The 258,295-nt window shown below is 41.9% G+C and overlaps 1 protein-coding gene across 5 annotated transcripts; it reads right to left on the minus strand.

Moving 5' to 3' along the window:
* Nucleotides 1–20,804: 20,804 nt before the first annotated feature.
* Nucleotides 20,805–238,853, minus strand: kiz (kizuna centrosomal protein). 5 transcript variants are annotated; one of them, XR_010976293.1, is made up of 16 exons: nt 238,727–238,853; nt 198,134–198,196; nt 193,800–193,956; nt 169,508–169,597; nt 144,544–145,204; nt 126,990–127,359; nt 115,039–115,173; nt 110,244–110,408; nt 106,326–106,479; nt 102,420–102,582; nt 98,932–98,985; nt 90,615–90,692; nt 88,779–88,875; nt 30,721–30,764; nt 28,627–28,800; nt 20,893–20,971 (listed from the first exon to the last, which is right to left on the minus strand). XR_010976293.1 is itself a non-coding variant. In XM_068045740.1 (15 exons), the coding sequence occupies exons 1-15, from the start codon at nt 238,789–238,791 to the stop codon at nt 20,865–20,867; spliced, it is 2,403 nt and encodes an 800-aa protein (XP_067901841.1). In that variant the 5' UTR covers nt 238,792–238,851; the 3' UTR covers nt 20,805–20,864. The 5 variants fall into 5 exon arrangements, 3 of the variants coding, with proteins under 3 accessions (XP_067901841.1, XP_067901842.1, XP_067901844.1); XR_010976294.1 differs by lacking the exon at nt 20,893–20,971 and adding an exon at nt 28,290–28,341; XM_068045740.1 differs by lacking the exon at nt 28,627–28,800 and having other exon boundaries at nt 20,805–20,971; nt 238,727–238,851.
* Nucleotides 238,854–258,295: the final 19,442 nt, after the last annotated feature.

Below are 258,295 nucleotides of genomic sequence, written 5' to 3' on the forward strand. Positions count from 1 at the left end.
TCTGTTTCGGTTAACTGTGTCTCAAAAGCCAGTTTTTCAGCTAGTTTTAAACGTCAATCGTCAACATTGGCCGGAATTTTACAGTGGCCAGACGGGAACCGGACTCTGATGTAAATGTTGGTGACGAACCCACTTCTACCGAGCCTGGGGATCCGTCCCATATTTTACGGGTCCCCAGGCTTTAATTGTCTCGAGGCGGGACTTCCACCCACTTGAGGGAGGAGATCATGCCTCAGTGAGCTGCCGGCCAATCAGCAGGCCGACAGCTCTTAGTCTCAGCAGGGCCATCGGGAGCAGTGGCCACTGCTTGGACTGCAGCCCAGCCGATGCCATGGACCCGAGAGAGTGGGAAAGTTTGGGTTGCCTCACCAGGGGGATCGGTCATGCCCTGGTGAGGCTAGGGTGGTCGTTTGGGGGGAGCGGGGTGTTTTGGATCCCGGGGGTGGGTTGGGAGGCGGGGGCGACCCTCAATCAGGCACTCCTGACCTCCGTAAACTTGTCCGGAGGCAGAATCGGGGCCGGTAGACCTCCCGGAGTCTGTGCTCAATTTTACGCCGCCCCCACGCCACCATCCGTCCCACTGGGACGGCGTAAAATTCCGGCCATTGTATCTCATGTCCTTGGTCCTGAATGGCTGTTGCCGGGTAACCAGGATACACTCTTTGACTCACAGTCCCTGGAGCTTGCTGCCTTAAAGCAGCACTGATCCTTTTCCAGCCTTAAGGGCACACCGCATACTTCCCAGAAAATAAAAAAAAACTACAGGATCATAACACTGTTTACAATGCTGTCATCTAAGTTGTCAATAAGTATGGTGAATAGTTGAGGCCCTGACATAGTAGCCATGTCCTGTCAGAGTACCTGCCCATTATCCCTACTTTCAGCCTCCTGCCAGTCAGCCAACTCCTAAACAGGTCAATAATTTGCCCTCAATTCCATAAGTTTCAACTTCAGTTAACAGCCTCTTATAAGGGATTTTATCAAATGCCTTCTGGAAGTCCATATAAAAAAAAAAATCCATAGACATTCCACCACCCACTGCTTCAGTCACCTCCTCAAAAAAATTCAAATAAGTTCATTAGGTATGACCTACCCTTTACAAAATGGCTCTCTCTGATCAGCTGAAAGATTTCAAGGTGTTCAGTCACTCCATCCCTAATTATAGACTGTAGTAATTTCCTGACAACAGTTGTTAGGTTAACTGGTCTATAATTCTATGGGTTCCCTCTCTCACCTTTCTTAAATAGTGGAGTGGCATGTGCAATTTGTTAATCTAAAGGAACGGTTCTTGAAGCAGCAACCAGTCTGCTTGGGTTTTAAAAAACAGCAGTCTAGCAGTAGAAGCTTTCTGCAGGTTCCAGGGTTTCCCAAAACACAGGAGGCAACAGGAACCAGTCTGGATGCAGGAATTCTTCAGAGATAGGAGGCAATAGGAATGTGCCACCTTTCAAATACAGGATTTCTTTTCAAGAGATGCAACTCTCCTTTACAGAGAGAGATCTTTTTCTCCAGTCAGGTCAAAGCAAAGATTTCAAATCCTGCTCTTTGTCCAACTCACTGGCTTTTAAAAGTCCAAAGTGAAAAAAACCTTCCTGAACATGGTCACATGTCCAGACACAGTGGGCTGGATTTTACCAGCCCCTCGACGTCGTGAATCCGTGGCGTGGAAGCCTGTAAAATGTTTGTGGGAGTGGCCCGCCATGACCCACAACAGCGAGAAGGCCCCGCCACATATTACCAGCGGCGGCGAGGCCTCGGTACAGCACCTCCCCCCCCTCCCCCCCCCCCACCAACAGCTGGGCCTTCATTTCAATATTAAAATTAGCAGAATAAATATTGAAATGAACTTACCTGGTCTCAGCGGCCGTCCCACAGCGATTTTATGGCCGCCGGCCACAACTCGCATGCCTTCGGAACACCGTATAGAGTTCCGAGGCGAGACACTGGTGGGGAGGGGGGGAAGGACTGAAATAATCAGGGCGGGGGGGGGAGGGGAGGGAGGAGCAGTGAGAACATTTTTTATTGGCTGTAGGGATGGTGGGAAGGGGTTGAAGGGCAAAAGTGACGAGGTTGGGGGGGGAAGGTTCAGGATGGGAATAAAATTAATGTGTCAGATTGGCAGATAAAACAACCATTGGAGGGTTGGGAAAGGGCCTCCAGCTTTTGATATTTATTTAAATAAACAAAGTACTGTCTCTTTAAACATTCAAATTTTTGTTACGGGCTTGAAGCCCTTTAAATATGGTGCAGTGCCTGCGCGGTGGCGCTGGACTCCATTGCTAGGGACAGAGCAGCCGCCCCCTCTACATCATCGGAGGTGGCCAATCCGCCCCCTCCATTAAATGACCCCCCATGCAAAATATTGTGGGGGTTCAGCGGCGGCATTGCCATGTTGGAAGGCCCCTGGTTTCAAAGCACGCCACCATGAAGTGCGGTGCGCTAATAAAATTCAGCCCAGTGTCTCCAGTCTCCCTTGTCATTCAAAAAAGATCAAACCCCTGTGGTTTCCTTGAAATTGCTTGCTTTTCTGTCCTTGTACAAGTTCAACTTCCTTTCAAAGCACCTGTAAAGTTCAGCTTTTGTTATGAACTTTCTTTCAAAACATTGCAAAAATTCCAACTATTTGCAGGTGTTTTACATGTCCACTGAAAATCCTTTTTTTAAATACACTGAATTCTAAGATTTTAATATAAAAACAAAACCTTGTAACACACGTCATCCTCATCCCACAGTCTCTTCTGATTTACAAGCTGCAGATAATGTAAGCATACACCTCTTTCCCATTCTGCTACCCTCAACACAACCTTACCCTTTTGCCTTTTTCCTTTCAGATACCAATGGGATGCAACTTTGCCAGGCAGTGGAGAAACACTGAACAGTGATGAAGAAGTCACAACACCACCACTTAATGTCACACTTGTAGCCACCAGCTCAGATACTGACACTGCACGTATCTTTGCGGATAGATTAGAGGCAGGATCTTCATGTAGTGAGATACTGGGCATGAGTGCACTGCAGCTAGGATAAGGCCCAAGGTTGGCACTGATGCCAGCTATCCAGAGGGCGAGGTCACACACAGGTTCTGCCGCAGAGGGGTCAGATGAGGACTTTGATGCGGCAGCCTACAGAAATAAGATGATGGGTATGCTCAACAAATGCTTAGTGCATTGGGAAGCCTGTCAGCAAGCAAGTGTTCAATGTGAAGGAGCATGGAAGAGTCCAGCAACAACTTGGCACAGGGCTTTGCACAGAGCTTGGAGCTGATCCTTTCCAGTGTGGAAATGGTGGCCAATTCCATTCGTGCACTTGTGGACCCAACCATGATGGTCAATGTTGCAACTTCCATTGCAGCACAAACAGCAGCCACCCAATGTCTGAGTGCTGCAGTGGAAGCTCAGATGGCTGCCATCAGGGTAGTGGATTATAGTGTTCAAAGGGGCTCGCAGGGTGTCACAGCTGTCCAGCCATTTCCACCAACAGATTATTAGGATTGCTGAGGCACTGCTCTGAGGGAGTGGCAGTGACTCCATGGAGCAAGAACCAGCTGTTCTCAAAGAACAAAGAACAAAGAAAATTACAGCACAGGAACAGGCCCTTCGGCCCTCCAAGCCTGCGCCGATCCAGATCCTCTATCTAAACATGACGCCTATTTTCTAAGGGTCTGTATCTCTTTACATCCTGCCCATTCATGTATCTGTCTAGATACATCTTAAAAGACGCTATCGTGCCCGCGTCTACCACCTCCGTTGGCAACGCGTTCCAGGCACCCACCACCCTCTGCGTGAAGAACTTTCCACGCATATCCCCCCTAAACTTTTCCCCTTTCACTTTGAACTCGTGACCCCTAGTAATTGAATCCCCCACTCTGGGAAAAAGCTTCTTGCTATCCAACCTGTCTATACCTCTCATGATTTTGTACACCTCAATCAGGTCCCCCCTCAACCTCCATCTTTCTAATGAAAATAATCCTAATCTACTCAACCTCTCTTCATAGCTAGCGCCCTCCATACCAGGCAACATCCTGGTGAACCTCCTCTGCACCCTCTCCAAAGCATCCACATCCTTTTGGTAATGTGGCGACCAGAACTGCACGCAGTATTCCAAATGTGGCCGAACCAAAGTCCTATACAACTGTAACATGACCTGCCAACTCTTGTACTCAATACCCAGTCCGATGAAGGAAAGCCTTCTTGACCACTCTATTGACCTGCGTTGCCACCTTCAGGGAACAATGGACCTGAACACCAAAATCTCTCTGTACATCAATTTTCCCCAGGACTTTTCCATTTACTGTATAGTTCACTCTTGAATTGGATCTTCCAAAATGCATCACCTCGCATTTGCCCTGATTGAACTCCATCTGCCATTTCTCTACCCAACTCTCCAGTGTATCTATATTCTGCTGTATTCTCTGACAGTCCCCTTCACTATCTGCTACTCCACCAATCTTAGTGTCGTCTGCAAACTTGCTAATCAGACCACCTATACTTTCCTCCAAATCATTTATGTATATCACAAACAACAGTGGTCCCAGCACGGATCCCTGTGGAACACCACTGGTCACACGTCTCCATTTTGAGAAACTCCCTTCCACTGCTACTCTCTGTCTCCTGTTGCCCAGCCAGTTCTTTATCCATCTAGCTAGTACACCTTGGACCCCATGCGCCTTCACTTTCTCCATCAGCCTACCATGGGGAACCTTATCAAACGCCTTACTGAAGTCCATGTATATGACATCTACAGCCCTTCCCTCATCAATCAACTTTGTCACTTCCTCAAAGAATTCTATTAAGTTGGTAAGACATAACCTTCCCTGCACAAAACCATGTTGCCTATCACTGATAAGCCCATTTTCTTCCAAATGGGAATAGATCCTATCCCTCAGTATCTTCTCCAGCAGCTTCCCTACCACTGACGTCAGGCTCACCAGTCTATAATTACCTGGATTATCCCTGCTACCCTTCTCAAACAAGGGGACAACATTAGCAATTCTCCAGTCCTCCGGGACCTCACCCGTGTTTAAGGATGCTGCAAAGATATCTGTTAAGGCCCCAGCTATTTCCTCTCTCGCTTCCCTCAGTAACCTGGGATAGATCCCATCCGGACCTGGGGACTTGTCCACCTTAATGCCTTTTAGAATACCCAACACTTCCTCCCTCCTTATGCCGACTTGACCTAGAGTAATCAAACATCTGTTCCTAACCTCAACATCCTTCACGTCCCTCTCCTCGGTGAAGACCGATGCAAAGTACTCGTTTAGAATCTCACCCATTTTCTCTGACTCCATACATAACTTTCCTCCTTTGTCCTTGAGTGGGCCAATCCTTTCTCTAGTTACCCTCTTGCTCCTTATATATGAATAAAAGGCTTTGGGATTTTCCTTAACCCTGTTTGCTAAAGATATTTCATGACCCCTTTTAGCCCTCTTAATTCCTCGTTTCAGATTGGTCCTACATTCCCGATATTCTTTCAAAGCTTCGTCTTTCTTCAGCCACCGAGACCTTATGTATGCTTCCTTTTTCCTCTGAGCTAGTCTCACAATTTCACCTGTCATCCATGGTTCCCTAATCTTGCCATTTCTATCCCTCATTTTCACAGGAACATGTCTCTCCTGCACGCGAATCAACCTCTCTTTAAAAGCCTCCCACATATCACATGTGGATTTACCTTCAAACAGCTGCTCCCAATCTACATTCCCCAGCTCCTGCCGAATTTTGGTATAGTTGGCCTTCCCCCAATTTAGCACTCTTCCTTTAGGACCACTCTCGTCTTTGTCCATGAGTATTTTAAAGCTTACGGAATTATGATCACTATTCCCAAAGTAGTCCCCTACTGAAACTTCAACCACCTGGCCGGGCTCATTCCCCAACACCAGGTCCAGTATGGCCCCTTCCCGAGTTGGACTATTTACATACTGCTCTAGAAAACCCTCCTGGATGCTCCTGACAAATTCTGCTCCATCTAGACCTCTAACACTAAGTGAATCCCAGTCAATGTTGGGAAAATTAAAATCTCCTATCACCACCACCCTGTTGCTCCTACATCTTTCCATAATCTGTTTACATATTTGTACCTCTATCTCACGCTCACTGTTGGGAGGCCTGTAGTACAGCCCCAACATTGTTACCGCACCCTTCCTATTTCTGAGTTCTGCCCATATTGCCTCACTGCTCGAGTCCTCCATAGTGCCCTCCTTCAGCACAGCTGTGATATCCTCTTTGACCAGTAATGCAACTCCTCCACCCCTTTTACCTCCCTCTCTATCCCGCCTGAAGCATCGATATCCTGGGATATTTAGTTGCCAATCATGCCCTTCCCTCAACCAAGTCTCAGTAATAGCAATAACATCATACTCCCAGGTACTAATCCAAGCCCTAAGTTCATCTGCCTTACCTACTACACTTCTTGCATTAAAACAAATGCACCTCAGACCACCACTCCATTTGTGTTCATCATCTGCTCCCTGCCTACTCTTCCCCTTAGTCACACTGACTTCATTATCTAGTTCCTTACAGGCTTTCGTTACTACCTCCTTACTGTCCACTGACCTCCTCATTTGGTTCCCATCCCCCTGCCACATTAGTTTAAACCCTCCCCAACAGCGTTAGCAAAAGCACTCCCAAGGACGTTGGTTCCAGTCCGGCCCAGGTGTAGACCGTCCCATTTGTAATAGTCCCACCTCCCCCCGAACCGGTCGCAATGTCCCAAAAATCTGAACCCCTCCTTCCTGCACCATCTCTCAAGCTACGCATTCATCCTGACTATTCTTTCATTTCTACTCTGACTATCACGTGGCACTGGTAGCAATCCTGAGATTACTACCTCTGAGGTCCTACTTTTTAACTTGGCTCCTAACTCCCTAAATTCTGCTTGTAGGACCTCATCCCGTTTTTTACCTATATCATTGGTGCCTATGTGCACAATGACAACTGGCTGTTCACCCTCCCCCTTCAGAATGTTCTGCAGCCGATCTGAGACATCCCTGACCCGTGCACCTGGGAGGCAACATACCATTCGGGAGTCTCCTTTTCGACCACAGAACCGCCTATCTACTCCCCTTACAATCGAATCCCCGATGACTATAGCCCTTCCACTCTTTTTCCCGCCCTTCCGAACAGCAGAGCCAGCCACGGTGCCATGAACCTGGCTACTGCTGCCTTCCCCTGGTGAGCCATCTCCCTCAACAGTATCCAAAATGGTATACTTGTTTTGGAGGGAGATGACCGCAGGGGACTCCTGCGCTGCCTTCCTGCTCTTTCTCTGCCTTTTGGTCATCCATTCCCTTTCTCCCTCAGCAATCCTAATCTGCGGTGTGACCAATTCGCTAAACGTGCTATCCACGACCTCCTCAGCATCGCAGATGCTCCAAAGTGAGTCCATCCGCAGCTCCAGAGCTGTCATGCGGTCTAACAAGAGCTGCAGCTGGACACACTTCCTGCACGTGAAGGAGTCAGGGACATCAGCCGTGTCCCTGAGCTCCCACATTGAGCAAGAGGAGCATGACACGGGTCTGAGATCTCCTGCCATTTTTAATCTTAAGCTTAACTTAGTTAAATGAAAAAGGAACAAAAAGTTTTTACCAATCACACGATAAAAAAAAAGAGAAATAGAAAAAGCCTTACCTTATCTACACACCACCGAGTCCTTTTTTTTGGTTAGAGGAGGAGGGCGGGTGGGAGACACTACCCGTGTAATGTCTCGGGTTCAGAAACGGCCCAAATATATAGGGTTTTACTTACCCAGCAGCCCCCTGTTCTCCGCCGAAAACAAAAGGAAATTAAGTTTACTTTGAAACTGACCTTCCCAGCTGATCACTCGCTCGCACTCTCTGCTCCCGAATAAGCTGCTGCAATGAAAGGCAAGTTATTTTAAATGGCCCAAATATATAGGGTTTTACTTACCCAGCAGCCCCCTGGTCTCTGCCGAAAACAAAAGGAAATTAAGTTTACTTTGAAACTGACCTTCCCAGCTGATCACTCGCTTGCACTCTCTGCTTCCGAATAAGCTGCCGCAATGAAAGCAAAATGGTATACTTCTCTCCCAAGAAGACAGCATTTGTCCTCCATCCCTGCCACTCCCCTTTCTGTTGTCTGTCAGGCAGCAGCCTGGACTGCTGCTCCCAATGCTGAGCTGCTTCAGTCCATAGATGGGCCTTCAAAGCCCAGAGCTGCTTGAGGTCATCCTCTAAGGCCATCTGCAATCTTCCTCACTGAAACTCAGCAGTCTTCCATCAACCATCTGCAGCCACTGGGGTAGCACTACATAGGAGCACTAAGGCAGGCACAAGCACACAGAAGGCAGGCACTAAGGGAATGCACAAGGGTACACTTATATGGCATGAGTTTATCTAAAAATTTGGTTTGGAATGTTTATTTTGTTGTGGCATTTATTTTTGCATTGTGGTCAAGTGGATGCTGTGATGGTCACGGACAGAGGGAAGGTCAAATGTTGGGCTGTTAGGGAATCATCTGAGCCTTTTTCATAGACTATTTACTTAACAACAAAGGTATTTCACTGGATACTACATCGGTACTAATAAAATGGTTTTACACGGAGTTACCACTCTTTTTAGTGATTTCAACCTGTTGTCATCCCCAAACCTGAAACAGGCAGAACTGTCATTTTCCCGACCTTACTTCGGTCTTCCTTACTTAAAGAATCCATGTAACACCTTAACCAGTCCATTCCACATACCGTGGACGTACATCCACTATCTAGTACAGCGTAATTAAATGAATCTGCGACTAGGACACTCATTACTGGACTGAAACTTCTCGTGACCGGTACAATTCCTTCTGATTGATCAGTAGCATCATCCGAACCTTCCACATCATATGTGACATCTCAAAAACCCTCTTATTCCTTTTTGGACAATACAACGCATAATGATACTTTGAGTCACATTGGAAACACCTGTTGACTACCCCTTGGTTATTCCTGGGGTTCATCCTTCTGCCGTAATTGCCCAATTCCTGCCATCTGTTATAACGGCCAAAAGGGTCTTTATCCCCATTCGTTTTGTTTGTGATTCTCCTTTCTTACTGATGTTTGGGTCCCATATTTGAATGGCCTCGAAATGCTGCTAGCATTGTATATTCCACCTTCGGTCGCACTGCTGAAGAGCCTATTTGTGCCATGAAAGTGGCCGGAAAGGAATGTTTTCCCCAAAAAATTTTCAGGGCATCAGACATCTAATCAAAAAGTGTATCTCTTTCTTTGAATCTAACTCAGGTTAATACCAAGAGCCTATCCATTTTCGATATCCTAGCACAATCCAACAATTTGAAGGCAAGTACTGATTTAGGAATTTCCAAGTAGAATCGCTGCAACCTTGCATATAGTCAGTTAAACTCCATACTATATTCTTCTATGGAAGAACCATTCACTTTTCTAAATTTATCAAAGTCCGACCATGCCTCATAGACACTCAATAAGTCATCTTTCATATAAATTTTATCCATAAATTTTATGAGATTGTACAAATCCTCCTCATTGTCCAAATGATGAGCCTCTAGCTCCAAGAACACTTTGCTCCTGATCTTGCTTCTGGCGGGAAGTGAAAGTGCAAGGGCCATTCTTTGCTTCCTTTTTGGTAAAGACCGTAACCCGTGTCCATAGATCAACTTAAGTCTTCCATTAATGGTAAGGTTCGGCTTCACCTAATAGTGGTGGAAAATCATATCCTGACAATCATCTTTCTTCAAAAAAGAACTCCAATTACAGCCTTCTAAAAAAAAACTCCAATTCTAATCTCCTGTCTAAAAACAAATCTTAGTCTCCAATCTTCACTTTCAGGCAACCATCCTCTGCTACCATTGTTAGTGAAACGTCCAAACCTGTTTGTGAAGAAGACACTGAGACTAGGATACTTTGTTGGAGACTGTTTATTGCTTGCCATGGAGCTTACTTCTCCACTCCTAACACTCCAGCCAGTAAGATAAAAGCAAAATACTGCAGATGCTGGAAATCAGAAATCAGAAAGTGCTGGAAATACTCAGCAGGTCTGGCAAATCTGTGGAGTGAGAAGCAGAGTTAACGTTTCAGGTCTGTGACCTTTCATCAGAACTGGCAAAGGTTAGAAATGAATTAGGTTTTAAGCAAGTGAAGGGGTGGGGGTTGGTGGGGAAGAGAACAAAAGGGAAGGTGTGTGATAGGGCAGAGGGCAGGAGAGATTAAAAAGCAAAGCTGTCGTGAGACCAAGGAAAAGAGAGTGTTAATGCTTGTGGTGAAAGACCAAGCTTTAGTCCAGAGAGAGTGTTAATGGCAGAATAATGAGCAGCTCTGTCTACATGAAAAACAGGCACATGGATAAAAAATAAAATAAAATAATAAAAAAGAAAATATATAAAGGCCAGTCATGCTGTGAAATTATTAAACTCAATGTTCAGTCCGCAAGGCTGCAGAAAGCCTAATCGAAAGACCACGTGCTGCTCCTCGAGCTTGTGTTGATGTTCACTGGAACACTGCAGCAGGCCAATTCTTACGTAATTCTTAGGTGTTTCCAGGTTTGGTGGGCTGACTGACTGAACTGATCTGTATATCGGGTTCATCCTTTAGGTACAAGTTGTGTGCGTGCAGGTGATTAGCTGTGTGGCAGCCTCCATTGAGAAATGGAGGAGCTGGAGGTCAATCTGCTCTGTTGAAACACCAGTGAATGTGTTGCATACATAAAGCATGAGGTCTAATTACACCTACTTTTTTTGTCCCATCGTGAACAACTCCTCTTCTAAATTTCCAAAGAAATCTCCATCCTGCCCACTTTGGTTGCTGCAAATGGAAGAAATCCCATTGTAACAAATACAGTTGGAAGTAAATTAGTACAATGCAAAAAAAAACACACACAACACCAAAAAAGTTAATGCACCAATAAAAATGTTAATAGCAATACAATAATACAGAACCAACAATATGTAGTACCCACCTTCAAGAATTCGTCTACAGACTAATTTGGGCCTTGAACTTGGATTTGCCTCTTCTTTCTATTTGCCCACCATATTTTTTGACCACATACATTTTGAAAGACTGACAAATATTTGATACCTCCATTTGGTTTTTCTGAAGACTGGAGGAATTTTTGAACCTTCTCCTTGTGAGTTAACTGTAAGAAGTCAGAAGGTGTGGGGTTTAAGTCCCATTCCATGAAATCTAGGTGCTCTAATGCAGTATTTTTTTATTTAGAGATACAGCACTGAAACAGGCCCTTTGGCCCACCGAGTCTGTGCCGACCAACAACCACCCATTTATTCTAACCCTACAGTAATCCCATATTCCCTATCACCTCCCTACACTAGGGGCAATTTACAACGGCCAATTTACCTATCACCTGCAAGTCTTTGGATGTGGGATGAAAACCCACGCAGACACAGGGAGAACTTGCAAACTCCACACAGGCAGTACCCAGAATCGAACCCGGGTCCCTGGAGCTGTGAGGCTGCGGTGCTAACCACTGCGCCACAGGGCTGCACTCTCTTTTGGATGAGATGTTAAACTGTCTGTCCTCTCAGGTGATGTTATGACCTCAGTGAGACTAGTAACATTAAAAAAATGAGATATGAACCCCCAGACCAATTCAAATTACACAAGATAATTTCATGTTTTAAGACTTTTATTATAACTAAACTAAAAGAAATCCCCATTAACGAAATAGTACTTTTTAAGTAGCTGATACCGCAAATTACAAAGAAAGCTATTTTCTTTATTTATTAAAATACTTGAAAAACTCAGACTACACTTACACATTATGCAGTCCTCTTTGATGGCAAAATCTTTGTGGTTAAAAGTCCCAAGCTCACCCCCAGTTGCAATGAGTTGAATCTCCTTTCTTAAAATCAAAGTCCTCTTCACTCACTTCTCCGAGAACTTTCAACCTAGATGTCTGTGAATTAAGGGATCTCTGGTGATCCTGTTGGGCTTTTGCTTGTCTGCAAACCTTAACTTTCAGAACAGGTGCAAGTCTTTGCAACCTTTCGCTGTATCAGTATTCCCTGAGAGCGGGTGTTCCCTCTGTCTCCCTTGAGGTTGCCACCGTTGGTTATCTTCCTTTCTTACAGGCTGCTCTGAGGCTGCCACCACTGGTTCCCTTTCTCACAAACTGTCTGCCTTCAGAAAATCCGTTAAAATTATCTGGAACCAAATGTCAATAGCTTATTATCCTTTTCCAACATGCAAAGTCCAGAAGTTTGGTTTCACAGAGCCACCTGGGCCTTCTATTGTTTCCAGGTGTTAACAGATGCCATGCACATTTGCATCCTCAGAATCACTGACTCCTTGTTTATGATCCGAAAGTCTCGGAGGGTGAGACCCATTGTTCTTCAGGTGTTACCCCTGAAGTTTCTGCCTTCCAAAAAAGTCTTTGATCTGTGTTCTCTGTTGTCCTGGTAATCAAGATTTCTGTCTAATCTTTAAGCAGAGTGGATGTGAGGTCACCTGGCTTCTCAGATTCCATATTAAACTTTAAAAAAATCACAGTTTTTAGAGCATAATCATGTTACAAAGTTCAGCATTCATAATAGGTTGACGTAATGGATGCCAAGGCATTATTTTGAAGAAATGCAGTGGAGTTCTCTCCAGTGTCCAGACCAACCATCCCTCAACCAGTGTCACTAAAATGGATCACAGCAAAATTCTGCAGATGCTGGAAATCTAAAACAAAAACAGGAAGTGCTGGAAATACTCAGCAGGTCTGGCAGCATCTGTGGAGAGAGAAACAGAGTTAATGGCTGGAATTTTACGGCTCCCCAACGAGTGGGCTGATGGCAGGGAAGGGGTTGGTGCAAAATTTAATGGAAGGCAGGGGAATGCTGTTCCCAGCGGCAGCCAGAAACAGCCCGCCCGCCCGAGGCCAATCAAGGCCCTTAAGTGGCCAATTAACTGGCATTTTAGCCCCGGCCAGGGAAGGGGGAGGGGTGGCCGGCAAAGGCCCCAAGAAACCTGGCGGCCTTCTTGTGGACTGGGGGGTCCCTCCTGAGCAGGCACCCTGTGTCCCACGGAGGGCTGCCCCCGAAGCCCCAACCATCCCCCCTTGCCTCGACAGGACCCGGCCAATTGTCCCCAGCGAGGCCCCAAAAACTTACCTGCTTTCCGGAGCCATCCTTCCTCTTCCTGCCGTTGGCTGGATATAGTCCCAGCAGCACCGCTGGAAGCAGTGGCGTTGCTGGGACTAAGAGCTGCTGGCCGGCTGATTGGTTTGCCTCAAGCAGGTGGAAGTCCCGTCCCAGACCAATTAAAGGCCTGGGGAACGAAAAATCCCAGCGTGGCTCTCCAGGCCCAGTGGAGATGGGCTCACCACCAACTTTTCAGCCAGTGGGCGTGGCCTCCCACCTAATGTTAAATTCCGGCCAATGTTTCAGGTCAGTGAGCTCAAATTAAGTGTTGTTTTCTTCGTTCCTTGGTCTTCAGAGAAACAAGACAAGCCATTATCCCAAAATCTCTATACAAGTGAAACATCTCTAATAAAATATTTTTCTATAATTTTATTCTTTTTCTTCATGCAAGGAAATGCTTGGGCTTAATTTAGCAACTGCCCACAGTAGCATGAGTAAATTCAGGAATACAGGGGAGATGGTGGCATGGTGGTACTGTCACTGAACTAGTCATCTAGAGGCTCAGGCTAATTCCCTGGGGACATGAGTTCAAATCCCACCACAGCAGCTGGTGGAATTTAAATTCAATTAGTTTATAAAAATCTAGAATTGAAAGCTAGTGTCAGTAATGGTGCCGTGAAACTATCATTGATTGTCAGAAAAACGCATCTTTTACTCATGTCCTTAAGAGAAGAAATTCTGTCGTCCTTACCTGGTCTGGCCTCCATGTGACTCCAGACTCACAGCAATGTGGTTGACTCTGAACTGCTCTCCAAAATGGCCTAGCAAGCTACTCAGTTGTCAAAGGCAATTAGGGAGGGGCAACAAATGCTGGCCTTGCCAGTGACACACAGGTCCCATGAAAGAATGAAAAAAAATTACTGCTAAGGAACTGTACAGAACAAATCTTATCACTCCATAGCACCTTAAGCTGTAGCATTGCTGAGAATGTCTTTCAAGCAAGATACTGATTAAGGTTATGACCCTGAACAAAAAGGTAGGAACACTGTGATAAACTGCATCTCACTCTTTGTGATTTGCTGCATCTCTTCAACACCCTATCCTCCTTCCTAAATTTTCCTCAGATATATTTTAATCCTTTTATTTGGGTTTATTTCAATTGTTTAAGGTTCAGTTAATTCTACTACATTTTCCAGTTCTAGTTCCTCATAATTTTGAGCTCTTTTAACAAACTTGTGCTAAAAGAAGCTAAAGAGGAATAAGATGAGTCCAGTTTGTAGACAGTTAATAGAGAACTGCAAAATTTGCTTTAAAAATCTTTCTGATGTTGAATAGATTCAGCTTCTTCTCTCGTCTGACAATATGTCCTTGAAAATTGTTCTGTACATAGAAAGTCAAGAGCCCTGTCTTCAGGCATTGTCCTTCAAACAAAACATTGCCTTGACAACATGAATCTCGATCAGTTCTTTTCAAATAATCCATTATCCCTTTTATGCTCAGAATTTACTGAATAGATATTGCAACACAGTTTACTATTTCATAACTAGCGCAGCACTTGAAAAATAAAATAATAACTATTTGTTAATGAACTTGTTAAGGAACTGTCATTGATAGTGAGCAAAAACACAGCATAACTTTCCAGCCAGGGTTAGATACTGAGTGATAACTTTTATCGCACAATTGTCTTTTTGCTGGCAATTTTACATCCTGGTTACTGTTGAGAGTGTTTGTTACTTTGGCATTTATATTACAATCGCATATTTTCCAGTGAATCAAGCACATTGCAAACTCATTACCACACAATAAAATGAGTTAAAGCATCCATTAAAGGTGGAACAGTTAAGATGAATCATTTATATCATATTTGTTACTATTCCTTTCAATTATTTTTTAGCAGCTTAAACAGCACTCACTCCTTTATCTGCATTGAAATCATGTAGACCTCTGGCGGCATTGCTCACTGTGAACTGAAGGTTATGCTGTTGCTTGGGTGTGTGAGTGGGGTAAGGATTTGAAAGGAAGTTTGTACATTATCAGCTCAGCAAAAGGGAACTAAGTGTTTTTAATTGGTTCCTAGAAAATACGTAGTAATTTCCTTATCTGTTGCAGTAGAAAATGCGTTCTCCTCATATATCAGTTACTTAAATAAAAGTTCTCTGCACAGCTCACAGGAAGGAAATAGCTCCTTAGCTAGGATATCAAATTGGCATTCAATCTCATCTGTTCAGTTGTAGATTTTTAATCATAGCAGTCAAGAAATATAAGGATGACATGAAAAGATTAATGCATTTGCGTCTTTCCATCTGTGCCAAATACCTCTGCATTATAATAATTTAAAATTAGAGATTTTATTCAGATACTTCTTCCAAACTTGAATAATGGCTGACCCTACTAAGGTACGAGGCTAACCAATATCTTTTTATAACAGATTTGGCAACCTAGCTCAAATTAGAATCACAACGGATAAACAGCTGGACTCATGCAGCTTGGCAGGTCTTGTGTGTCAAGTCACTATCAGAAAAGTGTCTAATCTTCAGAGTTTTGCTACAGGTTTGTTTAAAGTTAACAGCTAATTAATTAATTCTTATATGGTTCACTGAGGTTTAACTATTAGCATTATAGCAATATTTTACCCTGGTAATAACATAACCAGAAAACACATTGTTGGGTACATCACAACTCAATCCAGGTAACTAAAGGGATTTAGGTCTGGATATTAACAGGGGGTAGGTTGTGGGGGAGGGGGGGGGGGGCGGGTGGGGGGAGGTGCGGTTGGTGGATGGTGGAGTTTCACACAGGAAACCCCAAAATCCACAGCATGAATCTTTTGTCCTGGTCAGGTTCTCGGCCCAGAAGTCAGCCGAATTGACAAGCTTGGCTTCGGCTGGGGAGGACTCCGAAGCAGGCTGCAGGAGCAGGTCCGTCCGATCTACAATCCTGGGGCAGAGGGTGGGGTCCCATCCTGGACCCCCAAGGTCTTTGTACGGGAGTGGGTGGTGGAACTGGGGAAAGCATTCCTTGTCCTCTTGGCCCACAAGCAGTGCTGTAAAGACACTTACCTTCTCCAGGAAGCTGTCCTCGCCTTTCCTTTAGTTTCTGGGTTTCTTGAGACCTGGGAAACCCAGCAGATCGTTATTAAACTTGCAAAGCAGCTTAAATCAGAGACTGCCAGCCTCATTTTAATATTTAAATTGCCAACCTGCCTCCTGCCCCTCTCTTGTTAAACCCAGAAGAGGGCAGGTTTGAGGCAGGTTAGGGTTGGGTTTCAGATTTTTAAAGTTTTAACATCTGACTCGACCTCAAACCATCCATTTTTGAGTGTTAAAATTCACCCCTTAGTCTCAACTTTCAGGTCTTTCCTTAAAGTCCCTAAATTCTTTCAGCCTATTCTGTGCCAGCAGACTGCACTCTCAGTATGTAATTAATTTGGGTTGCCATCATCATTGAAAGTGGAAGAGCATAAAAGACAACCATGGAGCTATGACCAGTTGTAATATTTTCTAGTTTTCTTCAGTGCTTGCCCCTTCCAATATTCCTGTTTATGTCCATGTTGTATAAACAACACAGGTCACCACATGATAGCCGTGTATGTAATTTGATTGTAATTTATACCATGAATACCATGTTTGGCTTTTAGCAAACTTCAAATAAGAGAAAAGTCATGACAGAGGCAAACTTTATAACATTAGTAAGTGTTTCACGAGCTTGGGAATAAACCTGTTGCACTGATTAACTCTGTATCCTACTCCACCACAGAGACCACCCATTTTGACCTCTGTAACATCATCCACCTCTGCCCTTATTTTAGCCCTTTCACTACAGAATCCCTTACCTACACTTTTCTCACCTCAGCCTCAACTATTACAATGATTTCCTGGGTGGGGTCTCATCCTTCACCCTGCATAAACTTTAGCTCATCCAAAACTCTACTGCCCATATCCTATCTGTTTCCAACACTCACCCTGTTCTCACTGATCTACATTGGCTCCCAGTTGCCCAATACCTCAAATTCAAAGTTTTCATAATTATGTTTAAATCCCCACATGGCTTCACCCTTTCCTATCTCTAGAACTTCCTCCCTTCCCTAAACTTTAGATTCCTTTGACTCTGGGCTCTTGGATATTACATTTCTTTTACCTAATCATTGGTGCCAGTGCCTTTCAACTATTTAGACTCCATGCTGTGGAACTCCCTCCCTAAATCCCTCCGCCTCATTACTTCCCTTTCCTCCTTTTAATACCCTGTTTAAAACCCTAGTGTTTGACAAAGCTTTTAGTCACCCCTTCAAATATCTCCTTTTATGGCTTGGCATCCATTTTTTGATCATACCTCTGCAAAGCGACTTGGGATGCATCTCTGCATTAAAGGTACTATATAAATGCAAATTACAGTATCCCAGTATCCATCATTAAATCCAGATATTTAACTCCCTATTTAAGGTCAAACATTGGGATCCTCTAATGTGAACAATAGAGTCAGTGATCGAGCCTGAATTTGCTGTGAGCCTGGCCTGTTGGAATTCTTTCCATCTGCTGCTCCACCTGTAAGTTTTTAATTCAAGTCAATTGAAGTAGCTAATTTAAAGCAATGCCAGTACAAAATTAATGTTTGTATTTGCTAATGTTGGTCAGAAGAACTTTACTACTCTATTTCGAATGGTCTTTGGATGGAGTGATACATAGAGGGAAAAAAAGAGTTAAGATTAGAGATAGAGGAAAATTGAATGTGAGACAAGAGCAAAAAAAACATGCAAGTGTAAACTGGCTAAATAATGCATGGAGTAGGAAAACTAACACATTAGGCTGACTATTTAGCGAATAAATCAGAATTAACCCTTTCAGAATATGATGGACCTTTACCCCTTTGCTCTCACCCACAATTTTGACCACTTTATGGAAATATGGGTTTGAAAGGTATTTGGAGAAAATGGTCCAAAAGAATTATGAATTGCAGCCTTGCCTGAAACAGGGGATTTACCTTAAAGTGCTACAATTGATAATAGGTTTTTCCAGATTAATGAGTTTTTTGTTTATTCCTTTGTCTAATTTACAACCTCTTTCACTAACTTATAATATTGGGCCTTGGCAGACTTTAATTTAATTTCTTAGTTTTCGCAGTCCACAGTTACATTCATTCCTCTAATTAAAGTAGTAAAGAAAATAATGTTGTGAGAGTTGATTGCAGTTACTAAGGCTGTTATATTCAAACACTGCAGGATAGGCCATTAACTCAGAGATCAGAATTTTGTGATGAGGCTGGAGACAGAGTTAAGAGGGGCACAAGCACCATCTTGTGCCTCTACCTATCACCAATACCACTGGGTAGGTTGGGGGGAGTATTGGAGAAAACGTGATTGGATGAATTCTGCTGCAAGTTCCTGTTTGTGTGGTATACCCAAGGGGCTTGGAACCACTCTCAGGATGCAAGATTCAACAGCGAGCATCTACATAAGAATATAAGAAATAGGTGTAGGCCATAAGGCCCCTCGAGCCTGCTCTACCATTCAATAAGATCATGGCTGATCTGATCGTGGCCTCAACTTCACTTTCCTGCTTGTCCCCCATAACCCTTGACTCGGTTCTCGTTCAAGAATCTGTCATCTCAGCCTTGAATATATTCAATGACTCAGCCTCCACAGCTCTCTGGGGTAGAGAATTCCAAAGATTCACAACCCTCAGAGAAGGGATTCCTCCTCATCTCCATCTTCAATAGGCAACTCGTTATTCTGAAACTATGCCCCCTAGGTGTAGATTTCCCCCATGAGGGGAAACATCCTCTCAGCATCTACCTTGTCAATCCATGGTAGGTGAATGAGGAAAAACTGTATAAGGAATGTGGACCAGGACGTCACAGTTTCTACCCAAGGAACACCGGGGTAAAGTAATTGTCAACTGTACCTTGTTAACTGGCACTCAAATGCTGTAATGTATTAAGTCTTAGATCAAATAAAAACCACTATTGTTACCAATACAGTGTTAGGTTTAGACAATTGTGCTACATACCATAACTAAAGCCCAGCATGGCATACAAGCAACAGTTTGCATGTTAACAGACTGAACGGGACACCAAAAACATCCTTTTAATATGTAGCAAGGTACGGTGAATTAGATTTGCAGCGTAATAAATATATTTCTTCAAATACCAGCACAGCAGCTAAAGGGACATTTACTGTTAATTCCAAATAATACTGATAGTTGTGATTTGACCAGAATCTAACTATTGTAACTGTACAAGTCGTCGAAAGAGATTGCGTACTCTGTTTTATTGAACCATGTCCTGATCTATTTATGATTAAAAAGGCAACTACTGTGACAGAAATAACTAATTAATGCATTTCATTCTTGTAAACTTCCTTATACTGGAATCTAAACTCCATTTAGATATTCTTGTAACAAAAAAAATCATTCATTAGAATCAACACTTGACATTCAGAGAATCATCTTGACATTTGAAGATTACAACAAAAAACCTTTGAGCAAAGCAGGGCAAGTGCAAATGCTTTGCCTTTTAATTTGCATCAGCATTAGTAATATATATTACTGGCATGTGGTGCAAAGAACAAAATTGCCTTTTATGTATAATGCATTCTTAAGAACATCCTGTTCAACACACAACTGTGTTCAAATTTCAGTAAATTCCCATTTTTCAACACGTGACAATGACCCTTTTGTTTCTTTTTTAATCAACATATTTTATGCATTGTGCAAACACTTAGCAGGGTCACTTTATTATAACACAGCCCGCAAACCCTTATATTGACTGTGAGAGGAAAATAGAAAAGATATCTTGCTCTGTACAAGGATGACTTTTCCATTCACATGCACACCCTGTTATTGTCAATGAAAGAGTAAAGTAGAAATGATCCTCCTCATGACCAATACTTAGCCCTCAATTAACATAATTAAAATGGGTTATCTGGTCACCATCTTAAAGCTGTTTGTGGGACCTTGCTGTGCGCAAATTGGCTGCTGCAATTCTTACATTCAACAATGACTACCTGAAAACTACTAAATTAGCCATAATGTTCTATGGATATCCAAAGGTCAGTTGGAATGGGGTGGAAAAGAAAATACTGAAGCACTCAATGCCTGCAAAAATGTGCTCACAGTAAAGAGATTCTCCCCTCTCTGAGTACCAGCTTCATACTTATCTAAATATTATCTTGAGTCATTCTTTTGAGAGTACCCATATTTAGGCACACTCAGGAAGGCTACACGTACATTTGAGCAGGTATTGCATGTGGAAGCAAATACATAGCTATGTCCTGTTGCTCTTTAAAAAGTTAGGTTTCTGCATACTTGACAGTCTCCGGACTGAACTCATTAAATTAAAAATAATTTGTGTGCTGTAATTGTACTTTTAAGCCATAAAAGATGCATTTAGTCAAAGCATTTATAACTTGGAGAATGTGACATGCCTAACAGAGGAGAAAGCAATATTTACTCAGTGCTGCAAGGTAATACATGCTTTGAATTAATGCCTTCTTTGTGTATAAGTATAATTATAGCACAAATTATGTTTGTAAGGGATATATATGAACTGAATGCAAATATCCATTACAGTCTGTAGGCTGTTAGAATTTGCCTCATCCCAGCAAATCTCAGCAACTGTAATATTGCAAATGACCGAAAGATTCTCTCTGGTTACCATACTCTTTTTTTCCCCACGACTATCCAATGTAAAAAAACTAATGGACAGGCAATTGTAGTGAATTTATATTACAATAAGAAAATTTATTAATTTTCAACTGAACATCTCTGCATTCAAATCCTGGTTATATTATAGTGCCCCTTCTGGCAATTGGATAGTCAAGTTTTGCTGTTAAAAGAAATCTTCAAAATCATCTCTATCCTCAAGTACTTCTGAAGTCTGCGGACGCAGAATTGCTTCAATATCAGATGCACTTTCATCAGATTCACCCCAAAATGCTGTAAGAATAAGAGACAACATCTTTATTCACTGAAGGGTCAGCTTGTCCTCTCATTTTATCTATGTGGCAAATAATACATGCAATCTTTACCTTTGATCTTAGCTCATTTTGCTTATCAAGGCTACAGAATAATAAATAAAAAGAGCTGCAAATTTTTAATGCAAAACCAGAAGATTTCCTGTGCATGTAAGTATGCTCTTAGAGACTGATGCTTTAACATTGCTATTATTTGTGGCTTTCAAATGTTCCATGGAATTTAAAAACGTTAATGTTAAAGTTTAACATACAGTTTTAGCAGCTAAAATGCACAGAAGTCAACATTAACATGCTAATGACTTCAATGACATCAGCAGTTGCGAATTTGCAATTCATTATCCATTATTCAGAAAATGCTGGTTCTACAATGAAAGAGGACTATAACAATACTTGCATCAGTTTGGATTCTCACCTAATTTAGCATCTTTGGATTATTCTCTGGTTGAAAATTTAATTTCAAAATGTATATTAATGTACTGCATTTCATTAAAAAAATTGTGGCTAATTTTGATCTTTTCAAGCAAAGGTGAAAATTTGAATTTAGACACAGTAAAATTATTTTGCTTTATGTCAGTTCATTTATGTTCTCTTTGCATGGGAGTGAGATGTCAAAGTCTAACATCATATGCAGTATTATTCAGGGACATAGCTATAGTGTTTGTGCATTATAACATTTGTTACTGTTCTGCTAAGATTTGGCTTTTAGCTGGGGTCCCAGGCCACCAAGGGTTTTGTGAGGGAATTTCAGGGGACCCAAAAATCTTCAGATTTCTTTCTATCACTAATTTTCTGTTCTTGATGATCTGTTATAATGTTATTTCTGTTGTTGTGCATCAATAAAAACATTTTCTGCAATAATATTGATTTGGTTAGCTGACGTTGTCTCTCCAAAGTTTGATAAGAGGGAGAGAGTGTGTCAGTATTCGTATCAGGTCACTGGGATGGTGTTAATATTGGCTCAGGGCCCCCAATGTAGAAAAGTTTACATAGGGGACCCTCTGCTAATACTAACACCATTCAATTTATTTATTTAGCATTGCTTCTTTTTTCAGCATGATAATGCTTCAAAACTATGCTATGGCCTCTTGGTGTTTTAATGACCAAGGTGCGGCTTAAGTTTTGCTTAAAATCTTAAAAGTCTAAATGTAGATTCTATTTTCATGCATTGGAATATATGGTCCCACGCCAACTAATTAAAATCCAACTACAAATTTATGGCAGCAAAATACCTCAAACATAGCAGAACCCACACAAAGATTAGAAAGGAAAGAATATATGAGGCATGCAATATTAAAACAAAAACATACATACACAAATTCCAGTAAAAAAGCCTCATTACTGCTACCAAAACAGATCGACAAGTAGCACAAGTGCAATACAGTGATATACCATTTTATAAAACAATAATTACTCGATATGTAGAACAACAGATACTCAGGAGTGAATCATAGGCTGGAGTCTAATCAAAGGATTCAGATGATTTATATATAGAATAGCGGATAACTAGCAGGTGGTCATAAGTTGAAATCTAATCAAGGGCTTTGGGTGGTTGATATATAGAATAACGTGCCCGAGAGTAAGTTACAAGCTGGAATATAATTGATGCATTTGGGCAGTTTAGAAACCTGGGATTAAGTTACAGGCTGGAATATAATCAAAGGATTCAGGTGGCTGATATATAAATTGACAGGTGCCTGAGAGTAAGTTACTCACTTCAGAGTACTGTCTGCAGTTTGGGTTCCACACCATAGGAAAATATTGAGGCTTTAGAGAGGTACAATGCAGATTTACTAGGACGCTGACAGGCAAAGAAGAAGACAGACTCGAAAAATTGGGTCTATTCTTGTTAGAATAGTGCAGATTAAAGGGCAATATAACAGATGGGTTTAAAATCCTGAAAAGATGAAATGGGCTAGATAGAAGCTGACTGTTTCCAGCAGTTGAGCAGTCAAGAATAAGGAGCCAAAGACACAATATTAAATGTTAAAGATATAGAATAAAAGGCATGAGAAACTTCTTCACATAAAGAGTTCTGAGGCTGTGGAATTCACTTTCAGGCTTAGTGACTGAAATAGAAAATATGTCAAAATTCAAGACTGGATTGAATAGGTAGATTAAGGAAAAGAGTTGAAGGGATATGGAAACAGAGCAGGTAAATGTGATTAGAACTATTTGTGAAAGAAATGTCCCGTTTCCATATTGTAACTTTTATGTAGAACTCATCCATGCTTTTGTTGCTCAATATCAGGGAATAATTTATTCTTTAGAAAATGTCAATCTCGATCATGCAGCTTTGATCCTTTACAGAAATGCTGTGAGCAATTATATGCCTTCTCAAATTTTGTGAAAGGTAAAGATGATGCGGACTTTCATTTTCTGATAGTATCTAGTCTCAGCATTTTCCGGTCAGGTGTAATGGTACTCACATGCAGATTAGACTTTCCTCTAGATGGCGCCAACAATGTGCCTAAACGCGAGTTCATAACAGCACCACTTAAGACAAGAGCATTCCCTGGGCCGAGTTTTGTTCTGCTCCTGGCATTGGGCTCTGTGGCGGGTGGCTGGAAGATTGGAGCGGTAGCGGCCCGTCACGGAACCAGACACCGGGATTGCCGGGGAAGCTCCATGGCGGGCCCTCCACCGCTCTGCGATGGGACCCAAGTTTGTATAAGTTATCATGTACCCCATTGCGATTGTACTAGCAATTTACAATCTTCAGCTGGACATGTGGCATTCATGTGCCTTCACTCTCGCGTTCTAGCAAAGCTGGCGCCACCGAGGCGAGAATCTTTGGAGCCTGTGAAGGCCGGTAAGTACTGTCCTGCTCTCCTCCGTATTCTTTGCAAAACCTAGTTAAATCGTCTGATGGGGGTCGGAACTCTGCAGCCATGATGGGGGTGGGTGGCAGGAAGGGTATCAGAACTCTGCATCCATGTTGGGGGCGGTGCGGGAATCCCGCACCCTTGTTACGTAAAGGGGGCCACTCTGCCCCCATTGCTGGATGGGGGGGTGGTGGGAATGGGGCTCATCCTGCATTCGGGCACCTATGTTTGAGGAGGGTGGCGAGGCAACACTGGAAGTGGATGAGCCGTTTATGTCCGGGGGGTGGGGGTGGGGGGAACAAATGTGAAAAGTTATACGCTCCTGTTGCCCAATGGTCCACTGCAGGCAACTGAATGATATTACGGTGGTCCGGCTGCCTCGCTCTTAAAATTAATACGGGCAACGTCATGCCATATCATACGGCTCATGCCGGTGCACAGCTGAAGCTTGAATTTACACAACTCTCTGCCCTGATAGGTGCCATTGACCTTGTGAAGAAACTAAGTTTACTGGGAGCACAGAGATGGTGATGGTCCGCCCTGTCTTTCTGAATCCTCATGCCATGATGAGGCACATCCGCCAGATGCAGAACCAAGAGGCAGGTGCTGCCACATGGAAGCTCCCAGATGTGAGCAGCAGCAGCCACCAAGGAACAGATTAGCTCAGAGACACCGGCGGGTCTATGGGACTCGGATGACATAACTGCAGATGTCGGAGCAACTGTGGATGACCAGAGAGGCGGTCACACATCTATGCACACTGCTGAATACTGATCTGCAGCCACTGGGCTTTGGTGGTCACCCAATGCCTGTGGCCCTCAAAGTGACACTGACCCTAAACTTCTATGCCTCTGCAACATTCCAGGGATCCACCAGCAACTTGTGTGGGGTCTAGCAATCAGCAGTACACTGCTGCATCAGGGAGGTCACCGATGCCTTGTACAGGAGGGCCGGTGACTATATGCACTTTGGGATGGACCCTGACAGTCAGCCCGAGAGGAACGTTGGATTTGGGACCATTGTGGAATTCCCACAGGTGCAAGGAGTCATTGACTGCACGCCTGTGGCTCTCAAAGCTCCCACAGAACAACCAGCTGCATACATAAACAGAAAGGGCTTTCACTCGCTCAACGTGCAACTAGTTTGCGACCACAGAAAGCGCTTCCTGCAAGTTTGTGCCCGCTTCCCAGACAGCTGCCGTGACTCCTTCATCCTGTGCCAGTCCCAGGTGCCGCTGCTGTTCACTCCACCAGCTCAACCTCAGGGGTGGATTCTTGGGGATAAGGGCTACCCCAGCAATGATGCAGAAGAGCGATACAATGCCCGCCACGGCTACACCCAAGCAACCGTTGAGCAGGCCATCGGCATGCTGAAGATGCACTTCCGCTGCCTGGATAAATCGGGTGGAGCTCGACAGTACACACCAGACAGGGTTGGGCGCTTCGGTGTTGTGTGCTGAGTTCTGCACAACACTGCAGTACAGAAGGGGGAGACCTTGCAGGATGATGAGGTATGGAAGCAGGAGACATCCTCGGACGATGAAGACACAGATGGCATCCAGCAAAAACCACGCATGGGAGCATGGACAGCAGTGATGGAGGGCAGACATGACGAGCAGCGAGCAAGGGAGACCAGACAACACCTGATTCTTCAGCGTAAAGCGTGGCTACCCAATCCAAACCCAACCAGACCTAACGACAAGTGTCGGGTTGGGTCTCTCTTCCGGGTCCAGCATTCGGGCTCGGGTCGGGTCTGGCTGGACGTGGACAGTGCTGCCTTGCTCCGGGAAGTAATCTTCAAATGAACATTCAGGACATGAAGGCAGGAAACGTGCAGTCCGGAATCCGCACTCTGCAGTAAAGCCTGGCTACCTGGCCAAACCCGACTACATGTGTCGGGTTCGGGTCGGGCATTTAAAAAAATTAAAGGACTCGGGGCCTGGGTCGGGTTTGGGTTTACTGTTGTCGGGTCGGGTTTTAATTTTATACCCGAGCCAGGCTTTACTTCAGCACTTCCACAATCCCTGAAATGCAGCATATGTTCCTCACACCACATACCATCATGCAGCTCGTCTGAAGTCTTCTGCCTCTGTAACATCGTCTCTTCAGCATGACTGGCAGCAGCTGAATGAGCCATTGCCCATGTGACTGCAACCGTGCAGTGCCACATCATACATATTGACATGGCAATGATGTTATTCCTTATACTGGCAGTATTGTCAGGCTTATGATGTAACGGGAAGGCACATAATTGATGCATGGTGGCAAGCATTATTTGCACAGGAAAGGCTGAAGTCGTCAGAAAAGCACATTTAATTAAACTGCAAATGACACAGACGTCTCACCCGTGCATACCCATATGTGTCAAGGTGTCTTTTTAAAAAGTTTGCGGGTTGTTACAACCAGGTGAGGAAGGGGTCTGAGGCTCCCCTCTTGCCCCTTTTCTGGTTTGGCCATAACAAAAGAGTTTATCTTTTAAAATACAGTGTTTTTAGCTTACCACCTCAGTGAGTCCTTGCTCACTGCTGTTTGATTGTAGTTGCAAATGAATCAATCAGACAGGTTTTCTTAGGTTTAAACAAGAAAGATGTGAGTTTATTAGCCTCATCACTCTAACTCAGTTAAAATTACTAAAATACGTGACGCATTCACACTAGCATATGAGATAAACACAGACACAAATAAATATAGAGGGGGAGAAAAAATTGGGGGGGGCGGCATTGAAGTAGGGTTGGCAATAAATGGAATCCAGTTACTGTCTTTGTTTTTGTTGTAAAGTCCTTGGTTGAAGTTGAAGTCTTGGAGTTCTCGCTGGAGCTTAGTGCACAATTTCCGACTTGCTTCTCTGGTACCAGAAGGCTGAAGAGAAGCTCTATCTTGAGGCCTGCACTGCCACAGTGGGCTTTCCTGGGACTTTGCTGGAGAGAGAGAGAGATGCATTCTCCTTTGAGTTCAGTTGCAGTCTCCCAAAAAAGCTTTCTGTGAAGCACAATTCAAACAGTCCCCAGTCTGGCCAGCAGGTATGTCATGTGACCATCTCTTTCTTTGAGACAGCATCTTCTGGGAGGGTTGTTGATTCTCAAAGCTCTCCAGTCACACTTGGTGGGGTGTGGAGTTCTGGCTCTTACACAGACAAAGAATGTTGATTATCATGATTGCCCAGACCAATCTTGTTAATTGAATCAGTGAGCACTCCCATTGTCTCTCTATTCAACTGTCTCTCAGAATGCAAATATGCAACCATGTTTTCAGCTGTTCAACTCTTTTTTTTAAACAAGTTATGTACAATGTCTAGTAAAAAAAAGTTTCAGTAGTGTCCCATATGACAAAATTAATATGCTTCCATTTGGCAGATGTGGTTTCCGTCACAGGGTGCTCTTTCGTGGTATGACCTCTGTGTTAACAGCTGGACTAGAGGCAGGCTGCTGAGCAGGACGCCCCTTAGCTTGGGATGACTTCGGCAGTGGTCCTCTGCGCGCCCGGGGCCTGGAGGGCCCCGGCTGCCTGAGAGCCTCCTGCGCCAGTGCAGGGCTGTCCTCCGGCGTCATGGCTGCTAGAGCTAGACTCACTAGCGGAGTAGCTGAGGAACTGGTGTCCACACTAGAATCATCCCAGACCCCAGATGTCCAGCGTAACCTCTCCTCCTCCCTCTCAAGGCTTGGTGGAACCTCACTGCTCTCCAGAGAAGGACCAGAAGCAGGAACACTCTCTAGGCTCCTGGTCCCTCTCTCGCCTTGCCATTGCTGCATCGAGCTCATGGCCAAGGTGTGGTGTGCAGGTCTGTGCATATCTGTGGAATCTAGCTCTCCATGAGGGTCGCCAATCTTTCAATGGATGAAGCCATGCACTCACATGCCTGGGACATGGCAACTATCATGGCTTGGATGGACTACCCCATCGTCCGCTCAAGTCTGTGCATGGCCTCTGGCATCTCCGCCAGATGTTGCCTTACCTCTCCCTGCAGCTCCAGCATGCCCTGTGCTGCTGACACCAGAGGTTTGTTATCAGCCTGGGGCTCAGCATGGGCCTGGCCATCCACAGTTCTCCGACTGTCAGAGGCCTCGGTTGTCTCAGCCTCAGCAAGCTGTTCGGGCGCATGTGTGGTGCTCTCACCAGCCTGTGACCCCAAATCTAATGCCGATCAGATACCCACAGAGTTAAGAGTATCTGTGCTGGTGGAAGTTGCAGGAGTGTCATGGGACGGTGCAACCTCAGAATGTGTCTCTTCCTCGAAGTTTCCAGGGCCTCCAAGGCCAACTTGGAGCATCGTGCTGCAAGATACAATGTGAAGAACAAATGTTGCATAGTATCTGCATATGAAATGTAATTAGTAATCATTCTGTGTTTGGCAATAATTCCTTTAAGACCCCAAGCTCCACATCCAGAATGGCACATGCTCCTTGGTTCCCGGCTAACTCCAGTGCCTCCTCTTCAGCTGGGGAGAACAGCCTCAGGTTGGGCACCCCACCTCCAGTCCTGGACACCTCCCTATTGTTGAGAGTCTTCTTCGCCTGGAAGAGCAAGGATGCAGATATTGAACATGGTCAAACATCAACATCACGGTTGCACCAACATGGGAGTTTCATCAACAGCTGGGGGATGCTTTGTCTGGTATACAGACTCACCCTGTCATGGGTGTGACATGCTCTGAGGTACAAACGAGGGTGACTTGATGCACATATGCAGCCAGTCATGTGCCATCAATCCTCCCTGACCTCCCTGTCTCTGAAATGGTAGTGGCACACCGTGTAGGCACAACCAGATCACACTGAGCAACTTTGAAACGTGCCACTTACCTTTGCCATGCGCATGAGGTCATTGACCCTCTTCCGACACTGGATCCAGTCTCGTCAGATGACCCCACGGCAGCTAATCCCCTCTGCAATCTTCGTCCAGGATTTCATGGTCAGGTGGGAGGACCTCTTCATGCCATTGCTGGGAAAAAGGTCCTCCCGCTGTTCCCTTGCAGCCTGGAGGACAGTAAGCAGGGAGACATAACTAAATCGTGGGGTCACCCTTGCTTGGATATCTGACATTGCCACAGGGACTCCCAGGGGTGCTGCTTGCAGGCTGCTGATGTTTGTAACACAGTTCTGGCCTTTCTGCTCCAGCACGATTCCCAACAATGCAGGCAGAGCTTGAATGCAGGACTGGCTGCTTTTTAAAGATGGCGCCAGCACCTGCTCACGAATCAGGTGACGCTGTTCATGGTGTCGCCGAGGCCGCCCCCACCACATGATTTGGGGGGGCTGGCTGCCCTGCATATTCTAATGATCCGCCAGGCTCAAGATTGCAGTGGCATGGCAGCGCACGTACGCCCGCCGCCATCAGCTGCAGCGGGAAAACAAAATCCTGTGTCAACCCCTCTGAGTAAAACTGTCCAATTTGTGCCAAATTATGGTTTTACGTCCAATGGGAACTCATTTGAGACTGACCAAGCTCATTTCATTTCACAATTGTTGGAAGTTTTTTTTATCCTATCTGTGTCGGAACTCAAACCCAAACCAGCATTCTAATCCGCTATGACCACCAATTCCTCTCCCAATCCCTCGTAAAACTAGATTTAAATGAATGTATTTTTCAAATGCTTTTTTCAAAAAAAAAGCAATTCACCCAAAAACAGGGATAACAACTGGAAGAAAATGGGAGCCATATAGGGAAAAATATTGGGATTACGGATATATCTGTAGTTGGCAATACAGTGAAAGAAAACTGGAGCTATTTAAAGATAAACAAGATAAGGAAGTGGAAAAGGTAAAAGAAATTTTAATTAGACAAATGATGGCATATTTCTAACACTTCAATATTAGGGTGACTGGATCAGGGAAAGAAAAGTGATTTCTGCAGAGGGAAGTGTGGCTGAAACATTTCACATTCTACAGGAGTACAGCTATTTTTCAATGTTATTCAGATTTCTTTTAAAAAAGATCAGAAACATAATCCTGGGAACTACTGGCATGTTTGCTTGATATAAACAGCAAGAAGGTATCAATTCAGGAACACTTATCAAAAACAAATTTTACAATTCCAAGCCATTGCTTGTTTAGGGAATGCCTCGCAATAGTATTAGAATTCTTTAGGAATGTAACAGAATTGTTGGATAATGAACATTAGACTTTTAATAAGGTGCCTCAAAATTTTTGTGGCTAAAGGGAAAGCTCTTGGGGATAAAAAGGTTGGCTGTATGTTGAATATTACGCTAGCTAAACAAAAGGGCTAGCAATCTAAGATGTCCTTCTAATTAGACAGCTGTGCACAAGAAACTGTCCCAGGTACTTGTTCCAGGATTTCCACATTTCTTACTGGGCTGGATGAAGCCAATAAAATAACATGTCTGTTATAGCACGGTTTGTGTTCACGCAAAGTAGTTTTGACTTTGCAGCAATACAAAATACGTACAACTGTCCGGATTTTAAATCAGCCGGATAGAATATCCGTTTCCAGTGGGCAAGGCTCTGCCCTGGAAGGGCAAGTTGGTAAAATTATTACTACACAGTCAAGGATGAATTAACGATTTTACAGAAAATTCTGCAGGTATGAGACAGTGGTCAGAATATACCTGTGCAGATAAATAGTTGGAAATTCTTTCTAAAGTGAACTTGCCATAAGTTAACCTCAGCCTGAGGTATAACATCTTTGGTCAAATAGCTGATTTGTGGAATAAACTGCGATCTTATGCAGCAAATATTGATTCGGTTGAAGGATTCAAAAGGGAATTAGATCAATTCCAGATACAGCAGGAACTCTGTGCAGAGGAAAGGAGTAGAAAGAATTGGTCGGACTGGGTTTTGAAACATGAATACATTAAGTTCATTACACTGAGGGAATGAACGGAAAGTGTTGACTGGTCTTTTCTATTTCCAGGTTTCTGCCTTCGTTCTCAAGCTTACCTTTAGATTTTGCAGGATTAATCCTCTCTGTTTTGTTTATGTGCCTGTTAAGATTAAATAAAGCAGTATTTAATAATTTTAAAAGCAAAACCTATATTCACCAACACAGTGGCACTCTGCATACCTGCACACCAATGAGCTATCTTTGCCCAAATATGCAAGTCCAGCTTGCGAATACTTTTCTGGTGCATCCCAGAAAACCAGGATGGGGGGAGCAGAATACAACTTTGGGTGCCAACATGGGTGCTGGCTGTAAATTCAGAGTGAGTGTTTTATTAGCACAGCTGAAAGTGGGTTTATCATGAGTAACCTGACTTAAAATCACTAAATATGACTTTAAAAAATACTGAACAATTTAATATTTCCATCGGTGCATAGTCAGTTTCTTAGCAAATTAAATATATATTTTGATATGAAAAAATTTGAAAATATACCTATTTTTGCCTGTTCGTTTAAGAAAACGAGCGCAATTTGAAGAGCATTCCCAAACTTGTGCAATCTCGCAATTTCTGCCTGAGGGCAGTTTTGTGTAGAGCCTGATTTGGGTGAACTGAATCTTGAACCAGCGTTTCAAAAACACAAACATAGGGGATTTAGGGTGCAACTCATGTTTAAAATTCCACAATCCTATTAGTGAATTCGACTGATCCTGCCCAAGTTGCATTGATATAACAGCAGAAACAAGCGGAAATGCGATCCCAACATTTCTATCTTGAACCCACTTATAGACTAAGGGTGTAAGCATGTATTAATATTGGCACATGGTGTTTTGCATACATTAATGCAGAACTGGCAAACAAATATTCACCTTTCAGCTACTGCTTGATGTACAAAGAGAAAACTCATTCTCAGCACTTTCACACCAAGGCCTAAAATACAAGTTTGTTCTAGGTTTTGTCTATTTGTTTGAAAGGGGACTGAGTTAAAATGTTATCCTTTCAACAACAGCATGTGTGTATATGTATTTTTATATATACATATATGGCATTTAATGTAATAAAACAAAGGTGCTTCACAGGCGCATTAAAAACAAAAAATGACACCAAACCACATAAGGAGATATGAGGTCAGATGGCCAAAAGCTTGATCAAAAGAGGTAGTTTGAAGGACCCTCTTAAAGGAGGAAAGTGTGATAGAGAAGCAGAGAGGTTTGGGGAGGGAATTCCAGAGCTTTGAGCCCAGACAATTAAAATCAGGAATGCTCAAGAGGTCAGAAATAGAGCAGCGCAGATATCTCAGAGGGTTATGGGGCTGGAGGAGATTACAGAGATAGAGAGGGGCAAGGTCATGGAGGGATTTGAAATTAAATGAGAATTTTTAAATCAAGGCGTTACTTAACCGGGAGCCAGTGTAGGTCAGAGAAAACAGGGTGATGGATGAACGGGATTTGGTGCGAGTCAGGAGAGGGGCAGCAAAATTTTGGATGATCTCAAGTTTACAGAGAGCAGAATGTCGGAGATCGGCCAGGAGTTCATTGGAATATTCAAGTCGAGAGGTGGACCGTTTCAGCAGCAGCAGAGGCAGGGCAGTGTTGGATGATGTTACGGAGGTGGAAATGGGCAGTCTTAGTGATGAGGCAGATTTGTGATCATTGTGAGCAGATTTGAGGCAGATTCATGTCGGGGTCAAATGTGACACCAGGATTGCAAAGAGTCTGGTTCAGCCTCAGACAGCTACGAGAGAGAGGGACGGAGTCGGTGGTTAGAGAGCGGAGTTTGTAGCGGGGACCAAAGACAATCGCTTTCGTCTTCCCGATATTTAATTGGAGGAAATTTCTACTCATCCAGTGCTGGATGACGTACAAGCAGTCTGACAATTTAGCAACACTGGAAGAGTCAAGAGAGGTGGTGGGTAGGTCGAACTGGCCGTCGTCAGCATACATGTAGAAACTGACTCTGTGTTTTCGGATAATGGGACTAAGGGGAAGCATGTAGATAAGAAACAGGAGGGAGTCAAGGTAAGATCCTTGGGGGACACCAGAGGGAACTCTGAGGGAGCGGTAAAAGAAGCCATTGCAGGTTACAGTTAGATAAGAATGGAACCATGTGAGTGCAGTCCCACCCAGGTGAACAAAGGTGGAGAGGCATTGGAGGAGGATCATATGATCAACCGTGTCAAAGGCTGCAGACAGGTCGAGAAGGACGGGGAGAGATTGTTTTCCTTTGTTAGTCATTTACAACTTGGATAAGAGCCATTTCGGGACTGTGGCAGGGGTGGAAACCGAATTGGAGGGTGTCATGCCAGGTCCCCACTTGCCAAGAATGACGCACATTAATTTTGTCATGAACATTGATTTTAAACAGTTACTGGAGTGAGGGGAGGACATGTTAAACAGATCAGCTGTGGCTGGAAAAGAGTGTGTTTGGAAGGGCAAAGCAGCCATTCCCTGACATTCAACCCACAATGGACTTTTGATCACCAGATGTTGAAGGTGGGGGAGCTTGCATTCCAGGTTAACTGCTAAGATGGCTGAATACACAAATGGACATCATCAAACCAGCTAGTCACATGACTAACTTGCTGGGCAACCTGAGTCTTTTGAATTTGTACAGTTTGGGCAGAAAGCTGTTTGCTCCTGGACTGAGAAGATCTCTCTCCTGTCTGCTCCCATCTCTTTCTCACAAGCCTCTGAATCCGCTAAAGACACATGAACCTCAAGAGAGAAAAGTCTCCTACAGCTATCAAGGTTTAAGAATAATACTGGGCCCCAACGAAAAGCAAGATTTACCTACAATCAAGGACTCTGCAGTGAGCTCGAAGAACTGTAAAAAACAAAACTCTTCAGATACAGCCTCAAACATTTCCACTTTATTTCTCTTCTGCTCTTTCCTGTCTCTATTTGCATTAACGCATATGCATACTAGCGTGGGGCACAGTTTGTATCCGTAGGCGTCAACCGAATGAAAGTTTAAGTTTAATAAATTTCAATTTTTCTTCTTTAAATCTAAGTAAGCCTGTCTGTGCTGGTTTCTTTGCCTTATAACTGAAAAGCGGTGAACAAGGATTCACGAAGGGGGAGTTAAAAGCACGGTGTGGTTAAAATTAAACCCTGTTACAGTAAGACCAGGTGAAGGCTGAAAGGGAACCCTAGACCTCTTCCTCACCTGGTCATAACAGAAATTTGGGTGCTAATGTCCGGAATTTTACCCACAGACAAATGAGAGAAATTGAAAGTGGAAAGCCAAATTGTTCCCAATCAAAAAGAGCAAGATTTCAATACAGGTTTTCTTGTGGTTGTGTGTGATTGAATACTAACGTGTCTGCAACTGAAGCTAGTAGCTCTCCAAGCCAGGATGAAGTAACTTGGGATAAGTTAAAAGCACTGTCTATCGAGGAGTTGAGAGAAATGGCTGAGCAGTGTGGGATCACTGTACGTGTTGTTCAGCAGGGTGGGACAAAGCGCAGAAGAGCAATAGTTATAGGGGACTCTATAGTCAGGGGCACAGATCGGCGCGTCTGTGGACGTGAAAGAGACTCCAGGATGGTATGTTGCCTCCCTGGTGCCAGGGTCAAGGATGTCTCTGAACGGACAGGGGGCATTCTGAAGGGGGAGAGTGAACAGCCAGGAGAGTGAACAGCCAGAGGTTGTGGTACACATCAGTACCAACGACATAGGCAGGAAGAGTGATGAGGTCCTGCAGGGGGAGTTCAGGGAGTCAGGCAGAAAGTTAAAAAACAGGACCTCTAGGGTTGTAATCTCGGGATTACTCCCTGTGCCACGTGCCAGTGAGGCTAGAAATAGAAAGATAGTGCAGCTAAACACGTGGCTGAACAGCTGGTGTAGAAGGGAGAGTTTCAGATATCTAGACCATTGGGATCTCTTCAGGGACAGATGGGACCTGTACAAGAAGGACGGGTTGCATCTAAACTAGAGGGGCACAAATATCCTGGCTGCGAGGTTTGCTAGTGTCACTCGGGAGGGTTTAAACTAGTGTGGCAGGGGGGTGGGAACCAGAGCAGTAGGACAGCAAGTGTAATAAATGAAGGGGAACCAGTAAATAAGGCCGGTAAGACTAAGAGGAAGAGCAGGCAGGGAGATGTTGCGGAGAACAGCGGGACTGGTGGTCTGAAGTGCATTTGTTTCAATGCGAGAAATATAACAGGTAAGGCAGATGAACTTAGAGCTTGGATTAGTACTTGGAACTATGATGATGTTACTATTACAGAGACTTGGTTGAGGGAAGGACAGGATTGGCAGCTAAATGTTCCAGGATTTAGAAGCTTCAGGCGGGATAGAGGGGGATGTAAAAGGGGTGGGGGAGTTGCATTACTGGTTAAGGAGAATATCACAGCTGTACTGTGGGAGGACACATCGGAGGGGTCATGCAGCGAGGCAATATGGGTGGAGCTCAGGAATAGGAAGGGTGCAGTCACGATGTTGGGGGTTTACTACAGGCCTCCCAACAGCCAGCGGGAGGTAGAGGAGCAGATATGTAGACAGATTTTGGAAAGATGTAAAGTTAACAGGGACAGGGGTGGGTGATTTTAACTTCCCCTATATTGACTGGGACTCACTTAGTGCTAGGGGCTTGGATGGGGCAGAAGTTGTAAGGAGCATCCAGGAGGGCTTCTTGAAACAATAGGTAGATAGTCCAACTAGGGATGGGGCCATAATGGACCTGGTATTGGGGAATGAGCCCGGCCAGGTGGTCGAAGTTTCAGTAGGGGAGCATTTCGGGAACAGTGACCATAATTCCATAAGTTTTAAGGTACTTGTGGATAAGGATAAGAGTAGGCCTCGGGTGAAGGTGCTAAATTGGGGGAAGGCTAATTATAACAATATTAGGCAGTAACTGAAGAATTTAGATTGGGGGTGGCTGTTTGAGGGTAAATCAACATCTGACATGTGGGAGTCTTTCAAATGTCAGTTGATTAGCATCCAGGACCAGCATGTTCCTGTGAGGAAGAAGGATAAGTTAGGCAAATTTCGGGAACCTTGGATAACGCGGGATATTGTGAGCCTAGTCAAAAAGAAAAAGGAAGCATTCGTCAGGGCTGGAAGGCTAGGAACAGACGAATCCCTTGAGGAATATAAAGACATTAGGAAGGAACTTAAGCAAGGAGTCAGGAGGGCTAAAAGGGGTTATGAGAAGTCATTGGCAAACAGGATTAAGGAAAATCCCAAGGCTTTTTATACATATATAAAGAGCAAGAGGGTAACCAGGGAAAGGGTTGGCCCACTCAAGGACAGAGGAGGGACTCTATGTGTGGAGCCAGAGGAAATGGGCGAGGTACTAAATGAGTACTTTGCATCAGTATTCACCAAGGAGAGGACTTGGTGGATGATGAGCCTAGGAAAGGGAGTGTAGATAGTCTCAGTCATCTCATTATCAAAAAGGAGGCGGTGTTGGGTGTCTTGCAAAGCATTAAGGTAGATAAGTCCCCAGGGCCTGATGGGATCTACCCCAGAATACTGAGGGAGGCAAGTGAAGAAATTGCTGAGGCCTTGACAGAAATCTTTGCATCCTCATTGGCTACAGGTGAGGTCCCAGAGGACTGGAGAATAGCCAATGTTGTTCCTTTATTTAAGAAGGGTAGCAAGGATAATCCAGGAAATTATAGGCCGATGAGCCTTACATCAGTGGTAGGGAAATTATTAGAGAGGATTCTTCGGGACAGGATTTACTCCCATTTGGAAATAAATGGACTTATTAGCGAGAGGCAGCATGCTTTTGTGAAGGGGAGGTCGTGCCTCAATAATTTGATTGAGTTTTTTGAGGAAGTGACAAAGATGATTGATGAGGGAAGGGCAGTGGATGTTATCTATATGGACTTCAGTAAAGCCTTTGACAAGGTCCCTCATGGCAGACTGATGCAAAAGGTTAAGTCACATGGGATCAGAGGGGAGCTGGCAAGATGGATACAGAACTGGTTCGGTCATAGAAGACAGAGGGTAGCAGTGGAAGGGTGCTTTTCTGAATGGAGGGATGTGACTAGTGGTGTTCCGCAGGGATCTGTGCTGGGACCTTTGCTCTTTGTAGTATATATAAATGATTTGGAGGAAGATGTCGCTGGTCTGATTAGTAAGTTTTCGGACGACACAAAGGTTGGTGGAGTTGCGGATAGTGATGAGGATTGTCAGAGGATACAGCAGGATATAGATCGGTTGGAGACTTGGGCGAAGAAATGGCAGATGGAGTTTAATTCGGACAAATGTGAGGTAATGCATTTTGGAAGGTCTAATGCAGGTGGGAAGTATACAGTAAATGGCAGAACCCTTAGGAGTATTGACAGGCAGAGAGATCTGGGCGTACAGGTTCACAGGTCACTGAAAGTGGCAACGCAGGTGGATAAGGTAGTCAAGAAGGCATACGGCATGCTTGCCTTCATCGGTCGGGGCACAGAGTATAAAAATAGGCAAGTCATGCTGCAGCTGTACAGAACTTTAGTTAGGCCACACTTAGAATATTGCGTGCAATTCTGGTCGCCACACTACCAGAAGGACGTGGACGCTTTGGAGAGGATACAGAAGAGGTTTATCAGGATGTTGCCTGGTCTGGAGGGCATTAGCTATGAGGAGAGGTTGGATAAACTCGGATTGTTTTCACTGGAACGACGGAGGTGGAGGGGCGACATGATAGAGGTTTACAAAGTTATAAGCGGCATGGACAGAGTGGATAGTCAGAAGCTTTTTCCCAGTGTGGAAGAGTCAGTTACTAGGGGACATAGGTTTAAGGTGAGAGGGGCAAAGTTTAGAGGGGATGTGCGAGGCAAGTTCTTTACACAGAGGGTGGTGAGTGCATGGAACTTGTTGCCGGGGAAGGTGGTGGAAGCAGGTACCATAGAGACGTTTAAGAGGCATCTTGACAAATACATGAATAGGATGGGAATGGAGGGATACGGTCCCCGGAAGTGCAGAAGGTTTTAGTTTAGGCAGGCATCAAGATCGGCGCAGGCTTGGAGGGCCGAATGGCCTGTTCCTGTGCTGTACTATTCTTTGTTCTTTGTGGCAAGGCTAGGAATTCTGAATTCCTAAGGCTAGTGGCCAACCATTTTTCCCTTGAATCTAAAGAAGCAGAAACAGGGTTAGAAGTCGACTCCGACAGGGTATTGTTAGCAACGATACAATTGGAACAGAGGAAATTTGAATTTGAGGAGAGGGAGAGAGAAAGAATATTCCGAAAGGAATGCGAAGTGAGTGTTGAAGCGGGCTTGAGTTAACTAGGGGGCGACAGAGTAACCCCAGTGAAAGCATGGGCTATATGGAGTAACGTAATTCCGGGCTGGGTACAGAATTGTTAAAAGTAGCTCAATTAATTCCAAAATTCAATGAGGAAGATGTAGAATAATTTTTTTTTGTGTCCTTTGAGAAACTGACAAGGCAGCTAAAATGGCCATCTAAGACCTGGCCTCTTTTACTGCAGAACAAGCTAACTGGAAAAGTCCATGAGGTTTATTCCCTGTTGCCAGATGAGAGTTCATCAAATTATGAACTGATCAAAAATACTATCCTCGGGGAAAATGAATTAGTACCCAAAACCTATTGCCAAAAGTTTAGAACCCTCTAGAAGCAAGCTAATCAAACTTACCTGAAGTTTGAAAGAAGAAAGCAGCTGGCTTTTGACCAGTGGCTGAGGGCTCTTAAAGTGCAGCTCAGCTATGAGAATCTCAGAGATGTAATTCTGTTACAGCAATTTAAACACTCTCTCCCACTTTCCATAAAGACCTGTGTAGAGGAGCAACAGGTCCAGAGAGCCCAGCGAGCGGCCGTCCTGGTTGATGAGTTTGCTTTAATTTAAAAGTCAGTTTCCCAGGGGAGAACCTTTCCTCGTCATCCCCACAAATCCGAAAAGGACAATGGGTGGGAAGGTGATAGGAGCCCAAGCAGTCCTGGGACAGAAAGGAAGGCGGGAGACACAGGGGGCCCTCCTCTAGCCAATAAGGAAGGTACTGTGAGCAAGAGTAAGACGCAGAGACCTGTGTGCTTCCATTGTAATAAAGCAGGGCATTTAAGAGCTGACTGCTGCAAACCAAAGAAAAACCTGTAGGGTTAATCAGGGCACACCTGCTCAGTGAAGACAGGACCCTGATGGAAAGCACAGCAGAACAAGCTATGGCTTTAACTGCAGTAAGAGAGAGACCCAGGAAGTCTACCGCTGCAAGTGCATGAAAATGTAACAGGGTTCCTGAGGGTTATCAGGGTTGTGTGTCTGAAGGGAGAGTAACCCCATACCCCTCGAGTGGGGCAAGCAAGCCCATAGTGATTCTCAGGGACACAGGGGTCACTAGATCCCTTTTACTGGGAAAAATCCTGACCTTTCCCCCAGAGAGTGCAGTGAACACCAAAATGGCGGTGAATGGTATTGGAGGGCAGTGTATGCCTGTACCTGTACACTGGGCGCACCCGGAGTGCAACCTAGTTTCGGGACCAGTGACCGTAGGGATTGTCCCTAGTTTGCTGTGGTCGGGGTTGACCTGCTCCTAGGTCATGATCTGGTGGGGGTGAAGGTGGTAGCCCCCCAAGTAGTGAAAGAAAGACCGTAGGAGGTCAGAGACAGGGCAGTGGCAGGAGACGGACCCCTGCAGTTTCCCTGAATGTGTCGTGGATCAGGCCATGATCAAACCAGCTCCCCCAGAGGAGACTGCATTGGCACTGCAGGCAGATGACCATGAGGTCTGCCTGTCCAAGACTTTCTTTGGAAAGTTCGGAGACCCAAGAAATGGATTAAATCGATTTTCCCTAGCTGAGGCTAGGGAAGAGTTAGTACAGGCTGCCCAGTCTGAAAGTGAAGCAGAGAGAGTCCCAGATTGCTACTATTTAAAGAATGAGGTACTGATGAGGAAATGGAGTTCTCCTCACAGATCTGCGAGCAAGGAGAGGACAATAGTTCACCTAGTGGTGCTGCAGAGGTACCGGAGATAAATATTAAGAAGGGCCCACGAGACTACCATGGCTATACATGCCGGTATACGAAAGACAAAAGCCTGCATAAGACAGCAGTTTGACTGGCCAGAACTCCACAAAGATGTGGTGGAGTACTGCAGGAGTTGCCACATGTACCAGGTTGAGGGGAAACCCCAACCTACAGTGAAACCTGCACCCCTAATTCTTGTACCAGTGTTAGGAGGACCCGTCAGCAGAGGCCTGGCGAACTGCAAGGGACTCCCGCCGAGAACAAAAAGGGACAGGCAGGCACAAGGCTGGAAAAAGGTTCGACGGAGAAGAGGAAAAAGTGACCAAGAGGGCAGGTTAAAGGAATTCTGGGAGGAATCTTTGATGAAAACCCCTACTGTCTGGATAACCAACTCTGAAAAATGTGAAAAGTTAGACCCCACATCCTCCTACGTGAATGCAGACTCTAGAAGCACCCCACCAGAGTTGCTAACAGCATTTACAGGAACCAGCAGAGACAAAGAAAGACCTCTAGGGAGGCAGAGAAATCGTGAGGTGAGGGTGATGCCTCACCTAGTTGAAGTGCCACAGGGGTGTGCAATAGAGTCTGCACAAACAGCTGCAGGCAGGAGTGTCCTCTCAAACAAAGGGGAGATTAGCAAAGAATCCGCCCCCACAGTCAGATAAAAAGCGAACCACCCATCCCTTGAAGTCAAAAGACTTTGCATGACTCAGCAAAGCACTGATGCAGAGTTCAGGATCAAACCGCCCACTGTTTTTTAAAATTATCTCAGCAGGAACAAAGACCCTAGGCAGCCATGGAAATGGGCAAAAAGAAGAGAAACTTCCAAAAGAAACACATGTTTATTGGGATGCCAAAAAGGGGGCAATTAAAGCAGCACTGGCACCAAGAGAAGACCGGCTGTAATAAGTTTTAGGATTTATGAAAGAATGGGAATGAATGAGAGGAATGCATGGTTCTCTCTGTATCTTACATTTTTCTCGACCCTTTTAATGAAATGTTTCTTTTCTCAAGTCGTATTTCATTCCGCTGGGTGTGGAGGTATCATGCTCAGCTCCCACCTGCCAAGAATGACGCACATTAATTTTGTCATGAACATTGATTTTAAACAGTTACTGGAGTGAGGGAAGGACTTGTTAAACAGATCAGCTGTGGCTGGAAAAGACATTTGCCTATTAACAGACAATGCTTGGAAGGACAAACCAGCCATTCCCTGACATTCAACCCACAATGGACTTTTGATCACCAGACTTTGAAGGTAGGGGAGCTCGCATTCCAGGCTGACTGCTAAGATGGCTGAATACACAACGGACATGGACAAACCAGCTAGTCACATGACTAACCTGCTAGGCAACCTGAGTTTTTTTGAATTTGTTTCGGCAGAAAGCTGTTTGCTCCTGGACTGAGAAGATCTCTCTCCTGTCTGCTCCCATCTCTTTCTCACAAGCCTCTGAATCCAATGAAGACGCATGAACCCCAAGAAGAGAAAAGTTTCTTACAGTGAACAAGGTTCAAGAAGAATACTGGGCCTCAAAGAAAAGCAAGATCTACCTACAACCAACAACTCTGCAGTGAGCTCGAAGAACCGTAGCAAAAGCTCGTCAGATATTGCCTCAAACTTTTCCACTTTATTTTTCTTCTGCTCTTTTCTGTCTCTATTTGCATGTGTATTGCGTATGCATGCTAGCGTGGTGCACAGCGTGTATCCGTAGGCGTTAAGTGAATCAGAGTTTAAGTTTAATAAATTTCAACTTTTCTTCTTAAACCTAAGAAAGCCTGTTTGTGCTGGTTTCTTTGCCTTATAATTGGAAAGCGGTGAACAAGGATTCACCAAGGGGGAGATAAACACACGGTGTGTTTAAAATTAGGCCTTGTTACAGTAAGACTAGGTGAAGGCTGAAAGGGAACCCTAGACCTCTTTCGCACCTGGTCGTAACAGAGGGATTCAAACATGGAACTCCGGAAAAGATGGTCACAAATTTCAGAGGCATCTGCATGATCAAGGTCTTTGGAGAGGAAAGGGCCATTCGAGAAGGGATGGTAGTTTGCAAGGATGGAAGTGTCAAGGGGTTGGTTTCTTGAGGAGAGGGGTGATGATGGCAGATTTGATGGAGAGGGGGACAGTACCTGAGGAGAGAGGACTGTTAACAATATCAGTTAACATAGGAGCAAAGAAGGGAAGTTGGATGGTCTGTAGTTCAGTGGGAAGAGGGTTGAGAGAGCAGAAGATGAGTCTCATGGATAAGATGAACTCGATAAGGACATGAGAGGAGAAAGGACAGAAACTAGAGAATGATACAAGTCCAGGGCTAGCACGGGGGGGAGTCTTAGTGGAAGTTTGGTCCAGTGGGCTAGGGGAAGGGAGGGAAGTGGCAGAATTAACTGATCGGCTGCATCTCAATCTTAGTGACAAAGAAGTCCATGGGCTCCTCACACTTGTTGTTGGAGGTTAGGATACAGGAGACGGAGACAGGGACAGGGGTTTACAATGACTGTAGGTCTGGGTTTGAACCCAGTGTAAAATGCTGTGTTGGAAGTTTTCCTGGTTCAAATTGGGGCAGGTGCAACCCAGTTCCCAATAGGTGTGAGCAACAGCACAAAATTATCTAATATTTTGCTTCAACTGGCATTAAATTGTCAATCTCAGTCAGAGAAACTTAATGCATAACTGCTAAGGAAAATTATGTCATACTGTCACAGAAGGAGTTATTCTTTTGGGGCTGGCAGAGTTATTGTTGGGACTGACAGTATTATTATTATTATAAGGCATATTATTGGCACAGAGCACTTTTACTCCTTTCACCTAACCCATGTTACAGTTCATCAAGTATTATTCAACTCTGCCACAAGAAGCAAAGTGGAGAAATGTTTCATTCGCAAGCACGAACATCCTTCATAATCTTAAGTATGGAAAATTGGCAGAAAAAAACTCATACCTTACAGCAATTGTGTAGGACATTAGTGTGTCCACACCTGGAATACTCTGTACAGTTTTGGTCTCCTTACCTAAAGAAGTAGGGTAGCAGGATCATCTGAGACTGCAGGAGGTGGTCATCCCTGCCCTTTTGCGAGTCGCCTCTGGCCCAGATGACCAATGACGGAACCAGAAAACTTTCAGTGGTGATGGTTGAAGAGCTAAACCTCGAAGAACAATGGCTGCTTACAAGTGGAGGATCCTCCGGGAAGAGGACTTGTGTTTTCTTTAAATCACACATGATGAAGACAACAGGAAACCACCTCACGTACTTTTTCCCTAGTCATATTGCTCATTTCTCGTGGAATATTAAAAATAGGAAATTCTTACGAGCAACTGAAGAGAAAGCACAGGACCGTAAGGCGTGCAGAAATGAGCAGATCTGCCCTTGGGCAGATCACCACTACTATCTAAGAAAGGATATACAAGTATACTAGCCTTGGAGGGAATGCAACGAAAGTTCACTAAACTGATTGCTGGGAGGAGGGGATTGTCCTGTGAGGGTAGACTTGGGAGACTGAATAGACTGGGACTATATTTCCTAGAATTTAGAAGAGATGAGCTCATGGAGACATATAAAATTCTTCAAAGGCTTGATAGGGTAGCTGCTGAAAGGACGTTTCCCCTGACCGGGGAGTCTAGAACTAGGTGTCACAGTCTCAGAATAAGGGTCGGCCATTTAGGACTGGAGGAGAAATTTCTTCACTCAAAGGGTCGTGAATCTTTGGAATTCTCTGCCCCAGAGGGCTGTGGATGCTCAGCCATTGAACATATTCAAGACAAAGATTGATAGCGTTTTGCATACTAAGGGAATTAAGGGATATGAGCTGGAAGGTGCAATTGAAAATAGATTAGCCATGATTGTATTGAATGGCAGAGCAAAGTTAGAAGGCTGAATGGCCTACTCCTATTTCTTATGTTCTTATTTTAATATCACTCCATACAAATCTAAATTCTTTAAAGGACTATACTTTTTCCCCAAATTTTTCCCCTCTTCTCAAAGCACTAGTTCATACTGAGACATAGTTCGGTCTGCGCGAATACTTCATCTAAATTTACATTTGTCACGATAGCCTGGACAGTGAGCATCAGAAGGTTATTCAGTAATTGGCCATCACAACCAAGCCAAATCCTGCAGCATCCACTACCCACATACACAGGCTATCTGTAGTTCTCAACAGTTGCTCCGATTGAGATCTCCTAACTCAAGGCAGACCAAGCATTGAACCTGGAACCTTCCTGTTCAGTACCACATAAAAGTATGCACTTAACAACTGGGTGATTAGGAGCTTATAGCTTAATTTGGAAAACAATACATGGGTCAACCAATCCTGCATTCATAATGATTGGTACTGCTGTTTAATTTCTAAGTAAAGCAAGCAACGATTGTTAAATATAAGTAAATGTATCATCTTAAAATGAAAATGTGTTTAAAAATGACTTTAGATATGAATTTGTGAAAATCTCAAATATATACATCATTAGACGGGAAACAAATATAAATTTATGTTGCTGATCATTTCTAGGATAATGGGAAAATGGTAACTTTCATTTATAAACATGTGTAGCTTACAGTTCAATAAGGCTGATTAATCCTTTATGTACTGAGACAGAATGTTAAGCAGCAAAATTACACCATCATTAATATTTTGTAAAGAAACTGCCATGAGGACAGGCTTTGTAAAGCTTTCTAAAAATGTAATCAATTTTTTTTCATGTATGACAAGCTCATGTTATTTTGGCATGTATATAAACTGTACAGATGTGCCTATTTTGGACTACTTATGAAATTAAGTTAAAATTGGTTTGAAGCATTTTGAATTTCTCATTTGAGAAGCTGCCAGATAATGAAAGTCAGTGACACAATTCTCCCAAATTGTAGGTTTAAATGGGGGTCGGAGATTCAAAGTATTTGCTCAAATGTTATTTTCTTTGATTAGAAAGTAGAATTTATTTTAAAGAAACTTCACCCACAGACAAAAAGCCATGTAACACAACTGACTTATAATAATTCTCAAGGATTTTCAAATGATTCCCCTTTCACACAAGTGTTCTCAGAATAAGGCTGCTGGGTTCCCATAGTATCAGCAATACAACCATGTAAATGTGTGCCCATGAACAAGCTTTGATCTGGCTTGATGCATATGCGGGCTGGATTCAGCATTACTGATAAATGGCCAATTGTCTGTCTAGAGCATCACTAGCCTTTTGAAACTGTCAAACAAATCGGAAGTGTTTTGATCTATTGTGTGCTGCATTGTTCAGCTGCTGCAGTCATGCCAATTGTATTAGACAGCATATTTTTAAATCATATACCTGGTCCAGGTATCAGAAGGGCAGAAAGCAGTAATGGCCAACTGATTATTTTCAACATTTCTAATAAAGTTGTGACAGTAAGAAATTATCACTCCTTTCCTTTACATCTTTTGTCTAAAACCAGTAGCAGATCAGGACTTTGATAGCTTCGTTCAGGTTAGTAGCAAAATGACTTGCATTTATAATGCACCTTTAACATAACAAAATGTCCCAAGGTGCTTCACAGGAACGTTATCAAACAAAATTTGACACAGAGCCACTTAAGAAGATATTAGGACAATCATCAAACATTTAGTCAAAGAGGTAGGTTTTAAGGAGCATCTTAAATGAGCAGAGTGCAGTAGCGAGGAAGAGTGGTTTAGGGAGGGAATTCCAGAGCTTAGGGCTGAGGCAGCTGAAGGCATGGCCACCAATAGTGGAGTGGTTAAATCTGGGGATGCACAAGAGGCCAAAATTGGAGGAGTGCAGAGATCCATTCCATAAATCTGCTGGGAACGGTCCTAGTTGCGTCATTAAATTTATTTACGTTTGACGTGAAATTATTTCACTGATTATATTCCTTGCTAAAGAGTCATAGAGTCATTTATAAGAGTCATTTACGGTCTAGGAGGCAGCCATTAGGCCCAATGAGTCGATCTGGCTCTCAGCTGAGCATTTCAGCCTGTCTCACTCCCCCACTCAATCCCCGTAACCTTGCAAGTTTATTTCCTTCAAATGGCCATCCAATTTTTTTTTGAAATCATTGATTGTCTCCATTTCTACCACCCTCGTAGGCAGCAAGTTCCAAGTCATTACCACCCGCTGCAAAAAAAAAGTTCTTCGTCACATTCCCCCTGCACCTCTTGCCCAAAACTTTAAATATGTGTTTCCTAGTCCCTGTACCATCAGTTAATAGAAACAGTTTTTCCTTGTCTAACGTATCTAAGCCTGTCATAATCTTATACACCTCTATCAATTCTCCCCTCTATCTCCTTTGCTCCAAAGAGAACAACACCAGCTTTTCCAATCTAACCTTGTAACTAAAATGCCCCCATCCCTGAAACCATTCTAGTAAATCTCCTCTGCACCCTCTCAAAGACCCTCACATCCTTCTAAAGTGTGGTGACTGGAACTGGATGCAATATTCTAGTTGGAGCCAAACCAGAACTTTATGAAGGTTCAGCTTAATTTCCCTGCTTTTGTACTCTGCCTCTATTTATGAAGCCCAAAATCCCATATGCTTTGTTACCCTCTCTCTCAATATGTCCTTGTGAAAAATAAATGCATTAGCCCAGCATTTGCCGCTCACTACGCAGATAGCTTCCCACAGACCTTTTGTGGACTTTTGAGCAGTGACTCGCTGTCAACAGGCATCTTGATCCAGCAAGGCATCATCTACAGGGAATCTGTGGCATGTGTGAGAAGGGCAAGCTTCAATGTGGCTGTTGAACCTATGGGATTGAAGAATCCTCAAACAGGCAGGGACTAAACCAGGATGTATAAATTAGATTTAGATTATGTCCAGAAAACAAAATAAAGATTGGGAAAGAAAGATGGGATTAAAAGAGAAAGATAAAATTATTTTAACTTCCTTTAAATCTCTAACACGACCTGAATTTTGAAGGAATGAGATGCCATATTTGTAAAATTAAATTTTAAGTGCCAGAGAGATTGTTTAGCAGTAATTATGATTTATCATGGTGCTAAACATTCATTTACACCTGAATGCACTAGTGGGTAAGTATCACAACTTCACGCCTTTACATTGATTTCAATGCCGAGTCTATCTGCAAGATCCTGTTATAGCACAGCCTGTGCAGCAGTAGGGTAACTTGGACAGCAACTTCCGGATTTCCATGTTTAACTCCACACGTGCAACACTCCCAAAGTACTCCAAAATTACGATGAGCACCGTCAGCCTCACAATTATTCGCAATGCAAAATCCAGAACCTTAATTTGCAAAACAGCTTTCTTAAGCATGTTTGTAATATTTAACTTTAATGGACCTATTCCAGCACTACAAAAGCAAAGTACTGCAGATGTTGGAAATCTGAAATGAAAACAGAAAATGCTGGAAACACTCAGCAGGTCTGGCAGCAGCTCTGATGAAAGGTCACAGACCTGATACATTACCTCTGTTTTGCTCTCCACAGGTGCTGCCAGACCAGTTGAGTGTTTCCAGCATTTTATGTTTCTATTCCAGTAGTAGATGTGATTGACTGATTACAGATACCTAATTACTGGGTGATTTTATATTTCAGTGCTTCAAATTTGTAAACTAAGTCATTTGGGGTCATTTACCTGGTGGAATCTCCCTGCTCAGCATAGTGGGGAAAGTCTTCGCTCGAGTCGCTTTAAACAGGCTCCAGAAACTGGCCGAGCGTGTCTACCCTGAGGCACAGTGTGGCTTTCGAGCAGAGAGATCGACTATTGACATGCTGTTCTCCCTTCGTCAGCTACAGGAGAAATGCCGCGAACAAAAGATGCCCCTCTACCTTGCTTTCTTTGATCTCACCAAAGCCTCTGACCTCGTCAACAGACGTGGTCTCTTCAGACTACTAGCAAAGATCGGATGTCCACCAAAGCTACTAAGTATCATCACCTCATTCCATGACAATATGAAAGGCACAATTCAGTATAGCGGCGCCTCATCAGACCCATTTCCTATCCTGAGTGGCGTGAAACAGGGCTGTGTTCTCGCACATACACGGTTTGGAATCTTCTTCTCCCTGCTGCTCTCACACGCGTTCAAGTCTTCAGAAGAAGGAATTTTCCTCCACACAAGATCAGGTGGCAGGTTGTTCAACCTTGCCCGCCTAAGAGCGAAGACCAAAGTACAGAAAGTCCTCATCAGGGAACTCCTCTTTGCTGACGATGCTGCATTAACATCTCACACTGAAGAGTGTCTGCAGAGTCTCATCAACAGGTTTGCGGCTGCCTGCAACGAATTTGGTCTAACCAAAAACGAACATCATGGGACAGGACGTCAGAAATGCTCCATCCATCAATATCGGCGACCACACACTGGAAGTGGTTCAAGAGTTCACCTACCTGGGCTCAACTATCACCAGTAACCTGTCTCTCGATGCAGAAATCAACAAGCGTATGGGAAAGGCTTCCACTGCTATGTCCAGACTGGCCAAGAGAGTGTGGGAAAATGGCGCAGTGACACAGAACACAAAAGTCCGAGTGTATCAAGCCTGTGTCCTCAGTACCTTGCTCTACGGCAGCGAGGCCTGGACAACGTATGTCAGCCAAGAGCAACGTCTCAATTCATTCCATCTTCGCTGCCTCCAGAGAATCCTTGGCATCAGGTGGCAGGACCGCATCTCCAACACAGAAGTCCTCGAGGTGACCAAATTCCCCAGCTTATACACACTACTGAGTCAGCGGCACTTGAGATGGCTTGGCCATGTGAGCCGCATGCAAGATGGCAGGATCCCCAAGGACACATTGTACAGCGAGCTCGCCACTGGTATCAGACCTACCGGCCGTCCATGTCTCCGCTTTAGAGACGTCTGCAAACGCGACATGAAGTCCTGTGACATTGATCACAAGTCGGGGGAGTCAGTTGCCAGCGATCGCCAGAGCTGGCAGGCAGCCATAAAGGTGGGGCTAAAGTGTGGCGAGTCGAAGGAACTTAGCAGTTGGCAGGAAAAAAGACAGAAGCGCAAGGGGAGAGCCAACTCTAACAGCCCCAACAACCAATTTTATCTGCAGCACCTGTGGAAGAGTCTGTCACTCTAGTATTGGCCTTTATAGCCACTCCAGGCGCTGCTCCACAAACCACTGACCACCTCCAGGCGCTTACCCATTGTCTCCCGAGACAAGGAGGCCAAAGAAGAAGACCTACCAGAAATAGTGCTTGTTGCACTTAGACTATTTTCTTGATCTTGACATGAACAATCTGTTCAATGTCTAACTGTAAACAAATATGGCAAATTAGGAGAATGCATGATGATGCTATGGATTAGTACTTCAATGCACTATGACACAGAAGGTTGTGACATAGGTCCATGCCCCTCTTTCCCAAATCGTAATATGCCTTCAGGTGACTGTGGGAGAGAGGGCATCACTGCAGGAGTTGCACGGGGTTCTGTTCAAGGCCCAACCATCTTCAGCTGCTTCATCAGTGGCCATGTCTCCAACATAAGATCAGAAGTGGGGATGTTCACTGATGATTGCATAGTGTCCAGTTCCATTTGCAACTCCTCAGATACTGAAGGAGTCTATGCCCGCATACAGCAAGACCTGAACAACATTCAGGCTTGAGCTGATAAGTGGCAAGTAAATTCGGGCCTCACGAGTGTCAGGCAATGACCATCTCCAACAGGAGAGACTCTAAACATTTCCCACTGACGTTCAATGGCATCACTATCACTGAATCTGACCCCCATCAATGTCTGAGGTTATCATTGACCAGACACTTAACTGGACCAGCTATGTAAATGCTGTGGTTGCAAGAGCAGGTCAGAGGCCGGAGATTCTGTGGCAAAGAACTCACCTCCTGACTCCCCAAAGCCTGAACACATCTACAAGGTATAAGTAAGGAGTGTGATGGAATACTCCTCACTTGCCTGGCTGAGTACAGCTCCAACCACAGTCAAGAAACTTGACACCATCCAGGACAAATCAGCCCACTTGATCGGTACCCCATCAACCACCTTAAACATTCATCCCTTCCACCACTGGCACATAGTGGCAGCAGTATGTACCATCTACAAGATGCACTGCAGCAACTCGCCAACTTTCCAAACCTGTGACCTCTACCACCTAGAAGGGCAAAGGCAACAGGCGCATGGGAACACCACCATCTGGAAGTTCCCGTCTAAATCACACGCCATTCCGACTCGGCGTTCCTTCATGTCGCTGGGTCAAATACCTGGAACTCCCTCCCCAACACTACTGTGAGTGTACCTACACCACATGGACTGCAACGTTTCAAAGTGGCTGCTCACCACCACCTCTCAAGGCCAATTAGGGTTGGGCAACAAATGCTGGAATACCTATTTGATTCAGCATTCGTTTGCTTTGCTGATTTCTGCTCTGCAATGTCTAGATATTGTCAGTTTTTTATTACTCCCAAATGTCTTTCAGGCTCCGTCCAACTAGTTCAACGCCAGTGATCAAGTGAATTTGTTTCCATTTTTCTTCTGATGTGCAAAACCTTGCAGTAAATTTCATCTATCACAATTCCAGGGGTGGTTGATTAGAAGTAATTAAGAGACACATTGTACAGATGTCCCCGTTTTGAGGCTTCACAATGTTCAGTTCCAGTGATATTATAAATGGCAAACTGAACTGTCTCCATCTTTGAAAACAATTGTTCTCAGCAAATGAGCAATCAAGCCAATGTACTCCCAATGTACTTGTCAGCAAGTAAACTGTAAATTTTTTCAGAAAATCTAATTTTAAGATAAAAATATTTTGATATATATATTCAATGGTAGGTATTCAATTAATTTTAAGAGATGCCAGAAAACCACTTGTTTTTACTTGAATGGTAATTACCAGCTAGCAATCTTGGAAATCAGGGTTTAAAGTAAAAGGATTTTTATAGTGTGCCAATTACCCCAGACAATTTAAAGTAATTCAATAGTTTGTGAATTAATTATATTAAAAAGGTCCATTTGCTTGCATTGGTCAGTGATCGTGTCCCCTGATTTAGACTTGAGGAGGGTGATCTTCTTGATGGTTGGCCCAAAAGCTCTCTTAATGCCATCAGACATTCCTCTGATGTTTCCGGTGTCAGAGGCCAGCTGAATATGACTGCATAGGTGTTGCCAGTGGTCACTTGCACAGCGCCTGGCTGTTCTTTGTGCAGTGCTTCTGGCTACTTTAAGTGCTACGGATGTTAACTTGCTGGGGGCTTTCTTGTAGTTCAACAGTGCAGTGCACTTAGCGGGCAATGAAGCAGGTGCTCGGTGGCGGGACACAACCGTTCTGACCGGGGGCTGCCCGGTTTGAGGCCGGCGGTAGCTGTCCAGTGAGATGCAATAACCTCTCCCACCGACAAAGGCAACCCGTGGTGCCCAATCTCTACGTCAATTGAGCTGGACTTATAACCCGTAACTGCTGCCTTCCGTGTTGTTTTGGTCGCTGTGACGCAACTATGGGGTGACCTCTCCATGGTGCACGCCTGGGCGGAATGTATGAAGGTTGTGAGTTGTCCAAGCGTCAAAACCCCCCTCTCGGTCTTCCTAGTGGGGTCCAAAGGAGTGCAGAGCATGACATTTGGACCCAGTATAGCTGCAGGAACTTTCCGGAACCATGCCAAAGGTGACACATGACCGCCTTAGGGGTTCCGCTCCGGATTTTCTGTTAGGGTTTGCTCCCTTAGCCTTGGTCTCTCCCGAGGCACCCACAAGGCAGTGGGGTTGTTAGGGCCCCTGCTCAGGGATAGGAACTAACAAGTAAACTGTGTGATTTCATGGAGGGAGACGGAAGGGGAGAGGGGGTGCGAGGAGGGAGGAGGTGTGAGGGGGGGAGGAGGTGTGAGGGGGGGAAGTGGGTGCAGGGGGGGAAGTGGGTGCGAGGGGGGGAAGTGGGTGCGGGGGCGGGGGAGGCGTCCGGCAGGGATCCCGACCCTGGCGAACAGGCCAGTCCACAGCCTGCACGGCCTCCTCGATGTCAGTGTCCTCCAGGCTGACGCTGCGTTCGTGGTCGCCATCCAACTCACGGTGGAACTTCTTTCCCGGCTCCCAGCTGTGACGGCGGAAGGGCGACCGAGGCCGGATTGAGGCCCTGAGACTCGACGACCACCTCATGGGCACTGCTGTGTGGAGCACTATCCAGAACTGTACCCCAGGGAAAATGTTGTCACTGATATCACCCTCAATGCAGCCCAGTCTCTGCCAGTCATGGATGAGCTGAACGAACAGCCAACAAAATCAGCACTCAGTGATGTCATTGATTCTCAAACCAGTGGAAAAGCCCCTGGGAAGGACGGCATAACCCCTGAAATAATCAAGAGTGCCAAGCCTGCTATACTCTCAGCACTCCATGAACTGCGTTGCATGTGCTGAGATGAGGGAGCAATACCATAGGACATGCGCGATGCCAATATCATCACCCTCTATAAGAACAACGGTGACCGTGGTGATTGCTACCGTGGAATCTCCCTGCTCAGCATAGTGGGGAAAGTCTTCAGTCGAGTTGTTTTAAACAGACTCCAGAAGCTGGTTGAGCGTGTCTACCCTGAGGCACAGTGTGGCTTTCGAGCAGAGAGATCCACCATTGACATGCTGTTCTCCCTTCACCAGCTATAGGAGAAATGCCGCAAACAATAGATGCCCCTCTACCTTGCTTTCAGAGATCTCACCAAAGCCTCTGACCTTGTCAGCAGTCGTGGTCTCTTCAGACTACTAGCAAAGATTGGATGTCCACCAAAGCTACCAAGTATCATCGCCTCATTCCATGACAATATGAAAGGCACAATTCAGCATAGCGGTGCCTCATCAGACCCCTTTCCTATCCTGAGTGGCGTGAAACAGGGCTGTGTTCTCGCACATACACTGTTTGGAATCTTCTTCTCACTGCTGCTCTCACATGCGTTCAAGTCTTCAGAAGAAGGAATTTTCCTCCACACAAGATCAGATGGCAGGTTGTTCAAACTTGCCCGTCTTCCAGCGAAGACCAAAGTACGGAAAGTCCACATCAGGGAACTCCTCTTTGCTGACGATGCTGCATTAACATCCCACACAGAAGAGTGTCTGCAGAGACTCATCGACAGGTTTGCGGCTGCTTGCAACAAATTTGGCCTGTACAACGTATGTCAGCCAAGAGCGATGTCTCAACACATTCCATCTTCGCTGCCTCCGGAGAATCCTTGGCATCAGGTGGCAGAACCGTATCTCCAGCACAGAAGTCCTCAAGGCGGCCAACATCCTCAGCATATACACCCTACTGAGCCAGCGGAGCTTGAGACGGCTTGGCCATGTGAGCTGCATGGAAGATGGCAGGATCCCCAAGGACGCATTGAACAGCAAGCTCGTCACTGGTATCAGACCCACCAGCCGTCCATGTCTCTGCTTTAAAGACGTCTGCAAACGCAACATGAAGTCCTATGACACTGACCACAAGTCGCGGGAGTCAGTTACCAGTGATCGCCAGAGCTGGCGGACAGCTATAAAGGCGGGGCTAAAGTGGCGAGTCGAAGAGACTCAGCAGTTGGCAGGAAAAAAGACAGAAGTGCAAGAACAGAGTCAACTGTGTAACAGCCCCGACAAACAATTTCATTTGCAGCACCTGTGGAAGAGTCTGTCACTCTAGAATTGGCCTTTATAGCCACTCCAGGCACTGCTCCACAAACCACTGACCACCTCTAGGTGCTTACCCACTGTCTCTAGAGACAAGGAGGAGAATTAAACTGGTTATCCAAAATTTCTTAAGTTCCTTGAACATTTTTCAAGCTTTTAATGCTTGAACATGAGCAATTACAATGATTAATTATAAAGGCTTGCAGTTTACCAAACCACCTTTAATATAAAAAAAATTATTTAACATTTTCAGAATTTAATTTATTCCACTAAATGCCCTGCAGTCACCAGTCAGTACCCTAAATTGCAAAATGTACACCTCTACATAATGTGCACTTCAGTTCCATTCTCATTGAAAACATTTTTGACTGGATCTTGAATTGAATCTCCTTTTCTATTATTTAAATTGTATTGTCGAAAATTCTACATTAGAAAGTACTCTTTTCATATGTCTTCTCTGATTTAAGAATAAAACTGCATTTGACAAGGACAAACACTGAAGCATAACAATATTGCCAGACAACAAATCATATTTAACAAGTAGCTCCAGAATTTGGAAATTACAACAAAAAATCCTCTGCCAACATTTAAAATTAGTTATATACCAAATCTGTCAACTATGATGTTTTATAAAAGGATGTACAAAAAGGAAAATGAAAGACCTATTTAACACTTAACATGACAATTCATCAATAGATGTTCGAACCACAAATAAACTCTTTCACATCTATGACATTAAGTGATTTAATTTTGATCCTCCTCACAAACCCTCTCCAGGTCATTCCATACTGTTTCAGTTTTGGGTACTGCACAATCTCCTGGTTTATGTTTTGAACAGAATTTTTTAAACTGGGGGAAGAAGGGGGAGGTCAGTAGCTGGAAATCTTTTCAACTTCCAACCAGAGTAAATCAGAGTGAGCTACAAACTTGACTGTCAATCAAACTCCTTTTGCAAAAGCAAATTACTGCGAATGTTGGAAATTTGAAATAAAAACAGAAAACGTTGAAAACACTCAGCACATCACAAAGCATCTGTGAAGAAAGGAAGAAAGGATTAACATTTCACATCAATGACCTCTCTTCAGATCTGCTAATTTTGAAAGGTTAACTGTTTCTCTGTCCACTGCTGCTGCCAGATACGGTGAATGTTTCCAGCATTTTCTGTTTTTAAATCAAACTCCTTTGCTTTACTTGGACAAGTTTTACCAGTACTCAGCTGAGTGTAGCTCTGTGCAAAAGCAAAGTATTTAATTGAGACAAGAGCAGGATCACTGCCATTCCAGGAAAGTGTACCTTTGGATCTTTTCAGATTAGTATTGATGTTGAACGATAGTGTGTATATGGCTACAACATTTAATCTTCTGTTAAGCTGGATGTAGGTAATATGACAGCAAACAAGAAGAGAGGAACTAAGTAAGGAAAAGTACAAGTAAGAGGAAGATAAAATAAGGAAATGCTGCATTATGTTTCAGATGCAATGCTAAATTGAGTCTGTTCAGGTGAATAAAAAATATCCCACTGTCCTATTCACAGAAGAGGAGAGGAAATGTCCCAGTCTCCTGCCCAACATTTATTCATCACCATAACAGATTAACTGATTCTTTATCGCACTCCTGTTCCTGGAACACCTTGCTGTGTGCAAATTGCCTGCTGTGCTTCCATAACAACCGTGACTGCGCTTCAAAAATTAATTAATTGTCTGTGAATCACTTTGGGATATCCTGAGGATGTGAAATGTAAGTTATTTCTTTTTAGTTATATTCCAAACAAAAAAGCCATTTCTATGAAAAATAACACAGCAGTTCAAAATCAAGGTTACCAGTTTAATGTGACATATGCCATTAACAGTGATACCTTTCTGCATGCCTGATCATTTTATCTTAGTGAGTCAGTATCAGCTAATTTACTAGTACGTATTTCAACGCAGGCAGATTTAGCAGAGTCAAATAAAAACCCCATTTTTTAAAAGCTTCAAATTTCAATAATTTTACCTACAGTTGTTACTTAATGTTTAAGAATTAAAAAAATTAAGCATTACAGCTTTGAATTAAAAACGAAATGCAATTTGATAGCCAAATACTTTGACAATTATTTATAACTGATATTACAATAGAAAGATTAGGTGTGACTGCTGATTCAATATTAAAATGTTTTTAAAATCTGTGAAGAAATGTGTTACATAAATGATTAAGCATCACATCAGGTTTTGACTGAATACTACTATAATATAGTTTTAAATATATATCTTATATATATTCCTGAATTGAAACTCAGATAAACTTTGCAATAAAATAAATATTCTGCATAAACAGATTGGTGCTGTCATTCAGCAGCTCACTACATTATTCACGAAGTATCATTCAGGAAGTGACCATTCAGGGGCGGCACAGTGGCACAGTGGCGCAGTGGTTAGCACCGCAGCCTCACAGCTCCAGGGACCCGGGTTCGATTCTGGGTACTGCCTGTGTGGAGTTTGCAAGTTCTCCCTGTGTCTGCGTGGGTTTCCTCCGGGTGCTCCGGTTTCCTCCCACACGCCAAAGACTTGCAGGTTGATAGGTTAATTGGCCATTACAAATTGCCCCTAGTATAGGTAGGTGGTAGGGAAATATATAGGGACAGGTGGGGATGTGGTAGGAATATGGGATTAGTGTAGGATTAGTATAAATGGGTGGTTGATGGTCGGCACAGACTCGGTGGGCCGAAGGGCCTGTTTCAGTGCTGTACCTCTAAACTAAACTAAACTAAACTTTTGATCATCAGCAAAGTGATGGAAGGTGTCGTTGACAGTGCTATAAAGCAGCACTTACTCAGCAATAATCTGCTCACTGACGCTCAGCTTGGGTTCCGCCAGGGCCACTCAGCTCCCAACCTCATTACAGCCTTGGTCCAAACATGGACAAAAGAGCTGAACTCCAGAGGTATGGTAAACGTGACATCAAGGCAGCATTTGACCGAGTGTGACATGAAGGAGCCCTAGCAAAACTGGAGTCAATGGGAATCAGGGGGAAACTCTCCACTGGTTGGAGTCATATGTAGCACAAAGGAAAGTGGTTGTAGTTGTTGGAGGTCAATCATCTAGGTCCCAGGACAACAATGCAGGAGTTCCTCAGGCTAGTGTCCTAGGCCCAACTAACTTCAGCTGCTTCATCAATGACCTTCCGTCTTTCATAAGGTCAGAAGTGGGAATGTTCGCTGATTATTACACCATTCGCGACTCCTCAAATACTGAAGCAGTCTGTGTCCATATGCAGCAAGACCTGGACATCATTCAGGTTTGGGCTGATAAGTGGCAAGTGTGATAGAAACCCTACCTGCCAGGAATGAGGCATATTAATTTCATCTTATGGAACATTAATTTTTAAACTCTTACCGGATTGAAATAAGACTGTACCTGCATTTTAAAAGTACAGTGGCTGGAAACATTTACATTCTAACAGACAGTTGCCTAGAGAAGACAATGGAATTGCTCCCCGATTCAATTAACCCAAATGGACTTTCATCACCAGACACTGAATGTGTAAAAAGCCAGCATTCCACCCCACCCCCGCTGAGGGTGTCTGCTAAGATGGATAATCCACAAATCGCAGAAGTGGTTGTTCCAAGTAAGGAGTTAGTCACATGACTAACCTGCTGGCCAACTTGGAGTTTTGAATTGTGTTCATAGAACAGTTTGAGGTCAGACTGCAACTGAACTTGAAGGAAGAGCATCTCTCCCTGGCTCTCTCTCTCTCCCTCTCACGCAAAGACAGGGACCCATGGAAGAAACTAAGCCAAGACAGAAAACCATCGAAACAAGTTTGGAAGTGTGCACTGGGCCCCAATGAGACGGCAAGATTTAACAGCAACCAAAGACCTTACATTGAACTCAAAAGACAGTAAATGAACTCCAGCTTTTGCTTCAAACCTTTCCCCTTGATACCTTCTCCCTTTCTGTCTCTATCTGTGTGTTTATTTATCGCGTATGCATGCTAGTGTGGTCACGTCGTGTATTTTTAGTAGTTTTAACTGAATTAGAGTTTTAAGCTTAATAGATTTAAACATGAAATGTGTAAGTTTAAGAAAACCTGCCTGGTTGATTTCTTTGCCATTACAATTGGAGAGCAGTGAACAAAGATTCACTGAGGGGAAGCTAAAAACACGGTGCTTTAAAAATTAAACCCTGTTACCGTCGAACCAGGAAAAGGCTGAGGGGGAATCCCCTAGACCCCCTTCTCACATGGTTGTAACACAAGTTACATTCATGTTATACAAGTGTCAGGCAATGACTATCTCCAACAAGAGAGAATCCAGCCATAATAATAAAAGCAAAATTCTGCAGATGCTGGAAATCTGAAATAAAAACAAGAAATGCTGGAAATACTCAGCAGGTCTGGCAGCATCTGTGGAGAGAGAAGCAGAGTTAACGTTTCAGGTCAGTGACCCTTCATCAGAACTTGCAGAGGCTAGAAATAGGTTTTAAGCAAAAAAAGCGGGGGTGGGGCAAGAGACAACCAAAGAGAAGGTGTTGATAGGACAAGGTCACAGAGAATAACTGACCAAAAGGTCACGGAGCAAAGGCAAACAGTTTGTTAATGGTGTGCTGAAAGACAAAGCAGTTAGTGCAGAGGTGGTGTTAATTGACAGTAAAATAGAACAACCTGGCCCAAAGCACAAACAAGACAAAAAAAGCAGTGGGTAGGCACATGGTACAAAAAATGAATGATGAAACAAAATGAAATAAAACAAACAAATAAAAAAGAAAAAAAGATAAAAATTAAAAGGGGGGCCCCGTCATGCTCTGAAATTATTGAACTCAATATTCAGTCCGGCAGGCTGTAGCGTGCCTAATTGGTAAATGAGATGCTGTTCCTCGAGCTTGTGTTGATGTTCACTGGAACACTGCAGCAATCCCAGGACAGATATGTGAGCATGAGAGCAGGGGTGTGTGATGAAATGGCAAGCAACCGGAAGCTCAAGGTCATGCTTTCAGACTGAGCAGAGGTGTTCCGCAAAGCAGTCACCCAATCTGCGTTTGGTCTCCCCAGTGTAGAGGAGACCACATTGTGAGCAGCGAATACAGTATACTACATTGAAAGAAGTACAAGTAAATCACTGCTTCACCTGAAAGGAGTGTTAGAGGCCTGGGATAGTGAGGAGAGAGGAGGTGAATGGGCAGGTATTACACCCCTCCTGCGATTGCATGGGAAGATGCCTTAGGAAGGTGATGAGGTGAGGAGTGGACCAGGGTATCGCGGAGGGAACGATCCCTTCAGAATGCTGACAGGGGAGGGGAAGATGCGTTTGGTAGTGGCATCACGCTGGACATGGCTGAAATGGCGGAGGATGATCCTTTGGATGTGGAGGCTGCTGGGTGGAAAGTGAGGACAAGGGGAACCCTGTCGCGGTTCTGGGAGGGAGGGGAAGGGGTGATCCAACCATCTCCCCTTGACATTCAATGGCATCATCATTGCTGAATCCCCCACTATCAACATCCTGGGGGTTACCATTGACCAGAAACTGAACTGGACCGGCCATATAAGTACTGTGGCTACAAGAGCAGGTCAGAGGCTTGGAATTCTGCAGTGAGTAACTCACCTCCTGACTCTCCAAAGCCTGTCCACCATTACAGGACAAAAGGCAGGAGTGTGATGGAATACTCTCCATTTGCCAGGATGAGTGCAGCTCCAAAACAATCAAGAAGCTTGACACCATCCAGAACAAGCAGCCCGCTTGATTGGCACCCCATTCACTACCTTCAACATTCACTCCCTCCACCAACGTACAGTGGCAGCAGTGTGTACCATCTACAAGAGGCAACTCACCAAGGCTCCTTCGACAGCACCTTCCAAACGCACTACCTCTACCAGCCAGAAGAACAAGGGCAGGAGATGCATGGGAACACCACCAGCTGCAAGTTCCCCTCCAAGCCATGCACCATCCTGACTTGGAAATATATCGCCATTCCTCCACTGTTGCTGGGTCAAAATTCTGGAACTCCCTAATAGCACTGTGGGTGTACCTATGCCATATGGACTGAAGTGGTTCAAGAAGGTGCTCACCACCACATTCTGATGGGCAATAAATGCTGGCCATGCCAGCGACACTCACAACTCATAAAAGAATTTTAAAAAAGGACAAACCAATTCACTTGATCAGCACCGCATCCCCGAACCTAAATATTTACCCTCTTTCACAATGTTATGCCGTGTCTGCAGTGTGCGTTATCTACAAGATGCAACTTGCCAAGGCTCTTAATCAGCACAACCCAAACCCATGACTTCTGCTGTATGGAAGGACAAGGGCAGCAGGTGCATGATAATATCATTACCTCCAAGTCACACACCATCCTGACTTGGAAATTCCTGGGTAAAAATCTTGGAACTCCCTACATAATCTAATCTAACTGACTAATCTAGTTGATTTTTTTGATGAACTAACAGAGAAGGTTAATGAAGGGAAAGCAATGGATGTTGTTGATATGAATTTCAAGAAAGCCTTTGACAAAGTACCAAATAAAAGGTTTGTTAACAAAATAGAGGCTCATGAAATAGGAGGGTCTGTGTCAGCTTGGATAAAAAATTGGCTTAAGGACAGAAAACAGCAAGTCATGGTAAGTAGGTGTTTTTCAGACTGGAGGATGGTAGACAGCGGCGTTCCGCAAGGTTCAGTACTCAGGCCACTGCTTTTTTTTTTGATATACGTAAAATTACTTGGATATTGGAATACAGAGTAAAATTTCAAAATTTGATGATGATACCAAACTTGGAGGTGTGGCAGACAGTGAGGATGATACCAATCAACTGGAAGAGGACATAGATAAGCTAGCAGAATGGGCAGACAAAAGAACAAAGAACAGTACAGCACAGGAACAGGCCATTCGGCCCTCCAAGCCTGCGCCGATCTTGATGCCTGCCTAAACTAAAACCTTCTGCACTTCCGGGGACCGTATCCCTCTATTCCCACCCGACTCATGAATTTGTCAAGATGCCTCTTAAACGTCGCTATCGTACCTGCTTCCACCACCTCCCCCGGCAACAAGTTCCAGGCACTCACCACCCTCTGTGTAAAGAACTTGCCTCACACATCCCCTCTAAACTTTGCCCCTCTCACCTTAAACCTATGTCCCCCAGTAACTGACTCTTCCACCCTGGGAAAAAGCTTCTGACTATCCACTCTGTCCATGCCGCTTATAACTTTGTAAACCTCTATCATGTCACCCCTCCACCTCCGTCGTTCCAGTGAAAACAATCCGAGTTTATCCAACCTCTCCTCATAGCTAATGACCTCCTGACCAGGCAACATCCTGATAAACCTCTTCTGTACCCTCTCCAAAGCCTCCACGTCCTTCTGGTAGTGTGGCGACCAGAATTGCACGGAATATTCTAAGTGTGGCCTAACTAAAGTTCTGTACAGCTGCAGCATGACTTGCCAATTTTTATACTCTATGCCCCGACCGATGAAGGCAAGCATGCTGTATGCCTTCTTGACTACCTTATCCACCTGCGTTGCCACTTTCAGTGACCGGTGAACCTGTACGCCCAGATCTCTCTGCCTGTCAATACTCCTAAGGGTTCTGCCATTTACTGTATACTTCCCACCTGCATTAGACCTTCCAAAATGCATTACCTCACATTTGTCCGGATTAAACTCCATCTGCCATTTCTCCGCCCAAGTCTCCAACCGATCTATATCTATATTCTGGGGTAGATCCCATCTGGCCCTGGGGACTTATCTACATTAATGCTTTGCAAGACACCCAACACCACCTCCTTTTTGATAATGAGATGACTGAGACTATCTACACTCCTTTCCCTAGGCTCATCATCCACCAAGTCCCTCTCCTTGGTGAATACTGATGCAAAGTACTCATTTAGTACCTCGCCCATTTCCTCTGGCTCCACACATAGATTTCCTTCTCTGTTCTTGAGTGGGCCAACCCTTTCCCTGGTTACCCTCTTGCTCTTTATATATGTATAAAAAGCCTTGGGATTTTCCTTAATCCTGTTTGCCAATGACTTCTCGTAACCCCTTTTAGCCCTCCTGACTCCTTGCTTAAGTTCCTTCCTACTGTCTTTATATTCCAGCTCATTACCACTCACTGCATAAAAAAGTTCTTCCTCACATCCCCCTCCATCTCTTGCCCAAAACCTTCAATCTGTGACCCCTAGTCCTCGTACCATCAGCTAATGGGAATAGCCTATCTTTGTCTACCCTATCCAAACCTGTCAGAATCACAGAATTCTTGTACACTTTTATCATATCTACCCTCAATCTTCTTTGCTGCAAGGAGAGCAACCCCAGTTTCGCTCATCCCTGGAAGTGGCAGATGGAATTTAATACAGAGGAATGTGATGCATTTTGGCAAAAGGGATAGGACAGAAGCAATAGTACAGTTCTAAAGAGTGTACTGGGACAGAGGGACATACTGAGAGAGTAATTAACAAAATTTATGAGATCTAGGGCTTCATGATTGGAAGTATTGAGTACAAAAGCCAGGGGGTGGTGGTGGTGCGGGGTTATACTGAAACTTTATAAAGCTCTGGTTAGGCCCCAACTAAAGTATTGGCTCCAGTCCTGGTCACCACACTTAAGGAAGAATGTGAGGGTCCTTATCAGGGTGCACAGCAGATTTATCAGAATAGTTCCTTGGCCGAATGGCCCCCTTATGTGCCATTATGACTCTATGACAGCATTGTGAGAGCACTTTCACCACACAGATTGCAGCAGTTTAAGAAGGTGGCCCACCACCACCTTCTCAGGGCAACAAAGGATGGGCAATAAATGCTGGCCCTGCCAGCTAAACCCAGATCCCATGAACGAATATAAAAACAAAAGATTGTAGAGGTGAAGGATACTGTGTAATCCACAGTTCTAGCTTCTGTTCAAGCTCCACATGGAATGTACTCTTTCCTAACTATTCTTGTATGTGCCTTTTTTGTTTAAATTAAAAATTGCTTTGATGTCCTAACAGCCAATATTATCAACTCAATCCATTCTATACAACTATATCAAACCCTTCCCCACACAACTGGTAAACATTTTTATCAGTGATATCAAAATCTTCAGTGAATTTTAAAACACACATCAACGTCCTCACATTGTAGTTTGCCTTTGGTGCATAGATTTCTCATTACTGATGAATTTGAGTTTCTTTTGATAGTAAAATTAAATAACAGTTTATGCTCTTTGCATTGTGAGCCACTGATCCATAAAACCTATAAGCTTAGATTTTCCAATCAGTATTATTCAACACTAGTGTTAATGCATTTATTTTAATTGGCTCATGCTGAAATTTACAGTACTTGTAACAGACGTAGCATTGCCCTATCAATCAATTCAGATTATGGATAATAGATGGTGGTGTGTTGGGTGTGGTGTTCTAGGCCACATGAAGTCGACTTGGGAGGTATTTGAACCAATATTGATTTTGACATAGATTTGTAAAGGGTAGGTCATGCCTGACGAATCTGATTGTATTCGTTTTGAAGAGGTGAGTACATTAGTGGTTAGGGGAACGTCTATGGATGTTATATATGTCTACTTCCAGAAGGCATTTGATATAAGAGATTGTAGCTAAACTTGATGCTCATGGAAGTGAAGGCAAAATATTAACCTGGATAGGAAACTGTCTGAGTGGCCGGGGGGGGGGGGGGGGGGAGGGGGGGGTGGCGCACCGAGGCTTCACCGCCTCCAGTAAAATGCGGTGGGGTCTTCTCAGCGTCGCGAGTCGTGGTGGGCCTCTCCCGGAAGACTTTTCTGAGCCCCCCCGCCATGACTCTCGATGCCGGAAGACTCATAAAATTCAGCCCAGAGAATAGGGATAATAGGCAGATACTCTAATGGCAAAATATGACTCGTGGTATCCCGCAAGGATTTATATTGGAGCCTCAACTATTCACCATATTTATCAATGACTTAGATGAGATAGAAAGCCATATATACAAATTTGCTGATGATACAAAGATAGGCGGCATTATAAGCAGCGTAGGTGGCAGTGTAACATTACAGAGATATTGACAGATTAAGTGAATGGATTTCAATGCAGGCAAATGCAAGGTCATCCACTTTGACCCTAAAAAAGGATAGAACATCTAAATGGTGAAAAGCTAGAAACAATGAAAGTTCAAAGAGACTTGGCAGTCTAAGCATACAGATCATTAAAACATCATGACCTCATAGTTAAGGCGCCCCTAGGTAGCAGCGATCATAATATGTTTGAATTTTACATTCTGTTTGAGGGAGAGAACAGTGGGTCCAAGACTAGTATTTTAAACTTAAATAAGGGCAATTATGAGGGCATGAAAGCAGAGCTAGCTAAAGTGAGCTAGCAAATCAGTTAAGGGATAGGCCAATAGAGATGCAGTGGCACACATTTAAGGGGATATTTCAGAATACACAGAATAGATACATTTCAATGAAAAAGAAGAATTCCAAGGGTGGGACCCGCCATCCGTGGTTAACTAAAACAGTTAAAGATAGTATCAAACTTAAAGAAAAAGTCTATAATTGTGTAAAGATGAGAGGCAGGTCAGAAGATTGGACAGAATATAAAAAACAGCAAAGAATGACTAAACGATTGATAAAGGAAGGTAAAATTAGAGTACGAGAGAAAGCTAGCTAGAAATATAAAGACAGATATTAAGAATTTTATAGATAGTTAAAAAAGAAAAGGGTTAACAAAGTGAGCATTGCTCCTATAAAAAGTGAGTCTGGGGAATTAATAATGGATAATAAGGAGATGGCAGATGAATTGAGCAGATATTTTGCATCGGTCTTCACTATTGAGGAGACAAGTAACATACCAGTATTAGCTGTAAGTCAGGTAATGGAAGGGAGGGAGGAACTCAGGAAAATTACAATCACCAGGGAAGTAGTACTGAACAAATTGTTGGAGCTGTGGGCTGACAGTCCCCGGGACCTGATGGACATCATCCTAGGGTGTTAAAAGAAGTGGCTAGTGAGATAGTCGATGCGTTAGTTTTAATTTTCCAAAATTCCCTAGATTCAGGGAAGGTTCCATTAGATTGGAAAATAGCCAATGTAACTCCTTTATTCAAAAAGGGAGGGAAACAGAAAGCAGGAAACTACAGGCCAGTTAGCTTAACACCTATCTTAGGGAAAATGTTAGAAGCTATTATTAAAGATGTTATAGCAAGGCATTTAGAAAAATTCAAGGTAATCAGGCAGAATCAACATGGTTTTGTGAAAGGGAAATCATGTTTAACCAATTTATTGGAGTTCTTTTAAGGAGTTACATGTGTTGTGGATAAAGGGGAAGTGGTGGATGTACTGTACTTAGATTTCCAGAAGGCATTTGATAAGGTACCACATCAAAGGTTATTGCAGAAAATAAAAGCTCATGGTGTAAGGGGTAACATATTGGCATAGATAGAAGATTGGTTAGCTAACAGGAAACAGAGAGTTGGCATAAATGGGTCATTTTCTGGTTGGCAAGATGTAATGAGTGGTGAGCCACAGGGATCTGTGCTGGGGCCTCAACTTTTTACAATTTATATAAATGACTTAGATGAAGGGACCAAAGGTATGGTTGCTAAATTTGTTGATGACACAAAGATAGGTAGGAAAGTAACTTGTGAAGAGGACATAAGGAGGCTACAAAGGGATATAGATAGGTTAAGTGAGTGGGCAAAAACCTGGCAAATGGAGTATAATGTGGGAAAGTGGGAAATTGTCCACTTTGGCAGGAAGAATAACAAAGAAGCATATTATCTAAATGGTGAGAGATTGCAGAGCTCTGAGATGCAGAGGGATCTGGGTGTACTAGTGCATGAATCACAAAATGTTAGTGTGCAGGTACAACACGTAATTAGGAAAGCTAATAAAATGTTATCATTTATCGCGAAGGGAACCGAATACAAAAGTAGAGAGGTTATGCTTCAGCTATACAGGGCGTTGATGAGATCACATCTGGAGTACTGTGTACAGTACTGGTCTCTTTATTTAAGGAAGGATATAAATATGCTGGTGGCAGTACAAAGAAGGTTTACTGGACTAATACCTGGAATGGGCAGGCTGTCTTACGAGGAAAGATTGGACAGGCTAGGCTTATACCCGCTGGAATTTAGAAGAGTAAGAGGCGACCTGATTGAAACAGACAAGATCCTGAGTGGTCTTGACAGGGTGGACATGGAAAGGATGTTTCCTCTAATGGACGAATCTAGACCTAGGGGTCACTGTTTAAAAATAAGCGGTCGCCCATTTAAGATAGAGATGAGGAGAAAGTTTTTCTCTCAGAGGGTCGTGATTCTTTGGAATTCTCTTCCTCAAAAGGCGGTGGAAGCAGAGACTTTGAATATTTTTAAGGCAGAAGTAAATAGATTCTTGATAAGCAAAGAGGTGGAAGGTCATCGGGGGTAGGTGGAAATGTGGAGTAATCAGTTCAGCCATGAATTTATTGAAGGGCCAAGTGGCCAACTCCTGCTCCTAATTCATATGTTCATATAAACAGGCACAGAAAATAATCAAAAATGCTCATTGAATGCTGACCTTTATATCTAGAGGACTAGAATACAAGGGGATAAAAGTCATGCTTCAGCTATACAAAGCCCTTGGTAGACCACACCTGCAGTATTCTGAGCAGGTATCGGCACCACACCTTAGGAAGGATATGTTGACCTTCGAGGAAGTGCAGCACAGATTTACCAGAGTAATACCTGGACTCCAAGAGTTCAATTACGAGCAGAGATTATACAAACTTGGGTTGTATTCCCTGGAATTTAGGGGATTAAGGACTGATTTGACAAAAGTTTTCAAAATACTATGGGGAACAGATAGGGGAAATATACAGAAAGACTCTTTCAGTTGGTTGGGGAATCTAGGACTAGGAGGCAGTTAGAGCCAGACTTTTCAGGGGTGAAATTAGGAAACACTTCTACACAGAAAGGGTGGTAGAAGTTTGAAGCTCGCTTCTGAAAATGACAATTGATGCTTGATAAATTGTTAATTTTAAAACTAAGTTTGATAGATTTTTAATAACCAAAGGTATTAAGGGATATGGGACAAAGGCAGGTATAAGCAGTTAGGTCGCATATCAGCCATGATCTCATTGATTGGTGGAACAGGCTCGAGGTGATAAATGGCCTACTCCTGTTCCATGACATTAATATGGTACTATATTGTTTAAAAACTTGGTATATTTAGTAGAGATAGCATGTTAACATTTATTTCTGTCATTCTTAGTAATGGAATGACAATTCAAACTTACAAGCACATCTGTTATGAAATATTATCCCAGACTGAAAATCCATTTAAAAATATGTTCCAACACATCTAGTTTGTCATATTTGGAGATCTTCTAGAAGGGTAGCATATGAGCTGCAGAATAGTTGGCAATGGCGATTCGCTGAAATTCTTCAAGAAAAAGCTGAACCTGTTTCTGGCTACGTTGGAGATCAGCTTGTTCAAAATGTAGGTACTGCATAGCACTATCAAGGCCAGAGTGATCTCCTGGAATAGTTTCGATCACCAAAGGGAGTTGGAGAGCAATTTCCCAGATTCCCCCTGCTTCCCAACCAGCTTGGCTCTTCAGGTTTCTTTTGCCTCTCTCAAGGCAGCACAATTATGTGGAAGAGGCTCGATGAACCAGATGGTCTTTCCCTGTAGGCCACTATTTATATTAAATAGCATTAAATGATATAGTGGTCCTATACCTAGCTATTATAGATGCCAGAAAATAAGGGGATGCAATAACATCTTAGGTCCTGGATCCTTGATTGTTCAGCTCAATTGGAAAGCATTCTGATTACATTTGCAGTGCTTTTTTTCCCATATCTACTTCATCCCGCCGAAAAATGCTGACTCCTTGTTGGGCCAAGCATGCTAAATGTCTCTGGACACCTCACTCAAGTAGCCAATACTCATATATGAGTCATGAAGGTGGTATGAGCGTAAACCACAGCTTAGCCCAATCCTGTTCTCATCCAGTGGCCACGAACTCCAGCAGAGTTAGTTGGAAATCATCAGTAAATGACTTAAAATATTGAAACAAATTTAAAAACCTGAGAGAAATAGCTAATGAGAATTAGCAGACAATGAAAGCAGAAATTTGCCAAGCTCACTCTCCTCTTCCAAAATATGAAGAGAACACAAATACACAGCACAATTCCATTAGCAAACAGGAATAGGAACTCTGACAAAAGGTCATCGGCCTCAAACGTTAACACTGTTTCTCTCTGTACAGATACTGCCAGACCTGGTGAGTGTTTCCAGAATTTTCTGTTTCTATTTCAGATTTATAGCATCCGCAATATTTTGTTTTAGTAGGAGAAAGAACTCTGCTTGATTTACCTATCCCTACCCTGGGCATTGAAGCCAATTATTGTGTCTCTATTGTTGTATTAGCTCAAATCAGTTAACTCAGCACAGATCATGGACCTGTACTGCTTTTAATCCGAATTGGTACTTCTAGGGTTTTAATGAAGATATGATAGTGAACGACACATTCTACATTCTGTATTTGATTTTAAGCAAATAGAATATAATACTACAACAGTAAATGTACTTCAAAAGTACATATTTGATGTGAAGTGCTCTGGGAGGTTCTGAGATCATGAAAGGAGCTATATAAATGCAAGTCTTCCTTTTATATCTTTTTGAGAGACATTTTCTATGGATTTTCATGTGGCTCTGTGAATCAGTGAAACACAATATTTCCCAGTCTGTCCAAACACGCTGGGCAGGATTTTGAGCCCCCGTTGGGGCCAGGAATGGAAGAAGGTAGGAGTTAAAAATAACCCTGCGGGGCAGCATGCCAGTTCCCTGGCTCCATCCCACCACCAGGCCATTTTCCAGGAGGTGGAATGGAGGGGGGTTGGGGGGGGGGTGGGGGGGTGGGTGGTGACAGGACCATCTGCCCATAGGCAGCAAGTAGCCGAAACGGTTCATTAAGGGCTACTTAAAGCTAATTAAGGAAGGACAACTGGGATTTTCCAGTCATCTTCCAGGTTCCCAAAGGCACCGGAGACCAGTTTAGATGCCTGGAGGGAGTTTCCCAGTGGCAGAGCTGGGGGCCAGTGCTTCAGGCAGGCCCAGACACCTTCCCTGCCTGCCTGGCTCCTGCAGCATCCACAGTGGTGGCCTGGCTGCAAAAGCCAGTTTTTAATTTAAACTTGAAGTTGAGAGAGGGAGCCTCCATTTTGAAGCACCCCCTCCCTTACTGACTTTCCATTTCAGCCTGCTGCGCTTTTCAAGCTGGAAGACCACTGATTGACCCTTCAGCTTCGAGAGCCCACCTGCCATCCTTAATTGGACAGCGATCCCGCCCTCTGGCCATTAATTGGCCGCCCCAGAGAAAATTACTAAGAGTGTCCGTTTCCCATACAGTGCAGCTTTCTGACCCACATTTCAGCCTGACAGCAGGGTTCAAAAGCCCGCAGGGATAATCCTGCCCCCTATTTCAGTCAAATGTTGGCTGTTGATGCCACTTCCAACAACCGTTTTCCTTGCTGCTGTTGGCTGCACTACATTTCAGAATTGTCCGTTCCATATCATAATACTGAATGCAATCCTGGTTGACCTCCTGCAAGTATTTCCCCAACATTTGTGTCACTGCCGCACAGCTTCAGGTTGTTTAACTCATCCGTGAAATGTTTCCTCTGCGCAACTGTCAAGATGTACAGTGTCTGAACTCACTGCACAGACATGCATAGGAAGTCCAAATCATAAATAATAACTAGATAGCCAGTGCCTACTATGCCGAGGCTTACCATGCTTTAAGCAAACCTTAATTTAGTCGGCCAGTGTGCAGTGCACCAGGTGCTTAAGCATAAATGCACAATTTATGAGCAGCCCTCCAGCATGCAACTGGAGCACTCAAGTGGCAGTCCAAATTCTTATTACCCATTTAGAAAGGAAAATTCAAGGAAGACTGTTGTTGTTTTCACCCTTTGATGGTTGAATTAAACAGGCGGGCAGAAGTGCTGAACAGGGAACCAGCCTGTCCCCTTAAAAATGGCTGCATGATAGGGATAACCAGCAAACTCTATAGATTGCTGGTGCACCAACAATCCTGCCCCTGAAATGAGATCATTCAGCTAGTTCTGGTACAGCGCAGCTGGGACCTCATTATCAGCCCCAATATGTCTCATTGAGCAAAGGTGTGCTTTCATTAGCATTGCCTGAACACTGATTTTCCATGTTACAGCAGATTACAATTTGTCATATACCCCTCCATTTGACATGCATCATTGATCTAAAGTGGCATGGGTGAAAAAGTTTATGGCCATGATAATAAGACCAACCACGGAGGACAGTTAAGATTCCAACTGTCTGATGCACTGAGTTCAGTCTGGGTCCATGCTGACCCTGGACTCATACTGTCCGTGTACTATAGAAACAAACAGCCTTTCATATTTGAGCAAGCATTTCTTATCATTGAAAGTGGCCTTCAACAGTACAATTTTCAGATGGGTGAAGCATTCAGTTCAGTATCGCTGAAGGTGAAGAATGAGTTTGATGTACTGTTTATCGGGTATACATTGGTTTAATAGATGGCCTTTTTTTTTTAAAAGAGAGATGGTGTTATCATCCCAGTGGAGATCACAAACCAAAAGTGTCTAATCCACCAACTGACCCCAATTTAGAAAAAAAAGACAAAATAAAACCAACATAAATTAAACATAAACAGTTAAATCACGGTCGATATGTATATCCTAAAGATTACATGTTAATTATCAGATGCAACAAAGATCGATCTCATGATCTTCTGGCCAGTCCCCTCAGCAAAGATAGCACCAGTTACAGCCACAAAGTCCTTCAGATCTCTGACTTTTTCAGGTAGATCCCCAGATTCTGTCTTCCATGTTGCAGACACAGATGCCTTCTCATCAATAGCGAGCGTTGCAGTCTTCCCTTCAACATTTTGATCTTGCCGCCTCTCAGGCGGCCTCGGCCCTGCTCACGACAGTCTCGATGGCATGGTTCCACTAGTAAGTCTTTAAGACACCGAAAACAGCTGTCATACTCCCAGAAAACAGGTTCCAATTATAGCAGCTTGTCTTTTTAAAGAATAACAGCTTGCTTCAGCACTGCAGTTTGTAATCTTGTGAACTGAAACCTTAGCTCCAGTCACATGTCTATGGTTAGACCTCTGATCATATGATTTTTTGTTTTCCCTGGTTCCATTCAGTCTGATTTCCCCAGAACTCTGAAGCTTTTGGTTTTATTTTCCAGTAAAGGACTGTCTCAGAAAAAATACAAGTTTTAAGTCCAAGGTCAGTGTACCTAGTATTACATCCAACAGGTCAACTGTTCAGATAGCAGTTTGCACACGCAGACTCCATCACAATGGTATCCAATATTGTTGCAAATCTATCCATGAGCAGCTCTAGGCCTTTCTGGGTGTGCTTGAATGGACAAGTTTTAGCAAACATGAGTTCGTGAATGACATCCTTATCGAAGAGTGCAGTCTGTGCAAGTTGAAACGTTTGCTGGATATAATGGGGCAGGATTTTAATTGCCAAGGTCGGGGTTCGGGGAAGGGCATTAAATCCCCCAAAAACGCCAGCATGATGGAAACCCAACATGATCTCACTCACTTCCGGCTTTTATCGCGGCACGTTTGGAGGCCTGCGTGACACCCCATTGGAGAAGTCTGGTCTCTAATTTAAATGTGTAAAGAAGCAATTAATTCTGCCTTTGACACAGCATTCTAGCTGTAACAGCCAGTGCACAGATTTCCCAAACTATGTGGAACTTAGGCAAGAGTATGGCGGGGCTTTATTGATCAACGAAATTGACAGACTGGAAAGTCTTTAAAGAGTGAAACTGCATAGCTGCTTCCCTGACTATGTGAAAGGCTCATGCTTCCAGGACATCATCAAAGAGCTTGCTTTCACAGCTTTACAGATGATTTGCAACTTTTTGGAAGTCATTTCACCTATCTTGGACTTTCCACTTGGATTTGCAATTCTCTGTCAGCCTTCACTGCAGCATCCACCCTGTCAAGTTCCTCAGGATCTTGTATGTTTCAGTAAGATCCCTGACTGCTCTGCATTCTTGTGCAAGGGAGAAGGAGCCTGATGTGGCCACGGTGCCTACAGCCACTCACTCAGCTGCCAGAGAAGCCAGCAAAAGGCTCATACAGGCACGCTTCCAATAACCTGAGTGTGTGAAACCATATGGCACACCAATGCTAATCCCCCTGTCCCCCAAAATAAATCATTCACAGTCAAAAATTCCTCTATCACATTCACACCCTTTGCTTGTCTTCCACTCTGGTTATACCATTCTCCTCAAGGCTAAGGGTCATTTGGAATTCGGGAAGAAACAATGGAGATGGCAAGGCAATGGAGACTTCAAATAAAGTGCCTGATTTGTTGAAGTATTTATATGCATAATGACATTGACATTGCTATAAACACCCAAGTGAATCCCCTTGTGCAATTAAAAAACTGTCTTCTTCCGCTTTCTCTTACTCCTACGTGGTGCTACTCCTGTGGCTTCAACAGAGCTGGAGACAGGTTGACTGTTACCCTCCTCTGACAGCTGAGATGCCCGTGGCGGACATCCTCTGGGTTTTGGAGCCTGTGAGGGGCCCCACCAAAGACTGTCGCACCTGCACCTGTACAGGGGTAGACAGTCATCGGAGCAGGAGGCAGCATGTGGGGCTCTATCTGAGTTGGTTGGTTGTGGAGGGGGGGGGGGGCGTGGGGGTGGGGGGGTAGTGCTAGGGATGAGAAGTGGGAGAGCCTCAACACTTCCATGTGCTGTTTATCCATCTTCCCTCTCATGGCCCACCTGTAATTCCGTACTATCCAAGAATTGGACAGCACTTTGCTGCACTTCAGTGTTCACTGAGATGCTGAACAAACAAGGCAGGACTTTCCTTCATCCTATTTAAAGTGGCAGACTGAGTGAAATGTTCTTGTTTCAGTTAGTGGTGACTGCATTTCAACATGAGTGTTATGAGCCAAGTGGCAGTGTGATATCTAATTCTATCACCAGGTATCTGGGAGACCACCATCTCACCACTGCCACTCTGCCACCCTGCTGATCTTCAAGGCCTCCTCCTCTGCAGCAGTTAGGGTGGCTGTGGGTTGATTGTCATCCCCGGTTCTCTGCCTGTCCCTGGGGTTGCGCACTCTCTTCTTCTGCAAAGAGCAAAAGCAGAGAGTTAAGCGTTTGAGAACTGGATTACGCGGAGAAGATAAAAAGACCACATTTGTGCAGAGTGACTGTGAGGCATGGGTATAAGATGGCACTAAGATGAGGGTGAGTGTTGACTGCTCAGATGGGGATGCGTGGAGGTGCCTCAAGAGAGAGGAATGAATGGAGCTGCATGGTCTGTTGGTTTGAGGAGTGCTATGCAGGTGAACGCTGGGGAAGTCAGAATGTGTAGGACGGCACCTGAAAGTAGGACGTCGCTCACCTTAAGAGGTCATTGAACTTCTTGCGGCACAGAATCCAGATTCTAGGGACCACACGCCTGCTGCTCTCTGCTTCCAACAACTTCCAGCCACGCCTGCTTGTTCCGTGAGGCTGGCCCCTTCCTCCCATCACGGGAAACAGCACTTCTCTGCGAGCCCTCACAACTTCCCACATCACCTCTGGGAAGAATCAGAGAACCGGGGGCAGCCTTCCCACTTCCATCCTTTTCCTTCCTGAAGCCGACAGAACCAATGTAGGATGCAGCCATTCTGACCCCTGCCAGGCTCCCCTAGATAAAAATTCTTTTATTGACAGACGCGGGTCGGCATCATGCCCAAACTCTGTGATTGGCAGGGAAACCCAAAACCAGGATGCTAATACTGTGGCTGAGTTAAATAGCCATGACAAAGCCCACTCCAGCAACAATCAGGTTCCCCACACACACCCGGCAACATTTCCCACCACCTCCACCAACCACCCCCCCCCATCCCGGTTCCCTGTTGCAAGCAAATCCATTTCATTAAAATGGAATCTGATATATGTGTCTGCATTTAGATCATTTGTGACACCATCGATGACTATTCTGAACTCGCGCCCTACCAGCCCAAATTTAAAATTCTCATCCTCATGTTTAAATTCTCCTCATGTTTAAATTCCTTCACGGTCTCATCCCTCCCTAACTCTGCAGTCTTCTCCTGCCCTACAACTACCCACTCCCCATTCCTTTGACTCAGATCTCTTGCACCTTTCCTACCTTCACCACATCATTGGCAGCCATACAGGCACCACGCTCTGGAAATCCCTCCCTAAACCTGTCTATATGTTGCCCTCCTTCACCAAGCTTTTGGCCACCCCTCCTGATAGCTCCTTCCTTAGTTTTGTGTCCCTGTCTTTTGATTACCCCTCAGTGAAGTGCATAAGGTGACTTTCTAAATTGAAGGCGCAACATAAATGCAAGTTGCTGCAGTTATTAAATAATTCCAAACGGACAACACCTGCACACTCGATCCAATATAGCATCATGCAGCTCGTGAGCATTATGAAAATACAGACTTCAGAACTTGGACAACAGTTTTCATATGCTTCTATCAGGCCAATAAAGATAGGAGTAAAAGTCTGTATGCATTTCATGTACAGCAGAATCATGCTGAATGTGCTTCTCTTTGATTTGAACACATTCTATGCTTACAGAAATACTTCATCAGCAAGAAGTCGGCTTGGATAGATCATTCATGACAAAATTTGTTTGAATGTTTTATGACTGAGGCTACATTAGCATAACTGTTATTAACAGTGTATGATTATAAGGATGAAAAAAGGAGCCAAACTCCTTATAATAAAAGTCATAAAATGAGAAATTAACAAGTGATTGAACATTGAGGCAGCACAAGGATAACAATAATACAGGCAGCGGAATCCTTTTATAATGAACATGTTGGAAATATATTGCTCACTTGTTTTAAATTTTGCAAGACTATTCCCAAATATTCAGTAACATTTTCCAGAATCCTGCATCATTGGCATCCCACGCCCACAAATAATTTTCATAAAACTTGCAAGAATTTACATTTTTTCTTTTGCAATATTCAACCTCTCTTCCTGGTCAAGTTCCCATAATGTATATTTAAACCAGAAGGGTGGCTCCCAGTGTGACACACATCTTATAGACAGCTAGGGCACATGGTTGAACATCAAGCATCAAACAGCATGTATCAGAATAGGAATAGGAGAACATTAAAAGCAAGAGCCAGAAGTATTGTTATTAGTCACTGCACACTAGACATGTTGATATGACATTTCAATGTTTAATATCTTAATGGAACTGTTACCCCCTTTAATTTTAAATAGGTTGAATCCTCTTTTAAAATGGTGGGCACAGGATTGTCACATGAGGCATTAAGCATTGTTGATTGGTGTTGGCAGCAGTTGTCTATAGAGTACAGCATCAGGTGCATTTAAGATAAACATACCACTTGCTCTTCAGACTTGTGACAACACTGAAAAGACATCATATTCATCCTTCGGACATGGACATCACTGGCCAGGCCAGTATTTATTACCCATCCCGACCTGCCCTGGATACAATTACGTGGCACTTCAGAGAGCAATTAAGATTTAAGCATATTTGAATGGGATTGGAGTCATATATAGGCCAGACCAGATAAGGATGGTAGATCACATTCTTTGGAGAATATTAGTCAACCAGCTGGGTTTTAAGCTTTATGGTCACTGGCTTTTTGCATTGAATTCAAATTCTCAAACTGCCAGAGTAGAATTTGAATTTGGCCTCTGGATTATTAGTCCAGTAACATGAGCCATATACTATCGTACCCACTATGTGCATAAAAATATACACGCTTCCCACATTTTGATCATCCATCCCAGATTTTTACAGACTGCAATCTACATTGCCTCATCTGGAAGATAAGAGGTATTGGCATGAAATATTTTTAAATTGCAGCGAACAAATAAACATCTAAAACACGATACACATGGTTCATGAAATAAATACTGAATACCCTACACCTTCCTGTAGTGCATGAGATAATTCCGGAAGTACACAGTTTCATTTGAATATATTCACGGAAAAAAGGTACAATCATATTTCTATTATCTTGCTCTTTGCTTGAATGCACTCTTAAACAGTACGCTAGCAATCTAGCGGAGTACAGAAGCAGCAGTATTTAGAATAAGAGTGACCTCCACTGGCTGCATGTTCTTACTGCTGCACTGTACTCTGATACGACACACCTGCTCCAGTCACATGGAGTTTACTCTCTGCTTATGCATGGTTTTGTTTTGCCCAAATCAATACAAAGCTCAGTCATACAACGACCCTTAGTAAAATTAAAATGCCTTAACTCTTAAGATTTTACAAAGTCAAGGATAGGTGTCAAACAATTTCAAAAATATTCACAGTAAGATAAATCAGCAAATAACAACCTGTTTTAGATGCCTTCGGTAAAATGGAACAAAGCCTCTCAGTGAAGAGGAAGCAGTGGCATGCACCTCTGAACAAAAGGGAACAAGTGGTCTTTACATGGAGTGCAGCTGGTTATTGAGACTCATTCCTTCGTACATTATGCCTTTCATCCCCACTCAACCACAAAATGATTTTGCTTTAGAAACTACTATAGCTGCAAAAGATTTACAATGAATGAATCCTTAATAATAAAGTGTTGCGATCTATCTGCTTCCCCATGATTTATAATACAATAAACATCAAATTCTATTAACACTCAGGCAGTAAGATGCTTTGGTTAAGAAACTGGTGTATGAAAGAACTCAATTTTCCATCTAGCTTCAGTACCATAATAATGAAAAGAGCACATATAAATCTGCTAAGAGTATCTATTCACCTCTTTTACAGGTTGCATTTATTAATCTGTAAAGTTTATTAAGAAGGGTCATTGCTATGCAAAGCAGTGCCCACTGTCTTACTTTCTCTTTTCAACCAAGTACTGCCAATAGAACAGGCTCCCGAGTTCTCATTCTGCATTCATAACATGCTACATTTGCACAATGTATCACTCAAAAGCTCCTGAATAGAAGGCCTTAATACTCATGTAAACAACTGCAAACCAATTACTTAATGAATCAGGCCCACACATAATGAGGTGCCACACAAAGAGCTATAAATGTATTTTTGCACCAAAGCCTCTGCTTTAAACTGAAATCTCTCAGGTGTACTTTGGGCTTAACTGACATTTCATTATTGTTGCCTGGGTTTCAGAAGATACTCTTTTTTGGGAGGGGTTTGAGTGGAACGGGGCTCTTAGTTGGGTCAGCTTTTTGATTCACAAATCAGCTCACTGACAAAAGTAAGGCAAATTGGCAGGGTGGGCGGTGGGGGGGGGGGGGCAGTGGCGGGTGGTGTATCACTAGCGGACAACACCCTTATGTTTATATTCAAGTGCTGAGCTTCAAGACCACTTGTAGAACCAATAAAGTGCAAGAAGTGAGTGCACTAAGTGCAATCTTTATCTGTAAGCACCCAGGATATGTCCCCCATTTGCCCATCATGAAAAGGAAGTAAGAACCTGCCCTTTCCCCAATTTCTGATTTCTAATCGCTTCCCTTAAAGATGGGTGTCAAGTGCCAAGCATCATGTACTGCTACTCCATCTGTCAAAAGGTCTGCTACTCTTTCAAAAACACTGAAGACTGACCACTGCCAGCTGACTTTAAATTTAGACACTGTAAGGAACTAGGGTTTAGAAGGTATTTGGAGAAACTGGTCTGAAAGAATTAAAAACTGTAGCCTTGCCTGAAATAGTGGATTTATGTCAAACTGCTATAGTTGATAACAGGGTTTTCCAGTCCAACGGATATGCTGTTTATTCCTTTGCCCAATCTACAACCACTTTGATTAGTTTATAATATTAGGCCTTGACAGACTACATTTAATTTTGTAGCTTTGCTAGGCCACGGTTACATTCATTCCTCCAATTAAATGAGTAAAGAGGGCAATGTCGAGACTTGATTGCAGTCAGTAAGGCCATTTGTTTCAAGGTCTGCATGATGGGCCATTAACCCAGAGACAATAGAAGCTTGTGATGAGGCTGCAGACAGAGGTAAGAGGGACTCAAACACTGTCCGTGCCTGTATGCATCATCAATGTGATTGAGGTGCGTATGGGAGAAAACGCGATTGGACAAATTCTGCTGCTAGTTCCTGTTTGTGGGGTATACCCAGGGGGCTTGAAACCACATACAGTGTAGGAGGATGAACATGACAAACTGTGGAAGGAATGTGGAACAGGAGTCTCAGTTTCTATGAAAGGAACATTGGGGTAATATAATTCTAAATTGTACCTTCTAAATTGCTGCTCAAATACTATAATATATCAAGTCTTACTTATACCAACTAAAAACCACCACAGTCACCAGTACTGTGTCAGTTTCAGATATTTGGAAAGAGTCCAAAAAAGGCTATAGCACACACAGATCAAATAGCTTATGAGGGTTATGTAATCACATAGTAAGCATTGTGCGATTTCCTCCAATGGCTCAGTTTGCCCCTGCATGCCCTTAAAGTAGAGCTTCATAAATAATGATTAAATTACAGCCATCCATGCCTTTACAACATTACTCTATGGAAAATCAAAAGATTCAAAATGTTGTAAACCTTGAGAGACACATCAAAGCCCATTTACTAACAGCACATCCAGACAAATAAATTCATAGCGTATTAAGTAAGGATGAGGATTTTTTTTTTGCTATGTATTACAGGGTAAATATCGTGAGGTTACACTTCTGGTAAGTCACTATGAAAATATTGGGTCAGGTGACCTCTGTGTCCAATTCTCCAATGCACTCTTCAAGTGAAGTTTCACACTGGATGCACAGTTGTACCAAATTTACCCTTATATCTAAATTTTAGTAAAACATATCTACTTAGCTCCAAAGTTGCCTCAACACATTTATCCAGTAAGTAATTGAGGAATCCATACAAAACAAGATGTCCCAGGTGTACTCTCCAGTTTGTGTGCAGTGAGTTGATCTCATTCAGGACACCAGAAGTAGTGCAACAATTTATCTCCATGCCCCTGGGTTTAGGAAAGAAAATTGTTCATAGTTCCTGCTCTTAACTGTTATCCACTGAACAGTGCTGTATAATAAGTGCAGGTGGACATTAGGTGATGGCAGGTTTGGACTTGGTCGTGAAAGTTTACACAGTTGAATCACCTGTTAACATTTACTGTTAATGCTCACACATCGATAACAGTCAGTTGGACAAGGTACCGGAGGGAAATATGCAGAATCATACCCCTACAAGTGGTTCAAGGCCTTCCTAAAGAGGAAAGGGAAACAAAATAAAAGAAAAATTGTGTACATTCCTTAGCCTTGTCAATAACCAGGGGGCATAGATTTAAGGTAAAGGGCTGCAGATTTAGAGGGGATTTGAGGAAAAAATTTTCATCCAGAGGGTGGTTGGAATCTGGAACGCACTGCCTGTAGGGGGGGTAGAGGCAGGAACCCTCACAACATTTAAGAAGTAATTAGATGAGCACTTGAAACTCCATAGCATACAAGGCTACGGGAAAAGTGCTGGAAAATGGGATTAGAATAGATAGGTTTGATGGCCAGCGCAGACACGGTGGACCAAAGGGCCTGTTTCTGTGCTGTATAAATCTATGACTCATTGACTTAAATTTTGTGTGCTTCTGATTCAGAGAGAGAGCATATCCCTAAGTCAATATATCTCCCTGCTCAGCATAGTGGGAAAAGCCTTCGCTCGAGTCGTTTTAAACAGACTCCAGAAGCTGGCTGGCGTGTCTACCCTGAGGCACAGTGCAGCTTTCGAGCAGAGAGATCCACCATTGACATGCTGTTCTCCCTTCGCCAGCTACAGGAGAAATGCCGCGAACAACAGATGCTCCTCTACGTTGCTTTCATTGATCTCACCAAAGCCTTTGACCTCGTCAGCAGACGTGGTCTCTTCAGACTACTAGCAAAGATCGGATGTCCACCAAGCTACTAAGTATCATCACCTCATTCCATGACAATATGAAAGGCACAATTCAGCATAGCGGTGCCTCATCAGACCCCTTTCCTATCCTGAGTGGCGTGAAACAGGGCTGTGTTCTCGCACATACACTGTTTGGCATCTTCTTCTCACAGCTGCTCTCACATGCGTTTAAGTCTTCAGAAGAAGGAATTTTCCCCCACAAAAGATCAAATGGCACGTTGTTCAACCTTGCCAATCTTAGAGCGAAGACCAAAGTACAGAAAGTCCTCATCAGCGAACTCCTCTTTGCTGACGATGCTGCATTAACATCCCACGCAGAAGATTGTCTGCAGAGACTCATCGACAGGATTGCGGCTGCTTGCAACAAATTTGGCCGAACCATCAGCCTCAAGAAAACGAACATCATGGGACAGGATGTCAGAAATGCTCCATCCATCAATATCGGCGACCACACACTGGAAGTGGTTCAAGAGTTCACCTACCTACCTAGGCTCAACTATCACCAGTAACCTGTCTCTCGATGCAGAAATCAACAAGCGCATGGGAAAGGCGTCTGCTGCTATGTCCAGACTGGCCAAGAGGGGGTGGGAAAATGACGCACTGACACAGAATACAAAAGTCCGAATGTTTCAAGCCTGCATCCTCAGTACCTTGCTCTACGGCAGCGAGGCCTGGACAACGTATGTCAGCCAAGAGTGACGTCTCAACGCATTCCATCTTCGCTGTCTCTGGAGAATCCTTGGCATCAGGTGGCAGGACCGTATCTCTAATGCAGAAGTCCTCGAGGCGGTCAACATCCCCAGCATATACGCCCGACTGAGCCAGCGGCGCTTGAGATGGCTGGGCCATCTGAACCGCATGGAAGATGGCAGGATCCCCAAGGAGGCATTTCACAGCGAGCTCATCACTGGTATCAGACCCACCAGCCGTCCATGTCTCTACTTTAAAGAAGTCTGCAAACGCGACATGAAGTCCTGCGGCATTGACCACAAGTCGTGGGAGTCAGTTGTCAGCGATCGCCAGAGCTGGCGGACAGCTATAAAAGCAGAGCCAAAGAGAGGCGAGTCGAAGAGACTTAGCAGTTGGCAGGAAAAGAGACAGAAGTGTAAGGGGAGAGCCAACTGTATAACAGCCCCGACAACCAATTTTACCTGCAGCGCCTGTGGAAGAGTCTGTCACTCTAGAATTGGCCTTTATAGCCACTCCAGGCGCTGCTCCACAAACCACTGACCACCTCTAGGCGCTTACCCATTGTCTCGCGAGACAAGGAGGCCAAAGAAAGAAAGCTTCTGATTCAGAGAGAGAGCATATTCCTAAGTCAATATATTATATCAATCAAGTCTATTCGCTCGAGGTTATCAGTCTACAGATTTCAGCCTTTTATTACAATCCATATAGCTTTGCAATTACTGTAGAAGACTACCATTAAAATGTTACCGTGGTTACTTGCCATCTTTAAATCTGTGCTTCAGAGAAATGCCAATCAGAAAGTAGTCATTATTAATAATTAGATAAATTCTGAGAAATTATTGCTACCAATATTTAACACCTTTTACAACTTTGAATAAAATCTGTGTGGATCAACATCAAAAGGATTCTGGTCCTGTGACAACCTGTTATAATAGGTTAAAAGGAATTTTAACCTACTCTTAATGGTAGAGGGTTTCGTCAATATTTAAGCTTTTTTAAAATTTAAAATGAATATAGCAAAATATTGGTATCTTTTACAGGAAAAATTCAAGATATGCCATCAATAGTAAAACATTACACACTTGTTTAATCTGTGTGAAATAAACTATAATTCCTGAGTGACTGAGGCATGAATGTATTTGCTGCTCATGATGCAGTCTCTTCTACATTCAGGAGAGCACAATTTGCGGATTGGGCAATCACTTTGCAGAACTTCCATTCAGCCGGCAAGTGTGACCCTGAGCCTCCAGTTGCTTGTCATTTTAATTCTCTGTCCTAGGCCTCCTACACTGTTATAATGAAGTTCAACGGAAGCTTGAGGAACAGCAGCTCATCTTTCGATTAGGCACTTCATACCCTTCCAGACTCAACACAGAATTCAACAATTTCAGCTCATAAACACTACTTGCATTTTTCAGACAGCAGCACTCAACGATTCTGCTGTTGCCATTTAAACCTCTTGTAGACCTATCTTTTATTTATTCAATTGTCCCATTACCAGCCCCCTTTTTAAAAAAATATCTCCTACCTTCACCCCATCACAGACCTTCCTTTCACCCCTTTTCCCTGCCTCATTACTTGCTTAAAACCTGTTCCTTCTCCAACTTGAATTTCCAGTTCTGATGAAAGTATCAAACTGAAACGTTAACTACATTTCTCTCTCCACAGATGCTGCCTGACCTGCGGAGTATTTCCAGCATTTCGGTGTTTATTGGAGGTGAATGTCGGAACTGGCTTCCAGATGTAATTTTCTCAGAATCTGACTTAAACTCCAGTCAAAATAAAGTTGCCCAAGTTTGCATCAGGGAAGATTCACACTGCCACAATCAAATTTATTTACCAAGTTCCAAAAAAATTAGCTGTAGCAATGCAAAGTCCAAATCAATATATGCATAGCACAATCCAGGTGGAACATATCTATATCCCAGAGATGGAAACAAATTTGGCCATATATTGTCACATAACCAAATAAAGATAAACAGTTCGTTCTTAAGACATTTCACTTAGTACTATGACTACCTAACAGCCAAGTTCGCTTTAGCTCTAGGGAACAGGTACAACAACTTAACTTTATTCCGTAAGTTCACTGGCATTCACAAAGATGCTGTCTGGAGGTGCTGACCTACAAAAATGTAACTGCCTGACCTCGAACTTGTGTAATTTTTGATGTGTGCATTCTGATCCAAGTGTAAAACATTCCATCAATTATGTTTGGACTTATGAAGCAACAGAGGGGTAGAAATTTGTCTTGACCAGTACCCATAAACGAATGGTATCGCAGGGCCTGCTTGTTATACACCCTGCCCGATATTCAGTTTCACTGAAGTCAACAGAACTCAATATTGGGTGGGACATAAAACAGGCAGCCATTAATGCCCAAGACGAATTTCTACCCCAGAGTTTTGTTAACGCATCATGCCAGACATCTTTTCTATATTAGCAGTACCTTACAAATGATCTTATTTTCAGCCATGTTCATGCTTTAGGAACATAGGAAAAGAGTAGGCCATTTAGTCCCTTGAGCCATTAAATGAGATCATGCCTGATCTGTGATCTAACTGCATATACCCACCTTTGCCTCCATATCCCTTAACACTTTGGTTGCCAAAAATCTATCAATCTCAGATTTAAAATGAGCAACTGACCCAGCCTCAACTGCCACTTGCGGACGAGAGTTCCAAATTTCTGCCACCCTTTGTGTGTGACAGTGTTTCCTAACTTCACTCCCGATTGCCTAAAAATTAGAGCCAGGCCTACGTCCCCTTGTCCTAGATTCCCCAACCAGCAGAAATAATTTCTCTCGATATACCCTAACCGTTCCTCTTAAAATCTTGAAAACTTCAATCAAATCGCCGTTCACCTTCTAAATTCCAGAGAATACAATCTTAGTTTGTGTAATTTCTTCTCATAATTTAACGCTTGGAGTCCAGGTATCATTCTGGTAAATCTACACTCCACTCCCTCCAAGTCCTTCCTAAGGGAGAACTGCTCACATTACTCCAGATGTGGTCTAACCAAGTATTGTTGTTGCATGACTTCTAATCAGAGAAAAGAATCAGAGGCAACACAGGGAAAAGCTTCTTTTTTTTTTAAACACAACAAATGGTTAGAATTTGGAAGCACAGTTTGATTGGGTGGTTGGTACAGATTCAGAGCAGAGCAGTGGGACTAGTGATTTTCTGTTCAAAACAGCAAGTGCAGACTTGATAGGCTGAATGGCCTCCTTCTGTGCTGCACTATTTTATGACTCTATTTACACTACTTTACAATGCCACCTATCTTTGAGTCATATGTAAATTTGGATATGTGGCTTTCTATTCCAACATCTTCGCTGTTAATAAATACAGTGAATAGTTGAGGCCCCAACACAGATCCCTATGGGACACCACTAGCCACATCCTGCCAATCTGAGGGCTGAATTTTACTAGCTCTCCGACGTCAGGGGTCATGGCGGGGGAGCCCGGAAAATTCTTCCAGGAGAAGCCCGCCACGACCCCAGACACCAGGAAGGCCCCGCCACATTTTACCGGCGGTGGCAAGGCATCGGTGCAGCAGCGGGACCTTCATTTTAATATGCAAATCATATTACATTTAAAGAATAATTACCTACCCGGTAGCAACAGCCGTCCCACGCCGATATTCCGGCCGCCGGGAACTCCCACGCCTTCAGAACTCCATCGGAGTTCTGAAGCATGACACTGGTGGAGAGGGGGGAGGAGTGAAAATTTCAGGACGGGGCTGGGGGCGATCGGTGAAAACCGTTCCAATTGGGTGTGAGGATGGTAGGAAGGGGTTGAGGGTCAAATGTGCTGAAGTTGGCGGGGGGGGGGGGGGGGGGGGGGGGGGTGAAAGTTCGTCATTTTAAAAATTGGTTTTCCGGGGGGATGGGTTATTTTATTAATTGATAACTCAGTGGGGAGGTTTGGAAAGAGGATTGAAAGTATCACCGAAATTTTATTTGTCATTTCAAGGCACAGCACCTTTAAAAATTTGATTCTACCTGAAGGGCTAGAATCCCTTTAAAATGGCACTGGTGCCTGCGCGGTGGCACCTGCAGGGGCTCGGCAAAGGCGCATCCGTCTGAGCAGATCACCGAGATCAGAAAGCACTGCTGCGATTTGCGGCGCGCTCATAAAATTCAGCCCTGAGCACTTGCCCATTAAGTCAACTCTCCGTCTTTTGCCACTCAGCTAATCTCCTAACCAGGTCAATAATTTCCCTGCAATTCTGTGAGCTTTAACTTTAGCAGACAGTCTCTATTGAGGGACTTTATCGAATGCCTTCTATAAGTCCATATAAACAACATCCATAGATGTTCCCCTCCACTACTTTAGTCACCACTTCAAAAAATTCAATCAGATCTGTCAAACGTGACTGACCCTTTGTAAATCCATGTTTTCCTGCTCTATCTATGCCAAATTTCTAGTATACTCAATGAGAACGGATTGGATATTTAGGGGGATGTCAAGATACTGATGAAAAATGGTGATTAAATAGTTTGAGGGACAGAGAGAATCCACATCAGGGACCACTGATTTAGGGAATACACCAGCAGTTGCATGGAACGTACAAGTAGTTTAATTTCTGCAAACCATGTTTGTTCTGTTTTGCTTAATTTTACTTTTACATATTGTTACACCGGTTTTGGGCTGACTTACTTTTTAGATTTGCTGCAGAGTGGAGCTTATGATGAAGATGTTGAAGTAATCAAAATTAAAGAGAAAAATATCTGAGGCATTAGTTTGAATATAATAACTTGAAATCAACAGAATCCATCTGAGCAGCATGTGTTTTATGAACAATATTCCATGTTCCACTAGTGGCTCAGTGGAGGGATAAAGGACTAAAAATCACGAGTCTGCAGTGTGTATCATATAAAAATGTACAAAATACCAGTGGATTTCTTGTGGCAGTGGGCATGGTAAGTAAAAGTAAACATTGCTTTATGCTATGTAATGTTTGATATATTATCAAGACCACTGATTTACAATGGTGGATAAAGTGAGTTGAATTTTTATTGCAAAGTATATTCTGGGAATGTCTGTGGTATTTGTGGGTTCGGATTGCATGGCTATGTCCATATTTTTGTAGAAGCTGTAAATCAGTGATCTTGATAATTATTATATGTTAGTTCAGCCAAATGTTCAATTTTATTATTTTACCTTTTTTAAAGAAAACAACCCAGGATATACCAGAAGATGGTAGGGAAGATGTTCCAGATTTCTGATACTTATGAGCAGTACCAGGAAATACAGGAGATTGTTTAATTTGGTAGTGTTAAGGGACAGTCCTGGAGTCTGGAAGCATCTGCCCTTTCAGGTAGATATAAAAGATTCCACAACATTATTTTGAAGAAGAGTAGGGGAGTTCTCCTAGCCAATATTTATCCCTCAATCAACATAATTAAATACAGATAATAATCTGGTAATTATCATATTCTGTCTGCAGAAGTTTGCTGTGCGCAAATAGGCTGCGATGTTTTCTCTATTACAACAGCGACTACACTTCAACAGTACTTCATTGGCTGTCAGGTTGGGAAAGCTACCATATAAGTGCAAGTCTTTCTCTTCAACATTGTACAGTAATTTTCACCAACGTTAACCTTGAGCAATGGAGTGTTTTCTTACAAAGGCAACAACAGGTGAATAAAATAGGGAGCAGCTGTATACACTCATTGGTGGTTTACCAGGAAGTCAATGGAGTCTGAACCTGAAATGGCCTAGCTGCACAATACCTGGTTTCACTACAAACTTTTGCTAAAAGTGTGAAAGTTGCCAGCTGCCTTTTACCCCAACAATCTAATCAATGAAACTCTTCACAAATAGAAACAGTATTTTCATGAATAGGACTGGTTGTCAGACATGTACTCCCCAATTGTCAACAGAACACAAAAAAAAAGAATGAATTCTTTCAGAGACCTTGGAAGGCTATTATTGACTTACAAAGAGGTGCTGGGTTTAATGATGCTGTATTAAAGTTTACATGTAAATAAAGTATGCTAAATGGAAAGCTATAAGAAGCACAAGTGGCGTTGAACTAATAATTCAAAAGGAATGAAGTCCAGAATGACATATATAGATTATGCCTATGAAGGTAAAGTAAACCTTAGTTATCAGTTTACATTAAGTATTCTAATTATATGCATTCTTCTCAAATCAAAATTAAAAAATTATTTTCCAAAGCACAAATAATACTTGATGATTAGCATGATACTGTTAGTCTGCTGAGGCCTCTCATGTGTTGCACAGAGAAGATTAGGGTGAGGAACTGCTGCTTTCTATAGAGGGGTTTGGTTGCAGTTGTATTCTGTTTGAATGGCCATTCCCTACCTCCAATGGTCTTGCTGCTCTGCATAAAATGAGGTTGGTCACTTTTACTGTCAGGCAAGACAGCTGCTTTCAGCAACGGCACAGCCTGAAGACTGCTTACCTCATGGATGTATAATCTTAAAACGAACAGGATCAATTTAGATGATAAGGAGACTGAAATTTTATGATTTATCAGACTATTTTTCAGCCTGAAAGTAATGGCATATATATAGTAGGTAAGACTTGTTAAAATTAAAGTTTTAATGAAACTATTTTTACGATTCTCTTGTTGATTGCAGGATTAGTATTTCAATAACATGCTAAATGAATTGCAATAGGTTTTGTCCTATTTTTCATTATTTCAAAAGATATTTTCATTTTTATAGAGAAGGTAGTTAAAAACTGATAGGTTACTTAACTAACATGATTTAGGAATAGCGTTGAAAATAATGCATATAAGATAGTAAGGTAAATTCACTCACACCATGTTCCAAGCAAGGAAGCCACACCCAAAGGCAGTGTGGGTGGGAAATGGAGCTACAACACTGTAGTCTCAGTTTTCCGACTTGTACACCCTTTGAGCGCAGATCCCTGCTGGGAGCGCTTAATTTACCTTCGTGTATGCTGCCATGACAATCAGGCCCTTTTGAAGTATTCAGCTCAGACTACAATTGGTACAAAGTCTATTTCAAATGCAGCAAAAGGTTCACCAGTATAGAAAGAGTTAAATATGAACTTGAGGACTGGGAATGGTAACAAATATAATAGCAGTCACAAGTTTGAAATATAATTCTACAAACATATGATTGGGAATAAATGAAACAGGTTTAGCAGGAAAATTATAACCTTGAAGCCAGGTAAAGATTTGTTCTGATTTGTCTTTACTGATTGTAGGTGAGATTTGATCTGAATCATGCAAGTTTGTATTGTCAGTACAGTACAAGAATTAAAACAAAATTATGCAGTGCCGATTTTTCCCACTAGATGTCACAGGTACATTTATTAGTGCTGCAGAGAGTTCACTGGAAATTTTTAGAAGTGAAAAATATCTGCCATACTGTATTGGTAAAAATACAACCTTGAAAGAGACCTCACTAAAGAAAAACTTCAGTCTTCTAAATTGTCTCATAGTTTTAAAAATGGTAAAGGAAGACAATATCTTCATAAAAAGTCATACTCCTATATACTTTGCCATATCGCTCAGTCATTTCTTGTTTTTTTGTGCTTTACAACTGCTTACTAGAGCCAAATTTGGAGCATACATTTTGTGTAGGAAACACTTGCAGTGACACCATGAAATAGGACAGTAGATTTTTGGTAGTGCTTTGCATCCATGCCATCACTGGAGTTCAACTTTACAATGTCACTGCAGGGGTACAACATACAATGTCTGTTTAAGGCATTGGTAAATGCAGTGATATCATCTTTCATATCATTCAGTACAGAGGCAATTCAGTAGAGTTTGCTTACCCTTTAAAGCTGAATGTCAGTCTGATGTGATGTGCTCGCAGAGTGACATGCACTCCTCATAAAAGCTTTTTGGATCTTTTCAGTGATGAGCCAGCCAAATACACAAGATACCACACCCCACACCAAAAACGTAAACATAGTTAAAAGTGGAAAACCATGTCTGTCACACAGTTGGACAGTTGGTTGTCCATATAATCTCAGGGGATTAAGGTAGTTTTTTTTTCTCTTTCTTTGATTCTCCAGTGAAAGTATAGCATGTGCCAATATTGGCAAACTGCTTTCTCACTTCTGCTGCTGAAAACTTCTGCTCCTAAGGGAGAAGATATACTTGGGTACTACTTTCTAAAAGATTATATGGTGGCATACACAAAGTACTTCCTTCCCCATATAAAATGTAATTCCCTTTCAATGTATCTACAAGCAAAATTCAAGCTTCAGTGTTGTTTGTACACAATTTACCTGAGTGGAGGAGGTAAAAAAAAATTAATGTGGAAAGGATGGCATAGAATTTATTTTTTTAATTACCATGGACAGATGATGACCCATAAGGATAAATATGGATTTGATTTAAGCTTTTGTTGATGAAATGTGGAGTAATACAACATCAACTATTAAATTAATCTTTTCAATTAACAGTATAGAAGATGTGTCACTGGTAATAGTGAGATATGCAGCTCTTTTGCAAATGATAAAGTCATGCCCTACAGTTGAATAAGGGTCTTTCAAAGGAAGATTAATTCTAATTGCCACCATTGCAGAAATCGTTCTATTTTAAGAAGACATTGATTATTAGAATCTTAAACATGATTTTTAATGAATTATGATTGCTACAATCATCAAGTGTCACTTCATGTGTATGAGCTGCCAAATTTAATCTTCATAAAATGATTTTATGGGAAATGACATTGTGAGTCACACCCACAGATTAAATGGTGGACATCTCATCAATGATGATTATTACAATGGGGAAGAACAATAACCTATGAAAACCAAAAGCACACAAAGGTTACGAATCAAGACAATCCTCTGCACTAGTTTAACCCAAAGGCATTGCTCCCATGGAAATGTGTCTTTAAAAGAAGGTTGGAACGAGGCGTGTGACTGACGGTTGCCGATTGTTCTGAATTACCAATTTTTGATTGCTATAAATTGTGAATTTTGTGAATAATGAAATCAATGATCATTTCCAAAGAACAAATTCCAGGATTTACATTTCAGCTTTGAAATTAGGCACTACATATCAGAATTTTTGCGAAGCCATGTAGCAATCTTTTTTTTATAAATTTTAGAACACTAACAAAAGTGATTAACAATATGGTATTTCTGATTAATAGTGCTCAGTGATAATTACATTTAATTGTTATTGTCTTACTTTAACTGTGGACTTTCTTCACTGGAGTCAGTTTCAAACTTTTCCTGATCTTTATCCTCATTTTTCATCTTATTGGTTTTCTTTTGCTTGCTCATACCTAGAACAAAACATGAATGAGGCCAAAACAATTACGCTATATACAATTATAGTGGAATATTCATTTCAAAATGCTGAACAGGATTATTTAGCATGCACTTATACTACTCATAAGATCTGAGGAATGATAGTTGATTTCCATCACTTTACTTTGCATTTGGGGCTATAGTAGTTCACTGCCACAGTGTTTGTGCTGCAATCATATTCTTTGGTATATATACAATGAAAAGTCGAAACACAGGAGCAGTACTGCCCCATGGTATAAATGGTTTAGGTTCGCAAAACAATGGGTGGTGTAGTTTGATACATCAAACAGACGTAGGCCCTGATTTTGCATAGATATTAATGGTGAGGCTAACAGTGCTCACTGTTATTACGGAGTAAATCTGACAGCAACATTTGGAGTCCACAGTTCAAGGCAGAAATCCATAAGTTGCTGCCCAAGTTACCCTGCTCTTCCACAGGCTGTGCGATAACAGCACCTGGCCGATATTCATTAGTTATCCACTAAACATGACAGAAAAAGTTAGGACTTGTGCATTCAGGTGTAAGTGAATTTCTAACAGCATGATTTAAATCTAATTTACAATTCCTGGTTTAGACTCTGCATGTCTCAATGAGGATTCTTCAATTTGATTGATTGAAGAATCACGTTGTTGCTTATCCTGCTCACACATGCCACAGATCCCCTATAGAGGGCACCGGGCTGGATCAGATGCCCAATGACAGCAAATCTACATTCAAAAGCCCGCAAAAACTCTGTGACCAACTGTCAGCATAGTGACCAAGTGTTCGTCCTTCGCTGCTGACCACAAAGGATATAAGCAAGTGATCTCAACATAAAACAAAATGAAGTTTGTTTTTCGACTGCACATGAACAATTCCCTCTATTTGTTTTATAGGACAGACCTTTTATAAAAAAACATTCTCACCAGCTTGCGTGAATTTCAGAATGCAATCATTTGTTTAATCACAAGACTTATTTATGGCAACTGTAGTGTTTTGTTGGATTTCAGAGAAATTATAATTCTAGACCTGTCACAGTTTAATATTAATGAAACCCTCAAGGATAAATGCAGCCTCCTCTTGTTAAGTGTATAGCTGATTTCCTACCATTTGTATACACTTATCAGGAGTATACACTTAAGAGGAGTAGATATAAAGTATGCCATGGTGGAAAAAAACCCAGCTTGTTTGGAAAACCCTTTTCAGATTCATAGCAGTTTAGGACAGTTTAAAGAGCTTAGAGTATTTATATAGGCAAGATTTGAATACGCAGTAAAGACTCCCATCACACCAAGTAGCAAAGCAAAACTAGAATGAAAATAAACAGCATATTTACAACATTTAATAAGTCAAAACAAAACTATGCTCATAGCAAAAGAAAACTACATGGGGAGTGAAAGAGGAATGTTTTTATTTTCAAGTAAAATAGATTTACCCTCAAATCCATGGTATACATTTTTCCTTTAAGCATGCGGATGTCTTCTGAATGCAGCAGCTACTTACATAATGGCATAATTCAAAGATAATTGAAAAAAATTGCAACCATATAATGGGAGCAATTTATATACTGCTATTATTTGTCTGCAGCTATCTAGTTAGACTTGTACCTGGAATAAAAACAAAATTAACTATTTTCTAAGCTATTCTTAGTGAGTAAAGACCATGTGGATGATTTGAACAATTGGGTGCAAATTAGTATGAGGTTTTATTAAAACATACTCAACTGGTCATTACCTGGTGAAGGTAAAACGGAGACATCTTTCTCATTCTGCTGCATTGCCGATTGTTTCAACAGTTGATATGCTCGTGTTTCTGTTATATTCAGAAATAATAAACATCATTGGTGTTTTAATATAGCAAAACAGAGGCGGACAAACTGGCATGAGGATAAGACAAGAAAATATCTAATAGTTCAATTCTTTTTCAATGTTCGGCTGTTATTTATTGCTGATTTATTTTTTATGCCCCCCCTCCCTCCCGGGAGCTCCCCACCCCACCGTCACCCCCGGTACAAATTAGGATGAGTGCCCCATACTCATATTTACTGGTTTAGATCATTAGCCTAAGACCAAAGTACTCCTGGTAGGCCTTGCACCTGAAAACAAGGGTGCCAATCCACTTTCTGCAACAGGCCTCAGAGTACTGTAACAACTGTAATGGCTACCAGTGTGGAGCCTTCTAGCTGCATTCCAAAAACAGCAGCCAGGCCTCTAACCCTCATAGTTTTCCATTAAGCCCTGGAAAAAATGGTGATGTTTACTTATTTTGGCTACTGTGGCATTGCTGCTTGTCCTCTTTAGATCCTTTGATTTGGGCAGGAGGTGTGATGCATCATCTCATCTCATTTGCATGGAATTAGAGTACTTGCACCTGTTTCAGGCACAAGCATTCAATCCCATCGAGGAGAAAACCATTGAGTACTTCAATCAAATGTTCTTCGGGAATATGCAAAGTTTGACTATAATTCTACAGTATTTATCGAATAATACACCAAAATGTTAAAATTACCTAACATAGGTGTTATTTTCTTAATCCTTATAAAGAAATTACATTTCCACAAACAAAGGCAGGCCTTGCTTAGCCAGCCTACAGTTAACTTTTTGGTGGTCTTAATAGTGTTATGACCGAGGTGGGAGCAACGCACTGTCAATTCAGTCCCGTCACTCCACAGGTCGCAGCATATTCTTAAAGTTTGCCCACCCAACTGGAAAACAGCCAAATTAAACACTCTAGTAACCCCCTGAATAAAACAGATCAAACCAGGTATCTTTGGACAACAACACAATAGCTATTTATGAAAAAACTAAATCTTAAACGCTATTAAGATAACCCTATGTTTAAAGACCTTATAACTTCTTTTTTAACCTAATTCCCCCATTCACACACATATACTCAAAAATTAACGGTTAACTGTTTTAAAAAAAATTAGCTGTTTCTTAAGAATAAATAAATAACTGGGTTGTTAGTCTTTGTGGGTTATGTTCCCGATGGGTGAAGTATCCTAGTGTAAAAAAAAAATCAAATGTCACTCGAAATCTCCACGCGGATTTGATGAAACAGTCCTTCAATGGATAGGCATTCAGAGCACTTCAGCTGCATCAGGCGTCAAACTGTTCTTTAAACAAGGAATATAGCAATGGGTCCACTCGGATTTTAAAACCGACAGTCTCTCAATCGAAACTTTACTGCGAAGTCCAGAAAACACAAATCAGTCAAGACAGATTCAATCCTGAAGCAAAGAGTCCTTAGACTGGAAGTAAAGAAAAGGAATTTTGCTACTTCCAGCAATACAAATTGTCTCTTCAAAGGGTTTTTTCCTCCTTAGGCAATTAACAAGGCCTGGAGCTCATTGTAGAATTTTTGCTGAGAGAAATAGACAGCTCTTTCCTCCAGTAAGCACGCTTCGCTGCTGTCCCTCAAAAACTGGTTTTAGCTGGTTTTAACAGTCAAATTGAAACATTATACCATTTGACCTCCTCACTCTCCTGCTGTTGCCTAGGTAACAACTGCAGCCGTGGCACACTGTTCTCAGAAATCTAACACTTCTCTCTCTGTCTTAAAGGTACACTGTTTTTAACAGAGGAGAAAAAAATACAGTTCCGTGACAATAGCCCACACTAAAGTTTGAGAAATCTTCCCTCCAACTGAAGATTCTCCCAGAGAAATAATCTATGCAGCTGGATAAATGGGTATGCCTGGCTGAAAATTGGGATGAGCTGAAAGGGAGGCTTCAGAAATATATTGCCATCTCGTGGTCAGAGTTCACAACTGCATCATCACAGATAACTGTTTACATACAAGATTTGAATTGTAAACATTTACATAGGCAGTTTCAATGTTAAGTGTTGACATGAAAGTGCGACAGTAAATGATAACAAAGATTGAACAGTGTTATAGAGAATTCAAGAAAATCTGTAAGAGATGATCCAAAGCACTCAGAGGGGGAAAAAAAAATTAGGGGCATATTTTCTGTTTCTGCCAACAATCCCTGGTATTTAGAGACCAAGAATACAGAAGAAGCACTTGATTTCTAAATGCAACTTAATTGATTACTGCAGTAAGTGCATAAATGAAACATTAATCTATCTTTCTCTTTCAGATGCCAATCAATATGCTGTGCATTTCTAACATTCAATTTTTATTTTTATTTTTGTCTAGTTTTAAAGCAAACTGTTTCAAATTTACAATCAGAAGAGAAGATTCTAATACCAAGCAGCTGCAGTGCACAATTAGCACGGCACTTAAAAGAGCTATTAACAGTCATTTTCTGTGTTACTAATGTGTGTTGTAAAAATTTCACAGATAATAAATAAACAAAAATATTGCTATTAGAAGATTTGTTCATGGCGCATCCTTCTGCTCTCCAAACTTAATGAGAACAAATTAAGGAGTCTTCACAAACCAGATCGTCTATATAATTAGTACCACAAATTAAAACAAGGACCCACTGTAATATACATCTGACATTAATTTAAATGAACCAAATCTTATAGCCATCATGAAAGGAGCTGAAATCAAAACATCTGCAATATAACAGGTAAAAGGGCTCTTCAGTTGGATATTTGACCTTGGGAATGTGCGTATGCCAAGACTCCAAACAAATCAGAAGATCAGAAGCACTATGTGAATTTATTTTTGAAGTTTTTTTGCTTCAGCTGATCAAAATTGCTTAAATTTACAAACTTACGATGGCTGGGAAATCAGCATGTTGAACATTCTTTCGGTGTCTTCAAAACAAGAATTGCTCTCTTAAACAGAATATAAATTACACCTCAATCTTGTGAAGACATAGGGGCTGAATTTTATTCGGGCACCGCACTCTGCGATGCGCCCTTTAAACTCAGCAGGGTGCCCGCATTCAGCGGCTGCTGAGGAGCCCGTGATATTTCGCGCGGTGGCTCATTTAAATAGTGGGGTCGGAGCGTCCGCCCCCGATGATGTAGAGGGCGGCCGCCGCGTCCCCAATGCCAATTTTAAAGGGCTTTAAGCCCTGAGCAGCGATTTCAATGTTTAAAGATACCAGAAATTTAATTGTTAATAAAAACATTAAATTACACATAAAAGCGCCACTTCCATCCCCCAATGAATTTATTTCCCTCTCCCCCTCAAAAACCATTATTGACAGTCCCGAACTTTGAACAACAAACTTTGCACTCTTTATCCTTCAACCCTTTCCCACCCTCCCTGCAGCCAATGAAAATTGTTTTCCCTGCTCCTCCACCCCTCACACCCTGAAATTTTTATTCCTATCCCCCCCACCGGGTTCCTGCCTGGGAACCCCATACAGAGTTCCAAAGGCGCGTGAAGTGCGATCAGAGGCTATAAAATTGGCGTAGAATAGCCGCCTTCCGCAGGTAAGTTAATTTACATTTCATTAGGGTTCATTTTAATATGGAGATGAAGGGCCCGCCGCCTGGTGGCGGGCAGGGCCACACCGAGGTCTTCCGCCACCGGCAATAAGCGGCGGGCCCTTCTCGACGTCGCAGGTCAAGGCGGGCCTCTCCCCGCAGAATTTTATCGGCCCCCGCCCATGACCCGTAGCGTACAGCCTGCTCAGGTCGGGAAAAAAATAACCCGACTCGACCAAACCACTGCAAACCTAAACCTGAGGCCGACCCGGCCCGAGTCCCTCCGATTTTGCACCGAGCCTGACCCAAACCCACCCCGACTCGACTAGAGCCAAGCCAAGACCGACCCGATCCGACCATCCATTTACTCACCTTCGGACTCGGAATCTCCACGAAGCTGCAGCGCATGCGCGATGTCGTCATTCTGACGTCACTTGCTCACTGTGCAGACTCAGTTTCGTCCCGGACTCCCAGCTCAGGTAAGCTTTTTTAATTTCAATACTTGTCAGCAGAGCACTTAACATGTGTGTCCGGGCCGACCCGACCCAACTCAACTTGGACTCGGCCCGGCCCGAGCCCGAACGTCGTACCCTGAAGATGGGCCCAACCTGACACGTCGTCAGGTCCCGTCGGGTTCAGGTCGGGTAGCAGGCCTCAACCGCGGCATCCAGGCGTCAGTAAAATTCAGCCCATAATGTTTATGAAGGCTTTATTTTAAAATGTTTTGCAAGGGCTCCACCCTCTTTCAGATATTAACTGGTCCACATTATTATATTCATCCACAATTATCATTAATATGTTAATGTACTTTCCAATATTTTCCATAGGTGAAAGTTTATACAAGACACATTAATAAATGTAGTTATATTCCAGGGTGATCCAAACTTTATTAAATGGTGTTGCTGCATTGTATCTACAACTAATTCTTGCTCTCAAATAAAATCTGTCGCATTCAGGTGTTTTATGACCGCAATCTAAACTTAGGCCTAGCTATAAGAAAATAAAATTGATTGAAGAGGCTTTCTTCGTATGGTATCCATCAATGAATTTGGCAATCTATTTCAATATTTTTGTTCACCTTGGTAAAAGTGCCCTCAGGCCTTATGAAAATCACCAATAAAACTAAACTGAAAAACATTTTATTTATTTGAAACCAAATTATACCCATACCTAAATTTATAAACAGTGAGGGACAACAGAATATCTGTTCATTCTAGTTATGAAGGCTGCCAAAGCTTATCAGTGACGGACATGGCATACTAATGGCTCCATTGTGCATTAGCTAAAATCAATCTTTTTTTTTAAAAGAAAAATGTTGCAAGTATATTTGTCCTGTTGGAAATCATTTTGAGCAAACAGAGGTGAAATTTGTTATTCTGAAGATCTCGAGATCAGAATCATACTTGTTTCCTCTTGCATTTTAACAGTTCAGCAGAATTTTCCTTCAGGAAGTGTGACTGAACTATTTTGTTGTTACTGGGCCAAAAAATCATAGTCATAATCCTCAAAAAAATGTACCTCCTATTCAGTTAAATCCTCAGTTATGGGTGATTGTGAATGTCATGGATAAACAGCTTTAGATTTCCTTGTAACTTTAATAATTTGCTACAGTACTGAGCTTGTGTTGTAATGGAGTGAACAGGGAACAGAGTGGGGATGTCAAAAACAGGAATTTTGTGAGAAGGGCAGAAACTGTGGGGAAAGTAGTGGTTAAGTCGTGCAGAAACTGTGTTTTTATGTTCAAACTAAAATTGAAACTAACTTTATAATTTTAAAAATTCCAAGTCAGTTGGCAGTTAATAGTCAGTCAATTGTGAGTTGTTAGGCTAGCTGTTACTGAGTTACTGTGCAATTGGGGGTTGATATGTTAGGCCACTAAATGACACATGAGAACACCACTGGAATATCAGCCCCTAGTGCTGGTCCAGAGCCCCAAATACCAAGGACTTTTTGCACTTAACATTTCATCCCCTCAGAAGAGGGACAAGGGAGAGAAACTTCTAGTGCGATCCTGCAATTGCTGCTACCACGCATCGGCTGGCCCTCACCGAACCCGCCACCACTGGACTGTCAACTTGTACCATTAAATGCAGTCTCTGGGGGAGGGCAGGCACCCTAATAACTTCTACTGGCACCCAACATTCACAGAGTTATTAATGAATCTCCTCAGACTCTGCAAACTTTGGAAGGGTCAGTATCAGAAGTTCTGGCAGGTGCATTCCAAAAACTTAGGATGAGATATGTCCCTTTCGAATTTTCAACTTCCTTCACATTATGTAACCCTGCTCTTACCTATGCCACAGTACTGAACCATAGTTCTTCTGATCACAGCTGCTCAGCTTCTAAACTTTCTATCATCTTAATCTATTGAGATCCCTTTGGTGGGGCTGATTGTGTTTTGTATACCTGTTGTTACATCATATCTCTTGCAGATAAAGACAAAATTAAGCTTGGACAAAATCATATGTATTTCACTTTGATTGGTATTCATGTTCAGCCAATTTTTTCCCTATTCTGTTCTAGTACTCAGCTTGTGTTAGTAAACATTTCCGCATTTAAAAAAAATTTTTTAATCATTTATTTCTTTTAATTTTTGACTTTTTTGTGATCAAGGTTAGTGTTAGAGAAAGGAGTAACTCTATGGGTACAGTTCCATAGTGTTTATGTTACTGGATTATTAATTCAAAGGCCTGGACTAATAATTTATAGAATATGAGTTCAAAACCAACTATGGCAGCTTGCGAATTTAAATTTGGTTTAAAAAAAATCTGGAATAAAACGCTGGTATCAGTAAATGGTGTCACATTCTTGTAAAACCTAACTGGTTCACTGATCTCGTTTAGACCATGAGATTGCCATCCTTATCCAGTCTGGCATATATGTGACACCAGTCTCATTCCTATGTGGTTTACTATTAATTGACCTCTAAAGTAGAGGTGTGCAAAGGAAACCCGACATGAGCCTGAATTCTGGACCCGCAAGTCCAAGCCCACCCGACACATGTCGTCAGGACCCAACGGGGTCAGGTTGGGTGACAGGCCTTTACATCAGTACATGGGTAAAGGCCTGCTACCCGACCTGACCCCGACGGGATCCGATGGCATGTGTCGGGTTCGGGTCGGGCTTCTGGGTCCGGCATGCAGACTTGGGTCGGGTTTCCTTTGCATACCTCTACTCTGAAATGGCCTCACAGCCACTCAGTTGTATCAAACTGCTACAAAGAATAAGAATCAAATCAGACAGACCACTCATTTGTAATCTAGGCATTGAATTAGGACACACTGAAGGCAGCACACAGTCTAGTTGACCCTGCAAAGTCCTCCTCACTAACACCTGCTCATTGATGCTCAGATTGGGTTCCGCCAGAACCACTTGGCTCCAGACCTCATTACAATTTAGCTCTTAGGTCCATATTTAGACCAGAGAGTGACTTCCCTAGACATCAAGACAGCGTTCGACCACATTTGGCACCAATGAACCACAGTAAAACAGATGAAAGCTCTTCAGTAGCTGGAGTCATACCTGACACAAAGGAAGATGTTTGTGATTGTTAAAGGTCAATTATCTCAGCCCAGGACATCACTGCAGGACTTCCACAGGGCAATATCCTAGGACCAGCTATCTTCAACTGCTTCATCGATGACCTTCCCTCCATATACCCTCCATTGAAGTTGGCCTGTTCACTGATGATTGCACAGTCTTCAGCTCCATTCACAAAGACCTGAACAACATCTAGGCTTGGATAAATAACGTTCCTACCACACAGATACTAAGCAACGATCAGCTCCAACAAGAAGAGAGTATCTCCCACTATCAACATCCTTAGACCATCGACCACAAATCCAACTAGACTAGGCAGATAAGTGCTGTAGCTACGAGAGCAGTTCAGAGACTGTGATGAGTGGGTTTACCTCCTGATTCGCTAAAGCATTGTCACTGACAAGGTAGAAGTTCGGAATGTGATGGAACGCTCTCCACTTGCCTGGATGGACACAAATGCTGTAACACTCAAAATGTTCAACACCATCCAGGAAAAAGCAGTTTGATTGATCGATACTCTATCCACCAGTTTAAACTTCCACTCTTTTCACTAGCCTACTATGGCCACAGTGTACATTCTCTACAGGATATGCTGCATCAAGTCACCAAGGATTCTTTGACGGCACGTCCCAAACACACAACCTCCACTACCTAGAAGGACAAGTGCAGCAGGTGTGTGAGAATACCATCACCTCCAAATTACACATCATCCTGACTTCGACCCATATCCCGATACCTTCATTGTTGCTGCGTTAAAATCCTGGAACTCCTTACTTAATAGCAGTATCTTCACTGTGTGGACTGCAGTGGCTCAGGAAGAAGGCCCACCCCCGCCTTCTCGGGGCAACTCAGGGTGAGCCATAAATGTGGCTCTGGCAGCGATGCAACAACCCAAGAATGAACAAAAAGAAACTCCTCCAATTTACACAACCAAAGATAGCATGAAGATTTCCTACATGATGCATTGCAATGGCCAGATGTTGAGTAAAGCTCCCTGGAATATGTTTCACATGTCTTAGCCTGAATCTCAGAAAAGCATCTTTACTGCAAACCAGTATAAATTTTCTACATCACTTCTTTTGGCTAGCCAGGTATCTGACATGCCATTGTGAGTCTCCAAACCTAGCAACAAGGAAATTCACACAGACAGGTTTTATGTTTACCTGATATGGAGTTCACACCCCCTTTCAATAGGATCACATCCGAAGTCGAGAAAGCTGGAGTGAAGTTTGGGAACAGCCTAGTTTATTTAAGAGTAATTTTGCAGGTAAAACAGCTAAAGCTATGTAACTTACCAGCATGGATACTAATAAGTTTCCCAATGCTTATCCAGCTAGGACCATCCTACCCCATTCACATCCACCAAGAACTGCTTGAAACTGCCCAAAAAGCATTTTTAATATACCCCTTAAAGCCACTCTGGGCTGCTTCTAAAATCCTCATTCCTGAAATAAAAGGGCAATGTTGCAAACCAGTTTTCCTCCAAGTTGCTTTTAAATACAGGTAAAGCAATTTATACAACAATAACAAGTCCCAATAATTTCAATGGTTTCATTGAAAGTGTTGACGCAAAAGTTATAAGCCCTGAAAATCTATGGTCCAGCAATCCCAACAATTATGGCATGATTACACCTAATGCTGACCCTGCCAAAGAATGAGGGGTCAGGAGGAGGTCCCTTAATTTGGAGACCATTGGCAGGTGTTCTCACATCTAGAGTGTCTGCCTTGTGCAGCAGGCTGTAAATTGTGCCAGGCTGGTGGGAATGTTCTGGCCCCCAGACCAGGCTGGACGGGAATGTTCTGGCCCCCAGACCAGGCTGGTGGGAATGTTAGGGTCCCCAGACCAGGCTGCTGGGAATGTTAGGGTCCCCAGACCAGGCTGCTGGGAATGTTAGGGTCCTCCCATTTAACCTCTTAATAGTCCATCATTGATAAGGGGCCACTGCAAAAAAAAAAATTTCCAGGGATCCAGGCCTCAGTCCTGGTCTGAATCCCCAGGCGAGCCTCACGACCGCCAATGAGTTGGCCAATATGCCTGACATACCTGTGCCGACCTTATGCCAGGTCCCTTTGAGGGCCAAGGCTGCAGAAACTCTCTTTATAGGGAGTCCCCATATCCGTCATGCCTCCACCTCTGACGATGGCCTTGCTTGGGGTGTTCAGAGATAATGACCCCAAAAGACAGTCACCAATACTTTGACAGTTGCCAGGACCAGGCATATCAGAGTCTCACCTAACAGCAGGTCCTTCCAGCACACTCTTGTCGAAGTTACACAAGGAGTACCCTGGAAAGACCACGTGTTTGCAAGCCCGCAGTGTTTAGAGAAAAATGGAAACACATCAAAACCACATCAAGGGTGGTGCTGTTGTTGTATGGCATACCGACCTCTACTCTGTAGAGGCTCAGTGCCAACTTTCAGACACTTCTTCGTACCTCCCCCTGGACCATAACCCCACCACCGAACATCAAGCGACTGTCCACAGGTCTGTCGCTGAACTCATCTCCTCTGGAGCTCTTCCCTCTACAGCTTCCAACCTCATAGTCCCGCAACACGGGACAGCCCGCTTTTACCTCTTTCCCAAAATTCACAGAACAGGACTGTCCTGGCAGACCCATTGTGTTAGCGTGCTCCTGCCCCATTGAACTTATTTCTTCCTATCCAGACTCTATCTTTTCTCCACTGGTCCAGTCTCTTCCCACCTACATCCGTGACTCTTCTAACGCCCTACGTCATTTTGATAATTTCCAGTTTCCTGGCCCCAACCGCCTCCTCTTCACTATGGACGTCCAATCTCTCCACACCTCCATCCCCCAACAGGACGGTTTGAGGGCTCTCCGCTTCTTCCTTGAACAGAGGCCCAAACAGTCCCCATCCACCACCACTCTCCTCCGCCTGGCTGAACTTGTTCTCACATTGAACAACTTCTCCTTCAACTCCACTCACTTCCTTCAAGTAATAGGTGTTGCTATGGGTACCCGCATGGGTTCTAGTTATGCTCGTCTTTTTGTGGGAGATGTCGAACATTCCTTGTTCCAGTTCTACTCAGGCCCCCTCCCCCAAATCTTTTTCCAGTACATTGATGACTGTATCGGTGCAGTTTCCTGCTCCCACCCCGAACTGGAAAACTTTACCAAATTGGTTCTAATTTCCACTCTTCTCTCACTTTTACATGGTCCATATCCGACACTTCCCTTCCTCGACTTCTCTGTCTCCATCTCTGAGTATAGGCTGTCTACTAACATCCATTATAAGCCCACCGACTCCCACAGCTACCCCGACTACACTTCTTCACACCCTGCCTCCTGTAAGGACTCCATTCCATTCTCCCAGTTTCTCCGTCTCCGACGCATCTGCTCTGAAGATGACAGCGCTTCTGATATGTCTTCCTTTTTCCTCAACCGAGGATTTCCCCCCCACTGTGATTGACAGGGCCCGTGTCCGGCCCATTTCCCGCACCTCTACCCTCACCCCTTCCCCTCCCTCCCAGATCCGCGACAGGGTTCCCCTTGTCCTCACTTTGCACCCCATCAGCCTCCATATCCAAAGGATCATCCTCCGCCATTTCCGCCACCTCCAGTGTGATGCCACTACCAAATGCATTTTCCCCTCCCTTCCCCTGTCAGCATTCTGAAGGGATCATTCCCTCTGTGACACCCTGGTCCACTCCTCCATTACCCCCACCACCTCGTCCCCTTCCCACGGCACCTTCCCATGCAATCACAGGAGGTGTAATACCTGCCCATTTACCTCCTCTCTCTTCACTATCCCAGGCCCCAAACACTCCTTTCAGGTGAAGCAGAGATTTACTTGTACTTCTTTCAATGTAGTATACTGTATTCGCTGATCACAATGTGGTCTCCTCTACACTGGGGAGACCAAACGCAGACTGGGTGACCGCTTTGCAGAACACGTCCGCTCAGTCCAAAAGCATGACCCCGAGCTTCCAGTTGCTTGCCATTTCAACACTCCCCCCTCACATGCTCTCATGATCACATCTCTGTCCTGGGATTGCTGCAGTGTTCCAACGAACATCAACGCAAGCTCGAGGAACAGCATCTCATTTACCGATTAGGCACACTACAGCCTGCCGGACTGAACATTGAGTTCAATCATTTCAGAGCATGATGGGCTTCCCATTTTATTTTTAGTTATTTTTTATTTTTTATATATTTTTTGTGTTTATTTTATTTTAGTTTATCTTAGTTTGTTCAGTTTGCCGACCCACTGTTTTTTTTTGTGTTTGTACATGTTCAGTTTTCAGTCCGTTAACACGTTATCTGTACTAATGCTTTGTCTTTCAACACACAATTAACATATTATTTGCCTTTGCTCCATGACCTTCTGGTAGGTTATTCTCTGTGACTTTGTCCTATCTATACCTTCTCCTTTGTTATCTCTTGCCCTACCCCCACTTTACTTGCTTAAAACCTTTCACATTTCTAATATCTGCTAGTTCTGAGGAAGGGTCACTGACCTGAAACGTTAACTCTGCTTCTCTCTCCACAGATGCTGCCAGACCTGCTGAGTATTTCCAGCATTTCTTGTTTTTACATCAAACTATTGTTGCTATAAACAGCACAACAGCTATCTGCAATGTTTATGCTTCAAAACAGTACACACTCAGTTGATAACTTATACATAGCACCTACCTTGCTGCTCGGTATTATTCAGGTCGAACCATGGCACAGGATTTTCTGGCTTAATTTCTACACCATCACTGAAAATAGACGGTAAACTGCAAGACGAGTCATCGCTTTGAATAGACTGATTTTCAATTGCTTTTGGAAGGATTTTCTTCAACCATGCTGTTGCCTGATTAATAAAGTGAATAAGAAACAAAGGAAAATGCTTCATACTCACACAGCAATTAGTAAAATATAAGTATTTTAAATAGTGCAATTACAGCATAAAAGGGGCAATTCCCCTCAGTCAGTGATTTGATTGCTGTCTGCAGGATCTCCAACAGCGCATCCTGTGGAGGAGCAGGGAATCACTGACAGGAACTTGTGGATTTCCGTGTTTAACTGCACATGTGGATGTCAGAGGTAGCTGTCAGTTTAACAGAACAATGATGGCAAATGCTGACAGTTTCTCTGTCATTACAACCAAAAAATCTGGGGCATTTAGTGTACCATCGTCTTTCCCAGCGTGTTTTTAGAATAACAATTATTTTTAAATGATTAGATAATTTATCTCTGAGCCCCACTTCCTTCCACTCCGTTTGTAGATTAAAGTATGATGGTAAAACTATGCTGTCTGTACTCTAAAAAGTGGTTAGGAATTGGAATCAAGCTGAAATACTGGGCAATGGAAAGATACAGTTCAGCTCATCACCCAGTATTCATAATGTAGCTTATAGGATTGCTTCTCTGCTTGACTAACTATAAAAATGTATAAATATTAATATTTCAGATTATTTTGTTATTTGGCAGATTAAGGAATATAGCCCTTTTAAATTTTTAAAGCAGAAAAAATAATCTGCTCTGGTACATACTTCTGTTATTGTCTACCAACACACGAATTAGGAGCAGGAGTAGGCCATTCGGCCTCTTCAAGCCTGTTCCCTCATTTAATAAGATCATGACTGATCTGATTGTGGCCTCAACTCCACTTTCCCACTTACCCCCGATACCCCTTGTTAGTCAAGAATTTATCTACTTATGCCTTAAAAATATTCAATGACCCTGCCTCCCCCATCACTCTCAGGGCAAGAGAGTTTCATAGACTCACAACCTTCTGAGAGAAAAGATTTCTCATCTCTGTCTTAAATGGGCAATCCCTTATTTTTAAACTGTATCCCCTAGTTCTGGTCTCTCCCACAAGCGGAAACATCCTTTCAGCATCCACCCTCTGCTCAGGATCTTATATGTTTCAAGAAGATCGCCTCTCATTCTTCTAAACTCCAATGGATACAGACCCAACCTGTCCAAGCTTTCTTCATAAGATAACCCCGCCATCTCAGGTATCAGCTGAGTAAACCTTCTCTGAACTGCCTAACGCTTTCATATCCTTTCTTAAATAAGGAGACCAAAACTGTACACAGTAATCCAGATGGGGTCTCACCAACACCCTATACAACTGTAGTAAAACATCTCTACTTTTATATTCCATTCCCCTTGCAATAAATGACAACATTCCATTTGCCTTCCTAATCACTTGCTGTATCTGCACACCAACCTTTTGTGATTCATGTACCAGGGCACCCAGATGCCTCTGTACCTCAGAGTTCTGCAATCTCTCTCCATTTAAATAATATGCTGCTTTACTATTCTTCCTGCCAAAGTGGATAAGTTCACATTTTACCACAATATACTCTATTTGCCAAATTTTTGCTCACTCACTTAACCTATCTATATCCCTTTGCAGACTCCTTATGCCCTCTTCACAACTTACTTTCCTACCTATCTTTGTGTCATCAGCAAATTTAGCAATATACATTCAGTCCCTTCATCCAATACATTGATTTAGATTGTAAATATGTGAGGTCCCAGCACTGATCCCTGTGGCACTCCACTTGTCACATCTTGCCAACCCGAAAATGACCCATTTATGCCTACTTTCAGTTTCCTGTTAGCTAACCAATCGTCTATCCATGCTAATGTTACCCCCAACACCACGAGCTCTTATTTTGCTTAGTACCTTTGATGTGGCACCTTGTCAAATGCCTTCTGAAAATCTAAGTGTAGCACATCCACAGGTTCCCTTTTATCCATGTTGTTTGTTACTTCCTCAAAGAACGGCAATAAATTAGTCAAACATAATTTCCCTTTCATAAAACCATGTTGACTCTGCCTGATTGCACTGATATTTTCTAAGCGCCCTGCTATAACCTCCTTAATAATAGATTCCCTATGACAGATGTTAAGCTAACTGGCCTGTATTTCCTGCTTTCTGTCTCTCTCCTTTCTTGAATAGAGGAGTCACATTCGCTATTTTCCAATCTGATGGGACCTTTCCAGAATCTAGGGAATTTTGAAAAATTAAAACCATCTACTATCTTAGCAGTCACTTCTTTTAAGAACCTAGGATGAAGATCATCAAGACTTGGGGACTTCTCTGGTAATTGCAATTGTTTTAAGTTCCTCCCTCCCTTTCACCTTCTGATTCACAATTATTTCTGGGATGTTATCCTCTACAATGAAGACAGATGCAAAATATATGTTCAATTCATCCGCCATCTTCTTATTTTCCATTATTAATTCCCCAGACTCACTCACTAGACGACCAGCGCTCACTTTACTTTTTTCTTTTTAAGTACCTGTAGAAACTCTTACTAACTTGGGCGGCACAGTGGCGCAGTGGTTAGCACCGCAGCCTCACAGCTCCAGCGACCCGGGTTCAATTCTGGGTACTGCCTGTGTGGAGTTTGCAAGTTCTCCCTGTGTCTGCATGGGTTTGCTCCGGTTTCCTCCCACATGCCAAAGACTTGCAGGTTGATAGGTAAATTGGCCATTATAAATTGCCCCTATACTAGGTAGGTGGTAGGGAAATATAGGGACAGGTGGGGATGTGGTAGGAATATCAAATTAGTGTAGGATTAGTATAAATGGGTGGTTGATGGTCGGCACAGACTCAGTGGGCCGAAGGGCCTGTTTCAGTGCTGTATCGCTAAAACAAAAAACAAAACTGTTTTTATAGCTATAATTGACAGATCCATTTTGTTTTCTAATTGCCTGTCTGTGCTGGTCGCTCAATTTTGATAACTTACAGAATAACAAAATTTAAATTATTTAAGTACTTAAGAAAGGATATACTGACATTGGAGGCAGTTCAAAAGAGATTCACTAGGCTGATTGCTGAGATGAAGGGGTTGACTTATCAAGAACAGCTAAACAGGTTAGGCCTTTATTCATTTGCGTTTAGAAGAATGAGGGGTGATCTTATTGAAACGTACACAATTCTGAGTGGGCTTGACAGGGTAGATGCTGAGAGGATGTTACTACTAGTGGGGGAATCTCGAACTAGAGGACATAATTACAGAATAAGGGGACACTCATTTAAAACTGAGATGCGAAGGAATTTCTTCTCTCACAGGGTAGTGAATGTCTGGAATTCTCTACGCCAGAGAGTTGTGGAGGTTCGATCACTGAAAGTATTTAAAGAGGAGGTAGACAGATTTTTGAAATATCGGGGAGTTGAGGACTATGAGTTGCTGGCACGAAAATAGAGTTGAGATCAGGGGCAGATCAGCCATGATCTTATTGAATGGCGGGGCAGGCTTGAGGGGCCGAATGGCCTACCCCTGCTCCAATTTCTTATGTTCTGATGTAAGTTACCGAGACTACTTAAGAATACTGCATATCTGTCCATAATGTCATAACTGCTCTGCTTGTCATGTAAGCAATTAACCAGTAATTTTTTTGTGAATTGCCAATAGTGTGTAGTTCTTACAATACTAGTGGCAGCAACAAATGTCATTTAGTTTGGTGTGAAATATCCATGTTGAGCAAAAAGGTATAAAAATAGCAAGTATTCACAGAATGAAACTCATCGTTATACATGCAATTCTTTTTACATAACATATTTTTGAGAAGAAAATACAATGCGATTTGTACCTTTTTGGAGTTATTACTGCTTTCTGCAACTAGTAAAGGTCCAAACATTTCTGCTACCTCATCTGTGGTCAGCACCTGATGTTCCAACATAGAAAGCACATGGGAGTACCAGCGGTCCCACAGTGTGGCAGAATCAGCAGGCAAATCTGACAATCTGCAGTAACAGGGAAGAGTCAAAGTACTGAAATTGTGAACATCTAAGAAAGATGTGAGCCACATGGAAGATGGCAGGATCCCCAAAGACACATTGTACAGCGAGCTCGCCACTGGTATCAGACCCACCGGCCGTTCATGTCTCCGCTTTAAAGACGTCTGCAAACGCGACATGAAATCCTGTGACATTGATCACAAGTTGTGGGAGTCAGTTGCCAGCGTCCGCCAGAGCTGGCGGGCAGCCATAAAGGCGGGGATAAAGTGTGGCGAGTCGAAGAGACTTAGTAGTTGGCAGGAAAAAAGACAGAGGCACAAGGGGAGAGCCAACTGTGTAACAGCCCCGACAAACAAATTTCTCTGCAGCACCTGTGGAAGAGCCTGTCACTCTAGAATTGGCCTTTATAGCCACTCCAGGCGCTGCTTCACAAACCACTGACTACCTCCAGGCGCTTATCCATTGTCTCTCAAGATAAGGAGGCCAAAGAATAAGAAAGAAAATATATGACTACAGTACTGGGATGAGGTCGGGGTTCAAGTGGAAAGAGAGGAAACCAGTTCCAAGATTAGACAGATTGTTGGGTACAGCAGAGTTAACAGATGGTTATGGATGCAGACACTCAGGAATAGGCCGACAATGGAGGACATGAAGGGATGCACATGTATAATAAGATCTCTATACATGAAATTCAGAAGCATTACTGATAAATTGCCAGAACTGGAGGCTTTGTGATGGTGGGTTTATGGTTTAGTGGGAATATCAGAAACATGGTAAAAATTCAGAGGATGGAAATGAATGAAGGGGTGAAAATAGCACAGAAACAAAAAGTGGACCAAAATGACAGTGGTTGAGCCCTATATATCAGAAGCAATTGGGAGATAAACAAGTTGATTGTGTAGGAGGGGGAAAGCTTCAAAATGAACTAAACTGATCAGATATGTCAAATACAAAAAAAACAAGTGAACACTGGGGGTGTGCTACTGGCCTCCAGGTCAGCATAAGGAGGAGGACAACTTCATCTATGTAGAGATGAGAGTATGTGGTAATAGGAAAGTAGTTATTTTAATGGGTGACTTCATTCAACTAAATATAAACCGGGAAAACCCAAGTTTTAAAGTCAGAGAAATGGGCTGAAATTAATTGAGCTCCCGATGTCGGGCTCCATGGTGGGGGGCGGGGGTCAGAAAATTGCTGAGGCAGCGGCCCGCCACGGAGCACGACCTTCCGGCCGGTAGCGTGTCTCCACGGCGCCACTCCTGCTGCTCGGCAATGGGTCCCAACTTTAAATATTTAAATAAAGGCCATGAATAAATTAACATATCTTTCACTGCGATCTTACCGGCTGTCACACGCCTTCACTTTTCCATCCAGGGAAAGCTGGCGCCACCGAGATGGGGAAGGGGGGATCTTAGGATTTATTGTATAATGGTGGGCGGGTGAATATTTATTTTCGGTGTAGTGGGTACAACGTGATGTCTCATGTTGAATCGTCTTTCGAGGCTTTATAAAACTTTCTAGCAGATGTTGTTGTAAGGTGCGATGAGTTAAACAAGAAAGCTTTGCTATCGGGATTGGTTAAGGGAAAATGGACAAAGGTTTGAAGTTGAAGATGCAGGTAAATGGGATTAGATTGGTGCACCAACAGCCTCTTCCCATGCTGTTAATTTCTATGGTTCACTGTTGCAACACATACCCCTTCTAATTTGACAGAGATACCAGTATTTCAAGTCTACCAGGTGGTTTATATTTTTATTGTAAAAATATTTTCTATTCCTCTTCTTCAGGTCCTACAATGCCGTACATCATTTGAGGACTCAGACAGTGGACAGGTGTAATTCTCCTAAATTTCTGCTACCTCTTGCACAAGACTATCTCCCCTTCTGATGTCTCTCTTATTTATTCTTAAGGGAACTGTTTCATCCAGAACTCAGGAACATACTCTGCAGTCTCTGAGCAGGGCTGGCAGCTCTTTAAAAGTGGCGCAAGGCCAGCACCTGCGCAGAGACAGCTGATGCCACTCATAGCGTCACTGAGGCCGCCCGCGCCACGTAATTGGGGGGCAAGGGCCGCCCAGCGTATGCAGATGAGCCGACGCATGCTTAATTGCGGTGACGTAGCAGCGCACAGCCTGCATCGCTCCCGACGGCAGGAGAATTAAATTCAGCCCAATAAAGGTAATGCTTGACAACTTTAGGGGAACTATAAGAAGCAGCAAACATCTTGATCTGGTATTTATGAATGACCCAGACAATGTATAGGAAATGGAAATCACAGCATTGCAGGGGCAGAGCAAATACAATAATCAACAGGATCTGGAGTCAGAAATACCAATGGTCGGGAGCAAAGTTTAGAATTTTGAAAGCGTTAAATACAAAGAAATGAGGGAACAACCAATGCAAAGGGACTGAACAGGTTGTTCAACAATATTTCAGTAGCAGGAAAGTAAAACACCTTGAAAGAAATAATGTTGAACAAGCAAGCAGAAAGTGCACATGTCCAAGATCTGCAAGCTCAGACTAAACAGGCATGACCATAAATCAATGAATAAATTAAAAGTGAAATAAAGTGGCAAAATTACATTTACAAATCCTGAAAGGCAAAAGGGGAAGTGGTTCACTGGGATGAATATAAGAATGTGCAAAAACTTGTTTAAAGAGTGATCAGAGAAGGAAAAAGACCTAGATTAAAGCATAACTTCACAGACACAGCATAAGAGCAAAACATTATTTCAATACTGCAATAACAAAAGGTCAGTCAGAGACAAAATAACCATTTAAAATGTAACAAGCTTGAAACTGAGGATCAGCACAAAATAATAAATACTCTGAATGACTACTTTGTCCAAGTACTTACAAATGTGGACATAAGCAACATACCCTCCCTAAAGATAACATAGGTAGAATCAATGAGTTCAAGATAAATAATATGACAGTCCTAGGCAGGATAAAAGAGCTCAAAATATGTAAATTCCCAGACACAAATTGTGTTTAACCCAGAATACTGAGAAAGACCAGGGAGAATATTTGCGCAGCATTGTCAATCATTATCTGAGGGTCACAATAACCTAGGAAGGTACCAGTGAATTGGAAACAGACTAATATACAAAAAGAGTGACAAAACAGAGAGAGACATCCATCTACAGCTCCATGTAAAATAATGAAATTGATTATCAACTGTAAACTTGGGAGATTATCTGCACAATATTAACCTATTAGACAGCAGTTGACATAGATTCAAAAAGGAAAGATATTGCCCCACCAAATTTCTCAACTTTGATGACGTAGACAACCAAAGCCAATTATATAAAGGCCAACAAGTCGTACCTAGACTTCCAAAGGGCATTGGAAAAGTTTCACACTGAAGGCCACTGGCCAAACTCAAAACTGTATTTGTGGTAAATCTTGAAAATGGATTAAGAAATTGGCTGAAGGATGGAAAACAACTGGTACTTGTTAAAGAAGTTACATCTGAATGAGGGTGAAGTATTACGTTGAATACTCCAGCAATCATTTTTGGGACCCTGCAGTAGCACGCGTTGTTCAGGATGCAGGATTACCACTGTGGTTTCCCACAAGGAAAGCATACAATCTCAGCTGTGACATTAAAAATTAACTTAATCACTGCGTAAGCAAGACAGGAACATTCACATATATATGCAAAGCTGATTTTTAAAAATTATAATAAATAAACAATGGAACTGATTTGCCTTAGATTACTATGTAGCTTAAGAACATTTTTAAAATCTTTGGCTGCCTGAAGGAGTTTACCTATAATTGCTTCCATCGACCACTTCCCAGTTTTGGTTCAAAATCTCTTTAGACAACAGACAACCATTTGAAGTACTCTGTGATAATCTCTTGAATTGATGAAGAACAACTGCTCCACAGGCCTCAAGGTCTTCTCTATTCACACTGCCTTTTTTGTTACAAATACTGCAAAAGAAGTTTAAAATTAAACTTGACACTGAAAAATCAGAAATTTAATCAACAAAACTGACAAATGACAAAAAATTACTGCAGCAAATGTTAGTAACTAATAATTCTGAGGCAAAGGTTGAAAGATTATTGTTTCTTCCAATATTGAGCACCTGCGCCAGAAAAATCTAGATATAATGTAACAGGTGCAAAATAGCATTGGAATACAATTTAACTGCTGAAATACCTTTGACATTAGTAAAACAATAAAGTGCAGAGAACGTTAGAGCAAATTATATTTTTTCTAACAGCATGCTTTTCTAAAACCAAACTATTGTACCGAATTTACTTTTAAGTTAAATGGTAAATTTTAAAAATATTGTGGATATACAATCTTGATTCATCCTGGCACTACGAGGGGAATTTAACAGCCTCTATTCATACCTGCCAGTTGAAATGGAGTGGCAGACCTACCCATTGGCCTTCTGCCCTGAACCTGCCAAATTGCAATTTTAACATGTATATGCCAAGGACATCCACATGAAGCCAGCGAGGTCCTTGGATAAATATGCAGATAGGGACAATGATGAGGTCATCAACCTGGAGTCTGTCCTGCAGAATGACAATGAGGCCCGTACATTAAAATTGGCTATACTCCCTGATGGACCAGCCCCTCGCTAAGCCATTTTCCTGTCTGGGTGTTAAAATCAATCGCAATATCTTTGGTCGCATCAACTTAAATTAACCAAATTGAATTCTGACAAGTAGTTCCAAAATTCTGTTTATAGAACTTGAAATCTTGTGGTTGCTCAAGTGTTCTCTCACTGTAAATTGAGTAGGAGACTGCCAGAACGGTTGCAAACTTGATCAGGACTTGCACACACCAGATCCCTGCTCCGTGGCGGTTTTCAGGATTGGCTCTTGCAGATACAGCCTCTCCCATGCACCCCCCCACACCCTCCCCTGCCCCACCTAAAAGGCCTTTAACCTAAGAGGGTGAAGCCAGGAATAGGGAACCCCTAAGATGAGTTCCCAACTCTGTTTGAATGTATTCCTGGAGGTTTCATCACATGACCTCCTGCCTCCAACTCCCACCGTTGATCGCTCAACACATCCATCCTCACAGTGCACCACCTTCCTACTCCAACTGGAAAGCCAAAGACTCTTCTTACCCACTTGGATGACTCTTGGCTGGTCAGAGAAACAGCCTTTTCTCCCTCCATCTCCAATATTTTTATAACTGATAAACAGAAGTATTCAAATTTATTTTACTGCCTATTTTTTCTCCAGGGTTGCTCACAGCACTGTCCAATCAATTACGGATACGCTGAGGATCATCTTCAAATCTTCACTAGATTCAGGCGAGGTACCAGACGATTGGAGATCTGCAAACGTCGTACCATTGTTTAAAAAGGGAGCGAGGGATAGGCCAAATAATTATAGGCTGGTCAGTCTGACTTCGGTGGTGGGTAAACTGTTAGAATCTATTCTGAGGGACAGGATAAACTGCCACTTAGAAAGGCACGGATTAATCAGGGATGGTCAGCATGGATTTTTTAAGGGAAGGTCATGTCTTACTAACTGAATTGAGTTTTCTGAGGAAGTAACAAGAAGGATTGATGAGGGTAGTGCAGTGGATGTGGTCTACATGGATTTTAGTAAGGCATTTGACAAGGTTCCACATGGCAGACTGGTCAGTAAGATGAAAGCCCATGGGATACAGAGGAATGTGGCAGATTGGATCCAGAATTGGCTCAGTGCCAGGAAACAAAGGGTAGTAGTCGGATGTTTTTGTGAATGGAAAGCTGTTTCCAGTGGCGTTCCACAGGGCTCAGTGTTGGGTCCCTTGCTGTTCGTGATATATATTAATGATTTGGACATAACTGTGGGAGGCATGATTGGGAAATTTGCCGAGTACACAAAAATTGGCCGTGTAGTTGATAGTGAAGAGGATAACCGTAGACTCCAGAAAGATATCAATGGTTTGGTTGAGTGGGCTGAAAAGTGGCAAATGGAATTCAATCCAGATAAGTGTGGGGTAATGCATTTGGGAAGGGCAAATAAAGCGAGGAAATACACAACAAACGGGAGAATATTGAGAGGGGTAGAAGAAGTGAGACACCTTGGAGTGCATGTCCACAGGTCCCTGAGGATGGCAGGACAAGTAGTGAGAGTGGTGAAGTAGACATATGGAATGCTTTCCTTTATTGGCTGAGGTATAGAATTCAAAATCAGGGATGCAATGGTGGAACTGTATAAAACACTGGTTAGGCCACAGTTGAAGTATTGCGTACAGTTTTGGTCACCACATTACAGAAAGGACATAATTGCTCTGGGGAGAGTACAGAGGAAATTTACAAGAATGTTGCCAGGGCTCGAAAGTTGCAGCTACGAGGAAAGATTGGATAGGCAGGGGTTGTTTTCCTTAGTACAGAGGAGGCTGAGAGGTGACTTAACTGAGGTGTACAAAATTACGAGGGGCCTAGATAGAGTAGACAGAAAGGACCTGTTTCCCCTAGTGGAAAGGTCGATTACCAAGGGGCACAGATTTAAGGTGATTGGTAGAAGGATTAGAGGGGACATGAGGAAAAACCTTTTCACCCAGAGAGTGGTGGGTGTCTGGAATTCACTGCCAGGAATGGTGGTGGAAGCAGAAGCCCTCAATTCTTTTAAAGGTACCTGAACATGCACCTGAAGTGCTGTAGCCGGCAAGGCTATGGACCGGGTGCTGGTAAGTGGGATTAGATTGGGCGGCTTGTTTTCTTGGCCGGCGCGGACACGACGGGCTGAATGGCCTCCTTCTGTGCCGTAATTTTTCTGTGGTTCGTAAGCTTACCACCAAGTTGGAGTTTCCACACCCTAGCTCTCAGTTGCATCCCAGTGTCGAGTCAGCAAGACCAGGCATACATCACCAGTAGGGGTGTGTTGATGGTCCACCTGGAGGTCCAAGACTGAATTGCTGATAACGAGGGGCCAAATTTAAAAATTACAAGTATCCCCAACATGGGGCTATTGTGGGCAACTTCTGGCAGTGATGCAGACCAGCTGGCCTCAATTAGTGTTTCAACCTCTTTGGCAAAGTTGAGGGGAGACCCTCCGCTGTGTTCCTCAACCGCTTTGGCTTTACTTCAGGTCCTTCCCCCTGATCCAGCAAACTTTGGTGGAGTTGGCAGCAGGGGCTGTAGATGGGCAGGTGAATTCTGAAGTTTATGCTGGATGCACCCCTCCTATCAGAGGTCTTCAAGGCCTTTATCTTTTATGTAAGATTGAACACAAAACCAGGTGTTTCAAGTCTGTGTCCTCAGTTCGTTGCTCTTCAGCAGTGAGGCCTGGACAACGTATGTCAGCCAAGAGCGACGTCTCAACACATTCCATCTTCGCTGTCTCTGGAGAATCCTTGGCATCAGGTGTCAGGACCGTATCTCCAATGCAGAAGTCCTCAAGGCGGCCAACATCCCCAGCATGTACGCCCCACTGAGCCAGCGGCACTTGAGATGGCTTGGCCATGTGAGCCACATGGAAGATGGCAGGATCCCCAAGAATGTATTGTACAGTGAGCTCGTCACTGGTATCAGATGGCCGTCCATGTCTCTGCTTTAAAGACGTTTGCAAACGCGACATGAAGTCCTGCGACATTGACAACAAGTCGCGGGAGCCAGTTGCCAGCGATGGCCAGAGCTGGCAGATAGCTATAAAGGCGGGGCCAAACAGAGACAAGTCAAAGAGACTCAGCAGTTGGCAGGAAAAGAGACAGAAGTGTAAGGAGAGAGCCAACTGTGTAACAGCCCCAACAACCAACTTCACCTGCAGCGCCTATGGAAGAGTCTGTCACTCTAGGATTGGCCTTTACAGCCACTCCAGGCGCTGCTTCACAAACCACTGACCACCTCTCGAGACAAGGAGGCCAAAAAGGAAAAGGAAGTTTGAACACCACGTTTTCAGGACAGTAAATCTTTTTCTTTTAGTGGAATTATTAACATTTCGTGTAGCATCCTCATACTAGCCCTTACCATGCATTATTACTGTAATACTAATGTTTGTTTCAACATCACAGTGCTGAGTTAAAAACTTACAGAACCAACCACAGCAAGGGAAACAGTCACTACATTAGAAGGTGGAAGGGTTAAAGCAGTTCTAATGAATAAAGATCAATGCTTATGTTAAGTTCACTTCATTTTTTTTCAGTAATTGAGAAAAAACAAATAAAAATGTCAACAAAATGTATTAAAATAATGTACAGGCATGCCTTTAATACACCCCTCATAAAAAGTAGAGGTCAGTGTAAAAATCTACTATTCTGTAAACACAAAGGGTTGTGAATTTAGAATGCAAAATTTAAGTTTTGCATATTTCAATTCCTACTAAAAACAAAATGAAGTCTAATTCATTATCTGCTTGTAGTTATTTCATAACCATCGTCAACTCTTCAACTCCTGACAAAACTTGTTGGATTACTGATGAAATGTTCTAAATGTGAGAATTTTGATAAAATAGACACTAAAAATATTCCCAGCTCCATTTAACAGACATAAAATTTAAATGTTATGTCTAAAAAAAGGACAAGCATTTACACTACCGAGCACTGTACTTTGTAAGCACGATAAAAGAGATTGGAGTGAAAGAACTATTTTAGAAGATCTACAATCACCTTGTGATTTCCTGCAGTTTTTCATTACTTATTGTAGTAAGCTGATACAGCTCCGAATAAGTAGCCATTGTTTCCCCAACAACATCTTCTATTGTTTGAAGTAAGTGAAAAAATCCTTCAAGTGAAAGGCTCCCCCTGCAAAAATAATGGAAAAAAATGTTCATGATTAATTAAATAACATGAATAAATATAAACATTGATACATAGTGGTAAAAATGAAAGCTGGCATCTTAAAAAATGAGCATTTAACCTTAAACCTACTTCAAATGGGGACAATTGCATTTTTGTTAAAATGCACAACAGGGCACCACTTATGCTTTTATACATCTGAGAGGTAAGTGCATTGTCGAAGAAATCAGTCATCTCGTTATTTACAACAATTTATGAATCATAAAGTTTGTGACTGCTAGGCTGAAAGGTAACAGATCACACAATGCCAACTGAAGCTTTCAGTTTTTCAAATTTTTATTTTGATTCTCATATCTTAGTTGTCCGTCTTTCCCAAGAAAACAGAGGGGCAGTTGATCTGCATCCATATTTCTGCCACTGTCGCTCCAAAAGAGTAGCACTCCTTTTTCCCTTCCAATTTCTGGGTTAGCGCCTGTTGTACATCGTTCTTCAACTATTCAACTTAGAACTGCAAAATCTAAAAGGGCAGAAGCCATTCAGCCCATCGTGCCTGCGCTCGGTCTCTGAAAAAGTTGTCCACCCAGTCCCATTTCCACACCCATTTCCTGTATCCCTTAAAAAATGCATTTTTCAAACATTCATCCGTTTCCCTTTTAAAAGTATTATAGATTCTGCTTTCATCACTGTTTTTAGTAGGATATTCCATGTACCATAAACTCACTGGTTAAAAAAAAATTCCTTCCTAGCCTTTCCTTTTGCTGTTTTGGGAACTTAGTTAAAGCTGGACAAGTTCAAGTGTCGGCTGTCCTAAAATTGAACATTTGGCTTTCTAAATTTTAAATTCTATCACTCGCTGACCTGAAACGTCCATACAATTTACCAATGGGTATTAAAAGGTCAAGCACCTTCATCTTCTTTCCCAAAAATACTTCTACAGTTAAATATTTATTTCTTTGAACTCTAATTATTTCATTTAAGAATTTTAGTACTTTTGCAACAACAAAAAAGTACAGTTAAGAGAATGACTCATTTATTTTAAAAAAATCACTGAGCATCGTTTTTTGGTTTCACACATTTCAGCAGTTTCGTTAGGTCATTCATCAGCAGAAATTGATTATTTGTTTTTCTTCCCAAAATACAAGCTTATCGTGCAAACATAAATGCATTTTGAATCCTGTAAAATACATTTAGTACTCAAAAGTGTGCACTTATCAAACTTTAGCAATAATGAATTAATGAAAGTTGAGTAGAAGCAACGGTGTTTTTTTTTTATCTGGGTGGGGCGCATAGGTCATCTACAAAAATTATTTTAAGCGACATTGAAACGATACTCTTATGAAGTACCAGACACATTTTAAACCCTGTGTGGTGCTAGAAAAATGAGCATATACACTGTTTTCCCTCATTCATGAGGTCACAGTCATTCAGCTGCAGTACTAGAATTACTTTCCTGCAACTAAAGTACACTCTTCTCACTCAAGTATCCAGCCAGCAATAATAAATTGACACATTTTAGCCCCAAATAAAGCTTAATGCAGCAGTGAATATTGAAGGTATTACTGCCATGGTTAAATATAACAGTACTCCATCTTACTATTCAGAATTGTATGGAAACAAACCATACTTACTGGTCTGCTGTACACAACTAGAGAAGTAGGCATGTGTCCTTAAAATAGTTGCATTTTGCACTGCATTTATATCAAGTGTGGAGTTAAACATGGCATAACAGGAACGTTAACAGGCCCCACAGGAACCAACACAAAAATTTTTAAAGTATAAATTATTAAATATTTTAATGTGCAATATCTACTTTATTGATTGTGACAATATCACATGCTAATTGGCAATGACTTGCAGTTGTCATGTGCAACTTTGTTATTTGCAGGGTTAATCAGCGGTCTCAGAAATATTTATCATCTCAAATGGACAATCTTCTGTACAAGTAAACTATGGATGAAGAGAAAGATAATTTACACTTAATTTTAATGTTCTTTCCCGAATGACAAGTACAAAAGCTGAACCTTTGGAGAAGGAAATACTACAAAATGAAAAATGTGTTTTACTTGACTGTAGGTTCACACTAACAGTATCACAACTGCCAGTAAGATACCTTCTTCATATTTCTGCAAGGATCATTCCTGTTCGCTAACTGAGGCATCACAATTTAAGGGGAGGTGGTGGCGCAGTGGTATGGTCACTGGACTAGTAACCCAGAGACCCAGGGTATTGCTCTCAGGACATGGGTTCAAATCCCACCACAGCAGAAGTTGGAATTTGAAATCAATTAATAAATCTGGAATGAAAAAGCTAGCCTAATGATGGCCATGAAACCATTGTTGATTGTTGTAAAAACCCATCTGGTTCACTAATGCCCTTTAGGGAAAGAAACCCGCGGTCCTTACCTGGTCTGGCCTACATGTGACTCCAGACCCACAGCAATGTGGTTGACTATTATATGCCCTATGAAATGGCCCAGCAAGCCACTCAGTTATATCTAACCTTTACAAAGTCAATAAAAAGGAATGAAACCGGACGGACCACCCAGCATCGACCTAGGCACTGGAAACAACAATGGCAAACCCAGCCCTGTCGACCCTCCAAAGTCTAACATCTAAAGGCTTGTGCCAAAGTTGGGAGAGCTGTCCCAAGCAATAGCCTGACATAGCCATACTCACGGAATCATGCCTGACAGACAATGTTCCAGACACTGCTATTACCATCCCCGTGTATGTCCTGTCCCACCGGCAGGACAGACCCAGCAGAGGTGGCGGCACAGTGGTATACCGTTGGGAGGGAGTTGCCCTGGGAGTCCTCAACATCGACTCTGGGCCCCATGAAATCTCATGGCATCATGGACAAGGAAACCTCCTGCTGATTACCACCTACCGCCCTCCCTCAGCTGATAAGTCAGTACTCCTCCATGTTGAACAGCACTTGGAGGAAGCACAGAGGGTGACAAGGGCACAGAATGTACTCTGGGTGGGGGATTTCAATGTCCATCACCAAGAGTGGCTCGGTAGCACCAATACTGACGGAGCTGACCGAGTCCTAAAGGACATATCTGCTAGACTGGGTATGCAGCAGGTGGTAAGGGAACCAACAAGAGGGGAAAACATACTTGATATAGTCCTCACCAACCTGCCTGCCGCAGATGCATCTGTCCATGACAGCATTGGTCGGAGTGACCACTGCACAGTTGTTGTGGAGACAAAGTCCCACCTTCACAGTGAGGATACCCTCCTTCGAGTTGGAGCAGCACCAGGCATACCTCAAAATGAGGTGTCAACCTGGTGAAGCTACAACACAGGACTGTCTGTGTGCCAAACTCCGTAAGCAGCATGCGATAGACAGAGCTAAGCAATCCCATAACCAACGGATCAGATCAGATCTGCAGTCCTGCCACATCCAGCCGTGACTGGTGGCTCCACAAATATTCCCATCCTGAATGATGGGGGAGCCCAGCACATCAGTGTAAAAGATAAGGCTGAAGCATTTGCAACAATCTTCAGCCAGAAGTGCCGAGTTGATGATCCATCTCTGCCTTCTCCTGAAGTCCCTAGCATCACAGATGCCAGTCTTCAGCCAATTGGATTCATTCCACATGATATCAAGAAGCGACTGAAGGCACTGGATACTGCAAAGGCTATGGGCCCTGACAATATTCCGGCAATAGTACTTAAGATCTGTGCCCCAGAACCTGCCGCGCCCCTAGCCAAGCTGTTCCAGTACAGCTACAACACTGGCATCTACCCGGCAATGTGGAAAATTGCCCAAGTATGTCCTGTACACAAAAAGCAGGACAAGTCCAACCCGGCCAATTACCGCCCCACCAGCCTACTCTCAATCATCAGTAAAGTGATGGAAGGTGTCATCAACAGTGCCATCAAGCGGCACTTGCTTAGCAATAACCTGCTCAGTGACGCTCAGTTTGGGTTCTGCCAGGACCACTCAGCTCCTGACCTCATTACAGCCTTGGTTCAAAATGGACAAAAAAGAGCTGAACTCAAGAGGTGAGGTGAGAGTGACTGCCCTTGACATCAAGGCAGCATTTGACCGAGTATGGCATCAAGGAGACCTAGCAAAACTGAGGTCAATGGGAATCAGGGGGGAAACCCTCCGCTAGCTGGAGTCATACCTAGCGCAAAGGAAGATGGTTGTGGTTGTTAGAGGTCAAACATCTGAGCTCCAAGACATCACTGCAAGAGTTCCTCAGGGTAGTGTCCTAGGCCCAACCATCTTCAGCTGCTTCATCAATGACCTTCCTTCAATCATAAGGTCAGTAGTGGGGATGTTCGCTGATGATTGCACAATGTTCAGCACCATTCGTGACTCCTCAGATACTGAAGCAGTCAGTGTAGAAATGCAGCAAGACTTGGACAATATGCAGGCTTGGGATGATAAGTGGCAAGTAACATTCATGCCACACAAGTGCCAGGCAATGACCATCTCCAACAAGAGAGAATCTAACCATCTCCCCTTGACATTCAATGGCACTACCATTGCTGAATCCCCCACTATCAACATCCTAGGGGCTACCATTGACCAGAAACTGAACTGGAGTAGCCATATAAATACCGTGGCTACAAGAGCAGGTCAGAGTCTAGGAATCCTGCGGCAAGTAACTCACCTCCTGACTCCCCACAGCCTGTCCACCACATACAAGGCACAAGTCAGGAGTGTGATGGAATACTCTTCACTTGCCTGGATGGGTGCAGCTCCAACAACACTCAAGAAGCTTGATACCATCCAGGACAAAGCAGCCGCTTGATTTGCACCCCATCTACTAACATTCACTCCCTCCACCACTGACACACAGTGACAGCAGTGTGTGCCATCTACAAGATGCACTGCAGCAACGCACCAAGGCTCCTTAGACAGCACCTTCCAAACCCGCGACCTCTACCAACTAGAAGGACAAAGGCAGCAAATGCATGGGAACACCACCACCTGCATTTCCCCTCCAAGTCACACACCATCCTGACTTGGAACTATATCGCCGTTCCTTCACAGTCGCTGTTCAAAATCCTGGAACTCCCTTCCCAACAGCACTGTGGGTGTACCTACCCCACATGGACTGCAGCGGTTCAAGAAGGCAGCTCACCACCACCTTCTCAAGGGCAATTAAGGATGGGCAATAAATGCTGGCCTGGCCAGCGATGCCTACATCCCATGAATGAATTTTTAAAAAATTAGTCGTAGGCACATATATCATTTGTATTGCATTTTAAAAGCACTTGTGTTGCATATGGTAAGTACTTCACAAGAGCTGATCCAGTGATCAATACACTTACATAACTATTTTAATTTTTAATCATCTTTGCCTCAAAAAAAATTAAGTTCAATGTCTGCCTTATTAGCAGTGAAATTCTGGGACTGATGACCCCTGGTGCGAACAGTGTTTGCCCGAAAAAGACTCCTGCAGCCTATCTGGGCAATAGTCGAGTTAGTTGACTGTAGTCAACATAAATGGCAGCTATAATGTACAGACAATGCATACATAACACACGTGCATCACTTCAGTTAATCTTATGGTACTGATGAATATGAGGCCACTGATTTAGTGCTACAGATGATGTTCTTTTTCTAACTGAACAAATTTTCAGATGTCTGTGATCAGATCACTGTACTCGGAAGTAAAAGCAGAGTCATCCCTATACAAGCACCAGAGCTCATTCAGTATTTGGTTTACTGATGCTAATGGCCCTCATCATTGAAGCATAAGACAACAAGCTTTTTTTTTAAACTTCTAATAACTGGTGTTACAATATGCTTGAAAAACAAAGCTGCAAAATACTAAACAATTATATATTTTAATGTTCGCAAAAATGACAAATATAAATTTAATTATTAACATACTTTAAGTATATAGTTCAGCATCAAAACACTGTCTGAATGTTGGCCCAACTATTTTGTTAAATATTTCCTTCATAGATTGGTAATATCAAATCTGCAGTATGACATAACAAACAGAGGACCAAGTATACCAACCTAGAAAACTAGTAAAAGCTGACCAGGAGCTTTTAAAAAGCTGACTCAACCCAAAAAAAAATTCACGCTGGTGGCGCTGCTGGGACTAAGAGCTGCCAGCCCGCTGATTCGCCGGCAGCTCATTGAGACGGGAGCTCCTCCCTCAAGCGGGTGGGAGTCCCGCCTCGGGACAATTAAAGCCCGGGGACTTGTAAAATGCAGGTCGGGATCGTTCCAGTCAAGGCCCGAGGCAGCAAATTCAGAATTCTATCAGTTCTTTCAAAACCTAATGCTGGTGCATTTCTTGAGGGAGGAAGATCCTCCCCTGGTAAATTCAAAATTTTCACATTACAAATTATGCATCCTGGTTAACTTTAAACATTTTTATACTTTACAATTGATAATTTTTTAACGAAAATATAAAACATTTGAATTTGCAACAACTAACCAGATTCAGCTCCCTTAAAGTGCTGTTTCTGGCTTACCTCCTCCACTCTGAAGTGTGCTGCTAGCCCCTCTCGCCAACCCCCGCTCCTGACTTCCTCCCAACAAATGATGCTGTTGGTTCCTGTCTCTCTCCCATCCTTCTCACCCTCAAGTGCTGTGGCTGGTTTTTAACACGCGGTCCTCACGACTGCAAGTGCTTCTGCTTATGGCTTGTCCCTTCCTCCCCTAGGAATACTTCTTCCCCCTCCAATTTACAGGCCAGCTTCTTCCCCTCCTTCCCAGGTTCTACTGGCTCCTCTCTCTCCCCAATCCCAGTACTATTGCTGCTGCAATTAGCTTTTCTCTGCCCTTTCCCCTTAGTTCTTGCATCATCTCCACAGCCTAGAATGTCGCTTCCCCCTAGTGCTTTGCTCCAAAGCTCTTATTGTATGATAAATAATGTTGTACATTGAACAGGAATTCCTGCCCATAATGTACTGTGCTGTCAATCATTGCAACAGCTGAAGCAGATAGGAGTAAGGAGTGTCCAGGTGTATGCTGAAATCAATTTGCAAATGCACACATGCCCCCAGAACATTGCCTGCCTGTATTAAACATAAGTGGTTGACATATATGGAAGATCATTTTCACTTTGTTTTGCAAAAAGGCATGAGAAATATATGTGCATCTATGAGAAAGAAAAGAGTAGTGTTACCACCTTTCCTGTAAAGTACATATTTAGAAATTATGTTCCATTTTAATTGAACAATAATACTCAGTCCGTATAACTACACTTGTGACGGTCAAGATATTTACATGGGTAATTTTCAACTGCTTGACCATTTGGCAAACATGAAAGACTCTAAGTAATTCGTAAGTACTGAAGTCACATTTGTCTTTATGAAGTTTTTCTTAAAAGTGCAAATACCCATGAGATAAACCAACAATATTCAGTACTTCTCTTATTCAGTGTCCTAAATTGATTAGAATAAATTATGACATCAGTGGTAAAGTGTAATTAACAGTCTGCTTTATGACCATCATGTCTGGTATGCATAATACATGGCTGCTGCTATTTTCATATATATGGTACTGTCGTTCATTTTTAAATGTGTTGTAATAAAAAATCAATTTATGGATTTTAAAAATGACAATATCTATAATGCTCCAGCAAACTCTAATGTATTTTTTTCAATACTAAATATCTAGTATGCTAAATCATCCTAATATATCTCAGACTACTACACTCATTCATCTTTAAAAGCATATCCTTCCCCACCATGGTAAAATCTGGGTGGTCCACACTGGAGGCAACTGTGTGTAACAAATGAAACAGCAGCATGAAAACAGAATGGCAACAAGAGCAAGAAAAAAAGAGAAGCCAATATAAAGAAAAAACAGAATTTATGACAATCTGTAATGGGCTGAGGGTTAGAGGTCAGGAAACAAGGGATCCTTCTCTTCATCAGGTTGCTTCCTGGTAACATCCTGATTAAGCTGACAGCTTGAATTATATCTGTTACATTCTGCAGTAGACAATCCATCTGTGCTAAGTCCTCTTCAATGCTGCTGAAGAAGCTTGGGCAAAAGCTTGTTCTTTCTTCCTTTACCATGGGCCTCAAAACAGTCATCTCATTTCTATACTCTTTATTTGTCAATGCTCTTCAAAGGGACCTTTAACCAACTGAATGTGTTGTGTGCATCAAGCCTGCAGTATTGTTAGTCTCTCAAATGGAGCTAGGACTACACCCCTGGTCTGTCTCTATCTCTCAGATTTAGTTTAATTGTTGGATTGTCATCAAATTATTTCTGGTCCTTGGCATCAAGCCTAACTCTGGCTCCGTTACACAAAAAAACATGCTAGAGATTGAACCTTTCAAGTGATATATTTAGATTCTGTTGCCATGGTGCACTAGGGTCTGAAGCCCTACAGAACCATTTGACAGACTACAATGAAGCAGCTTGAAGCAAGTAATTGTGAGGAAAATGAGAACATTAGGGCTGCTTTAACTTTAACTTAGTTTTACAATCATCAATGCCTAACTGAAGATATACAGCATATCATTCATACAAGACTGGAAGTGACATCATTAACTACCAAACATTTTAGCATTAACTCTCCATACCTTTTTATGAAACTAACTGACTTGAAACATTTCTTTCTTAGAATGAACTGCACAGTTATATAGAATTACAGTGGAACCCTGTCAATTTATATGTATTAACGTTGTACAGTTAAATTATTACCAATCCAACTTAAATAATTCAAGAATGGCTATAGCAGTAAATGAGGAAAATCTTAACTTGTAAACCATTTGTTCATATCAGATTTGCAAGTCACTGAGTTCGTCTGCAACATCATATTAGTTGTGTGTGGGTTTTTATCATTTAAATAACCAATAATTGAAACACAGCAGCTACAAATTATTTGACCTGTTTTAAGCTACCGTACCTTAACTTTACTAAATTAACATTAGCTTTATTGAGCTCAAAGTGTAAAATGGGGAGGAGGGAAAGTCAGAGGAAGCAACAAAAGGAATGAGAGTGGGAGATGTAAGAAAATTTCATGCATTTTGTTTTCTGAAAGCTTTTCTGCCAAGGTGAAGCTCACCCTTCTGTAACTGAACAACTTAGGGAAATGCGCACTACAGCCTTAGCAAGTATAACTGCATCAGATCGAAGCCAGTGTTTTCAAACTTGGACCGCAATGGTGTATACAATGACTACTATGTGCTGTGTCATGCATCATGTATGTCTTTCAACATGCACATGCAAGGGTTGAGAAGCAGAGAAAAATGGTCTGCCAAATATGTGCTTTGAATATAACTTGACCACACAACACATCTACCTATTCACTCCGTCTATTGGCTGAAGTGTTCTACTTAACCCCATACCCAGGCACAGACAATTTGTTAGCACCAGTTGTTAGACTGAAACTAACACATGCCCTGAAAGTCCTACCGTTCTACGCTGTGGCACAAGTTGGACAAAGTGTCCCACGCTTAAAGAAGTACAGACTAATCGGATGCTAGTCAATTTACTCTGCCAGCTATCAGAATCTGTTATGAAAATAAATTTGGATAGTCTCAACACAGTTCTTAGTGGATACAGATTTATACCCCAAAACTATTTCAACACAAATTTGGCAATGTCATTTGGTAATGTGCTGTGTGGAAATTATGTTTTTTGTAAAAGAAAAGTTTTAATTCAAATTAAATTAATAACTGTGTTGTGAAGAGAACTTTAAAATATTCCCTTGCAATTAGTGTTCACGTTAAAAATTTCACCAGTATTTGTTGGATGCTCATCCATATTCGTCTCATATTGCTCCGATGTCAAACCAATACTTGCAGTATCATGGGGACCTTAATGTTACTACAGAAGGAAAGATTTTTCATGTACAGTTAAAATTCAGATTTCAGTAAATCTGTGAATATGTAAAGTAATGGTTTCCTCCTTATTCCTGCCATTATCTTGTGTTTTGCTTTTACGACAGCAATATTTTAGTAGAATTTACTTTGAGAAAAAAACCCTTTCGGTATTTTGTATTATTCTAAATAAATTATATTCGCAAAGAAATAGAACACATTTTGGGCACCAAGTCTCAACACTCTCAGGTCAGATGTAGTATGGATAGATGCAGTGTTAAATTCTATTTTAGAAGGCTACCCCGATTCCATCAATATATTTTCTACTTCCTGCACCAACCTGCCTTGTGGCCTCTCTGTTAGATTGCCAATTTATTGCTGAATTACTTTTTAATATCAGTATATTTGGTGGGCTAATAAGGCAGCTGTTACAAGGGCAGATGTCTGTCAGAAATTGACTTTGCTGATCGCTGAAAGCACAGGAATATTTGGATTATTTGCAGTGGGGTTCCAATGAGAAAGTGAGTTCTTCCATAGACTAATGAAAGTTGTAGCAAGCCTTTTGCAGCAATTTCAACAGCAGATATTGGTAACCATTTTTTGTCTATTTAATCTAAAATTGACATCTGATTATTGTGTATAGTGTGTCTCTAAGTAATGTGCGTTTTGCTTTTCCTTCAACCTTTCACATCGAATCAAAATATGACAGCACAAGAACAGGCTGGTCAACCCATCGGGTCTGTGCTGGTGTTTGCTCTGCAAGTAACACCTACTTCCTCTTTCTTGCTCAGATAATTGTATTTATAAAAACAGCACTATATGATGTGACTTTTTAAGGAGTGCAAACAGATTACTGTTTTAAAATCAAATCACCTATAAATATATTGTTACAAAAGTGCTTCCATTTTTTTTAATATTTTACTTTTTGAGGACTTGTGTTAAAACTGAAAATATTCCATGGATGTGTTTTTACCAAGTTCACCGAAAGGGCACTTGAGATGTTGTTCGAAAAAAACACCTGTGCTGGAAATGGTGTGTTTTGGGCTCAGTAAACAACAGAATCCTTGATGACCTGGGGAAAAGTGGTTACAGAGAAGCTACATGTCAAGGTTTATGGAGATCAGGAGGTCAACTCTCTGTTTGGGGTTTGGACAATGTTTTCAGCTTAGTTGGGTGTGAACTGTTAGAAGACAGTTGGTGTTTTCCTGCAAAGGAAAAAAGAAACCACCCAGCTCACTTCCTTTCTCTACCTCTTTGAAGAAATCCTGCAAAGATCCAGTGTGGGAGAGCTAAAATCCCTGGTGCTGCATCTCTCCTGAGAAACTGAAAAAAATCCTGCAATTCAAGTGTATGCTGGAAGAAAGCCCAGATGCCACATTTCTCCGAGAAAGCCTACTAGAATAATTCTCGACATCTCCAGAACAGGCTGCTTCTGAAACGATCCCAGTGGCCTGGTTCTGTACACCCGGATGCCAGAACAAAAAAGGGAACATTAATTCCTTCTATATTTTCTCAGTTTTTCGTCAAGAACTAGCAAGTATATGGCCAAAGTAGTCTATTTTGTCTTTTTATTGTAATAGACCTCTGCAGAGAGAATTTCTGAATTTTTTCCAATGGTATGTGTGAGTATAATTGGGAGATTTTTAAAAAGGGAACTTTCATATTTCAACCTGTGTGTTAATGCTTTACTTCGCTACTGGTTAAGTCTTGTTTTATAATAAACTGATAATTTTGTTGTTTATTAAAGAAACCTGGTTGGTGAATTTTATTCTGGGATAAAAAAATAAAGTGTATGATTGGCAGTACCGGTAACTGGGTAAATACTTAAATATATGTTGTGACCTGTGGAGAAGCATCACCGCTCCCCAATTTTCCCATACCCAGCCAACTCCATTCCAGTGCTCTCACAACCCAAATACTCACTGCCACATTCTAGCACCATCCTACCAATTCTAGATTGCCAATGCAACCATTTCAGAAAATAGAAAAGACAGTGCATTCCTCCCGCCTCAGTCATAACAATATAATAATTTATTTATATCAGAGACCAACAATACTTACTTATCTCGCTGAGATTGTTTTGTGGACCCATATAGTTCTCCATGAAGATCATCTTCCACAGAACCACCATGGTCCATTTGATCTGGCTGATTTAAGAAAGACACAATGTATTCTTCCTTGGAAACAGCAGAGCTTTCATCATTGGTAGAGGCTGACTCACTGGTCCTTGCCAGGTAATCATTTATAGCTGTTTTAGGATGTAGAATGTGATTACATGGGTCTTCAAAAGATGTATTCAGTTGCAATCCTTCACCATTACCAGAAATACTAAGGTCACTTTCTAAATCACACATTTCATCTGTCAGACTTTGTACATCTGGACTTGGCCACAGAGCCTCCTCTGCATCCTTTTTCTGATTCTGGGAGCTCACTGTAGAAGAAAAAATATTGTCATTTGTCAGTAACAAATGTCTAACCATTTCCTGTAACATTTTACTGTCGCACTTAAAATTGACTCCCCCTAGCTCTTGTTTTGCATCTACAATGAGGCAGGCTACGTACCCACCTGAGACCTGTGAAAATCAGGCAACTCACTGGGCTCAAGACACGGGCTACTTTTCCAAGTGAATGAGTGCCTGTCCCTCATTGCCATTTGCTCCTGTTGCCTCGTCCCACTCCTGACACACAGTCCTCCCCTTGCATGCTATCTCCTGCCTCATCCTTCTCATCACTTGTCTCTCTCTTCCCATTAGCCCACTCTTTGCTTTCCTGCCACCCTGCTCATTCATCCTGTTTGGCCTCTCTTTGCTCACCACTCCCACAAATGCAAGTTTGCCACATTCCCAGCAAAGATCTGGGCATTGGCTTTAGGTTCAAGTATTTTCCATATTTTTACTTAGATATTTGAAGAACTTAAAGGTGGCTCCTGGGACACAGCTAGGAATACAACAATACAGCCTCTCTAGGAAGCAGGGATGGTTAATCACAAGTGGCTTTCTCAGCCTGAAGTGGGAGCCTTGTAGATCTTGATCGAAGTGCACACAGTACACAAATACAATACAAAAAATCAGAATGAAAAAGTCAGGGATAGAAGCAAAATGATCACGGTTTACATTCTTTAATTTCTCCAGCCTCCTCCTCATAAAACAACTGACAGCCCAAGCACCCCCCAATACTATCACATCCCCAATAGTTCTAGACTTACCATCGAACAATGCCCCACACCTGATAACTGCACTCCCTAACCTCAGAAGCCTTTGGTCACCTCTTCCCATTACTCCTGTACCCTGCAGCACTACCTCCCCAGATCCTGGATGCCCCCCAACCAATGATTCCAACTGCAGAACACCTCTCCCACTAGTCCAACAGGAAAGCACTCCAATTTCAATGCTCTCAGACACCAGAACATCCTCTGCTACTCCCAAATCCCACTATAAACTTCCCATTGTTCCTGGACTTTGTGACCCCACTTCCAATGATTCTCTTTTTGGTAGTGCTCATTCCAGCATCACCGCTCCCCAATTTTCCCATACCCAGACAACTCCATTACAGTGCTCTCACAACCCAAATACTCATTGCCACATTCCAGCACCATCCTCCTACCAATTCTAGATTGCCAATGCAACCATTTCAAATGTTTCCAGACTGGAACCTCTGCTACAAATACCCACTGATCCTGATCGCCAATACATCCTCCACCACCAACCCCCCAGCCCCTTGCACTCTTCCCACCATCTCTTCGTAGCACTTGCAAATGCCAGAATTACACTCCCAACGTTACATAATTTTGCCAATCCTTGGTACTGCTCCATACCCATACATAGTACACAGTTAAACAAAGATATATCAATTACCAAAGTCACTGATTCATAAGTTTCATGAGAATATGGGCATAATCATATAAATTGGGCCAGGAAGTAACACTAACACTTCCACAATACCGTACACTAAAAATGCAATTTCAGGAATCGTAGGCCATTTGATTTGGAGGCCTATCACCTTTGGTTCTTCTCTATTTCTTTGGGTTGACTTTTGCAGTCATCTTTGGAGCCCAAACCCCCATACCATTCCTCCTAACTGCCACTTTCCATTACTCCTCTCTCACCACCACCACATTATCAAAACATCATTCCAAATGCTCCCCTGCCCAGAGATTATTCCGTCTCCAATATTCTCTTATCCTGCCACTCCACCCCAGATGTTCCAGCACTGCCAAAACACTCCCACCACTGTCACATCCCAATATCCACCTCCCACTACTTCCAGATTCCCAAGACACCACCCAGTTCTCTCAAACCCCAGAATCTCCTTCCCGCCACTCCTAGATCCAAGAACCCTCCTCCGCAATAATCCCAAACCTCAAAATTCCTGTGCTCCAATTACATCCTGTTCCATGAACCACAGGACCAGAATCCTAACACTACCAAATGACACAACCCTCCCTTCTCCATTTTCCAACATTGCTACATTTCTCCTATCTTCAAACTTGATTATGTTCCCTGCTATCTTCCTGTTTATCCTGGCTTTGAAAAAAGTTAGAGATAAGCTGGATCTATAGTTACACAAACATATAACACTCAAGCACTGTTTTCCAGTCTCTACGAAAACAGACATAATAACAATTCAAACCTGAATATCCCACTCACAATCTCATAATACTTGGAATTAAACATCTGCAAATCAGTAGCCGGACTAAACTATTGTACGCTATATGGCATAACACAACATATGCTCCAATTCAACATGAGCAACAACATGGGAGATCCATTAGTACTTGTTAAATAAGATACAATCAATTAAAATTACAGAAACATATGCTGATTTGTATTGTGGAACTGCTTCTACTTGAACAAATTCAGCATTTATTTTTGACTCACAGCATTGTTATTATCCCCATTTATGCATTCGGGCAGACTTCAGATAACCAGCAACAACACTAAAACAAGTGAGCAAATCTTGAACTGGGATTTTTTTTATTCTTTGACAGGATGTGGGTGTCGTTGGCAAGGCCAGTATTTGCTGCCCATCCCTAACTGCCCTTGAGAAGGTGGTGGTGAGCTGCCTTCTTAACCCGCTGCCGTCCATCTCGTGTAGGTACACCCACAGTGCTGTTACGGAGGAAGTTCCAGGATTTTGATCCAGCGACAGTGAAGGAACAAAGTTATATTTCCAAGTCAGGATGGGTGTGACTTGGAGGGGAACTTGCAGGTGGTGGCATTCCCATGCATCTGCTATCCTTGTCGTTTAGGTGGAAGCGGTCGTGGATTTGAAAGGTGCTATCAAAGGAGGCGTGATGAGTTGCTGCAGTGCATCTTGTTGGTGGTACACACAACTGCCACTGTGCGTCAGTGGTGGAGGGAGTGAATGTTTAAGGTGGTGGATGGGGTACCAATCAAGTGGGCTGCTTTGTCCTGGATGGTGATGAGCTTCCTGAGTGTTGTTGGAGCTGCACCCATCCAAGCAAGTGGAGAGTATTCCATCTCACTCCTGACTTGTGCCTTGTAGATGGTGGACAGGCTTTGGGAGTTAGGAGGTGAGTTACACACCACAGAATTGCTAGCCTCTGACCTGCTCTTGTAGCCTCAGTATTTATGTGGCTGCTCCAGTTCAGTTTCTGGTCAATGGTAACCCCCAGGATGGTGATAGTGGGGAATTCAGCGATGGTAATGCTGTTGAACATCAAGAGGAGATGGTTAGATTCTCTCTTATTGGAGATCATCATCGCATGGCACATGTTTGGCCCGAATATTACTGATCACTTATCAACCTAAGCCTGAATGTTGTCCAGGTCTTGCTGCATATGGACATAGACTGCTTCAGTATCTGAGGAGTTGCGAATGGTACTGAACATCATATAATCATCAGTGATCATCTCCATTTCTGACCTTATGATGGACAGAAGGTCATTAATGAAGCTGCTGAAGATGGTTGGTCCTGGGACACTACCCTGAGGAACTCCTGCAGGAATATCCTAGGGCTGAGATGATTGGCATCCAACAACCACAACCATTTTCCTTTGTGCTTGGTATGACTCCAACCAGTGGAAAGTTTTCCCCTTCATTGCCATTGATTTCAGCTTGGCTAGAGCTCCTTGATGCCACACTCGGTCAAATGCTGCCTTGATATCCAGGGCAATCACTCTCACCTCACTCTTGAGTTCAGCTCTTTTCTCCATTTTTGGACCAAGACTGGAATGAGGTCAGGAGCTGAGTGGCCCTGGTAGAACCCAAACTGAGCATCGGTGAGCAGGTCATTGCTGTTTAAGTGCCGCTTGATAGCACTGTCGACGACACCTTCCATCACTTTGCTGATGATCGAGAGTAGACTGATGGGGTGGTAATTGGCCGGATTGGATTTGTCCTGCTTTTTGTGGTTAGGACATACTTGGGGAATATTCCACATTGTTGGGTAGATGCCATTGTTGTAGCTGTACTGGAACAACTTGGCTAGGGGCGCAGCTAGTTCTGCAGCACAAGTCTTCAGTACAACAGTTGGGATGTTGTCAGGACCCATAGCATTTGCAGTATTCAGTGCCTTCAGCCATTTCTTGATATCACGTGAAGTGAATCGGATTAGATGAAATCTGACATCTGTGATGCTGGATCATCCACTCGGTACTTCTGGCTGAAGATGGTTGCAAATGCTTCAGCCGGGTCTTTTGCACTGATGTGCTGGGCTCCCCCATCTTTGAGGATGGGGATATTTGTGGAGCTTCCTCCTGTTAGTTGTTTAACTGTCCACCACCATTCACGACTGGATGTGGCAGGACTGCAAAGCTTTTATCTGATCCCTTGGTTGTGGGATCGCTTAGCTCTGTCTATCACATGCTGCTTACGCTGTTTGGCATGCAAGTAGTCCTGTGTTGTAGCTTCATCAGGTTGACACCTCATTTTTAGGTATGCCTGTTGCTGCTTCTGGCATGCTCTCCTGCACTCTTCATTGAACCTGGGTTGATCCCCTGGTTTGCTGGTAATGGTAGAGTGAGGGATATGCCTGGCTATGAGGTTACAGATTGTGTTTGAATACAATTCTGCTGCTGCTGATGGTCCACAGCGCCTCATGGATGCCCAGTTTTGAGCTGCCAGATGTGTCTGGAATCTATCCCATTTAGCACAGTGGTAGTGCCACACAATATGATGGACGGTATCCTCAGTGTAAAGACGGGACATCGTTTTCATAAGGATTATGCGGTGGTCACTCCTACCAATACTGCCACAGACAGGTGCATCTGCAACAGGTAGCTTGGTGAGGACAAGATCCAGTAGATTTTTCCCTCACCACCTGCCGCAGACCCAATCTGACAGATATGTCCTTCAGAACTCGGCCCGCTCGGTCAGTAGTCCCCCACCCAGAATACATTCTGTATTCCTGTTATCCTCAGTGCTTCTTCCAAGTGGTGTTCAACATGGAGGAGTACTGATTCATCAGCTGAGGGAGGGCGGTAGATGGTAATCAGCAGGTTTCTTTGCCCATGTTTGACCTGATGCCATGAGACTATGAGACTTCATTGGGTCCAGAATCAATGTTGAGGACTCCCAGGGCAACTCCCTCTCGACTGTATACCACTGTGCTGCCACCTCTGTCGGTCTGTCCTGCCGGTGGGACAAGATATACCGAGAAATAATGATGGTGGTGTCTGGGACATTTGATGTAAGGTATGTTTCCATGAGTCTGTCTATGTCAAGCTGTTGCTTGATCAGACTGTGGGATGCTCTCCCAATTCAGGCCCCCAGACGTTAGTAAGGAGGACTTTGCAGAGTTGACAGGGCTAGGTTTGCCATTGTCATTTCTGGTGCCTAGGTCAATGTCAGCTGTTTCGTCCAGTTTTATTCCATTGCAACTTTTGTGTAGCGGTTTTTGTACAACTGAATGGCATGCTAGACCATTTCAGAGGGCAGTTAAGAATCAACCACATTGCTGTGGGTCCGTAGTTACATGTAGGCCAAATCAGGTAAAGACGGCAGGTTTCCTTCCCTAAAGGACATTAGTGAACCAGATGAGTTTTTACAATAATCGATGCGAGTTTCACAGTCACCATTACTGACTAGCTTTCAATTCCAGATTTTCATTAATTAATTGAATTTATTAATTAATTAAATTTAAATTCCACCAGCTGCTGTGGTGGGAGTTGAATCCATGTCCCTAGAGTATTAGCCTGGGTCTCTGGATTACTAGTCCAATGACATTATCACTACGCCACCATCTCATCAATTTAATGGTACGACCTGAAACTTTTCCTGACAATTGACAATGGTCCATACAGGACAACAATGCAAAACTACAGTACTGACCCAGAGACTGATCCTCAGTCCATGTGTGGGCACAAATATTACTGCATACAGCATTGTTGGAGGCATCCAGTTTGTATTTACCATTGGTGAACCTTCCAAGGTGCTATTCCATTGCACCGAAGATAACTGAGCTGCCTCATTTACATTACATTGCTGCCACCTTGAGCACACCGCCCTTTTACTCTTGGGGGATGGCTTTAAAAACTATCTGAAATGAAAGGACAAATATCTTCTTTCTCAATCACCTGGAAGGGTTTTATATGTGACAACGAAGACAGTTTTGCTGTGAGCATGCGTCCACAGCAAAAAAAAATCTGACGATATTTTGGCACAGATCAGTAATCTCACTCAGAAAGGCGACACAGATGACAATGTCAAAAGTGGAAATATTAACACTGGTGTGAGTAAGGACTGCTTTTATGAGCTGGGGTTAAAGCATATTATTGGAGCAAAGTAGCAGTAGACACAACTCTACAGCTGCTTGTGCTATCATTGACCTGTTTTATACTTGACCTGCTGCTGACACTAGGTGCCTGAAATGGAAAATGTCTGTTCCCCAGCTTTGATATTGCTCACCTTATGAGAACAAAAAAGTTTCTGTCTTGAAAGTGTATCCACTGAGGTCAATTTCCAGTGTGGACTAAAAATGTCTACTACTAATAATAAAATAAATTACAACACCCATGGTCAGTTCACTCTCCCAGTCACGACGCTATGTGCAATTTGCATAGACACAGTAAACATCACTTAAATAGACATGGCCACCAGATCCGTGGCAATTTAGCATTTGTGCATTTTACTGTGTCAGCTTATATAATCATAAGAATTTCAGCAGTAGAAAAAAGGTCTATTATGTTCATTATATCTTTGTCAGTCCTAGTTCCACATCAGAGGTATCTACTCTAATCCTATTTTTCTGCTCTTTCTCCATATACAGCAATATTTTTCTTCATCGCATGTTCATCCAATTCCTGATTAAATGTCATGATTGACTCGGCTTCAATAGCCACTTGTGGTAATGCACTCCATATCCTAATAACCCCTCACATGAAAACATTGCTTCTAATCTCCCCTTTTAAGCTTCTAAATTTATGACCCTTTGTTACCAATTCACCGACCAATGTAAATAATCCTTAGTTATTTATTTTTTTAATTTAATTAATTTTTCAATACTTCTATCCAATCCCCTTAACCTTCTCTGCTCCACTGAATACACTTCCACTTCGTCAGATCTCTCATCACAAACATATCCTTTCATCCTGGCAGCATTTGAGTTGCATCTTTCTCTTGGCTCCAATATTCTTTCTATAAGGGGGTGCCCAAAACTTTACACAGTACTCCCAACTGCAGCATTCTCAAAGCTTGTACTCTTAGATCACAATCCCTTAAGCAATATAGGAACAGCAGAGGGCCATTCATCCCTTCAAATCTGTTTCACCATTCTATTGGATTATTGTACTTCGATTGAATTTACCCACCATATCTCCATATTCCTTGATATCCATACCTTGAAAAATCCAGCAATCTCAATTGACCCAGCATCCAGTCTTTTGGGGGAGAAAGTTCCAGATTTCCATTACACTGTGCGTAAAATAAAAATGTTTCCTGATGTCACTCCTAAATGAACTACCTCTAATTTATAGATTATGTCCCCTTGTTTTCCTTCCTGTCAGAGGAAATAGTTTCTCCACCTACCTTAATGAATCCTTTTATCATGTTTAAACACCTCCAGCAGATCATCCCTCAACCTTTTAAACTCAAAGAAATTGAAACTAAGTTTATCCAACCTGTCTTCAAAGCTTAACACTTTAAGCCTCAGCAGCATCCTGGTGAATCTCCAAGGCCAAAATCGCTTTCCTAGTTACAGTGCCCAAAATGGAGCACAGCTTTGATCAGACTCCGTCTGAGTACTAAGCATCACTTCTTTGTTTATGCATTCAAACACCTCAAGTTAAAGGTCTTTATTTCTTTAGCTTTTGGATTTTTTTTGTATCTGTGCATTAGCTTTTAGTGATTTGTGTACATGGACATCTAAATCCTTTTGTTCCTCTGCAGCTCCTAGTCCCTTAGAAAATATTCCAATTTATCTTTCTTGTCTCCAAAGTGGATGACCTCGCATTTGCTCATAGTGAATTCAATCTGCCATAGTTTTGCCCACTTCATCATCTATGCACCTTTGTCACTTCCTTCTCCCCATCTGCACAACTTGCCAGACCTCCAATCTCAGTGTTATTGGAAAATGCACAACTTTCTGGTTCTTCATCCAAGTCATTTATTATATATGACAAAAAGCTGAGGTACAGATCACTGGGGAACACCACTTGTTACATCCTACCACAGAACATTCCCTTTCTCCATATGTCTGTCTCCTAGCCCCAACTGATGCCACAAGGTTACTTCCAGTTCTGTGCATTTTCATTATTAATAATCTCTTTGTGGAACCTTATCAAATGTGTTCTGAAAGTCCATGTAGCCAACATCCATACTATTGTATTCAATGTCCCATGTGAACCCCCACCCCCCCCCCCACCCCCCACCCCATACCACAAGTAGTTTTAAATGCATAAGTTGTTTTGCATTGGGTATTTTTAACAAGTCAAAAATAATTAGAATTTCATTTGAGTTAACTGATGATAGCCAGAGTGTTGGTAGGGACACAGCTCTTGGGTGAGGAAGTAGAAAATCAGACAGGATCTCTGTTCTGTTGCTATATAGCAACCAGTGCTGTAAGAAAACAGGCGTGTGTCAGATAAGAAAACAATCAAAAACCACTGTAATGCCCACCACTGTTGGATAGCAAGCTGTTAAGGCTCACAACAGCCTAGGGTGTGATTTCAGACAGTGACACTGGAACCATACCCCAGCTAGATGCTAATGTCAAGGGGGTGGGGGAAATTACCAAGAAAAAAAATAAACTTTATATACTGTATTTTTAAAAAGTGCAACTTGTTTTAGAGGGGTAATGTACAACAGTTTCCTCACCCAACCATACAGGCTGGAGCCTGACTCCATGGATCTGTGTCTCAATAAGCTCCCAAAAGCAGTCAGCTCACTGGGGTTCCATGTTACTAGTCTGCCTCTCCAAGTCAAGGCCAGCTGCAATATTCAGTTCAGGCAGAGTTAAAGATTGAGGATAGCTGGACCAGGAGGGAGGGGGAAGGGTAGAAGGGAGAAGGCAGATGGGAGGAGGAGCAAGGAGAATAGCAAGAGGAGGCTAAAGAGGAGGGAGGAGGAAGAGAGGAGGAGAATAAGAGAGGAGGGGAATAAGAGAGGAGGGGAATAAGAGAGGAGGGGAATAAGAGAGGAGGGGAATAAGAGAGGAGGGGAATAAGAGAGGAGGGGAATAAGAGAGGAGGGGAATAAGAGAGGAGGGGAATAAGAGAGGAGGGGAATAAGAGAGGAGGGGAATAAGAGAGGAGGGGAATAAGAGAGGAGGGGAATAAGAGAGGAGGGGAATAAGAGAGGAGGGGAATAAGAGAGGAGGGGAATAAGAGAGGAGGGGAATAAGAGAGGAGGTGGAGGAAATGGGAGAAGAGGACAAGGAGAGTAATTGGGAGATGTGGAGGAAGGTAATGGGGGAAAGACATTTGGATTAGAGGAGTAAAGGCAGAGTAACTACCTCAGCAAATGGGAAACAAGATAGGAAACTGTGTAAGCTGGGAGGGGGGCTCAGGGAGGCCGAGTCTGACAGATTTTATGACAGATCCATTTAAAGAGTGCACTTAACATGAATGGGGAGGACATGTGGGTAAGTTTCAATGGGGGGGACTTAGCTTATGACACAGGAGATAAAGGGTGAAATTCACATTGAAGCTCACTGAAAGATACATGCATCAGGAAGTCTTAAGTGGCCATTAATGGCAAGAAGTTTGGGATTCAATACTGACTGGTTTCAAATATGGACTTTCATTTCCTAAGGTCATTACACAAACTGAGTGGGTTTCAATACAGCATACGACTTATAGTTTTCAGATCCATCTTTAAAATGGTACACCTAGCACAACAAATAAGGCTCAGAGTGTAGGTTCAGACTGAGATCATTTGCTTGAATTTTATGTAATCCCAGTACAAATTTTCCTACAGCACCACCTCATGGAAGGAATATGCAATTGCTTAGATATTGGAATAACCAAACTGGATGTGGAGATTTGCTTTGGCAGGTAACATTACATGCTTATCGCTGTAATTGCCTATTGAAGTGTCAGTCACACTCGTAACTGTTACTGCAAAGGATATTGTGACCCACCTATCATGGAAACAGAAATGAAAATCAAGCACATTTGCTTTATAACAGTGGTTCTCAAATTGGGGTTTGTGGACCCCTGGGGGAGTCTGTACAGACTTTGCAGGAGCTCCGCGAAATAATCTCTTTAGCAAGGAAGAGAGAGAGACAAACAGTAAAACACAAGAGGGAAAAAGGAAGGAAGTAAACAGACAATCCGCCCACTTTGAATAAATTAGCAGTAGTTAGTGTTAGTCCCACATGAGTAGCTGATAGATGTCCACTCCCAAAGTTCCCAATGCTCACCTTTCTTCATGGTGACGGGTGCCTCAGCTGCCATGGTTTTCAGTGGTGAGTCTTGCATTTACTTTCAGTGGGAGGGTCAGGAAGGCGTGATACTCAGGTGGATTCAATTTGGACTCCAAGTGAGCGATTGCCATTATAATGCTGGCTGGCCTTCTGCGCATTTCCAGCATTTTCTGTTTTGTATTAATTTCTTGTTGGTTTGAATTTTGTAATCATGAAAAAGCTGTCAGTTTGTCTTACAATAATGTGTTGCAATAATGTAAATTTCTTGCATGATTAAATAACACTGGGGTCTGTAAAATATCCCTGAGAATGTCACGTTCATGTGAGTACTCTAGTAGAATTCGATGGATGGAAACTTGTCTGTTTAGGTAAGTTATTTTTTCAAAGAAATGAAAATAGTAACCTGCTTTGAGCCTGTTAAACAAATAAGTGTGGTGTGGCAGCTGTTAATACTGATTTGACCAATAGCTGTTTGTATTGGATGTGATCTGTGACGTGATTGTGTATATATGCCATTAACAGGTAATCTTTAACCACATTAAACACAGCATATTTGGCATGTACCAGAATGTTAGTGGAGTTACACTTATCCTTTATCTCTAATTTATCTGGTCTGTCTCAGCTCTGCCTACATTACAACTACAAATTATGCTTAAATAACATCTCTAATGTAATAAAACATCCCAAGGCACTTCACAGGAGCGCTGTAAAACAAAATATGACACTGAGCCACATAAGGAGATATTAGATCAGATGACCAAAAGCTTGGTCAAAGAGGTAAGTTTTAAGGAGTGTCTTAAAGGAGGAAAGCAAGCTTGAGAGGCAGAGAAGTGTTGGAGGGTATTCCAGTACTTAGCGCCGAGACAGCTGAAGACATGCCCACCAATGGTGGAGCAATTAAAATCAGGGATGCTCAAGAGGCAAGAATTAGAGGAGCGCAGATATCTCGGAGGGTTGTAAGGCTGAAGAAGATTACAGAGATAGGGAGGGGCGATGTTATGGAGGGATTTGAAAACAAGGATGAGAATATTAAAATCAAGACGTTGCTTGACTGGGTGCCAGTGTAGGGTAGCGAGCACAGAGGTGATCTGGTGAACAGGACTTGGTGTGAGTTAAGACATGGGCAGCAGAGTTTTGGATGACCTTAAGTTTACAGAAGGTAGAAAATGGGAGACCAGCCAACATTGCACTGGAATAGCCAAGTCTACAATGTTTTGGCCTCAACTGCTTTCTGTGGTAGCAAATTCCACAGGTTCACCACTTTCTGGGTAAAGAAATTTCTCCTCATCTCAGTCCTGAATGGTTTACCCCGTAACCTTAGACTATGACCCCTGGTTCTGGACTCCCCCACCATCGGGAACATCCTTCCTGCATCTACCCTGTCAAGTCCTGTTAGAATTTTATAAGTTTCAATGAGATCCCCACCCACTCTTCTGAACTCCAACGAATATAATCCTAACCAACTCAATCTCTCCTCATACGTCAGTCCTGCCATCCCAGGAATCAGTCTGGTGAACCTTCGCTGCACTCCCTCTATAGCAAGAACATCCTTCCTTAGATAAGGAGACCAAGACTGCACTCAATATTCCAGGTGTGGCCTCACCAAGGCTCTGTATAATTGCAGCAAGACATCCCTGCTCCTGTACTCTAATCCTCTCACTATGAAGGCCAACATACCATTTGCTTTTTTTACCGCCTGTTGGATCTGCATGCTTACCTTCAGCGACTTGTGTATGAGAACACCCAGGTCTCGTTGCATATTCCCCTCTCAGTTTATAGCCGTTCAGATAATAATCTGCCTTCCTGTTTTTGCTACCAAAGTGGATAACCTCACATTTATCCACATTATACTGCATCTGCCATGCATTTGCCCACTGACTCAACTGTCCAAATCACCCTGAAGCCTCACTGCATCCTCCTCACAACTCACCCTCCCAACCAGTTTTGTGTCATCTGCAAATTTGGAGATATTACATTTAGTTCCCTCATCTAAATCATTAATATATATTGTGAATAGCTGGGGTCCTAGCACCGAGCCCTGCATACCCCACTAGTCACTGCCTGCCATTCAGAAAAAGACCCATTTATCCCTACTCTTTGTTTCCTGTCTGCCAACCAATTTTCTATCCATCGCAATACACTACCACCAATCCCATGCGCTTTAATTTTACACACTAATCTCTTAGGTGGGACTTTGTCGAAAACCTTCTGAAAGTCCGAATAAACCACAACCACTGGCTCCCCCTCATCCACTCTACTAGTTACATCCTTAATGAAGGCATGAATGAGGGTTTCAGCAGCAGATGATCTGAGACGGGTGAATTCGATTGATGCTATGAAGATGGAAATAGGCAGTCTTGGTGGTGGCACGAATATGTGGTCAGAGCTCATCTCGGGGTCAAATATGACACCAAAGTTGCCAACAGACTGGTTTAATCTCAGACTGTAGCCAGCGAGAGAGATGGAGTTGGTAGCTTGGGAACGGAGTTTGAAGCGGGGACCAAAAACAATGGCTTCAGTCTTCCCAGAATTTAACTGAAGGAAATTTCTGTTCATCCAGTACTGGATGTTGGATAAGCAGTCGCGAGAAATGATGGTGAGGTAGAGCTGAGTGTCGTTAGCGTACATGTGAAAACTAACGCCGAGCTTTCGAATAATGTCGCTGAGGGACAGTGTGTAGATGAAAAATAAGAGGGGGCCAAGACTAGATAATGGTAATGGTGCGGGAGCAGGAAGAGAAGCCATTGCAAGTGATACTCTGGATACAATTAGATAGATAAGAATGGAGCCAGGTGACAGCAGTGCCATGCAGCAGTGGAGAGGCATTGGAGGAGGATGGTGTAGTCAACTGTGTCAAAGGCTGTAGACAGGTCGAGAAGTATGAGGAAGGAAAGTTTACCTTTGTCATGGTCACATAGGATGTCATTTGTGACTTTGATAACAGCTGTTTCGGAACTGTCGCAGGGGTGGAAACCTGATTGGAGAGATTCAAACATGGAGTTCCGGGAAAGATAGGCAAGGATTTTGGAGGCGATATCATGTTCAAGGACTTTGGAGATGGAAGGGAGGTTGGAAGGATGGTGGGGTCAAGGCTTGTTTTTTTTTTGAGGAGAGGGTAGATGACAGCACATTTAAAGGGGAGAGGGACAACACCTGAAGAGAAAGAACCGTTAACAATATTGGCTAACATAGGGACCAGAAGGGGAAGTTAGGTGGTCAGCAGTTCAGCGGGAATAGGGTCGAGAGAGCAGGAGGTGAGTCTCATGGACGAGATGAGCTCAGAGAGGGCATGAGGGGAAACAGCAGAGAAACTACAGAAAGATGAGTTCAGGGCTAGGGCACGGGGGAGCATAAGAGGAAGTATGGCCAGGTTGGCTAGTGGAAGGGAAGGACGCAGCAGAGGCAACTGATCAGATGGTGTTGATCAGGTGAAAAAGAAGTCCATGAGCTCCACGCACTTATTGTTGGAGGTGAGGATTGAGGAGACAGGGGGTTTAAGAATATGGTTTGGAGTAAAGAAAAGCTGGGGGTTCTCTTTGCATTCCAGGATGATCCTGGAATAGTGAGACGAGAGCAGAACCCAATAGTGTTTTATGTGGTCCAGCCAGATCCAGTACTGGATGACTAAACCAGTTATCTGCCATATCCTTTCAAGACTGCCTCTCTTGGTCTTAGGGAGGGAGATAAGGACTGGACTGGGGAAATCACCAGGGTGAGAGAGAGTAATTGTTTTATTGGGGGCTAGGGCATCAAAGATGGAAGTGAGGATGCGGTTGAGCAAATCAGTAGCTGCAGTAATGTTGTGACAAACAGAGGGTGAAAGGCTAGACAGTTGGGATTTTGGAAGTGCAGTTATAATTGAATTTGTGGGAGGGGGAGGGGGGGCGGTGGGGGGTGGATAGTGGTTTCCAGGGAAGGATACAGAAGAAGGTATGGTTGGGGCAGGGGGATGTGGTTGGAGAGTGATACAAGGAAGTAATCAGAAATGGCGTTATCTGTAATTGATACAACAGGACTAGCAAGACCACGTGAGATGGCAAGGTCAAGGGGGTGGCCGTGAATTTGGGTTGGGGAGTTTACGTGGAGAGGGAGACTTAGGGAGGATAAGAGGGCAGTGAACCCAGAGGAGAGACAGCATGATGGAGGTTGAAATCACTGAGGATGAGAAGTCGTTCAGTGCAGAGGCGGAGGGAGGAAAGCAATGAAGATTGAGAAAATTGTTATCGTGCTTGGGAGGGCAGTAGAGAACGATGATTTTGAATGAGAGGTGAGAGGGGTGGAACATGTTCAAGGGAGGAGAAAGTGCTAGAGCAGTAGGGATCAGGCCAAGGTGAGATTTGGTGATAAGCACCACAGCGACAGTCTTGGCGGGGCAAGTGGTGGAAGATGTAGCCAGGCGGGGAGGCTTCATTAAGGGGGAAGGCACCATCACTCAGGTTTCCCTTAAGGCCATGATGTCGATGCAATCATCCACAACAAGTTAATGGATGACAAGGGTCTTGATCACAATCAAACGGACATTCTGGAGGGAGATTCATAGAAGGGTGGTGAGAGCTGATCCACTGGTAGATTCCACAGGGTCAGCAGTGGGAGAGGAGAGTATGACAGGAAGAAAATTAGCACGATTAGCCCCCAGAAGGTGCACTGGACGGGAAGGTCAATGAGAGAGTGGAATGGGGCAATTGGGGTTGCTGCTCATAATGAGCCAGTGCCGAGAGCCTCAGTAAGCCCTCTGGAGGATGCCAAGAGAGGCACAGAGGGAAGCTGTTGGCTTAACTAAGAGGGAGTTAAGCCTGGGAAGGCGGAAAGAGAGCAGGGAGATCAAGAAATACTGAAGGGTTGGGGAAGGGAGTTGGGAGGGCAGAATACCTGAGTGGTGAAGTGAAAGGAGGCATGTTGATTAATGAAACAGTTTTCAAATTGCTACTCTAAGTAATTAACTGCTTTCTTGAAAGCATTATTAAAACACTCCATACAGGCAGAACTTTCCTATGTTGCATATTATATAGTATTATAATTTGGATTGGGGGTCCATTATTACTAATTCATTTGATAAGGGGTCCTTCAACCAGAAAGGTTTGAGAACCACTGCTTCATAGTGTATCCATGGAAATGACACTTAAGCAATTCGCCACCTCAGATTGTGGCCATTGACCAAAGCTACAAGTGCCCATGTTCATATCATATTTCTTTTTCATTTGCCAATTTGTTTCCCTTATCACTTGTAGAGATATTAACATCTTGCGGGTATACCATTCTGCAGTTGCCTGCAATTGTCAACAAAATAGCCATTATCCATTGTGAGCCCTGACATTAATTCTTTGCAAGCTCTTCGGCTGTGTCTGAACCAGACAGTTTGCATCCTAGTTATCTCTGAGCTAAGCTTCTGATCCCATATCCTCTCCATCAAGAAACTATCTATAGCACCCTCCAATTACTGCATGCTGACTCTTGACGGTACCATCCAAAGTCACGCCGTCAGGTTCCACATACTCACTGATGGCACCCAGCTCTACATCATCACCACCACTTCTCTCAACCCATCCAGTGCCTCTGTTGCCCCACATCCAGTCCTGGATGAGCCACATTTTCCTCTAATTAAGCCTTGGGAACCCCGAAGCCATTGTCTTCTCTGGTCCCTCAGCATCAATTCCATTGCCTACCTAGGCACTGCCTCAGACTTAACAAGACTTGCATCTATTTGTCCCTGAGCTAACCTTCTGACCCTATATCCTCTCCAGCCCAAAGGCTGCCTATTTCCACCTGAGAACATCACCCATCTCTATTTTGCCTCAGTACATCTGGTGCAAAACCGTCATCCATATTTATCTCCAGACTCGACTATTCCAAGACATCCCTGGCCAGCTTCCCATATCCACCCTCCATAAACTTGAGCTCAACCAAAAATCTACTGCCCATACCTTAACCAACACCAAGTCTTATTCACCCATCACAAATGTGCTCGCTTTGGCTCAACCAATGCCTCAATTTTAAAATTCTCATCCTTGTGTTCAAATCTCTCCATGATCTCGCCCCTCTCTGAACTTCCTCCAGTCCTACAACCCTTCAAGAACACTGCGTTCATCCAACTCTGGCTTCTTGTGCTCTTTCTCCTCATTTTAACCAAGAGAACAAACAGGGATAAAACCTGGGTTCTTAAGTCATTGGATAAACTTGATGTACTATCAGGGGAGCTGCACCAGCAAAAATGCATATAAACAGATTTCAGAGTAGTGGGTTATGGAAAATAATCTTACTGACACGTTGGGAAGCACAATCCTTTGGGATCATGGACTAGAGCTCTCCAATGTCACTGCATAGATTATTCTCCATTTCTCACTTATTAACTAATAGAAATTTTATGAAGTAACTCAGTATTGTCACACATTTTATCAGCTAGAAACAACAGGATGTGTAAAAAAGCTCCATGTCATCCACCAAACCAGCCACTACTGCTTGAAGTAAAAGGAGTAAATGCTGGAATTAAAAGTCCTGCACAAAGATACTTTGTGTCATAGCACATGTTCTTTAAGAATCATACCAGATCAGAGGCTTTAGATCATAATAATGAAAATGGAAAAACCAAATCAAATCTTTGGGAAACAAGTTCTCCATTAAAGATACAAGATGTCTAATTTTGCATTAATTCTTACCATTAAAAGTAATTAAAATGTACAGTAATCCAATTAAGATTGAAAATTGGTATTTTGGTGATATTCTAATAAAACTACAATGTACACAAAAGAGAAATGCTTAGTACAGAAGTGCACTTTGACCAAAAAAAAAGTATTACCCAATTGAAAAATGTTGTTTCCCTTTATCTTCATGCCAAAACCTCGTGAACACGCACTGTCTTGAAGTGGGTCCATGGGCAGCCTCTGAAACCACTCAGGTGCATGTTCGCTTACAATAACATTTTTGTGACTATTCTCTTCATCTGTTAGGTGATTCTTAAAATCATCCAGCATCATGTCTTGTGTCAGCTCTTCCTTAATGGGCTCTAACTGACTCACAGGTACAGGTAATTCCTGACTGCCAGCTGAACTATTTGCTCTAATACGCCTAGTAGTTTCTATCCCTTCATAGTGATGTCTTTCACTTCTTGAAGAGATTATGGGAGTGAGTGGCATTACTTCACTGGTTTGGAGTCCTGTCTTCCTGTCTATTATGTCAGAAACAGTGTGGAAGTCTTGCCTTCCCTTGCTTGACGTGGGCAACTTCAAGTTGTCCATCACAGAATTACTGTGCATTGCTGTCACTGATGCTGCCTGCCTGTTTGGCTGAGAAGATGTAAAGCTCTCCATGGGCTGGTGATATTTTTGTTGTGGACTCAAACATGTTCTATTTGAGGTCCATGATGCTTGTTGGCCCATAAAGCAAGTGGCAGTGTGATATAATCCCTTTGACACGTCTTTTCCGACATCTGTACCTGTTTGTCTTGATGAATTCCTTGTCTGAAAAAAAAATCCACATCAAACATTACCTTGCAAAGAATGTAATTTGCTTTCATTTGTATGCTTGGAACATTCAATAAACAAATTATGTATAAAATTAGTCTGAAGAAAAGTATTTTCTCTTCGGTTGACGGCAAAAAAATGTAGTCAACTCAAATGCAAAACATCAATTTAAAAATATTTTTGCAATAAATTCTGTGTTTAATGGCCTGTCGCTGAGTATTTCATTTATATAAATGTGCTACAAAATAGAACTGCAGAGTTTTCCTTTTTAAGCATGCTACTTTAAAGTCAGAGGATACTTTAATAACTATATGCCTTTCTGTGGAGTAAATTTATGAGCCAATTGCTATCTTGTAACTGCCATTAATAAGAATTAAAATAGAAAATCATGGGCTGGACCTATAACTAAATAACCATATATATGTTAATGCTCCCTGACCCTGCAGCAAGTACATTTACGTCATTTGCACTCACACCAACCTTTTTATTTTCGGCAAAAAAAGGAAAATATATCTCTAAATAGTCATAGAAACATAGAAAAATAGGAGCAGGAGTAGGCCATTCGGCCCTTCGAGCCTGCACCGCCATTCAATACGATCATGGCTGATCATCCAAACTCAGTACCCTGTTCCCGCTTTCTCCCCATATCCCTTGATCCCTTTAGTGCTATCTAACTCTTTCTTGAATACATTTAATGATTTGGCCTTAACTGCTTTCTGTGGTAGAGAATTCCACAAGTTCACCACTCTCTGGGTGAAGAAATCCCTCCTCATCTCAGTCCTAAATGGCTTACCCTTATCCTTAGACTGTGATCCCTGGTCCTGGACTCCCCCGCCATAGGGAACATCCTTCCTGCATCTAGTCTGTCCAGTCCTGTTAGAATTTTGTAGGTTTCTATGAGATCCCCTCTCATTCTTCTAAACTCTAGTGAATACAAGCCTAAACAACCCAATCTCTCCTCATACGTCAGTCCTGCCATTCCAGGAATCAGTCTGATGAACCTTTGCTGCACTCCCTCCATAGCTCAGATAAGGAGACCAAAACTGCACACAGTACTCCAGGTGTGGTCTCACCAAGGCCTTGTATAATTGCAGCAAGACATCCTTGCTCCTGTACTTGAATCCTCTCGCTATGAAGGCCAACATACCATTGGCCTTCTTAACTGCCTGCTGCACCTGCATGCTTACTTTCAGCGACTGGTACACAAGCACACCCCCGCTGCATCTCCCCCTTTCCCAATCTATCACCGTTCAGATAATAATCTGCTTTTCTGTTTTTGCCACCAAAGTGGATAACCTCACATTTATCCACATTATACTGCATCTGCCATGTATTTGCTCACTCACTCAACCTGTCCAAATCACACTGGAGCTTCTCTACATCCTCCTCAAAGCTCACACTCCCACCCAGCTTTGTGTCGTCTGCAAACTTGCATATAGTCAGAACATAATCACTGGTATCAGGGATCATACTGGGAATATGATGATGCCTTTCCAAACTGTCCATTATATACTTATTTATCATCACATTAAATCAAAAAATAAAATCTCAGACCAGGAATGACAAATTATTGCAACATAGTATTTTCAGAGCATTAATTGAGGCAATTCTGCAGAGTGAATGGAAAAGGGAAAATTAGCCCTACTCCACATAATACATTATGCAAATAAAATAAACTTAAATTTAAAAAATGAAATGATCTATACTCGCAGCAAGTGGTATGAATGGACACATAAGTGAGTAATGAAGTATAGAAAAGTAGACCATTGAGTGACACTAGACTGGGCTGATGCAATGGAACAGATTTACCCATTTTACTTTGCATCTTTATTTAATTAACTTAGTCGCATTAATTTTAAAACTGATGCTGAAACTCCCATGGCATTGCTCAGTCAGTCAAAGGATGCATTGGTTTATAATGTGAACCAGCACGGCCCCAACAGAAACAATCTCATCCATTTTCAACAGAACCAGTGATGCCACACTCCCAACTTGTGACACTAATTCTCACCACCTCATTCTAACTTTCTGTTCTCGTCCCGTGCTCAACTACATTTTACTCTCTATTTTTCCTATTCACTCATCTTGAATAAAGTGTCTTGTGTTAATGATAGGTTAATTATGTTGTTAAAGATACACAGATGAAGGGCATTGTTTAATTATGGACTGAGAGCAGATATAAAGAGAGCCTGCTGGGGTGGAAGACAGGAGACACAGAATGTAATGCTGCATTGAATAAACCACTATCAAGAAAGGGATCGGTGTCTAGTTTCATTCTTCACCATTTGGCTTGGATCCATATAACACCTTGCTTCCCAACCAGGAGAGCCTCTTTCTGCAACTCACCCTTTCTCCTGTCTCCGTTCTTTCCTCATTCCCTGCACCACAGCATACTGAAAAAAAGTTGGGAGTTTATTTGTTGGAGACAAATTTGTGCGCATGTGTATTGGTTCTGCCAATAGTTCTCAAACATTCCAAGGCTAAGTCCCAACAGTACAAACTTATTTGATCCGGCCGCACCAGAAATTCCTTTCAGTCTCCCCAGCTAAAGATATTGGGGGTGGGTGGTGGGTGGGGACTACAAAATAAAATGTGCTTCTGTCTCCTATTTGACTTCCCTTTTCGTCACCCTCTCCCTCTATTCCTTTTTTTACACACTTGCTGCTTCTGCAACTTCTCCTTTGCCTCAACTCCCTATTGTTACTCTTCTAGTTTACCTCTCTCACCTCTCTACAATAATTTATACCCTCCCATTTGCACTGCTACTTATGCAGAAAGTAGAAGAGGGAAAGAACAGCCAGAAAAAAAGAACAGCGATCAGGAGGAACTTGCCACAGTAAAAACACAAAGATGAAGCGAGGCTCAGAAATAGGATGACCCTTTGTGCAAGCACTGGAGCAATAATTTTGTTGTGGTTTTGCATTTGGGAAACTTCTGAATATGGAGAATCAGCTGGTTATATGAAGATTGTAAAGCTTCAGGGGGTGGAGGAGTCAAACCAGAACATAAGATGTTCAAAACTTTGCAGATACATGATACTGTTTGTGGAAGTGTGGAGCTGCGGGGGTTTGGGGAGGGGGGGGTGGTGGGGGGTGCAGTCGGAAGTTCTTGATATTTTTGAAAATTGCTACATATTGCAAGGATGTTTAAAATAAGAGGTTATTGCCAGTTTAAAACTCTTGGAGTTTTTCAGGTTTTATTTTTAGCATCAAAAGCTGGGAGAAATAATGGAGCCAATAAACCAAGGTATATTCAGGAAAAAAAAAACTTTATTTTGAATGTCACAAATCCTCAAAACATTGAGACTAAAAATGCATTGTTAAGCTAATCACACCACCTTTACAGGCCTCAATAGCAGTTCCAAAAGCTCCGTCAAGCGTACTGTCAGGAAAACACGATATGCCAAATGAGAATTAATTCATCGGTTGGAAATTTACATTAGAGTTTTAATGGAAAAAATCCTACAGTTAAATTTTTAAAAACTGGCAGCCAAGATGGGCACTGCAATTTGCATCTGAAATACCAAGAGATCGAACAGGAGGCAGAAATCTAACAACACTGACGTCACCACCTGAGAGGGGTTTTGGGTTTTAGACTTTGGACCTCATGAAAAACAAAAGGAATTGAGAGAACCTTGTGACAATCTGTCCACCTCTGAAAAAACTGGGAGTTTTGTTACACAGAAAAGAGACTGGCAGTAACTCAGACTGTGCAGCAGGAAAAGGCTTTCTCGGTCTCGCCCCAGATAACACATGTCTGAAAGCCATCAGCGACTGTGAATCCCTTCAAGCCTACAGATTGCTCCAGACAGAGACCAGGGGAAGAGAACCAACTACAAGTCTGCCTCCAAGAAAGCATTGAGCCAAGCGGGCCAACCACAAAGTGCACTTTGACCAGCCAAGGACTTCAAGAATACAGCTTCAACCGGAAGACCACTGAATCATCCACTTCACAGACTGTGTATTTAAGTTCCATTTATTCTGGACTCTAATCCAACCACCAAATCTATTTTTCCCTCTGTCATCTATTTGTGCGTGTGACTCTCATGTGAATGGGTAGCATATTTTTTTAAAATTATTTTTAGATCGGTTTTAGATTGTTAAGTATGATAAACATACCTCTTGTTTAAACACAGTGGCGTAGTGGTTAGCACCACAGCCTCACAGCTCCAGCGACCCGGGTTCAATTCTGGGTACTGCCTGTGTGGAGTTTGCAAGTTCTCCCTGTGTCTGCGTAGGTTTCCTCCGGGTGCTCCAGTTTCCTCCCACAGCCAAAATACTTGCAGGTTGATAGGTAAATTGGCCATTATAAATTGCCCCTAGTATAGGTAGGTGGTAGGGGAATATAGGGACAGGTGAGAATGTGGTAGGAATATGGGATTAGTGTAGGATTAGTATAAATGGGTGGTTAATGGTCGGCACAGACTCGGTGGGCCGAAGGGCCTGTTTCAGTGCTGTATCTCTAAATCTAAATCAAAAAACCTGTCCAATTGTTTCTTTCCCGATCACATGTGAAATGTAAAACACTCACTGAGGTGGTAAGCACAACCACGGTTTTTAAAAAGGGAATAAACCCTGTTGCGGTCAGAAGAGGAAGGACAAGGGAGCAGTCTGAGACCCCTTCCTCACCTGGCCGTAACAGTGTACTTGAAGCAATTGCATTAAATTAGGTTGGTTCTCCTGGAATCTTGGATGTAGCTAAATCTGGAAAATATTCTCTCACCATAAGCTGATCTAGAATGGACAAAGCACAACCTTGTGCTCTCATACATCAGGTTATTTCCCTTCCAGATATTGGCACTGAAAGTCTGGTTCTGCGTTGCACACATCAAAGCAGTGATGTGATTGCACACATTTGCATAATGACGTCGCCAAACCATCTCAGATTTGATTAGGAGCAGACAGAATTGATTTTACAGGTCAGAGTCAGGTAGAATTTTTTTTTAACCAATTCAACAATCCAGGAATTAGTCAGTGGATATAGAGGTTAAAAACTAATTTTGAAGTTCTCTACATATTTGTTATGTGATAAATTTTATTTTAAGACGTATACTGTGATCTGGATGAGAAAGTGAAGCTGTAATAAAACAGCACTTGTCCTGCATGTGATTAAGGAAAAAAATTAAATTGAGAAAAGGTTTCCCATAAAAAGATCAATGAAAACAAAATTATAATGATAATGGAAAATCACTAACTAAAAAGCGAATAACATAGAGGCTGAACTGTTTACCCAGTGCAGAAGAAAACTGACCCACAAGGCAAATAACAGACTTAATATACATGGCAGACACAACAAGACTGATTGCATAAAAATTGTAAACGTCTGTACAGTAAGTCTTAAATTCCAATACTGCCCAGAGATCTTTACTTAAAACATTCAGAATATTTATGCCATGAACATTATCTTCAAATGAATTTCAAAGGATAATAATTCATGTAGTTATGATGCTGTCAGCTCTATGAAATATAAAAATTAAAGAACCTAACCATATATAATATAATTTGATATATGGATTTTTATAATTGTAGAATAAAAGATGAACTCTATTTTCTATCCACATCAACACAGTTCTTTTCCATAAACTGGGTTTCACAATTAGTGCGGTGACAGTAAACATCAGTGGAATTTTTAAAAATATGCTCATCTCCCTTCCTGAAGGCGTAACTTTGCTCACTGGAGTATTTTTCCGTGGGCTCTTGTTGCCCTCTAATATCTCACGCAAGTGGTCATTATTCATGTATTAGTCTTAGCAGTGAATACCAGCAGGCTATCCAATTAAAGAACACATCACAGCCAAGACTGAGCCTGATCATTTCCTCACCCTGCACCAACACAAACGCATATCCAGTAGAGGTAAGCATATAGCAATCAGCAGCAGGAGAACTGGATGACTTACCCTCCCCAAACACAACTGAGCAAGCAATTTTCACAACCCCTGAACAAAAGATAAAGCTGCATCAATGGTGTGCTCCACCCTCATTATAGCAAGCCTTGGGAGCCAAGGATTTTGCATGCTCTAATGAGTTGTGAGCTGTAGTGAACAAACCATACGCATAACGTGCCATGAAATGCAGCATAAAAGAAACATGACTCAAGGTCAGACAGTCTTACAACACACAGTTCCAGAATTTAGAAAATTATAATGAGGTGGGGATATATATTTTTAAAAGAGGAATAAATTATATTTTCCGCTGATTCTTTTGTTAAATATGTATATGTGAGAATTAAGTTTTGTCAGTGAACAATGACTAATGAGTTACTTAATATGTAACTGTAGCATAATGTACGTAAGCTGTTACTGTAGGTATATTAGGATTGTCCAACCTTTTCGTGTGGCGGGGGGGGGGGTGAGATTACAATTTTTGTCTTACATCGGGGGCCGGTGAGACAATTTCGGAAAGATAAAGGCATTAAAACTTTTAAATGAGAAAACTAATTTATTGACTTCCTTTCTCTTCACTATTTCTTTCAGTTGCTGAGTCCCTGAAGTCCTCATCTCTGCCCTGCTCCCTCCACAAGCTCTCACCTGGGTTGCCCCTCCCAATGGTATCTGCTGCAGCTGACTTATGCTGGATGATTGACTACATGCCAGCTCGCTGCAGTATGTTGTGCAGTGTGATGGAAGGGAGGGAATTGTGGAGAATGGTGGGGGAGGGAATGCAAGAAGTACTGTCAGATGTTGTTGAGAGAGAAGAGCTCTACCGCCAGAAATTGTGTGGAGAAAGTGGCCAGGTTGCCCATTCTCTCAAACGATCAGGGGACCAGGCAGTCATTCATATCAAAATGAGACATGGGAGTTAAAGCACCCTGGCCTCCAGCTGGCAACATCACAGAGGCTTCCCACTCACCCCTTTTCATGCCCACCACATTCCCACCAAATTAAAATCAGCCCTTCATAGCCTTACAAAAAGAATCAATGCAGGCATTTACATTATTTCAGCAGAATAACCAGTTTGTATAAAGGACATATGATACTATGATAATATAAAGAACCTATACATCTCAAATCAAGGAGATGCAGGAATAGTCTCCAAAGCCACAAAACATTTTCAACAGGGTATCTTTTACTTAATGGAATAACTATTCAGTTTAAGTCCTCTCAAGAATTCAACAGTAAACACATACAATTTTGTGTGAACATCCTGTACATCCTCTACAGAAAACAACATTTACTGGAGAGTAATGGAAATCCATTCAGAAAAGCAAATATCTCACTGGTTATGTCCTTTCCTTGAATTTTTTTTCATATTTCATACAGGAGGCATCATCACATTCAATTATTGGAAATATTTCTTCTGAAAATTCGTTTGAAGATAACATGAACATTATGAATAAATGTGACTATTTTAGAAAAGATCTAATTCCCTAATCTATAGCCAATATTCAAATTTAAATCATCTCATACAAATTTCCCCAGTTTTCATGTTATATAAACTAACAATGACATTGGCAGAACGAATTAAGCAAAGACATAAAGTAAAATGGGTGCAATGATACACACTGTAGTTTGGTTCTAGGGCAGTTGTAGGCACTTGTTGTACTATATCTTGTGTAATTCCTGTTCAGAACTTTTATGCTGTAATCATTCTCTCCAAAAAAGGACAGCTCGAGTGATTTACTGTAATGCCCGTGAGATATGAAAAAATATCAGCGAATGTACATCACATCTGGTATAATTTGCTTTAACACATGAATGCTTGTATCTGCAGAACAATCAATAAGTTTTATTTTCTGGAAAGGATTTCCACAGTACAAGTGGAGCTTGGGATTTTTCTTAACTATTAAAATATTTACAGAATAAAACCCAGCCTGGTAACCAAATACAGTTTAATTACAATAATTATTAGAAGCCATTTTTCAGACTAGGCTAGTTAGGGGGCAGAAAAGTACAATTTAATGTCAATACAATAGTAATTAGTAATTAATCCAAATCTGTTATAAATTTTTTTGTCAATGTTACATTTTAACTGTGACTGGAGTCATGACAATGTTTATAGAACAGAATAGTGTAGAATAGAATAGCACAGTAATTTTAAGAACTAGACAATGTACATAATGTAGAGCTTTTTTTTAAATGGAATCTAGGAGCATGCCCCCACCCTTAAAAGTTTGCTATTTTGACACCTTATTTGATACATTTTCTAGCATTTCAGAGTAGGCTGTTTAATATGTATAAATACTTTATGATATATATGGTGTTCCATGATTTTCAAACACACAATCCAATTAAATCACACACAGATGACACCCCCAGTAGCTCAGTGACTGGCTCAGCCACACAGACAAGGAGGACTGGCCAATGTACCAGACCACAGTCACCACCAGCAACTAGCCCCTAGAAGCCACCCATGAACAATACTGTAAGTCAGGCAGGGTGATGCTGGATGGCTTGCGTGGCTCTGGTTCCACATGTTATTAAAAAAGGACATTGGAATCCTTAGGAAAGCCAGCAGGAGAAGAAGAGTTGGCCACAGGAGAAAAACTGGCAGAAGTAGGAATGCCAGCAAGAGCAGAAGACAGAGTGACGGAATCTACAGTTAGGAGCCAGCAGCAATGGGAGAGCCAGCAAGCCAATAGCAAGAGAAAGTCAGCAAACCAGGAATAAAAGGCAGCCACCAACTCAGCACTGAGTCAGAGGGGTAAACGAGAAGTAAGAAAGGCAGCATTAGTGAGCCGGACAGATGCACAATGTCAAATGGGGAGCTGGCAGCAGCAGGAGCGACATGAAAATCAGAAGCACAAAAGATTGGTACAAAATTGGCAGATCAGGAATTCACACCCATGGTATTGGATTCCAAAAAACAGCAATATAGAGGAGTCAGAAGCTGAATTGGGGCAAATCAGGAAGCAGAAAACAATGATTTTCCCAGAATCTGTTACGCTGTCAACTGTGACTGGGACTTTCCCCCAGCTCTGGGCATCAGCACTGAAGCATTAGGTAGATTGCTGCATAGTAGGGAGGTAGCCTGTTTAGAGAAAATTGTACCACAGTAGTAGATGCAAGTTGGAGTGAAACAAGGTTACTCTGAAATCAAAAATGAAAAATCATGGGTGCTAAGTTGATGGTCCTCCACAGACCAGTGTTAAGCTGGTTTTACAGCCTTTTAACACCCTGGTTCTTCTTGCTAACTCTTGAAAATCAGTGTTATGGTACAATAATAATTTTTAAAATGAAAAAACCGGCATCTACCAACAAGGTAAACGAGTGTGACTCGATACTGGGGATGTTGACCTGAAAGAGGACAGTAATATTGGAGCGCCAGTCCTGCCACTGAATTTGCAGGATCTTGCGGAGGCACTGCTCGTGATATCTCTCCAGGGTTTTGAGATGTCTACTGTACAGTGCCCATCTTTCCAACGCCTCCAGGAGGGCAGGCAACACTGTGGCCCTGTAGACCATGAGCTTGATGCCAGGTTTGAGGTCGTTGTCATCGAACACTTTTTTCCTCAGACCACCGAAGGCTGCACTGACAGACTGGAGGCGATGCTGAGTTTCATGGTCGATGTCTGCCCTTGCTGACAGGAGGCTCCCAAGATATGAGAAGTGATCCACATTGTCCAATGGTTCACCATGGATCTTGATAGTTGGGGGGGGGGGGGGTGGGTGGGCAGTGTTACGCTGCGGGAGCAGGCTCGTAGAGGACCTCTGTCTTCCGGATGTTTAGTTTAAGACCCTTCTTTCATACGCCTCTGTGAATGCATCGACGAGGGTTTGAAGCTCGGCCTCTGAGTGTGCGCATAAGCAAGCGTCGTCAGCATACTGCAGCTCGATGACAGAGGTTGCAGTGGCCTTGGTTCTGGACTGGAAGCAGCAAAGGTTAAATATTTTCCCGCCTATCGAGTAGAGTAGATCTACACCCACAGGGAGCTTCAAGGAGATGAGGTGGAGTGTTGAGACACTGGTCATGGCTAGTCAGTTACGTTGAGTGGGCCACATCGTCTGCATGCCTGACACAAGACTCCCAAAACAAGCTTTCTACTCCAAGCTCCGTCATGGCAAGAGGCTACCAGGAGGGCAGAGGAAATGCTACAAGGATGTCCTTAAAGCCTCCCTGAAAAAATGTGACATCTCCACTGATTCATGGGAATCTCTTGCCTGAGACCACCCAAAATGGAGAAGAAGCATCCGCGAAGGTGCCACCCAGTTCAAACAACGTCGACATGCCCAGGCAGTGACCAAGTGCAAAGAGCGGAAGGAGTACTCGGAAATTCAAGCATCCCATTCACTCGCCTCACCAAACACCACCTGTGGCAGAGTGTGCAGATTCAGGATTGGACTATTCAGTCACCTAAGGACCCACAACCCTGGAGTGGAAGAAAGTCATCCTCGTTCCCGAGGGACTGCCTATGAAGAAGAGAAATGAGTGTGTGTAAATGTCATATGCATTTTTAAAAATTGCTTCCCAGGTCCTAATTGTCCCATTTGTTTCAACAATTACTAAGAAGTGCCAAGAAGTAACTGATTATAAACAACAACAACAACTTGCATTTATGAGGCTCCTTTAACATAGAAAAAGGATGTAAATCACTTCACAGAAGTGCAATCAAATAATGGACATTGAGCCAAAGAAGGAAATATTAGGAGGGGCAACCAAATGTTTGTCAAATATGCAGTTTTTAAGTAGGATCTTAAAGAAGGAGAGGGAGGTAGAGATGTGGAGGGGATGGAGCAGTCTTGTTGCTAATAGACAAGATTTTTTGGGTACCACTTTCTCCCTCCTGCTATTATATCTGCTCTATGGGTATATCTACCAGCAGGAGGCACTTTCAGAATTGGCTATGTACTATCAACACAGTATGATGATGTCCATCTCGCCACTTGAATCTTACTGCTTGGCAAATCAGACATCAGCTAGCAGAAGCTTTGGAGAAGACATATTCCACCCAATGACAAGCAGGATACATAAAGGTGAGTGGAATGCCTGGTGTTTGTCTATTTGCAGAGGGTAGATGGAGGGAGAGTTTAAAGGACTTTTTTAAAGATTAGAATCTGATCATGAAGGGGAAAAGAACAAAAGTGAATAATATTTATAATAAGTACTCCCTGAAGAAGAGCTCTAAGTTAAAAAAAAAGTATAAAAACAAATTCTATTCTGCATCTTTAAACAACTTCCGCTTTAATGTTTCTATACTTAAGTCACAAATTGTATGCGAATGGCTTTATTCTGTGAACTAATAATAGTATGTTTATTTTTTAAAACTGCATAATTAAAGTTACTTATTTAGTGTGAATGTTCTGCAAATGTAGTTTACCTTAAGCTTTCATCAAAATGATAGTTTTATTGTAGGTATCACAGTGCAAAGGTGACTTGAACGTCAGAGACCACACAGGTTGATTTAGCCAACACTGCTTCATAAAATCAGTGGATAGCTTTATGAATGTACCTTAAAAAAAGCTCCTCTAAGATCTATGTTTAACTTGTTAATCTTAAAAATAAACCCAAGCAAATTCTGATTAATCCCTGCTGATGCACTGAAGTAAAAAAAAACATTCTCCCATCAACAAATAGCACAGGTTCTGTTTCTTTTCTGATAAGAGTCTTAAATACAAAACAGTTCACTGTATAATAGTGCTCACTGGCTGCTACAGAACCAGCCCAGTTAATATATAAGGCAGGTAAAAGACGAAAAGTTAATTTCTTGGCTGAGTGATTCCATCTTTAGCTGTGGGGCACAGTAGAAAGTCTTTCACGAAAAGTAGCAGTTGATTCTTCTATCAATCTGCAGCACACACACTCTTCCAAGGAATGTATTAAATATGAAAATCATAACATGTTATCATCTCGTTCCAGCTTCAGCCTAGTCAGCTTTTCCTAATGAATGCTGCAGCCTAAGGGACAAGTGTGCTGCCAGCAATGCAACTTCTCTGAATAATACAGAGCTGGTGCCATTTTACTTATAACATTATCCACTAACTGAGGGTTTGTGCACACATTCACAAGTGACTACTCTTGGCAATGTGCTCCAAGTTATTACAAGACATTACAGCCATTTAAATCAAAAGAGCTTTACTGCCTTTATTGTTTGAATAATCTGCTGTGGATTTCAACTGCATCATTTATTTGACTATACTACAAAAGATCAGAAGCCAGCAGTTGTTATAAAAGCATGGCTGATTTTATTGTTCATTATTTTCAACAGCGCTACAGAAAACATTTTTGAAAATCATAGATAATTTCATTTTAAACCATCAAAATGTTGGTGTTAATATTTTAAATACCTTTTTAGGCTTAACCTAAATTATTTTTACTTAAAATTGTTGTTTTAGCATGAAGTTCTCTTTATTGCAACTTACTTAGTTCATTTTTATTTTAAAGACTATTCCTTTCATCGAAGTGTGCCATTTTTACATGTTGAGCTGCACATTTGTAAATCAGTTAAGAAAATTAAGGTGGAAAAAAAAATTATCCAGAAGGCCCCACTTTTCAACTAGTGTGTTTTTCTCACAGACAATAAATAACAGATGAATCAGTTAAGAAAAATAATCCAAAATTAGACTTGCAACCCAAAGATTGAGATTTCAAATTCCACCATGGCCAACTATGAAACTGAATCCACATTTCTGGTAATTCGTGAATTAGTACCAGAAAAATTACCATGACTGCTGTCAGATTGGGGTAAAAGACTAACCAATGTCCTTCAAGAAAAGATACCTGCTACCCTTGATGTGACTGTAGTCCCATACTACATGGTTGGCTCTTAATGCCTTCTGAAATAGTCTAGCAAGGCAATGAGTTAAACACAACAGTTGCGACCAAGCACAGGGCCCATCAACAACTACTTATTCGAAGGGCAATAAATTGTGGCTGTGACATCCACATTTCGAAAACAAATAAAATAAAAAGAAATCAGCCACAAAGTTGAAAGAAATCTATATGCCAAGGGTAATTACGAAAAACTGTAAAGAAAATTTTAAGAAAATAAACTGTGGGGCAAAACTACCTGAAGAAATTACATCAAAGGTACAGCACAGAAACAGGCCATTCAGCTCAACTGGTCTGAGTCGGTATTTATGTTCCACACAAGCCTCCTCTGACTCTAATTCATCTAACCCTATCAGCATAACCTTCTATTTCTTTATCCCCCATATGTAGCTTCCCCTGAAATGCATCTATGCTATTCGCCTCAATTACTCCTTGTGTTAGCAAGTTTCACATTTTAACCACTCTGAAGTAAAGAAGTTTTCCCTGAATTCCCTATTAGATTTGTGACTATCTTATATTTATGGCCCATAGTTTTAGTCTCCCCCACAACTGCAAACATTTTCTCTAAGTCTATCCTATCAGACATTTTCATAATTTTGAAGACCTCTATTAGGTCACCCCTCAGAATTGTCTTTTCTAGAGAAAAGAGCCCCAGTCTTTTCAATATTTCCTGATAGGTGTAACAATTTATTTCTGGCATCAAACTTATAAATCTTTTTTGCACCTTCTCCAGTGCCTCTATATCCCTTTTATAATGTGGGGACCACAATTCTTGCAAAGGCATTCAGTAAAACGGCATACCAATTTTCTATTGTAAATAATACAGTATATCTACGTGAGACCAGATATTGAATGTGCAGAGATCTCCATTCAATTCAAAATGTGTTTGTATAATTTAACCTATCTAGGCAAAGAGTCATCTTTATTGTCATTAACTAATGTGCCCTTCAACTAATGTGAATCTTAGAAAATGAAAATGCATCCAAATAATGAAAAGGGGAACCTTGCCAAGAGAAACCAATAGCAGAATGTTTCCTTCAATAAACACCAATGAAATTTAATTAAAACCAATAACAGCATGAACCACTTTGGCAGACTAGTGACTAACAAAACCTTCACCCAAACATTCTTGCCTTTCCCATTTTTTCCCCATTAACACCTCTCTAGCACTAACAGGTTTACTCCAAGTTTCTGGTCCCATGGATTAAAATTTACTGCTCACAAACAATAGGCTCAAATCTGTATCAATTTAACCATAACGACTTAAAATGTGCTGATTGATTTACAAAGCTATGGCATAATTTATTTTCACTTTTTGAAGCATATTCATTCCACCCTCAGTCCTCAGAAGTGCAGCATTCAAATGCTGTAATGAGGTGAGTTTTGTGGAAAATGCCCCATAACCGCATAAGTAAAATTAAACAGTCTCAGTAGACACCATTTAATAGTGTTGCTACAAACATAAGATTGTATCTTACAGTGTTATAACTCTGCTAGATTAGACTTACTTGTTAACAGGGTTTGAATTGTTGTTAATAACTTCTTGTATTTAGTTCATTTCCAGCCACACAGTGTGTGGTTTTGAAATTATATTGATTACAGATCTCTGTATAATAGACATTTCTTCAAACTTTCGTTTTTCAAATCACTCAACAACAAATTTGTATTTATATAGCACCTTGAAGGTAGGGAAATGTCCCAAGGGGCTTCAGTAGCCAGGAAGGGAGATGGAATCTGTAGGTAGTGAACAGAGTTTGTGATGGTGCTGAAGATAATGGCTTTGATCTTCCCAATGTTCAATTGAAGAAAATTTTGGCCCATTCAGGACTGAATGACAGCCAGGCTGTCTGACAACACAGAGGCAGTGGAGGAGTCGAGTGAGATTGCTGAGGTAAAACTGGGTGTCATCAGTGTACATGTGCAACTTGACATTATATTTTTGGATGATGTTGCCAAGGGGCAGCATGTAGATGAGAAATAGGGAGGGGGCCAAGGGTAGACCTTCAATGGGACTAATAATATTGCTCCTACAGTACTACTGGGACTACTGCTACTTAGATGTTGTGTTTGCCTGCATCAAAATTATTTTAATTGCACTCCTACCACTTAAGGCATAATGCACAGGGAGCTCCATGAGGGTTAAGGCCTGGAATGATGAGCATTAGCAGTAATATAAGGACTGCTGGCTGCCTGTATTTTGCTGCTGTTGTTTCCCATGGTAAGTGGGGGATCAGTGCACAATGACTCTTTCATTAAATGGGTATTGGAAACCAAAGAAGATAAAGTACAGAGAGAAGGGTGGTCCTGTTGATCGAGGGGGCCAATCTACCGACAAAAAAATTGTTTTTGGCGCAATCTGCCCACTTCAAATTGCATTATTGGAAGGATGCCTTATTTGCATAAACATCAGGGCCATAATGAGCCTAGCGCAGTGGGAGGAGGTGGGGATGCTGGCTCTGAGTGCTTCAGGGGTGTATTATTTTGCACCGCGTGAATTGACACTAAGCATGCTCAGGCTGCAGCGATCTGGAATGTGATGAATCGGCATACAGGTGTCAAGGATTGCATTATTGGCCTCAATATAAATATTCAAAGTCCTTTCATTCTTTTTAACAGATTCCAGCACAGCTGTACTCCCTTAAAATATATTTCCTATTATATTTCTATAATCTTTCAACACAAGCAAAACAGCCCACAATATATCATTCAAAAATAAAAAGACACACATGACACTTAAGGGGGAATTGAACCAATATAATAAAGTCAGTCCTTACATTATTATATTTCACTCCATTTTTGTTTTGTGATGATCCTTTGTCATTTTCTATTTCCTCTAGAGAGCAGTCTGTGATCATCTATTTAAGATGAATACCTTCCTGTGCAAAACCCAGTGTCAGCAGCCTTCAAATAAGCATAATATTGAAACTCAGTCTTAGATTTATTCACATATACTGAGCTGTGAAAATTTATTTTAAGTTGGAACTGGACAATGAATTATTACTTATTTCAACTAGTACCTGGCGCTGTCAATATTGGAAAAATTCTAGGTACGAAGATTTTCACAAATGTCACCTACCTGAAGCATAAACTTGATTAAAAACAGCAAGAGCATGGATTGCTTGGAATACCTGCCCTTACTTCATATCCAAATTTACACTCCTGCTACCATTGCTGCATCTGTTTTAATACAATATATATTTCGATTATTATTAGTGTACTGACTTGTCTCCCATAACTACAGAAAGAACTGCATTAGCAGTTGGAGGTCAGTGAGCTGTATTACATATACATGTTTCAGTAGGTATGCAGAGTACTGCTTTATCCAACTTTGCAGTAACACAAGCAAACAACCAAGTAGCTCCTAGTTACATAACTGTAGAACTAGCCCAATACTTCATCCGTAGTTCAGTATAAATAGCGCCATAATTCTTCTTTCCTCTATCAATTATTTTCTTTCCTTTTTTTCTACTATCTTAGGAAGCTATTTTTGTTTTTTTGTCATTTTGTACCAGTTCTTCTCTCCATAACAAGGTAAAATCCAGGTCAACTCATCCACCAAGTAGAGCAGGAAGCTGCCTTAGTACTTTTTTTTTTAAGGATGTAGCAGTACTGCCGCTTTCATGTCAACGAAAAGTGGTTTTGGTTTAACAACGTGAAAGTGACAACATGACTCAAGAGTCAGGGTGGTGATCTGAATCCTAAGCACTCAAAAGTAAACAATGAGAGAATACCTTGACAGATGGTCTTACACTGCATAGCATTCATAGCCGGTATTATATAACTCCAACTCAGTACAAAGCTGGATTTCAAAAGTATCCATGTAGTCCAGTGATTCTCATGTGATGTTACAAATTTATTTTTCAAAGTTTCTCACATTAGGTGAAACTGAATGGTCCCTCCCCCTTCCAAACATTCAAATTAAATCACCCAAGGAAAGACCTTTTTTATTCCTTCATGACATGTGGGTGTTGCTGTCTAGGCCAGCATTTATTGCCCATCCCAAATTGCCCTTGAGAAGGTAGTGGTGAGTTGTCTTCTTGAACTGTTACAGTCCTTGGGCTGTTAAGAAAGGAATTCCAGGATTTTAACCCAGTGACACTGAAGGAATGGTGATATAGTTCCAAGTCAGGATGGTGTGTGGCTTGGAGGGGAATGTGCAGGTGGTGTTCCCATGCATCTGCTGCTCTTGTTCTTCTAGGTGGTAGAGGTCATGGGTTTGGAAGGTGCAATTGCACATGCGAGCACAGAACTTCTGGGTCATGGAGCTCAGTGCAAGAGGCAGTTAGCAGCATAACTTGTTTCTGTTGACTCAAAATTGCAGTCTACTGATACAATTGTCAAATCAGTAGCTGTAGTATATCAGCATTCTTAGCTCTACTTGTGTACTTACTGTGGACAAGCAGATGTTGTGGGTAATAGAACTTGCACCAGGAGCTCTCAAATTACATTTCCTGTGAATACAGTGTAAGCACTGTACATCTCTTATACAGTTGCTGAGAAAACAGCTGAACAAGAGATACAAACTTGTGAACAGCTGGGGGTTGCACTGATGCAACCACACCTAAATCGGTCAGGTTAGTCTTGATCAACATTTAGCTTGGTCCAACATATCAATTTTCTGCTGCCTCCAGCACCTCTTAAAGTCCTTTGCTCCATCTTCTTTGGAAAGTCCCACTCCCCTTACACTTCGTCTCTTCTGAAAATCCCCACATTCTCCATTGAAAGTCTAATCCTCTATTCTTTACTAAAACTATCATTCCCAAGGTGATTGAGAGATTCAGCCAGCTGGCTCATCTTTCTCATGCCACAAAAAATGAATTGAAAAGAAACCTGTTGAAGAGGTGGGAAAGAGAAGAAAAGAGAAAAGTAAGAGCAGAGGAGAAAATGAGAAGAAAAGTGAGGAACAGAAAAACAAAAGTGAAGTGAGAAGAGTGTGAGAGAGAGAGAAAAACAGAAGTAGAGGGTAAAACAAGAGAAAAATACAGATGTTAAGCAGGAGAAAACCAAAAATGGAAGAGGAAAGTAAGAAATAGACTGTAGGAGAGTCAGCAAGAAACAAAATAGAGGAGAAAAGTAGACAATAAATTGAAGGGGGACAGAAAGAGCAAAGTAGAACTGGAAAATACTGACAGTGAAAGAAAGTGAAGAAAGACAATGAGACAGAAGCAGAGGAGAGAAAGAAAACATGAGAGAGTGAAGCAGAAAAAGAGAGAGAAAAGAAGGGTGCCAGGAAGGGTGGCACAGTGGCGCAGTGGTTAGCACCGCAGCCTCACAGCTCCAGCGACCCGGGTTCAATTCTGGGTACTGCCTGTGTGGAGTTTGCAAGTTCTCCCTGTGTCTGCGTGGGTTTTCGCCAGGTACTCCGGTTTCCTCCCACCACCAAAAAGACTTGCAGGTTGATAGGTAAATTGGCCATTATAAATTGCCCCTAGTATATATAGGTAGGTAGGTGGTCAGGAAATATAGGGACAGGTGGGGATGTGGTAGGAATATGGGATTAGTGTAGGATTAATATAAATGGGTGGTTGATGGTCGGCACAGACTCGGTGGGCCGAAGGGCCTGTTTCAGTGCTGTATCTCTAAATAAATAAAATAAAATAAATAAGGAAGAAAAATAAATAACAGAAAAACACTTGTTTACACACTCCTATTATTACTATTACTATCCTAAGCTAGAGGGATGTGAACTACTGGATCAGATAGTTTTTTTTTCAAATCCATAATCAAGAATTATAATTGACCAGAAAGTACTTTGAATAAAGGCATCATGTGAGAGGCCATTCATTGTCCCGACTGTCATTTTGTCGATGGTTGCGCCTATGCATGCTCAAACCAAGAATGCTTCCGATGCCTCTATTTGCTCATTTTCTTTTCTGTAGAATGGAAACAGAGTCATACTGCTTGTTTAACATCCAGTACTGGATGAGCAGAAATTTCCTCCAATTAAATGTTGGGAAAACCTCACTGTCACAAACTTCATTTTCTAGCCACCAACCCCATCCCTCTCCCAGGCAACTGTCTGAGGCTGAATCAGAACATTCGCAACCTTGGTTTTGTATTTGACTCCGAAATGAGCCTGTGACCACACATTCGCTCCATCAGCAAGACCACCTATTTCCACCTCCATAACACTGCCCATCTCCTCCCCTGCGTCAGCTCATCTGCTGTTGAAACTCTCATCTGTGCCTTTGTTGCCTCTAGACTTGACTATTCCAATTTACTCTTGGCCAGACACCCTCCTTCTACCCTCCATAAACTTGAGCTCATCCAAACTCTGCTGCTCATATCCTAACTCTCACCCATCATCCTTGTGCTCAGTGGCTCCCAGGTCAGCAAAAGAACAAAGAACAAAGAAAATTACAGCACAGGAACAGGCTCTTCGGCCCTCCAAGCCTGCGCCGATCCAGATCCTCTATCTAAACCTGTCGCCTATTTTCTAAGGGTCTGTATCTCTTTGCTTCCTGCCCATTCATGTATCTGTCTAGATACATCTTAAAAGACGCTATCGTGCCCGCGTCTACCACCTCCGCTGGCAACGCGTTCCAGGCACCCACCACCCTCTGCATAAAGAACTTTCCACGCATATCCCCCCTAAACTTTTCCCCTCTCACTTTGAACTCGTGACCCCTAGTAATTGAATCCCCCACGCTGGGAAAAAGCTTCTTGCTATCCACCCTGTCTATACCACTCATGATTTTGTACACCTCAATCAGGTCCCCCCTCAACCTCCGTCTTTCTAATGAAAATAATCCTAATCTACTCAACCTCTCTTCATAGCTAGCGCCCTCCATACCAGGCAACATCCTGGTGAACCTCCTCTGCACCCTCTCCAAACTTCAATTAAAAAATTTTCATCCTTCTTTTCAAATTCCTCCATGGCTTCATCTCTCCCTAACTCTGTGATGTCCTCCAGCCCTACAACCCTCCGAGATCTTGATACTCCTCCGATTCTGACCTCTTGCGCATCCCCATTTTAACCACTCCACCACTGGCAGCTGTGCCTTCTGTTGCCTAGGTTCAAAGCTCTCTAATTCCCTTCTTAAACCTCAACCTCCTTCTCTCCCTCCTTTAAGATGCTCCTTGGCCTAGCTTTTGGTCATCTGTCCTAATGTCTCCTTATGTGGTTCAAACTTTGTTTGATAACACTCTTGTGAAGCACCTTGGAACTTTTCACTATGTTAAAGGTACAATATAAATGCAAGTTGTTGTTGAAACCTTCATGGGTGCCGTGCCATGGTGGTGGTCTGCCCAAGGGCAGGTCCAGTGCTCTTTTTTCTCCACCAGGAGAGGAGAGATGAGCAAGATCAGGGAAGAGGGTTTCCCATTGCCTTCGTCGGACATGAACGGGAATTGAACCTGCACCTTTGATGTTGTTCTGAACTACACACTAGCCATCTAGCCAACTGAGCTACCCAGTCCCCCAGACCTTCATGGGCATTGGATAGCCATTTTTAGAAAGGAGAATGAGACTGTGAACTCATGTTCTTACACCCAATAGATTTGCTGGTATTCTGAGACAGTGGATTGTCTCGCAACATAAGTGTTGCAGTACTCCACTACCAGATCAACCCAATGCCTATTTATCAAAGTATTTCTTTTTATCTCAACAGTAGTAGAACTGAGTATGAAGATATATGATAGATAGTAGGACAGACAGACAAATGCCTCATCATCAACATACCTTCCAAATAATGACTGCTGGAAGTATGAAATAGTGACACCTTGTTGATAGTGGAGCTTGGCCAGTGGCAAGCATCTTAATTATATTATGAACCAAACTTAAAAATCTGTCTGCATCCAGTAGACATCGAAGTTCAGCAACTTGCTGTTGGCCATTCGTCAGTATTAGCATAGTTTGTAAGATTCATAATGCCAACTTTGTACTGGAGTATTGGTCCTTGCCAAATTCACTCCAAGCCAAACTTGCAACATGGACAAAAGCTAAGGAAAACTCAATTGCTCAGGCAGAGTGGGAAAAAGATCTTAAGTGCAAACTCTTCCGAATTGGTAGAATTTGATAATCCAAAGAGCTGACAAAACAAAGAAGCAGCGCTAACAAATTGTTAATTGTAACCTGCTATGTTGCTGTGTGCCATTTCTTGGCACATTAAGCATTCCACAACAAATCCAGTATGATTAGATGCAGAATAAAGCTCCCTACAACACAATGTTATATTTTAGTTCCAACCTTTGACTAGAATCTCCTACTGTACTAATATGTGTCATTTTTCTGTTTCCCACACCAGCTAAACTGTGGCTTTTCTGGGAAAGATTGCCAATTTAGCTTATTTATGTAGTGTGAGCTCGTGCTAAGAACTGGATGGAAAGTTCCCGATTGATTCAATTGCAGAGAAAACTTTCATATATTCAGTTTGTGCCGAATTTGAATCAAAGTCCTAGAGGTAAAAGGATAGTGTCTGACAAAAAAAAAGGTTTGCAACACTCTCTGGTTCAAAATATTTCTTTGCAATTCAGAACATGAAATATCACAATATTTAACAAAAGAAGCCTATGGTAACTAGTGGAAGGGCCAAGGTCAATATCAGTGATCAAGGAAGCTGTCTCTTTTATTTATGTATCAACTGTCAAAAAGTGAATATTATTCAGTAAGTAGAAGGGATTTGCTTTGCTGGTTAAGCATGTACTCAGGATGCCAGCCAGACACTTACTGTGCGGGAGTGAAGAAGAGAATGACAAAAATCATTACAGAACAGGTACATAAATCACATTCCAAAGAATAAAAGTTGGAGATACTCGTTCATATACTAGTTAATGTAGATGTCTTTTGGATCAGACATCAAAACAAAGTTCAGGTGGATGTAAAACAGTCCTTAGTAGTATTTGAAGAAGAGCAGGGGATTTTCCAAGTGTCCTGACTAACATTCCTCCCACAATCAACACTACAAAAAAGCAGATTATCTAGTCATTCGTTCATTTGCCTGCTGCATTTTTCTGCATAACAACTGTGACCACACTTCAAAACAAATTAATTTGCTGCAAAGTGCTTTGGAAAATCCTGTCGATATGATAAGGCACTGTATAAATACAGGTTTTTCTTGCTAATGTATAAAACATGAAATTTATGCCACTGTTCAGCAACATCATTTAATATGCAGTTATATCTAATCCATTAGATTGCCTCTGTTTATAAATCAGGAGTGGGAGCCTAATATAAATGGGCAGCGTTAAATATCACAGTTTTGAAGGAGTGGAATAACAACAGACTTAAACAGCTTAAAGGAAACTGCTCTGATCCTTCAGCAACAAAATATTTAAATGATGTCCCCTCCAAAATATAGCCTAAGCTCCCAATGCCAATCTAAAATTGACAACAACTCAGTCGAATGGCCAAAGGAAAGAGTTGATTCCCAACTAGAGAATAGATTCTAATCCCAGGACCACAAGTTGTATCTGTTTAATACAGGGATCAAGCCAGGGAGTGGGACAGATTGAGTAGCTCCGCAGAGAAGCTGGCATGGACTTGATGGGCCAAATGGTCTCCTTCTGTGCCATAAATGACTCCATGACTTTCAGCTGTTTGTTAACATGAAGATGATAAGTTTGGTTGACAGAAAAGTAATGTTATCCTTTGCCTTAAATGAGAGTCATGGACTTTTGGAGGGAACTCTGGCAATTTATCTTACCTGTGGATCACTTTATGTGCATGCACATATGGTAAATAACCCACAATACCACCAAAGTAGTAGCAGCAGAGTACAGTGTTTTTCCAAAGGTTGACAAAAGTGCATTGTCAGAGTAATGTTGAGGAGCTTAATGCTGAAAGTAACTGATGGCATCCCTGATCCAAGCTTAGCACTGTCACCAGGTGCAAATATTCCGATCTCCAATAATGCTGTCTGTTCCACTGCTGAGCACATAAAAGCTACATTCATCTTTGAACTGCACTGATGGTATTATCTTTTCTATGGATTTACTTTACATGTGATTTAAAAAGGCAACTTACAATTTCAAATTCAAATGTGAAATATACTAATTTTAGAATTCCACTGATTCCATAGTAACACAGTGATAATAAATTACAACTACTGGAAGCCAAGCACTTCCCTACAGGAAAGAAAGAAAAACTAGTGAGCGTGTTACCCCCGAGAGCGCCTCATGGCCTTCATACTGGCTGGCTGAATAAAACACAAATGAATGCGTAGGAGCAGTGTTTTCCATTGGATTTTATGCACAATCTTGACAAAAAATGAATATTTACAATAAACCTTCACAACTACGTGCAGTAAAATGCAAGCGCACCAACTACAACCTAACATTCTACTTCCATGTCAGCTCTACAGGCGCCACACCCACTTATTGAATGTATTTTGGAGCAGATGCAGCTGAACTGGCATGTTATGACGTACCTCTGGTCCTATGCCAAACCCAATCATTCTAACCGATGATCTAGGATGTCATAAAGACCATGATCAGCACTGAGGTCCCTCAAATCTACCCTCCTCCTTGTAGAGCCTGTGCCTGGGAGTTTGCAGGCCATCTGTGATGTGCAGACAAATATAATTCTCACTATTAACAGCATGAAGATGGACAAACAGTACTTGGTAGGGGATAGCATATGCGTTGTGGAATTTTAAATGAGCTGCAGTTTATGGAGAATGAAGACCGGGAGACCGGTCAGGAAAGAACTGGAATAACTGAGTTTGGAAGTGGCAAAGGCATGGATGAGGTTTTTAGCATCAGATGAACAGAGATTGGGGCAGCACAGATGATGTTATAGAAGTGGAAGTAGGCAGAGTTTGCATTAAGGACAATATGGAGTTAGAAGTTCAGCTCCGATTAAACATTCTGGTTCAGCCCAAGATAGTGGTCAGCAATAACAAAGCCTCCTATGAATTAAACATCTCTGAAGCATATGTGACCTCTATTTTTTAAACTTAGACCTCAATGAAGTAACAGTGGTCTCATAGTCAGAGTAAATCCTGTACCTACTCCTCCACAGGGAGAGTCAATCTGATAAAAGAGGGAAGATAGGAGTTCAAGTGCCACAAGAATAGTGAAATAACCAAAGATACCTCCAGGGCGGCACAGTGGCGCAGCCTCACGGCTTCAGTGACCCGGGTTCAATTCTGGGTACTGCTTGTGCGGAGTTTGCAAGTTCTCCCTGTGACCGCATGGGTTTTCGCCGGGTGCTCTGGTTTTCTCCCACAGCCAAAGACTTGCAGGTTGATAGGTAAATTGGCCATGATAAATTTCCCCTAGTATAGGTAGGTGGTAGGGGAATATAGGGAAGGTGGGGATGTGGCATGAATGTAGGATTAGTATAAATGGGTGGTTGATGGTCGGCACAGACTCGGTGGGCTGAAGGGCCTGTTTCAGTGCTGTATCTCTAAATAACTAAAAATAAATAAATAAAAGTTAATACAGCCATGTGCTTCCTTGCTGAAAGTCTCCTGCTTTCACCTGTGATGGTCTGATCCTGAAACAGCAAATCTACTAAATATGCACAAATATGCCAAGATTCAGTATATGATTATACAGTCCTCTTAATGACACATGAAAAATAAATTACAACAGCACAATATCTAAGCTAGTGCATGATTTTTAACAAACACATAAAAAAAATTTCCAATCTTACCTGTTCAATTCTTGCTTCCTGCTCCTTCCCTTTTGACTTCAACTTACTCCAAACTGGAAGTAACCTTTCAATCTGTTTTTCATATTCCATCTAGAATAGAGAAGAATATTTGGTGTTACTTTAATCTTTTTTTTAAATCTCGGTTTTGCTTTAGTAACAAAAGCTGCACACTTCAGCTGTAATTTTTGGGGTCAGCCTCAAGTGAATACCATGGCTCAGCTCCAGGCATTGGAAACGCATCTGATTGTGAGCTTGTCCATGTGGGGCAGGAAATACCATGCTGGTAAACTGGTGCACATGGTGGAAGTGGGCCACAGGTTTACTCAGAGCATGAGGTATAACTTTCCCCACTTCTCTTGTAAACTGAAACCTCTGGCTGTATAGTCTGGTAGGGAAGTACTGGTTCTTGAGTTCCATGTGTCAGTAGTGCAGTTTCATCAGTTTGGCCTCACTCTATTGCTTCTTGAAGGAAGAGGAGGAGTAAAAGGGAGGCGAGATATAAATTTTTGATACTCATCAAAAGACACAGACCAATGGCAAAACAGGTGGCAACAGCAAAAAACAAAAACAATAATACTTTTAACAGCATTAGCAACTGAATAAGCTTGTTTTTTTGAACTGAGTTTTGCCTTCACAGTGATGCCTAGTAAAACTATATGTCAGTTTTATACTGACATGATTAAAACTCAGATTTAATGAGGTGGAAAATGGGGCATATCATATTATTGCCACCTCACTTACCTGTGCCCATCCAAAAATTGGGGAGGACTGCGGCGGGGGGGGGAGGGGGGGGGGGTGGCGCGGGGCACATCCTCTATCCACCAAATATGATGGCTGAATATCGGCCATGCAATTAAGTGGGTATAGCTCTGGCATAATGAATTCCCACCTCATTCTTCACACCTGTCCACCTAATTATCATCACTAAATCAAGCAGAACATGGCAGAAAAACTAGATTATACATTACCATTTAAGAACCAAGAGTGATAATGTACTGCATTAAATATTGTAAAACAATTATAAAGGTCTGTATGAGACAAATAAATGTGTACAGCTAAAATTCCTAACTTAATCCTATAATTAGTAGGGTTAAGTGGCTATCTAAACTATATCCCTCGATAATTAAATTTCAGGTATTTTTCATTATTCTATCTTGTGACTGTTCTCTCATTTTTGTCTACATTCATGCAGAAAACTGTAATTTTCAGATGTGTAACTCCTACTTCTCATGTAAACCAATTTCCAAAATACAGTCTAACTGTAGAGTGGCGCAGTGGTTAGCACCGCAGCCTCACAGCTCCAGTGACCCGGGTTCAGTTCTGGGTACTGCCTGTGTGGAGTTTGCAAGTTCTCCCTGTGACCACGTGGGTTTCCGCCTGGTGCTCCTGTTTCCTCCCACAACCAAAGACTTGCAGGTTGATAGGTAAATTGGCCATTGTAAATTGCCCCTAGTGATATACCTAGTGTAGGTAGGTGGTAGGAGAATTGAGGGAAGGTGGGGATGTGGTAGGGAATATGGGATTAATGTAGGATAAGTATAAATGAGTGGTTGATGGTCGGCACAGACTCGTGGGCCACTGTTTCAGTGCTGTATCTCTCTATGACTCGATGTTCTTGATTCTTCCTAAAATAGTCCCAAGCATGTCAGATGTAAGATTGGCAGGTGCATTACCAGTTTCTGTTGAAACCAGTGTCAAGAAAATGTGCTATGCCAAATAAGGATTTTTAATCCATCTGTTGGAAACTTGGATTAATCTTTTAAAAACAAGAGACAGAAAAAAACTGATAAAAGTCACTGATAAACAGCTAAAAATGGCCATCTGAATACCTTACACATAAAAGGTATCAAAGGAGAGATGAATGTCTGAGCTAGCCACCCCTAGAACAATGCCTTGTGAATTTGGAATCAGCTAACAGTTTCACCTCTAATGGCAAAACATTCAAAGCTATCTTGGAACATTAACAGCGGAAGATAAACCCCTCCAGGGGTAAACATTGAAACAATGAGACCCGAAAGAGACTGAGAATTCCTCGACTTGAATCTAATTAAATTGCAAATATAATGTGGAAAAATGTGAAGTTATCCACTTTGGTAGGAGGAACAGATGTGCAGAGTATTTCTTAAATGGTAAGAGATTAGAAAGTGTAGATGTACAAAAGGACCTGGGTGTCCTTGCCAATAAGTCATTGAAAGCTGATATGCAGGTGCAGCAAGCAATTAAGAAGGCTAATGGTATGTTAGCCTTTATCGCAAGAGGATTTGAGTACAGGAGTAGTGAAGTCTTGCTTCAATTGTATAGAACGCACCTGGAGTACTGTGTGTAATTTTGGTCCCCTTACCTTAGGAAGGATAGAGGGAGTGCAACGAAGATTCATCAGACTTGTTCCTAGGATGGCGGGACTGTCCTATGAAGAGAGATTGGGGAAACTGGGTCTATATTCTCTAGAGTTTCGAAGAATGAGAGGTAATCTCATTGAAAATTATAAAATACTTAAAGAGATAGACAGGGTAGATGCAGGTATGATGTTTCCCCTGGTTGGGGAGTCTAGAACCAGGGAACACAGTTTCAAAATAAGGGGGAAGCCAATTAGGACAGAGATAAGGAGAAATTTCTTTACTCAGAGGGTTGTGAATCTTTGGAATTCTCTGCCCCCGAGGGCTGTGGAAGCTCAGTCATTGAGTATGTTTAAAGCAGAGATTGACAGATTTCTAACTACAAATGACATAAGGGGATATGAGGCTAGTGTGGGAAAAAGGCATTGAAGTGGATAATCAGCAATGATCGTATTGAATGGCGAGGCTGGCTCGATGGGCTGAATGGCCTACTCCTGCTTCCATGTTCCGATGTTCAAACGAGGACACTGAACAATCATGTGACTGCCTCCCCATATGTGAAAACCTAGCAGTCTTTTGCTACAAATGGGACAAGCTCCTGAGATTTTGACATGTGCAGAACCCATAAGGGGTGTCTCTCTCTCTCACTCGCCAGGTGACCTTGAGGCATTCAAAGCTTGCCTGCTGACTGAAAAAGATCCAAGACAAAGACCCCCAAGAAGACCATCTGCTCCACTGTCTCTAAGAACATCTACCAACCAAGAACTTCAAGACTCCAGATTCAGCTGGAAGACAACTGAATTAAAAGATACCACAGAATGTATATTCTTTTTATCTGATCCAAACTCTATTCCAACCACTATTCCTCTCCATTGTGTAATCTATTTGTGTGTGTGATTCTCGTGTGTGTGTGAGAGAGAGAGAGAGTGTGAAAGTGTAGCATAAGTTATTATTTTACTTAGATCTGGTTTTCGGTTAAGTACAATAAATTCACCTCTTTCTTGTTTAAACTCAAGAAAATCTGTCCGATTGGTTCTTTTATGATCATAACAAAGGTAAAAGGTTAAACACTCACTGAAGTGGTAAGTACATCCACTGTTTAAAAAGGAATAAACCTTGTTGAGGTCAAACATGAAGAAAGACAAGAGGGGAGCTTTGTGACCCCTCCTCACCTGATCATAACACCAACTGCTTTACAACTACCTAACCAACTGCCTTAAAACTATTAGTCTCTTTCAGCTGAAGGGTTTGCTCCCCACAAAGCTTTGAAGACTTAAATAAAAATCTCCAGCTTCTTTTTTCTCCCTCCCACATTGCACAGATGTCCACTGCTAATACATATTGAATATTCTGTCCACATAAAGTGCCATTTGGCGCAGCAATAACCACTTTTTTCCATGTTTGAGCATTAGAAAAGCACAATGTAGGGCACCAGCTGCAGAGGAATAAACATATTGGGGAATTTACACAGACAGGTAAAACATAAATCAAAGTGAACAGTTACTGACACTTTATAACATATTAGTAATGCCACAAGTTGACATTTGGTTTCCATAAGTAAGACAAAGATCTAGATACAGGGGAGAGGATTCAAAGAAAGGCAACAAGATAATTCCAGATTTTGGAAGTTAAATCTCATTTAAAATAAAAGGGGAGAGATATGATTCAAGTACACTTTAAAGTCATGAAGGGATTAGAACTGGTTAGACTTCTTTATTATTTTGATCAAATTCAAACAGAAGAAACTGAGTTTCTTGTTAAAATTACAATTAAACTAATAAGATATAATTTTTTTTTACACATAGTGTTATTATAGAAACACAATGTTAGCCACAGAAATAGGCCATTCAGCCAACCAAGTGGGCACCATGGTCTTGCTCCACACAAGTCAGCTAGTTCAATCAAAAACATCATCTCATCCTTCTGCCCCCATAACCTTTAATATTCCTCAAACAACTATCTAATTTGTAATGAATTTATGGACTGTGCTTTAACAATAGATTGTGACAGAGAATCACATTCTAACCACTCTCAGTTGAAATTGTTTTCTAACCCAGATGGCACTTTACTCCATACTTATGCTATAGACTGCCATCTAGTGCAGTAAACATTAAGTTCAATGAAGCATTCAAGAGGGAAGTAAATCAGTTCACGATTTAGCAAAGCTTACATAAATTAAAACAAGTTTGGTGCAGGAAAATTTTCAGAAGAATAAACTGTATTGGATCAATTGCTCTTAGGGAGTCCTACATTGTTATTTTTGATGAGATCATAAACTATCAGAGGGACAAAATACCTCTTTTAATGAAAAATGCCTGTTTTCCTCTATCGTTAACAACCAAGTAACAAAACTCCATTTTCAGAAATCACATGTTTCAAAGCCATATGATTACACAATTTCATTAACAGGTTGGTAATTACTGAGCAAAACATATACTCTATCATTTTTGTTAAAAGAGTAATTCCCCCACCCCCAAATAAGCCTGGTGCTTGATTTTAGCTGTGGAACAAAGCTATCAAGAAAATATTCAAGGAACAAATAAGCCTAAAATAAAGTGGAAAATAATAGTAAGCAACAAAGTAATACAATCATTGGGGAAGGCAGCAAAATTGAATTGTTAAGCAACAATGGCAGACAAACTTGCCTTTTCACTGCATCAAGTGCCACTGTAGCAACAAGAAGAAAAATATGACCAGTAAGTTTTCTATTCATGAATAATTAAACTGCATAAATTGAGCAAAGCAGATTAGCAGAAACAGAACAGTATTATATTTGTCTCAGACCTCTAAAATTTGAGTATTTATTTACTGGGAAGCATTTAGGTGAAGGGTCAAAGCCCACAATGCCAAGACACTGAAGTACAGCGCAAAATAACTCAATCAGGACTCAGAAACTTCATACAGAAAAGCTACTGAGTTAGATATGGTTGAAATGCATTTTATGGCTTCAAATAATGTTTTAGACTTAATTAGTAGCACTGCTATAGATAACTGAAAAGCAATTAACAGCTGATGGACTTTGATCAGTAATTTTGCTTTTTCAAGCCAACATTACAGATCACACAGCAAGTCAATGATTTAAGCCTAACATTGTCATTCTAATATCAGTGATTTTAAGAGGAAATTGCAGTGTTACTCTGAATATATTGACCCCTACATAGCACAAAAGTAGCACTCTAATAAAGAGCAATATGTGACTTACAGTAGCTGAATTTATTTCTCTATTTTCCACCACAGATTTTGTAAGTAGCACCAATAAAGAGGTAAATTAATTATTCTATCCTTTGCACACGCAAATTTGGTGTTCATAACTCCATCTGAATCTTCTTTCCGTTACTTATATTTGCTTCTCCTTCCTCAAAACCTTGCAGTTTTTCTGTGGTTAGTCTCACAATCAGTATGCATTGCAGAAGATGCTACTGGAAGTAAACAGATCTAACATCACTCGCTTTACGCCAGTGGCCCATTGTCTGCAGATCAATAAGCATGCAGCAAGTATAAAATACTGTATTAGCCAAGCATACAGGAATTTAAACATTAAAACGATCCCTTAAGAGTAATCTGGCCTTGTGGATAAACACACCATTGAATATAATGCAGAGCCACACAGACCAGATGCCCTCAAGTTCAGGTGCTGAACTGTGCTTAGCTAGCTGATCTCAAATGTGGCAACAATTGTATAGGTGCCCTGCATCAAAGAAAAGCAACCAAGGTTTCCAGTCCTGATCACTATTAGCGACTCGTGCGGTTATGTGTCCATATGGACACACAAGCAAACAGCACTGGGCTCATGATGCCCTTCAAGTTGAAGCCACATGATGCCTAAGCTCTCCGTAAAATGGGGCTTCTGGAACCATGCCCTACCAGTAAGACAGGAGAATAATCTGGCATGAAAAGCAACCTGCATTTGTATTAAGAGGGGTGTTACTACAAAAGTAATTGCATAAAAATAATATAGACCAAATCCATAACAGTTTGTACTCAAATAAAAACAGTTGCTTTATTGTTGTGGGTAGTCATAGTCAAAACGTCAAGCAATTCTCTACGTTATTTTATAGGCTGAACAGGTCAGATGACTACACTGACCTTTACAGAGCTTAGAATAGAACTCTATGGTATAATTAACTGAAGTAAATACACTGATTTGTCCTGGAACAGCTATTAAAATTTTTCACAATCTCAGTAAACAGTTTATCTTTTCAATAAACTTCTGAAAATTTAGTTGAGGTTAAAAAGGCCATCTGTCTCCCTGCACCCTTTGGTGTTAGTGCATAAAACGCATTATTGTGGGGCATCCAACAACATACAAATACCTATAAATTATTGCACCATTGTATTCAATAACATTACAATTCTTTAGTAAACTGCGCATACTGCATTAATACACAAAATACACTCTCCAAACTTAATAATTTAGGAAAGAAAACTCACAGAATGAAAACCTATCCTCTGTAAACATACACAAGAGAGCAGAAAATGTGATTTACAAAATTCCTTATGAACTAAAACACAATGGGAGTTAAATTCAGAAGCAGCCATCGCACTGCAGTATACAGCCATATAGATAAGTGCTCCAAGTGTGAGCACAGTAGTCCAGAGGCAAATGGTCGGGTCAGATCACAGAGTTTGGTGGGGGTAGGTGATCGTGTGGTTCGGGAAGGGAGTCATTGGCGCTGGGGAGAGTAACGATGATTGGCATGGCGATTATTGTAAGTACTTCCCTTTTCTTTAGTCAATGGTTTGGATTGGATTTCCTTGAGGCAGCCAACACCAGCTGCCAATGTTGCAGCAGCTACCTGAAGCTGGCATTAGGTCCCTTACTTGCACATGCAAATGGCCTAACACTTACTTCAGGCATGGGTAAAGGATGCCTCTTGTTTCTTCTTATCCAACATTATGATCAGGATGCTTCTGGTACAATTAGTGCACTTCCTGCCTCCCATTTGGGGATCTTAGGACATCACACAGCACCTGCAAAACTGGGGTTACGTGGCCCAGCTTAACTCCTAATACATTTTTCTGGCTAACTGTACAATATTGGAAAACTCTGGATTATAATGTATTTTTTATTTACTTTAGCAAAACTATTAGAAGAAGCCTGATGAAAGAACTTATTTTAGCAACTATGAGAATTTATGCACTTGCAGAATGCCTTAATGAAAACTCTACATCTGGAACAGAATTTTATGTATAACAACATTTAGTAAAGAACAGAGGCACTGAAGACTTTAGTTCTATATAAGTATGGATCTCCCATGATTTTGCTCACATGAATTAAGGATTTGCAAGTTTGAAACAGGATTGTACAAAGTGAAAATGAAAGGGTTCAGTGAGATTCAACACTCATCTTGGGGAACACTGCCAGCAAAAACAGCTGGCTGCTGCTCTGTGGATCATGATTGGCCAATTAGTTTAGGCATCAGTGGCTCATGCTTCTGCAATCTGATGGTCGAAGAGACACTATAGCATCACACATACATTTCAGTTAAAAATCTCCCTTTCACAAATGTTAAGCTGGCCATGACGTGCAAGTTTTGCCACTCATTGTAAACTGAGCAATAATGCATGGTTAGCAAATTTCAAGGTAGTAAAGAGTTGCTACCATTTGTCTTTCCCCAAGGAAATATTTCAAGTACTGCTGTTCAAGTGTGCTCCCACCTTTATAGGGATTGTAGTATTTTATGAGATTTCACATACAGATACAGATGACAGTTCCCAATCTAATGAAACGTATGAGATCATCCCCTTCAAATAAAATGGGCTTAATTTCAAATTGGCAGCTTGCATGAACGGTGAGGTGCCAAGAGGAAATACAGAAAGTCTAATTTTGCCTTGGAATTTGAGTATTATAGGGACTGGGAGTGAGTCTTGCAGTTGTGGTGGTAGCTTTGAGCAAATGCAAAAGTAAATACTTGAAGAATTAAGACAATTGAGAGTGAAAAATTGTATGAAAAAATTGCATTTATATAGCGCTTTTCACAATCTCGGGATGTCCCAAAGTGCTTTACAGACAATGAGGTATTTTGATGTGTAGACTGTTGTACTGTAAGAAACATGGCAACCAATTTTTCTACAGCAAGTTTCCACAAACAGCAATACAAAAGCAAAATACTGCGGATAATAGAAATCTGAAACAAAATCAGAAAAAGCTGGAAATACTCAGCAGGTCAGACAGCATCTGTGGAGAGAAAAGCAGAGTTAACGTTTCAGGTCTGTATGACCTTTCATCAGAACTGGCAAAAGTAAGAAATGTAATAGGAATTGAACAAGTGAAAGGGTGGGAGGGGGGGGGGGAGAAGAAAACAAAAGGGAAGGTCTCTGATAGGGTGGAGGGTAGGAGAGATTAAATGACAAAAGGTTTCATGGTACAAAGCCAAAGCGGGTAGTAATGGGACAAGTGAAGAAACAAAAGATGTGTCTGGATGAGGTGTAAATAGCAGAATAGCAGCCATCCAAACACAAAGTAAAGGGATTAAGTAAGAAACAAGGGGTGGGGGATAAAAAGAGAAAAAAAATGAGGTCAGAGGTTTTGATCTAAAATTGTTGAACTCAATGTTGAGTCCGGAAGGCTGTAAAGTGCCCAGTCAAAAGATGAGGTGCTGTTCCTCGAGCTTGAATTGAGTTTCATTGGAACACTGTGACTGGCCAAGGACAGAAAGGTCAGAGTTGGAACAAGGTGAAGTATTGAAATGACAAGCGGCAGGAAGCTCGGGGTCGCACTTGCGAACTGAACAGAGGCATTCTGCAAAGCAGTCACCCAGTCTGCGTTTAGTCTCCCCAATGTACTGCGACATCTCAGTTTTCATCAGTTATGTGAACAGTCCTCAGTACCTTTCTCTATGGCAGCGAGGCCTGGACAATGTATGTCAGCCAAGAGCAACGTCTCAATTCATTCCATCTTCGCTGCCTCCGGAGAATACTTGGCATCAGGTGGCAGGACCGTATCTCCAACACAGATGGCCATGTGAGCCGCATGGAAGATGACAGGATCCCCAAAGACACATTGTACAGCGAGCTCGCCACTGGTATCAGACGCACCGGCCGTCCATGTCTCCGCTTTAAAGACGTCTGCAAACGCGACATGAAATCCTGTGACATTGATCACAAGTCGTGGGAGTCAGTTGCCAGCGTCCGCCAGAGCTGGCGCGCACCAATAAAGGTGGGGCTAAAGTGTGGCGAATCGAAGAGACTTAGTAGTTGGCAGGAAAAAAGACAGGCGCAAGGGAAGAGCCAACTGTGTAACAGCCCCGACAAACAAATTTCTCTGCAGCACCTGTGGAAGAGCCTGTCACTCTAGAATTGGCCTTTATAGCCACTCCAGGCGCTGCTTCACAAACCACTGACCACCTCCAGGCGCTTATCCATTGTCTCTCGAGATAAGGAGGCCAAAGAAGATTAAGTAGAGATCAGAATGAACTGCTTTGAGTGAAGGGTTTTTCATTTGTGTTTTATTTTCCTGGAATAATGCAATTCCTGTTATCTTTGAAGTAAATCTGTTCCAAAACGACCAAACTCCCATGTTTTACATATACAGCTTTGATACTTACATGCATGTTTATCCTCTTTCAATCTAGTCCATCCGTCAGATGGGATAAATGTAAATGATAATGGTTGGCACCTGCCACTTCATAACACTGCATTTAACAGAAGAGTTTGAAGACAGTAGTTTACAAACTAGGGACAGATACAGAGGGACAGATCACAAGGAACAGGTTCAATGAGGGTAGTGCAGTTGATGTAGTCTATATGAATTTCAGCAAGGCTTTTGACGAGGTCCCACTCGGCAGACTGATACAAAAAGTAAAAGCTTATGGGTTCCAAGTGAAAATGGCAAATTTGATCCAAAATTGGATCAGTGGCAGGAAGCAAAAGGTGATGGTCAACAGGTGCTTTTGTGACTGAAAGGCTACTTCCAGTGGGATTCTGCAGGGCTCAGTACTAGGACCCTTGCTTTTCGGGTATATATCAATAATTTAGACATAAATGTCGGAAGATAGTAGCTGTCACAAAAATTAGCCGTGAGGTTGACAAAGAGGAAGAAATCCATAGACTGCAAGAAGATATCAATGGACTGGTCAGGTGGGCAGAAAAGTGGCAAATGAGATTCAATCTGGAAATGTGTGAGGTAATGCATTTGGGGAGGGCAAACAAGGCAAGGGGATGCACAATAAATGGTAGGATAGTGAGAAGCAGAGAGGAACAGAGGAACCTTAGACTGCATGTCCACAGATCCCTGAAGGTAGCAGGACAGTAGACAAGGTGGTTAAGAATGCATTTGGGATACTTCCATTACTAGCTGAGGCATAGAATATAAGGGAGGTTATGCTAGAATTGTATAAAATACTAGCTAGGCCACAGCTTGAGTACTGCATACAGTTCTGGGCACCACAATACAGGAAGGATGTGATCACATTTGAGAGGGTAGAGGAGATTTATAAGATGTTGCCAGGACTGGAAAATTTTAAGCTATGAGGAAGTGTTAAATCAGCTGACATTGTTTTCTTTGGAACAGAGAGGATGAGGAGAGATTTAATTAAAGAGTATAAAATTACAATAGAGTGGATAGGAAGGACCTTAGCAGAGAGGTCAAAACCAGGAAGCATAGATTTAAAATAATTGACAGAAGGATTACAGGGGAGTTGAGAAATTTGTTTACCTAGAGGGCGGTGGGGGTCTAGAACTCACTGCTTGAAAGGGTGGTAGAGGCAGAAACCCTCATCACATTTAAAAAGCACCTGAACATGCACGTGAAGTGCTGTAACCTATAAGGCTATGGACCAAATGCTGGAAAGTGCGATTAGTCTGGATAGCTCTTTATCAGTGAGCACAGATATGATGAGCTGAAATGTGTTGTAAATTACTATGACTCTATCAGTGGGGAAGTCATTCAGCCCATCTAGCTTATCCCTCTACAGAAACCAATCACAGCATCAAACTGCTTCTTGCATGAGTTTGTAAAAACCCCTCTGGTACAAACTAGTTTGTAAAAACCCCTCTCATTCACTAATGACTCATTAATGACTTACATGTGACTCCACAGTGGTTGACTCTTAAAATGCCTTGTGAAATGGCCTAGCAAGCCACTCAGTTCAAGGGCAATTAGGGATGGACAACAAATGCTGGCCGATCCAGCGACGCCCACATCCCACAAACAAATTTTTAAAAATCAGCCTTTGTATGGATAACTGGTTTCTGACGTTAGCCTAAAGTTGTCTTTTATTAGCTTACATTTATGTTCCCTTGTCGTAGTCATGGTTTAACCTAAAATGGTGCTCAGGAATAACCTTTTCTTTTCTGCTTATTATCATGCATTCCTAACTAAAGGACCTGTCATTATTTTCCTTTCCAGGCTGAAGAGTCCAAACTTTTCTCACAACTCAGTCACTTGACACAATGGATCAGCCTCAATGACGATGTAGCTCCTCTGCATCAAATCTAAGGCTGGTACCTTATCCATATTTTCATTCATTTCCCATAATTTGCTCTGTTGCAAATATTATCTAGGTCCTTCTATATCTCCTTGGCTGTTTCACTAGATTTGACACCACTTGACTGAAGAAAATCAGAGCTCCGTGCAGCCATTTTTAAATGTATGCAAAATGCCCTGCTAGCCTCCGGTTGCCAGGGAAAGTTCTGATCTTCTTTGGCCTCCTTATCTTGAGAGACAATGGGTAAACGCCTGGAGGTGGTCAGTGGTGTGTGGAGCAGCGCCTGGAGTGGCTATAAAGGCCAATTCTAGAGTGACAGGCTCTTCCACAGGTGCTGCAGAAAAATGTGCTTGTCAGGGATGTTACATAGTTGGCTCTCCCCTCGAACTTTTGTCTTTTTTCCTGCCAACTGCTAAGTCTCTTCGACTCGCCACACTTTAGCCCCACCTTTATGGCTGCCCGCCAGCTCTGGCGAACGCTGGCAACTGACTCCCATGACTTGTGATCAATGTCACAGGACTTCATGTCACGTTTGCAGACGTCTTTAAAGCGGAGACATGGACAGCCGATGGGTCTGATACCAGTGGCGAGCTCGCTGTACAATACCTCCTTGGGGATCCTGCCATCTTCCATGTGGCTCACATGGCCAAGCCATCCCAAGCGCCGCTGACTCAGTAGTGTGTATAAGCTGGGGATGTTGGCCGCCTCGAGGACTTCTGTGTTGGAGATATGGTCCTGCCACCTGATGCCATGTATTCTCCGGAGGCAGCAAAGATGGAATGAATTGAGATGTCGCTCTTGGCTGACATACATTGTCCAGGCCTCGCTGCCATAGAGCAAGGTACTGAGGACACAGGCTTGATACACACGGACCTTTGTGTTCCGTGTCAGTGCACCATTTTCCCACACTCTCTTGGCCAGTCTGGACATAGCAGAGGAAGCCTTTCCCATGCGCTTGTTGATTTCGGCATCGAGAGACAGGTTACTGGTGATAGTTGAGCCTAGGTAGGTGAACTCTTGAACCACTTCCAGAGCGTGGTCGCCAATACTGATGGATGAAGCATTTCTGACGTCCTGCCCCATGATGTTCGTTTTCTTGAGGTTGATGGTTAGGCCAAATTCATTGCAGGCAGCCGCAAACCTGTCGATGAGACTCTGCAGACACTCTTCAGTGTGAGATGTTAAAGCAGCATCGTCAGCAAAGAGGAGTTCCCTGATGAGGACTTTCCGTACTTTGGTCTTCGCTCTTAGACGGGCAAGGTTGAACAACCTGCCCCCTGATCTAGTGTGGAGGAAAATTCCTTCTTCAGAAGACTTGAACGCATGTGAAAGCAGCAGGGAGAAGAAAATCCCAAAAAGTGTGGGTGCGAGAACACAGACCTGTTTCACGCCACTCAGGATAGGAAAGGGGTCTGATGAGGTGCCGCCATGTTGAATTGTGCCTTTCATATTGTCATGGAATGAGGTGATGATACTTAGTAGCTTTGGTGGACATCCAATCTTTTCTAGTAGTCTGAAGAGACCACGTCTGCTGACGAGGTCAAAGGCTTTGGTGAGATCAATGAAAGCAATGTAGAGGGGCATCTGTTGTTCGCGGCATTTCTCCTGTATCTGACGAAGGGAGAACAGCATGTCAACGGTCGATCTCTCTGCACGAAAGCCACACTGTGCCTCATGGTAGACGCGCTCGGCCAGCTTCTGGAGCCTGTTTAGAGCGACTCGAGCAAAGACTTTCCCCACTATGCTTAGCAGGGAGATTCCACGGTAGTTGTTGCAGTCACCGCGGTCACCTTTGTTTTTATAGAGGGTGATGATATTGGCATCTGATAGAAAAGAGCTAATGGGTTAGTTAGTTCTTCTTTATCAAAAACCCAAAGACAATATAGTGAATTAATTATAATCAAAAGACACAATGCTAGTAATGAAAGATCATCCTGTCACGGTTGTGCATGATGTGGTACAAAAAAGATTTTGCCATCACAACAGCTGCAGAAGCTTGAGCTCCAGATTTCGGAACTCGAGCGGCGACTGGTCACCGTTGTGCATCCATGAGGCAGAGAACTACATGGATAGCATGTTTAGGGAGGTGTTCACACCACAGGTTAGGAGCATGCAGGCAGAGAGGGAATGGGTGACCACCAGGCTGTCTAAGAGAACCAGGCAGGCAGTGCAGAAGTCCCCTGAGTCTACCTTGCTTGCTAATCAATTTTCCATTTTGGATACTGGTGAGAGCGATGGTTCCTCAGGGGAGTGAAGCCAGAGCAAAGTTCGTGGCACCACGGGTTGCTCAGCTGTACAGGTGGGGAGAAAGAAGTGTGGAAGTGATAGGGGATTCGATAGTCAGGGGATCAGACAGGCATTTCTATGGCACTAAACATGACTCCAGGATGGTATGTTGCCTCCCTGGCATCAGAGTCAAGGATGTCACAGAGCAGCTGCAGGACATCCTTCTGGGGGAGGGTGACCAGCCAGAGGTCGTGGTCCACGTTGGTACCAATGACATAAGGAGGAAGAGGGATGCGGTCTTGAAAGCAGATTTTAGGGAGTTAGGAAGGAAACTAAAAAGCAGGACCTCCAAAGCAGTAATCTCAGGATTACTCTCAGTGCCACATGCTAGTGAGCATAGGAATAGGAGGATTGATTGATTGAACACTCGGCTGGAGAATTGGTGTAGGAGGGAGGGAATCAGATTTCTGAGGCATTGGGAACTGGTTCTGGGGCAGGTGGGACCTGTACAAGATGGATGGGCTACACCTTAACAGGACTGGAACTAACATCCTCGCAGGGAGATTTGCGAGTGCTGTTGGGGAGGGTTTAAACTAGCTTGACAGAGAGATGGGAACCTGAGGGGTAGCTCAAATTGGAAGGAAGTAAAGCTGGTAACTGGAGGTAGAAAAGTAGCAAGTGACATTGGAAGGCAGGCGAAACAAAGGCGAGCATCAACTAGGCTTAGAATGTAGAATAATGTCAAGAAGACAAGGTTAAGGGCACACTACCTGAATGCACGCAGCATTCACAACAAGGTCGATGATTTAAAGGCCCAAATAGAGGTAAATGGGTATGATCTAATTGCCATATCAGAAACGTGGCTACAATCTGACCAAGACTGGGAACTGAATATTCAAGGATATTCGACATTTAGGAAGGACAGGCAAAAAGGAAAAAGAGGTGGTGTTGTGCTGATAATAAGGGATGGGATCAGTACATTAGTAAGGGAGGATCTCAGATCGAAAGAACAAAATGTGGAATCTGTTTGGGTGGATCTAAGAAACAGCAAGGGGCAGCGAACATTGATAGGAGTTGTTTATAGGCCACCAAACAGTAGTGGTAGTCTGGGGCATGGTATTAATCAGGAGATTAGAGAAGCATGTAGCATGGGGAATATAGTAATCATGGGTGACCTCAATCTGCATGTAGACTGGGTAAACCTAATGAGCACTAATGCTGTGGAGGAAGAGTTTCTGGAGTGTGTTAGGGATGGTTTTCGAGTGCAGTATGTTGAGGAACTGACTAGAGAGCAGGCTACTTTAGATCTAGTATTATGTAATGAGAACGGGCTAATTAATAATCTTGTTGTAAAAGAACCTTTCAGGATGAGTGACCATAATATGATAGAATTTTACATTATGTTTGAAAGTGAGGCAGTTCAATCTGAAGTCAGGGTGTTAAATTGTTAAGGTATGAGGGGCAAATTGGCTGAGGTGAATTGGGAAAATACATTAAAAGGTATGACAGTACATAGGCAATGGATAGTCTTTAAAGAAATATTACATAGTTTACAGCAACTATACATTCCTTCAAGGCACATAAACCCCAAAAGTAAAGGCAGTCAACCGTGGATAACAAAGGAAGTTAAGGATTGTATAAGATTAAAAGAAAAGGCCTATAAAATTGCCAGAAATAGTAGTAAACCTGAGGATTGGGAGGATTTTAGAGTACAGAAAAGGAGGACCAAGAAACTGATAAAGAAAGGGAGAATAGAATATGAATGTAAACTAGCAGAAAACATAAAAACGGATTGTAAAAGCTTCTATAGGTACGTAAAAAGGAAATGTTTGGCTAAGACAAATGTGGGTCCATTACAGGCAGAGTCAGGAGAATTTATAATGGGGAATAGAGAAATGGCAGGAAGCTAAATGATTATTTTGTGTCTACCTTCACTGAGGAAGATACAAGAAATCTCCCAGAACTAGAGATCCAAGGGATTCGGGAGAATGAGGAATTGAAGGAAATTAGTATTAGTAAAAAGGTTGTATTGGAGAAATTAATGGGGCTGAAGGTTGATAAGTCCCCAGGACCTGATATTCTACATCCCAGAGTGTTGAAAGAGGTAGCTATGGAGATTGTGGATGCATTGGTGATCATCTTCTAACATTCTATAGATTCTGGAATACTTCCTGCAGATTGGAAGGTAGCAAAGTCACCCCACTATTTAAGAAGGGAACGAGAAAGAAAACGAAATTACAGACCTGTTAGCCTTACATCAGTCATTGGGAAAATGCTAGAATCTATTCTAAAGGACATGATAAAGGACACTTGGATAATAATGATCTGATTGGGCATAGTCAACATGGATGTATGAATGGGAAATCATGTTTGACAAACCTGTTGGAGTTTTTTGAGGATGTTGCTAACAGAATTGATAAAGGGAGTCAATGAACATGGTATACTTGGATTTTCAGAAGGCTTTTGATAAAGTCCCTTACAGGAGGTTGGTTAGCAAAATTAAAGTACATGGGATAGGAGGTAAAATACTGGCATGTATTAAGGATTGGTTAACAGGCAGAAAGCAGAGAGTAGGAATAAACGGGTCATTCCCACGTTGGCAGGCTGTGACTAGTGGGGTATTGCAGGGATCAGTGCTTGGGACTCAGCTGTTTACAGTATATAATCGATGATTTGGATGTGGGGACCAAATGTAATACTTCCAAGTTCGCAGATGACACAAAACTAGGTGGGAATGTGTGTTGTGAGGAAGATGCAAAGCGGCTTCAAGGGGATTTGGACAGACTTAGTGAGTGGTCAAAAACGTGGCAGATGGAATATAATGTGGAAAAATGTGAGGTTATCCACTTTGGTAGGAGGAACAGATGTGCAGAGTATTTCTTAAATGGTAAGAGATTAGAAAGTGTAGATGTACAAAGGGACCTGGGTGTCCTCGTCAATAAGTCACAAAGCTAATATGCTGGTGCAGCAAGCAATTAAGGTGGCTAATGGCATGTTAGGCTTTATCACAAGAGAATTTGAGTACAGGAGCACTGAAATATTGCTTCAATTGTATAGAACCTTGGTTAGACTGCACTTGCAGTACTGTGTGCAGTTTTGGTCACTTTACCTTAGGAAGGATATTATTGCCAAAGAGGGAGTGCAACAAAGGTTCACCAGACTTGTTCCCGGGATGGCGGGACTGTCCTATGAAGAGAGATTAGGGAAACTGGGCCTGCATTCTCTAGAGTTTCAAACGATGAGAGGTGATCTCATTGAAACCTACAAAATACTTAAAGAGATAGACAGGGTAGATGCAGCCAAGATGTTTCCCCTGGTTGGGGAGTCTAGAACCAGCGGACACAATTTCAAAATAAGCGGGAAAGCCACTTAGGACAGAGGTGAGGAGAAATTTCTTAACTCAGAGGGTTGTGAATCTTTGGCATTCTCTACCTCAGAGGGCTGTGGAACCTCAGTCATTGAGTATGTTCAAAGCAGAGATTGACAGATTTCTAAATATCAATGACCTAAGGGGATATGAGGATAGTGTGGGAAAAAGGCATTGAAGTGGACGATCAACCATGATCATATTAAATGGCGAGGCAGGCTCGATGGGCTGAATGGCCTACTCCTGTGCCTATGTTCTGAAATATGCAGTATAACTGAGGCAATCTCTCCCCAGTAATATCTAACGAAACTTAACTTCTCGACATTGGCAGCGCTGTTGAGATATTTTTTTTTAATGTAAAAAGCATACTCCTTGTTTTAAAGTAGTGCATATAAGTAACTAATCATCCAATTATATTAGTTATTTCAGCTGAGTATCAAAAAGGGTGACACAATGAACAGCAATTTCGTTATTGGTACAGTTGTCAACAGTTTAATTGGCCTCTTTTATGTAAACATCCAACAGCTGCCACAGACATCCACTGAAAAGTGGAGACTTGGATAGGATTTTCAGAAACACTATAATTTCCACTCTCCCAAGACACAGTGGTTTCATATGAATCTCACTTTGCAGTAGTGCATCTCCGAAATCACTTTTCATGTATTCCTTCAAAAAGAGATATAAAAGAAGGAAAATTAACTTTAAATACTTCAAGCATCATTATTGTGTCATTTTTCAATAATTAGTTATTCTCTACAGTACACGAGGATATTATGGAAGAACAGTTCTGGTAGTTTTTCACTATTATGATGCATGTAAATTCCATCTGATATTCAAACCTGCAGTCAAAGAAACTTCCTAAGAGTCTCTTTTTACTACTGTGTTAAAATGAACTTATTTTTTCAAACTTAAAGAAAAACACACCCACTTGCACCCCATGTCAAATAACCAAAACCACTTTAGGCACCACACAGATCCATAGTTCTAAGGGGAGAGCAAAGTCCGGGGAGGAGAGGAGACTTGGCCTGCCTTAAATGCTGTTCATAAATTGTTTCACATTCATTCCCATTCTACTTAGAATTTTGCTTGCTGCTGAGCGGCTTTGCTGTGACTACAATTATTATTATTCCAGCTGATTAGAGCACAGTACAGAATCCATGGGCAAATGCAGCAAACATACTGTGCAATGCACCATTAATCCTAGAAGAACTGAGAATAGAAAATTTAGCAGGTTAAAGAGTCAGTTGATGTTCAGTTACAGGAACCAGGTTCTGTGGACTCAGATTCTGTCACATAACTGAAATACAGAAACTGATAATGGCGCTATTGCTCTGTGGGTAACTTATAGAACACGACATACAGTTGGTAAACTTGAGTTATACTATGTTATACTGTGTTAAGCACCATGACAGGCACTGCACATACAGAGTGGAAAGCAGTAGTCTGAATATGGGGGGTCTCCCCATGATTAACCTTGCTGGAAGGCCCCAAAATCCAAAGCAAGATTTGCACGTACCTTTCCTCAAAGAGGACACCAAAGACCTGCTTAATGATACACAAAGGTGGTCAGAAATGTGTGGTCACATCATCTTCTCCCCACTGTGAGAAAGTACCTTGTCTCTGCTCGCTATTTCTCCGTGACAATGAGGCAGAGATTGGAAACTCAACATGTGACAAATTCTGGAGGTGAACCCACATCCGATCATTGCATGTGTATTGGCATAGAATGCCAACCTCCTGACATAGTCAGCCACTTAGGTCACTGATTTCCACAAAACATGTTGAGAATCTTGGATTATTGCACTAGTATTTTACTTTTAGATTGTTTTAACCTTTACATTGCCATATTTTTGTCATTCAAATACTCGCAGAATAGCATTAAGTTCTGTTTATTGTGGTTATGTTTTAATAGTGATTTATAGTGATTTCCTACATTTTAGTAATTTTCTTATTTAATTACATTTTTTATTGAAAAAAATGTTGCATAGTTACAAAATTGTGTTATACAAGTACAAAAACAATGGCAAATGTGCAAATAGAATGATAGGTAAATATCAATTGGAGAGTAGTTTATGCAAACTAAAACATAGGTTTGTACCAATCAGAATGTTAATGAATTATCCACACATTATTCAGTAAGATTTATCTATTATTTCACATGCAAAGATTGATTAATAAAAATACCAAGGCATCATAATTATTAAGCATTTTGTTAGTTAATGGATACTTCTTAACTTGAGCTTCTGAATGAAAACATGCAACTTTCAAACTTTTGCCATAGAATGTACTGGGACTGTGATTCATTCATTGCTGGAAATGTTGCTTTTGTTCATTCTCCTGAAATGAAAAGGTAAGAGTGTAGCATAGTTTGTCTGACCATCACGTAAAGAGATTGTTACTTTTTAAAGTGCTAAAATATGCCTAGTCCAGATTATATGAGAAATTAGAATGAGTGAAAAACCTTGGGGCTGGACAGGCAAATCATGAGTCATGAGCAAAGATGATCAACCTTCCAGCGACATTTTCACCCATGTTGGTCCAGATCACTACTGCACAGTGAGGGCTAAACTCTGTACCACCCAGCCCCCACCCCACTCACGCTCCTGATACGCAGCAGTTACAGCTTTCTTCTATTCAACAAAAATCTGGAATATCACTATTATTCCAAAAGTGAAAAAGATGGACACCTTATGAGTAACTAAGTGTACTGAAATTATATCACATAAAATACAAAACCAGTATCCCTTCTTAGCATAACCCCATTATGGAACTTGAGTTTCATAAAACAAGAAAACTGTTAAGCGCCAAAATAAGGTTGTTTAGAATTTTTCATAGAACTGGTGAAAACTTAAACTTAGCATTAAAGGAAATCCCAAAGTTTTCTATCGGCATATAAATAGCAAAAGGGTGGTAAAAGGAAGAGTGGGGCCGATTAGAGACCTGAAAGGGGATTTATACATGGAGGCAGAGGGCATAGCTGAGGTATTAAATGAATACTTTGCCTCTGACTTTACCAAGGAAGAAGATGCAACCCTGGCAATGTTGAAAGAGGAAGTAAGACAGACACTAGAGGGGTTTAAAATCGATAAAGAGGAAGTATTAGATAGGCTGTCTGAACTTGAAGTGGATAAAGCACCATGGCTGGATGAGATGCATCCAAGGATACTGAGGGAAGTGAGGGTGGAAATTGCAGAGGCACTGGCCATAGTTTTTCAGTCTTCCTCAGACTCCAGAGGACTGGAGAATTGCAAACGTTACACCCTTGTTCAAAAAAGGGTGTAAAGATAAGCCCAGCAACTACAGGCTAGTCAGTTTAACTTCAGTGGTGCGAAAACTTATAGAAAAATAATTCGGGACAAAATCAATAGTTACATGGACAAATGCAGGTTAATTAAGGAAAGCCAGCATGGATTTCTTAAGGGAAAATCATGTTTAACTAACTTGCTAGAGTTTTTTGAGGAGGTAACAGAGACGGTTGATGAGGGCAATGCTTTTGATGTGGTGTACATGGACTTTCAAAAGGCATTTGATACAGTGCCACACAACAGACTTGTGAGCAAACTTGTAGCTCATGGAATGAAAGGGACAGTAGTAACATGGATATGAAATTGGCTGAGTAACAGGAAACAAAGTGTAGTGGTTAATGGATGTTTTTCAGGCTGGAGGAAGGTTTATAGTGGAGTTCCCCAGGGATTAGTGTTGGGATCCTTGCTTTTCCCAATATATATTAATGACCTAGACCTTGGTGTACAGGTCACAATTTTAAAGTTTGCAGATGATACGAAATCTGGAAGCATTGTGAACTTTGAGGAGGATAGTGTAGAACTTCAAAAGGACATAGACAAGTTGGTGGAATGGGCAGACAGGTGGCAGATGAAGTTCAATTCAGAGAAATGAGAGGTGATTCATTTTGGTGGGAAGAACATGGACAGACAATATAGAATAAAGAGCACAATTTTAAAGGGGGTGCAGGAGCAGAGGGACCTGGGTGTATATGTGCATAAGTCATTAAAGGTGGCCGGACAGGTTGAGAGAGCTGTTAATAAAGCATACAGTATCCTGGGCTTTATTAGTAGAGGCATAGAGTACAAGAGCAAGGAAGTTATGTTGAACTTGTATAAGACACTAGTGCGGCCTCAGCTGGAGTATTGCATCCAATTCTGGGCGCCGCACTTGAGGAAAGACATGAGGGCATTGGAGAGAGTACAGAAGAGATTCACGAGAGTGGTTCCAGGGATGAGGAATTTCAGTTATGAAGATAGGACAGAGAAGTTAGGACTATTTTCCTTGGAGAAGAGAAGGCTGAGAGGTGATTTGACAGAGGTATTCAAAATCGTGAGGGGTCTGAACAGAGTAGATAGAGAGAAACTGTTCCCACTCGTGAAAAGATCGAAAATGAGAGGGCACAGGTTTAAAGTATTTGGTCAGAGAAGCAAAAGTGACATGAGGAAAAACTTTTTCATGCAGCCAATGGTTAAGGTCTGGAATGCACTGCCTGAGAAAGTGGTAGAGGCAGGTTCAAATGAAGCATTCAAAAGGGAACTAGACAGTTATATGAAAAGGAAGAATGTGCAGGGTTATGGGGAGAAGGAATGGGACTGAGGCAATCTCTCTTTCAGAGAGCCAGTGTGGACACGATGGGCCGAATGGCCTCCTTCGGCACTAACAATCCTGTGATTCTGTGAACTTCTGTTGTGCAGCTGAATTGTGCAATGAAAATGTAATTTTTTTTGTTTCTGAGATCCAAATGTATACAGCATAAATGCTGGTTTTGAGGATGTCCATGTTGCTGTAAGTTTCCACTAACCCTGTGACAAACTATAAAGCATTATGGTCACAGAGCTGCTTAATATCAAGAAGAGTGGATGTGGTCAGAATTTTATTTTGTTTTAAAAGAAATACTTGATTTTAAAAAATGATTACACCAATTTTATCCTCCCTTGAAGACGCTGATTCTTGCTGCAGTACAATTTCATTGTCATTCTGTGTGGACCTTGATAATGAGTGTTAGCAAGGTATTTAGCCATGGGGTTGAAAGGTGAAAACTGGTGTTTACATACATGCACTTTCCAGCATGCGTAATCAACAGCAGGAGCGCTGGCAGTATTTTTTCTACTTCCTGATACATGAATAAAGAGGAATTATAGTATTTTACAGACACTCTGGCTGAGATCAGCTAATTCAGCATTAACCAGGAAATAAACCTGGTACTTTCTTGGTCCAGTTATCTCAGATCCATGCTGTGTGTTGCCTTTACCAATTGAGTCATCTGGGGGCACGACATTTACTGAGTTACAAATATTTAATCCCACAGTAGATGTATATAAACATCATTTGCTTTCAAAAGCAGAAGGCTGTGAAGCAAATAAAGCTAAATCAGTTTACAATATCTCACATTTATTTCATGTAGGAAAGGATTCCTCAGCTGGGGGTGTCCAAGTTGAGAAATCCTTCAAATCTGAGTCCTTTGTTCTCTAATTTTAAACTTAAACTGAGGATATCACCAGGATCCATTAATTACTAATTGCAAATTCATCAAAAGAATATTTCAATTCGTGACTGGAATACCAGAAGTTTGAATTTGGTTTATAATAACACCATCCAAACAAAATTCAATTCCAAACATGTTGGGCTGAATTCTATTAGTACGCCGCATATTGCAGCGGCACACTTTGAAGTCAGCGGCCTTCAGAAACAGATGCACCGTCGCTGATCCCCTGTGATATTTCACGCAGGGGCTCATTTAAATGGAGGGGACGGAGCGGCTGCCCCCGATCACATCATCGGGGGCGGTCGCACCGTACCCGGAAACGGCGTCCGGCACCACCGTGCAGGCGCTAGCGCCATTTTTAAAAGGGCTTCAAGCCCTTCAGGTTCAATAAAATGTTTTAAAGGTGGCAGCACCCAGGAATAACAAACAAAATGTCAGAAAGACTTTCAATCCCCTTTTCAACCCCCCCACCCCACTGAGTTATCAATTGATAAAATAACCCATCCCCCCGAAAAACCAATTTGTAAAATTACAAACTTTAACCTCTCCCCTTCAGAACATTTGACCCTCAACCCCTTCCCACCATCCCCACAACCAATCGGAGCAGTTTTCCCCGTTCCTATACCCCTCCCAACCTGAAGATTTCACTGATCCCCCTCCTCACAGGTGTCACGCCTTGGAACTCCGAACTCAGGTCCGAAGGTGCGGGACTTCCATTTGGCAGCCGTAATATCGGCGTGGGATGGCCACCGGGACAAGGTGAGTTGATTTAAATTTATTTCCATTCATTTTAATATGTAAATGAAGGCCCCGCCGTCAAGAGGCGGGGAGGCCACACCAAGGCCTCGCCACCCCTGGTAAAATGCAGCGGGGCCTTGTCAGCGTCGGGGGTCAGGGCGAGCTGCTCCCCAAGTTTTTTTATGGGCCTCCCCTCCCCGTCACAACCCCCGACGTCGAGGGGCTGGTAAAATTCAGCCCTTTGTGTTTGAAAAATGCATGGTTAAAGAAAAAGTGTAGCAAGTCAATTTTTAATACAGGTGGTGTATCTTTAAGAAAACATAACTTTCAGAACTTTATGTATCTCCAAAATTATCACAATATATGCTGATTAATTTTCTGGTTACCCACCATCAATGATCACTCAACTTAATGACATATATCTGAACTGTATCAGCATATGGCAAAAACAAAATAACACTAGTCCACATGATAGATATTTAACTTTTGTCCAAAGTCAATGCATGCAAGTGGTTTTGAGGTTATAGTTTTGACGTGTAGGTCATACCCTTCTGGTTTGTAACTTCTTCTGAAATCTGTGGTGAGATTACTGCTTTGTAATCACTCTTAGGAATGAATTATGCTCTGCATAATTAAATATTTAATGACCTTGAATTTTAATCTATTAAACAGTAAACAATTGGATCAGCAGTTAATAATCCTCTACCTTCATTTGCTTCAGTGTGTCTGAATCTGATGTTAATGCTGTGACCTGGGCTTCAATACTCTCAAAATCCTTGAGCAACTGATGGTTGCGAAGTTGGGCCTTTCTCTCCCGTTCACATAATTCTTTCAAATAACTTTTCAATCTGGCACTTCTTAGCCTGGAATTGAGAAAAAGAAACTGAGTGTCAGCAAAATTTTCCTTTGTAACAGACAGAATATTGGCAATAAGTAAAATTAGACTTTAATATCTAAGATGGCACTTCAAATCTAGTCCATTTTAATAATAATTCAAGTCTCTGCATTTGTAAGTGAAAGTGATACTACCCTTATTGCAAGAAAGCCAGAAATAATGACATTTTGATATTAGCCCACCTATGCAGAGCACCCTGTGGTCTGCAGTTCAAGATATGACTGATAGACACTTTCCTTTCTTCCTTTCCTGAAGATCTTCCAGAGATGCAATTCTGCATGCAACAGCCTATGGCCGTTCTTCATGCATAAGCCTCGGTAATTGTGCTGGACCAGTCCAGGGTTTCCTGAGATTTTCCTGGTTAGATATTTGTGGTGAGCTCCTAGCCTGAAGTGGGCCTGTCTTTGGGAACTCAAATGGGGCATAGGAAATAACGCACGGCTGCAGCTCTTATTTAAAAAGGACAGATTATTTGTTACGGACAGAAGGAGCTATAGCTGGAGGAGGGAGGAGATCTATTCCATTCTCAAATGCATATTTGGAGAGTCCTCTAAGAAGGAAGGTTGCACTCCTTGACATCCTATGGTAACTTATGCAGAAGAAATGTGGCAACTGTTTGGTATGATATAGCTGTCAGAGTAATTCCAGTCTCTAAAAGAAGAGGAGAAGAGTTAATCGCCTGTGGAGGTCTGCCACAGTAGGTCTAGCCAGTAGTGTACTACAGCAATTAGGTGGACATGAACAGTTTGCTCTCACCTTGTTACACTGTGACTGAGCTGCTTCTTAACCCCCAAGAAATTTGTAATTGGCAAAAGAACTTCAATATATACAAGTGTGAGGTAGTACATTTTGGTAGGAAGACGAAGGAGGCCACAACCTCCTTGGAAAATAGTGTTTAAGTGGGGTAGAGGAAAAGAGGGATCACGGGTAGTGCTACATAGGTCACTAAAAGTAGCAACTCAGGTTAATAAGCCACAAAAAAGCAAGCAAAGCATTTTAAGACAAATTTAATTGAAAAGCAGGGAAGTTATGTTAAATTTGTTTGACCCTAGATTAGACCACACTCGGAGTACTGTGAATAATTTTGGTCTCTATCTTATGAAAGGGATTATAGAGGCACTGGAGAAAGAGCAAAAACGGTTTACTAGAATGATACCAGAACTGAGCTTTGCTCTAGGAAAGAGAAGACTGAGGGGTGACCTGATAGAGGTCTTTAAGATTAAGAAAGAGTTTGATAGGATAGACATAGTGAAGATATTTCCACTTGCGGGCAACACCAGAACTAGGGGACATAAGTATAAGGTAGTCATTAATAAATCAAAGAAGAAATTCAGGAGAAACTTCTTTACCCAGAGAGTGATTAGAATGCAGAACTCTCTACTACTAGTTGTTGAGGCGAATAGCATAGATGCATTTAAGGGGAAGCTAGATAAGCGTGAGGGAGAAAGGAATAGAAGGGGTTAAATGAAAAATTGTAAGGAGGCATGTGAGGGGTATAAATATGGACTTGTTGGGCCGGATGGCCTGTTTCTGTGGTGTAAATACTTTGTACTACTGCCAACTAAAAATGCAATCATCACTTGACCATTTGGAAATGTGCCTCCACAATATAAGCTTAGCACATAAGTAACACACGTGATGCATGTTCAATTACTCACATGCTTTAATATATTTAGTATTGTGCTCTTCAAACTTACAACCTTTCAGTAATACTCCCTGTAGGTCAAAATAGTGTATAAAATCAGAGGGAAGACCTGAACCTGAAGTGATCTCCCTCAGTTTAGACCCAAGAGTCAGAATGAGCAGGTCATGCAGGACAAAATGTACCATAAACTGGAAGTAGGCTTTTTTTTTAAATTCATTCATGGGATGTGGGCATCGCTGGCAAGGCCAGCATTTATTGCCCATCCCTAATTGCCCTTGAGAAGGTGGTGGTGAGCTGCCTTCTTGAACCGCTGCAGTTCATTTGAGGTAGGTACACCCACAGTGCTGTTAGCAAGGGAGTTCCAGGATTTTGTCCCAGCGACAGTGAAGGAACGGCGATATAGTTCCAAGTCAGGACGGTGTGTAACTTGGAGGGGAACTTACAGGTGGTGGTGTTCCCATGCATTTGCTGCCCTTGTCCTTTTAGTTGATAGAGGTCACGGGTTTGGAAGGTGCTGTCTAAGGAGCCTTGGTGCATGGCTGCAGTGCATCTTGTAGATGGTACACACTGCTGCCACTGTGCGTCGGTGGTGGAGGGAGTGAATGCTTGTAGATGGGGTGCCAATCAAGTGGGCTGCTTTATCCTGGATGGTGTCAAGCTTCTTGAGTGTTGTTGGAGCTGCACCCATCCAGGCAAATGGAGAATATTCCATCACACTATTGTGAGGTCGAAGGACTTCCTGATGCCTATTTCTGGGTCATTAATTACTATTGTCTTCTTGTTATTTCTCCTCCCCTAATCACACATTTCAACACATACATTAAAGCCATTAGAACATTACAGCGCAGTACAGGCCCTTCGGCCCTCGATGTTGCGCCGACCTGTGAAACCATCTGACCTACACTATTCCATTTTCATCCATATGTCTATCCAATGACCACTTAAATGCCCTTAAAGTTGGCGAGTCTACTACTGTTGCAGGCAGGGCATTCCACGCCCCTACTACTCTCTGAGTAAAGAAACTACCTCTAACATCTGTCCTATATCTATCACCCCTCAACTTAAAGCTATGTCCCCTCGTGTTTGCCATCACCATCCGAGGAAAAAGACTCTCACTATCCACCCTATCTAACCCTCTGATTATCTTATATGCCCATTTATCCAGACTCTCTACTTCCTGTTAGTTTGCCAATCCTCTATCCATGCAAATATATTACCCCAACATCATGAGCTCTTATTGTGTGTAGTAACCTTTTATGTACCATGTCACATGCTATTAGCTATGTAAATTCTGTTTCGGGGGTGTTTATCAGCCACCATTCCAAGATATGCTCTTAAGGTTTTGTAGACAATTGCAGAAAAACAAGCTTCAGAGGCAAGACCAGCACATCATCAGCATAACTCACTGCACCTGTAGTAAGCAATGGCACCAAGAAATTAGGCAGTAGGTTTGAGCGAGAACTGCTAAGGCTCAACTTAAAAACCCAACCAAAAGTTCTTAAACACAGCACAAACCTAGGGAGATGGATTTTAGCCATTCCACTCCAGGTTAACAGTGATGGTGGCCAGAAAGTTCTCTGAGTGTCATGCCACTACCAAACAATGGAAGACATAACTACAAAACCTGATCCAAACCTTATCTAACATCCCCACACTTTCCAAAAGCCATCAATAATGGGTATCAGGAATGAAACCTTTCCTGATTTTCCCCCTCTACAGAGTTCAGTGCAACCGTTGGGGCACAACTGCTGACTCAGCTGAATTCAGCACCGAACAGAAAAAGAAACTGGCAACTTTTGAGGGTTGATTTTCCTCCACTGGTGCAAGTCATCTTTAAAAGGTTAAGAGAATTGTTAATCCTGAATAATAATGCACTAAGAGCTCTTAAAATTCCTAGGTCAACTGATTTGCATCACTATTGACAGACACAAGAGCAAGTTGGGGCAAGGGTAAGGAACGCAACAGAGTCGGGAGAGGAAAACTGTGTGCAAGTAAATTTAAAGAGATGGGGGAAAATAAAGTGCAGTAATGGGGAGATGGAAGATTTTCAGAAAGACTCAGAAGTTCTCAGTCAAACCCATTCATTGGCCACCTCTGTCAGGCTTGAAGGGAAAGGGGATTAAGTGAGACAAAAATGAAGAGTAGAACAGCCCATGTGCAGCCTTGAGGCAGCACTTAACAAACTCCATCTCTGGCTGTGCCAACCCTGTGGTACATACTAACTATAAGTATTCTTACAGCAGATGGAACAGCTCTGCCTTTTGGCTCTCTGCTGATCCAGATCATTGTCGGGGAAAAAAGGGAAATTTTAGTGTTCGTCAGCCGTATACTACACCAGATTTTGAAATAATGTTGCTGATACTGGGTTCAGACATTGGAAAAATGTTCCACAAAAAACAAATCACCAATTTTTTTTTTTTAAGACTGGTATTCACAATAAATGTTAAGAAGGTCCTGATCTAAAGTACATGCAGTAATACCAAAACAATGTTCTACTTACATCCACTGACCCGACTGGCTACATTCCAAAAGATTCTTTTCCAGCTCCAGTCTTTTTTGTTCACTAAAAAAAAAAATTTAGAAAATGCTTCTGAAAGAATTCTCAAACAGATTATTGCAGACATTAGAAAACACGGTCATGGGACATCTCAGACACTTTCAAAACAGATGTAGGCTTACTATTAAGGAGGAAACTTTTAATTTGATAGCTGAATGTACTGAATATAGTAACTTAAAAACCAATTGTAAATTGTAAATGTTTTTATTCGTTCATGGAACGTGGGCATCACAGGCAAGGCCAGCATTTTTTGCCCATCCCTAATTGCCCTTGAGAAGGTGGTGATGAGCCACCAAATTATGTGCAATTACACTCAATTCATGAAACAACGTGACTGATTAAAATGATACAAATTCCTCTATAAAATACGTTGACTGTTGAATGCTTTTGATGTTATTTCACATGCTTATAATTGATTCCAAGTGCATGTGCAGCAAAAAGCAAAACCAAGCACAGCAGATAGCGTTAAATAAAAGCAGTGTTCTACTGATACTATAGTTTACTATTCAAAATCATGCACACTGAAATGTTTCAATAAAGTTCTGGCTTTTAGATAAGCCATTTTCAGTTAAATAGATACAGAGCAAATCACAATTTTCCATACTGCAAGAAAACATAGTTCTTTATGAAGAAGGGTCACTGACCTGAAACGTTAGGTCTGTTTCTCTCTCCACAGATGCTGCCAGACCTGCTGAGTATTTCCAGCATTTCTGGTTTTCATTTCAGTTTTCCAGCATCCACAGTATTTTGCTTTTATTATAGTTCTTTATGAATTTGTGGTGGTGACACTGCAATACACATGTAACTGTCTACATATCTTTTCTAGGGAAAGTGTAAGGTTTTTGACATTAACAGAAATTGCTCTTCACAGATACACAAGTCTCTGCGTCCCACTGCGCAGAACACACCGTGTATTCATTCAAAATAATTGGCTCATGTACTATTTGAAACTCTGTGTAGATTAAACCGAGGCAAATTTACATTGGCACAATAACTGGAATTTGCTAACAACCATCTAAAGTAAATAGCCCCAGTGACTGTTAGAGTTACTTTGGAAAATGCAGCAGCAGACAATGCACAAATTAAGTCGTCTCATTTTAATGAGACTATTTAGAGAACACTCTAACATCTTATTACACTGGCTGGTCTTAATTTTAATAAATTAAGTGTGGTGAAAGCAAACATTTTACAGCTGTTAACCAGCAATTTATACATTACTGACCTCTACAGAAATGTGATAAGACAAGTATGATACCAATTTTCCACAATCCAACCTTTGAGATCCACCACTTGACCAGATTTGACACAGTTTGCAATCACTCTCCTCCATTAATTATTTTTTAATTTGAGCATCTCAAAACAGGAATACTTCAATAAACTTAATGTGTATTCACACTACAAGTTTAGCATCGGTTCACAATCATCCTGGGTGTCAAGGCCTGAACTAACTCTAAAGTGAAGCAGTGAGACTACCTCCTCCCAAGCAATCTGAATCCTACTCACCCCAGAACAACCACAGAATCAGATCTTTAACAAGCTCATGTTATACGATCAAACATGAGTACTCAGGTAAATCACACTATACAATTCCAGTATGATTACACAATTCTTTATTGAGCTCACAATTCATTAAGAGAATTCAGACACATCATACTCCACAATATAATATGACTGCAACATACAGTGGTTCACTCAAAACTCATACCAATTCTGCCTTTGATCTCTACATTTCATACATACAACCACTAAATCACAACACATCAAAAGATTCACAAAGTGACAGTGAATCTATCAACATGGAGCCAGAAAGATGCACTTAGCCCATCTCAATTTCTCCTAATCATTCTATTACGATGGCTTTGGACACTCCACTTAGCTCTTCAAGCACTTTATTACCCTAAACACAATGATCAGTCCAACTTCTCTCAGACCAAAAGACATGGATAAATGACCTTCACACATCCATCAATCCTTCACCTTTGCCTTAAACCTGCTTCACAAAGTACCCCTGTTCAGCAGAAAGCTGTTTTAACTTAGCGTGTGCTCATCCCACAAATGAGATACATGGGTAATAAGAACCCATATTCACACACATTGTTCAATGGCTTTTCAGTTAATATTGATGTTGGAAATGCAGTCTATTGTTTCAGTGTAACTCCAAAAGGGTTCAGATTGTATTTCTGTGGAAAGCCTGTTGTTTTGCGTGTTGTTTTTCATATTATTTTATGAAACAAAGATGATGAAATTTATTCACTGTTTTATACTGCATATTTTTCATTTTTGCTTCATAAGGTATCTACTAGATTAGAGCCCGAGTGGCAGATAGAGATTATATTCAATTCACCTACTGAAGAGGAAAATCACGTGGCAGCATGTGATATATTGCAGAGGCCGAAGTACGGAGTAAGGGCTTTCTGTTGCGATCTCTGGGTCCCCCTATCATTTGTCTGGATATTGAGCGTGTAAAGGTATGCTCCAGATTTTAAGGACTGTACATTCCACTTTTAGGAATAGCCAATGATGGCGTCCCTAACAAAATATAATGTAAAATCTCAAAAATGTTACATATAAAATGATGACTGTCCTTTTTTTATTTCTGTTCCTTTATATGGTTTTGAAATAAAATATATCACACCGCTGTTGATGCAACACCATGCTAATTAGAACTGATACAAAAATATCACTTAACATGTGAACTGCCAGCAGGAACCATTGGATATCAAGCAGGAGCAGGAATCTTGCTGGATTTTTTTTACCCTTCCTAGTCCTGAGGTACTGAGATCAATTAAAGTACCGCAACTGCTGCCACAACTGAGGTCAGCTAACTTACCATTGACTACGAATCAATCCTGGAATCTTCTGATCTGTATGGTTCAATACCACACCATTTTGTGCTTTTAACCACTAACCAGTCTAAATCAGGGGACATAATCACTGACCAACACAAACAAATGGACCGCTGGATTGAGCACTAACCAGAACTGTACTCCAGGGAGAATGCTGTCACTGAGACTGCCCTCAATGCAGCCCAGCCTCTACCAGTCATGGATGAGCTGGACATACAGCCAACCAAATCGGAACTCAGTGATGCTATTGATTCTCTAGCCTGGGAAGGACAGCATTACCCCTGAAATAATCAAGAGTGCCAAGCCTGCTATACTCTCAGCACTACATGAACTGCTATGCCTGTGCTGGGACGAGGGAGCAGTACCCCAGGACATGCGCGATGCCAATATCATCACCCTCTATAAAAACAAAAGGTGACCGCGGTGACTGCAACAACTACCGTGGAATCTCCCTGCTCAGCATAGTGGGGAAAGTCTTTGCTCGAGTCACTCTAAACAGGCTCCAGAAGCTGGCCGAGCGCGTCTACCATGAGGCACAGTGTGGCTTTCGTGCAGAGAGATCGACCGTTGACATGCTGTTCTCCCTTCGTCAGATACAGGAGAAATGCCGCGAACAACAGATGCCCCTCTACATTGCTTTCATTGATCTCACCAAAGCCTTTGACCTCGTCAGCAGACGTGGTCTCTTCAGACTACGAGAAAAGATTGGATGTCCACCAAAGCTACTAAGTATCATCACCTCATTCCATGACAATATGAAAGGCACAATTCAACATGGTGGCTCCTCATCAGAGCCCTTTCCTATTCTGAGTGGTGTGAAACAGGTCTGTGTTCTCGTACCCACACTTTTTGGGATTTTCTTCTCCCTGCTGCTTTCACATGCATTCAAGTCCTCTGAAGAAGGAATTTTCCTCCACACAAGATCAGGGGGCAGGTTGTTCAACCTTGCCCGTCTAAGAGCGAAGTCCAAAGTACGGAAAGTCCTCATCAGGGAACTCCTCTTTGCTGACGATGCTGCTTTAACATCTCACACTGATGAGTGCCTGCAGAGTCTCATCGACAGGTTTGCGGCTGCCTGCAATGAATTTGGCCTAACCATCAGCCTCAAGAAAACGAACATCATGGGGCAGGACGTCAGAAATGCTCCATCCATCAATATTGGCGACCACGCTCTGGAAGTGGTTCAAGAGTTCACCTACCTAGGCTCAACTATCACCAGTAACCTGTCTCTCGATGCAGAAATCAACAAGCGCATGGGAAAGGCTTCCACTGCTATGTCCAGACTGGCCAAGAGAGTGTGGGAAAATGGCGCACTGACACGGAACACAAAAGTCCGAGTGTATCAGGCCTGTGTCCTCAGTACCTTGCTCGATGGCAGCGAGGCCTGGACAATGTATGTCAGCCAAGAGGAACGTCTCAATTCATTCCATCTTCGCTGCCTCCGGAGAATACTTGGCATCAGGTGGCAGGACCCTATCTCCAACACAGAAGTCCTCGAGGCGGCCAACATCTCCAGCTTGTACACACTACTGAGTCAACGGCGCTTGAGATGGCTTGGCCATGTGAGCCACATGGAAGATGGCAGGATCCCCAAAGACACATTGTACAGCGAGCTCGCCACTGGTATCAGACCCACCGGCTGTCCATGTCTCCGCTTTAAAGACATCTGCAAATGCGACATGAAATCCTGTGACATTGATCACAAGTCGTGGGAGTCAGTTGCCAGCGTTCGCCAGAGCTGGCGGGCAGCCATAAAGACGGGGCTAAAATGTGGCGAGTCGAAGAGACTTAGTAGTTGGCAGGAAAAAAGACAGAGGTGCAAGGGGAGAGCCAACTGTGCAACAGCCCCGTAAAACAAATTTCTCTGCAGCACCTGTGGAAGAGCCTGTCACTCTAGAATTGGCCTTTATAGCCACTCCAGGCGCTGCTTCACAAACCACTGACCACCTCCAGGCGCTTATCCATTGTCTCTCGAGATAAGGAGGCCAAAGATATTCATTGTTTAAATATTTGATGCTGTAATTTAGAAAGCACTTAGTTTCTTGTTTCTTTGATTTAGAACATCACAAAATGGCAGAAAAATTAACAATAAAAGCAAAATACTGCGGATGCTGGAAATCTGAAATAAAAACAAGAAATGCTGGAACCACTCAGCAGGTCTGGCAGCACCTGTGAAAAGAGAAGCAGAGTTAACGTTTCGGGTCAGTGACCCTTCTTCGGAAGTTAATTTTGACTTGACCCAGTAGTTCTCTGTTGCTGCTTCCAACCCCTTGCCCTGTAAAATCTCAAAACCAAGAATTTCCTCAGTAGTGCAATCACCCCAGAAGTGTGGCGGAGCAAGATGTTCATCTAACATCGACCCCGCCATAGTTTCTGGGGTCAACTTAATTTGAAGTATATGGGTGAGCTCCAGTTGTTGAAAATGCCTTGCACTGAAAGTTTCTTCATTTGCTCCTAACAGATCTGCTATCATGATATGTCACGCTCGTCTATTTTGCGCCATCCTCACACATCCACTGTAGATCGTCTGCAACTGCTCTGTGACGTCCATCATCTGACCATGCCTACGTCAACACCTCTTTCTGCTGCCCTCCACCTTGCCCTCTAGAAGAGATCTCTGTAGCTTTTCAGCTCTAATCAAATGGCCAAAATACTGAAATTTTCTCTTCTGGATGTTACTTTTTAGATTTCTTTTTGCTCTTGCAATTTCAAGCACCTCTTAATTTGTCTTATGGTCTGTATAAGGAATTTTAAGCAAACGTCTTAACATCCACATTTCAAAAGCCTCTATTTTCTTCCACAGATCTTTACTTATTGTCCAGGTTTCTGAGACACACAGGAAAGTGGATAGAATGTAGCATCTTGAGTTTTTTCCTTGTTAAAAGCTTGACCTTTCTTATTGTTAACAAATCCTTCATCTTCACAAAATTACTTCTGGCTATCTCTATCCTTCTTCTGACTATGGCATCACATCTACCATCTTCTGTTGTCATTTGTCCTAAATAGACAAACTTCATTTTGGGGGGGTAGGGAAATCTTACAGAGCTACAAGAAATCAAAGGGGACAAAATAGAAATAAATATTTTGGAAGAAAAGAATTTTATGAACCTAAAACTGTGGCCAAATGTTGCATGGTGCAGAGCCTGCCGTTTTGTGGATGGCAAAGTTGAAGTGCTGCTCTAGATCAGACTTAGGAGAAATGCCCTCCTTACTTCCTGATAGCTGCACCCTCTCAATTATGCTAACATACTTGTAAATCTTTTTTGCAGTTTCTCCATTGCTTCAATATTTTTTGAAGTACAGAGACCAGAACTGCATACAGTTCCAAATAACAAGGGTGGTCTTACCAAGGTTTGATAAAAAGTTAACATTACTTCTCTGTTTTTGTATTCAATTCCTCTAGAAATGAACCCCAGTACTTTGCACTTTTAATGGCTTTATCAACTGGTGTTGCTACTTTTGAACGACTTATACATTTTTGCTTCTCTACCCCATTTATCTTTTTACTTTCTAAGGAATAAATAGCCTCCTTATTCCTCCTACCAAAATGAACCACCTCACATTGCTATATTAAAATTCATTTATCATTTAAGTGTCCACTCTGCAACTCTGTTTATATATTCCTGTAACTTGTACAATCTGAAACATTTTTAGCTATACACCCCAATTTGTTACCATCTGAAAACTTCACCACTATACCTCCAATCCCTTAGTTCAAATCACTTAGATACATGGCGAACAACAACAGTGCCAGTGCTGATCCTTACAGGACACCATGTTCCATTTTCTGTCAGTCTGAGTGACAATGATACCATTTGGCATTTGGTCACCAAATTCTGCAAAGGTTTATTGGCCCTTACCAGGTTAGGCAAGTTAAGATGAACCAGCTACAACTCCCAAGAATGCACCGTACAAAGTTTTAATAATAATTTACCATGCATGTTCATGAGGTAACTTTACAACCCAGGTCTTCAAATAAAAATGTTTGTTGATCCTTACATGCTCTCATCTTACAAAAACTTCACAAATAACCGCTTTTGCATTCTACTGTAACCATGTCCATTATGATCAGCATGCTGACTCCTGGGTTTACTGCATGCTGAGATAACCAAAGGTAAGCGTCCCATTTTGGAATCTTTCCTCAGTAAGAAGACTGTCCACGATAGCCAGAAAAGATCAGAGACACATGATGGACCCCTAAACCTCTCACCCAACATGAGGCAGAAGCAACTACAGCAGTCGAAAAGGTTTTTCACTAAGGTTGACAGGCAGTGGATACACTATAGGTAAAGTTAAGGAAGAGCAAAGAATGCAAGACAGCTGGAGTTGTCTACAGACTTTGATAGTAATGACATTGTTGCGGAGATCAGGGAAGCATGTAGCAAAAACAATGTGGTTATAATGAGCGATTTTTATTTTCACATAGAGTGTGTTACGACTGAGGCAGGAAGAGTGCACTGTTAATTCAGTCCCACTTCTCCACAGATTACAGCATATCAATAAATTTTCCCACTTACCGAAACAGCCAGTTACACACTCTATTTGTCCCCAGAATAAAGCACACCAACCAGATTTCTTTACTCAACAACATTATCAGTTTATTCTAAAACCAAGGGTTAACCAATAATTAAGTAAATATATATGTGAATCGAAATATTGAAGGCCTGTATTATTATCCTAGCCCTCACGCACATACATCCAAAAAATGGTTAACAGGGAAAAAAAGGGATTTTTGTTTACAGCTGTTTCAAAGGAGTAGAAGGAATGTTTTTTTTAAAAAACTTAGACTGCAATGGTCTGGAAGGAAGTCCTTTGGTTTGGCGAGGTATCCCAAAGTCAAATAGTTTGCTGCCACCAGGAATTTTCCAGGCGAGGTTGATGAACAGTCTGTTTGGGTAGGCATTCAAAGAAATTCAACTGCAGAAGCCTTCACATAGGTCTTGCATCAAGTGTGCAGCAACAGAGGTTTTAGGCCTCACACATTTGATGCAAAGTCCTTTTTTTAAAAAAAAAGGTGCAAGGTTTCAGCAACCATTCAGGGTTTCTTCAAAAATGCAGGAGGCAATAGTACAACTTCATACAAGCTTTTGCTTTTCCAGAGCAGAGATTCTTTTTGAGAGGTAATACTTGTCTGTTTTTTCTTCTGATCTCCTACAGGTGCATATGCAGATTCCAACTGCCTGCTTTCAGTCCAAAGACCAGCATCTTTTAATAGTTCAAAATGAAACTAACTTTCTCAAGCAAGTTTCATGCGAAGTCATAAATTCTCTCTTGTCACAACAATGGGTAGCTCTTAGGTCAAAAGCCCTGTGGTTTACTTGAAATCACCTGGATCTGAATTTTACCAGCCCCTCAACCCCATGGGTCGCAGCGGAGGGGCCCGTAAAATTCTGCAGGGAGAGGCCCGCCTCGACCCCCAACATTGAGAAGAATCCGCCGCATATTACTGGTGGCAGTGGGATCTCGGTGCCGCACGCACCACCACCCCCCAACTGCCGCTTGGCAAGGGCCTTCATCAAAATATTTAAATTAACATAAAATAGATGTAAATGAACTTACCTGCTGGCGGCGGCCGTCCCACGCCGATTTTACGGCCACCGATCGCACCTTGCATGCCTTCGGAACTCCAAATGGAGTTCTGAGGCGAGAACCTGGAGGGAGGGGGGGAGGAACAAAACTTTCAGGGCTGGAGGAGTGGGAGAGCGGGGAAAACAATTTTTATTGGCTGTGGGGATGGTGGGAAGGGGTTGAGGGTCAAAGGGAACCAATTTCGGGGTGGGGGGGGAAGTTTGGGATATCAATAAAAGTTTATTATGGGGGCAGAGGGCAATTTATACATAAATTACCCATTTGGGGGGGGGGGGGGTTGGAAGATGGGATTTAGAGGAAATAAAATTTTATTTTTCAGAGGCCAGGCCTTTAAATATTAAAATGTTACTGAAGGGCTTGAAGCCCTATAAAAATAGCGCCGGACGCTGTTGCTGGGGATGCAGCAGCCACCCACTCTATTTAAATGTGCCCCTGCGCGTGACATCACGGGGGCTCGGCGGCGGCACTTCAGTGTCGGAAAGCCGCCCAGTTCAGAGCGCGGTGCGCTAATAAAATTTAGCCGCTGATGTTCAGTATTTGTTTACTGGTCAAAGCCAGGAACCTCTTGTTGACCTGTTTTTAATTTTAAAGCATCCATAAAGTTCAGCTATCTCCAGATGTTTAGATGTCCATGAAATCTTTTTTTACTTTTAAAAAAAATATTGATTCCAAGTTATAACAAAAAATATGGACTCTCGTAACAACTGGAAGAAGCAAAATGGCTCAGGCAGTAAAGGCAACAAATTTCTGTAACATATTCAGGACAGTTTTCAAGGGAACAGGCCATACTAGATTTAATGATGAGTAATGAACCAGAATTGAGCTAACAATCTGACATTAAGGGAACATCTTGCCAAGAGTAACAATATGACTAAATTTGATCTTAGGTTTGAGAGGGAGCAGCAAGAGTCACAAACCAAGGTTTTAAATTTTAACTAAGGCAAATTCTGATGGCATCAAAAATGAATTGACCACAAAAAACTGAGCTGAACTCCTTTCCCTAATATGCCTAGCAATGCTGGTCAACTGTTGAATATGGCAGTATTTCTGTTATATTTGTTCGTAGGATGTGGGCGTCGCTGGCTAGGCCAGCATTTATTGCCCATCCCTAATTGCCCTTGGATATTATGATTGAGCACATTTGAAGTGGCAATAACATATAACATAACTATGTGTTTACCAGTTCACTCAATTACATCTTCCCATCTTACAGCCGGTGCTTCAACCATAGCAAGCAATGTTGGTTGTCACACTCACGCAAGGAGCAATTATGAACTATAAACTGATGAATTAACCTCCCAAAATGGACACACTTTTGCTATAAGATAAAATGGTGTAAGAAGTCAGGTGACCTTGCCTAGAATGTGAAAATACATCGTGACTGCTGGAGACTGAATCCACCATTACTTCTGGACCAGCCTGAAGAAAGTATTAGAAATGCTAATGGCCCCATTCAATGTTAATGGATACCTTTCTCAATCATTTGGGCTAACAATGGCCTTTGCAGACATAGAGTCTCCAGACCCAAACTCAGGATAATAGATGTGACCAAACACTACTTTATCAAGATGAGCAACATTCAAACACCATTGTCTAACGACGGCCACATATTGTATGAAAACACCAAGGGACAGCTGACAGAAATCAAGCCTGATAAGATTTTTTTTTAATAGGGAGACATTTATGTGCAGAAAGCCAGTGCAGAGACAGAAAGTCAGTAGCCAGGTGGCTGAGATAAATCTATTCCAGCCAAGGAGAGTACCATCTTTAAAAACTACCTAGAGGCGGTGACCAAAAGGCCAAAAGGTGACCTTTGAAAACTCCCCATCGGAGAGATTGAAACAAGATCTTCATCATCGGACTGTAACTCAGATTTAACCAAAGATGTCTGCAGCCAAGCATCCGTCCATCTGAAATTCTCCAAAGCTTGACTCCAGTGAATCAGGACAAAAGGAAGCACAGGCCTGCATTGTTTAAATTTTCCTCCTGGGAAAACAAACAAGGTTTCACAAAAAAACTCTTTTATCAAACAGCAGACCTAAATGTATGCTATCTTTTAATCTCTATCTTCTCTTGTGTGTGTGCATGTGTGTGTGAGTGAAGTTGCAAATTTTTGGGTTTTGCTTAATAAACATTTATCTTACTTTAAACCTATGAGAAAACCTGTCATTTGTCTGTTTATTGACCATTAAAATGCTCAAGGGTTAGAACACAACTCTAATAAAAACACTGTCTGTGGTCAGTTGAGAGGTGAAAAGAGAAACCATCCATATCATTTCCACCCTGTCCATAACATGGTCAAAAACTTGTCTGGCACAAAATGTTCAGGACTCCAGCATAATGGACCTTTTCCCCATTTCCCGTTCCATTGGCATATCTGGCGATCATAGTTTATTTATGAACTCATTGATCTGCCTGGTATTGTCAGCTGTGTGCAGTTGCATGGTGAAAAAAAATGATTCATAATCTGTGCTTGGGAGACATTTTTTATTTTAATTTTTATTTTATTTAGAGTTACAGCACTGAAACAGGCCCTTCGGCCCACCGAGTCTGTGCCGACCATCAGCCACCCATTTATACTAATCCTACACTAATTCCATATTCCTACCACATCCCCACCTGTCCCTATATTCCCCTACCACCTACCTATACTAGGGGCAATTGCTAATGGCCAATTTACCTATCAACCTGCAAGTCTTTGGCATGTGGGAGGAAACCGGAGCACCCGGAGGAAACCCACGCAGACACAGGGAGAACTTGCAAACTCCACACAGGCAGTACACAGAATTGAACCCGGGTCACTGGAGCTGTGAGGCTGCGGTGCTAACCACTGCGCCACTGTGCCTCTTTCAACCAGAGTATTCTGAATAAGCCTCCACCAAAAATCTCGATTCCAAGTAGTTTGGACTGCTGCTATACAACTTTTCAGTAAATTGATTCACACAAAAATCGTGTTGGCCTTGTGGATAATTGATGTATGATATGGTACCGAGCCATATAGATTTGGAAGTTCCTGGGTTTCATCTTCAATCCAAGCTGAGTTAACTGATCTCTACCAGAACTGTGGGTCAGCATTACAAATGCATCAGAAGGAAGTGCTAAGGAAGTGGGGGCGGGTGGGGGAAGAAACACCCAAGGCCCCATTTCTAATCACCATTGAGTGACCCTTGCCAAATGGTGTACTTATGTGGACACTAGCTCAGTTGTGATGCCCCAATGGTCATATAGGCTCAAGCATGATCATATACCTGAAAAGGGAAGGCATTTGTAGTAAAAAAGACTAAATAAATGTTTATAAATTTCTAATTTAAGTTTTACAAATAGAAACGGGACCAAAAATAAGTCAACCATTATATTCACATTATAAACGAGGCACACATTAAAACAGGATGTGGATTAATCAAAGCTTTAAATGGCTACACACTTTTTCCATTTCCAACCTTCACCTTTCTTTGACTAGATTTCTTTCTTTTGGGCATTTTAAATTGTGCAGTCATTTTTTTGCTTTCTGATTTTCTCCAATTTCAGATCATTTAGACTAAACAGCTGGCCAAAAGCTTGGTCAAGGAGGTAGGTTTTTAAGGAGGGTCTTAAATGAGGAGAGGGAGGTGGGTCAGTTTAGGGAGGAATTTCCAAAGCTGAAGGCCTAGACAGCCGAAGGTATGTTCCATTCTTACACTGGTAGAATAATCAAGGAGACAAAGCTCTCATTTTATTGACTGCTTCCTTTCTAAATTTCTTTCAATTTGTTTATCTCTCTCAAATGTTATGATCCCCATGGAGTCAACAACAAATGAAAAGAATCGAATCCACCGATTTACCCCAATTTAAGAAACTAAACAAAATGGACAAGATTTCATTTTTATAAATTTTACTTTAACACTCAAACCCAAACCAACATAAATTAAACATGAAATAATGGACAGATCACCATCAATATATATATTACAAATTGCACCTTAAGTATCAGATACAACAGAGATGGGTTTCAGGGTTTCACTGGGCAGTCCACCCAGCATGTATAGTAAAAATTACAGTTCTTCACAACTCTGAAGTTCCTCAGGTAGATTTTCAGCTCCTTTCTTCAACGATTTATTTTCTTCCGACAGCAGTTCCCTCTCAATCCGAACTCCACAGGTGCTGTCTTCACCACAAGGCGCACTTCTCCAGAACCTCCTCAGCTCTACTCTTGATGATGTGAATTTACCAGTCTTCCCTTGATCCAAGTCCTTCAGTGACAACCTGTGCACTGTATGGCTGGGTCTGGTTAGTCAGCTACTTTAAGTAACAGAAACAGCTTTCAGTCTTCACTTTCTTCTGCTTGCTGGCAATTCACTCCTGCCTGGTTTGCCTGTTATCTAGTTCTAACCAGTGTCAGTTTCCCCGGAAGCTTGAACTTGTTTTTCCAGCTTCTGTTTCAGTTTTGTTTTCCATTTCGGTTTCAGTTTTAGATTCTGTTTCAATTCTAATTTCCCTCTCAACCACGGATTCCATCACACTTCCCCTCTTGGGAAAAGAAAGCTTTACCGCAGTAAAGTTTTCTTTACAATAGTTTAGAAATACAGTAAGTTATCATAAACATTTTAACAAACAGCTTATTACATACTGTACAGGTAACACTTTCATATTTCACAAATATACATATAATTTTTACAAAAGCATATGTGCTTACCCAATAACAAAATGTGACAATTAGGATTCTAACATCATAGAATTATTGTAATTCAGGGCCTTTCCTTCTCTTTTACACCCCTTCTTTAAACTCTGGATAGAGCATCAGCAATTACATTGCTTTTCCCTGCAACATGCACAATTTTCAGTGTAAATGGCTATAACATCAAACTCCAACGAAACAGCTGGAGGTTCTTGGTTTTCAACTTTTTTAGAAACACAAATGGATTGTGATCTGTATAAACCAATATTCTTCTGCGACTGTTGGTTACATATATCGCAAACTGTTGTAAAGCCAGTACAGACTTAAAGATTCTTTCTCAATGGTCAAGTAACGGTGGGCCGAAGAGCTGTTTCTGTGCTGTATAACTCTATGACTCCAAGTACTTTGTTTGATGTTGATTGAGCCTCTGAGAGAAGTAGCTAACGGGCCGTTCCATACCAGTATCATCATCTTGGAGCAGCACCAGTCCAACCCCTACATCACTGGCATTAATAACCACTTTGAATAGTTTATAAAAATCTGGGGCTTCAAGAACGGGTTCTTTTATTAAAATGGTCTTTCACTTCTCAAAAGCTGTTTGGCATGACTCTGACCATTTGAACTTCACATTCTGTTTTAACAGATTAGTCAATGGAGTGACTACTGTGCTGAAATTAGGAACAAATTTCCTGTAGAACCCACACATACCCAGAAATTGTATCACTTCTTTCTTTGTCTTAGGTATCAGAAAATCTATTACCACCTGAACCTTGGCGTCTTATGATAATACCTGACCTTGACCCACGATATGTCCTAAATAAGTGACTTTGGCTTGGCAAATTCGCTTTTTGCCAGGTTTATGACAAGGTTAGCTTTGGTCAAAAAGTTCTCTCAAATATCTGACATGGTCACTCCAAGTGTCACTGTACACCAAAACGTCATCAATGTACACAATTACTCAATTCGGCAATCACTTGATTGGTCAATCTTTGAAATGTGGCTGGTGCATTTTTTCATACCAAATGGCATGACTTTACACTGGAACAGATCATCTGATGTCACAAAAGTAGAGATATTTCTTTAGTTTGGTCAGACAAGGAGACTTAAGGATTTCCCTTAAGGAAATCAATCTTGCTAATAAAGGCCGGGTTCCACACCCTATCAATACAATCCTCAAGCCTTGGGATTGGATAGGAATCCATCTTAGTTACTACATTCTTCTTTGGCCTCCTTGTCTCGAGTGACAATGGGTAAGCGCCTGGAGGTGGTCAGTGGTTTGTGAAGCAGTGCCTGGAGTGGCTATAAAGGCCAATTCTAGAGTGACAGACTCTTCCACAGGCACTGCAGATAAAATTGGTCGTCAGAGGCTGTTACACAGTTGGATCTCTCCTTGCGCTTCTGTCTTTTTTTCCTGCCAACAGCTATGTCTCTTCGACTCGTCGCTCTTTAGCCCCGCCTTTATGGCTGTCCGCCAGCTCTGGCGATCACTGGCAACTGACTCCCACGACTTGTGGTCAATGTCACAGGACTTCATGTCGCGTTTGCAGACGTTTTTAAAGCGGAGACATGTACGGCCAGTGGGTCTGATATCAGCAACGAGCTCGCTGTACAATGTGTCCTTGGGGATCCTGCCATCTTCCATGCAGGTCACATGGCCAAGCCATCTCAAGCGCCGCTGGCTCAGTAGGGTGTATATGCTGGGGATGTTGGCCGCCTCGAGGACTTCTGTGTTGAAGATACGGTCCTGCCACCTGATGCCAAGGATTCTCCGGAGGCAGCAAAGATGGAATGAATTGAGACATCGCTCTTGGCTGACATACATTGTCCAGGCCTCGCTGCCGTACAGCAAGGTACTGAGGAGACCACATTAACCCTTCATTAGTCTGTACAGAACCTTTGCGAACCATCTGCTTTTGGTACTAAAACAACAGGAGTACTCCAATTACGTTGACTAGGTTCAATTATATCATTACTCAACTTGTACTGAGCCTCCTCTCTGACTCTGGCCAATTCACTGGGATTGAGTCTGTAGGGGTTTTGTTTAATTGGTTTAGTTTCCTCTACAATTGGAATAGCCAGAGAAGTGCAACCTGGCTGATCTGCACACACCAGCTTATACTCCCTCAATAATTCAGTTATGTCTTTCCTGTGCTGCACAGGTGAATGTTGTACCACCTCAACCAGACCCTCTAACACCTCTATATTCACCAGCTTCACTACAGGAGGTTCAATCTGGGAACACTCACTCTCAAACTCAACATCTGGTGTATCACGTGCACCAGTGTCACTATCTACATTCTCCACCACTTGTGCTACACCTACTGGCCAGCTATGCCCACAGAGACAATACCTCTTCAGCATATTTACAACACATCCTTTGACTTGTCCGTCTGTCTAGGGTACTAACGACATAGTTCACCTCAGAGTTTTCTTTTGATGAAATAAGGTTCACTAAATCTAGCTTTCAATGGTTCAACAGGCAAAGGCAACAAAACTAGCACCTTATCTCCGGGTTGAAAACAGCCTTAGCTGTTCTATCCGCTTGGGTTTTCATCGCCTGCTGAGAAACCTTGACATGTTCTCTGGCCATCTCACAAGCTTTTGAGAGTCTCTCTTGAAACTCTGACACATTGTCTAAGATGGTAGTTTCATCCTCCTGTGCCAACAATGTTCCCTTAATTAGTTAAGAGGACCCCCTAACCTCATGCCCATAGGTCAATCAAAGGGACTAAAACCAGTAGACTCATTTGGTGTGTCCCTGGTTGCAAATAACAAAAATGATATTCCTTTATCCCAATCATGGGGATACTCAAAACAATAGGTCTTAATCTTTAGGATTTGGTGTTATCTTTCCAAAGTATCCTGTGACTGCAGGTGCTAAGCAGACAATTTGAGCTGCTTCACTCTCAAATTACACATGGCCTCTTGGAATATGCCTGACATGAAACGTGACCCCTGGTCAGACTGAATTTCTTTTGGCAACCCAGACCAAGTGAATTAACCCCTCAATCACAACTTTCGCTGCGATGTTTTTCAAGGGTAATACCTCTAGAAACTGGGTAAACAAATCCACAATAGTTAGCAGATACTTATGACTTGACTTAATCGTGGATTGGGGTCCAACACAATCCACAAGAACCTTATTAAAGAGTTCATCAAAAGCAGGTATCTGTATTAATGGGGCTTAATCAAAGGCTGTGGCTTCGCAATCATCTGACATGTGTGACAAGTCTTACAGAAGTCAACCACATCTCTGGGCAGTTTCGGCCAGTAAAAATGCATCATTACCCTAGCCTGTGTCTTCTGAATACCGAAATGACCTGCAACTGGTACATCATCAGCAATTCTTAAAATTCCTCTGCAGTTACAAGGAGGGACAACAATTTGATGGATTACAGACCAATCCTCATCAGCGGGCCTTTGGGGAGGTCTCCACTTCATCAGAATGTCATTCTTGACGTAATAACACTCAGCCTCTGACTCAGAACACGCCGTCTGAGACATGCTTCTAAGTCAGGGTCTACCTGTCATGTCTCAAAAGGGAATCTGCTATACAATTCACCATTGCTAGCCTTGGAGCATTTATCACCAACCCATCTAAATCCTTGAAAAAAGTCACAGCCAACTAAACACTCAAATTGTCCTGCTCAAAAACTGAATCCATTTCATCTTGTTTAACTCTATCAGCCTGGGATCTAGTCACAACACAGTCTGGGAACATTTGGGAAATTCTGCCTGTAAAACCTCAGTTCCAGCAACCTCAACTGGCTTTTCTGAAACTACTGGAGACGCCAATACCTCATCCCCAACCAACCAATCATTTCCTAGCAGAAAATCTACACCATCAATGGGCAAACTAGGAACGACACCAATGGTAACAGGACCAGCGACTAAGTTACATTTTAAATTAACCCTATATAAAGGAACAGATAAATAGGTTCTATCTATCCCTTGGATTAACACCTTCGTATTCAGTGAACTACTGTGGAAGAAATTCATGTCACCTGCCAACATCAGTGACTGATGGACCGCTGGGTGGAACACTACCAAGAACTGTGCACCAGGGAGAATGTTGTCACTGAGACCGCCCTCAATGCAGCCCTGTCTCTGCCAGTCATGGATGAGCTGGACGAATAGCCAGCAAAATCGGAACTCAGTGATGCCATTGATTCTCTAGCCAGCGGAAAAGCCCCTGGGAAGGACGGCATTACCCCTGAAATTATCAAGAGTGCCAAGCCTGCTATACTTTCAGCACTGCACGAACTGCTTTGCCTGTGCTGGGACGAGGGTGCAATACCACAGGACATGCGCGATGCCAATATCATCACCCTCTATAAGAACAAGGGTCACCGTGGTGACTGCAACAATTACCGTGGAATCTCCCTGCTCAGCATAGTGGGGAAAGTCTTCGCTCGAGTCGCTTTAAACAGGCTCCAGAAGCTGGCTGAGCGTGTCTATCCTGAGGTACAGTGTGGCTTTCGAGCAAAGAGATCCACCATTAACATGCTGTTCTCCCTTCGCCAGCTACAGGAGAAATGCCGCGAACAACAGATGCCCCTCTACGTTGCTTTCATTGATCTCACCAAAGCCTTTGACCTCATCAGCAGACATGGTCTCTTCAGACTACTAGAAAAGATTGGTTGCCCACCAAAGCTACTGAGTATCATCACCTCATTCCATGACAATATGAAAGGCACAATTCAGCATAGTGGCGCCTCATCAGACCCCTTTCCAATCCTGAGTGGCGTGAAACAGGGCCGTGTTCTCGCACCTACACTGTTCGGGATCTTTTTCTCCCTGCTGCTCTCAAGTCTTCAGAAGAAGAAATTTTCCTCCACACAAGATCGGGTGGCAGGTTGTTCAACCTTGCCCGTCTAAGAGCGAAGTCCAAAGTACGGAAAGTCCTCATCAGGGAACTCCTCTTTGCTGACGATGCTGCATTAACATCTCACACTGAAGAGTGTCTGCAGAGACTCATCGACAGGTTTGCGGCTGCCTGTAATGAATTTGGCCTAGCCATCAGCCTCAAGAAAACGAACATCATGGGACAGGACGTCAGAAATGCCCCATCCATCAATATCGGCAACCACACTCTGGAAGTGGTTCAAGAGTTCACCTACCTAGGCTCAACTATCACCAGTAACCTGTCTTTCGATGCAGAATTAAACAAGCGCATGGGAAAGGCTTCCTCTGCTATGTCCAGACTGGCCAAGAGAGTGTGGGAAAATGGCGCACTGACACAGAACACAAAAGTCCAATTGTATCAAGCCTGTGTCCTCAGTACCTTGCTCTATGGCAGCGAGGCCTGGACAACGTATGTCAGTCAAGAGCGACGTCTCAATTCATTCCATCTTCGCTGCCTCCGGAGAATCCTTGGCATCAGGTGGCAGGGCCGTATCTCCAACACAAAAGTCCTTGAGGCGGCCAACATCCCCAGCATCTACACCCTACTAAGCCAGCGGCGCTTGAGATGGCTTGGCCATGTGAGCCGCATGGAAGATGGCAGGATCCCCAAGGACACATTGTACAGCGAGCTCGTCACTGGTACCAGACCCATCGGCCGTCCATGTCTCCGCTTTAAAGATGTCTGCAAACGCGACATGAAGTCCTGTGACATTGATCACAAGTCGTGGGAGTCAGTTGCCAGTGATCGCCAGAGCTGGCGGGCAACGATAAAGGCAGGGCTAAAGCATGGCGAGTCGAAGAGACTTAGCAGTTGGCAGGAAAAAAGACAGAAGCGCAAGGAGAGAGCCAACTGTGGAACAGCCCCAACAACCAATTTTATCTGCAGCACCTGTGAAAGAGTCTGTCACTCTAGAATTGGCCTTTATAGCCACTCCAGGCACTGTTTCACAAACCACTGACCACCTCCAGGCGCTTACCCATTGTCTCCCGAGACAAGGAGGCCAAAGAAGATCACTTGGATTAACACCTTCGTATTCAGCGAACTACTGTGGAAGAAATTCATGTCACCTGCCAACATCAGTGACTGTGCCACCTCTGTATCTGTAAGAATGACAATCGACTTGCCTGCTTTACCAGACAACTGTGGGGATATCATCCCCTTCAACAGAAAACTTCTTTGGTTCTCTGCAATCTGATTCACTCTATCAGTGAACGCGGGAGAAAGTAACTGCTTGATATGAACGTCGCCTGCTAGGACTGTATCCCCTGTGGAAATACCCTTCGTCTCTATATACATGTAACGGGCGCGTTTTTCCACTTCAAACACACAGCCTTCACAGGTCCTTTCTTATGGCAGAAATAGCACGTCGGTCCCCTCAAACCAAACTTTTCCTCCTGGCTTTCTCTTTTACTAACCTGATGTGTGTCTGTCTCTTTACTTTTGTCATCTTTCTCAACAGAACCAGATCTCTTTTTATTATCAAACTTCCGATCTCTCCAATTTCTCTGACAGTTCCAAACTGGGGCCTGTAACTACTGCTTTTGTGGGTCAATTGTAATTATCTGCCGTTACTGCGGCATCCCTTATTTTATCAACTTTATGTTCTCCAGGTGGGACCTTAATCATGAAGGGACACTATTTTTGAATTCTTCCATCAGAATTACTTCCATAAGATTTTCAAAATCTTGTGCAATCTTCATCGATCTCTACCACCTATCAAATACTATTTCCTTCGCCCTAGCAAATTCCATATATGTCTAGCCCGGTTTCTTTTTTAAATTCCTAAATTTTTGTCTGTAGGCCTCTGGTACCAAATCATAAGGATTGAAAACAGCAGTCTTTACTCTATCAGTCACATGAGTGTTCATCTGAAAGAGATGAATACACCTCCAAAGCTTACCCTACAAAAACACCCTGTAGGCACAATGGCCATGATGATTTTGGCCACTCCAGATTCATGGCACTTTTCTCAAATGACAAAATATATTTCTGCTCCCTCTTCATTAAATTTAGGTAGCAAGCGTACATTCTTTACCAATTCAAAACTACAATGAGTTTCATCTGGGTCATACTCAGTTTTCACTCCAATGCATGCCCACTGGCTTTGAGCCTTTCCATTTTTACTTCATGGCCCAATGTCAATTTTTGCATTTCTTGTTCCTTTTCTTTCTTTCTCTTCCCTATCCAGTTTTATCCTCTCTGGTTCAAATTCAAGTTCTCTCACTTCAAACTGTCTTTGTCTTTCTCTTTTTTTCCTTTTCTTTCCAATCTTATCTTCCCTAACTCAATGTGGGCTAGTCCTAGTTGAATGCTAGCAGAAACATTTTTTTCTTTCTTCAGCTTCAAGTGAGGAACCAATTCTTGGATTAGAGTCATAGAGAATTATACAGCACAGCAACAGGCCCTTCGGCCATCGTGTCCATACCGACCATCAAGCACCTAATTATTCTAATCCCATTTTCCAGCACTTGGCCCATAGCCTTGTATGCTACAGAGTTTCAAGTGCTCATCTAAATACTTTTTAAATGTTGTGAGAGTTCCTGCCTCTACCACCCCTTCAGGCAGTGCATTCCAGATTGCAACCACCCTCTGAGTGAAAAGGTTTTTCCTCAAATCCGTTCTAAACCTCCTGCCCCTTACCTTAAATCTATGCCCCCTGGTTATTGACCCCTCCTCTAAGGGAAAAAGTTCCTTCCTATCTAACCTATCAATGCCCCTCATAATTTTGTATACCTCAATCATGTCCCCCCTCAGCCTTCTCTGCTCTAAGGAAAACAACCCTAGCCTTTTCAATCTCTCTTCATAGCTGAAATGCTCCAGCCCAGGCAACATCCTGGTGAATCTCCTCTGCACCCTCTCCAGGGCAATCACATCCTTCCTATAGTGTGGTGCCCAGAACTGTACACAGTACTCCAGCTGTGGCCTAACTAGCGCTTTATACAGCTCCATCATAACCTCCCTGCACTTATATTCTATGCCGCGGCTAATAAAGGCAAGTATCCCATATGCCTTCCTAACCACCTTATCTACCTGTGCTGCTGCCTTCAGTGATCTATAGACAAGTACACCAAGGTCCCTCTGACCTCTGTACTTCCTAGGGTCCTACCATCCATTGTATACTCCCTTGCCTTGTTAGTCCTCCCAAAATGCATCACCTCACACTTCTCAGGATTAAATTCATTTGCCACTGCTCCACCCATCTATATTGTCCTGTAATCTAAGGCTTTCCTCCTCACTATTTACGACACCACCAATTTTTGTGTCATCTGTGAACTTACTGATCACACCTCCTATATTCACATCTAAATCATTAATGTACACTACAAACAGCAAGGGTCCCAGCACCAATCCCTGTGGTACACCACTGGCCACAGGCTTCCACTCGTAAAAACAATCCTCAACCATCACACTCTGCCTCCTGCCACTAAGCCAACTTTGGATCCAATTTGCCAAATTGCCTTGGATCCCATGGGCTCTTACCTTTTTAATCAATCTCCCATGCGGGACCTTATCAAAAGCCTTACTGACGTCCATGTAGACTACATCAACTGCTTTACCCTCATCTACACATCTAGTCACAGCCTCAAAAAATTCAATCAAGTTAGTTAGACACGATCTCCCCCTGACAAAGCCATGCTGACTATCCCTGATTAATCCCTGCCTCTCCAAGTGGAGATTAATCCTGTCCCTCAGAAATTTTCCCAGTAGTTTCCCTACCACTGATGTTAGACTCACCGGCCTGTAATTACCTCGTTTATCCCTGCTATCCTTCTTGAATAATGGTACCACACACGCTGTCCTCCAATCCTCTGGTACCTCTCCTGTGGCCAGAGAGGATTTGAAAATTTGTGTCAAAGCCCCTGCAATCTCCTCCCTTGCCTCACATAACAGCCTGGGATACATTTCATCTGGGCCTGGGGATTTATCCACTTTTAAGCCCACTAAAACAGCTAATACTTCCTCCCTTTCAATGCTAATATGTTCAAGTATATCACAATCCCCTTCCCTGATCTCTACACTTTCCTAATCCTGAGCTTACATTAAGCCCAACATATGCAGATGTCGTGACCAAATCAGACTTTTTCAATTACTGCAGTAAACTGAGAGTTAAATCTTCCCTCTTAACAAATTCCTGTACATTGATGGTACTCATGTTGAATACCCACTGAACACAGCCAAAGTAAATGTGAAATCTTGTTTGTTTAAACTCTGGAAAATTCCAGTGAACCTGTTTTACTGCCTAATCACGGCCAACCAGATCCCGGACGAGCTCCCGTACAGCCTCAGGTAGATTTTCAGCTCCTTTCTTCAAGGATTTAGCAGCTGTTCTCCATCCGAAAGCAGTTCCCTCTAAATTCAAACCCCACGAGTGCGGTCTTCACCACAAGGCGCACTTCTCTGCTCACAACAGTCTTGATGGAATGGATTTACCAGTCTTCACTTTATCTGAGTCCTTCAGTGACAACCTGTGCACTGTACCGCCAGGTCTGGTTAGTCAGCTACTTTAAATCACAAACAGATTCTGGATTCAGTCTGCACTTTCCTCTGCTTGCCGATGCTCCACTCCTGCCTGGTCTGCTTTGTCTGCCTTTTATCTGGTTCTAACCAGTGTCAGATTCCCCATAAACCTGAGGTTGTTTTCCCAGCTTCTGTTTCAGTTTTGGTTTCCGTTTCTGTTTCAATTCTAATTTCCCCCTCAGTTACGGTCTAAAATAAAAACAAGCTTTGCAACCACCGATTCCATCACACAAATATTAAATTAAATAGGAGTTGCCATTCTGGTTGTAACATATAGGTAACAGTAGTTAGGAAGGCTATATTATTATATACTGGGTAGCACTTCCTTTACTATAATTTCTACTGTATAACTGACTTTTGTTTGGCCTGGTAAGTACATATATAATTAGTACTTCAAATGTTCATTGCTCCAAGTAAAAGCAGTTTGCTTTGTACAGATATAATATAGATCTATAAAATTAAATGTTTTGGATATCCTGAATCATATATGAAATCTGAACTTTACACTAAATCTGTAGTGGAAAAAATTAAGTTTTATGCTTTTCTCACTGGCCCAAAAAAGCAACACAGCCACACTGATTTACTGAAATAGATATCACTGAAGATCTCAAAGAGAAGCAAACACTTCAAATGCTACAATTAATCATATCACTGAATTAATTCTTTTGTAAAATGGTTCTAACCACCATTTTTGGTCTATTAATATTTATAGGGCTATACACAAAATATAATTCACACTAAAATCATAAAAATTACCAGAGTTGTTGACATGGTATTCCATATTCCTAAACTATTTCTCTTCAAAGACCAGGGTGTGTCTTGGGAGCTTGGTATTCACTTTATGTCTTTGCTTGAAGTTTAATTTCTTTCCTAAGTCCAGACTATTAGACTGAAGCTATTTGAAGAGGCAACAAAAGCGCTACAGTTTCCACAGAACATAGCAGAATATATTTCTGAAACTCTACATGTTTCACAGTTCTGTTCTCTAAGCAGAGGATTATGTTTGTGTCTAAACTTTTAAACATCTTTGTTCCTCTAAAATAGAACACTGTTCTTCTTTAACAACTGAGGTTGCTTTTAATACCTTCCCATTTATTTCCAAGAGCTACTTGTAACGGAAACCCCAAATGCCACATGGAAATATTAATTTCGTCATATGGAACTTTGCCTGAGACTTTTACTGGACATTATTACAAATAACTTTTAAAAAGCAGAACAGAGCAGCTAAAGATGGTCACACACGAATTTGCACATGAAAAGCCAAAGGGATACAGAGGTGATTACCCAGTCTAGCTAGAACAATGGGATGCTCTCTGATTAAATTACCTAGAATGGTTTTGTCAATGTTGATCATCAACAGCCATCGACACCGATGGACTTTGAAAGAGCCAAACCACCCCCCCCCCCAAGCAAGTATGTCTGAACAGCCTTGCATTACAAAGATCAGTCCAGAGGGTGCTGTTTCAAACAAAAAGGTGGTCACATGACATGACTGCCTGTGTAACTCAGAGTTTGTGAATTGTGCCTCAGAAAGACAGTAATTGAACTCCAGGAAAGGAACATCTTCTCTCTCTCTCCAGCAAAGTCCCAGGGAGGTCTCGGCTGCAGCTAAATCTCAAATCCACAGATCCTCACAGTCAGCAACAAAGAGGATGGATAAAGCCTCTCTTTGGCCTTCCGGAACCAGAGAAGCAAGCCTGAATTGTGCACATGACCCAGCGAGGACTTCAAGATTTTAATTTCAACTAAAAGACACTGAGACGCAGTATTTAAATTCCATTTTTATTAAGGACTCTGCTCCAACCTCCCAACTCTGTTTTTCCCCTCTGTAACCTATTTGTGAGTGTGTGTATGCCTCAAGTGTGAATGTGAGTGTAGATGTGTCACGTAATTTAGTAATTTTTACCGGTTTAGAGTGATAAGGTTAATAAACTTGCATCTTTCTTGTTTAAACTCAAGAAAACCTGTCTTATTGATTCATTTGCAAGTATATATTACAGTAATAGGAGCAAATGCTCACTGACTTGCTAAGTTAAATCACTGTGTTAAAAAGATAAACCCGACTGCAGTCAAACCAGAGAAGGGACGAAAGGGGAGCCTGAGACCCCTTCCTCACCTGGTCATAACATACTCCATGAAGCATTTTGTTCAGCCTGCACAAAAATCTTCATTATCAATGGCTCAATTGTCTACTTCTGACATGCATACGCCATATATACAGCAGGTTTAATGACTTGTTGTCTTGTGGCCATTTTGCCAATTATAACACTGCTCAAACTGCTTTGTACAAATACACTACATATTCTCAAGCAAATAGTTGTAAGCATCAAAAGAGCATGCTCCATGGGACACTCACTAATTTGCACCTCTAAACCATTGATGCTTCCTTCATTCCAAAAATCTAGGACATATCAAGGAGTCAGTTAAGTATCTGAAAAGGGAGGAGGCTACAGTGTTATTTTCAATTTCAGTCCAAACTCCAGAAGCATCAGCCATTTATCATTTGGTTTGATGGGAATTTCAAGGGTACAGATAAGTGAAGTTGATTCCATTCTGAATTGGAAAAAATGTGAATCGACGTTTAGATCTGAATTTTACACTATTTTAAACATTTAAATTCTAAATGGATTGGGTTTTTTTTAAAAAGTACATTTCCCACAGTATTGCTCACAGTAAGTTGGAGGATACAGTATTTTGTAGTTTGGTTTGTACAGATATAATATAGATCCATATAATTAAATAGTTTGGATATCCTGAATCACATATGAAATCTGAACTGCACACTACGTCCGTAGCAGAAAAAAATCAAGTGTTAAGCTTTTTTTTTTGCATATCATGCAATATATAATTTATCATTCCATTGCTGAGATGCAGCTGTAACATGGTGTGTCCCTTTTATGCCACAAGCTGGTTGTGCCTTCCTCTCGGCTAAAATGGTTGCTATCATCTCATATAGAGTCAGAAAATCAGAAGTTCAAATCCCACTCCAGATCCTGAGCACATTATCTAGGCTGACACTTCAGTGCAGTACTGAGAGCACTCCATTGTATTAGCCTGCATTTTACTGTGAGCAGCATTCACCTTGCTTACAGTTGCCCAAAGACTTTTAGTGGGCTTATCAGCGGAGACTTCCATTCATTCAGCCTCTGTATGAATTCACCAGCCTCCAGAAGAGATTTGTGGCATCTAATAGCAGGGAAAGCAGTAAGGGAGGCTCTTCAACCAATCAGGTTGAAGAATCCTCACGCGAATCCTCAGACTGCAAAGCAGGTAGTAATCACTTATTTATCACTTACTACACGGATAACAACTCAGTTATTCCCAATTGAACAAATCCTAACATTTCAGTTTATCTTCAGAGTGAAAATAGTGGGTAATTAGCAGAAGTCCACACCACAGTGATCTCTGCACAGATTCCATTGGCAAAGACTGCAATATCGCAGCCTGTGGAGGAGCAGGGTATCACTGACAGCAACTTCCATTTTTCTGCATTTAACTGCACATGTGCGAACACCAGAAGTTGCTGCCAGTTTTATCGTTGAGAACCTCACCGTTATTAGTATAGCAAAATTTGAATCATGGCCTTTTCAACAAGGTATTAAACCAAGCCGCCCTATGTCTATCATGGAATTAAAAGATCCCATGGCACCATTTGAAGAGAAGAGCGTTCCCCTGGTGTCCGGCTCCATCATTCTTCACTCAATCAGTAGACCAAAAAACAGGTTAAACTTGTTATTCATCTCATCTGCTTTTTGTGGCACAAATTAGTGTGCACAAATTGGTTACTTATATAACAATGATTGCACTTCAAAAGCAAAGCCTTTTGAGATGTCTCAAAGATGTGATTTGGCACAGATAGACATGTGGCAGTACAATTTCATAGCTATTACAGAAACGTGGCTTAAGGAGGGACAAGAATGGCAGCTCAACGTTCCTGGTTACAGGGTTTTCAGATGCGATAGGGAGGGGGATAAGAAAGGAGGGGCAGTGGCAATTTTGGTCAAGGAAACTATTACAGCTGTGAAGAGGGATGATATGTTGGAAGGACCATCAAAGGAGGCCATATGGATTGAGCTAAGGAACAAAAAAGGGGCAATCACACTGCTGGGAATGTACTACAGACCCCCAAACAGTCAAAGGGAGATAGAACAACAGATATGTAGGCAAATCTCTGAGAAGTGAAAGAACAATAGGGCAGTAATAGTATTAACTGGGATAGTTTTAGTGTGAAAAGAATTGCAGGAGCAGAATTCTTGAGGTGCATTCTGCAGAACTTTTTTGCCCAGTATGTAGCAAATCCAACAAAAGAGGGTGCAGTTTTAGACTGAGTTTTAGGAAATGAAGATGGGCAGGTGTAAGGAGTGGCAGTGGGAGAGCATTTTGGTGGTAGTGATCATAATTTAGTCAGTTTTAACATAATTATAGAAAATGACAGAGATAGAACAGGAGGTAGAGTTCTCAATTGGGGCAAGGCCAATTTTACTAAACTGAGAAGTGATTTGGCGAAAGTGGACTGGAAACAGCTACTTCAATGTAAATCAGTGTCAGAACAGTGGAAGGCATTCAAAGGGGAGATTCAAGGGGTTCAAGGTAAACATGTTCCCACAAAGAAAAAGGGTGAGGCAGCCAAATCTAGAGCCCCCCATGGATGTCAAGGAGCCTACAGTGTAAGTTAAGGCAGAAAAGGAAAGCTTATGTCCAACACCGAGAACTCAATACTACAGAAAGCCGAGAGGAGTATAGAAAGTGGAGGGGTGAAATTAAAAAGGAAATTAGGAAAGCAAAGAGAGGCCTTGAAAGAATATTGGCAAGCAAAATCAAGGTGAACCCAAAGATGTTTTATCAATACAGTAAGAGTAAGAGGATAACTAAGGAGAGAGTAGGGCCCATAAAATACCAAATAGGTAAACTATGTGTAGGAGTAGAAGATATTGGTATGGTTCTTAATGAATACTTCGCATCTGTCTTCACAAAAGAGGGGGACGATGCAGATATTGTAGTTAAGGAGGAAGAGTGTGAAGTATTGGATGTGATAAACATAGGAAGAGAGGAAGCGTTAATGGCATTAGCATCCTTGAAAGTTGATAAATCACCAGGGCCAGAGGAAATGTATCCTAGGCTGTTAAAAGAAGCAAGAGTGGAAATAGCAGAGGGTCTGACCATCATTTTCCAGTCCTCACTGGATACAGGTGTGGTGCCAGTGGATTGGAGAATTGCTAATGTTGTACCTCTGCTTAAAAAGGGAGCGAAGGATAGACCAAATAATTACAGGTCAGTCAGTCTGAACTCAGTAGTGGGCAAATTATTGGAATCTATTCTGAGAGACAGGATAAACTGTCACTTAGAAAGGCACAGGTTAATCAAGGATAGTCAGCATGGATTTGTTAAGGGAAGATCTTGTTTGACCAACTTAATCGAATTTTTTGAAGTAACAAGGAAGATAGATGAGGAAATTAGGAAAGTAATTAAATTAATAATTAGGAAAGCTAATGGAATGTTATCATTTATCGCAAGGAGAATTGAATACAAAAGTAGGGAGAGCAAAGGTAAATTATGAAAGAAAACTAACATAAAATATAAAAATGGATAGCAATAGCTTCTGTAAGTATATAAAAGGGAAGAGAGTAGCTAAAGTGAATGTTGGTCCTTTGGAGGATGAGACAGGGGAGTTAATAGAGGGGAACACAGAAATGGTGGAGACACTAAATCAGTATTTTGCCTCAGTCTTCACAGTGGAGGACACTAGTACCATCTCAATAGTAACAGGAAATGCAGAGGTTATATAAAGGGAGGAACTTAGAACAATCTTCATCACTAGGGAAAAAGTACTGAGCAAACTATTGGGATTGAAGGCAGACAAGTCTCCAGGGCCTGATGGCCTACATCCTAGGGTCTTAAAGGAAGTGGCAGCGGAGAGCGCGTATCCATTGGTTATAATATTCCAAAATTCCAAAAGTGGCCTACTCCTGCTCCTAATTCATATGTACGTATGTATGTTAGTATGAGGATAGTGGAGTTGATGTGGTCTACATAGATTTTAGCAAGGATTTTGACAAGGTTCCATATGGCAGACTGGTTAAAAAAATAAAATCCCATGGGATCCAGGGAAATGCAGCAAGGTGGAAACAAAATTGGCTCAGTGGCAGGAACAAAGGTTAATTGTTGATGGCTGTTTTGGTGACTGGAGGGCTTTTCCAGTGGCGTTCCACAGGGCTCAGTACTGGGTCCCCTGCTTTTTGTGGTGTATATTAATGATTTGGACGTAAATGTAGGGGACATGATCAAGAAGTTTGTGGATGACACGAAGGTTGGTCCTATGGTAGATAGCAAGGAGGATAGCTGTAGGCTGCAGGAAGATATTGATGGTCTAGTCAGATGGGCAGAAAAGTGGCAAATGGAATTTAATTTGGAGAAGTGTGAGTTGATGCATTTGGGGTAGTCAAGCAAGGCAAAGGAATACACGATTAATGGGAAAACACTTAGAAGTGTAGAGGAAGTAAGGAACCTTGGAGTGAATGTCCACAGATCCCTGAAGGTAGCAGGACAGGTCGATTAGGTGGTTAAGAAGGCATATGGAAACCTTTCCTTTATTAGCCGAGATATAGAATACAAGAGCAGAAAGGTTATGCTGGAACTGTATAACTCATTAACTCATTGATTAGGCCACAACTTGAGTACCATGAGCAGTTCTGGTCACCTCATTACAGAAAGGATGTAATTGCACTAGAGAGGGTACATAGGAGATTTACAAGGATGTTGCCAGGACTGGAAAAATGCAGCTATGAGGAAAGATTGGGAAGGCTGGGGTTGTTCTCCTTGGAACAGAGAAGGCTGAGGGGAGATCTGATTGAAATGTACAAAATTTTGAGGGGCCTGGATAGAGTGGAGGTGAAGGGTTTATTCACCTTAGCAGAGAAGTCAGTGACAAGGGGGCATAGGTTTAAAGTGATTGGTAGAAAAATTAGAGGGGAGTTGAGGAAAAACGTATTCACCCAGAGGGTGGTGATGGTCTCGAACTCACTGCCTGAAAGGGTAGTTGAGGCAGAGACTGTCAACTCATTCAAAAGGAGTCTGGATATGCACCTCAAGTGCCATAAACTGCAGGGCTACAGACCAAATGCTGGAAGGTGGGATTAGAATAGTTGAATTTTTTTCGGCCAGCACAGACACAATGGGCCAAGTGGCCTCTTTCTGTGCCTTAAACTTTCTATGATTCTGTGGTGTTGTATTAAGGCAATGCCTTTCTTTTTTCTTTCCTAAATGCCTAAGCAGATCTTGAGGTAAATTACAGCTATGAAGGAACAAATGGGAAATGACCAACATTCTTTCTCTTAGTCACACTTTTTCCTAAATGTAACAGAACTCAGTGTGACTAAGTGTGATGAACACAACTCAATACTAGATGTGTATGATGATCCGCATACAAGGAAAAGTTTTTTTTTAAATTTACAGCAAAAATTTTCTTTCACAGGGCAAATGGTGGGGGAACCAAAAACAGGGCTCCATTGATGATGAGGGAGATAGAGATTATGATGAAATAAAAAGAGGGGGTATGATGCATGCCAGGTGAATTCTTCAAGTGAGAACCAGGCCGAATACAGTAATTTGAGAGGGGAGGTGAAGAGGAAAATAAGGCTAGCAAAGTGAGAATATGAGAATAGAATGGGTATCAACATAAAAGGGAACCCAAAAATCTTCTACCAGCATGTATATAGTAAGCGGGTAGTAACAGGTGGAGGGGGGCCTATAAGGGACAAAGAGGGTAACATATTGTCAAGAAAAACAACATGCCAAATAAGGAATATTAATTCCTCCGTTGGAAACTTACATTAAACATTTAATGGAAAAAAATCCTGCAGTTAACTTTTTTAAAACTGGCAGCTAATGGTCACCACAATTTGCATCTGAAACACCTTTTCATATTCCAAGGCCCAACTGGAGACAGAGGTCTGAGGAGCATGGACCCAGAACTTTGGCTTACTCTAAGCGATTGAATTACCTACGATTGCTTCATTAGCACGGCATTCAAGGCAATCTTAACACCTTGACTTTGAAAGAGCAAACACCTCCAAGTGTAAATATTGGCATCCTAGGGCCTGGGGAGCCACTTCCAAACCTTAAATCTCATTAGAAGGTTCCAGAGAATACCAAGGCCATCATCAGACCGTCTGTCCATCTCTATGAAAGCTGAGAGTTGCCTTGAACAAAGAGTCAAGCCAGTAATTCAGACTGTGCACCAGCAGAAAAGCTGTGTGCCTGCCCCCCTCTCTTTCTCCCCCAGATAACACCACAAGTTTGAAAATCATCTGCAACTGTCAACTCTCAAAACCTAGACTGCTTCAGTCAGAGACCAGGAGAAGAGAGCCACCTACAAGTCTGCCTCCAAGAAAGCCCTGAGCCAAGCAGGCCAGCCACAAAGTGCACTTTGACCAGCCAACGACATCAAGAATACAACTCCAGCCGGAAGACCATTGAATCATCCAACCTCACAGGCCATGTATTTAATTTCTATTTATTCTGGACTCTAATCCAACCACAAAATCTACTTTTCATTATGTAATCTATTTGCGGAGGGTGTGATTCTCATGTGAATGTGTGGGTGAATGTATATTGTATCTTTTTTTATTTAGATCGGGTTCAGATTGTTCAGTATAATAAACTCACCTCTTTCTTGTTTAAACTCAAGAAAATCTGTCTGATTGGTTCTTTCACAATCACATTAAAGGGAAAAGATAAAACACTCACTGAGGTGGTACACACAACCACTGCTTAAAAAGGAACAAACCCTGTTGCGGTCAAATAAGAGGAAGGGCAAGATGAGAGCTTGTGACCTGCTCCTCACCTGGCCGCAACAATATGCTTAGAGGCAAAGGGCAAGGCTAAAGTACTTAATGAGTACTTTGTATCGGTGTTTACTAAGGAAGAGGAATCTGAAAACACTGGTTGAAGGGGAGAGCGTAGAGGCAATGGATAGGGTAAAAATTGAGAGGGAGGAGGTATTGGAAAGGCTGGCTATGCTTAGGGTAGACAAGTCACCTGGTCTGAATGACTTGTATCCCTGGTTGCTAAAGGAAGTGGGAATAGAGGTGGGGCTTGCCATAATCTTCCAATCTTCCCTGGATATGGGGGAGGTGCCAGAGGATTGGATAGTGGCAAATGTGACACCCTTATTCAAGAAAGGCTGTAAGGACAGTCCTAACAACTACAGGCCAGTTAGTTTATCAGTGGTGCGCAAGATTTTAGAAACAATAATCAGGGGGAAAAAAATCAACAGGCACTTGGAGAGGTTTGAGTTAATTAAGGAGAGCCAGCACAGATTTGTAAAAAGGCAGATCATGCTTGGCAAATCTAATTTAATTTTTCAATGAAGCAACAGAGAAGGTTGATGAAGCAAATGCAGTGAATGTTTTCTATATGGATTTTAAGAAAGCGTTTGATAAATTACCACATAAGAGGCTGGTTAACAAAATTGAGGCTCATGGAACAGGAGGGTTAGTGTCCAACTGGATAAAAAAAAATTGGCTTAAGGATAGAAAACAGTGAGTCATGGTAAATGGTTGTTTTCAGATTGGAGGATGGGAATAATAGTGATCCCCAAGGGCCAGTACTAGGACCAGTTTTTTTTTTTGCTATATATAAATGACTTGGATCTGGAATACAGAGTAGAATTTCAAAATTTGCTAATGATACCAAACTTGGAGTTTTGGCAGACTGTGAGGATAATATAAACTGCCTGCAACAGGACATAAATAGGTTAGCTGAATGGGCAGACAAGTGGCAGATGGAATTTAATACAGACAGGTGTGAGGTGATGCATTTTAGTAGAAGGGATAGGGAGAGGCAATATAGAGTTAAAGGCACAGTTCTAAATAGTGTGCAGGGACAGAGCGACTTGGGGTTGCATGTACATAGATCTTTGAAGGTGGCAGGACATATTCAGAGAGTGGTTAGCAAAGAATATGGTACCTTGGGCTTCATAAATAGAGGCAGGGAAGTTTTGCTAAACCTTTATAAAGCTCTGGTTAGGCCCCAACTAGATTACGTCCCGTTCTAGTCACCACACTTTAGGAAGGATGTGGGGGTCCTTGAGAGGGTGCAGAGGAGATTTACCAGAATGGTTACAAGGTTAGAATGGAAAAGCTGGAGTTGTTCTCCCTGGAGCAAAGGAGATTGAGGGGATATTTGATAGAGGCGTACAAGATTATGACAGGCTTAGATAAGTTAGACAAGGAAAAACTGTTCCCATTTACTGATGATACAAGGACCAGGTGACATAGATTGAAGGTATTGGGCAAGAGATGCAGGGGGAATGTAAGGAAGACCTTTTTTACGCAATGAGTGGTAATGACCTGGAACTTGCTGCTCACGAGGGTGGTGGAAGTGGAGACAATGATTTCAAAAGGCAATTGCTTGGGCATTTGAAGGAAATAAACTTGCAAGGCTACAGAAATTGAGCATCGGAGTGGGACAGACTGGATTGCTCCGCGGAGAGCCGGCATGGCCTCCTTCTCTGCCATAAATGACTCTGTGACAATACTGGTAATGAGCTTTAATAGCTACTATTGCTGATATAAAATAAACTCAGATAAAATATAATCTTGTTTTCTCCAAATCTCAATTTCCTTGCTCATCGGGGGTTGGGGACTAAGTGAAGATGGAAAAAATATGTCTGAGTACACTGCTGATCTTCAATGGCAGAGCACATAACTGATATCCTTGGAAGTCCACTTGATCACAAGTATGCACCTGAATTCTGTTGGAATCTAGAAAGCTTTTAGTACTCACTTACTAATCTGGAGTCTAGGTTGTGATATTTGCATTTTAGTTGGTGAATTTCCAAAGCTCAAGTAAATCTCTTCCCTAATGATAATTACTATTCTGTTTCCAACTGATTATTTTTAAGTTGAACTCATGGTCACCACACAATGAAGCTATAAAATGATTGGCATATTACTCTGTGACTCCACAATTGCTAAAAGGATACCATTATGCCTGGATAGCAGGAATGGACAGTATCTTAGTAACTTGTATAAGTATGTCCTGTGACTGTAGTCAATAGCTTTAAGCACTGCAATGGTTCAGGCACTCCTCATTAAAAAAGAAGCCTGTTAGTCATACGCCACTGATGCGATACATGTGTATTTTGTGTGCATCAAAAGTGTGCAAATAAGTGATTGTGACTCTGACCAGTGAGGTAAATCATCTTTTCTTATTGTGTAGGGATGTTTACGTTGTGTGTTCTTATAGAAACTATAATCAGCACAAGGAATTCCAGTATGTAAAATCTGATTATTTCACAGATCATTAAGACAATATTTATAAAACATATACATGCATTTGTAAGGTACATTCCAGACAATTAATAGCTTTGCTGATTCAAAGTCAAAGTTGCAGAATCTCCAACAAAAAGGTCATTATATATTTGGGAGACAGCTTCCCTTGCAGTGAATCAAAACCTAACATTGCTGCACTTCCAACACATTGTGTTTCATTTTAGTTGAAGTCATTATTGTGGGAACTTGCCATCCAACATGACACCTACCACTAACAAAAAAAAACAACACCCACCATTCATCAAAGACATAATAAACTCACTCCACAAATTCCAACTGTGCATAGTATTTACAGATTAGAGTGGGTTTCAAAGATGTAACATATTTCAAAGTTCTCAGTTTGTTATCTAAATCTTTAAGGTATAACTGCTTTGTAACATGCTCCGCTGCCTACTTGTGATATGATGCACAGTTTACAACTCCATTTTTGAATGAAAATTGTTCCAAGTTGAAAGTGAATTTAACTGCAATTGTAAATGTTTAATATTAAACTCTTTTCCAGAATCATATAACAATCTATACATTTGACAATAAATTTATGCTGAGAAAGTCAAAGTTTATATTTACATAAGACATTTATATAAAATCTTATCACATATCTCAGGACTTCCCAAAGTACTTCAATGAATTATCTCAAAGTGCAGTCATTGTTTCTTTGTATGCAAATGCAACAGGCATTTTCTTATAACAAGGCCCCAAAAACTAAGCAACATTAATGAACAGTAAATCTATTTGGTGTCTTTTTTGAGCAAAGAATATTGGCCAGGATGCATTGCCACGCAGAACCCAATGCTGTTCTTCAAACAGTGCTAAAGGATCTTTAGCTTCCACATGAACAGGCAGGCAAGACCTCAGTTTAATGTCTCGTTCATAGAATAGCCACCTGCAATAATACAGCATTCCATAAGTATTGCAATGAAATGTCAGCCTAAGTTATCTGCGCATATCCTTGAAGACAGCTTTCAGCCCATAACCTTCTGACCCAAAGGCAAGAGTTCTACCAAGTAAGTTAACGTGGCACAAAGCAAGCTCATTCGCCTAGAATCATCACGAAATAACCATGACATATATTCTGTTAGCTGGTTTAACCAGTGTATGTTTAATTCCCTGCTACCACAACAATGCATTTGCATACCAATGCTATTGAGTCATGCCTTCAAAATACTAAACAAAACGTTTATTTGAATAGAAGTCATTTTTTTTGTTTTTCACTTGTTTCACCAAATGTGGAGTTGAAACTAACTTGGCATGTCTTCGTTTAAGCTTGAAAGGACAGACAGATCAGGGGTAGCAGAATTCCAGATGAACAAGTGAATAAACAAAGAATGGAGAGGCAAAGATGACATTAAAACTTTATGCAGTTACAGTATGAATAGTAATTTAACCTTAGCCCTCTTTTCCTGAAGACGACAAACCCATTGGAGGATTCAACTCCACCAGCAACAGCAAAACACCAATACCTAGCTCAAGAGGCCACTGTTCATTTCTGGGTCTGGACAGTGAATATTAGCTCGGAAAGCCATCACATCCATGCCCAATATTATCCTCAGCCAACGTCCACTATGCACTTTCAGCAGCACTAGAATGCAGTCCAGAGCAAGAAACCTAGCTGGCACTTCCCTAATCCTGTAACACTTGCAATGTCCTCGCTACCATTTGGGCTGAAATTGAGTAATTTAACATTGACTAAGGATCAAAACTAGACTACCCTTGTCTGCATAGCTCACTGCTACAATATACCATGCATCTGTCCAATGAATCAACAGAGAATTTCTTTCAGAATTCAAGTTTTGTGTTTTCATTCCTCACGAAAGCACTTACTTCTTAAACAAATATTAACTGACCTCGTCCTGCTGGAGTGAAATTTGCAAAATCAATCAATTCATTAAATTATATTTAATATTGCTATTTTTATTTTGCAGTTTGCACACCAACATTAAAGGACACCGAGCCTACATGTTAGATAGTGAAATCTCATGTACTACCTTTCCCATTTGCTAGTAATGCTATCTCCCTGGGGGGTGCAAAAAAAGAAAAAAAATCTATGGCACATTTCAAGTAAAATTCAACGAATCCATTTTTTTGGAATCCCTAAAGTAATCAAGTAAGCTACACAAAACCATGATTACTCATGGTGCATCGCCAGACATACTGCATTAATCTACATGCTTCTGCTCCCCCTATTTGTCCCAATGCCCTTAAGAACACAAGACTGTAAAGACGCACTCTGCTGTTGCTCAAATACAGCTCTTCTGTTGTCCAACCTGAGTAACAGTAGTGTATCTCTCCAAGGTGGGCAGCCACAATCATCACAAATGTTGCCCTGAAGGAGCAGGAAGCACCATTTCTAGTAAGGGAGCAGGATCAACACTTAACAGGGAGGGGGGTCATCAGACAATGGTATCAAGACAGCAGTGTCAAAAAGAGATCAGCACGTAGTGGTTAAATGAAACGATGACTTTTCTGTCGTGATCAATGTCAAGATAACTTTAGCTCCAAAATTATGACTTGTTGCTGATAATAGATTGTGGGATTTCAGGCATAATTATGGTGATATTTTCTGATGCCAAGTGCCGTTCAATTAGATTACTGTTGGGGACTGGTGGTGAAATCTGAAACTCACTCTAAAAAAAGTAACTAAAGACTTCTTTTTAAATTTTCAACAGTATGAACAATCTGCCTGTCCCAGTATGATGGAGAAGTGAGTTCTCCTTGGAAGGGAGATGAGGGAAGCAGACAAAATGACTAAAATCATATGCAGGTGCTGTCATTCAACTGTTGGTGATGAACTGAAGTTTCTTCTTCATGAAGGCCAAGCTCCAAGTGTATTACAAAATATTTTTCAAATGTTGGCCCTGAACTGAAGCTATATTGATTGTGCCATGTTAGAAGTATCAAAACATTAAAGCACTGATTTTTATGTTCTGTTCCACCTACACGTGCACATGTTTTTGTACCCTTCAACATTTAAAATGAAACAGACCTGTTCTAATAGATGCTGAAATTTCAGATTATGTTCATGCAAGAGAAAAGAGTAAAAAAACAAAAAGTCAAAAATTAGGCAAAAACGTCTAATTCATCCAACTGCACCTCCTACAATGCAAACATCATGTTTGGTGTAATTACAGTGAGAATATCATGAGGTGTATTAGTACTAACAGTGACATTTTAGTTCCTGGATTAATGCAATTTTTGGAAACTAAACCTGGAATTTTGCAAGAATGTACTTGTACTGAAGATATGCATACCTAGTAGTATATTTTAAATTATGGCACTTTTATAGTAAACAAGTGCCAGAGATTGCAGATATGAGGTGCTTGAGCTGTCACCAGCACTCCTGAACATAAACAGCCAAACCACTGAAGAGTCAACACTTTTGGCATCACTTTCCCAGAACCCAAGTTGTAAGCTAAAAAGGTCTGAAGTACTTGTAGAAGGAACTAAACACTTGTAACTCTCAGTTGGATAAAAAAAAATTATTTTCAATGTTTTAGTTTTAAAAAATGGCTTTTTGGATACTAGTGGACGTTTGCACTGTTGAACCCAAGAAAGCTGGTGCAGTGTGAGTATTAGCAACATTGTTCAAAATTCTATTTAGGGTGACACAATCTGTCTTGGATATTAAAATACTCTCCAATAGAACCATTTAATAATCCTCAGATTTCTACTGAATTCAGCATTCTATATTGATACAGTTCCTTACTAGATACACTGCAGCAACACGACAAAACTCCTTCGACAGCATCCTCCAAAACACGACCTCCACCACCTAGATGAACAAGGGCAGCAGGAGTGGGGAGAATACCACCACCTGAAAATTCCTCTCCAAGTCCCACACCATCCTGACTTGGAAATATATCACTGTTTCTTCACTCGCTGGGTCAAAATCCTGGAACTTTCTCCATATTGGCACTGTGGGAGTATCTACACCACGTAGACTGAAGTGGGTCAAAACGGCAGCTCACCACCATCTTCCCTAGCACAATTGGGGATGGGCAATAAATGCTGATCTTGCTAGCAATGTCTACATCCCATGAACAAATAAAAAAAAACAATTTTGCAGCAACTTGCATTTATATAGCTCCTCTACCACAGGAAAACATTCCAGGGCACTTCACAGGAGCATGACCAGACAAAAATCTGGCACCAAGCCAAAGAAGAAAATATTAGGACAGGTGACTAAATGCTTGATTAAAGAGTTAGGTCTTAAGGAACTTCTTAAAGCAGGCATGAGAGGTGGAGAGGTTTAGGGAGATCATTTCAGAATTTAGGGCCTGAAGACACTGCTGTTATTGATTGGGCAAAGGGAGTGGAGGAATGCACAAGAAGCCAGAGTTGAAGGATTGCAGAGTTCTCAGAGGATGACAGGGCTTAGAAAATTCTTACTTATATGAAGGGAAATTGGAAAATATGTTTAATAATCAGTAAGGTCGGGTCTCATTGATTTTGAGTGAAAACAGAGACCCCTACATCAGGTGGCTGTAAAAGATCTCATAGCACTCCTTGAAGAGCAAGGGAGTTCTCCCTGGTACCAACTGAAAGTTTCAAAACTGAGATTGGTAAGATTTTTGTTTGGTAAGGGTATTAAGTGAAACAAGGCATGGAAAATGGAGTGGTACACATCAGCCATGATCTAAGTGAATGGTCAACTGCTATGTCTCCTGGCCAATACTTATCTCTCAATCAGCATCACTAACACAGCTTATCTGGTCATTATCATATTGCTGGAAAACTTTATCAACTTTGCTTCCAATTTCTCTCACCTTTACATGGTCCATCTCTGACACTTCCCTTCCCTTTCTCGACATCTCTGTCTCCATCTCTGGGGATAGGTTGTCTACTAATATCCATTATAAGCCCACCGACTCCCACAGCTACCTCAACTACACTTCTTCACACCCTACCTCCTGTAAGGACTCCATTCCATTCTCCCAGTTTCTCCATTTCCGACGCATCTGCTCTGATGATGCTACCTTCCATGACGGTGCTTCTGATATGACCTCCTTTTTCCTCAACCGAGGATTTCCCCCCACTGTGGTTGACAGGGCCCTCAACCGTGTCCGACCCATTCCCCGCACCTCTACCCTCACCCCTTCCCCTCCCTCCCAGAACTGTGACAGGGTTCCCCTTGTCCTCACTTTTCACCCCACCAGCCTCCATATCTAAAGGATCATCCGCCGCCATTTCCGCCACCTCCAGCGTGATGCCACTACCAGTCGCATCTTCCCCTCCCTTCCCCTGTCAGCATTCCGAAGGGATCGTTCCCTCCGCGACACCCTGGTCCACTCCTCCATTACCCCCACCACCTCGTCCCCGTCCCAGGGCACCTTCCCCTGCAATCGCAGGAGGTGTAATACCTGCCCATTTACCTCCTCTCTCCTCACTATCCCAGGCCCCAAACACTCCTTTCAGGTGAAGCAGCGATTTACTTGTACTTCTTTCAATGTAGTATAGTGTATTCACTGCTCACAGTGTCTCCTCTACATTGGGGAGACCAAGCGCAGACTGGGTGACCGCTTTGCGGAACATCTCCGCTCAGTCCGCAAGCAGGACCCTGAGCTTCCGGTTGCTTGCCATTTCAACACTCCCCCCTGCTCACATCTCTATCCTGGGATTGCTGCAGTGTTCCAGTGAACATCAACGCAAGCTCGAGGAACAGCATCTCATTTACCCATTAGGCACACTACAGCCTGCCGGACTGAACATTGAGTTCAATAATTTCAGAGCATGACAGCCCCCCATTTTACTTTTATTTTTAGTTATTTTTTCTTCCTTTTTTTTTTCCATTCTTTTTTTACATTTTTTACAATCTTTTTTTTTGCATTTATTTCATTTCACCTTAGTTTGTTCAGTTTGCTTACCCACTGTTTTTTTTCAGGTTTGCACTTGCTGCTGTTCAATATTCAGTGTATTTACACCTAATCTGTACTAATGCTTTGTCTTTCAACACACCATTAACATATTGTTTGCCTTTGCTCCACGACCTTTTGGTCAGCTATGTGGCCTGGTCCAATCTAGACCTTCTTTGTTATCTCTTGCCCCACCCCCACCTCACTTGCTTATAACCTGTGACTTTTCTAATATTTGTCAGTTTTGATGAAGGGTCACTGACCCAAAACGTTAACTCTGCTTCTCTTTCCACAGATGCTGCCAGACCTGCTGAGTGGTTCCAGCATTTCTTGTTTTTATTTCAGATTTCCAGCATCCGCAGTATTTTGCTTTTATTATCATATTGCTGTTTGTTGGAGCTTGCTGTGCGCAATTAGACTACCGCGTTCCCCTTTATTACAAGAGACTATACTTCAAAAAGTACTTTATTGACTGTAAAGCGCCTTGAGACGAATTGAGTTCGTGAAAGTCACTATAGAAATGCAGTTCTTTCTGTCAAAAATGTGACCTGTATTTGGCGGTATCTCATTTCAAAGATAAACACAACTCCCCATGTGTAGATGGGTTTCTGGCTTCTGGTGACAGTTCAAAACGAACAGTGCAACTTCAAGTGACCCGAAAGACTGACGCGTGACAGAGTGAAGCCGGTGAAGACAGTCATGGATTAACCTCTCACTCAAGTCCGAGGCTCCACGCGAGGCCTACGGGCAGGAGGACGCTGCTGGGAGGGAGAAGCAGAGCCTTTCGTTCGGTTGAGGCAGTTCAGGGTCTGAAGTGGGATAAGGAACAAGCGGAGCTCACCTGCCGTGCAATTGCCGCTGCAGTTCAGCCACTCTGTCCAGGAAGGCCAGGTTGCTCGCCGCCATGTCTGCCGCCGCTGGCGACTTACACCGTTACCATGGCAACCGCGCCCAAGCTTAGGCCTGTTTCCCCCACCAGTCCTACAGCTCGAGGGCAGCAGGAGCCACTTTCGCCCATTCCACCCGCCTCAGCTCATCCTTAAATGTTTGGTTATCAAGACTTCGCAATCTCAATGTAATTATATTCAATCAATCTGTAACTTGTAAATAATAAATGAAAAAACTCACTGGCTTTGTTTTCTTTGTGTTTGTTTATTGGGGGGGAGCTCCACTTAAAAGAATGAAGCAAAACAATGATTGTGTTATACTGAGGCATATAAACCAGGCATATCCTAGGTTCAATTGCCAGTACGTGCTAAATTAGATCCTCCCATCTAGAATAATAGTGAACACTATGATTGGCCTCAGTACCCACACTGGGGGGACAGGAAGGGATTTAGCTGCAGCTTCTGATCCTGACTTCTGCTGGAAAATGTATGTATGTGAATGATAGACAAGGAGAGGAGCAGATCAGCCTAATGATCTAATAGCCTGTATATGCTCAGTTGCTGGACTCATGCAATAAAAAGATTGCTACTTGAGAGAAGTGCTGGAGAACTGTTAACATCTGTGAAATCTTAACCCAGCATGAGTCGAAACTTTCAGGTGAGAAGGGGAGAAAACTGAAAATATCTAAATTATAGAAGCCAGATGTAATGTTAATCATGTTCTATCGTTTAATTACATGTCATGGTTTTGTACTTCACCTTAAGTTTCATTACCTGTTCCTGATATAATAATCTCGATATGTTGTAGAAAAAATATTTTATTCTAAAATATTCCACAAGATAGAATAACAAAATATGATTTTCAATTCAAAAAGGGGAACTGAGACATTGAATTGGGCATTGGTCTTTCATCTTTGGGACATCGGTTCAAACCCAGTCCAGAGTGATGAAATGAAAGTCTCCTTTGGCTGTAACGATAATATGTGAAATAGGCTTCTCAATTCAATTCCTAGTAGGAATGAGCTACAATATAGAGCTGTCCTTAATTTGACACTAATTGACAGTCTTAAAATCCACAGCTGGTGTGGGAAATGAAAGAAATGCCACACTGGTGCAAGAGAGGATATACTTTTCAGGATCTGAGGCAAGGCACATTGCTGGGGCAGAGTAGCAGGAGTTTTACTCTGCATCTGTCTATGAACCTAACCTGGGAATCCATGATACAGACACTGAAATACAAATTTTATCTCCTGGTCAGAAAAGTGGCCTATCGAGCAGACGGCCTGTCCAGGAGCGATAGTGGGAGTTCCAGATAATTTTAACACCCAGGTCTCATTAACACACCACTGGCTGATGTCTCACCCAAAACACAAAAGTTGGGCGGCCCAGAGGCTGCTGACTAGGAGCAGGGTGAGCCTAGGGCAGGGAAGGCCTACACTTTCCTTGTAAGGTCTGGAGGAACGCTCCTGCTCCTCCTGGCCCCACAGATAAAAATTTTAAACCTGGAAATGCCTCTTTGGCCTACAGACCAGATTCTTGCCATTGGGGGAGTCACTGTGGGCACCCTGCTGACTTCTTGGTTAACATTTTGTCAGGGCCCTGTTGAAGTAATCGTACTCTAATTTTTAGAAATGTATGAGGCAGGTGGGTGCCACGTACACCTGCTAAACAAGGCATTTTAAAATTAGAACAGAATGGGAATTTCACCCACTCTATTTTAACTGCCCACCCGCTCAGTTACTGCCAAGCAGGATGAGTTAAAATTTCCACCTGGGCATCTAAAATGGGAATAGTTCTGCACCCGCTACTGCACCAGTGTGTCACATCTTCCATTTCCTTCCCCGGCCATCTTATGGCCTTTTTGAGTGAGATTGTCAATTAGGGCTAACATCCCTCACGTTATAAGTGCACACATAAAAGTTAAAATATCTAGCTTGTTCCTTTCAGTATACAAAAATTATTCATCAGAGTTTTAATTTTGTATGAAGTACAGTTATATATTTTAATATATGATAGGTTTTATACATTGGTTCATTGCATTTAGGTTCCTAAAGGTTGTAGCCTTGAGCACCTTGTGCTAAGTTCTGAATTTCGATTTAATTTATGCAGCCTTGAATCGAAGTTACAGTCAAACACTCCGTATTAGGTCAAAATCGCTTTGAACATAGCACAAATACTGTAGATAATTGCATTTAGAATATACTTTGGATTCATACAGTATTATGCTATTGATGGGCTTAAATTATTTTGTGGTGGGCGAGCAATCTTTCAATATTTTCAGTTGGCAGTTCCTGAGATATTTTAAAGTTTGTTTCCAATTCCTGTGATCACAAATCTTAATAAATATTGGGAATGCTAATATAAGACAAGTAAAGACGCAAATATGTAAAATTATTATGCGATGTTTTAATTCCAATAACGGAGCATTCACTTCACACTCGCCTCTTCCAATTTTCTCCTTGCGCCACTACAGTGTCAAGATACAGGATATAATTCTTGTCTGATCCTAACACGGGAAATCTACTCTCTAGTGTAGAAGAGATAATTACCAAAATGGTTAAATTGTAATATACATTTAGCTGGTAGATTTGTGCCATTAAATACACGACAGTAATTGTGAATAATTAGAGAATTGTGTTTAGAAGTAGGCTCCTCGCTGCTATTAGGAACCATAGCTCCAAAACAAAGAGGCGTGCTCTTAAACTACAAAAGGTGGCTCACAACACACTGCTCGGAAAAGGAAGACTGGATGAAATGGGCATAACTGAGCAGTATTATTTGTTGTGTAATATTTTAACTTGCAAAAGCATCGGAAAAGACACTGGTTTGTGTTTATAGGGTTATGATAGATTGTCGGATTGTTAAGGCAAACTTTGTCAGCAGCAGTTAAGTATCTGAACACTCACACTGCAACATATCTTCATTATATTGCGCAATACTATATACAATGCATACCAGTATGTAGACGTTAGGCAAATCAAGTCCGGCACTTTGTGTGTTTATACTCTGATTAATATATATCATGTACAGTTCGGGCTGTGTCGATGATGACAATCATGACGTCTGAATGATACCCACTGGACTTGCATTAATTTTACTTAGGAAAAAGCTGATAGACGTTTCTGCCCAACTTTTGTTTCATGAAGAGCATTGCATTTCTGTCATCCAAACCATGAAAATATTCGACCATGTATGTGTGTGTAAATGGGACAACAGCACTTACCTGGATATAGAGTTCAACTCATTAGTGTAAGAGTGCAATACTGAAAGACTTAATTTTAAACAGCCGATATCATCGTGTAAGTGATGCGTTGTATTTTATTAAATTCCTCGATTTAAAAATAAAATGATCGGCAAATAATAAATAATATGTGCAAACTGTCTACGAAATGCACGAAACCATTCCCGAGCAAAGATTGAACGTAATAAACCAAAACATTCCTAGGTAATTGGCAAGGGTGTATAGCAATAGGTCTGTTAACACCATTAGGATTCCCTATAAAGGGATTCGTTTTTGTCTATTTGTTACTCTATTTGAGACAGTTTACGGAATGCTGCAGAAATCATGGTGACTATAAGGTTGGGTACCTTTTAAAGACTAAGAAACTTATTAAAAAATCAACCTTAGCGGTTATTCATAAAAAGCATGTGTGCAAAACAACGAGAAGCAATAAGTATTCACGAAATTATGTAACCTTGGTAATTGTGTCACGAGTAGGTAGCATATTAGGTGACTGAATCAATATTTCTGCATGAAAACTAAATAAACACATTTGACTAAAGAAAAGAATGTCTTATGGTTCAGTTCTACTGGAATAATCAGTCCTTTTGAAGTGCATACCCTGTATGTGCTGAATATAGATAGAAACAAAATAATCAATGAATAAATAGCTATGTTAATGTCGAGTATGAAGTTCTTTTGATTTTATGTCCACACAGCTACTTCTATACCTATTTTGCCCCATCTCTCTTGTATAAATCTGGAGCCAGTCTGCCTTCTCTTAATTGCTTCGTTGCCCGGACCTTCTCCGACTCCTACGTTGACCTTTTACAAACAGTAACAGCTGACAAACACAGTAGCTGAACAGGAGCATCTGTTTCACTTTACTGCAGGCAGAGCTCCGCAACAAATAAAAGATCGTGATCAACAACCTCACAAAGACCAATCGACAATAAATGTAGCTATAATTAGTTGAACAAAACGTTGATGTGGGACATTTAATATAGGTCTTTAAAATTGTCTGTAGAGACATGTTATATAACAATAATCATGACACGTATCAACAGTTGTTCATAGTGCATTAAACAAATATATAAAGTCCACGTTGTATATCTCAAATTTACGTTGTTCATTTTGTGTCACCGTTGACAATATAATAAAAAGTTATGTGTGATGTTGGGATCTATATATTATCTCGTCAATCAATATAATCTGTATAAACTCGTTAAACACTCGTTAAAATACCTTTCTCTCATGTCGATGTAAGGCTGTAATTCCTCAAAGGTATTATTGTTGAATAATGTTAAAAAGTACCTTGGAAAACAATATTTCAAGGAAAATTAAATACGCAAACTGTTACATTTTCTAAATCTTAGACGTGAAATGCAGATACATAGTAATGTTAATATTTCGAAATGAGTGATTTTTGCTTTATACCATTTGCTACTTATTCATTATTTTCGCTGTAATGGCTACCAAACTGAGGAATGGGGTTTTCGCGTTAGAACTCTTGTAGTGTTCTGAATCGCCCAACACATGAAAGTGAAAGCAGTGTTCATAATGACAGATTGGTAGTCAAACATATGTAACATGCAGATAATTAGTCCTTTCAAGCTGTATAGTTAATAAACTATAAACAAAGCTTCTTATGTAGATCGGTTCAGTCAGTTAACCCTACTCCTCTCTTTTCCATTCGTTTGCATTTGCACTCCAGGACAGCGATAGTAACACAGGTCAAATGGTGCTAGCATCCTAGAGGACGCTTAATTAGCCCTGGTTTCCACTGTTAGCGCTATTAGTAGGCTCTATAAATAATGGCAGAACTGAAACAGCGCCTGCACGGAATCATCTGCTGCCACCATCTTTTAAGAGTTACAACCTGAGTTAATAGGATACAGTGTATGGTACAGGCACCGAGTGCCCTCAGCCTCTCCCGCAGTTGACTCCCTTTTGTAAACACCTAATAAATGATCATTTCGGAAAAAGAAACCATAAGGTTGCCTTGCTTTCTATAATCTCCCTCGCCCTATTACATTTTTTTTGGCTGTATGTTCTGGTTATTCAGATAAATATTTTACCTCTCATAAGCATAGAACTGCCAATGGTACTACATTGCTTCGTCTCGGCTATGTACAATTGTATAGCCAGCACAAGCTTTAATAGCTAAAAAAAAGGCTAATTGGTTATTTCAGAAACCTTTGCATTTCTTTTCACCCATATATATTGGAACTGTATCACCAACTCACTGCACCTAGGTTCTGTATAATAATCGAGCTCCTCTCTGACCAGGGTTTGTTCCCCATCGATCGATATAACAAACCAGTGGCTAGCAGTACTAAAATAAGTTTGGTTTCCCTAAATGTGGGGTTGTTGATGATGCTTCCCATGAACGGGTGACTAGCATTGTTATGCGTAATCGATCATTAGCAAGTAAAAATAATTGTGAGACTAAAATAATTTGAACCTGTTAGTTATGTTCTGGCTTGCTCTTCATCTTTGTGTAAATGCGATATCTAAACTATGGGGCACTTTCTGGCATTTTTCATCATTGTGCGCTAATATTAGCTTTTACAGAAACATTTCAAAGAAACAGAACCGACGTCTAAAATGTATTTTTAAAAATTCACATTTACACTTAGCTACAATTTTAAGCCCTCTTTAAACGGTAATTTCAATGGCCCTGTATGCTGTATTCAGCTATTTCCCTCTGATTGTAATTGTTGTTAGGGAGAAAGGAAAGCTGATCTAATATGAGGTGATATAGCCTTTGCGACTTAGAATTCAATGACTAGGACCAGGGGTTGTCTCGATTGAGTGCAGCACACAGCCATTGGTCTAAGCACAAACTTACACTGATGATTAAGGTGCAAAGACCGATTTTGCCCTTCATTTTCACGGTGCATTGGATGATGTTAGGCCACGATCGGCTGTAATGGATCTATCATCAGGAAACAATTACCTTTTCAGTGTAGTTCAACTGATGACAGACACTGTTATTTCAGAAATGGGATCGTTTTATTTCTTATTACACTAAATAACATCCAGCAGCTTGAAATTGCCATGTTCTTCAAAACTACCCATTGGAGAAAATTGCTGCATTTATCGCGTTGTGCATCTCTGGAGAACGAAATCCAGCGTGATTCAAACATCAGACGTCTTAAGTGCAACAGAAACACACCTTCCAATATGTCTGGAAATGCGCTTGCCGTCTCACATATAAATAACTGAAAAAATGCACAAACTTCACATTAATTTGCCATTTAAATACCTCATCATGTTATTCCCCTTGAGTTAAGAAAATGGCTTATTTATGAACTGTTTTACTGTAAGATTGTTTTATATTATATCTTAAAAATTAAACGAACAGGTTAAAATAAACACCCGCTATGATTTGATTTAGGGTCATCAAGCGTGGAAAGAGATAGTGTTTTTTGTCGAGGTTCGTCCCGAGCACAGGAGTCTGTGCTCTACAGTCTGTTCCCAGGGACCTATACCCGGATAAACATCAACTGCTACTGGAGGACCATCAACTCGGTGAAAGACGCCTGAAACTTGCTGGTCTTCCAGTGCAAAGACTTGTCCACCAGGAGAGTTGCAGACTGGCACATTCCAAGGTCCAGGACTATGTGCTGAAGGACACACTAAAGCTTGGTGCAGACGCAGCAAAGGCTCAATGGGGAAAGACCACTGTGTAAGGTCCTCCAGCCATAGTGAACAGAAGGCTGGAACCTGTGTAAAGCCCTTCCGGCTGTATGCACTAAAATATGGTTTTGCTGTGTAATGCAAATGTACATTGCATGTAAAATGGAATGGAAGGGTTGTGAGGCAACTCACGTTTGGTATTGAAGAAAACTGATTTCTTTTGCACCTTCTGGAATGTCAACTTGGAACTGTTTTGAACTGTTTTGCAATGCATTTTTTTTAACAGATTTTTATGAATAAAGTATATTTTTGGAAAAAAATAACTTGTAAAGTAGCAATATTACATTACTGATCAAGCTGACATATCAGGTTCAGATTACTCAATGGAAGTGAAAAGACAACGATTTGCATGCCCCATCCAAGTCTATGGATCTCTAATGCAGATTTTTTTTTCAGACGTCAAATTTGTTATCTAGCTTTACAATAAGATTATGTGTATACAATGCTTCTGAAAGCACATGATTCGCTAACTGTGAAGTGCAGTCTGCATACTAAAGGCTTCATTTGCCCGCAGCTGCGATTCACCAATGCCCTACAAACTGGATGTGGTTTTCTGCGCCGTCTGACTGCATTATAGCGATGATATTATGCTATAAAATGTATATATGTCCATCTCATTTTTATCTATGTTGAGTTCTGCTTCTCAAACTTAGTACCGCCAAGAGAAGTGGGAATGCCTTAGTACCTGAAGGATCAGGTGCTGGGTAAGAAACGCAATCGCTGCGCTGTGGTAAGTTACAAGGGTCTCTCGTAAAACTCGAAGTACAGTAATTGGAAACAGACCACGTTGTGAGTGGTGTAACCAGCGGGTCTCGCCAACACGACATGATATCTAATAAATATGAACCCGGCACTTATGGGGGATATTTTCATCACCAAAGCAAGAAGACTAAGTTCCGTGAATAGATTACCTTATATAGCAATAACTTATAGTGCATTATTATCATAATATCCTAAAATTTACTCTTTTTGAGTAAAGATTTTGCCCTTGTTAATGCTTTCGCCGTACTTATTTTATCGCGCTGTTCTCTGCATAAAACAGCACAATCGCCATTTTATTTTTGTGTTATTTAATTGAAATGTTGAGTTTCCTATATTGACTAATGTAAATCGTATATGCACAGCAATAATAAAGAAACTTGTCCTCCAGCTAATATAGAAGCTGATTCAAGAATAAATCCTTGGTTAAATGTAGATGATTTGTGCTAATAAAATATCTGAAAAAGATTTCCCCATGCCTGATGTATTTGTACAGCAGTATATTTGTGTTTAAAACACCAATCAAAATAATATTGTGAAGGATATCCTTGTTTTCTTAAAATGTACTGTAAGTCCCTTGTAAATGTACACAAGTACTAAATAAACAATTACGATATTGACTTTGGAATGACATCTCTATTCAAGCCCACTGAGCTTTCACGTGTTGCCATTAAAATGGTCATAATTAATATTATATTGAGATAATATTTCAGAACATGTTTCTGAAAACATTGCCACAACAAGCTGCAGTTGAAATCACAAGGCGGATAAATCAAAATCAAGATATTATTTTGCCATAATTATCACTGCATTGACTATGACTTTATAATGTCGCGTGAGTTCCTTTTAATTATAAATTACGCATAATGCGTATGAGGTGCGAATTGCAAAATTGAATTCCACCCAGTATGTGTTCCTGTGTTTGGAATAATGCTCACGATATTGAAATGACAAGGTTCACTTCTGAAATGTATACGCTCTTGTTTTGACTGGGTGCACTGGCTGTTTCCCGACTGTGTTTCACAGCTGAGGTGCCTAATTGTCAGCTCCTTCAACAGACACTAATCAAGCAATTTCCCCATCCCAGCCCCATCAAATTGCTCTTTAGCTGTTGAACTGTAGAGTTTTGCTCCTCTTTTCTCATGCTAATCACGGCCATTCATGCGCTCACTGTGAGGCTATTTGTAGTGGGAATAAATACCCTTGTTTGCCTGCCGCATGATTAATTGATATTGTTATATGGCTTTTGTTTGTGCTACCGGGAGCTGAAAGGCAGCACATATTGTATGTGACGAAGGGAGACAGAAACATCATTTCACCGCTGGGGTCTCCGAAAGGTCGAGGAAGGTTCCAACTGCATTATTCATCGTATTCATTTTTCCTCATTAAAAATATGATGAAAGCTTAAAATAGGGGGCTCGAGGTTTTATTGACCAGTCGCTTCAGCCACATAGAAACAGCCTGATCACACACATTTAGACAGCTGCAGCTTTCTGCAAGCCTCTTGTTTAGATTTTTTTGTCTTTGTTGCCAACACTAAAGCTATCTAAAGCCGCATATGCCTGAAGAACTGTATTTCTCATCTGTTGTAAATTAATATGGTAAAACTATCGACTGGTATTGCTGTCTGATGCTTTTCAATGTTTTTCTTCCTGAATTACGAAAAAAAAAGAAAATGTTCCTTTTCCCGTGCAGAGAGGTAATTGATATGCTGCATCAGGGGTCAGGATTTGCATAAGAATTAAGTGCAGTAAATTAATTTAATATTCCATGCACATCTACAATTATTCCTGCAGACCTTTGTTTCACTGTCTTAGAGATAGAGGTTCAGCTGCTCTTCAGCCAAACAACATCTGTGCTGTTAATAATTTGATAAACAGCTAATATAAATAGTTTCTGAATTATCTGGCTGCCCAGGGACTAGTCAGCGAGACTTGCAACATTTGGCATAGTGTTTTATGTGGAGCTGGTTTTATCAGACGATTGACGAAATTCATTCGCCACAACCTTGGATTCAATCATTCGTTTGATTCAGATAACGCAAAGAAACCAGCCACGAGGGTTATTTCTATATTGGGGTTTCATTCACACACCTTTAAAAAAAATAACTAACATGTGCACCTTCTGAGTGATTGTAACATGAATCATCTCCACAAGTCTTTTATTCACACTATTTAACTGAGGCCGATCTGCATTTTGAACATTTGTTACACATTTTAGTAAAATGGCGATTATGAAATATATTTTAGATTTTATAATTATTCTTTGATATAGTAACGTATTTTCAGTTTACCAACTAAACATGGTGTAAGTGATGGTTGTACTTTATGTAATTTTCCTGAAATACAGCTCCATGTGGACAATATCGCAAATTTAGAAATTCAAATGAATTACAACGTGAGTCAAGTCCCATACAATGTACCTGGAAGAAGCAACCTTGGGGTTTCTGGTTTTGGCTCCCTGCTATATTAATTGATCAGGTGTTCGACAAGTTCAGCAGCCGACTTATTCCTTCCAATCCAGTAACTTTATATTTCAAGCACCTGGTTTTGTAAAAAAAAGACAAAGCGCACATAATTCAGGCGGTAAGAAAAGCAAAATGCTTCGAGATAAAAGTTCAGTATTATGTTTCGTATGCAATAAGTTATTTCCAGAATTAAAAGAAACATAAGACCTTGCCTGCTTCTTCCACTTAGGTGCATGAATATGGTAAGTACAGTCATCTTGTGCCACGCAGTTTTACGACTAGAAGTTTCTTGACTTTTGCATATTTGCATAGGAATATGACATTCATCCTTTGTGTTTATTAGGGCGAAGGTTATTGCTCCACCATATGCAAAATAGTGATTTTCATGACATGTTCTTACGATTGTTTGACAGAAGTCTTCGGGTGAATTGTTTCACAAATGAATCAGAAAAGTACATATGCGTTATAGTCTTCAAAATGTATGCAGCCCTTTCTTTTTCTATTGCCAAAATAACAGCTTACATAAACCCCGCAATAAAAATGATATAATTCCCCTTTTAGGAATTTCCCCAACAGTGACTGTAATGGCTCCTGTTCCTATGTTCTTAATGTTGTATCAGCAGGGTTAACACAGAAGGTAAACCTATGGGTTAACGTGACTTTCAGCCATTTGCTGCTTCACTCATACCTTGTGCAGTGATCATTAAACAACATGCGACAGGAATAGTTTCTTTCCCACTTAAGATAAAATAACTTCATTATAACAGAGAAACGTACAGACGAGAAAGAATCGAACAGAGTTAAAGGGAAATTAGAGAAACATGCAATTTCACAATTTAAACTACGTTGTTTGATTTCATAGCTTTTTACCTGCAAGAATTTCTGTTAGGTGCAAATACTTGAGAGCTGAATCACACATACATTTCAGATGGTACGTTTGGATATATTCACCAAAGCATGCTTTCAGATCAACTCTTAAAGTTCAGTGCATTCAACAGTCGAAATTGTGGAGATAATATAGACACCTACTTTGAAAATAGGAAATCATACAGAGGACTCAGCATTTCACACGCTAGGTACCGCGCATACGAATTCTCTTGAATCGAACTTACAGTGCTATGATTACATTCTAATGAAACGGCTTATACAAAAACGTTTAAGCGACGGGAAATTAGAATTTTATCATTTCTATTTGGGGGCTATTTTATTAAACCGGTCAACAATGCTACAAAAAAGTACTTCGATCTGATTACCGATTGCACGGCGGCGGGGCAATACTATCATTGCTTCGTTCGGAAGATTGGAGTTATTTATTTTGTTTGGGAAATATCCGGCTTTGCATAAAAATTAGCCTTTGGTATATATTGGTGTAAGTTAATAATTCCTCACCTGTGCTGGCCTGTATCCGTGATCTCTTCCTTGAGCTACGATTGGTATTCATATTTACCTAGCAACCAAATCCATAGTACGAGTTATCTGGTGCTCTGCCCTACATATGTTACAGAAATAAAGGGAATGTTACATCTTCGTGTTGAGAAAAATCGCTTCAGAACCTCCCGCCGTGGCTCTATAATTTATCCATTCATATTATTATCTGGTAAATGCTGAGATCACCAACTAAAACAATTCTGACAATATATTGCCGGGGTGACAGAACCAAAACAGTTTGCTTTTACTTTGTTAGTTCCTTCACGTATGTCTTTGATGTTTACATTTTTTTTCAACAAAGTAAAAGAAAATTTCCAAAGAATTAGACCTAAAGATATGCAGTAGCGTTAGGTGGCAGGTACAGCATTGTCCGTCTCTCCTCCCATGGGGCAAGAGGCTTCCAGTTTATGTAAGTAACAGAATACGTTTTCGGATCCAAGTTACATTCAGCTAAGATTAAGTTCTTGTTTATTTCAAGACCGCGTGAAGATTATGTTTTAAACTGAAATGTGTGCACTATATGAAAGATTCGTACTAACTTTAGTCCCGAAGAAGTGAAAGAAAGACGCAGCGAACTAAAATTTCAATTCAGCTGGAACATCAGCAGTGGGTTCCGAACCAACAATAATATTTACAAATTATCTTTCATATTAACCAATATTAATGTGACAAAGAACATCATTATGAAGCAACACTTGACAACACATAGAAGTGGCTGTAAATTATATTACTGGCTTATACTAGATAGATAATTTAATATATATTAAGATAAAAATGATAGCCATAAAAGTCTGTAGAAGGAAATTATTGGATTTCTAAAGATCAAACTGTTAGTAATTTGTTTATCTCCCGCGGCGTTGCTCTCGGTTGAGTAGAAAGTCGGGGTGTGCATCTGGCAAGGCAAGTTGTGGGGTAGGCTGACCCTAGTGGAGAGTGGAGGCCAGTACCAAGACTGAGGTTGAAGATGGATGAGGTGTTGGAGGTTAGAGAGGCAGTTATTTTCAAAAGGACATTTAAGTACGGAGGTTTAGCTCCAAGTGAGTACGCATGGAGGCAGGTGTGGAGCGCCATGTGAACTCATTAAAAACCATTGAGATTTTCGGATTTATGCAGTTAATCTCTCATTGGAATCCATGACAATCTACTCACCTGAGAACAGATAAAATTTGAAATATTTATTATAAACTGTCCCATTATCAGGAACCTAGTTGAGGAATTGTAATGGCAATTTTAGCTTGGAAAATTTTACCACCGGGAACTGATTCGATAGTTTGCTGGTGGAATGCAACTGGGAGGAAAGTTTACATTGGGAAATTATGTTCTAATTTACTCATTTCCTAATAGGAAATAAGAACTTTGTATCGTGCTTTATTAAACCCTCAGGATGTCCCAAAGTGCTTCACAACTCAATGCTCTGCTTTTGAAATGCAGTCACGTATATGTAGACAAATGAGGAAAAACTGAGGCTTAACCAATGAGGAAGAAGAAAATGAACACTAAATATCCACAATGCCTATGACTGACATGTTAAGTGTCTTAAAATGATTTACTAATAAAAGATTTTCTCTTAAATGTGACATTTAAAAAGTCATGTATTGCTATAATTATGGAACTATAGTTATTTACGTTTTACTATTTAAACGACTATCCTCACATCTGAAATTCAGTTTTAATGCGTCCATCGTTATTATGTAAATAACTGGCATTGTAAAATGTTATTGTCCTTCCTATTCATGCTGGCTTTTTTTGTTCCATCCTGGCTTTCTCCGAAAAAAGATGGATTCCCAGTTAAAAAGGAATTTTTTTTCTCACTTTTTTATTTTCGGTCCTTGCATGATGGAAACTAGCATCATCCTGGAAACTGGGAATAATTCTTCAACAGGCAAGAGAAATTATCACAATTTCAAGTGACTTTAAAAATGAATTAGAATGGAAGATAATATGAGAAGAATAAGACCAGAACACAACTGTACAAAAGCAAAATACTGCAGATGCTGGAAATCTGAAATAAAAACAGAAAATAATGGAAATACTCAACACGTCTGGCAGCATCTGTGGAGAGAAAAACAGTTAACATTTCAGGTCGATGACTTTTCTTCAGAATACAACAATAATGTATTTTGTTACTATTACAACACCCATGGTTTTAGAATCTTGTTTAGGTTACAAAGAAATACCACTTATGTTTAGATTTCCTATTTTTGTTCATTTTATTCTTAAGTCTCTAATTACATATAAATAGATCTTTATTAGTTTTAATTCCTGGGACTTGTAATCTGTTTAGTTATCTTGCAATTAAATCAATTCTTTATGGCCAAAGCACCAACCATCAAATACAACTCTGTTTGCTTCAGTTTCAAATGCTTTTATATAGGAAGTTTTATCCATTTCAAAAACTTGTTACTGTCACATATGTGAGGGAAAAGAATTTTGTTGAGTTTTAAAGATCAAATAGGAAATGAAAATTATTTGGTGGGGTTTGTATCAGTTAAAATCCTAAAATGTATAAGGCCTGAGATGAAAAACACAATGTTTAAAGTCACATTTTTGGACAGTTTACACTTAGATCAGAAGAATATTTTATAGTTTCCTATTACTCATTATGAGGTATAGTGGGGTCAATGCTATTTTCTGTTTGCTCTTTTGGAGGCATATATGGGAAATGACAGTAGGACAAATATCAACTGAGCTGTCAAAACAATGTTATAATAAGATTAGTGGTCCTTAAAAAATATCTGCATATGAACCCATGCAGTAATAATGTTTGAAACTGGCACCTGTCTGGTTTGGGATCTATGAATACAGTACTGTATGCTGAGTACTTTATGACTGCTTCATCAAACTACATTTGTTTATTTATATAGTTCAATAAAACATTCAGTTTACAGGATTAGTATTAAGCCTTATATTATTTTTGAATTTTAAAAAACTGTTTTTGGGATATGGATGATGCTGGCAAGGCCACATATATTGCCCAAACCTAGCTTTGAGAAGGTGCTGGTGGTTTTTCTCCTTGAATTGTGCAGTCCTTGTGGTGGTTCTAAAATGGAGTTTTTTAAAAATTCATTCATGGGATGTGGGCGTCACTGGCTATGCCGCATTTATTGCCCATCCCTAATTGCCCTTGAGAAGGTGGTGGTGAGCTGCCTTCTTGAACCGCTGCAGTCCATGTGAGTTAGGTACACCCACAGTGCTGTTAGGGAGTTCCAGGATTTTGACCCAGCGACAGTGAAGGAATGACGATATAGTTCCAAGTCAGGATGGTGTGTGACTTGGAGGGGAACTTGCTGGTGGTGATGTTCCCATGCATCTGCTGCTCTTGTTCTGCGAGGTGGTAGAGGTCGCGGGTTTGGAAGGTGCTGTCTAAGGAGCCTTGGTGCGTAGCTGCAGTGCATCTTGTAGATGGTACACACTGCTGCCACTGTGCGTCGGTGGTGGAGGGAGTGAATGTTTGTGGATGGGGTGCCAATCAAGCGGGCTGCTTTGTCCTGGATGGTGTCAAGCTTCTGAGTGTTGTTGGAGCTGCACCCATCCCGGCAAGTGAAGAGTATTCCATCACACTCCTGGACTTGTGCCTTGTAGATGGTGGACAGGCTTTGGGGAGTCAGGAGGTGAGTTACTCGCCGCAGGATTCCTAGCCTCTGACCTGCTCTTGTAGCCACTGTATTTATATGGCTACTCCAGTTCAGTTTCTGGTCAATGGTAGCCCCTAGGATGTTGATAGTGGGGGATTCAGCAATGGTAATGCCATTGAATGTCAAGGGGAGATGGTTAGATTCTCTCTTGTTGGAGATGGTCATTGCCTGGCACTTGTGTGGCGCAAATGTTATTTGCCACTTATCAGCCCAAGCCTGGATATTGTCCAGGTGTTGCTGCATTTCTACACGGACTGCTTCAGTATTTGAGGAGTCACGAATGGTGCTGAACATTGTGCAGTCATCAGCAAACATCCCCACTTGTGACCTTATGTTTGAAGGAAGGTCATTGATGAAGCAGCTGAAGATGGTTGGGCCTAGGACACTAGGTAGGTAGGGAATTCCAGGATATCCACTGTCAATGAAGGATTCTCTTAGAATTGTTAGTGACTTTGAGGTGGAACTTGGAAGGTGATGGTGTTTTCCATAACATTGCTGCTCTTGTCCTTCTTGATGGCAGAGGTCACAAGTGAGATAAATGCTGTCGATGAAACCTTGATGAATTGCCGCACTGTACCCTATAGATCGTACATACTATTGTACTGGTGGTGGAAAGGTTGAAGATTGAGTCAAGTGGTGACTTCGTGAGGAGTATTATGAGTTATCACTATGATACTGTCTGGCGGTATGTTGTGCATCAATTTCAATTCATTATTCTTAACTTCACTGCTAAAGTCTGAGTAAATTTGTTGTTCCCAAGTGTCATTGTTGAAACTATATATCAACACCAATGTTTATGTCAGATTTAGTGTGTAATAACTTTTTAATGAGATAATATTATGCAACTATAACAAAAAGATACTGCAATATACTCCATCTGTAATTATGTTTTTTTCAATTTACAATTACATTTAGTTTTTGGGTTCAGAAATTTAGTGCATAAGACTTCCAGCATTTGATAATTTTTCATTTGTTTGTTTTACTCAACTTTGGGAAGTAATTTTACACTAACAAACTGCTTAAATGTAACAAATAATCTAAGGGAACCCCATTTCTTGAAAGCAATATTCTGAAGTAATGCAATTAGGTTCAAAACTGCAAGATCAGTGTCTCAGTTGGTAGCACTCTTGCTTCTGACTCCAAAGATTGTAGGTTCAAGTCCCCCTTCAGGACTTGAGTACAAACATGAAGGTTGACGTTCCAGTGTAATACTGAAGGATTGTGAGAAGTGTCACCTTTTGGATGAGACTTTAAACTGAGGCCCCCTCTGCCATCGCGGATGGACATAAAAGATCTCATTGCACTATTTTGAAGAAGAGCGGACGAGATAACCCTGTGCACAAATTGGCTGCTGTGTTTCCTACATTACAGTAGTGATGTTGTCTTTAAAGCACTTTGGGATATCTTCTGATCATGAAACGCACTATATAAATGTATGTCTTTCTTTTTTTATAGTTGTTCAAATTCAGCCCCCTAATGTCTGTTACAGCTCTGAACAGACCTTAACCATTTCTTTTCAGATTAATATTCTGAGATCTTTCAGCCAAGTGGAGTGCTGTGTTTGAATGTCCATTATGTCCTATGTATCTACCAGTACAGCCACTGAGTTATTTCCATGTGGTTCTGTGACATATAGTCTTGCAAAATCCAAAACTTGTTCTGAGCTATGACAGGATTATAATGGTAAATATTTAAATATAGCTTTACATCAAAAAAGGTATAACTCTCACGAGTGCATGGTAAAACAACATTTATTTGGCTGTACCTTTTTCACTCAGATCCTCCCAACTGTAATATATTTCTCGTTACCAAGACCACTTGTACTACCAGGTAAAATCTGAAGCAGAATCTGCGGCACAGTGGCGCAGTGGTTAGCACTGCAGCCTCACAGCTCCAGCAACCCGGGTTCAATTCTGGGTACTGCCTGTGTGGAGTTTGCAAGTTCTCCCTGTGTCTGTGTGGGTTTCCTCCGGGTACTCCAGTTTCCTCCCACATGCCAAAGACTTGCAAGTTGATAGGTAAATTGGCCATTATAAATTGCCCCTAGTATAGGTAGGCGATAGGGAAATATAGGGACAGGTGGGGATGTGGTAGGAATATGGAATTAGTGTAGGATTGGTATAAATGGGTGGTTGATGGTCGGCACAGACTCGGTGGGCCGAAGGGCCTGTTTCAGTGCTGTATCTCTAAATAAAAAAAATAAAATAAATAATACTTTCATTAAAGTAACAAACCTCTCCATGTGTTGTTTGAAAAAAATCTGATCACGATATATTTTTGATTTCCCATTTTAAAAATAAAGGATTGCCATTAAAATGTATTTTTACCTCTGCCCTGTTAGACTATGAAAATTTCAGGGAATGGGACACCATATTATAAATCTCACAGTGAAAAAAATATGCATTTATTATGAACAAACCTTGGACTTTTTTTGCTCAATATTTGGACCATTGTGGATTTTCTCTGGAATGTAACAGAATTATTACTTTTTAAAGTCTTCAATTTTCACCCTTTTTTCTTCTAAAGGCATTAATATCTGATGAAGTATCAATTCATCAGCACTAGGAACCCTCAAATAAATGCTGACAAGTTATTTGACCATGGGGGTTATCAAACCAACTGAAATGTTCACCCGTACATTCTTTCTTGCGGTAATCATTGACTGATGATAAGGGGAATACTAAATGATATTCCCCTAATTAGCTATTTAGCATTAATGTCAATTGTAGTGACACAACAGCTACCTCGATTTGACATCATCTAACTCAGCATGGACCATGGATTGAGTCTGGACTGACTGGTCTGTACAACACAGAACAACAAAAGGCAATGCATTTACCCAGTTCAGGCCTTGAGGTTCAAAATTGTTATTTTCAACAGGGTCCTGGATAATTTTAGTGGTATATTGTTGAATCAGATTACTGGAATTACATCTGGATTGTACCTGCAGTGAAATCACAGCTAGATACTTGTATTTTGCACCAAAACCCTTTCAAATAAGGAGGCATATTTTACCTTGGTGACGAGAATGTCTGTTACTTCATCAAAATGGAAGTTTGAACCCAACCCCACCTAATTATCAGTAAACGTGGCCTTTCAGGGTTACGCGTTCTGGGTTAAACTATTAATCTCTTATGCACATAAACTGTTTCCCAAAAATGCAATAATTTAAAACATTGCCCAGCTGGTCCACAGATTGCACACCACCTGCAGCTGAAAGGGTGGGTCAACCTGCTGTTTTGACAATGGAGCTGTTAGCCAGTTACTCGGATGTGCACAACAGCATCTCGGAGATGACTTTCTTGAATTCATATCCCTGTTCCCACTATGAGGAGTTGTTCATTCTGCACCTGGTGCATCACTGCAGCAGCACATCTGAGACTGGAAACTTCCTCTGGCACAAAACAGCATAATATCTGTTACTTAATCAAAATGGAATTTTGAACCCAAGCCCCACCTAATTATCAGTAAACGTAGCCTTTCAGGGTTACTCGTTTTGGGTTAAACTGTTAATATTATGCACATTCACCCAGGATTCAAGGACCCTTGAAGACAAAGTGCACCTGAGCGGGAGGGAGGGCCAGGCACCTTCAGCAGCACTGCAATGGACTATGAGCCACAGGAGGGACCTCAGTGGCCTCCAGATGCAGCAGAAGGGGGAGGAGGAGAAAGATAGAGGGAGGTGGTTGGTGCAGAAGGAGGTACCCTCCAGAAAGAGTGTACATGTCAAGGTTCAACTATCTGCAGATGTCTGAGAGGCAGTGCCAAAGAAGACGATGGCTCTCCAGGGAGGCCGTCACTGACCTGCATGTGTGCAATGATGTATAATGAGCTGTGCTCCAGGGGACTGGGTGGCAATCCAATGCCAGTGACTCTGGAGGTCACCGAGACACTGAACTTCTACACCACTGGATCATTCCAGGAATCTACAGGGAACATTTGTGGAATCTCACAGTCCGTGGCACATCGGTGCATTAAGGAGGTCACCAATGCCCTGTTGAGGAGGGCTGGAGATTATGTGCACTTCTGCACGGATCCCAACTCACAAGCTGAGAGGGTCATTGGTTTTAGTGCCATTGCTGAATTCCCCCAGGTGCAGGGGGTCATTGACTGCAAGCGTGTGGCCATCAAGACTCTGGAACACCAGTCAGAGGCCTTCATCAACAGGAGGGGCTTCCACTTCCTCAATACGCAACTGGTGTGTGACCACTGTAAACAGATCCTGCAAGTCTGAGCACACTTTCCGGGAAGTTGCCACAATGCTTACATTTTGAGGCAGTCCCAGGTTCCTGAACTTTTCCACCTTCCCTCC

Source organism: Heterodontus francisci, chromosome 13 (assembly GCF_036365525.1).
Source record: "Heterodontus francisci isolate sHetFra1 chromosome 13, sHetFra1.hap1, whole genome shotgun sequence".
Taxonomy (NCBI): domain Eukaryota; kingdom Metazoa; phylum Chordata; class Chondrichthyes; order Heterodontiformes; family Heterodontidae; genus Heterodontus; species Heterodontus francisci.

What these genes read in the sequence shown, in the direction of transcription:
- kiz (XM_068045740.1), bottom strand. Translation starts at nt 238,791, where the DNA reads ATGGCGGCGAGCAACCTGGCCTTCCTGGACAGAGTGGCTGAACTGCAG. An exon ending in AAACAACATTTTTCAATTGG is followed by an intron (nt 127,360 to 144,543) that starts GTAATACTTTTT and finishes TTTCTTCTACAG; the next exon opens with TGAGCTCCCAGAATCAGAAA. An exon ending in CTCCGTTTTACCTTCACCAG is followed by an intron (nt 88,876 to 90,614) that starts GTAATGACCAGT and finishes GTTTTGTTCTAG; the next exon opens with GTATGAGCAAGCAAAAGAAA.